Source organism: Hypanus sabinus, chromosome 4 (genome assembly GCF_030144855.1).
Source record: "Hypanus sabinus isolate sHypSab1 chromosome 4, sHypSab1.hap1, whole genome shotgun sequence".
Lineage (NCBI taxonomy): Eukaryota > Metazoa > Chordata > Chondrichthyes > Myliobatiformes > Dasyatidae > Hypanus > Hypanus sabinus.
Window position 1 is genome coordinate 171,179,351 of NC_082709.1, and position 288,358 is coordinate 171,467,708.

The window sequence follows — 288,358 nt, forward strand, 5'->3', positions numbered from 1 at the left end:
CAGCCTGACATCGGTGGTGGGGAAGATGCTAGAGTCCATTATTAAGGATGAAATAGTGGCATATCTAGATAGCAGTGATAGGATTGGGCAGAGCCAGCATGGATTTACCAAGGGTAAATCATGCTTAATTAATCTGTTGGAGTTTTTCAAGGATGTAACCAGGAAGTTAGATGGGGGAGATCCAGTGGATGTAGTGTACCTCGATTTTCAGAAGGCATTTGATAAGGTCCCACATAGGAGATTGGTGGGTAAAATCAAAGCTCATGGCATCGGGGGGGAACATATTGACATGGATAGAAAACTGGTTGGCAGATAGAAAGCAAAGGGTAGAGGTGAATGGGTGTTTCTCGGAATGGCAGGTGGTGAATAGTGGGGTGCCACAGGGCTCGGTATTGGGACCACAGCTGTTTACAATTTACATCAACAATTTAGATGAAGGCATTGAGAATAACATCAGCAAATTTGCTGATGATACTAAGCTGGGTGGCAGTGTGACATGATGTGATGAGGATGTTAGGAGAATTCAGGGTGACTTGGATAGGCTGGGTGAGTGGGCAGATACTTGGCAGATGACGTTTAATGTGAATAAGTGTGAGGTTATCCACTTTCGGAAGTAAGAACAGGAAGGCAGATTATAATCTGAATGGTGTAGAGTTAGGTAAGGGAGAAATACAAAGAGATCTAGGAGTCCTTGTTCATCAGTCACTGAAGGTGAATGAGCAAGTGCAGCAGGCAGTGAAGAAGGCTAAAGGAATGTTGGCCTTTATTACAAAGGGAATTGAGTACAAGAGCAAGGAAATCCTCTTGCATTTGTACAGAGCCCTGGTGAGACCACACCTGGAGTATTGTGTACAGTTTTGGTCTCCAGGGTTAAGGAGGGACATCCTGGCTGTAGAGGAAGTGCAGCGTAGATTCACAAGGTTAATTCCTGGGATGTCTGGGCTGTCTTACGCAGAGAGTTTAGAGAGACTGGGCTTGTAAACGCTGGAATTAAGGAGATTGGGAGGGGATCTGATTGAAACATATAAGATTATTAAGGGATTGGACAAGATAGAGGCAGGCAATATGTTCCAGATGCTGGGAGAGTCCAGTACCAGAGGGCATGGTTTGAGAATAAGGAGTAGGTCATTTAGGACAGAGTTAAGGAAAAACTTCTTCTCCCAGAGAGTTGTGGGGGTCTGGAATGCACTGTCTCAGAAGGTAGTGGAGGCCAATTCTCTGGATTCTTTCAAGAAGGAGCTAGATAGGTATCTTATGGATAGGGGAATATGGGTATGGGGACAAGGCAGGAACCGGGTATTGATAGTAGATGATCAGCCATAATCTCAAAATGGCGGTGCAGGCTCGAAGGGCCAAATGGTCTACTTCTGCACCTATTGTCTATTGTCTTAGCCACTGTTGTGCCATTTTCCCTTTAGAATACTTCTTCCTTCTGTAACTTCCAATTTACTTCCAGAAATTCCAGCCATTGCTGCTCTGCTGTCATCCCTGCCAGTGTTCTTTTCCAATTAATTCTGTCCAATTCCTGTCTCATGCCTCTGTAATTCCCTTTACTCCACTATGATATGATATGATCACATGAGATAAGTTAAGCTTCTCCTTCTCAAATTTCACATTGAACTTGATCATACTCTGATCACATTCCCCTGTGGGTACTTTTACCTTAAGCTGACTAATCAATTTGGATTCATAGTGCTACACCCAATCCAGAGTAGCTGATCCTCTGGTGTGCTCAACCATGAACTACTATATAACCATATAACAATTACAGCACAGAAACAGGCCATCTCGGCCCTTCTAGTCTGTGCTGATGCTTACACTTACCTAGTCCCACTGGCCCGCACTCAGCCCATAACCCTCCATTCCTTTCCTGTCCATATACCTATCCAATTTTACTTTAAATGCCAATACCGTACCTGCCTCTACCACTTCTACTGGAAGCTCATTCCACACAGCTACCACTCTCTGAGTAAAGAAATTCCCCCTTATGTTACCCTTAAACTTTTGCTCCCTAACTCTCAAGTCATGTCCTCTTGTTTGAATCTCCCCTACTCTCAATGGAAAAAGCCTATCCACGTCAACTCAATCTATTCCCCTCATTATTTTAAATACCTCTATCAAGTTCCCCCTCAACCTTCTACGCTGCAAAGAATAAAGACCTAACTTGTTCAGCCTTTCCTTGTAACTTAGGTGCTGAAACCCAGGTAACATTCTAGTAAATCTTCTCTGTACTCTCTCCTGTGGCATCAGTTCTGATCCAAAATTCTAGCTGTTTCTCTTTCCACAGGTGCTTTCTGATCTGCTGAGTTTTTCAGTTTTTCTTTGTGATTTTCAATTATTTTTGCCTGATTACACAATACCAGACCTAAAATAGCCTGCTCCCTGATTGTTTCTTAACAAATTGCTTTAAAAGCCTGTCCTAAATACATTTACAAACTCTTCCTCAAGGCTACCCTTACCAATTTGATTTGTTCAATTTATATGATAATGAAAATCACTCACGAGTATTGCAAGTTATTGATTTAGACCTGTCCTACAGTGTAACTAGTGTTAGGGTGCCTATATATTAATGATTTATTAAATTTTTTCATCCCTGCCAAAATTAATTATACTTTGAGGCAATATCATTTCTCAACACTGCTGTAATATCAATCCTTTATTGATATAACTAAACTACCAACTTTTCCTTGCTGCCTATCCTGGTCTGTCAAATACATTTGTATTTTCATTTTCCAGCCTTTGTTAGCTTGCTGCAAAAGCTACCAGATCAATAAGATTTATTTTAATTTGTGCCATCAAACTTATCCATCTGCTACAAATACAATGTGCATTCAGTCAAACAACCGTTGTATTATTTGTCAGATCATTTGCAGAGATCACTGCTTCTTTGAGTTAGCTAGATTACCCTCTATGAGTCAACTTCCTGGAAGAAGACATTATATATAATATAAAAAAATGAAAATAAGGATATTAATAAAAGCACAAAATGCTAGCAGAACTCAGCAGGCCAGACAGCATCTATGGGAGGAGGTAGTGACGATGTTTCGGGCTGAAACCCTTCATCAGGAGTCAGCCAGCATTTTGTGTTTTTATTTATTTCCAGCATCTGCAGATTCACTCGTGTTGCTTTAAAATAAGTATATTATTCCTGTTGCACTCTTGTTGAACGATGATACTCTTTCAGTTTCTTTACTTTCCTTTCAGCTCTTGTACATGATTGCTTAGAAATTGAAATTTGCATTCCTTAGGTGCACCAACCAGTCAGAATATTGCAATTGTCATTCAGCTCTCGGGGGGGGGGGGGGGGGGGGGTGGAATCTTTTCTGTTTTCTCCAACTATCCTATTTTCACTTTAGAAAACCTAAATTTTTGTGATGGTTGGCTGAGATTCCTAGCTTTTTCCTCTTTTCCCAAGATATTACAGTAACGTTTTAGTTGGTGCTGGACATTTACAGTCACCATACCGCCATGACTGATTTCACTCTAATTTACCAGGGCAGGGAGGAGCAGACTCATTGATTCGTCCTGTCTTTTGTTTAGTATTAGCAGGCAAATGTCCTCATTGGAAATGCTCAGAGGTAACAAAAAAGACTTTCTTTTTGGAAAAACAATAGTGTTTTCAATTCTACTTTACATTTTTATTTGTCAGGTATATGGTCCAGCTAATTATCACTTTGTGAGCCTGGTCAGTTTGTCAGATTTTGCTGATTAAATGGGAAATAGTCTTTCCTCACCTTCCTTCAGCTTATAAAGTTGTACCAATATTTTAACCTACTCTAAAATCAATCTAACATTCCCTTCTACGTAGTCCTCCATTTTTTTATCATCCACGTGCCTATCTGAGAGTTCCTTAAATGTCCCTAATGTATCCACCATCCTTGCAGGATGTTCCAAGCATCCACCACTTTGTGTATATAAAAAATACTCACCTCTCAAACCCCACCCCTATGTTTTCCTTTCATCATCTTAAAATGATGCCCCTTGTATTAGCCATTTCACCCTGAGAAAAGGTCTTTGGCTTTCAACCATCTATGCCTCTTTTCATGTACACCTCCATCTAGTCAACTTTTCATCCTCCTTTACTCCAACAAGAAAAGCCCTTGCTCACTCATCCTATCTTCATAAAATGTCCCACCTAGTCCAGACGTCACCCTGGTAAATATTTCAGGAGCTGAGGATGTAGAAGGCTAGCAGCATGCACTGAGATAAGAGTGGATGAGGATTGGTAGGAGGGGGAATTGCTGCCACCACTCTGGAGGGCTGGGCAAGAGAGCACGTGTGTAGGGAGAAGAATATTATGTGCTCAGAAGAGGCTAGTTTAGGTAACTGGGTGTGGACAAAAGGTCACTTTGGACTTCTGGGTAGGGAGTATAAATTTATCTAAACCTTGTTTTATTTTTCCTCTTTTTTCTATTGACTTTTTCAATTATCAAAACAGAGAAGTGGTTAAATATGATTATAAGGACAAGTTGGAACCTTTTTGGATATAATGCTCTGTGAACCTCCTTGTAAAGCACCACTAATGTTAGACCCTTCAGCTTCTGCACCTCACCTTCAATACCTACTCATGATTGCCTAGATCACATACTTTTTCAAATTATACACACTCAGTGGCCAATTTATTAGGTACACATGTACATCAAAGTGATTCTTTGATTGAAATCAACAAGGCTAAAGTGCCTTGTTAATAAGAGTGGTCAGAGGCGAGTAGTTAAACTGTTTCAAGATGACAGTAACTCAAATGACCAAGCATTGCAACAGTGGTGTGCAGAAGACCATCTTTAAATGCACCACACGTTGAACCCTGAAGTGGGCGGGCTACTGCAGCAGAAGACCACAACTACACACTCAGTGGTCAATGTATTCGGTACCGGAGATACCTAATAAAGTGGCCACCGAGTGTATATGCACCATAAATGCTAATACCATTTGGATCTATGAAACAATAGAAAATTGGATGAAATTATGTTAAGATTATGCATTGGTGTCCTGTACAGTGAAGCATGTATTAAAACGTTCCCACTAAGAGCTGAATATATACTTTGCTGCAGCTGTTTCTTTTCTAGGCTGACTGCTGAGAAGCAAGTAGGAAGTTAAAAAAAAAACTCTCCGTGTGGCCGTCACAGCACTGCTGCAAAAAAAATCTTGTGGAAATAAAGAAAAATTAGTGGCAAGGAGGAGGGAAATACTTCCCTATGTGTTGGGGAAACTCGACGTAATTGTTTGATGTAATTTAACCCTGTGTTGCAAATGGTCCCAGTCCAATTGTGAGGGCTGATTAAGTGGCAGTGATTACAGCATGCAACTTGGAATTGATTTGCTCAGAGATGCTGTGATCAGTGAGGTGGTGTGGTACAACTGATTTACTTTCCACAATGCTGATAAGCTGACGATGCTGTGCCTAAGAAATTGATGTAACAGTGCAGGCCTTTCAACTTCCATCTTATTTCTGGTTGTGGAATAATGTCGCCCTCCTCTGTGAGAAGCATGGAGTTTATCACTTGGCGACAAAGCTCCCATTTTCGGCCAGAAACAAAGAAAACGTTTGCATTTGTGGCATTATTGGATATGTGACTGATGCCAGAAATCGGTCAGTCCTAGAAAGGAATATTATGGGCAGGTGAATTTCCTGAAGGGCGCAATTTCACCTGGAAGTGACCACTGCCACAATTACATCAAAGTAAAAGTGCTTCCTTTGCATAATCTGACTTAGATAAAAGGCCTCCCCCATAAAAGTAAAAGAATGCAACTTGTTACAGAGCTCATTTCAATCTTTTTGTTTAGATCTTTGGGGGGGGGGTTCATTTATCAGATATTGTTGAAGAGTTTTGATTGATGTTTTGGCCAAATTTGCTAATTTTCTGGAGGCACAAAAGACGGCAGATGCTGCAAGCAGGAGCGATACATAAAGTGCTGGAGGAACTTGATGGGTCAGGCAGCATCTAAGGAGGGAAATGGACTACTGATATTTCAAGTTGAGACCCTTTTTCTGGACTGGAGGAGAACTTTTTAAAAGTCGGCATACCTCGAAAAGCTTTCACAGTGGAGAGGTAAAATGAAGGCACCAGAGACTCTGTATGCTGGAATCTGGAGCAAGAACACAGTGGGTCAGGCAGCATCTATGGAGGCCAGTGCTGGCAAAGTGTTGCAACCTAAAACCTTGATTGTCCACTTTCCTCCGCAGATGTTGCCAGACCCACTGAATTCCTCCAACGTACTGTGTTGCTAATTTTTTAGATTTGTAATTTGTCACCTCTTTGGATCACCGATGCATGGCATTACACCCACAATGAAGGCAAGCATCCTTAACACAAATTTACCAAGCCATTAAAAACACAAAATGCTGGCAGTACTCAGCAGGCCAGACAGCATCTATGGGAGGAGGTAGTGACGACGTTTTGGGCCGAAACCCTTCATCAGGAGGGAAGTAACATGGGATGGTTGAGGGGGAATAAGAAGTGGGGGGAGGGATGAAGTCGAGAGCTGGGAAGTGATAGGCTGAAGAGAAATGGGCTAGGGCCAAAGACCACTCCCACTCCGATATGTCTGTCCATGGCCTCCTCTACCGTCAAGATGAGGCCACACGCAGGTCGATGGAGCAATACCTTATCTCCCGCCTAGGTAGCCTCCTACCTGCCAGCATGAACATTCAACTCACAGACCTCCGTTGATACCCCTGTCCCCCCCCCCCCCCTTACCCCATCCCTATATATAATTTTAGTCTGGTTCTCTTTCTCTCTCTTTTCCCCCCTCACTATAATCTCCCCCAAGCCCTGCCTTTCTTTCTCTTTTATTTCCCATAATTCTCCACCTTCCCCCTAGCCCATTTCCCTCCAGCCTATCACTTCCCAGCTCTCTACTTTATCCCTCCCCCCACTTCTTATTCCCCCCCCCCCCCCCCCCCGACCATCCCATGCTACTTCACTCCTGATGAAGGGTTTCGGCCCGAAACATTGTCTCTACCTCCTCCAATAGATGCTGTCTGGCCTGCTGAGTTCTGCCAGCATTTTGTGTTTTTATTTATTTCCAGCATCTGCAGATTCACTCGTGTTGCGGTTTACCAAGCCATTGTTCTACTCTGGGATTTACTCTCTACTTAGGCACAATTATGTAAATTGGCCCAATTACTGAAAATCATTATTATGCCCTTAGCAGCTTCATAAATAAACCTCCAGTTTGAAATCTATGGAAAAACCTATTTATATGTAAATTAAATCCAGCTAATAAGAATCTGTAGTAACTTATTAAATACATGTTCCAAGTTTAATGGCATGAGGTTTGGTAGCTGATTTTATTGAGATGAAAGATTTTTTAAAAATCAAGTTATCTTCCAAATTAAATCTAAATCTGCGGATTTTTGTTCTTCGGGGGCTGAATTCTCAAACGTCATTACTAATTTGTGTTTGTCAGTCATTGTAAAGGAGGGTTCGAGTGTCCTTCGTAGTTCAAAGGAGCAAAACATTTTATACTGTTTGTCGGGGTGGGAATGGAAAGTAAATGTGTTATTAAATTCATACTGAATTAGTTTCATACAGTGAAGAACAAGGTCCTTCAGCCCAGCCAGACACGTATTTAAGTTCATCCCTTTTTTCTCCCCACCTTCCTGTCAATTGCCCCCCAGGTTTCACCCCTTACCTGTGCGACAACAAATGTCAATGATAATGAACCAGATTCTGCTTCTGCTCGGGCCAGTTAGTTCACCTGTCTGCCTGTCTTTGCAATGTGGGGGGAAACTGGAACACCCAGAGGAAATAATATGGTCAGAGAGAACGTGCACCCTAGGTCAGGATTGAACCCAGATCTACGGAGCTGTGTGACTGAACGGCCCTCATACTTCCTCCTCAAACCAGCAATTACTCATAATATCATGCTGAAATATGGGAGTTATCTGAGGTGAAAATAAGCTAAAAGAGAGCGTGTCATAGAATCGTAGGGTGCTACAGCTCAGCAACAGGCCCTTTGCTTAATCTGGTCCATGCTGAACTGGTTCTGCCTCATCCCATCAACCTGCACCTTGGCCCTCTCCATACCCTTCCCACCTCGTACTTATCCAAACCGTTTAAATGCTGCATCTGAATCCACATTCACCATTTCTGCTGGCAGCTTGTTCCACACTCCCAGCAGACTCTGAGATGCTGCATCATTTTCGGTGATGGGCATTGAATCAGACTCGGAACCACCCTCTGAGTGAAGTTCCCCCATTGAATATTTCACTTTCCACCCTTAGCCTGTGACCCAATCTCAATACTGATTACATTTACTCTATCAGTACCCCTGATGATGTTGTGTATGTCTATCGAATCTCCCCTCATTCTCTGACGCTCCACGTGATGTTGAGGGAGGTAGGGGATGAGACACGAGAGGCAATGCCAGGGAGATGTGATGATAATGAATGACATTATTGATGGACGACATTTGCAGAGGCCAAGCAGGATGAAAATGGATAATATATATAGTTACAAATAACTACCATGTCTTTGATGTGTTGGGATTAATGTAGTCTCAGTGTTATAAATCAGATTGAAAAAGGACTCATGGATGAGTGAGTGTTGAGACTGGTGGTGATATATTCAATGATATAAATTAGGTGGTAGTGGATAGGACCTTTAAAAATAGAGTGGTAGTTATGAAAATGAGAATGAACATAAACATTGAGTTGCTAGTACTGAAAGAAACTACTCAGTCAATTGATTTGCAAAAAAATTGACGGTGGAATGGTAATAATGCAGTGGGGCTGTATGTGGTAAATAGACAAATGTTCCTGTCCTGTGTTCTTGGAAACCTGCACTTAGCCAAGATTTGAGTTCAGGAAGAAGGGTGCACTCTTCAAATTAGAGATGTTATCACCTGAGATAGTCCACAACTTTTCTTTCAGCAGGAGTATCAGCTCAGATGTTTACGAGGAAATGCCTGACATTCAGATGCTCAACTTATGAATAACTTCCAGACTAACATGTACAAAGTACCGGAGGACCTCAGCAGGTCTGGCAGCATCTATGGAAAGGGGAAAAAAAAACAGCTGATGTTTTCGGCCGAGACCCTTCATTAGGACTCGTGTATGTGCAGTGTGTGACTCTACAATTCTTTCCTATGGTGGGTGAGTCTGAGACCAGAGGACCCAGCTTTAGAATAGAGGCTGGGTCCTTTTAGAATGGAAATGGGGAGGAATTTCTTTAGCCAGAGAGTGGTGAATCTGTGGAATTCTTTGCCACAGGAAGCTGTGGAGGCCAAGTCATTGGGTATATTTAAGGCAGAGGTTGTTAGATTTTTGATTAGCCAGGTCATGAAGGGATACTTGGAGAGTATTGGGGCTGAGGGAGAAAATAAATTGGCCATGATGAAATGGCAGAGCAGACTTGATGGGCCAAATAGTCTAATTCTGCTCCTATATGGTCTTATGACACTATGTTTTGCATCTTGGCCCCAGAGGAACAATGTTTCTTTTAGCTGTACACATGCAAATAGCTGGATGACAGTAAACTTGAATTTGAACTTGATAATTTGGTGAAACGAGCTGACAACATGAGACATTAGCTGAAAGCTGGCTCTTTATATCACAGGGTTGTTCCCTTCACTTTAAAGAATTCCAAATCAGGCCACTCCTTTAAGATATTACTGGCAATCCTCCTAACTATGACTCCATTTCAACCTTCCGTGCATCTATTCTGGGACTTAATGCACTCCCAGTCTCCCTGCCCAACCTTTCCTTTAATCCTTGGTCACAGCAGAAAGATCACACTGTTGCACGTCAGAGCTGTAGTCGAGCTGTGCTGTGTGATCTCCGGTACACGTTGGTCTAGCCCTCGGTCGCACAGTCACCTCTCAGTGAACGCGCTTTGATACTGTAGGCAGCCTTCAGCACTGTCACCCAACGTTCTGCAGCCAGCCAAAGAGTAAGAATTTGACAAGTATTAAACTGTCATCCATGAGGATGTTGTGATGTAAATGGTTCAATCTAACTACCGATCTGATAAGGGCATCTCCTCCGAAATTTTGCTCCTGCTGTTGGTCTCGGAGAAATCTATTGAACAAGTTTCTGTGTCAATGTAGGAGAGTAATTTTGAGAAACAGTGGACCATGTTTACTTATTGGTGATTGATGCACCATCAATAACTCTCAGAGACGTGAGGCAAGAGACAGGCTTTTATTAGCTGGAAGAGAGAGAGCACTATCAGCAGCAAGAGATCCCCACACGACATCCTGGAGACTGAGGGAGGAGCTGTGCCTCCAATCGCCTTTATACAGGGGTCTGTGGGAGGAGCCACAGGAGCAGTCAGCAGGGGGTGTGTCCAGACAGGTATATGTAGTTCACCACATTCATCCCCCCCCCCTTTGTTTTAAAAGAGAGTCCCTATGGGGCAAAGTTTCTTACAAGTATATTTACAGGTTAAGTCTATCAGGTGGTTGAATCTGTTGCTGCGATCTACGTAGCACCGGCTGTGATTGCACAGGTGCCGGTGGTGGTGATTGCACTGGAGACAGTGGTTGTGCTGGTTCCAGCCTGACTTGAAGTGTCAGCCCATTAGGCATCAGTGATCCCTCATGCGTGTGCGAGGCGCCCAGTATGGGAGTGTTGTGAGGAGTCTGTGTAGGGCTTGGTGTGCGCGGTGTCAGGTGGGTATACACCTCGGTGGGTACAGGGTTCATAGTTACTGTGGAGTGTTCGGGGTAGTAGTCTGCTGCTCCTGTGGGTGCCAGATCACGGACGGAGACCGTGTCCTCCCACCCATCAGGTAAGACCACATAGGCATACTGGGGGTTCGCATGTAGTAGGTGAACCCTCTCGACCAGTGGGGAGTATTTATTGCTCCTCGCATGTTTCCGGAGCAGCACTGGCCCTGGGGATGTCAGCCAAGCCTGTAGGGTGGTCCCAGTGGCAGACTTCCTGGGAAAAGAAAAGAGTCGCTCATGAGGGGTGGCATTGGTGGACATACATAACGGAGTGGATGGAGTGGAGTGCCTCGGGGAGGACCTCCTGCCAGCGACAGACCGGCAACCCCTTTGACTTAAGGGCTAAAAGTGTGGCCTTCCACATAGTGGCATTCTCCCTCTCCACCTGTCCATTTCCCCGGGGATTATAGCTGGTGGTCCTACCAGTAGCAATACCACTAGCCAGCAGGTACTGCGCAGCTCGTCACTCATAAAGGAGGACCCTCTATCACTGTGGATATAGCAGGGATATCCGAACAGAGTGAAGAGTTGGCGCAGGGCTTTTATGACGGACGTGGCAGTGGTGTCAGGGCAGGGGATGGCAAAGGGGAACCGTGAGTACTCGTCGATTATGTTGAGAAAGTAGACATTGCGGTCGGTGGAGGGAAGAGGGCCCTTAAAGTCAACACTCAGTCGCTCAAAGGGGCGGGTGGCTTTGATAAGTTGCGCCTTTTCAGGACGGTAGAAGTGCGGTTTGCACTCAGCGCAGACTTGGCAGTCCCTGGTCATCGTCCTGATGTCCTCAAGGGAGTAAGGCAGGTTCCGGGCTTTCACAAAATGGTAAAATCGGGTGACCCCAGGGTGGCAAAGATCTGCATGGAGGACGTATAGCTGGTCGAGCTGTACGCTGGCACACGCTCCCCGGGATAGGGCATCAGGGGGCTCATTGAGCCTTCCAGGCCGGTACAGGATGTTATTGTTGTAGGTGGAGAGTTCTATTCTCCACCGCAAAATTTTATCATTTTTGATTTTGCCCCGCTGTTGATTGCTGAACATGAACGCAACTGAGCGCTGGTCGGTCAGCAAGATGAACCTTTTGCCAGCGAGATAGTGCCTCCAGTGCCTAATAGCTTCCACTATGGTCTGGGCTTCTTTCTCCACCGCGGAGTGCCGAATTTCAGGGCCTTGAAGGGTACGAGAGAAGAATGCTACTGGCCTTCCTGCCTGATTGAGGATAGGAGCCAGCGTGAAGTCGGAGGCGTCACTCTCTACTTGGAAGGGAATGGTCTCATCCACTGCATGCATCATCGCTTTGGCTATGTCCCCTTTAATGCGGCTGAAGGCCGTGCGGGCCTCGGCAGAGAGGGGAAAAGCGGTGGACTTGACCGGGGGCGGGCCTTGTCTGCGAAGTGAGGGACCCATTGGGCATAATAGGAAAAGAAGCCCAGGCACCGTCTGAGGGCTCTGAAGGTGGTGGGGAGAGGGAGTTCCAACAGGGGGCGCATACGGTCGGGATCAGGGCCAATGACCCCGTTCTCCACGACATACCCAAGGATAGCGAGCCGGGTGGTTCTGAACACACACTTGTCCCTGTTATAAGTAAGGTTCAGGGCTTTGGCCACTTGGAAAAATCATTGGAGGTTGGTGTCATGATCCTGCCAGTCATGACCGCAGATGGTGATGTTACCCAGATATGGGAACGTGGCCTTCAGTTGGCACTGGTCCACTATCCAGTCCACTTCCCTCTGGAAGACAGAGACACCATTCGTGACACCGAAGGGGACGCGCAGGAAGTGATAGAGCCTGCCGCCTGCCTCGAAGGCGGTGTAGGGGCGGTCCTCCGGGTGGATGGGGAGCTGGTGGTAAGCAGATTTCAGATCTATGGTCGAGTACACCTTGTACTGAGCTATCTGATTGACCATGTCTGCAAGGCAGGGTAGGGGGTACGCGTCAAGCTGCGTGAACCTGTTGATGGTCTGTCTATAGTCCACGACCATCCTATTTTACTGCTCAGTCCAAACAACAACCACCTGGGCCCTCCAAGGACTTGTGCTTGGCTCAATGATCCCCTCCCTGAGCAGCTGCTGCACCTCCGACTGAATGAAGGCCCTGTCCCCCGCGCTGAACCTCCTGCTTTAAGTTGCCACCGGTTTACAGTCGGGGGTCAGGTTGGCGAACAGCAGTGGGGGGGGGGGATCTTGCGGGTGGAGAGGCTGCAAGTGATGTCAGTAGCGCAGCTGTTGGCATGGTGCTGGGTGGGATGTGCGGGTCGGTGTGTGTGTGGTCAGTAGCGGGGTATATGACGAAGTCCCACAAAACTGAGGATTCCTGACAGTGATTGGTGGGAGGGGCCCGTCATACGCCATTGTCACACTTTTCAGGTGGCTCTGGAAGTCCAGCCCCAATAGCACAGGGGCACACAGTTGAGGCATGACCAGTAACGCAAAGTCCCGATATTCTGTGCCCTGCACCACCAATGTCGCTACACAACCCACCCGGATGTCTGTGGAATGCGACTCAGAAGCCATGGTGACCCTCTGGCTTACCGGCCGTGTCACGAGTCCGCAGCGTTGCACCATGTCCGGGTGAATAAAACTCTCAGAGCTGCCCGTGTCAAACAGGCAGCTAGTCCTGTGCCCCTCCACCAGAATGTCCATCATTGACCTTGCAAACTGGTGTGGGGCACTTTGGTCGAGGGTTACGGAGGCCAGAGTTGAATCGCCGTCTTGGTGCCTGGTAAGCACCCGTGGGTTGGAGGCGGGGTGAGGTGGTGCCAACAAAGATGGTGACCCCCATGCCTCGCACACGGTGCTGCTCAACCCCGCTCGTGGTTTAGACTTACAGACCTTTGCGAAATGGCCCTTCTTTCCGCAGCTGGAGCAGGTCGCTTCTCAGGCCGGGAAGTGTTTTCGGGGGTGCTTTTCGAGTCCGCAGAAGTAACACTGCGCGGACTTGTGACTGGCAGCAGCTGTGGTCGATTTGCCGGAGGATCGCAGGGAGTTCGCGGACTCGCGAGTGGCAGCAGCTGAGGTCAATTGGCCAGGTGGCGGGGTCTGCTGCGTCCACGGGGCCGGCGGGAGATCACGCAGCTGGACTGCGTCAGCATTGAGCAGAGCAGCCTCCAGCGTGTCGGCCAGCTCGATCGCCGAGCTTAAGGTAAGATCAGCGTTTTCCAGCAGCCGCTGGTGCACGTACACTGACCTGATCCCTGTAACGAAGGTGTCTCGTACCAGGAGCTCCGCATGCTGTTCCGCCATCAGTCCCCTGCAGTCGCAGGCCCGCACGAATGTCTGTAGGGCTCGGAGAAACTCAGCGCTCGACTCACTGGTCCACTGCCGCCGCGTCGCTAAGCGATGTCTTGCGTAGACAATGTTCACCGGCTGCAGGTACTGTCTTTTGAGGGCGTCCAGTGCCCCTTGGTAGGTTGGCAGGTCTCTGATGAGGGAGTATACCTTTGGACTGACCTTGGAGAGGAAGATTTTGTGCATGATAGCAGGCTCAGTCACGGGAATCTCTTCCAAGTATGATTGGAAGCGTGCAAGCCAGAGTTCAAAGGCAAGAGCTGCTTCTGGAGCTTGAGGATCCAAGTCCAATTTTTCCGGACGTAAGATACTCTCCATGTTTTAAACTTCCAGCTAATAAAATTGATGCACCATCAATAACTCTCGGAGACGTGAGGCGAGAGATAGGTTTTTATTAGCTGGAAGAGAGAGAGCACTATCAGCAGCAAGAGACCATCACGCAACATCCTGGAGACTGAGGGAGGAGCAGTGCCTCCGATCGCCTTTATACCGGGGTCTGTGAGAGGAGCCACAGGAGCAGTCAGCAGAGGGGTGTGTCCAGACAGGTATATGTAGTTCACCACAGTGATGTGGTAGTATATTGGTTAGCACAATGCTTTACAGTGCAGACGATATGGGTTCAATTCCTGTTGCTGACTGTACATTCTCCCCATGACCACGAGGGTTTCCTCTGCATGCTCTGGTTTCTTCCCACCGTTCATAGATGTACTGGTTGGTAGGTTAATTGGTTATTGCAAATTGTCCCATGGTTAGGCTAGGATTAAATCAGGGGATTGCTGGGCAACATGGCTCGAAATGCCGGAAGGGCCTATATCTCCATAAAGTAAAACAAAAAAAAACAGAACTGCAAATTCTGGTTGTTAGTGTGCATGCTTTTTAGAACTTAAAAGGGTACAGTACAGTCCCTTCAGCCCGCAATGTTGTGGTGAACTTACTAAACTTGCAATTAAATGCCTAACTGAACCAATCTTTTCTGCCTACACAAGTCTATATCCCTGATTCTTTGCACATTCACGTGCCTGTCTGAATCCTATAAATGCCTCTGTTGTATTTTCAACACATTCCTTTTTTTTTGGAAGAAAATTGGGAAGTTTTATACAGGAAATATTGCTTGCTCTTTCAAAGCATTCTGTAAAGGAAGGTGAAGGCTGCTAGCCGGGAGCGATTTCATCTGATCTTCATCAGGCTTCCTTTTGCTACATGACATTAATAATGCAACAACATTGGGATCTAAACTCCCCCTTGAAACGGACATCAGCATAAAAATGCATACCAAATATATTTATATATCTTCAGAATGAATTGCTTCCACATTTTTAAAACAATGTGCGTGTATTTTTATTTGCCATGATATAAAACTTCCGCAAGTTATCTCTCTGACTCTTTCATTGTGGCACTGAAGGAAATGGCTAATTAATCATTTTATAACAAGGCTTCTCAACCTTTTTTATGCCATGGACTCTCCCATTAACCAAAGGGTCTGTGAACTCCAGGTTGGGAACCCCTGATTTATATCATTTCCTTGTGTAGTCAATCTCCTGTTAGAATTAAGGCAGAAGAGCAGAGGAACTCTAAAATTCCACTTTACTATCAAAGCCTCTGAAAAACAATTCCAAAGTGCAATAGTGTTAATTTTAACTCCTATTCTTCATCAAAAAAATAAATTGCTGGAGGAACTCAGTGGGTCAACAGCATCTGTCAAGGGAGATGGGCAGTCAATGCTTTGGGTCAAGACTCTTCATCTGCAGTCCACGGGAAGGAGAAGCACCTCTGGAAATTGACTCTCCATTTCCACTTACAGAATCTGCCTGACCCGCCGAGTTCTCCCAGCAGTTTGTTTTGTGCCCCACATTGCAGCATCTGCAGTCACTTTTGTCTCTGTCATTTCTTAATCATTTCCAGGGGTTGTGTAACTTTTAATTCACTGAAGAGTGTAATGTTAGGTTGTCACTTTATTTTTAAAAAAAAATCATAAGAAAGAAAAGACGATTTGATGTGCTGCCGTGCATTTCTTTAATATCACTTAAAACCATTCAGCTTAAAAATTGTACAGAAAATCATACTTCTAGGTGTTATGCAGAATTAAAAATAAGCCCTAAAGAAGCTCAGAGCCTAAAGGGTTAATACAAGATCCATGATGGCGATGGTGGTGTAAATTCAGAATATGTGGCACTATTTTTAAATTAATTCCCTGTCACTTCTGCCATTTATCTTCACTTTGGTGGCGGTTCCTTTCACAGTTGCAGTACTACACCACGGACAGGCCCATCCTTCAACCAACATCGTTCAAGTAACATTTGTTCTCATTGACACTTGGAGCTTCCTGTAGGCAAACTGGCCATCATGTATCATGTGTTACAATAACTGCAATTAAAAAGAAATGCACCAACAGGAAAATGCTCTATGATGTCCTGAGTATCACCAGAGTCAGGGGTTCCCAACATGGAGTCCACGGACCCCTTGCTTAATGACATAAAAAGGTTGGGGACCCCTGTACCAGATAATAAAACGTTAAATCAACTAAATATGAAATATCCCTGTCTTCAATAAATTGTTGCTGTAGTTGCTGAGAATATTGAATGCAATTTAGTTATAGAAAAAATGATTGTTGTTTTCCTTCCTTGTCAGTTGAAATGGTATTCTTCGAAACCTAAAAAATTCCCAAACTTTCTGCAATAGTCATAAAGTTGCAGGCAGCTCCTCCCTGTATAAGAAAGTGAGGCTTGAGTGGCTCTTGTGTGACCTCAGGTCTGTCCCATCATGTGGTGACTTTACAACTGACCTTCTGCCTTGACTTTCCTGCTCTAATCCCCATGCTCTTACAGTACTGCATTTTTATACATTTCATAATGGACAGAGTGACGGGGTATGAGAAGCAGATAGCAGGAACAGGAGAGGAAGAGCAATCTACAATCACAGTGTGGGATTTACTTGGATAATGTTGAAAACCTTAAACTACAATAATTTGATATTATCACATTTACATTGAATCACTGGTGTCCAGACTATAGTTTGCAAAATATTAACCAAACAGCAAATCAAACTGCCTGTCCCAAAGGTTAGGTAAACATAGCAAGCTCTGAGTTCACTGAGTAAATCTCGTATAACTTTAAGATCAGAGCAGGAAAAAAGATGAAGCAACACCATGACCCAGAAATCTGAAAGTGGAGTGTGTTTTTTTTTCCAATACTGTCCAGATGAAAAATAACTCTGTTTGGAGTGGAATGCTGTCATATATTTTCCCAATCGAAACACTCAACTCTGTCTGTTCAAGTATGCTCATATGGTTGTGAACCACACTTGTGCCAATGATGTGTTCTGGGTCGGAAGAACACCCAAAAGCCGTTTATTCTCTGTGCTGTAGGAATGTGGTACTGAAGCATGAATGTTGTTAGACAGCCCCATGTTATCAAGGTCTTAATAATATTGTCCAGTGGGGCCAAGATAGATGGGTCCTCTCCCATTAATTTACTTGCCTGGGCTCTTCAGGTTTTACTGCCCAACTGCTGAACAGTCTTCTGAAGCCCCCACCTATCACCTCAATCCACAGCCAACCCCTCTCCCTTTTCCTTAACATCCCCTATATATCTTCCCAACCTCAGATACCCTACCCCGCCCCCCGGCCCTTTGGCATGGACAACTCCTCCCCTCCCAACATTCTGGGCCAAAACCCTTTTCAATGGTCTGACCCATCAACACCAGGGGCATCCACCTTCTTGCTGGCATATGTTGTGCAACTCCTTGAGGATCATCACCTTGTGGTGGTGGAGGGGCTCGTGAGTTCTTGAGATTCCGATAGCCATGCTGTCTGTCATTTAGCTCCTGGTAGGATCACCCATGGTGGTAAGGTCAAGGGAGAGGCGCAGACAAGGAGCAATCCAACCAAGACCTCAGCGGCTGAGCTGGCAAAGGATGATGACAAATCTTAGCAGCTCTGAAGGTGGGGGAAGGCTTCAGCAGTGAAGAGTCCCTAGTTGTCTTGCATTCCTTGCCACTGGACCCAGACCCCGATCTGTCAAGGATAGTTGCTGCCTGTGCATCAGTCGCCCCGTTAAACAAAGTCACAGGCAGGCATTCTTCACTCTAACAGCCTGGATTAAACCCTGTGGCAATCAGCAAGTGGATAAGGAGGCAGGATTGTGAGGTCTGGCCCACACTGCACAAGAATATGTGGTGTTGGATTGGCTTCTATAGCCACCAGAGGAGCCATCAATAGACAACCCCCTTAGGATGGGTGGGGGGGGGGGGGGTTAACCAACCAACCTTTATGCCATGGACCAAAAACATTAAGCAAGGGGTCCATGGATCCTAGGTTGGAACCCCTGACTTAGGAGAACATCATACTTGACTTCAGTGACTGCATTACTACACATGCAAGTCTTCAGCAAGTGAGGAACATCTGTCCGGGACAGTCAGTGGCCCCTAGCACTTTGGCTTTCAGATGCTACTGAATTTTTACGATGGTAGGAACACAGCCAAGTGACTGTAAGTGCGCATGTAGTGATGGCTAAATGTATCCCAGTGGGCACTGGTGCATTTCCAGGCCCGTCCTTCAATGTAAATGGAGCAGATCACACATACTAACTTCCTGCCCTAAATTTCCATAACACAACCCTTTTCCTCCTGTAAGCTGATGTCACAACATACCAAAAAAAAAGACTGATGCTCCTACACATGTAAATGAACTAAGAGGGGGAAAGCAGCATTAGGCATAGGAGGAGAATCAGGCCACTTGGCCCATTGAGTCTGTTCAGCCATTCCATCATGGCTGATTTATTATCTCTCTTAGCCCCATTCTCCCTGTAAGCTTTGATGCCCTGACTAATCAAAACTTAGCAACATCTGCTTTAAATATACTCAACTGACTTGGTCTCTATGGCGTCCGCGGCAGAGAATTACACACGTTCACCACCCTCTGGCTAAATAAATTCTTCCTCATCTCTTTCGAACAGGTTGTATAAATAAATAAATTTATAGACTAAAGGGAGGACATTAATAGCCAGGGCAGATATAATTATAGAACAACAGTGTGAAATAGTGGTTAAAAATAATGTGGGAACAATGGCTAATAGCAGAGAGTTAAATTGCCCATGCAGTGATGAACTCATTGAAATAGAACAGTAACGGAGGCAATAATACACGACAAGAAAAACGGAGACAGGATTAAGTGTTCCAGAATATAACATATTTAGCAATAACAGAGTGGGAAGAAAAGGGGAGGTGGAGTAATAGTGAGTGTTAAAGATAATGTATGGCCAGCAGTCAACAAGGCAGGAATAGAATTATTTGACAACAGATAATAGGTAATAAAGGATTAACTGTAATATAGGCAAGATAATAGAAGGGGAACGGTGAAAAAAATATGCAAACAAATTAGGGAAGTGAGCAAGAAATATGGAATAATAATTGACAATAATTTAGCTACTTTAATCGTATCAGAGTAAACAAATTAGGAATGAAGTTTACAGGATTTTCTCATCCATATGCAAGAAGTCTGATGATAAAGAATTAATTGCTGGGGAGTGTGAAAAGGGTGAATAATTTTTAATAAAACACCAGAAATGGCAATTTAGGAGGCAATGCTTGTTAAAAGTAATGGCTTTTGCCTACACGCTGGGAAATTGGGGTAGGAATCGGACCTTTGGAAATGGACAAGATAAACCACAGGCAATGATACCAAAAGAGATCAAAATATTAAACAACTTTCTGCCTCAATATTTTCCATTTACTGGGTAATGTGACATGACAAATGAAATTAGAAATAATGCCATTAAATATGAAATAACAGGGAGATTATAATAAGGTTAAGCAGAGTCAATTTGGTTTTATGAAGGGAAAATTGTATTTGACAAAATAGAACCGAAAATTTGTGTGGAAGGATAATAAGATGGAATTAGTGGAAGTAGTATATCTGTGTTTAAAAAGAAGATATTTATAGTCATAGAGTAACAGAGCACGGCCTAATTCATCAATGCTATCCAAGACACCCATCTGCCTGTGTTTGACCCATATTTCTTTAAACCTTTCTTATCTATGTATCTGTCCAATGTCTTTAAATTTTTGTTATTATACCTGTCTCAATCACTTTATATAACGGCTTATTCTGTATCAGCACCAGCCACTGCATGAAGAAGTTGTCCTTCAGGTAGCTTTTAAATATTTCCTCCTCTCACCTTAAACCTATGTCCCTTCAACTTTAATTCCATTTCCCTTGGAAACAGACTGCATTCACCTTAAATAAGCCCCTTATGATTTTATACATCTCTATAAGGTCACCTCTTAGTCATCTACATTCTACAGTCCTAGCCTGCCCATTCTCTTGCAGTGATTCAGGTCCTGCCAAATACACTTAAATATTATTTGCTCTCTTTCTAGATTAATGGTAATTTTCCTATAACAGAGCAAGCAAACTATATACAATACTCCAACTGTGGTCTTACCAAGGTTTTGTCCATCTGCAGCGTATGACACAGTAGGTCTATAAAATAAGGTCTCGAAGAATGGAGTCACATATCAGCATGGATAAAGGTTTGGTTAAAGAACAAAAAAACAGCGTAGGACTAAGTATTTCTGTTTCAGATTGGCTGTGTTACTAGTGGGGCATCACAGAGATCAGTCCCACACCCTTGGTTATTTTATGATTTGCCTTAATGGCTTACTTCAAAAGACAATTAGAAATTTAGTGATCTAAGCCCAAGAGGAAAGTGTGCTGCAAAGAGAAAAGGCAGATCAAGCAGGGTGATTGACATTGTGAAATGTAGGAAAAAAGGGAGAGAAATTGTGAGGTTATCCACAAGTTGGAAGAATAGGAAAATAGAAAATATAAGTTTCCCCATCATCTTTCAAATGGTGGGGAAACTTGTAACTTTTAAAAAAGAGCTTGGTGTGTTGCTTCTTGTAATTCAGTTACAGCAACTATTCAGAAAGACCAATTCAGGCATACGGATGTAAGGAAGTTGCAATGAAAAAGCACAAGGCTTTGGAGAGAACTCACTTGGAGTTCTGTGTGCATTGTTGTTTTCCATACAATATACCCAGCGTTTGCACAGCGTTTCATTGGAACTTAGGATGATGGGATTGCCCTGTTTGAAAGGAGTAAGATTGCTGATCGAATTAGATAAGGGCAAGCGGAGATTTGAATGGAGCATGAAAACCAGCATGGATTGTTGGGCCAAATGGCTTGACTCAGCACTGATTCAATGCAGTTTAAGGTGCTCGATTTCTGTACAAATTATCTACATTTTCAAAAATTTCACACGAATGTGTGTTGTATATGTACATCATTATCCATGAACTGTCTAGAAGAATACTCTCTAGTTTTGAAATCCAGAAGAAAAACAAATAAAATACTAGAAATACACAGGCGATCTCTGTCCATCTGACAAGGACAGGCTAAGTAAAAAAGAAAATCCTGCAGCCAGCTCACCAGTTCGATTAAAGGATTTCTTGTGATGCACAAGGTTGGTTTACTCCGAACATTGCTTCTCATTTCTAGTGTTCATTTTATGTTCTGTTACACATCTCGCTGCTGTGTGTTATCTACACAACTGACTGATCCCCAAGGCAGGCCTTGGGACAATGATTCTTCCATTACAGGGAAGACTTGATGGGAAATATGGGCAAGCCCGTACAATTTGTGAGGACTATGGCAATGCAAACTCATGTTAAAGTTGAAAGCTGCTGATTAATGCAATATTCTTTGAATGGATGCCTCTTTTCAAAGAAAGTCACATTGGAATTATGAAGAGTAACATGTTTTAAAGAGGAAAGCAACTTGCAAATAACATTCAGTAATAACTCTTGAGACAGTGGAGCTCATTTCAACATACGATACCTTTTCACCACCCAGCATCCTTGCTGAGATCTTGTTTGAATCCAGTAATGTGAATTACTGAAGAGTTTGTCCATTTAATTTCTTTTAATAACTTAGAAAGGAATCATTAGTCTACATTCACCTCTACAGCAGAAGTTTAGAAATAGGTGTTTAAGATTTGGAAAGCTGGGTTTTTTTTAAAAAGCTGACCGACCGTCTGCAATACCTGCACAAAAGTGCAAGTGAGGGGAGATCTGCTTTTGGTCACTGATGCTGAATGCATGTGAGAATATTCGTGGCTGGCTATAGTTGCCTCAACACATTCAGTCCATTGCAATCAATGTAACTGCGTCGCCATGACAAGTTTACATGCATCGAGCATGAGGCACCAAAGAGGATCTTCATGCCCTGTTTTCTAATTAGCTTCTGAACACGTGTATGTGCTCTATAACGCAGCTGATATGCTTTTTGCAGCTCTCTATATTGAACACAGATTTTGTGTCTATCTTACTAAAGTAAAAATCCTATTGTAAACCACGCCATGTCCTATTTATTCAGCTTGATCTCTGCACCTTTCCATAGTTCCTAACTCAAGTTTTTTTTTTGTTCAAGCATCTAATTTCATCAGTGTGGAAACTTCACACCTTAATACCATTCATTAAGCACATACAATGTGATATTCCCATCTGCCTCACACTTTGGATTCGTTCTCTAGATTTGTAACCTCCCCATTCTGCTCTGCTTGCTCCTCATGGCTCTTGCTGTCAGCTTGCTCTCGCTCCTCGTTCTCTTCCTCCTCTTCCTCCTCCTCATTAAGTTTGGAGGAGATTGACCAGGTGAGGGGCAGTTCTGCTTTGTTGATAATCTCCGCCATTTCTTTGGCACTGCAGGCTGGAGTCTTTGTCTCATAAGTTTCATGGAAGTTGTTATAATCAACTTCGTAGAACCCCTCTTCCAGTGACAGGACAGGCATGAAGCGATAACCCCACAGAATCTCACTGGTAACATATGAACTTCGAGCTTGACACGTCATACCTGTGTAGATAGAAAGACACCAATAAACATATATTATTCCATATACATATTAAATACAGATTTCACAGAATCTTTCCTTGGAATGATTTACATTGATCTTTACAGTTGCCTGAATCATTCATGTTTATCTGTGAGATCGACAAGGAAAGAACTGGTCATCTCCTCCGTTTTGTAAGAAACAAACTTTGTTCAATTATGTTCCCATAGAGTATCCTGGTTCATTTCACTATTTAAAAGTGTTAGTTAAATACAAATTGAAGTTAATTGAATACAAGTTAAGTACATGGAAAACACCTTTCAGCTCTTCTAGCCTGTTCCACCATGCCATAAGATCATAACTGATCCAGTACTAATCTCCCACCTTTTCCTGAAGTCTCGTTATACTTTGTTGTCAAAAATATGTCAATGTCAGATGTGAATTTAACAATAAAACCCATGGCAATCAGATCTCATGGAAGAAACTTCCCAATTTCTACCACTTCCTGTGCAAAAGAGCGGTTCTTAACTACAGTCCTGAAAAGCCTGGCTGGAATTTTTAAACCAGGGACGCTCACCTTCAAGTTGCCAACCACCAGAAATGGTTTCTCTCTGTCTATCTCATATCTCCTTAATACCTTGAATGTTTAAATCAAATTGAACTCTAACGTACAAAGAGAGTGATAACAAGAAATCAGGCAATACGAAACTTCTGTAGTTCACGTAAACTCACCTTGTAATTTAATATGTGAAATCCAAGTTTGATCACAATAATAATAATAAATTACAAGGTTTTCTCAAAGTATTTTGCTACCTATTCTAGGAATAAGACTTCTTTTCAAAAAGTTCCTGAAATGTCAGCAATGCTGAAGGAGAAAGTGCAAGTTATTTCCAACTTTTCCATAGATGCTACCAATTTTAAGGTAGAATATTGGAAAATCATTTGTGGACCTTTTAATCTATTCTTCTGGTCTGCTCTAACTCAAAATTGTAAACATAATTTATAACATATAAAACTAATTAGATTATTGTTTCAAATCAATGATATAACATGAATGGAGAAATCCCAGAACTTAGCACTACTTCTGGATTTTAATTTTGTGATATTCTGCATTAAAATAGGTCGGACATGATCTTCTAGAAGCACCTGTAACTCCCAGCAGTGCTTTATGAGTTTGATTTTTGGATAAGCTTTTTGACATCTGTACATTTTTACCAATTTATTATTTTCAAAACCTTACAAAAAATGTGAATCTCATTAAACAAATCAGATCTATCTGACACTTGGTGCACAATCCAATAAATTTTTAAGCTTTCATGTGTTACTGTTGAACATAGCTCACACAAGATTCTTGACAATGAGGTGATATTTTACAAGGATATCCTATTTCAACAGTTGTTGTGCCTAATATAAAATTATGAATCTGCTCTATATGAATCTCTGAGCACCAATAATCCAGCGCACTAAAGACTTTTTGTCCTGATGAAGGGTTTTGGCTCGAAATGTCAACTGTTTACTCTTTTCTATTGCTGCTTGGCCTGTGGATTTCCTCCAGCATTTTGTGTGTGTCACTAAAGACTTTGGTGTGCTGGACTAGAAGATTCTCTAAACTAGTAGTGTGATCACTCTTGTTGGGTATGATATTCTCCCAAGACGTTTTTCCCTTAATGGAGAACAACTGTGCAAGATCTTGTTTAATGTTGGGAGGCTAATATCAGGGTCAGGGTCAATGGCAAGGAATGCAAGATGACTGGGGAGCCTTCACTGCCACCATGATGTGTCATCAACTTCTGCCAGCTTCACCTCTGAGGTCTTCGTTGGATTGTTCTTTGTTTGGAACCTCCCCCTGAACCTTACTGCCATGGGTGACACTACCAGGAGCAAGGCTCCAGACATCATCACTCTTCGGATCTCGAGAACTCACAAGCCTCTCCACCATGACACGGTGACAATCCTTGGAGAAGCTATTAGACTATTAGAGGATATTCCTAATTAATACCCCAACACACTTTAAAATCTTTTTTTGGATGTACCACTGTACAGGCAGTCCCTGGGTTATGAACAAGTTCCGTTCCTGAGTCCGTCCTTAAGTCAGATTTGTACGTAAGTCAGAACAGGTGCATCTGGTACTATTTAGCGTCCATTAGTCAAACATTTGTCTTAGTATAGAGTATATATTTTACCTTTCTATGCATATAAAACACTTCAGAAATGTAAGTATTTTGATAATTAAACAGTTGCATTGCTTAGTAATAACTGTAGCTTTCATTGGGGCAAGGCCTTTCACCAGCTCCATTATTCTCACTTTATCCTTTATCCTTTAAAATTGTTCTGATTGTTGACCGACTGTAGCCTAATGCTTTTCCAATGGTTGATGGTGTTTTACCTCTTTCCGATTGCTTTATTATTCCCACTTTACTTTCAATCGTGATCGTTTTCCATCAACAGAACAGAAACACTGCGGATTCAGCAGCAGATGCAGGCGGCATGTCCTGAGCTCCCCTGGATCCTAAAGTCCACCCACACTGAGCCAGGTTAAGTGGGACAAGTGGGGGCGGTGCTGACTGGAAAGGTGGGGAGATGTCAGGATGAATCTTGCTAAGAAAAATTTAAGCCAAATACGAAATTACACACTCAACACCGTGTTAATGGCAACATGATCTGACTTAAAATGGTGGATGCTGATGAATTTTTAATATAATAGGTTTTATGGCAGGCTGTTTGTAAGTACGAGTAGTTCGTAAGTTGGACGTTCATAACTCGGGGTCTGCCTGTATTATAATAATGGTTCTTGTGAACCTGTTAAATTTAGAGGGATAGAGGGAAATGGGGTCCTGCTCATCTTAAAGGTAGAAAGTGAACCAGTGCCCAGCAAGTTGAAAGAGATTGCAAGAACTAGGGCCCCAGCTAGTCAGAAAGGAGTATGGCATTAATCACCCGGTGATCCAGATTCTAAGCCATCAGGATTTCCAAGTGCTTGGATAGTGGAATCTCTGAATTTTACTGTACTGCATTAAAGCTCAGAAATTAGTGATGCGAACATTAACATGGTTTCCTGCATATTTACTCTGTGAATGTTGCCACCCACGGGGAAGTCAGAATGTGTCATAAATTTAAATATACACAAGATGCTTTTGGCTCTTCCTTCTGTTCCTCCTAACCACCTCCTTGAATGAGTTAAAGCATAAATATTTATTACAGTGTGAGGGTGATTTTTTTTTAGAGTTCATGTAGTGAATGATTCATAAACAGTTTTGGAAGTGTGCCATGCACTATTAGAATATTTACTATTAAAGCACAGTTTCATGAGCCTGATGGTTGTTACCCAGCAAGTAAAAGGTGCAAAACTAGGACTTTATTCCTGCATAGGACACTGAGTATATAGCATCATAAAGGGTATAGACAATATGGATGGTCACTGTCTTTTTCCAAGTATAGGGGAGTATAAAACAAGAGGACATACACTCAGTGGCCATTTTATTAGGTACACCTGTACACCTGCTAGTTAATGCAAATATCTAATCAGCCAATCGTGTGGTAAAAGCATGCAGATATGGTCAAGAGATTCAGTTGTTGTTCAGATCAAACATTACAAGGGGAAGAAATATGATCTAAGTGGCTTAGACCGTGGAATGATTGTTGGTGCCAGATGGGGTGGTTTGAGTATCTCAGAAACTGCTGAAAGGTTGGAGGAGAATAGCCAGATTGGTTCAAGCTGACAGGAAGGTGACAGTTACTCAAATAACTACTTGTTATAACACTGGTGTGCAGAAGGACATCTCTGAATGCACGTGTCGAACCTTGAAGTGGATGGGCTACAGCAACAGAAGACCACAAACATACATTTGGTGGCCACAAGGTACAGAAGGTACATAATAAAGTGGCCATTGGGTGAAAATTTAAGGTGAAAGAGATAAAAGATGAACAAAAAACCCGATGGGCAACCTTCTCTATGCAGCTTGGTGGGTATATGAAACGAGCTGCCAGGGTATATGTACTAAGTGAAAAAGACACTTGGACAGGTCTGTGGATAGAAAAGGTTTAGTGGGATAAGGGATAACTGCAGGCAAATGGAACCACATCAGATAGTCACCTTGGTCAGCACAGGCGGGATTGACTGAAGTTCCTGGTTTCATGCTGCATAACTCGGTGCTTTGCCCAGGATCATCACCTTATCATAGTGGAGAAGCTTGGAAGTTCCTGAGATCCCGAGGATGATGTCTTCTGGAGCTTAGCCCCTGGTAGGGTCACCCATAGCGGTAAGGCCGTGGGATCCAGACAAAAAGCAATCCAACCAGGGTCCTCAGTGGTGAAGCTGGTGGAAGGTATGTGACATCATAATGGCAGTGAAGGCTGGACAGTCCCCAGTAGTCTTGCATTCCATGCCACTGGAACCTGGCCCCAATCTAGCAAGGCTGCCTGTGCATTAGCTCCTCGTGTTAAACAAAGTCACGCACAGGCATTCTCCATCGTGGGAATAACCCCTCAGGAGAACATCACACTCGATTCAAGTGATTGCGCTACCTCTGTAACTCTATGATCACGTCAAGTAACTAGAGTAGCAGTGAAGGCAGCACTGGATTCATTGTGTTCTGTGCATGTATGGTCAGTCCATGGTAAGGAAAGTTTTGTAAAAAAAAGAGCAACATTTACATTGTGTGTTGGAATGTTAGGCATGTACTTTTCTGATGTAAACATGCTGCGAAGGAGTGGTTGAGGTCCTTCCAAGGTTCTGTCCCTGGGTTGTCAGTGACAGCCTCAGCCAAATGACGATTATCATCTAGAATTTTTACCTTTGGAACTGATAGCTTGTCTCTTTATCTCCCAGCAGTGTCAGGAGCTCAGCAGCTATGTAACACAGTAACAGGACGATGTATCTACATGTCGCCATAATTTATTACTGGTGGGTCATGACACACATCTTTTAATGAAAGCGCCATTGACGTTTTTAAAATGGAATCGATGGTAGCAGTAATTTTATGAGCTGCTTCTTTGTTAGTTCGTGCACATAAGTATTGCAATCACTCGAGTCTTCCCTCCATTGAGGACATTTATAGCAGCAGGTGCAGAAAGAAGCCCTGGAAGATCATAGGGGCACCAATCATTCCAACTATAAACTGTTCCAGCTGTTTCATCTGGCAAACGGTATTGCAGCATTAAAACCAGGATCAACAGGCTATCGGAAAGCTTCTTTTAATTTCACATGTCTGTACATTGCAACAGAGTCATAATGCAAAGATTTTTACTCCCTCTCGTTGTGGGATGGATGTAGTATTTAAATAAATTCTAAATGTTCTCCTCGGGGGTTATTCCCTTAATGGAGAATGCATATGTGTGATTTTGTTTAATGTGAGAAGGCTGATGCATGGGCAGCCATCACAGGGTTTATAACAGATCAGGGTCATGGTCCACTGGCGTGGAATGTAAGATGACTGGGGAGCATTCACTGATGAAGCTTCTCCCCACTTGCACTGCTGCTGTGATATATCAGCATCCTCTGCCAGATCCACTGTTGAGGTCGTGGTTGAATCGCCTTTGACTGGAGCTTTCCCCTTGACCTGACACCGTGGGTGACCCGACCAGGAGCTAAGCTCCAAACGGCATCTCTCTCAGGATCTCCGGAGCTCACAAACCATTATGACACGGCGACTGCCCTGCGGTGCACAAAACGTGTGTTGGAGATGAAGGAAATATGATCAGTCAAGTATTTTCTACAAGTAACCAGGACCTCTTGATAATACTGAAGTGATAATTCATAAGTTTGTTGCTTCAAAATGAAGGTAGGTAGGATATCAGAACTAATATTTGATTCCATCTTGAGCAAAACTGTTAATCTGATGGCAGAATGTTCTCAATAATATGATTTTGGATGGCAGCCACAGAATACAATGAACCTAGAACATCAGACATTGTTCTACCTGCTGAGTATTTGCAGCATTTTCAAGTTTTAAGCACACACAGTGTTTTGCTTTTGACGTATAACACTTCTAATATTGTCTGCTTCCTTCCACACAAGGAGGTATTACGTTCTGACAAACTGAACCAAAAATTATGGATATATTCGGAACGGTGGTATTAAAATCATTTGTTTCAATGTCATGCTTTCTGGAATCTCTCCAGACCCACAAGCTCTTGAACATACTCATTCCTCCAGAGCAGGGGTGGGCAAACTTTTTGACTTGAGGGCCACAAAGGGTTCTAAAATTTGACAGGGGGGCCGGACCAGGAGCAGATGGACAGAGTGTTTTGGTAATACACCTCATAAGAGAAAATAAAATATCATGGGATATGTAGAAAACATGTGCTTTAATTTCAATTGAAAATGAACAAATGCATTACAACAAAATATCTGTCTTTGAAGTCCCATGGTATTTAGCTATTTATTGAAATGATTTTTAAAACACTGAAAATTAAATGAATAAAATACAGCTTTTTTTAATAGTAACAGTTATTATTTTAAAGCACTGAAAATTCTGTTATCCTTCAAGATATTATCATCATCACTCTCCTCCTGACTGTCTTTATTTCAAAAACGGTAGGAGATGCAGGTCTACTTGTCCTGCTCCTTCTTATTCAATTGTCCCCTGTGCCAAAACTCAACAACGACCCGCACAATGACAAAGCAGGGAGAGCGCGCCAATATGCGGAGCTCTGTGCTCGCAAATCCCCGCAGGCTATCTCCCTTAGCCGGAACGCTAGCTAATTGTGAGCCGGTTTGGATGTGCCAGGAAATGGGTCGCCACAAGGTCACAAAGTAAAGCGCAAATGTGGAGTAATACGCTGCACCTCAACAAAGGTCAATGTATATAGAGTGCGTCATCTATTGGGAAAACGCCAGAATTGCGGGGAGAAAACGTTAACAAGGTTTATTAATATAATTTCATCAAGTTCTGCGGGCTGGATTAAAAAGCTTAACGGGCCGCATATGGCCTGCGGGCCGTAGTTTGCCCATGCCTGCTCTAGAGCACAGAACACAGAACAGTACAGCAGAGGTAAGTCTCTTTGACTAATGAAGTTGCACCAAATGTATTAAACTAGTAACTAAACACCTAACAAAATGAATCCATTCCATCTACACAAGATCCTTATAATTCTGGCTTCTTGTGTATCACTGATAGTAATAACCCTATCATATATCTTCAGCCTCCAAGAATACCACAGGAAAATCCACCTTAAATTTCTCTCTCTCCCTTATTCTCCAACTTTACTTTGTTCCCCATAACCTTATGTGGCTTATTCATTTATAGCAATGTAAAGTGTAAGTGTTGGTTAAAGGTTGGTAGGATCAATAATCCCTCATGACCTTTGCAAAGCTATAGGTACTATGCTTTAGGTAAATTAGTATCACTGTTGAAATAATTGATCCCATGTCCCTGATAATACTCCACTAATAAATCACAAGAGGAATCTAATCTCTTTGACCAAACTTTTGGTTAACTGCCCTAACGTGAAGCCCAGTATCAAACACAGGCACAAAAAGCAGAATGGGGTAAGTCGGTTTGATGAAGCTTGAGTCTTCTGTTAGATCATTGAAGAAATTTGGCCTTACTTCCATATTTTGCCCTGTTCAGGTATTCCTCATTTCTGGTAGGGAAACACCCAAAAATATTCTCCTTCTGTAACCTGCTGAAGGGTCTTAGGTGTGGAGCATTAAGCTTAATTCTCTTTCCACAGATGATGCCTAACCTCAGTGTTCCATCATCTTCTGTGTTTTTTAAATTTCAGATTTCCAGTACCTACAGTTCCTTCAATTTTATTCAAGTGTTATAGTTATTGTAAGTAACAGCTCAGAACTGTTATCTTGTAGGGAACAAACCAAAATAGATTATTGTTTGACTGGGAGAAGAATGGCAATGGAAAATGGAGGAAATCAATTTTAATGCAAATTTTGCTGTTGTACTGAGCTAAATCAGATATTTTAATTTGTTGGAGGGTGCTTGTTTGTCCATTAGGAAATCCATTCAAGTGCAAGCCACTGAGAAAGTTAATTCTCTCACTAGCTAAATTCACAATGATATTCCCTGTGTTCTGGACCAACGATCTAACTTCAAATAGAAGTGGCATTTCAATTTTGGACGTAGCTATATAGGACCCTGGTCAGACCCCACTTGGAGTACTGTGCTCAGTTCTGGTTGCCTCACTACAGGAAGGATGTGGAAGCCATAGAAAGGGTGCAGAGGAGATTTACAAGGATGTTGCCTGGATTGGGGAGCGTGCCTTATGAGAATAGGTTGAGCGAACTCAACTTTTTCTCCTTGGAGCGATGGAGGATGACAGGTGACCTGATGGAGGTGTATAAGATGGTGAGAGGCATTGACTGTGTGGATAGTCAGAGGCTTTTTCCCAGGGCTGAAATGGCTAACACGAGAGGTCACAGTTTTAAGGTGCTTGGAAGTAGGTACTGGAGAGCTGTCGGGTAGGTCTTTTACGCAGAGAGTGGTGGGTGTGTGGAATGGGCCGCCGGCGATGGTGGTGGAGGCGGATACAATAGGGTCTTCTAAGAGACATGGAGACACAGGTACATGGAGCTTAGAAAAATAGAGGGCTCTGGGTAACCCTAGGTAATTTCTAAAGTAAGTACATATTCGGCACAGCATTGTGGGCCAGAAGGCCTGTATTGTGCTGAAGGTTTTCTATGTTTCTGTGTTTCTAAGTGTCTAAAGTGGCATTTCCATTTTGGACATATCAAATAGGTGACAAGGTGGATGAACTCTTGATCATTTGCAGTAAGTCATTCCCAGGAAATCCTCCTGGCTATGAAGTGAGCTTCATTAGATCTTTACAAATATCAGATAGAACAAACCTTCTTTCCTTTCAGTTGAAGCTAAGAAACCCGGGTCACACTGTAGCAGTCCAACCAGTTTGCCTCTTCAATAGCTCTTACCATTTTACCGTCTCTCAACAGGTAGCCCTCTTAGGCTGAGTCTGAGAATTGCGTCTTCATTGAGCATGATAATTGAGGTCAATGCCCCAGTGTAATCCTGAGGGGGTGGGGGTGATGCTCTCTGGGAAGTGGCATTCCTGGAAAGCAATATTAAACTAGGACCTGGTCTCGCCATACAAGATTCTCTCAGCATGGTTTTGGAGAAGAATGGGGAATAATCTAAGTGTCCTAGAGAACTCTTAGCTCTCATTCAATATCACTAGTATATTCCTGCCACTGACTGTAAGGGTTTCCCCGTGACTGTGTGGGTTTCCAAAGGCATACCTGTTGGTACGTTAATTGTTCATTGTAAATTGTCCTGTGATTAGGCTAGGGTTAAACTGGGGGTTGCTGGGCAGTGTGGTTCAAAGGGCCTATTCTGTGCTGGATCTCAATAAATAAATAATATCTGGTCTTTATCTTACTGTTTTATGTGCGGTTGCTTGGTTGGCATTTTCTCTGCAGTACAAGCAATACTTCAAAAATAATCAGTTATAAGACACTTAAATGTTGTGTGTTGCTCTGCAGAAAGACCTCTGTAACTATTTTCACTAACTTAGTTATCAACCCAGCCATCAAGCTTTCACTGGTAGCTCCATTGCAGGGGAGAATTAATATAGTCACAACCAGCAAGTGGAGCAGTGGTATGAATTTGAATTGGCTGAGTCATTGTGCATACAGTCCCTGATAGATTAAGCCTGACATCAAAGCCTTTAGAGAATCTGTGACCAATTTGTAGAACTCTAGCCTCTGCGTCAGAAATTGTAGAGTCAATCCCACTCCAGAGACTTAGAAGCATATCTCGCCTGACATTCCAAGGCAGCACGAATCCTGGGATGTTTTCAAGGAAGCTTATCCTTAGATCTTGCCTCAGAGAGATGAGGTTTATTTGTCACATATACATTGAAACATATAGTGAAATGCATCATTTGCGTCGGCAACGATTGTGCTGGGAGCAGCCAGCAAATGTTGCCACTCTTCTGGCATCGACATAGTGTGTCACAAGTCGCTAACCCCATCCGTGTGTCTTTGGAATGTGGGAGGAAACTGGAGCATCGGAGGAATCCCATGCGATCTTGGAGAGAACATACAAACTCCTCCTTACAGACAGCAGTGAGAATCTAACCCAAATTTTGCAAGAAGTGCTGTAAAACATTGCACTATCTGCTTTGTCACCATTCCACCTAATCACAGTGTCCTGGCATTGGACGTGTAAGGTACCAGCCTAGAAGCCTGTGTCCTTGGATACACAACCAGATCAGTGAGTACTTCTTGCTGTGGGTCACCCAATGTTTTCCCTTAAGAACGGTGATGTTCAAAAAAATTAATGGAAACTCCAGCAACAGGTTGCAAATATGAAAGAGTGACTAAAGATGTCACCTTTTATATAGAATGTAATCCTGAAGCCACATATATTCGCCACCCCAAAAAGAAAATAAAAAAAAGATTGCAGATGCTGGAAATCAGAAACAAAATCAGAAAATGCTGAGGAACTGAACTGGACAGACAACATCTTCTCCCTTCCTTTCCAGTCTTGGGTTCTCAGCCTGAAAGGTTGACTGTTTATTCATAGATGGTGCCTGAACTGCTGAATTCCTCCAGAGTTTTGTGTGTGTTTCTGTGAGAAGAAATGTTTGTTCCTCAATCAACATCAAGTAAGTGCAAATTATATCTCCACTGTTACACAACCACTGTCTTTGTGGGACTTTGCTGGACACAATTTGACTAATCCTCTCCTATATTCCAACAACAGGAAAAGTTTGTAGGCAGTAACGGTGCACCACTATCTCTACTTTCTTAGAAAGTTAAGGAGGTTCAACATGCCACCAAACATTAAAAAAGCTTCTACAGATATACTGTTGAAAGCAGTCTGACTTGTTGCATCATGGTCTGGTATGATAATTCGAATGAAAGCCATAGAGAGGACTCTTCTCGATACATTACAGGTGCTTCCTTCCTGTTGTGCACTGTTCAGCTAGGTCTTCTAATATATAGTAACAAACTACAACAAATTCAGAGTGGATCAAGTTATAGGTGCATTTTCTTATTTACTTCCATACACTATTGCTGGAAGATAGCTTCAATCTTATAGCTCAGACAGACCACTTTTATACTTTTTGCAGAGAACAGTAATTAGCTTGTTTCATTCTATAATAGCATCCCTCCAGTATCTGCAAATGTCTGTGTTTCCTGCCATTTGTTCTGCAATCAGTCCATTTGATTTGCCTTTAGAGTTTTCTCCCCCGTGACAGTAGTATTCTGCTTTTCTCTGTTGTTGAAAAGTACATGCCACAAACACACCCCTTAAACCAGCAAAGCACACCGGGATCTCACAGATTCCATTTTGTAACATCATGTTTTACAAAACTCACAAATTTATAAAGACTTCAGAGTTTCAGATATACATCCCCATTTCCCACCATCAATAGTATCTACAGGAGGTACCGCCTCAAGAAGGCAGCAGCTATTGTCAAAGATCCCCACCATTCAGAGTCATAGTACAGAACTTAGACTATGGTATCTTCTCACAGCTACCATCGGGCAAGAGGTACAAAATCCTGGAGTCTCACACCACGAGTTTCAAGAAGAGTTATTTTTCTTCAAGTTCTTGAACCAGCTGGAATAATCCCGATCAGTATCTCGGTACAGTAGAGCAGCACTATGACCAGTTTGAACACCTTGCATTATGAGGTTTTCAAACTAATTATCTTCTTCCTTGTTTAGTTTTGTATAATTAATGTTTAATGTATATTTTTCTTGTTGCTTATTTGATTGATGTATTGACATATGCACGAGTACAAAGAAAAATTGCACCTTTGCATTCATCTGTTTGTACGTATAGTATGACAACAATCTCCACTTTGACTTTGATTAGCTATAAAGTAATTTGGAATTTCCTGAGCTAATTATATTTGTACAGACTCAATCTCTTTAACGGTTGACTTTGAACTGTTACTCTGAAAATTCGCATGTAACTATGAGAGACTGGGTCAGGCACATTGGAGGCAGAAACCACAGGATCGATATGGAACCAGACTGCAATGAAACCCATGGCTTCTGTGGTGTATCACAGCTAAATTCTGCTTTGTTTGAAGTGAAAAACTTGTTCATGATCACAGAGCTGCAGCAGGTATTTAATAATTCAAGACTTCTATGTTTTTTTGACTGGAACTCATGGAATTTTTTCACAGCATTTTCATCAAATATGCTGTCAGGGCTGCGCAGATAGAATTTCCATTCCTGAAGCGGTGGTGTGTCTGGTGACAACAAGGGGAGCTCATCCTAAGCAGAAAACAGTCAGTGAGCTGCCGGCTGTGATTGCTGATCTCCGTGGAGACCCAGATGCCTCTGCCGATGAAATATTGATCTACTAAACGATGCAGAGAATGACTGGGAGGAAAGATGAAGGGATGGACTCTTGAAGAGAGGAGTGGGAAATAAGGATGAAGAGCAGTATGCATTGTATCCTCTAACATAGAATATAGCACAGTACAGGCTCTTCGGCCCACAATGTTGCGTCAGCACTTTAACCTACTCCAAGACCAATCTAACCTTTCCCTCCTAAATAAGCCTCCATTTTCCTTTCATCCATGTGCAAAAAAATCAGCTCAGCTCTCTTCTTCAGCACATACTGGGCAGCGTGAAAGTGGGATTCGGCACTAAGGAATTTTACAAGAAGCCTTTTACGTTCACTTCAGCTCAGTGCCAGACATGTGAATATATATTTTCATAGCTCTGGAGTGTGTTTTAGGCGTCTGATTGAAATGTTTGCGAATGGAGCTGAAAGTTTGTCGCTCTGGGACATTACAATGCATATGGATAGGATGCTAGCTGAGATTAAATTGGTATGAGTCAAGGACTAAAAGGCAGGAACTTGCATGTACTAATTTTGACTCTCATATGTCTAAAATGCTGACCTGTGCCTGTAAGTTCGGAAAACCTCAAGAAAATCCTGTTTCAGCAACTTCTTCCTGTAACGATCAATGTTAACAGTATTTTGTGGATTTATAAATGCTAATAATTTTGCTACTTTGTCGTTCATCATGAACAATCCATTTCAAAGTTGGTTTCTGTTTTTCTCTGCTAAATCATTTTTCACCAGAAGTTAGAATAAGGCAGCTTTTCATAGGTTTTCGAGAAGTGTACTGCTACTAGCAGGATTTTACAGGTATTTCTCTTGGAAAGTGGTGGGATAAACTGTTCAATAAGCAGAGGAGAATTAGAAAGCTCAAAATAAACTTAATATCAGCATACATATATGTCACCATAAACTACCCTGAGATTCATTTTCTTGCAAGAATTCATAGTAAATACAAAGAAACACAAAAGGATCAATGAAAAGCTACACATAAACAAACAAGACAACAAATTGTGAAAATACAACAAGAAAAACAAAATAATAATAATACATAAATAAATAATATTGAGAACATTAATTGTAAAGTCCTTGAAAGTTTGTGGAATCAGTTCAGTGTTATACAAAAAAGCATAGCATCTTAATCTTAAACTGGTCTTGAACTAGTCTTAAATTGATATTGGTTTATTATTGTCACATGGACCAAGTTATAGTGAAAACTTCTCTTGTTGCTGTTCATACAGATCCAATCACTACACAGTAATGTCATAACGTTGCAATGTCTAACTGAAATAAATAGCTCCAGGACAAAATAACCTGAGTGATTTTCTTTTTCTTTTTAGACTGACAGCTATCTGGCTGCTCCCAAGGAAAGGTGAACTTACCATCAATTAGATTTAAAGAAATAACCTTTCTTATTTGCTCCTCTGAAAATGTGATGGTTGCACTTAATGGTAGGTAGCTGTTAAAACAAAAATCACACCATCTTAAAAGTTTCTTCCCCCTGACAATTAATCTGATCAGCCAGTTTAGTTAGGCCCCCCCCCCCATCTCGTAACCCCATCACTGTACAGTATACCTGTGCTGATAGACATCATGGAAGAAATGTTGCCACTTCGAATTGACTGGGAAGTGAGGAAATTGAAGATCCATTTGCACAAGGAAGCATTAAGGCCGAAGTTCTGAAACTTATTGGTTAGTTTTGAGGGAATGATGGTACTGAATGCTGAGCAGCAGGTGACAAGGAGAATCCTGATGTTTGCATCTTTGCTGCCCAGATGTTCCAGGGTTGAGTGAAGAGCCAATGAGATGATATTTGCTGTGGACCTGTTGCTCCAGCAGGCAAATTGGAGTGAATCCACATCACTCCTAAGGGCTGGAGTTGATAGTTCCATCACCAGCCTCTCAAAACACTTCATTACAGTGAATATAAGTGCAACTGGACGATAGTCATTGAGGCATGTTCCTTTTAGGCCCTGGTATAACTGAAACTGAAACAGCTGGGTAGGTCAGACTGCCAGAGTCAGAGGTTAACGATCTCAGTGAACAGAATCAGAATCATGGTTATCATCATGTAACATGCAATTTGTTAACTTAGCAGTTCAATGCAATACATAATGTAGCAGAAAGAGAAAAAAATAGTAATAATAAAATAAAACATAATAATACATAGACAAATAAATCAATTATGTATATTGAATAGATTATTTAAAAATGTGCAAAAACAGAAATACTGTATATTTAAAAAATGAGGTAGTGTCCAAAGCTTCAATGTTCATTTAGGAATCAGATGGCAGAGAGGAAGAAGCTGTCCCTGAATTGCTGACTGTGTGCCTTCAGGCTTCTGTATCTCCTACCTGATGGTAATAGTGAGAAAAGGGTGCTGGAGGTCTTTAATAATGGACGCTGCCTTTCTGAGACACCGCTCCCTAAAGATGTCCCGGGTACATTGTAGGCTAGTGCCCAAGATGGAGCTGACTAGATTTACAACCTTTTGCAGCTTCTTTCGGTCCTGTGCAGTAGCCCCTCCATACCAGACAGTGATGCAGCCTGTCAGAATGCTCTCCACGGTATAACTATAGAATCTCTTCAAACTCCTAATAAAGTAGAGCCTCTGTCTTGTATTCTTTACGACTACATCAATATGTTGGGTCCAGGTTAGATCCTCAGAGATCTTGACACCCAGGAACTTGAAACCGCTCACTCTCTCCACTTCTGATCCCTCTATGAGGATTGGTATGTGTTCCTTCATCTTACCCTTCCTGAAGTCCACAATCAGCTCTTTCATCTTACTGACATTGTCCCAGGTGGCTGCTGCGGCACCACTCCACTAGTTAGCACATCTCACTCCTGTACGCCCTCTCGTCACCACCTGAGATTCGACCAACAATGGTTGTATCGTCAGCAAATTTATAAATGGTATTCTGCCTAGCCACAGAATCATGTGTATACAGAGAGTAGAGCAGTGGGCTGAGCACACACCCCTGAGGTGCGCCAGTGTAAATCGTCAGTGAAGAGGATGTGTTATCACAATCCCCACAGACTGTCTGTCTGGTCTTCTGGTTAGGAAGTCGAGGATCCAATTGCAGAGGGAGGTACAGAGGCCCAGGTTCTGCAACTTCGCGATCAGGATTGTGCGAACGCTGGTACTAAATACTGAGCTATAGTTGATGAACAGCATCCTGACGTAGGTGTTTGTGTGTCCAGGTGGTCTAAAGCTGTGCGAAGAGCCATGGAGATTGTGTCTACCTTTGATCTATTGTGACAATAGGCAAATTGCAATGGGTCCAGGTCGTTGCTGAGGCAGGAGTTCAGTCTAGTCATAACCAACCTCTTAAAGCATTTCGTCACTCCATATCCTTCCATTTCCTGCACATTTATGTAGCAATCTAAAAGCTTTTTATACACCTCTATTATATTTGCCTCCACCCCCATCATTCCAGGGACTCACCACTCTCAGCGTAAAACATCTTGCCCCTCATATCTCCTTTGAATTTATCCCCTCTCATATTAACTGCATGCTCTCTGCTATTAGATTTCAACCCTGGGAAAAAATTGTGACTGTCTGTTCTATATCTGCCTCTCATAATCTTATAAACCTCTATCAGATTCCACCCCACCATCCCACAGCCTTTGGCTCTCTGGAGAAAAAAAACCCAAGTTTGTCCAACCTCTCCTTATAGCTCATGCCCTCAGCAGCCTGGTAAAAAAAAACTTCTGTAACATCTCCAAAGCTTAGACATCCTTCCTGAATGCAATGCTCCAGATGTAGCCTAACTACTGGTTTATAAAGCTGCAATATGACTTCCTGACTCTTGAACTCATTTCTTCGAGCAATAATGACTTCCTTTCCACGCTATCGATCTGTGGAGCCTCCGTCAGGGAGCTTAGACCTTAAATCCCTCTGCACATCCACACCGTTAAGGAAGACAGTGTACAGTCTCTTTATATTTGACCTCTCAGTATGCACCACCTGACATCTGTCCCTATCTACAACTGGTCTATATCACACTGTATCTTTTGGCAGTCTTCCATGCCCTCCACAATATCCCCAATCTTCATTTCATCTGAAAACTTACCAAACCAACTAGGAGGAAGAGAGTTAGAGGGGATGTAGGATAGGAATGTTTATGGGAGGGATTCCAGAGCTGAAGGCACTGAGCAAGCCGTGACTAAGTGTGGATATGAGTAAGAGCAAGGAATTGGAAGAGCAAAACTATCTCAGATGGTGTAGAGCTGAAAAAAATAATTACAGCCAAGGGAAGAGCAAGAATGAAATGAATATTAAATGCAGGTATTAAATAAGACCTTGCAGGACAGCAAACACAGGAGTGCAGGGGGGCAAACAGTTTTTGCAGGATTTTGGTTGATCTTGAACATGGACAGTAGACAAAGGAAAGAATCAAGCTGAAAAATTACAATGGTATCAGCAGCAAATGAATGGATGATGGATGGAGCTAGACATTGTTACAAAGGTAGAAGTTGATGATGGGCCAAATATGCTGTCAGAAACATGAACCTGGTTGGAAAAAGACTGGAGACAAGTAAGTCCTTAAATAGGATTGGAGGTTGTGATGAGAAATGATGGTAGTGATTTCAGTCTGGACAGTTTGGGAGAACTTACTGCTGAATTAGTTCTGGGTGTCAGACAACTCGTGACTTCAGAGCTAGTCATGCAAATTACTTGTTTATCCTCTATATGAAGTAACCCCTCTTATCATCATGTGGGAATTGTTGTATGTAATTTTACACCCCTGCACTTTCTTCTGGTTTACTCTGCTCCCCTAAGAAAATTATTGTTTCTAATGATCCGCCACTGTCATCGTAATGTGCCATATCATATGATGTGGAGATTATGATCTTTGACCATGCCTGTTCTTGGTAATTATTTCTGCAGAAGTCATTTGCCATTGCCTTCTTCTGGGCAGTGTCTTTACTGGACACTGGACAGTGTCTGGGCAGTGACCCTCGTTTTGGGCTGAGACCCTTCGTCAGGACTAACTGGTTAGTCAGTTAGTCCTGGCGAAGGGTCTCGGCCCGGAACGTCGACAGTGCTTCTCCCTTTAGATGCTGCCTGGTCTGCTGTGTTCGCCAGCATTTTGTGGATCTTTCCTTTGCTGTATGATGCTATTAAACTTGAAACAGTGTAAAAAAGAAGGGTCTTGTCCCAAAATGTTGACTGTTCATTCCTCTCCATAGATGCTGTCTGACCTGCTGAGTTCCTCCAGCATTTTGTGTGCGTTTATCAGGATGTTGCCTGGTTTTAAGGCCCTGAGTTACAAGGAGAAGTTGGATAGACAAGGACTTCATTCACACAGGAATACATAGGAGATTGAGTGACTTGACAGAGGTAAGACCATGAGGGGCATGGACAGAGTGAAAATACATAGTCCTTTTTCCCCAGAGAAGGAAAATTAAAAATCAGAGGGCATAGGTTCAGACGCGAGAGATTTAAAAGATTTGAAAGGAGCATGTTCTTCCTGCAAAGAATGGCACATACCAGAAGTGGTATGAGGTAGGCACGTTAGCAACGTTTAAAAGCCGTCTAGAAAGTAGATGGATAGGAGAGGTTGAGGGCAATGTTCCCCCTATTATTTTTGACAGAAGCCCAAACAAACCAGTTCTCTGAGCAGGAAATTTCTACAGGGCCTGAAAACTGTAATATGCAGACCAATCAAACACAAACCACAAGTCCAAGCACAAGAAAATGGTGTTAGATCAGGCATGGGCAAACTTAGGCCCGCAGGCCATATGCGGCCCGTTAAGCTTTTTAATCCGGCCCACAGAACTTGATGAAATTATATTAATAAACCTTGCTAACGTTTTTTCCCCGCAATTCTGGCGTCTTCCCAATAGATGACGCACTCTATATACATTGACCTTTGTTGAGGTGCAGTGTATTACTCCACATTTGCGCTTTACTTTGTGACCTTGTGGCGACCCATTTCCTGGCACATCCGAACCGGCTCACAATTAGCCAGCGTTCCGGCTAAGGGAGATAGCCTGCGGGGATTTGCGAGCACAGAGCTCCGCATATTGGCGCGCTCTCACTGTTCTGTCATTGTGCGGGTCGTTGTTGAGTTTTGGCACAGGGGACAATTGAATAAGAAGGAGCAGGACAAGTAGACCTGCATCTCCTACCGTTTTTGAAATAAAGACAGTCAGGAGGAGAGTGATGATGATAATATCTTGAAGGATAACAGAATTTTCAGTGCTTTAAAATAATAACTGTTACTATTAAAAAAAGCTGTATTTTATTCATTTAATTTTCAGTGTTTTAAAAATCATTTCAATAAATAGCTAAATACCATGGGACTTCAAAGACAGATATTTTGTTGTAATGCATTTGTTCATTTTCAATTGAAATTAAAGCACATGTTTTCTACATATCCCATGATATTTTATTTTCTCTTATGAGGTGTATTACCAAAACACTCCGTCCATCTGCTCCTGGTCCGGCCCCCCTGTCAAATTTTAGAACCCTTTGTGGCCCTCAAGTCAAAAAGTTTGCCCACCCCTGTGTTAGGTAGTCAGAACCACTGACAGGCACAATGGCGAAGTAAAACTAGATGGCGCCGGTGGTTTATTAACAACGACTTCCATTTGGTTTTTAATGTTACAATTTGTACAGTGTTGTAACTTGAAACACTGACATCGTAAACACATTGAAGCTCTAAATTGTTTCAAAGTGAAGTTAGTGGTATGCTTATTATTTATAAAATTTATGGATTATATTTATTAAGATATAATTAATTATAGTGTATTTCACAGTTATATTAACATAGATTTCAACATTATGTTAGCAAAATATAATGTCCATCTCCCACCCCCCATCCTCATCACATTCTACAGGGGTTGTATTGAGAGCATCCTGAGCAGCTGCATCACTGCCTGGTTTGGAAATTGCACCATCTCGGATCGCAAGACCCTGCAGCGGATAGTGAGGTCAGCTGAGAAGATCATCGGGGTCTCTCTTCCTGCCATCACGGACACTTACACTACACGCTACATCCGCAAAGGAAACAGCATTATGAAGGACCCCACGCACCCTTCATACAAACTCTTCTCCCTCCTGCCGTCTGGGAAAAGGCTCCGAAGCATTCAGGCTCTCACAATCAGACTATATAACAGTTTCTTCCCCCAAGCTAGCAGATTCCTCAATACCCAGAGCCTGGACTGACACCTTGTCCTACTGTCCTGTTTATTAATTATTGTAATGCCTGCACTGTTTTTGTGCACTTTATGCAGTCCAGTGTAGGTCTGTAGTCTAGTGTAGCTTTCTCTGTATTGTTTTTTTATTACGTAGTTCAATCTAGTTTTTTGTACTGTGTAATGTAAACCATGGTCCTGAAAAACAGTCTCATTTTTACTATGCACTGTACCAGCTGTTATGGTCGAAATGACAATAAAAGTTGACTTGACTTGATAATTTCAAAATTCTATTAACATTACATAACAGGGAATTCCAGCTGTTGGGCATCAAAGGCTATGTGCATGGGAGGGTTTTAGTTACTGTGTGGCTGTGCTGGCATGCATCTTCGAGGAGACAGTGATTGTGGGTTATATTTATTGAGATACATTGTGGAGTAGGCCCTTCGAGCCACACTGCCCAGCAAACGCCGACTTAACCCTAGCCTAATCAGGGGACAATTTATAATGACCCATTAATCTACCAACTGGTACATCTTTGGACTGTGGGAGGAAACCCATGCGGACACAGGGAGAGCATATCGGCTCCATCCAGGCTGCAGCGGGAATGAACCCAGGTCACCTGCACTGCAAAACGTTGTGTTAACCACTATGCTACCATTAACTAGCTCTTTGGGCAATGCAGCTGGCATGGCCTGTTTCCATGCTCAGTGACTTTGACCCCAGAACCATCACCGTCCCAGCAAGGGAAGTACTAGTCACAGCTCTCACTTTCCTAGCATACTTGTGTTTAAATCAGCCACAAAAATGCTAATCATTTGTAGTTTCTCCAACTACAAATGTTGCCACCTGCAGTGCGTTAATCATTCTGTGGATTCTGGGCAGAAAATAAGCATTTACTCAGGTGTTTACACCTCATTAAGATCTCCCTTCTAACTGGTGTCAGGTAGCTGTTATGCATGTCTGCAGGCCCAAGACTAGTAAAAAGCAGACTCAATAAGTGAGCAGCATGCCATTAAAGCTCCAAATTGCCCTCTGCACTTTGTCTCCTTTAAATGTCAATCACAGGTTACAACACCTTCTGTGGTTTGATGAAGTGTAAAGCAGTAATGTTGGATTGTGCAGTTGACCTGCTGGCCAGACTCCCTCTCAGCTACTTTGTATAGTATAGAGGACAAAGTACATTTATTATTCAAGTGTGTACACTGTATACAGCCTTATGATTTGTCTTCTTACAGGCAGCCACAAAACAAAGAAACCCAATGGAAGCCATGATAAAAGGCCACCAAACACCCACTGTGCAAAAAAGAGAACAGATTGTGTAAATAATAAGAAGTAAATAAATAACACACAGAACTAATGTTCACAAAAGTGAGTCCACAATGACGAAATTAGTTCATTGCTGGGTCAGAAGCACATTAGTTGCAGGCCACGTTCTCAGTTCAGTGCAGAGATCAGTAAAACATGCGGAGCAGCGAACTGGTACATCTTTGTACATCAGCCCATGAAAATGCAAGTGGCGATTGAGCAAACAAATTTGCCCCCAGCCCCAGAACCTCGACCTTTTCAATCTGACCTGGTGCTTAAATCGGCTCATTCTTTGCACTTGGGCCTGGGCCCTGTTGCCTGGATTCAGACATAGAAGGTGGAAGCTCCCTTCCTCACATATACCCATTGAGACACGGTCCCTAAGGAAGCAATATGAATGCTCAGGATTTCCAGTATCTGCAATATCTCTTGTGATGCCGAATGCCCTGACAACCTTTCTATACCCATACTCATCTTTACCTATCTAAGGCTCTTTGTGTGCTTCTCCAAACTTATTTCTGATTAACACATTTTAAATCTATTCAAACAGATAGCAATGAAAAATATCTTTTAAAAATCCAACAGTCAACATTATGGACCGAGACCCATTGTCACGATTTGATGAAGGGTCTCAGCCTGAAACGTCGATTTTTAATCTTCTCCATTCATGCTGTCTAACCTCCTGAGTTCCTCCTGTATTTTGTGTGTGTTACCCTGGATTTCCAGCTTTTGTGTTTAAAAAATTTAATTGTCTTAATAAATAAGAGATTAAAATAAAGGAAAATACGTCAAGGACTTACCTGCATGTCAGTCTTCTTCTTAAAGGCCCTTCTACTACACTTCCTCTGTAACTATAACATTGCATTGTGCACTCATTGGGGGTGAGAGGAAAAATGGATCAGCCATGATGAAATGGCGGAGCAGACTCGATGGGCCAAATGGTCTAATCCTGCTCCTAGATCTTATGATCATTTATTGATTTCCCTTTAGTACTACCTGGAGGCACTTATTGTGTGGAGTGGTCTATTTGGATGGCATACAAGCAAAATCTTTCCGCTGTATCTTGATACATGTGACAATAACAAACCCATTTCTGTCCCCACACAGTTGGTAACTCCAGTCTGCGTTCCCTACTTAAAGCTAAGCACCACAGATCAAGTCCATAGTGGTGATTATTATACATATCTGGGCCAAAGCAAATCAAAAGCAAATTGTTGGAAGCCTCGTTTGTACTCACTGTGTCAAAATGACCTTATGTGGAAGCAAGAGAGTTTACACCGGCCATGTACATCACTGATGACCGAAGGCACCAATCCCCATTCTGATGATATTTTGCTCCCACAGACCTTCACTAGGTCCAGAAGAGAGCCAGCAAACAGAATAATGCTGGCATTCCAGGTCCCAAGACCCAAACCTTGCACCCCATGACTTCAACTTTACCCTAAGACACAGTTGGAATGGAACATGCATCAATCTTGTCCATCAATGAAAGTCATAATGGAATTGTGGTCTCACAATTCAACTTGTGGATGGTTAAAAATCTGCATTGTATTCTAGTACAAACCAGTGTTAAAAAAATATATATCTACATATATATATATATATATATATATATATATATATATATACACACACACTCCAGGTCTTGAAGCCTTTTCGATTCTGATGTTTGCCTCTTGCATGGGTGGCTAGTGCAATAAACTCAGACCAACCAAAAGACTTAGCATTTAATCGACAAACATTCTCAAATCATTTCATTCCTAGGTGTTGACAGAATGATACATTTTTCTGTTCTATATTTCTATATGTACTGCCCAAGGTTTATTTCTTTAAGTCATCTAAATCTCAGTTCTCCCACAAATGTGGTCAATAATTCTCTGCCAGTTATATATTACACTTCTACTCATTTCATGCTCCATAACTTTATTTTATTACTAAATTTAATGACACTGCTCTGGATAACTTGTCCAGTACCACAACTACTTTCGCAAATTAATTCAATAGGTGTGTTGAACAAGTGTACAGTGGTTTTAGAAACATTGGTAAATGTGTTTTAATAACCAAGAGATTTACCCACATGGGCAAAGTCCACTGCTTCCGTTGCCGTGGTAACCAACAGTGCAGTTGCTTGAACAACTGGAGATGAATTCTCGTTGCTTGTGTCAAAGCATCAGCTCGACAATCAATTAAGGCAGCAATCATTTAAGACTGGAAAAGCAGTATTAGATAGGAATTGCTAAAGAATACTAAGGCCTATCAAGCTTGACTTCTATTATGCTGATTGTCAAATGATGCAGCAAAAAAAGAATTAAGAGATTGAAGATGCACATGTTTCAAATAATTAATTCCAGAAATAAATTGAGGAAAACCCCAGTGGTGGAGCGATTGGGGGAACATAAAGTTTAAAGCTACTTGGTCTTCACTAGCTCATTACACCTGGCACATTGTTATTCGTATACTGAATTAAACAGTGGAAGATAGAAATACTAGTACCAGTATCGTTAATGGGAGAAGTCAATCTGCCTTTCTTTCAGTGGATCAGAGCTAATTGTTTCCCCTATCACGCATGCATCTGCTGGGATTGTGTTTTGGAATGGGGCAATAGTCCAGGGGGGCCAGAGAACAGAGATGGGAGGGGTGGTGAGGGTAGAGGAGTCAAAGGGGAAATGGAGCTGAGGAGAAAAGGCATGAAGAGGGAATAGAAGGAGGAAACTGAGGGAGATAGCTGAGGAATGGGAGTGAGGTTGGGTAGATCAAGGGCGAAGAAGTGGGTAGATGTTGTGTTTTTGGGTGTGTGTGTGTGTGACAGAGAGAGATAGAAATAGCTATGCAGAGGCTTCTCCAACAGCATGTGTGATTTCTTCCAGCAAGAATCGGTAGCATAGCAGTTAGTGCAACACTATTCCAGCACTGGCGACCCAAGTTCAGCCCTGCCAGTGGCTGGAATTCTCTCCGTGACCATGTGGATCTCCCTTGACAGCTCTAGTTTCCTCCCACATCCCAAAGGCATACAAATTAGTTGGCTGATTGGCCACATGAGTCTAACTGGGCCGGAGGTGCCTGTACCGAGCTGTGACTCTAAATAATTAATTAAAAAAATCAGAAGAAGGTAAAAGGCAGCAGGCACGTGAGACTGCTACTCGAATCCTCAAGTGGAACCAAGCAGCAGGTCCCTCATCTCCACCGAGTGTAAATTCCGGGCAGCAACGTTATCAGAGTACTGGCATCAGGAGGACTCTGGTGATTTGGCAACATGGCTCTTCACCAACTTTTCACTGGGCATAAAGTGCAACCCGTGCCACCAACTGCCAGGTCCTCAATAAGAATATTAAAATAGCATAACTTGGGTCGTTTCCTGTGGAGTGCTGGAGACGTGATGGAAGTTTATAAAACCACGAGAGGTTTATGACACATATAGCAGCCAGAATCAATTTTTCTACAGAGTACAGGTATCAGGTACTGGAGGACGCTCACTTTAGGTGACGGGGAAAGTTTGAAGGAGATGCGCCAAGCAGGTTTTTTTGACACAAAGAGCGGTACGTGCCTGAAACAGACTGTTGGGTTTGCAGTGGCTGGAGATGCAACAGTGGTGTTTCAGAGGCTGTCGGAGAGAAATATGTAGGAATGGAGACACAAAGGAGATTCTGCGGATACTGGAAATCTGCAGTAACACACACAATGCTGGAGGAACTCAGTGAGTCAAGTGGCAATAGAGGGATATGGATTATGAACAGGTAGAAGTTAATTTTAATTTGGCACTATGTTTGGCACAGACACTGTGAGCTGGAGGGCATGTTCCTGTATTGTACTGTGTTGTATTGTGGTCCACTTTATCAGGCACACCTGCTTGTTAATGCAAATATCTAATCAGCCAATCATGTAACTGCAAGTCAATACATAAAAGCATGAAGATGTGATCAAGAGGTTCAGTTGTTATTCAGACCAAACATCAGAATGGGAAAGAAATGTGATTGAAGTGTCTTTGACCGTGGAATGATTGTTGGTGCCAGACAGGGTGGTTTGAGTATCTCAAAAACTGCTGATCTCCTGGGATTTTCATGCACAACAGTCTCTGGAGTTTACAGAGAACGGTGTGAAAAACTAAAGACATCCTGTGATCGCCAGGTCTGTGGGTAAAAACACCTCGTTAAAGAGAGAATTCAGGCAAGAATGGCCGGGGTGCTTCAAGCTGACAGGAAGGTAGCAATAACTCAAATAACCACACGTTAGTGGTGTGCAGAAGGCACAAGACGTCAGACCTTGAAGTGCATGTGCTACTGGAGCAGAAGGTCATGCACTAACACTCAATGGCCACTTTATTAGGTACAGGAGGTACTTAAAAAGAAGTGTGTGTGTGTGTGTAACAAGCCTGGTCTCCAGTTGTCTTATCCTCGCCAAAAGCCCAAGACTTTCCTCTGTCTGGTCTGTGTGATAGCTAACGTGAAGGGGCCACCTCAGAGATGGTTTCCATTCCTCTGAACAGGAGTTCAAATCATTCCCAATCCTGAGCGACTGCCTTAAAAGAAGACTGAAACCTTTCTTGATTTAGTAAAGGTCTGAAAAGTTACTGGGAGAAGACAGGAGAATGGGATTGAGAGGGAATAATACATAAGCTATAATTGAATGGTGGAGTAGACTTAAAGGGCTGAATGGCATAATTCTGCTCCTATGTCTTATGGTTAAAAAGGTCAGGGGAATCAAGTTAGGAGTTGAAACCTGGCTCCAATCCTGTCTTGACTCTACCCACCTGGGTTTAATAGAAATGAGGGAATGTGGTGGGAGATGGGGAACATGATATTGACAGCCATTCAATTTCCACAGGTATATTAAATTTCTGTAGATGTTCAGTGGAGAACATTCTGATTGGTCATATCATGGCCTTGTATGCAGGCTCCAATCTATAGGGTCGAAACGGGCTGCAGACTCAACCAGGCCACACCTCCTCACCACTGAGGACATATTCAAGAGCTGGTGTCTGAAGAAGGGGGCAGATATCATTAAGGATTCTAACCATCCTCTTCTCATTACAAACATAAGGGGCCCGTGGGCTCACACTCAATGATTCACAAATAGCTTCTTTCCTTTGGCCATCATGTATTTGAACGCTCCTTGCCTGATGATGTCTGCTCTTGGTGACCATGATCAGATCCCTGTAACCACAACTGAGAACTCCTGATCTCCACTTATCCAGATACTCAGATGCCGGCCCATCAATTTGAAAACATTCACAGCAGTGGCCCATCACAGAACTCAGCAGTGTCCTGCAGAAACACTGCTGATATATATTTTTTTTACTAATAACCCTAAAGAATGGACTGATTTTGGCTCAGAAGGGCAAGCCAGAGAACTACACCCCACATTTCCTAGTTCATTTACAATCTAAAAACACACTCCCTCACAAATTTTTTCCACTGCCTTGCTTTTACTGAAATTTTCATTCGTCCAATCTTTGCATTATCACCATCATTCTAGATGTCCTCCTCTGCATCCTATGATTATCTGCAATACTTTTATTTTATTGCAGTGACTGGAACTGAACACAATGTTCTGTGCCATTACTCCACTGAATTATTATGTCATTATTTCAGATTTATATTTCCTTATTAATATTGCCAAAATCATATCTGCTTTACTCACAGACATGGAGCATTGCTGCGCTAACTTAAATGTATGATTGTGATTTCTTTGCAAGGCACTTTTATTTGGAATCTCACTCATGGTTAGCATGAAACAAGCAATCTGCTGGCAGAGTTCAGTGGTCGAGCTACATCTCTGGGATGTTTGTGCTTTGGGTCAATGCCGTGCTTTTGGTCTAAAGCAAGGTTTTAGCCCGAAATATTGACAATTCCTTTCCTCCTCATTAATGCTGCTTGACCTGCTGAGTTCCTACAACAGGTTGTTAGTTCCTTCAGATTCCAATAGTTGCATTTTCTCCTGTCTCCACTTTCCATCTGAAATTCAGTTTCATAATCTTCAATGCAATGAAGGTTCAGAACCACACTACAAAGCACTTGTGTACTTTACAATGTATACACAGTGGCCACTTTATTAGTTACAGGTGTGGTCTTCTGCTTCTGTAGCCCATCCACTTCAAAGTTCAAAGATGCTCTTCTGCACATCACTGCTGTAACATGTGGTTATTTGAGTTACTGTCACCTTCCTGTCAGCTTGAACCAGTCTGGCCATTCTTGTCTGACTTCTCTCATTAACAAGGTGCTTTCGCCCACAGAACTGCCAATCACAGGATGTCCTGCTTTTCCCACCATTCTCTGTAAACTCTAGAGACTGTTGTGTACGAAAGCCCCAGGAAGTTTCTGAGATACTCAAACCACCCTGTCTGGCACCAACAATCATTCCACGATCAAAGTCACTTGGATCACATTTCTCCTCATTCTGATGTTTATTCTGAACAACAATTGAACCTCTTGACCGTATATGCATGCTTTTATGAATAGAGTTGCTGCCGCATGATTGGCTGATTAGATGTATGCATTAGCAAGCAGGTGTACAGAAGTACTTAATAAAGTTGATATTGAGTGAATATGGTGCAGTAAATTTTAAAGCATCTACATCTCGCCTGTGAATTACACACATCATATTTTTCCCCTGATCCCAATTATTTTCACCTCTGCTTTTTAGTGATCTTAGCTTTAGTTTACACTTTCATCAGTTGTGTAACTGAGTTACATTGCTTTATTTTATCTTTTTTTAATAGTGGACTGGACACATACATTACTCTGCTGTTAAAGTATGATGCTTGTAAGCACATGGAGATGCATGTTCATCCCAGAAATGTAATGACATTCAGAGTACAAGACCTGGTTGGACAACTGAATAAGTCTGTGTTTCCATCACGCCTTTTATTCCCCCATCAAATCATTGTTGCATACCATTCTGTTGCTTTCTCCCTCCTGTCTGCATCATTCTATCAGCTTTCCTGTTATTTATTGAATCGGATAACAATTTTTTAACTTGGATTAATTTCTCACTAACTTCTACTTATCGACTCTATTTATTGGCCTCCTCTAGGTGGAAATGTTTCTTCTATGTACTGTAACCCAACAAAATGAGTTCAATGGTTTCAGATAACCAGCCTTTCCAGTTTGTGTTATATTTGGGCAATTCTGACAAAAGCTCATCAACCTCTATCATTAACTCTATTGCTCTCTCACACAGATTCTGCCTGACCTGTGAAGTACTTCCCAGCATTTTTGTTTCTTTTCATATTTCCAGAATCTGCAATACATTATCTCATAATTCCATCATTGTCTTCTTCCTCTCTTCTTTGTTCTTATTCTTCTATTTACACCTTCTCCAGACAGATCAGAGCTGACTGACAAACATTCACCATCTTCTCTCAGCTCCCATTGTGTCATTTGGTTCTTATTCTGCAACAGACATTCTATGTTCTCTCCTTCAATAACACCCTGCACTCTTCACTGCAACACAACACATTACTAACCATTCCCAATCTGTTTGGAGTCTATTCAGCTCACTGAGTCTCTGCCAGCTGAATGAGTAAATCCACTTTTCTATAATCTTCCTTGTAACCTATTGTTCCCATATTCCCTACAATTCTTTCACCCATCTACACTTGTGGAAGGCTGAGGAAAGTCCATCTCCCACTCCCCATCCTCATCACATTCTACAGGGGTTGTATTGAGAGCATCCTGAACAGCTGCATCACTGCCTGGTTCGGAAATTGCACCATCTTGGATCACAAGACCCTGCAGCGGATATTGAGGTCAGTTGAGAAGATCATCGGGGTCTCTCTGCCCGCCATCATGGACATTTACACTACACGCTGCATCCGCAAAGGAAACAGCATTATGAAGGACCCCACGCACCCCTCATACAAACCCTTCAGCCTCCTGCCGTCTGGGAAAAGGCATCAAAGCATTTAGGCTCTCACGACCAGACTATGTAACAGTTTCTTCCCCAAAGCCATCAGACTCCTCAATACCCAGAGCCTGGACTGACACCAACTTACTGCCCTCTATTGTGCCTGTTGTCTTGTTTGTTATTTATTGTAATGCCTGCACTGTTTTGTGCACTTTATGCAGTGCTGGGTAGGACTGTAGTCTAGTGTATTTTTTTCTGTACTGTTTTAACATAGTTCAGTGTAGTTTTTGTACTGTTTCATGTAGCACCATGGTCCTGAAAAGCGTTGTCTTGTTTTTACTGTGTACCAGCAGTTATGGTCGAAATGACAACAGAAAGTGACTTAACTTGACTTGTAAATCTTTATGGTGTGTGACCAAATGGAAACGTCTAGAGGAAACTCCTAGGGAGAACCTTACGCAGAGAGCACCCAGTGAGGATCGAACCCAGTCACTGGATCTGTAAGGGAGTAACACTCCAACACTGTTACCATTGAATTATCTCTCCATGGACACTGTCTGATGTGCAGAGCACCTCCACCACTTTCTGTTTTTATTTCAGATTTGCAGCATCTGCAAAAGATTTGCTTTTCAAATATTCCAAGTGATCCATCTTTCTCCAACTTCCTGAACATCCTCCATTTTCTTCATTTCACCACATATTGCCATGTTTTCGGCTCTAATCACTGGAAATTTGCGTCTTCCTTTAAGACGTTCTTTGACTTTGGTTGCCAGTTTAAAAAACCAAATAAGAAGGCTCAGTGATAATTTTTATCCAAGTGAGCTGCATTAAAAGTTTCAACATATTCAACGTGCAGATTGTCAATATCTTATCACCAATTTGTTCTGTGCTCTTTTGAGCGAGTTTACTTCTACTTTTGTTCTCCATTCCCCTGTGCTGACATTCTACCCCGAAATTGATTGCAGTTGAAAAAAAAATCCATTATTGCATCTTTTATTCTACCTTTAGGTTCTGTAAGTATTAAACTTCCAGAATGTTGTATTTTTATTTTCAACTTTGAACAGCTTAAATATGATTTTATAGTGCCTTGCACTGCCACTAGGCACCCAGGTGGGAAAGTATGGCATCGCTGGACACTGATGTGGATGAACAGAATTCACCAAACCACAAGTGAAGGGGAAGGGCATTCTTTTTTCTTTAAAAAAAGAGTTCAAATAAACAAGTACCTCTGGAAGTAGAGCCTTGGATGTCCATGCAGCGTTCTACTGCCTACCTAGCCCGGGGGTGAGTTACTATCCAGCTCTGGCAAGGCTGAAAAACAAAGCAACTCACCAGCGTCCAAGTAACAACACTATGCATTTTCTTCATTCTTAATCACAATCAGACTTTCTTTCAGTGGCTTTTTGTTGCATTTGGTTTCATTTCTTGTGTACCAAATTGCTTTATTTTCCAATCCATTGACATTCAGTCTTCCCTCGTCATTACAAATCCAGTCCTCCACCTCAACCTTCTCTGACCCTCCCATCTATAAATTCCTTCTCCGCTCCTCTTACCTCCCTTCTACATTTCCACCCTACAGCCTTTTCTCCAAAAACCTATTACTTTAATCCTCTGCCTTATAACCTCACTCTCCCTCCCCTCGAAACCTTATCTCCAACCTATCTACTAACCTTCCTCTCCTCCCAGCTCACACGTTTTCCAACATCATCTTCCCAAAAGATCCCTTTTGAGCCTCCATTTTGAAAATTCCCATTATTTTCTCCAAAGCTCATTTGCCAACCCATCTCTACACTAAAACCTTGCCCAAATCTTGTTCATAGCTCTTTCCTTTTTCAACAATTACCACCCCCTATCCACGTTCACCAAACCCAGCTTCCCATGCTATTTCCTCCAGTCTTCATATTCCCAAACATCCCCATCCAATCTGCTTCCTCTCCACTTCTTTCATTCAATCCTTTTGAAGTCACTTGGTCAGATTTTTTAGTGTATAATGAGACCAAAGGATGCCGTATAAATGCAACTATTTTCTCTCGTGCTGATAAAATATAAACACTGAAAGAGGGTCTGTGTAAGAAATAAAGGCAAAATGTTTCTCACTTGCACCTTGGTTTGCCTCCATTTTCCACCACAAATGGATTTCATTCAAATCTCTCTGCCTGCTGTATGAAGCAAGTTATATTTGGCAGATCGGATGAACCATATTTTGTCCTCTCATCTTCACTGAATTCTGCTGGCTAACAAATTACCTTTGAAATACTTAATCTTGTTTCAAATTTTAATTTGGTCTTGTCAAAATTTGTTACAATAGCTTCCTTTTGAGCATTAGTGTCTCGTTTGACAACCGCTCTGCCCATGACGGCAAGTATCTGCAGAGTTGTGGACAGAGCTCAGCACGTCACTGGAACCAGCCTCTCCTCTGCGGACTCTGTCTATATTTCTCACTGCCTCAGTAAAGCAACCAGCATCATCAAAGATCCCACCACTCCAGGACATTTTCTCTTCTCCCCTCTCCCATCCAGTAGGAGATACAGAAGTCTGAAAACATATATTACCGGTCACTGTTATGAAAAGCCCGAAGGTCCTCCAGTCAGATAAGACTCTTGATCTCAAAATCTACCTCGCTGTGATCTTGCAGTTTGTTGTTTACCTGCACTGCACTCGTTTAGTAGCTTTAACACTTTATTCTGCATTATTATTGTTTTACCTTGTTCTACATCAATACACTGTGTAATAATTTGATCTGTATGAATAGTATACAAGACACGCTTTTCACTGTACCCCGACAATAATAAAACAATGCCCTTTCACTCACCTAACAGTGGCTAGCAGCACATCCTCCATATAATTGTTTTGCATTTGGTGGCCTGTCACTTAATAGTCCTCCCTGAACCTCTGCCTCTTCACCAGTGGATTTGTTGATGACCTTTTCCTTCCACACAGCCCAATAGTTACTTCTTTGTTGCTGGTGACTTCAACCATGTTCACTTAGAAACAGTCCTGCCAAAATTCTACCAGCATTGTGAGTTTGCTCCCAGAGGTGAGAACACATTAGACCTGGTTTATATCAATATCCTTGGTTGCTCCACACCAGCACATTGGATATGCTGACCATTTGCTTATTATATTAATTCTTGCATGTAGGCCACTGATTAAAGGTGCGGGAAACAAGTAAGGAAGTTATGGAACCTATGACAATTAAAGAGGTGGAAGTACTGGCGCTTTTAAGAAATTTAAAAGTGGATAAATCTCCAGGTCCTGACAGGATATTTCCCAGGACCTTGAGGGAAGTTTGTGTAGAGATAGCAGCAGCTCTGACGGAGATCTTTAAGATGTCATTAGAAATGGGGATTGTGCCGGAGGATTGGCGTATTGCTCATGTGGTTCCATTGTTTAAAAAGGGTTCTAGAAGTAAGCCTAGCAATTATAGACCTGTCAGTTTGACATCAGTGGTGGGTAAATTAATGGAAAGTATTCTTAGAGATAGTATTAATAATTATCTGGATAGACAGGATCTGATTAGGAGTAGCCAGCATGGATTTGTGTGTGGAAGGTCATGTTTGACAAACCTTATTAAATTTTTTGAAGAAGTTACGAGGAATGTTGACAAAGGTAAGGCAGTGGATGTAGTCTATATGGACTTCAGCAAAGCCTTTGACAAAGTTCTACATGGAAGGTTAGTTAAGAAGGTTCAGTCATTAGGTATTAATGCTGGAGTAATAAAATGGATTCAACAGTGGCTAGATGGGAGATGCCAGAGAGTAGTGGTGGATAATTGTTTATCGGGATGGAGGCCGGTGACTAGTGGGGTGCCTCAGGGATCTGTTTTGGGCCCAATGTTGTTTGTAATATACATAAATGATCTGGATGATGGGGTGGTAAATTGGATTAGTAAGTATGCCGATGATACTAAGGTAGGAGGTGTTGTGGATAATGAGGTGGGTTTTCAAAGCTTGCAGAGAGATTTATGCCGGTTAGAAGAATGGGCTGAATGTTGGCAGATGGAGTTTAATGTTTAATTTTGGCAGGAATAATCCAAATAGAACATGCAGGGTAAATGGTAGGGCATTGAGGAATGCAGAGGAACAGAGAGATCTAGGAATAACAGTGCATAGTTCCCTGAAGGTGGAGTCTCATGTAGATAGGGTGGTGAAGAAGGCTTTTGGAACGCTGGCCTTTATAAATCAAAGCATTGAGTACAGAAGTTGGGATGTAATGTTAAAATTGTACAAGGCATCGGTAAGGCCAAATTTAGAATATTGTGTTCAGTTCTGGTCACTGAATTATAGGAAAGATAGCAATAAATTGGAGAGAGTGCAGAGACGATTTACTAGGATGTTACCTGGGTTTCAGCACTTAAGTTACAGAGAAAGGTTGAACAAGTTAGGTCTCTATTCATTGGAGCGTAGAAGGTTGAGGGGGGATTTGATCGAGGTATTTAAAATTTTGAGAGGGATAGATAGAGTTGACGTGAATAGGCGGTTTCCATTGAGAGTAGGGGAGATTCAAACAAGAGGACGTGATTTGAGAGTTAGGGGGCAGAAGTTTAAGGGAAACACGAGGGGGTATTTCTTTACTCAGAGAGTGATAGCTGTGTGGAATGAGCTTCCTGTAGAGGCCAGTTCAGTTGCGTCATTTAAGGTAAAATTGGATAGGTATATGGACAGGAAAGAAGTGGAGGGTTATGGGCTGAGTGCGGGTAGGTGGGACTAGGTGAGATTAAGGGTTCGGCACGGGCTAGGAGGGCCGAGATGGCCTGTTTCCGTGCTGTGATTGTTATAGGGTTATATGGTTATAAATGAGGCAAACCAGTTGAAAGGGAGATAAAGACCCGGCCAGAGGGAGCAACCTCAGCATTATATGGCAGTTTTGAAAACACGGACTGGGACATGTGCAGGGAGGTAGCTAACTATGACCATCACATTAATATCGACCAATATGTGGTATCTGTGACCAGATACACAGAGAACACATTGAGGATATCGCCGTTATTAAACGCATCTCTGTGAGGGCAAATCAGAAGCCATGGTTGACAGCTGAAGTCCAAGCTCTGCTGAGAGATTGGGATTCTGCCTTCAGATCGGGGAAAAGACAGCTCTAGGGTCTTTCCTGCACCACCAGGCAGGCAAAACAGGATTCTGTGATACCAGAGATACCAGGTGCATGTGGCAGGGCATTCAGAACATAAGGGATTATCAGGCCACCCTATGCGTCAATGACAGTGATGCCTCTCATCCTAGTAGGCTGAATGTTTTACTCATGGTTTGTTGCACGGAATGATGTGCCGCTGGGGAAGGCCCCCCTCCCCCTGAGGAGAAGGCTGATGTGAGTGAAAACCTCACAGGGTCAACCCGTGCTAAGTTGTGGGGCCTGATAGCATACCTGGCCAGGAGCTGAGAGACTGTGCAGGCCAGATTCTAACAAACATTTTCAAAATGTCTCTGAATAGTTGGCAAACTGAATTGCAGGCTTCAAGGCAGCCACCATCATCCCAGTGCTGAGAATCTGATGGCAGCCTGCTTTAACAAATATCGTCCAGTGGGATTGACCTCAACTATAATGAGGTACTTTGAGAGGCTGGTTATGGATCACATTGAATCCCACCTTCCTGCTACATTGGACCCTTTCCAGCTGGCTTATCACTCAAGTCAGTCCGCTGATCGTGCCATAGTCTATGCTCTTCTCTCCATCCTGTCCAACCTGGAAAATGGTCCCTCATTCGCTAGGATGCCGTTATCGACTTCAGCTCAGCATTTACTACGATCGTTCCTCAGAAGTTGTTTGGTAAACTGCCCTCTTTCAGTTTCAACATCTGTCTCTGTAACTGGATCTTGGACACCTTGACACCAAGACCACAGATTAGTTGGCAGCAGTATTTCTAGCTCCGTCACGCTGAGCACTGGTGCTGCCCTTCACACCCCCCCCCCCACTCTAACCCCCTGATCTGAACCAATTTTTACAGGAGCACCATCAAGAGCGCCCTGACCAGCAGCATCACCGTCTGCCCATGGAGGATATCTATTATGAAGACTGCATACGCAGGGCCCTTAGCATTGTCGAGTATTCCTCCAATCCGTCCCACAATCTCCTTGACACTCTATTATTGACCCCTTCCTGTTCCCAACCTCCACCCACAGAGACTCCATAGACAACCCCTCCATGGCATCCACCTTTCCTGCAGCTGTGACACTACCTCTGATCAACAGTGCCACAGCCCCACCTCTTTTGCCTCCCTCCCTGTCCTTTCTGAACATCTAAAACCCAGCACTTGAAGTAACCATTCCTGTCCCTGAGCCATCCGGGTCTCTGTAATGGCCACAACATCATATCTCCAAGTATGATCCACGCTTGAAGCTCATCTGCTTTGTTCACAACACTCCTTGTGTTAAAATAGACGCATCTCAAACCTTTGATCTGAGCACGTCTCTGCTCTATCACCTGCCTATCCTCCCTCTCGCACTGTCTACAAGCTTTCTCTATTGGTGAGCCAACCACCACTTCCCCAGTCTCTTCAGTTCGGTTCCCACCCCCCAGCAATTCTAGTTTAAACTCTCCCCAGTAGCCTTAGCAAACCTCCCCACCAGGATATTGATCCCTTGGGATTCAAGTGTAACTCGTCCTTTTTGTATAGGTTACACCTGCCCCAAAAGAGGTCCCAGTGATCCAGAAATCTGAATCCCTGACCCCTGCTCCAATCCTTCAGCCATGCATTTATCCTCCACCTCATCCTATTCCTATTCTCACTGTCGCGTGGCACAGGCAGTAATCTCGAGATTACTTCCTTTGAGGTCCTTCTTCTCAACTTCCTTCCTAACTCCCTGTACTCTTTTATCAGGACCTCTTCCCTTTTCCTACCTATGCCATTGGTATTAATATGTACTACGACCTCTGGCTGTTCTCCCTCCCACTGCAGGATATCTTGGACGTGATCTGAAGCATCCCAGATCCTGGCACCTGGGAGGCAAACTACCATCCGAGGTTTTTTACTGCATCCACAGAATCACATGTCTGACCCCCCCTAACTATAGAGACCCCTATCACTACTGTGGATGAAGATACGTCTCTACCAAAGGAGCTGTAAGGTGCTCCTTCCATCCAGTAGCCTACAGGTCACCCTTGGGTATCTGCTTTGCCTCCTGATCAGGGTCACATTAAGCCATGGGAACAGGTAGTGGATGGTTGTATGAGCAGCTGGTGCATATCACAAGTCTTGCTTATGAAACCATAGGTACCAGCCAGACAATCTCTGAAGAGTGTTAATAATGGCTGGGGTCACCCGTCTTGTAAAGGGACTGCCCAGAAGAAGGCGATGGAAAACCTCTTCTGTAGAAAACTGCCAAGAACAATCATGATCATGGAAAGACCATGATCACCCACGTCATATGACATGGCGCATAATGAACAAGTGGTAGCCTTCAAATCTTTATATTAACAAGGAGTCTCTCCTGAATTGAACTGATAGTGCTTCTCTATTCTTCTGTTTGTTGTGTTGTAATTAGAAGCTTCACCATCCCATTCCAATTCGACTCTGTCTGTGAGCAATCTTTGACTCAGTCTTCACAATGAACCTGTCTACCTGATACGACTGGCTCTGGCTTGCTCCCAGAGCATTGTCTCATCACAGCATTGCATATAACTTTCCTTCCACTGCCTGCTTCTCCAGCCACCTTTAGAAAAGTTGGAAAGAAATAAGTTTATTGTTCACAAATTTCAGAAATTTAATTTAGCTGACTGGTTTAATTGTGTGTGGGAAGGTCTGCAATTCATTCATAAGCAATTAATCATATGTAGACATGTGCAATGGAGATATAGCCTGTCATAAAGGATTATCCAGAAACAAAACAGATATAAGAACAATTGAAGCAAAATAAAAGAACTAAGGGAAAACAGATGTTGGAAATCAACAACAAAGACAGAAAACTCTGAAAATATTCAATGTTGGACATGATCTGTAGAGAGAGAAACAGTCAATGTTTAAAGCTGATGACTTTTTCAGCAGAGATGATGATAGATCAACAACATTAAATATTAATACTTTTCCCTCTCCACAGACTTTATCTGCTGAGTATTTCCAACATCTTCTTTCTTCACTTTTGAAATCAATGTATTCTTGCCCATTGATCCCTGGAACGCTCAACCCCCCCGGAGCCCCCATTCATTACAATAGAAATTAAGTCAAAACCAGAGGAGAATCTGCAGATGCTGAAACATACCCATGAACTACCAGAGCAACTCAGCAGGTCAGGCAGAAACTGTTGAAGTGAATAAACAGTCGACTTTTCAGGCAGAGACCCTTCCCCCCCTGTCCTGATGAAGGGTCTCAGCCCGAAACATTGACTGCTTATTCATTTCCATAGATGCTGCCTGACCTGCTGAGTTCCTCCAGTATTTTGTGTGAAGTTGTCCAAGTATGGGAGGGCAAGGGGAGGGTAAAATATAAACCTGGCCCACATGTTACATGCAAGCTCCATACAGCCGTCATCGAAGGTTAGGATGGAATGCAGGTCACTGGAGCTGTTAAGACAGCGTCTTCACCAAATGAGCCGCTGTGCTTGTTTACAGGAAACTGCAGATACTCCGTTAAGTTCTGCTGTAAGTGACTTCCAACTCACTCTATCAGCTTTTGCAAACTGCCTCACAATTTGCACCTTGTTTTTTTAAGCATCAGACTGCATGTGTACTTTCAGCTGCCTCAGTAAATAACCCAGAATAATTAAAGACTTCACCCACTCCAGATGTCCTCTCATCCCCTCGCTCCCCTTGCGCAGTAGATACAAAAGCTGGAAAGTACATGCCACCAGTTTCAAAGACAGTTCCCATCCTGCTGCTGTAAGACTCTTGAATGAACTTCTTGTATGGTAACATGGATTTTTGACCTTACAGTCTACCTTCACTTTTTCCTGTAGTTTTTATACTTTATTCTGCAGTGTTATTGTTTTATCTTGTTCTGCTTCAATGCCCTGTGCAATGATTTGATCTGTATGAGCAGAATACAAGACAGGATTTTCACTGTCCCTTGCTATACGTGTCAATAATTAACCAATACGACCTCCAGTACCACTACATGTTCTTTTGTTCTTTTATCTATTCCCTTTGTTTTCTATATAAATGAATTGTAGTGAAGAAAGTTGTTGGGAGGGCTAACGGAGAGAAGGCAAGTGGGAAGATTAATTTGGATTTTCCAACAAAGGGTGACCATTGGCATAGTAGTCTGACGGGCTTCCAACTGTGCTGTACGTTTTGGTGTCATAATAGCATTCATTATTTTTTTTATTTGCTCAATATAGTTTTCCTCCCCTCCCAGAAGACTGCATGTTCTGCATTCTTTCCAAAATCAGGATTATCCTTGGAATGAAATGGACAGTTGGCGTTTTAGGTCGAGACTCTTCATCGAGATGTTCATTAGTCTAGGTGAAGGGCCGCGACCTGAAATGTCAATAGTCCATTTTCCTACATAGACGCAGCCTGGCCTGCTGAGTTCATTCATTAGTTTGTTTATTGTTCCAGATGCCACTATTTGCCCCTTCTTAAAAAAGATAACCTTTTGGCATATGTACACTGGAACATCAAGACATGCGGTCTACTCCACTGTTTGTGTCAAACCAGGTCAGTGAGAATTTTACTGGCCTCAGCCCACAAACGTCACCAGGTTTCTGACACCAACTTATTAACCCTAACCTGTACATCTTTGGAATGAGGGGGGAAACTGGACCATCTCTGGGAGAACATACAAACTCCTCACAGACGGCAGTGGAAATCAAACACCAATCTTTCTCTCCGTCCTCCACCTTCCCCAAGCCCACTCATTGTTATCCCTTTTTTTTCTCTTTCACCGTTTTTTTATCAGTCATTCTCTCCTGCCTTCTACCCTTTTGCAGACTTACATCTTGTTTTCTCTTCTCTCTTTTTCTACATCTTCAAAGGTTTGGAACATAGAAGACAGAACAGCATGTTACAGTACAGGCTCTTCAGCCCACAATGTTGTGCCAACCTATATAAACTTTCTGCAGGGTGTCAATTTTCCCTCCTACACAGCCCATAGCCCTTGATTTTTCTTACAGATAGGAACTGTTTCAGAATCAGAATCAGGTTTAATATCACTGGCACATGTCATGAAATTTGTTGTTTTGCAGCAGAAGTACATTGCAATGCATAATAATAAGAACCATCAATTACAGTAAGTATATATAAAAAGAGACAATTAAATTAAATAGTGCTAAGAAAAGGGAGAAAAACATTAAGGTTGTGTTGGTGAGTTCATTGACAATTCAAAAATCTGACGACAGGGGGGAGGAAGCCGTTCTTGAAATGTTAACCATGTGTTTTCAGGCTCCTGTATCTCTTCCTTGATGGTAGTAATGTGACGTGGGCATGTTCTGGGTGATGGGTGTTAAGTTCGTTCTCCCACTTCTGACACCAGGTATGTTTGTTCTTGAATAAAGACTAACAGCGTGGGTAAAAACGCTAGCAGATATTTATTCACAGGACACGCTAGTCATGGCTCCTGCTTGACTTGATTGTGTGCATTCAGCTCACTGCCATTTCTGGTTCTGAGTGAACTGCCTGTATTGCACACTGGGAACTGAAGTTCTTTATTGTGAAAAAAGTGCAACAGCATCTCTTTCACCTCAGATGGTTGAAGAAGTTTGGCATGAGTCCCCAGATCCTAAGGACTTTCTACAGGGGCACAATTGAGAGCATCCTGACTGTCCGTATCACTGCCTGGCATGGGAACTGTACTTCCCTCAATCGCAGAACTCTACAGAGAGTGGTGTGGACAGCCCAGTGCATCTGTAGATGTGAACTTCCCACTATTCAGGACATTTATAGAGACAGGCACGTAAAAAGGGCCTGAAGGATCACTGGGGACCCAAGTCACCCCAATCACAAACTGTTCCAGCTGCTACCATCCAGGAAAGAGTATAGCAGCATAAAAGCCAGGACCAACAGGCTCCTTCCACCAGGCCATCAGACTGATTAATTCACACTGATGTGATGTAATTTTATTTTTAAGCTATATCGACAGTTCTGTAGTATATATTACTGTACATACTATTTATTACAAATTACTATAATTTGTACATTGCACATTCAGACGGATATGTAACATGAAAATTTTTACTCCTGTTACGTACTCGTGACACATGACAGTGGTGCCCTTGTCACGTGACTGGGGTTGAAGCTATACTGGACTTGAGGTGATGGTCTTGTGATGGTGGAATGACGTCATTTTCCCACCAGTAGAGATCATGTGACAGGTTTTTTTTTTTTTACAGGTTATAAAAGGTAGACCCCACCCTGTGAGGAGGGGCAGTTCGTGGCTGGATTTGCCAAGTTGACTTCATGCCACTGCGTGTTTTAAGTGATGACGCAGTTTAGTTGAAGGATGAAGTTTTTAGTTAATGCCTAAAGTTTAAGAGGTCATTGCCAGCAGGTTTTTTACGATTCTGCTAGTTCGAGACAGTGGAGAGTGAAGATTGGAAGTTTGGAAGTTAAAGATTGAGGAGAATTGCTTTCTACGGTGAAACGGGGGTGACCTTTGTTTGATCCTTATTTGGAAGGATTTTGTTGACTATCTTCGTGTTAATCCCTGGGTTTAACCAGAAAGGATTGAGGATAGTGAGGAAGGAAAGGTCAGTGCCTTTAAGCCGTTCTGTTTCGTGAATTCTTCATGGGAAGTTCGACGTCGGGGATCGAAGCAAGCGACGTGAAGGAGAATTTAAATCGTCTTATAAAGTCTCTCCTTTTAAATGAACTGTGAGCATATCGAACTTTTGGCAATACCACTTTAAAGAACTGTATTGGCAACAAGACTTTAAAGAGCTGTTTTTGCAATATCACTTTAAGAACTGTTTTTGCAAAATCGCTTTAAGAATTGTTTGGGCTGCGGCTCAGCAGCTGTTTCCGGTTGCGTTAGTGTTTGTTTACTTTTGGGGGGTTTGTTTTCTGTGTTTAATAAATGTGTTGTTTGTTATAAAAAAACCCCTTGCTGAACTCATATATTCATTGTTGCCTGAATACGTAACACTCCTCATGTAAGAAATAAAGTCAATTCAATTATTATGTAAACACATAATAACACATCTTCCCTTTAAAGAAAAAACAAACACAATACTATGTCCTTGTAAACCTGCAAGAAACAATAATGCTTTCTAATAAAGATGTTTACATTAACTTCAATTGTATTGAGCACATACAGTCATTATTCACTCATCAACTCTCAATCAGACTCTGATGTGGCTTAATGATCCTTTTTGGTTTGCTGTTTGTCTCCACAGTTGTATTGCTTTCCCTTGCTGTGTTGTCATTAATATCTTTCTGAGAACTCTGAACAACAAGCTTATTTTTTACATCTGTTTCTCCCTTTGGTGTACTGAGAGGTAATGAGTCACAGATATGGGTTGAAGCTTGTGGTTGTAGATCCACACAGTTCCTTCTCACTGGTGGTCCTTGCTCCATCTGGATCTGGGAAGAATGTGAAGCAACTTCCTCTTGTTTATATCCTTGGTATGCCTCCAAACAATGATGTCATCCATCATGGTCTTGACACCAGGTATGCACTTAAAGATCATAGGGGTGGTTTAATGATAGACTTCTGGTGTGGATAGGACTCCATATAGTAACCGAAGAAACCAATATCTTCCCCCTGGTGTGTTAAAAGTACACAGGCTTGAACTTGCCTCATCAAGCTTCATCTGCTAAAACTCAGACAATGCATTGAGTTTGCTAAACCACTTGGCACCTGCAAACCGGGATATGATCTACTCCTGTGTTGGCATTTTAAAATGCTCTCTCTTAAATGACTTTACTGAGATCTCTTGGGTCTAGATATATCTTCAATACTCCATTTTTGTTCTGCACAATGACCAATGAGCTCATCCAATCTATTGGCTATTCAATATTCTAGTATGACAGTTATCCAGTCCATGCGCACCAGTTCTTGTTTAAGTGTGTCTCTAAGTGGTAATGGAACTTTCCTGCATGCACGGACTGCAGGGGCTACTGTCTCATCTACATGAATTTTGTGTACACCAGGTAAGCAGCTGAGCCCTTCAAAGACACTTCCATAAGTGAAGTGTGGTCATTTGGGATTGTAAAGTCTTTTCACCAGGTTGAGCATTTCACACGCACTCAGACAGAATATTGGCAGTACTATCTTTCCTACGATCAGTAGCTGTGACTTTAGGTGCTGTCCCTTGTGCTTGAAGGTCACTTTACTGGAGAATTCTCCTCAGTATAGCCTGTCACTTTTAACTTCACTGGGTAAATCTTGCTCTTTGCTTTGAGAGTCTTGTTATCATCCATAGATAACAGATTCACCTGGGTTCTGGTGTCAAGCTTGAATGAAATTATTGTCTCATTCACAGTCACTGGAACAATTCATTGTTTTACCAGCACCCATGGTCTGTAGAAAATCTACAAAGACATCCTCCATTTCCCCAGCTTTTCAACACTTCACAAAATGATTCTTCTTCCCACAATTATTGCAGGACTTTTCCATAAGCAGGGTACATCTTTGGAATGTGACTACCTCCACATTCGCTGCACTTGCTGTTTGAGAATACCTCTCTGCTATGATGCTGTTTCAGGAAACACCTTGTGTCCTGCCCCTCTTGCCTTTAAAACATGCACTGCTGTTTCTGCCCTGTGGAGCTCCTTAGCTTGGGATTGTGTAGTCTCCGCTGCCTTACACACATCCACAGCCTTTTCCAGCATGAAATCATTATCACAGAGCAATCTTTCTCTGAGCCCATTATTTGAAGTTCCACAAACTATTTTGTCTCTAACTAGTGAGTCTCTCAAATCTCCAAACTCACAGGACTTACACGATGTGTGAAGCTCAGCTATGGTAAGTATTGGTCAAAGCTAACACCTTGTTTCTGGTCACAGGAAAATAACTTATTTCTTTCAAACATGATATTTTTACTTAGGGACAAAATACTCTTCAAATTTTGTCATCAGTATCCAATGTCCAGGCTGTCTCAACAATTTGAAAGTTGTTTTGGATTTCCAAAACATCTTCACCAATTACTGTGATGCTTTCAAATGTTCATCAGCCCCTTCCCCTCCGCTCGCTGCTAAGTATATATTGAATTGTTGTTTGCAACATTTCCAGTTATCAGTTAGATTGCTGGTAAACTGTATAGGTGCAGGAATATTCAGGTTATCCATTCTAGGCTCTCACTTGAATCTCTCTCAGTTAATTCGGGAATAACGACAGCTTCAGGACACTATGTGCTTGCTGGCTGGCAGCCTCCCTCTATTGGAACCTCCCTCTATCTTTCTCAGTAGCACACAATATTCATTCAACCTCATGCTGACTTCTGACACCATATTATGTTTGTTCTTAAAAAAGACAAACAGCGCAGGTAAAAATGCTAGTACATATTTATTCACAGGACACTCCAGTCATGGCTTCAGCTCAACTTCAGTGCATGCAACTGGCTCACCAACATCACTTGCAGTTCCAGGTGAATCACCCGCATTGCACACAGGGAACTGAAGTTCTTTACTGTGTTCACACATAACACAATGGGGGTCCTTAATGATGGATGCCGCCATTTTGAGGCATTGCCTTTTGAAGATGTCCGGGATACTGGGGAGGTTAGTGCCCATGATGGAGCTGGCTGAGCTTACATCCCAACAGTGATGCAACCAGTTAGAATGCTCTCCATGATGCATTGTAGACATTCGCAAATATCTTTAGTGTCACACCAATTCTCCTCAAAATTCCTCATGAAATATAGCCCCTATCATACCTTCTTTGTAGTTGCATCTGTATGTTGGGCCCAGGATAGATCCTCAGAGATGTTGATACCCAGCAACTTAAAACTGCTCACTTTTTCCATTTTGATCCTTTGATGCGTATTATTAGTGTGTGTTCCCTCGACTTCTCTTTCCTGAAGCCCATAATGAATTCCTTGGCCTTACTGACACTGAGTGTAAAGTTGTTACTGTGACATCCTCAACAAGCTCCTGTTCACCTCCTTGTCACCATCTGAAATTCTGCCAACAATAAATCAGCAAATTTATAGATGGTATTTGAGTTGTTACTAGCCACACAGTTGTATGTGTAGAGAAAGCAGTGAACGAGGAGGAAATGCCATTTCAGATCCGTACAAACTGTGGTCTCCTGGTGAGGAAGTCAAGGATCGAGTTGCAGAGGGAAGTAACAAGGTCCAGGTTTTGGAGTTTATTGATTAGAACTGAGGGTATAATTGTGATGAACACGAACCTGCAAACTATAAACCACAATCTGACATAAGGCTATAAGACATGGGAGCAGAATCAGGCTATTTGGCCCATCAAATCTGTTCCACATTCCATCACGGCTGAGTTATTATCCTTTTCATTGCTCTTCTCCTGCTTTCTCCCAGTAACCTTTGATGCCCTGATTAACCAAGAACCCATCAGCCTCCTCCTTAAATATACCCAATGACTTGGTCAGCACAGATATTTGTGGCAATGAATTCCACATATTCATCAAGCAATGACTAAAGAATTTTTTCCTCATCTCTGTTTCTAAGTGGATATCCCTCTATTCTAAGGCTGTGCCCTCTGGTCCAAGACTCCCCCACTATAGGAAACTTCCTCTCCACATCCACGCTAACTAGGCCTTTCAATGCTCGATCGGTTTCAATGAGATCCCCTGTCATTCTTCTAAACTCCAATGAGTACAGCTCCAGAGTCATCAAACACCCCTTATGTGTTAACCCTTTCATTCCTGGAATAATTCTTGTGAACCTCCTCTGGACTCTCTCCAATGCCAGCACATCTCTTCTTAGTTAAGAGACCAAAAACAACTCACAATACTCTAAGTGCGATCAGACCAGTGCCTTATAATACCTCAGAATTAGATCCTTGCTTTTGTATTGTAGACTTCTCTAAATTAACGTAAACATTGCATTTGCCTTCTTTACCATTGATTCAACCTACAAGTTAACTTTTAGGACTCCAAAGTACCTTTGCACCTCTTATTTTTGAATTTTCTCTCCATTTAGAAAATAGTCCACACCTTTATTCCTTTTACTAAAGTGCATGACCACATACTTCCCTACACGATATTCTATCTGCTGCTTCTTTGCCCATTTTCCTAATCTGTCTAAGTCCTTTTGCAGACATCCCACTTCTTCAACACTATTTGTCCTTCCACCTATCTTTGAATTGTCCGCAAACTTGGCCACAAAGCCAGCAATTACTTGATCCAAATCACTGACATATAACATGAAAAGACGTGGTCCCAACATCAACCCCCACAGCATGGCACTGGTCACTGACAACCAGTCAGAAGAGGGCCTCTTTATTCTGACTCTTTGCCTTCTGCCAATTAGCCAATCTTCTATCTATGCTAGCATCTTTCCTGTAATATCATTGGCTCTTATCTTGTTAAGTAGCCTCTTTGTGGCACCTTGTCAAAAACCTTCTGAAAATCCAAATAAACAACATCTACTAACTCTCCTTTCTCTCTCCTGCCTGCGATTTCCTCAGAGAATTACAACAGATTTGTAAGGCAAGATTTTCCCTTGCCTTGATGAAACCTTACTGACTTTGGTCTATTTTGTCCTGTGTTTCCAAGTACCCTGAAACCTCATCCTTAACACCTTTCCAACCACTGAGGTCAGGCTAACAGACCTATAATTTTCTTTCTTCTGCCTCCATCCCTTCTTAAAGAGTGGAGTGACATTTGCTACTTTCTAATTCTCTGGAACCACTCAAGAATCTAGTGGCTCTTGATCGATCATTAATTACTAATGCCTCCACAATCTCTTCAGCTATCTCTTTTAGAACACTGGGGTGTAGTTCATCTGATCCAGATTACTTATTAACCTTCAGACTTTTGAGCTTCCCAAATACCTTCTCCTTAAAATAGTAACTTACTCTTTTCTGCCCCTGACACTTTCATATTTCTAGCATTCTTCTCATGCCTTCCACAGTGAAAACTAATGCAAAATACTCTGCTATTTCTTTTTTTCCTACATCACTATCTCTCCAATGTCACTTTCCAGTGGTCCAGTAACCTCTGTCACCTCCCTTTTACTCATCATATGTCTTGTATCCTCTCTTATACGGCTAGCTTTCCTTCATATTTCATCTTTTCTCTCTTTATGCATTTTTAGTTGCCTTCTGCTGGTTTTTAAAAGCTTCTCAATCCTGTAACTTCGCATTACTTTTTTGCTATATTATTTACCCTCTCTTTTGTTTTTCTTCAATCTTTGACTTACCTCGTCAGCTATGGTTGTCTTACACTACCTTTAGAATACTTTTTCATCTCAGGGATGTATCTTCTGATTTGCTTCAGAAACACCTGCCTTTGCTGTTCTTTCATCGTATAACCATATAACAATCACAGCACGGAAACAGGCCATCTCGGCCCTCCTAGTCCATGCTAAACTCTTAATCTCACCTAGTCCCACCTACCCACACTCAGCCCATAACCCTCCACTCCTTTCCTGTCCATATACCTATCCAATTTTACCTTAAATGACACAACTGAACTGGCCTCTACAGGAAGCTCATTCCACACAGCTATCACTCTCTGAGTAAAGAAATACTCCCTCGTGTTTCCCTTAAACTTCTGCCCCCTAACTCTCAAATCATGTCCTCTCATTTGAATTTCCCCTACTCTCAATGGAAACAGCCTATTCACGTCAACTCTATCTATCCCTCTCAAAAATTTAAATACCTCGATCAAATCCCCCCTCAACCTTCTATGCTCCAATAAAGAGAGACCTAACTTGTTCAACCTTTCTCTGTAACTTAAGTGCTAAAACCCAGGTAACATCCTAGTAAATCGTCTCTGCACTCTCTCTAATTTATTGATATCTTTCCTATAATTCGGTGACCAGAACTGCACACAATATTCTAAATTTGGCCTTACCAATGCCTTGTACAATTTTAACATTACATTCCAACTTCGGTACTCAATGCTTTGATTTATAAAGGCCAGCGTTCCAAAAGTCTTCTTCACCACCCTATCTACATGAGACTCCACTTTCAGGGAACTATGCACTGTTATCCCTAGACCTCTCTGTTCCTCTGCATTCCTCAATGCCCTACCATTTACCCTGTATGTTCTATTTGGATTATTCCTGCCAAAATGTAGAACCTTACACTTCTCAGCATTAAACTCCATCTGCCAACGTTCAGCCCATTCTTCTAACCGGCATAAATCTCCCTGCAAGCTTTGAAAACCCACCTCATTATCCACAACACCTCCTACCTTAGTATCATCGGCATACTTACTAATCCAATTTACCACCCCATCATCCAGGTCATTTATGTATATTACAAACAACATTGGGTCCAAAACAGATCCCTGAGGCACCCCGCTAGTCACTGGCCTCCATCCCGATAAACAATTATCCACCACCATCATCCCTGCTAGTTTCCCCTTCCAATGAATTTAGGCAATCTCCTGTATCCTGCCTCTTTAACTCCCCTTACTCCATTGTAATATTGATACATCCATTTTTAGCCTCACCTTCTCAAACTGCAAAGTGAATTATTTCATATTATGATCACTGTCTCCTAAAACAAGTGTTCCTTTACCTTAAGTTCCCTAATCAAATCTGGGCCATTACATAAACCCAATCCAGAATTACTGCTCCCCTATGGGGCTCAACAACAAGCTGCTCTAAAAAGACATCTTGTAGACGTTCTATAAATTCCCCCACTTGGGATCCAGCACCAACCTGATTTTCCCAATCTACCTGCATGTTGAAATCATCCGTTGCCCTTTTTACATCCCTAGGTATTACTATTGCCTGTATTACTGTTTCTTCTGGAGTGGAGGGTGCTGAGGGGCAACCTGACAGAGATGTATACAATTGTGAGGGATGTGGACTGTGTTCATATTAAATTTTTGTCCTGGTCAGAGTGTGGAAGACAAGAGGGGACGGTTCGAGTGCTAGCTGAAGAAGTGATAGGGGCTGGTACTCTCACAGTACTTCTGCAGCTTCTAGACAAGTGCCTGAATCGCCAGCATGAATGGCGTGTTTTATTTTGTCCTACTTCAATGCACTGAGTTACACTAGCATATCACTTAGCTAACACTATTTAATAGTGCCAGTGATTGGTGATCGGGGTCCATTTCACACGTGTCTGTAAGGATTCGGCATGTTCTTCCCGTGACGGCGCAAGTTTCCTCCTACATTCTAAAGAAGTATAGGTTAAGCTTAACGAGTTGTGGGCATGCTCTGTTCACACCAGAAGTGTCGCGTTACATGCAGGCTGTCCCCCAGCACATATTTGGACTGTGTTGGTCATTTACGCAGTTACATTTCACTGTATATTTTGTGCATGTACATGTGACAAAGAAATCTGATCTTTTATGTATCTTTAAATCTTTGCATTGTGGGCTATGGACCAAGTTAATTGGATTTGTATAAGCAGCTGCAATAGTTGTCATGAACCTGAATGACCTGTTCCTGGGTGATCATCTACAAGAGATGGCAATCACAAAGGCAGCATCCATCTCTAATGACCCTACCATCCAGAATATGCCCTCTTCTTAATTCTACCATCAAGGAGAAGGTAAAGGAGGCTGAAGACCCATTCACAATGCTTTAGGAACAGCTTCTTCCCCTTTCCCATCAGGTTTCTGAATGCTCCATAAGCCCATGAACACAACCACTCTAGTCCTCCTTTGCATTATTTACTTTTGTAACGTAAAGTAATTTTTATGTCTTGAATTGTACTGCTGCCACAAAACAACACATTTCATGACATTCTGATTTTGATTCTGTATGAATCATTTGCAAATAACTTGTTTCCAGCACCTGCAATTCTTTAAAGTTTTCATTAAGTCACAAGAAGACCAATAGGTTCAGACAGCTAGTTTGAGTTGGTATCATTGGAAGTTAAACCTTACCTGTTGCCTCCACCATTCCTTCGAGGATCACCACAATCTCCATCTCCTCTTTGGCCAACTGGGCTTTGGAGATCTCCCAGAAAGGACTCTGTTGGTTGATTTCATGGGAAATGATTAGAGGGGAAACTAAGAAGAGGCGGTCATCTCCGGTGTCGTAGCCAACATTTATATCCGTTTGATTGAGAGGGATGAACTCTCCTTCCTTGGTCTGCTTCGATTTGATCAGTTTGGCACGGATTGAAGCCTCAACAATGTGGGAGTTCCTCAAGTCGCCGACTCGGAACATCAGACACAGCTTGCCGTCACGGACACTGATCACAGCGTTGGTGGAGAACACCAGAGTTTCTGCTCTCTTGTTGGGCTGCGAGATTTTTACAAACATGCACCCAACCATGAAGGCGTTGACTATTGAGCCCAGCACTGACTGTACTAGGAGCAGAATGATGCCTTCAGGGCACTTGTCAGTGATGAATCTGTAGCCATAGCCAATGGTGGTTTCCGTCTCAATGGAGAAGAGAAAGGCTGAGACAAAGCCGTTAAGATTATTAACACAGGGCACCCATGAGGCATCCCCTATGTGGCTTAGGTCCCCTCGGATGTAAGCAATAAGCCACCAGATCATACCAAAGAAAAGCCAAGTGGTTGTGTAGACCATGACAAAGATGAGTAGATTGAGTCTCCATTTCAGATCCACTAATGTAGTGAAGATATCAGTCAGGTAACGGTACCGCTCCCGGACGTTGCCGTGGTGCACGTTGCACTTGCCGTCCTTCCGCACGTATCTTTGGACGCTCCGCGCTTGACCACCTGAGCGTAGCTGTTTTGGGATGTCCTCGCGCACTTGCTTCGGCAGCTTCGGCTGCCGAGTGACCACGGGGCTCTCGACGTCCCGCTCCATTGGTCCGTCTGCTCAGAGGGGGACAAGAGGCAACAACAGTGATTTGAAGTCCAGCATTAAAAATGCAAGCTACTGTCAGATATCAGTGTGCACAAAGTCTCACACACCCATCGCCATGAGTGTCATATTTCACAGGATGGGGAATTCTTTTAAAATAATAGAATATGACATCTCACAAAGTTCATATTTGCTAGCTCACAATTTCCCATTCCATTCCTTCTTGAACCATTAGACTATTCTGTCCATCCTGTCTCTTCTACTGTTCAATCATGGCTGATTTATTGTCCCTTTCAAGCCCATTCTCCTGTCTTTTCCCCGTATCCTTGCTTTCCCTTAATATTCAAGAGCTTATCAACCTATCCTGAGTGCCCTGCTTTTTCTGAAGGTCTGTTCCATCCTTCTGCTGGAAAACTTCAAGGACTGTTTAATTCCTTATCCTCAAGATTTGGTTTAATGAAATATCTTCATTTTCATTTTGAATCTTTTTTTATTGATTTTTAAACAAAAAATATGTAAGTTATAGCAAACACATAATACAAAAAACGTACAACAGCAAAAGGGATATATATTGTCAAAGTCATATAAATATAACAAGAAACCACAACTCCTCTTGGCAAATCATGGGGAAAAAAGACTGGAAATTTTTGTAATTAAAAAACACCCCGCTAAACTAACCTAAAACAAAAAAAAGAGAGATTGGGCAGTCCATTTGAGGGTAAAATTAGCAAAGAAAAAAGAAAACATCCTCCTGGTAAGATCTGATAAAGAGGAACAAAAAGAGAAAAAAAATTACCTAAAAAAAATTTAAAAAGAGAGAAAAAAATGAAAATGCACTTATGATGCCTAATGATAAGGTTAAACGCGCTTGGGAAATGGAACTTCAGCATTCACTTTCAGGTGATCAATGGAGTAAGATTTATTATCTAGTTAATAACTCAGCTATCTGCGCACATCACTCCCTAATTCAGTTTAAGGTAGTACACAGGGTGCATATGTCTAAAGATAAACTATCGCATATTTTTTTTCCTAACATAAGCCCCACCTGTAACAGATGGTCCCGTGCAAAGTTAAACAATTTTTGGAGGGAGGTTTTTAGAACGTTATCAAAAGTCATAGGTGTTTACTTACAACCTAATTCACTTACGGCAATCTTTGGGATTATTCCAGAGGAAACAGTTAGTGTTCCTGCTTCCGCTCAACATGTGATAGCCTTTTCAACTTTACTGGCTGGGAGAGCTATCTTGTTATACTGGAAAGATTCTAATCTACCTACTGTTTTTCATTGGCTCTCCTTCATTATGTCCTGTTTAAGTTTGGAGAAAATTAGAAGCCAGACTTTTGACATATCTTTTAATTTTGAGCAAGCCTGGTGACCTTTTATTCAATATTTTCATATAATTTAATTTTTTTTAATGAAATACCTTGACGTATCTTTTGTGGGCTGCTAATTATCAGTTATCTCCAATCAGGGCTGAGAAATCCTTGGCTATTCATCAATGCATTCATTTCTCATTTTTTTCACAGTGGTTGGAAAATGGCCAGGACTCCAAGTACTTATTCCACCAGAGAAGTGTAGCTTGCTCTGACCTGCCTTCCATTGATTTGGTTATGGAATTTGACATTTGCTCAGGTTGGCTGTAGCTCTGATCCTTGTGTCTTTAGCTTCTACCTTTCTCCTCAGCTATCACAAGATCTTACATGAAGGGTGGGGAGGGGGAGGGGGAGAGGGCTACACTCAGTGACCACTTTATTAGGTACTGTGCTGCTATAGCCCACCCACTTCAAGGTCCAACGTGTTGTGCATTCAGGGATGCTCTTCTGCACACTACTGATGTAATATGAGGTTATTTGAGTTACTGTTATCTTCCTGTCAGCTTGAACCAGTCTGGCTGTTCTCCTACGACCTTTCTCATTAACAAGGTGTTTTCACCCACGGAACTGCCACTCACTGGCTGCTTCTTGTTCTCTCCCCTTTCTTTGTAAAATGCAGAATTAATCATCTTGTTAAATGGAATAGAGGGCTCATGTAGCAAAGTGGCTTACTCCTGCTTCTAGTTAGTACAATTGTATAAAGCACATTTATTATCAAAGTAGGTATACAGTATACAACCCTGAGATTTGTCTTCCTACAGGCAACCATGAAACAAAGAAACACCATGGAACCCATTCAAAGAAACCATCAAACATTCAACACGTGAAAGAAAGAACAAATCACGCAGAGTATTAAACATCAAACCACAGGGTCCTTGAAACAGCCGAGGAGTGTTCAGTTTAATGCTGCGTCATTCATTCACAGCGGGCCGTAAAGCCAGCTCATGCCGAAACACTCCCATCAAAGTGCACAAAAATAGCATAAAAAGAGTAACCAGGAATCAGAAGCATATTTAAATCAACCGTGGAGTCTTCCAAAATAAGCCCAAGCTTTGAGCCGCGCCAATCAAACCTTGCAAAGTGAGGAAGGCTTCCTTTGGCATGAGAGAGGGAGAGGGATCCGGTCAAATGCAGGCAGATGGCCTTCCACTGTCGTCGATTTCAATCTTGCTCGACGCTTTAATCGGCATTAAGTAATGGAGCTGATCATGGGATCGTGTTCCACCTTTAGGCTGCACTCTTCCGCTCTCAACCTCACCGAATACGCCCAGAGGTAGCATAAGCACCCAATTGCTCAGCTGGCGCAAAAAACACGTCGTCAAACAGGCTCCAATCGCACACAGTTTAGAAGTAGAAGCATTTTTAGAAGAAGTAGTGATCTGTCTGCAGAATGTCACTGCTAAATCTACCACATCAATCGCATTTCCTGACAGGGCAAAGCTGTGGTAGCCAAAATTCAAACTAAATGAAGATTAAATGTTATCGACAGAGAGATTGTTATCAAATCTACTCATGAATAGAAGTAGGTATGTAAATCAACAGAGTTTTATGCCCCCATTCACTCTGACACAATAACCAGTTAAGAAAATTAGAATTGTAATGAGGAATGACTGGTGAGTTTATTTTCTGGCCTTCAAGATACTACATAAGCTAAGTAGTAAAGAATACACACATGATGAAATGTGGTGAGGAAGATCCTACCGTTTTAGTCAGAGTTCTCTCAGTGGCCCACTTATCTCTCAACCAGTACCTAAATAGATCGGCTGTTCATTCATCTCATTGTGTTCTCTGCATTTGATGGTCAAGTTTTTTTTTAATTACACAATTAGCTGCACTAAGACTACTTAATTGATGAGAAAGTGCTTGGGAACATCTTGATATTGTGCAAGGCTCTGTGTAAGTGGAAGTACTTTATTACTTCAAATTAGATTATAATAAAGTAGACAGATTCCAGATAGGGAAAGAGAAAATTAGGATTAATTGATATTTGAATGAATCTAGTCCAAAGTAATCCAAAGTATCAACACAATAAAAACGTGGCTTACAAACACAAGCGATTCTGCAGATGCTGAAAATCTAAAGCTACACACACAAAATGATGAAGGAACTCAGCATGTCTGACAGCATCTATGGAAAGGAATAAACAGTCGATGCTTTGGGCTGAGACCTTTTAATCTGGACCAAGTGTAGTTTAACCAATTTTACTGTTGCCAGATTCTGGACACAAGAGAGAAAAATACACTTTGGCCACTTTATTAGGGATGCTTGTAAACCTGCTCATTAATGCAAATATCTAATCAGCTAAGGATGTGGCGGGAACTCAATGCATAAAAGCAGGCAGATGTGGTCAAGAGGTTTAGCTGTTGTTCAGACCAAACATCAGAAAGGGGAAAGAATGCAATCTAAATGACTTTGACTGTGAAATGATTCTTGGTGTCAGAAACTGCTGATCTCCTGGGATTTGAATGTGGAATCTTGTCTGAAATTCTAGTGCTATATGTTTGGAAGTGGTATTTTTCAATACTTTCTTGAAGATAAGTGAGAAATTCTTCCTAAGGTCCTCAACAATATTTATCCCTTAACCTCTATCAGATCATCTGGCCATTACTTTGTGGGGAAATCAGCTGTCAAGTTTACCTCTTTACATCTAATTGCAATTTGAACAAGATGCACTGTTGAATATAAAAGCTATGGTACATCCTGAGATCGTTACTCGAATTATCTAGGTTCAAGTAATTTCTTTTATTAGGGGATAGATACCTGCCATTAACAAATACCATTAAACATTGCCTGATGAAGTGCATTGTAATGCTCTATCATTTTTCACAAAAGACTTAGATCATATGATCAAGAGTTTAATCCAGGTGTTCCCAACCTTTTTTATGCCATGGACCCCTACCATTAACTGAGGGGTCCGTGGACACCAGGTTGTGAACCCCTGGTTTAATGGGAAGCTGATGAGACAAAGATCACCAGATTCCAGTTTAAAATCTGGGTAACATATGTGAGGAAGAACTTAAATTTTATGCAGAAAGTTATTATGATCGGGGACTCAGTCCCTGCAAGGTGGGCAAGGGTGCACAATGTGGGAATCAATCCATCAGTCTGTATTCCAAACCGGATATGAGTAGCAAATTGACAGGAAATAATTTGCAAGGTTAAAGGAAAGGTACAGGGAATTGTGAATACTGTTGCTGTATTAGGAGCTGACATAGACTAGATGGGCTGAATAGCCTCTATCTGTGTCAATCTCATTGCTCCTGGACTCCTTTTAAAATCATACCCTTAATATCATACTTGCAGTTCTTGTCCTTCCTTCCAAAACGTATCTCTTCATAATTCACAGTGTAGATTTCTTCGCAAAATACCTTTTCCTTGTTAAAATAGATAAATCTCATCCCTGGAATGATTTAGTGAGTCTCTACATCCTAGACATGGACATATTACACCAGTCTTCTTATTACTGTCACCAGAACATAAGGTGTTATATTACACCTTATAATATAGTCACAGAATATGAGGTGTTGCTTCCTGGTGACCAAATATTTTAATTCCAATTCCCTCGCCTGTGTCGATGTGTTGATCTATGGCCTCCTCTGGTGCCATGATGAGGCCACCCACAGGGTGGAGGAGCAATATCTTATATTCCGTCTGGGTACCCTCTAACTTGGTAATATGAATATTGACTTCTCCTTCTGGTGAACAAATTCCACCCCACCTTCTTCTATTCCCCACTCTGACCTTTCACTTCTTTCCTGTCCATTACCTCCCCTTGGGCCCCCTCCTCCTTCCCTTTCTCCTATTTTCCATTCTCCTCTCCTATTGGATTCCTTCTTCTCCAGCCAGTTTTCCACCCAGATAGCTTCACCTCTCACCTTCCAGCTAGCCTACTTCCCTTCCTCCCACCTTTTTATTCTGGCATCTTCCACTTTCATTCTCAGTCCTGAAAAGTCGGCTGCTTACTCTTTTCCATAGACGCTGCCTGACATGCTGAGTTCCTTCCGCATTTTGTTTTTTATTCGCTTTGGATGTCCAGCATCTGGCGAATCTTTTTGTGTTTGTGGTCGGAAGGATCTCTTGTGTTTATCTGATTGAGCTAATTAAACATCCACTTGAACACCACTTTCGTTGTAGACTCTGGTGTTCTAGACTAACCTGCATCCAGGAAGTCATGTTCAACAAATGCTATTAAAACTAAACACAAACTTTAGGGCTTAATATTGATTTCACTCTCATGGATTTTTGAAGATTTAACTGTGTCTTTAGTTATGACTTCTCTCCTCTATATGGATATACAGACGCTGATTCATCTTCAGATTTTCAAAATAACCATTTTTTCTAAAACAAACTTTATTCACAATAAAAATTATTTACAAGAATAAACAACCTTTACATTCTTCACAGACATTTTCAATACTTTCCATACTGTTTAAACACTGCTGCTATTCATGTGTCACTCTGGGATTTCATATTAAATAAATTCTACCGTAATTGAAATCTGTATTAAAAGCACCTTATTCGTCTGTATGCTTTATCCCTCGGAAACCAGGAAACACCTATTTCTGAGGAGCAGACAGCAGAAATTTTTCAGCTTGTACATTATATATTAAAGATGGTTTGATACTTTAAATATCAATTGATTTATGTAATTTTCATTCTTTGAATTAAAAGTTTTATAATTTCACTCATTACTGCCTTTTCTCGTCTTTCTCTCTCTCCCCTTGTTCTGTTTTTAACTTCAATTTAATGTATTTGCCTTACATAATCCAGTCCATCTCATAAAACCCTAACAGCAACAACAGTAGACCAGACAACACCCTGAGCCTGCTCCACCATTCACAAAGATCAGAACAGCTTTTCACCTCAACAACATTCTTGCTGGATTGCCACAAATTTCCTGAACCGCCAACATCATTAACATTCATCAAGGTCAAATATTTCCCTAATCTTGCTTCTCTTCTGGCTTCCCGGTCATCGACAGAAGTTTAGAAACTTCAGTCACCGGAAAGGGAGGTCAGGATCCTAAAGATGATGCAATCCATTGCAAAAATCTTTTGGAGGAGCCCAGCCCTATGGCAGGGGTTTGACCCAAAACATTGACAATTCCTTTGCCTCCTCCCCTTAGTGCATTTGACCCAGTGAGTTCCTCCAGCAGATTGTTTGTTCAGCCACCTTACCTATTTAAGTACCACCGGACTAGACATGCCCAGGCATCATCCCTGAAGAAGATGGCTGAGTTTGTCATCAAAACGTCGGTTGTAATCCATACCTGTTCCCGGCTGGAAGTCCGAGAAGAGTTTATTAGTGAAAAAATTGGTTTTGTATGCCATCCATACAGATCATTTCATTATAACAATGCATTGAGTAGTACAAGGTGAAAACTAGCAGAGAGCAGAATAAAGTGAAACAGGGAAACTGCAACCTGTAAACAGAATGAACTACCAGATGAAGTGGTTGGGGCAGGTGCATTAACAACATTAAAACTCATTTAGACATGGATCAGAAAGATTTAGAATGATATAGGGATGGGATTAGCTTAGATGAGATCTTGGGTGGCATGGATCAGTTGGGCTGAAGGCCCCATTTCCATACCATATGACACCCTTGCACAATATTCTTAAGCATTATAAATATGACTAAGTAAAATGCTTAGTGGTAGTTTACTGCTGTTTCCAGAGGCCACAGAGATTTCCATTGACACGGGTGCATAACTAGGCTGTGATTTAGCAATACCTGCTGACAATTAGTGATAATATTAGCTAGTGACATTTCATAAAGGCTGTTGAGGGCAATCTCTAAATGAAAGTCTTCCTTTCTTGGAACATTAGAATATAACACTGTGGTAAGCTTCTAAGATGGTGAATTGTTATTGTTGTTTCTTTCTGCTCCTTGTGGTGCATTGGGCAGCATGTTTTGCTGTTTCCTTAGCATTTGTCTATTAATCTTTTCATGAGGCCATGTTGCTAGCCCGACACTCAACCCAGCATGGAAGGAAAGCGTGCAAGGAGCTGGCCAGGTTCAAACCCGGGAGCATTTGCCTTGGAATGCCACTACATTATCGGTTAGCTACGATGGCTAATGGCTTATTATAATTAATGTTGAAATTTCAAAGTAAGTTTGTTATCAAATACTACCCTGAGATTCATTTTCTTGCAGGCATTCACAGCAGAACAAAGAAATACAATAAAATATAAAACTACACACAAAGACTGAAAATGAGTGTAAGAAGACAAACTATCCAAATAATGAATCACTAACATAGTTACAGCAGTTTCTCAAGGTTGTGGCCTTAGCCTAGTTATCTTCAGTTGCTTTATCAGTGACCATTCTTCCCTAATGAGGTTAAAAAATGTCATTTGCTACCATCAAAGAGGAGGCACACACTCAATGATTCAGGAACAGCTTCTTCCCCACTGCCAATGGATTTCTGAACGGATGTTGACCCTTGTACACTAACTCACTATTTTTTCACATTTTTTGCACTAATTTAACTCTTAAAAATATAAGTTTTACAGTTTTATTATGATTTGTAATGTACTGCTGCAATGCAACAACTTTCATGATGTTTTCCAGTGATGTTAAACCTGATTCTGATTTGTGGTTGTTTGCACAGTTCCATTCAGAGCTTCTCCAGTAAAGAAGTAATCTATGGGAGATGCCAGGAAAATATCCCGATTTCAGCTGGTAAGCGATGAGGAGGTGCAAACACCATGTCTACTCAGGACCGAGGTCAACAGGATTTCAGACAGGAATGGAATTGAGAGAGCAGGAACACCTTTGACTGTTTGAAAGTCCGACTTTCGAACTCAACAACCTACAGATTCACTTTTAAGGACTGTTTACAGCTCACATTCTCAGTATTTTTGTATTTGCACAGATTCTATTCTTTTGCATGTTGGTTGTTTTTGTCAGTTTTTGTTCATGGTTGTCTTTATTTCATCATATTCCTGTAAATGCCTGCAAGAAAATCAATCTCAAGGTTGTATTTGGTAACTGTATATGTACATTGAATGTAAATTTTACTTTGAACGTTGAACTTTCATTCTTTATGTTGTTAGGTAGCATTCACAGCACACAGGTGACAATGATCACCTTCATGAAGAGAGGGAATCCAACCATCTGTCCAGGATTTTCAAGAGCAACTTCTTCAGACCTACCAGCCTCAATACCATGAGGACCGTCATCATCCACAAATGTAATGGGGTCGGCATCATAACTACCATAGCAACCAAACCGGAGAGCTTGGCATCCTGTCGGAATGACTCCCTTCTGACACTACAGAGCCTATCCCCTCATCTAAAAAATAAGTCAGGGTATGTGGTGGGATGCTTTCCATTTTCCTGAAACAACGCACAAGGAGTTTGCCATCAACCAGTAAAAACTAGTTACAAATTGAACTGAATACTGTCAATGACTCAGGAAGTGTTATCAATTTGAAGTGGCAGGAACCATGCTACAGGGACAACAGTTATGTAGGCAAAACTTGACCTTTTCGGCCCCATAATCTGAGCAATTCAAGACGCTGCGATTTTCCCTGATCTCTGCCTATGACTTTAAATAATTACTTAGAAGAGGATTGTTTTCACACATCCTTCATCTAAACTTCCAACAAATGTAAGGGCACTTGGCAGACTCCTGTGGAAATGTCAGAAAAATGTACCTGACCTTAAAATCCAAAAATAAATAATCGTGAAACAGTTTGGTTAAACACTTTACACCTGATGTGTTCTAAGTTTAGCTAATTTCTCAACCTGTTAATATCCAAGCCAAGGTTTAAGAAATTTCCATTGCTTTTCTGAGATTTGTTGAAGTATTTACACATCCTACATAACTCAGTGACCAACACTAACCAGTGCTACTTTATCGTTCTCTGTCAGTCAGCTCATGTACAGACACTGGTGTCACTTTATGGACATACTATCTATGTCAGGGGTCACCAACCTTTTTTTCACTGCGGACCGGTTTAATATTGACAATATTCTATCGGCCGACAAAAGTTTGGCCCGATGGATTACTTTCAGTAGATTGCAGCAAGGTAGCTGCTCTGCTACTAATGAAACCCTGAGCCCAAATTAGGTCGTCTGTGAATATTTTAGCACCAGGTTCCCCACGAACATTCGGTGTGCAAAACGGGGACCCATCTGTCCGTGCTCCAGGCCAGTAGCAACGGCACTTCCCGCCAGCTGCGTGAGGCAGCTGGTTACCTGAGGCCAACCAGTGATCCCTGGCACTAGGGTATAATTGTAATTAGGTGACTGATGCCCTCGCGTGGGTTCAAGTTCAACAGTGGGCGTGACAGGGAATGGAGAAAGGGGCAGCTGACTCATATCGTTTCATATCACCAAATCATATCGTTTCCTTGCGGCCTAGTAGAACATGCTTTGCGGCCCGGTGGTTGGGGACCACTGATCTAAGTATACAATCAATATACAATCTGCCTTATGTATTTATATTTATTGTTTCTTTTTATTACTATTGTATTCTTTATCTTGTACTTTTTTTGTGCTGCATCAGATCTAGGGTAACGATTATTTTGTTCTCCTGTACGTGTATGGACTAGAAATTAAATTAAACAATCTTGAATCATGAGTGAATAGCTTCAAAAGTGGAACATTCCAGCAAGATTGAAAATTAATAAAATTTTAAGATTTGATTTTTAAAGACCAGAAGGAAAATACTGTGGGCGAATTGTTTGGGCCAGACTCCAGAGTAATGTGGAAACAAGTGTATCGGGACACAGGTCACCTGAGATGCCCATAATTGTGCAGGAGGAATCTTTGAAAACCTTGCTGAAATGGGGTGAATATCATGACAAATTAAAAGGACAATGATCAGAGATGTTGGATTTGAAGTTAAGCAGCAGATGTTGGATGTTTTATGGTCGTAATGGGAACTTGGAAAGGGAGTTAGTATTTATTGTATTGCCTGCACTATTTTGTGAACTTTATGCAGTCCTGGTTAGGTCTGTAGTCTAGTGTAGTTTTTTTTTCTCTGTAAAAACACAAAATGCTGGCAGAACTCATCAGGCCAGACAGCATCTATGGGAGAAGGCAGTGATGACGTTTCGGGCCGAAACCCTTCATCAGGAGTGAAGTAACATGGGATGGTCAAGGGGGGGATAAGAAGTGGGGGGAGGGATAAAGTAGAGAGCTGGGAAGTGACAGGCTGGAGGGAAATGGGCTAGGGGGAAGGTGGAGAATTATGGGAAATAAAAGAGAAAGAAAGGTAGGGCTGGGAGAGATTGTAGTGAGGGGGGAAAGAGAGAGAAAGAGAACCAGACTAAAATTACAGATAGGGATGGGGGGGGGTAAGGGCGGGGGGCAGGGGTATCAACAGAGGTCAGTGAGTTGGATGTTCATGCCGGCAGGTAGGAGGCTACCTAGGCGGGAGATAAGGTATTGCTCCATCAACCTGTGTGTGGCCTCATCTTGACGGTAGAGGAGGCCATGGACAGACATGTCGGAGTGGGAGTGGTCTGTGGAATTGAAGTGTGTGGCCACAGGGAGATCCCGCCACTGCTGGAGGACTGAGTGCCGGTGTTCGGCGAAACAGTCTCCCAGTCTGCGGCGGGTCTCCCCAATGTATAAATAGCCACATCGGGAGCACCGGATACAGTATATCACCCCAGTTGACTCGCAGGTGAAGTGGTGCCTCACCTGAAAGGACTGTCTGGGGCCTGGGATGGTGGTGAGGGAAGAAGTGTGGGGGCAGGTGTAGCACTTCTTCCATTTGCAGGGATGAGTGCCTAGAGGGAGGTCCATGGGGAGGGATGGGGGGGATGAATGGACAAGGGAGTCGTGTAGGGAGCAATCCCTGCAGAAAGCCGAGAGTGGGGGGGAGGGGAAGATGTGTCTGGTGGTGGGATCCTGTAGGAGGTGGCGGAAGTTACGGAGGATTATACATTGGATCTGTAGGCTGGTAGGGTGATAGGTGAGGACCAGGGGTACTCTATCTCTGGTGAGCCGATGGGGGGATGGGGTGAGGGCAGAGGTGTGTGAAATACGGGAGACGCGATGGAGAGCAGAGTTGATAGTGGACAAAGGGAAGCCCCTTTCTTTAAAAAAGGAAGACATCTCCTTTGTCCTAGAATGAAAGGCCTCATCCTGAGAGCAGATGTGGCGGAGGCGGAGGAATTGAGAGAAAGGGATAGCATTTTTGCAGGAGACGGGGTGGGAGGAGGAATAGTCTAGGTAGCTGTGAGAGTCTGTAGGCTTATAGTAGATATTGGTGGATAGGCTGTCTCCAGAGATAGAGACAGAGAGATCTAGAAAGGGGAGGGAGGTGTCTGAAATAGACCAGGTGAATCTGAGGGCGGGGTGAAAGTTGGAGGCAAAGTTAATGAAGTCAATGAGCTCAGCATGTGTGCAGGAAGCAGCGCTGATGCAGTCGTCGATATAACATAAGGAAAGAGGAGGACAGGTACCGGTGTAGGCTTGGAACATAGATTGCTCCACATGGCCGACAAAAAGGCAGACATAGCTGGGACCCATGCAGGTGCCCATGGCTACACCTTTAGTTTGGAGGAAGTGGGAGGAGCCAAAGGAGAAATTGTTAAGGGTGAAGACTAATTCCGCGAGGCGGAGAAGAGTGGTGGTAGAAGGTGACTGGCTGGGTCTGGAATCCAGGAAGAAACGGAGAGCTCGGAGACCTTCCTGGTGGGGGATAGAGGTATATAGGGACTGGACGTCCATGGTGAAAATGAGGCGGTGGGGGCCAGGGAACTTGAAATCTTTGAAGAGATGTAAAGCAGACATCGGTGGGAAGGGATTGAACAAGGGGAGATAAAAGAGAATCGAGATAGGCAGAAATGAGTTCAGTGGGGCAGGAGCAAGCAGAGACAATGGGTCTGTCTGGACAGGCAGGTTTGTGAATCTTAGGTAGGAGGTAGAAACGGGAAGTGCGGGGTGTGGGAACTATAAGTTTGGTGGCCGTGGAACTTACACAGCATGAACTGGCTGCCGAATATCCCACATTTTGGATCATCTTTAGGTTATTAAAGGTGCTACAAAAATGGAAGCTAATTTTACTTTTACACATGATATCTGCCATCAGAATAAAACCTGAAACAGTTCAGCAGTTGAGATGTAATTTGAGCTTGCAATAAAAATACAATAAAATCCTTGCCAACATTGAAAATGTGTCGGTAAAATAGAAGAAGTGCCAATACGCAGGACGCCAATAGATGGCACAGGAACTCTGTATACAAATAAAGATCTCGCAGATACCCTCTGTAAAGTAGAACCATTTAAACCCTAACTAATAAAGTGATATTTTAATTTTCAGTATTAATCCAGCAACATTTTTGAACTATTTTCTCAGCTTGAGGTCCAATTTAAGATTAATATTTTTCTTTTAGCACATGGATTGATCTTGATTGGATAAACAATTCTAAAAGACACATCCAGATCAAACCATATGAAAAATCAAAGGTATGAAATTTTGCACATCAGACTCAGCAGGGGCTTAAATGTCCGTTTGAAAGGACTGGAATATACTTTATGTGGGAGGAAGGTGAATCAGACTCATATTGATTTAGAAGATTTACCAAAAGGGGTTTGAGGCAAGTCCCAAACATGTAAAACAATCACTAAATAATGATACGAGGGAAGGAGGATTCAAACTGAAGAGATTCCCATTCCGACATGTTGTTCTATGGTCTCCTCGTGTCCTCAGGGTGGATGAGTAACACCTTTTATTCAGTTTGGGTAGCCTCCAAACAGATTGCATGAATATTGATTTCTCCTTCTAGGTCAACAAATTTTCTCCCTCCCTTCTCCTTCCTCTATTCCCCACTCTGAACTTTTACTTCTTTCTCACCTGCCTATGACTTCCTCCCGAGTCCTCTCCTCCTTCCCTTTCTCCTACGGTCCACTCTCCTCTCTGATGCACCATCAATAACTCACACTGAGACGTAAGGTGAGATATCGGCTTTTATTGACTGGAAGAAGGAACCAGGAGTGAGTGTCTATCATACAATGTCCTGGAGACTGAGGCTGAGCGTCAGGCCTCAGACCTCCTTTATACAGGGGCCTGTGGGAGGAGCCACAGGAGCAGTCAGCAGGGGCGTGTCCCGACAGGCACATAGTTCACCACACTCTCCTATCGCAATCTTTCTTCTCCAGTCCTTGACCTTTTCCACCCACCTGGCTTCACCCGTCACCTTCCAGCTGGCCTCCTCCCCCTCCCTGTACCATTTTATTCTGGCATCTTCCCCCTTCCCTCTTCAGTCTTGAAGAAGGGTCTCAGCCTGAAACGTCGACGACTTATTCATTTCCATCGACGCTGCCTGGCATGCTGAGTCCCTCAGCATTTTGGGTGTGTTGTTGAAGTAAGGGATAGGAGGGATGGAGGGATACAGGTAGGCAAAGCAGATGCACGGATCTGCATTAGCTGAGATGATTGACCAGGGCACAGAAGCCAGTGGAGCTTGAGTCATTTATTTAAATGATGGCCAGGAAAATTGTGGCTTGGATCTTTTCTCACATTATTTATTGGGTAGGTTCATGGCCCAGCAATTCAGTGAAAATGCAAACATAAGAGTATTTCCTGTCATGTGGAAATAATCCAGTAAACGTGCAATGAACCTCGGCAAACAGCTCTAGTGTATATCATGATTTTACTGTTATTACCCTATAAGAGTGGATGATTGAGGCTTGCATACAGCATGAGATGGTAATGGTCAGCATATGAAAGGTTATAAAAGCTGCTCTGACATATGGACCTAACTCCAACAATGTTATTTCCATTAATCCAGTTTAATGTGATATTTTTCAGATTCTCAGCTTGTGATTCTCTCAGCAATTCTATGCATATCCACCTTTCACACTGTCTACAGTCCTTCCAGGTGAGGCAACACTTCACCTGCGAGTCTGTCAGGGACATCTACTGTTTCCGCTGCGGCCTCCTCTACTTTGTAAGATGCAATGTAGATTGTGGGACCACTTCGTTGAGCACCCTCACTCTGTCGGCAACACGCAGGACGTCCCAGTGGCCCACCATTTCAGTTCCAATGCCCATTCCCATTCTGACTTGCCAGTTCTTGGCTCCTTCTACTGCCCCATAAGTCAACTGTCCAGTTAGAGATACAACTCACTTATTCCATCTGGGTATTTCCCCTCTCACTATAAACTCCCCCCAGCCCTACCTTTCTTTCTCTTTTATTTCCCATAATTCCCTACCTTCCCGCTAGCCCATTTCCCTCCAGCCTATCACTTCCCAGCTCTCTACTTCATCCCTCCCCCCACTTCTTATCCTCCCTCGACCATCCCACGTTACTTCACTCCTGATGAAGGGTTTCAGCCTGAAACATCGTCACTGCCTCCTCCCATAGATGCTGTCTGGCCTGCTGAGTTCTGCCAGCATTTTGTGTTTTTATTTATTTCCAGCATCTGCAGATTCACTCGTGTTGCCTTTTTTTTCTGTGTTGTTTTTTATATAGTTCAGTCTAGTTTTTGTCCTGAAAAAACATTGTCTCATTCTTGCTACGTACTGTACCAGCAGTTATGGTTGAAATGGCAATAAAAAAGTGACTTGACTTGAGTTCAGAATGCAAAGACAAGTACACTCAGTGGTCACTTTATTAAGTACACCTGTACTCTTGTTAATGCAAATATCTTATCAACCAATCATGTGATGTAACTTGATGCATAAAAGCATGCAGGGTTCAATTGTTGTTGAAACCAAAGATCAGAATGGGGATGAAATGTGATGTAATGGGATTGTGAGCATTTCAGAAACTGCTGATCTCCTGGGATTTACGTAGCTCTAGAGTTTACATAGAATCGTGCAAAATTTTTTTAAAAAAATCCAGTGAGTGGCAGTTCTGTAGGTGAAAATATCTTGTTAATGAGAGAGGTCAGAGGAGAATGGCCAGACTGGTTTCAGCTGAAAGGAAGGTGACAGGAACTCATGTCTATGTGTTGCAACAGTGATGACAAAAAAAGGAGCATGTCTGAATGCACAACACATCAAACCTCGAAGAGGATGGGCAGCAGACCATCAACATACACTCAGTGGCATTTTATTAGGTACAGAAGGTATCTAATAAAGTGGCCACTGAGTGTACATTTAGGAAAAGACGCATTCGATTTGCTGTCATCGTGTGGTACTGAAACTTGTTTGACATTGGAGGGTGGTTGTTTGGCTTCTTGTTAAAATCATTATATCTCCCATTGTGTTTCTCCTAGAATAGACTGCAGAGAGCCAGGGAGTTCACCTGCTCTTCGGAGACTATCTCCTGTTTAACATCGGACTTACTCAATGAAAACTGACGCAAAATCTGCACTCAGAAAGACTCCCGTGGCTCTGACGTCAATGCTTCTGCTGTGATGGGATATTAAGGTATAGGGTTAGTACAGGAACGATGCTCTGAGGTATAAGATGATCTTATTGTAAGGTGCAGCACACGCATTATCATCTTTTGCTGCTTACGTTATAATTTTAGTTTCATTGGCAGCTGCTTTACAAGGTCACTGTTGCAGAAATAGGGAAGACACTGCCCTGCCAACAATCACCTCCATCTTCGTGATCTTCCAGCAGCTGGGTAGCCTGCAACCTAATGGTATTAACATCGATTTCTCTAACTCCTGGTAATTTCTCCTCCCTCCCCCTTCTCTCTTTTTCCATTCCTCATTCTAGCTCCCTTCTTACTCCTTCTCTTTTCCTCACCTCCCTCTGGTGCCCCTCCTCCTTCCCTTTCTTCCATGGTCTACTTTCCTATCAGACTTCTTCTTCTTCTTCAGCCCTTTACCTTTTCCACGTATCACCTCTCAGCTTCTCATCTTCATCCTCCTCTCCTACCTTCCCCCTCACCTGGTTTTGTCCTATCACTTTCTAGCTTGAACTCTGCCCCCCTCCCCCATCTTCATATTTTGGCTTCTTCCCCCTACCTTTCCAGTCCTGATGAATGGTCTCGGCCTGAAATGTCAGCTCTTTATTGCTCTCCATAGATGCTGCCTGGCCTGCTGAGTTCCTCCCGCATTTCTTGTGTGTGTTACTCTGGATTTCCAGTAGATCTCTTGAGTTTCAGACTATTTGTGCCTATAATGCTGTACTTTCTGTATGTGCTACCAGATCATTTGCACAGTTCCTCAGTGACTGGCTTCTCAGATAAAAGCCAGTTGATGACCACGTTGTATCAAGCCAATGGTGATGAAGATTGGTTATGAGCATCAAAGCCTCACATTCCTTTCTCACATTATATCCTATCTTCCATGTTCTTGCCAATTTACTTAGCTCCCCATATCCCCTTGACATATTGATCTACAGCACAGAAACAGCTTCTTTGGCCCATCCAATCCATGCCAACCCGATCCTCTGCCTACTCTCATCTACCTGTCTCCTTAGTCAAATTATTGACATTGTTTGTGTATAGATGGGTTTCAAACACTGATGCCACCAGACATAGGCTTTCTACCTCAATCTATGTTAGTTTATCATCTCAAAGTTCCTTTGCTCTAACCTTGCTAAGCAATGTCCTTTGAGGTACAGTATCTTATCAAAAGCCTTTGGAAAATCCAAATATACCATATCACCGAATTATAGGAAAGATGTCAACAAAATAGAGAGAGTACAGAGGAGATTTACTGGAATGTTACCTGGGTTTCAGCACCTAAGTTACAGAGAAAGGTTGAACAAGTTAGGTCTTTATTCTTTGGCGTGTAGAAGGTTGAGGGGAAACTTGATAGAGGTATTTAAAATTATGAGGGGGATAGATAGACTTGACATGGATAGGCTTTTTCCATTGAGAGTAGGGGAGATTCAAACAGGAGGACATGTGTTGAGTGTTAAAGGGCAAAAGTTTAGGGGTAACACGATGGTGAACTTCTTTACTCGGAGAGTGGTAGCTGTGTGGAACGAGCTTCCAGTGGAAGTGTTAGAGGCAGGTTCGGTATTGTCATTTAAAGTAAAATTGGATAGGTATATGGACAGGAAAGGAATGGAGGGTTATGGGCTGTGTGCAGGTTGGTGGGACTAGGTGAGAGTAAGCATTCGGCATGGACTAGAAGGGCTGAGATGGCCTGTTTCCGTGCTGTAATTGTTATATGGATATCTGGTGATTTCCTCTCATCAAATCCCAAAAGAATTCCAGCAGATTAGTTACAGATGATTTTGCTGTCATAACTCTGTTCTCTATGACATCCTTCCTTATAGATTCCAAGCATTTAGTCTACAACTGATGGTTTTGATTTTTGGTTTATCATTGTCACATGTACTAAGATACAGTGAAAAGCTTGTCTTGCAAACTGTTCATACAGATCAAAGCATTACATAGTGCATTAAGGTGGAATAAGTTAAAACAATAACAATTCAGAACAAAGTTTAAAGCTACCAAAGAAGTAGTGCAGGTAAACAAAAAAGTTAAGATTATAATGAGGTAGATTGTGAGGCCTAGAGTCTATCTTACTGGAAAAGAGGTCTGTTTGAGAGTCTGATAACAGTGGCACAGAAGCTGTCCTTGAGCCTGGTGCTGCATGCCTTTGGGCTTTTCAGGCTTCTCCCTAATGGGCGATGGAAGAAGAGCCAACGTCCCTGGTGTGTGGAGTCCTCGATTATCTTGGCTGCTTTACTGAGGCAGTGAGTAATATAGACAGAGTCCACTGAGGGGAGTCTGGCTCCTGTGATGTGAGGACTTGTGTCCACAACTCTGTGCAGTTTCTTGCATTCACGTGCAGAGCAGTTGCCATACCAAGCCATTATGTATCCAGACAGAATGCCTTTTATGGAACCTCAATAAAAATTTGAAAGGATCGAGAGGACATGCTGAATTTCTGTAGCCTCCTGATGAATAGAGGTATTGTTTTCTTGGCCATGACATCAATGTGATTGTAACAGGACAGGCTGTTGGTAATCCAATCACAACAGGAGAAAACATGCAGACGCTGGAAATCCAAGCAACACACACACAAAATACTGGAGTAACTCAGCAGGCCAGGCGACATCTATGGAAAAGAGTACAGTCAATGTTTCAGGCTGAGACCCTTCAGCAGGACTGGAGAGAAAATAAAGATGAGGACTAGAGTTAAAAGGTGGGGAGAGAGAAACACAAGGTGATAGATGAAACCTGGAGAGGGAGGGGTGAAGTAAAGAGCTGGGAAATTGATTGGTGAAAGAGATACAGGGCTGGAGAAGGGGGAATCCAACAGGAGAGGACAGAAAGCTCTGGAAGAAAGAAAAGGGGAAAGGAGCACCAAAGATAGGCAGGTCAGGAGATAAGATGAGAAAGGGAAGAAGGGATGGGGAATGGTGAAAGAGAGGGGTGAGACCATTACCGGAATTGATTGAGTGGATAGCCAGAGGCTTTTTCCCAGAGCAGAAATGGCTAACACAAGGAGGCATATTTTTAAGGTGCTGGGAAATAGGTACTGAGGGGATGTCAGGGGTAAGTTTTTCACACAGAGAGTGGTGGGTGCATGGAATGCACTGCCGGTGGCAGTGGTGGAAACAGATACAATAGGGTCTTTTAGAAGCCTCTTAGGTGGGTACATGGAGCTTAGAAAAATAGAGGGCTATGCACTAGGGAAATTCTAGGCAGTTTCTAGAGTAGGTTACATGGTCGGCACAGCATTATGGGCCGAAGGGCCTGTAATGTACTGTAGATTTCTATGTAAATCGATGGAGGCTACCCAGACAGAATATAAGGTGTTGCTCCTCCAACCTGAGCGTGGCCTCGTCATGACAGTAGAGGAGGCCATGGTTAGACATGTCAGAATGGGAATGGGACGTGAAATTAAAATAGGTGGCCACTGGGAGATCCTGCTTTCTTTAGCAGATGGAGTGGCAAAGTGGTCTCCCAATCTGTGTCGGGTCTCTCCGATATACAGGAGGCCACACCAGGAGCACCAGACACAGTAAGTGACCCCAACAGACTCACAGGTGAAGTGTCACTTCACCTGGAAGGACTGTTTGGGACCCTGAATGGTAATGAGGAAGGAGGTGTAGGGGCAGGTGTGGCACTTGTTCCTCTTGCAAGGATAAGTGCCAGGAGGGAGATCAGTGGGGGTGGGTGACGAATGGACAAGGGAGTCGCATAGGGAGCGATCCCTGCAGAAAGCAGAAAGTGGGGGGAGGTGGGGGAGGGAAAGATGTGCTTGGTGGTGGGATTGCATTGGAGATGGCGATAGTTTTGGAGAATTATGTGCTGGCAGGGCGGTAAGTGAGAATAAGAGAAACCCTATCCCTAGTAAGGTGGCAGGAAGGTGGGGTGAAAGCAGACACGTGTGAAGTGGGAGAAATGCAGTTGAAGGCATCATTTATAGTGGAGGGTATTGGCAATGTTCACACCTAGGAATTTGAAACTCTCAACCTCAATACCATTGATGTAGATAGGAGCAGAAGTACTGCTCCACTTTCTGAAGTCAATGTTTTGCTGATATAGAGAGAGAGGTTGTCATCATGTTCTCCTTCCTGTTCTCCCACTCATTGGAGATGAGGCCCACAATGGGGGTGGTATCGTCTACAAATTTGTAGATGAATTTAGACCATAAACTGGCCAATCAGTAATGAGTGTACAGGGGGTAGACTAGGGGTTGAGGACACAACCTTGTGGGATATAAAGTTAGTAGATCCTTGTGCTCTCTTCCTTATAAAAATAGTGTGATCACAATTCCAGAAACTTGGAAGGTATAACCCAAGCAGACGGTATCTCTAACATCACCCCTTTCATATATGAGCTGTAGCTCAGTGAGTTCCTGGGGCTTATCAGCTGTCAAATTTGACAACTTTGGTATTTTTGAATTCTAATTAGCTTTTTCAGTTTCTCATCTTTGTTAGATTTTCGATTCTCTAATATATCTGGCAGGTTTTGTCTTTTTCTGTGAAAGTAGCAAATCATTTAATCGTTTTGCAATTTCCTTATTACTCATTATAAATTCTCCATCTCTTTTTCTCTAAGGGGCCCACATTTGACATTACTAGACCTTTTCTTTTTATGTAGTTATGAAAGCTCTTTCTCTGTTTCGTTACTGTTGACCCTTTATTCTACCTTGCCTTTTGTTATTGATTTCTTGATCTTCCTTTGCTGAGCTTCACAATGTTTCAATACTTCTGCCCACTGCTATATTTGAAAGTGTTCTAAACCATTTTGTTTCCACTAATGCTATCTTTAATTTCTCTTGATACAAGAGATTCTTCAAATGTTAGAAATCCCCAGTAATACACACAAAATGCTGGACGAACTCAGCCGGTCAGGCAGCATCTACGGAAAGTCGATATTTTGGGCCGAGATCAGGACAGATGACTAATGAAAGGTATCGGCATCCATAAATTAAAAAGCTGGCATGTTTAATGCTGTGTTTTAATTACTTGACTGAATAACTTTGAGAGGAATAACAGTGATGCCTCAAATTTTGATTAATCTTTGCTTGGATTTTAGGCAAAAGACCCATAGTGGAAGAGTTTTATGGGTAGAGGTGGTATCTGAGTGTCATGATCAGTATTGTGCAGAAAATATTTCAACTGTGAATAGAGTACCGAATTGTGTCTTTGGTGGCCCTTGGTATTGATTTCTATTCAGGAGATTGGCTTAAACTTCATTGCTTCTGATCCAGGTAGTCTTCAAGAAAACTGTTTGCCTACCGCATCTTTCCACTGTTACAAAGAATAAACATTAGCAGCAGCTGTCCAACATCATTAAACCTACTGGTGAGTTTCTTTTTGCTATTTAGTTATAGGGCGAGGGCAGGTCAGCATTTATCTCCCACCTCTAATTGTCTTGAGGAAGATGGTGGCTGCAATCCTTCAGGAGATAAAATTCCCAGGGTACCATTAGATAAGGTGCCCAGGATTTTGACCCAATCAAAATGTTCAGGTTCTAAACATACTCAATGGATACTATCAGGTACTTGCCAATACAAACATCTAATCAGCCAATCATGTGGCAGACCGAACATCAGAATGGGGAAGAAATGTGATCCAAATGTTATCGGGAAAGACTGGATAAGTTCAAACTTTATTCCCTTTATGTAGAAGATTAAGTGGGGATTTGATAGAGGTATATTAAAAAATTATGTGGGCAATAGATAGGCTGAATGCAAGTGGGCTTTCCCCCCACTGAGGTTGGGTGAGATTATAGCTAGAAGTCATGGGTTAAAGATGAAAGGTGAAATGTTTAAGGGGAACATGAGGGGGAACTTCTTCATTCAGAGGGCAGTGAGAGTGTGGAATGAGCTTCAGCACAAGTGGTAGATATAGGATTGATTTTAACATATTAGGGAAATTTAGATCGGTGGGTGTGGAGGGTTATGATCCGGGTGCAGGTCGATGGGACTAGGTAGGTTAATGGTTCAGCACAGAGTAGGTGGGCCAAAGGACTTGTTTCTGTGCTGTAGTGTTCTGAGAGTCCATGAGTCTAAGTGACTTTGAGGATGGAATGATTGTTGGTATCTGACAGGATGGTTTGAGTATCTCAGAGACTATTGAGCTCCCGGGACTTCCATGCAAAATACTCTCTGGAGTTTCCAGTGCCTGGTGTGAAAACCAGAAAAAAAATGTCCAGTGAGCAGCAGTTCAGTGGTTGGAAACACCTAGTTAACGAGAGGATCAGAGGAGAATGGCCAGACTGGTTTAAACTGACAGTAACTCAAATAACCACGCACTACAACAGTGGTGAGCAGACAAGTGTCTCTGAGTGCGCAACACGACAACACCTGAAGTGGATGGGCTACAGCGGCAAGAGACCATAAACGTGCACTCAGTGAGAGTCAGTAATTTTGGAATTCCAAGAACAACTGCAATTTTCTAAAAGCCATGGCCTCTGGAAAATTCTGGCTCTGCCAACAGTTTCTTTAAATAAAAAAACGAACACAATGTGGTGTTTTGTCTGCTGCAGTAATTGTAGTTACTATGGATGCATTTATATTTAATATTCTATTCTCCCTGGGTGAACAAGGCATGAACACCAAATTTAAAGGAGAAATGCAAATAGGAAAGAACATTCAAAAAGGCCAAACAGAATGCAACACAGAGGGCAATTTGATATTGTGAAATCAATCATTAACTGGATGACATATGGTTGGCTAATAAATAACCAGAAGGAGCAAAAGGAGAATGGAAAGATGTAAAAATAACAAGATTTTAATTCTCCCCCCCCCCCCATATGAATGAGGACCCCTCTAGTGCAAGAGGCATCAATGGAATAAAATTTCTAAGGTGCATCCAGGAGCGTTTCTTGATACAGTAAGCCAGTTAGCGATGGGGTTGGCATAGGTTTCTTATTGGGGAAAGAGTCTGTCCAGGTGATTAAACTTTCAGTGGGGAACATTTTGGGAGTAGTGACCATAATTTTGTAAGTATTAAGATAGTTATAGACAAAGATAAGGTAGGGTTACTGAGTTGTTACATGCTATGTTGCGCTGTAAGTGCGGTGACAGTTATGGGCTGCCCAGCACAATCCTCGTTGATTTAATTGGAGGCAAATGAAGCATTTTACAGTACATTTCAATCTACATGTGACAAATAAAGCTGATCGAATCTTTATCTTAGGAGCACAGCAGTAGATAATTTGGCTAGGAACTATGCTGAAGCCTTATGAGTATATCTCTGGCAATATAATTTCCATAAGACCATAAGATCTATGAGTAGAATTAGGTCATTTGGCCCATTAAGTCTGATCCACCATTCCATCACGGCTGACTTATTATCTCTCTCAACCTCATTCTTTTCCTTCTCTCCATAACCTTTAACACTCTGATTAAGAACCTATCAACATCCATCTAAGTAGACCCAATGACGTGGCCTGCACAGCCATTTATGTCAAAAAGTTGCACAGATTCACCACCCTCTGACTGAAGACATTTTTCCTCATCTTGTTCCAAACGGGTGTTCCTTAACTTTGAGGCTGTGCCCTGTGGTCCAAGACTCTCCCCACTATAGGAAACATCTTCTCTATCCAGGAAAGCTTCAACCTTCTGCAACTTCCTACTGTAGAACAACACAGTAAAGAAAACCTAAATGGAAAACAATATAATATTTCTGGATTCAAATACACAAAGATCAATGTACATTTTTTCTTGACTGGAAACATTCATATTTACGAGGCAGAATGTTTAGATCCGTGCAGCATTTCAAGGACCAGATCACATGCATAATGTAGGCCGAAGCTCCAATGATTTCAATGGTGCACCAGGCATGTCTGCTGTCTGGAGGAAGTATTTATTTCCTATTATGCTGTCACATGTTTGACTAGTTTTATTGGATTTTGAGGATCAATAGATTTTTTAAACATCTTAAAATGATGTTGATTACTGCCAATAATTGGATTGGTATTATTAAAAATAAGCTTTCAGGAAGTGTATAAACTCAAGAAATTCTGCAGATGCAGGAAGGAGAAATTGAGGGAACACCCACCAGTCCTTGTTGAGGGATCAGCAATGGAAAAGGTAAGAAGTTTCCTGGGTGTTAACATCTCTGACAATCTATCCTCAGCACAACATATTGATGCAATTATAAAGAAGGCATGGCAGGACTATATTTCATTAGAAATTTGAGGAGACTTGGATGTTACCAAAGACTCTACCAGATTTCTACAGATGTACAGTGGAGGTTCCAAGGTTGTCAAGCCGAGGGGTGGTAGTGGGGCCAAGCTCCCACTACCTAAAAGTGCTCCTCACGGCATGCGCCTCAAATCTCTGACAACCAAGTCCAACTCCCGGCCTTCTCGTGTGATTTAGCCTCTAAGCCCGGTGGAACTGTTTCTACTGACAGGAGAAGGGGTGAAAGCGGGTCCTGGCGCCTTAGAACCAGTGCTTCAGGTAGATGGAGCTCATCAGCTTGGGAAGGCAGTCCATCTAAGAGAGGGAAAACTCTGATTTCAAACCTCCGCTGCCTTGCGCCCATACCCACTCATGGGAAAGGCTTAGGGAGTAAACTTTGAGGACAAATCCGGAGCTGGAGTCCCTAAGGCAGTCCGACGTTGCCTTCAATCTCGTTCTGGCAACTCCTGCGACGTCACTGGTGCCAAACTGTATTGGCCCTTGCCCTTCTCTTGGACACCATCAGTGGTGTGGAGAGGGGAGACTTGCAGTGTGGGTAACTGCCAGTCTTCCATTCAACCCTGCCCAGGCCTACGCCCTGGAGAGGACACTCCAAGACTTTCCAGGCACAGAACCATTGTCTTGCGAGACTAACAGATGCCACCACCGTGGAGAGCATCCTAACTGATGGCATCACTGTCCGGTATGGCAGGGCCAATGCAGAGGATCAGAAAAAGCTGCAGGAAGTTCTAAACTCAGCCAACTCCATCGTAGAACATAGAAGAGCACAGCAAAGGGACAGGCCATTCAGCCCACAATATTGTGCTAAAAAACCAGCTAAAAAACAAATCAAAAATACACAACCATGAGCCCCTCTTACCTACACCATGTCCATATCCCTCCATCTTCTTTACACCCATGTGCCTATCCAAACATCTCTTAAAAGCCTCTAATGTATTTGCCTCTGCCACCTTATCAGGCAGCGCATTCCAGACATCCATGACTCTCCAAGTAAAAAACTTACCCCTCACATCCCTCTTGAAACTATCCCCTCTCACCTCCAATGCATGCCCTTTGGGAAAGGACATTTCAACCCTGGGAAGCAGGTATTTGTTGTCCACTATCTATGCCTCTCATAATCTTGTCAACCTCTATCAGATCTCCTTTCAGACTTCGATGCTCCAGCGAAAACAATCCAAGTTTATCCAGCCTCTTGTGATAGCACATGCCCTCTAAACAAGGCAGCGTCATGCTAAACCTCTACTGCACCCTCACCAAAGCCTCACCATCCTTCCTATAGTGAGGCTACCAGAACTCCAATACTCCAAATGTGACCCAACCAGTGTCTTATAAAGTTGCAACAAAACTTTCAAACTCAATGCCTTGACTAATAAAAGCAAGCATTCCATAAGCCTTGTTAACCACTTTATTGACCTGTGTAGCCACTTCCAAGGAGTTGAGAACTTGGATCCCAGGATCTCTCTGCTTGACAGCACTGTTAAGGACCTTGCCCTCAACGGTGTACTATCTCCTTGCATTTGCCCTACCAAGGTGCAACACCTCACATTTAGCTGGGTTAAGTTCTATCTGCCATTTCTCAGCCCATATCTGCAACTAGAAACATAGAAAAGTTACAGCACAATACAGGCCCATTGGCTCACAAAGCTGTGCCGAACACGTCCCTACCTTAGAACTACCTAGGCTTACCCATAGCCCTCTATTTTTCTAAGCTCCATGTACCTGTCCAGGAGTCTCTTAAAAGACCCTATCATTTCCACCTCCATCACCGCCACTGGCAGCCCATTCCATGCACTCACCACTCTCTGCATAAAAAACTTAACCCTGACACTTCCTCTGTACCTACTTCCAACTTCTCCGTGGATTGTCACCTTGTCATGGTGGAGAAGCTTGTGTGGTCCTGAGATCCCGAGAGTGAAGCCATCTGGAGCTATGCTCCTGGTAGGGTCACCCACGGCAGTAAGGTCGAGGGTGAGGTCCCTGACAAAGAACAATCCAATCAAGACCTCAACAGTGGAACAGGCGGACAAATTTACTTCGAACTCAATGGCTGTGAAGGCAGATGAAGGCTGCAACAAATCCATCAGCTCCAATCGTCGTGGTTTCCATGCCATTGGAATCAGTTGGTTAATTTGTGAAGTATCGTGTGCTTCTTGGAGTGCAACATCAAGTACACATTAAACAAATACACGCATAGGCGTCTTCGCTCTGTGATAGATCAACGGAACGAAGACCATCATCCTGGACCTCGAAGGATAACCATGGCCTACTTCCAAGCACCTTAAAACTATTCCCTCTCGAGCTAGCCATTTCAGCCCTGGTAAGAAGCCTCTGACTATCCACATGGTCAATGCCTTTCATTATCTTGTGCACCTCTATCAGGTCAACTCTCATCCTCTGTCACTCCAAGGAGAAAAGGCCGAGTTCACTCAACCTATTCTCATAAAGCATGTTCCCCAATCCAGGCAACGTCCTTGTAAATCTCCTCTGCACCCTTTCTATGGTTTCCATGTCCTTCCTGAAGTGAGGTGACCAGAACTGAGCACAGTACTCCAAGAAGGGTCTGACCAGGGTCCTATATAGCTGCAACATTGCCTCTCGGCTCTTAAACTCAATTCCATGATTGATGAAGGCCAATGCACCGTATGCCTTCTTAACCACACAGTCAATCTGCGTAACAGCTTTGAGTGTCCTATGGACTCAGACCCCAAGATCCCTCTGATCCTCCACACTGCCAAGAGTCTTACCATTAATACTATATTCTGCCATCATATTTGACCTACCAAAATGAACCACTTCACACTTATCTGGGTTGAACTCCACCTGCCACTTCTCAGCCTAGTTTTGCATCTTATCAATGTCCTGCTGTAACCTCTGACAGCCCTTCACACCATCCACAACCCCCCCCAACCTTTGTGTCACCATCAAAATTACTAACCCATCTCTCCACTTCCTCATCCAGGTCATTTATAAAAATCACGAAGAGTAGGGGTCCCAGAACAAATCCCTGAGGCACACCACTGGTCACCAGCCTCCATGCAGAAGTTGACCTGTCTACAACCACTCTTTGCCTTCTGTGGGCAAGCCAGTTCTGGATCCACAAAGCAATGTCCCCTTGGATCCCATGCCTCCTTACTTTTTCAATAAGCCTTGCATAGGGTAGCTTATCAAATGCCTTGCTAAAACCCATTTACACTACATCTACGTGTCTACCTTCATCAAAAAGTCACATCCTGAAAAAATTCAATCAGGCTCATATGGCACCTTTGACAAAGCCATGTTGACTATTCCTAATCATATTATGCCTCTCCAAATGTTCATAAATCCTGCCTCTCAGGATCTTCTCCATCAACTTACCTACCACTGAAGTAAGACCCACTAGTGTACAATTTCCTGGGCTATCTCTACTCCCTTTCTTGAATAAGAGAACAACATCCGCAACCCTCCAATCCTCCAGAACCTCTTCCGTCCTCATTGATGATGCAAAGATCATTGCTAGAGGCTCAGCAACCTCCTCCCTCACTTTCCACAGTAGCCTGGGGTACATCCCGTCTGGTCCCAATGACTTATCCAACTTGATACTTTCTAAAAGCTCCAGCACATCTTCTTCCTTAATATCTACATGCTCAAGCTTTTCAGTCTGCTGCAAGTCATCCCTACAATCGCCAAGATCCTTTTCCATAGTGAATACTGAAGCAAAGTATTCATGAAGTACCTCTGCTATCTCCTTTGGTCCCATACACTCTTTTTCAGTATCACACTTGATTGGTCCTATTCTCTCACGCCTTAACCTTCTGCTCTTTACATTCTTGTAGACTGCCTTGTGGCTTTCCTTAATCCTGCCAACCAAGGCCTTCTCATAGCCCCTTCTGGCTCTCCTAATTTCATTCTTAAGCTCCTTGCTGCTAGCCTTATAATCTCCTAGATCTCTATCATTACCTGATCAATATTGTGTTATATTCTTTGCCAGTCTTCTACACTATCCATAATCCCAACAATCTTGGTGGCATCCCCAAATTTACTACCCCACCCATTTACATTTTCAACCAGGTCATTTATATACATTACAAACAGTAGAGATCCCAGCACAGATCCCTGTGGACGTCCACTAATTACAGACCTCTAGCTCGAATAAATCCCTGCAACCATGATCCTATGTCTTCTATGCACAAGCCAGTTCTGAATCAAATTTGCCGCAGATCCTATGCTCCTTAATCTTCTGGACTAGCCTCCTATGAGAGACTTTGGTAAACACCTTACTAAACTCCATGTAGACAACATCCACTCATCAGTCTTTCTTGTTATCTTGTAATAAAGTTCAATCAAGTTAGTAAGGCACGACCTGCCCCACACAAAGCCATGTTGGCTCTCCCTAATTCAGCAATGGGTTTCTAAATGCTCATATATCCTACCCCTAAGAAAATTCTCCAGCAATTTCCCTACAACTGATTAAAGGCTCATCAGTCTATAGTTCCTAAGATGTTCCCTTGTTCCATCCTTAAAGAGAGGTACAACATTAGCCACCTGACAGTCCTCTGGGACTTTGCCTGTGACTAGAGAGGACACAAAGATACTGATCAAGGACTCAGCAATCTCATCTTTTGCCTCCTTCAATAACCTGGCGCAAATCCCACCAGGCCCTGGGGACTTATCCATCTTAATACTCATCAGGAGTCTCAACGCTTCCTCCTCCTTGACCTCTAAAAGCCTTAACATATTTATACACTCAGCACCGATCTCCTGGTCCACCATGCTCTTTTCCTTAGTAAGTACTGAAGCAAAGTACTCATTAAGTATCTCTCATATTCCCTGCAAATGTTCCCCCTTTATCCTTGAGTGGTCCACCCTCTCCCTAGTTATCCTTTTACTATACAAGTATAGAAAACCTTGGGATTCACCTTAATCCTATTTGCCAAGAACTCTTCATGGCCCCTCCTGGCTTTCCTAATTCCCATCTTTAGTTTGCTTCTGGCTCTTTATATTCCTCATGTGCTTCATTTGGTCCTGACTTCCAAAGCTTTGCATACTTTTCTTTTTTCATCAGGACTAAATCCATCACCTCTCTGAATATCCAAGGTTCTCTTATTTTTCCATTTGTGTCCTTCCTTCTAAAAGGAACATACCTTTCCTGTACTCTGCAACTGATATTTAACAACCCTCATGTATCTGATGTGGACTTGCCAGAGAAAATGCACTCCTGCCTAATGCCCTCGTAATTTGCCCTATTCCAATTTAAAACCCTCCCACATGAACCATACCCATCCTTATCAATAGCTATCCTGAAAATTCAGGAATTGTGGTCACTGCTCCCTAACTGCTCACCCTCTGAAAGGCCAGTCACTTGGCCAGGCTCATGCCCCAGCACCAGGTCCAGTATAACCCCTCCTCTCATTGGACTGTCCACATATTGATTTAAGAAACCTTCCTGGATACATTCAAATTCTACCTCTTCTAAACCCTTTGCACGAAGGTTCCAGTTCATGTTAGGGAAGTTGAAATCCTCCATGACCCTATTGTTTTAACACATTTCCTTAATCTGATTACATATTTGTTCCTCAATGTCCCAGTGGCTATTTGGGGGTCTGTATTACAATCCTATTTGCGTGATTGTACCCTTCTTATTCCTGAGTTCTAACCAAATGGACTCTGCGTCTGACCCCTCATTATGTCTCCACTGAGTGCAGCTACGATATTGTCCCTCATTAGTAGTGCAACTCCTTTACCTCCTCCTCAATCTTTTCTAAAACTTCAGAAGACTGGTACATTAATCACCCATTCCCACCTCTCTGTCAACCAAGTTTCAGTAATGGCTACAACATCGTAGTCCATTGTACTGATCCATGCTCTGAGTTTATCACCCTTACCCATAATACACCTAGCATTAAAATATATACTATATACTATCACCCGATCCAACATACCCATTAATTGGATTTTGCCTCTCAATACTTTCCCTGACATCCACATTCTGGTCCAATCCTTCCCTTACTGACCTGGGGCTCTGGCCCCCAGACTCCTGGGCACTAGCCTCCCCAGCATTGAGGACATCTTCTAAAGGTGGTGCCTCATAAAGGCTCCATACATCATTAAGGACCCCCATTAGCTAGTACATACCCTCTTCTCATTGCTACCATCAAGGAGGGGTACAGGAGACTCACTTGAGGTATACTCAAAGTTTTAGGAACTGCTTCTACCCCTCTGTCATCAGATTTCTGAATGAACGATGAACCCATGTACACTACCTCACTATTTTTTTCTTTATTTGTTCTCTTTTTGCACTGGGTATATAATTTAATTTTTATATATTTTCTTACTGTAATTTATAGCTTTCAAATTATGCATTGGATTGTACTGCTGTTGCAAAACAACACATTTCATGACATATGGCAGTGTTATTAAACTTGATTCTGATTCTGGAAATCTTGAGCAACACAAGTAAAATGCTGGATAATCTCAGCATCTATGGAGGGGAATAAACAGACGGTTTTTGTGTCAGGACCCTTCATCAGGACTGGAAAGAAAGGGGGAAAACAGAATAAGAAGGTGGGACAAGAGGAAGGAGTAAAAGTCAGCTGTTGAAACCGTTCCTGGTGGCAATCCAGTTTAACTCGACTTCCCATTCCCATACCGACATGTCTGTCCATTGCCTCCTCTACCGCCATGCTGAGGAGGAACTCGGTTTGGAGGAGCTGCACCTCATATTCTGTATGGGTAGCCTCCAACTTGATGGCATCAACATCAATTTCTCCAACTTCTGATAATTTCTCCTTCTCCGTCTTTCTCTATTTTTCAATTTCACATTATGGTTACTCTTTCACCCCTTCTCTTCATCCTATCTGTCCATCACTTCCAACTGGTTCCTCTTCCATAGTCCTTATCCTCTCTTATTAGATTCCTTGATCTTCCACCCTGTACCTCTCCTCTTCTACCTATCCCCTCCCAACTTCTTATATTATTCCCCAACCCTGACCACCCACCTATCTCCTCACCTGGTCTGGCTCATTAACATTGTCTACTTCCTCAGGAGGCTAAAGAAATTCAGCACGTTCCCCACTAACTCTCACAAATTTTTATAGATGCACCATAGAACACATCACATCTGGATCCATCATGGCTAAATATGGCGACTGCTCTGCTAAAGACGGCAAGAAACTGCAGGCAGTTATGAACACAGCTTAGCACATCATGAAAACCGACCTCCGCTCTATGGACTCTGTTTATACTTCGCTACCTCAGTAAAGTAACCAGTAATAATCAAAGAACCCACCCATCCCAGATATTCTCTTTCTTTCTATCAGACAGAAAATCCAAAAGCTTATATCTTATTGTTGTAAGATTATTGAATGGGCATCTACTATGATAAAATTGACCCTTGGCCTCACAATCTACCTCATTATGGCTTTGCACTTATCGTCTGCCAATACTGCACATTCTCTGTGCCACTTCATTCTGTGATCGTTTTCCCTTGTACTACTTTGATGTACAATTTGATGAAATGATCATAGCAATGGCATGCAAAGGACCATTTTTCTCTGCATCTTGTTACATGAAACAATAATAAACCAATATACCCTTTAGATAAAGAAGTTTCCCATATTTACCAGTCCTCAAAGGCGTTCCAGGGCAGCAGTGTGGCTGGCTCTTAACTCTATGTTACCTGTGTCTATATTTAGAGAAGGTCTTTCCAGCGGCAAATGAAAAAAAAATCAACTGAATCTGTAGAAATATATTATTGGCTAGACCTGCAGTTCGTAAAGTATCAAGCGACTCTGCATTATTGTTATTAGGATATATACTCAATACCCTTTCTGACCCCAAGCTGAGTTTCTGTCTCCAAACAAGCCTCAGAGAGAATGGCAATATCTTAATGTCAAGTATCTTCACCCTGCCTCAGCCTGGCAGATGCCAGAGTCTCCCTCACAGATTTTGTCTAGCTGCCCACCTTTCAACTTCCATAACTTAGGGCGGCACGATAGCATAGTGGATAGTGGTTAACACAACACGTTACATTACAGGTTCAATTCCCGCCCCTGCCTGTACGGAATTTTTTCTGGGTGCTCCAGTTTCCTCCCACAGTCCAAAGGAGTACTGGTTAGTAGGTTAACTGGTCATTGTAAATTGTCCCATGATTAGGCTAGGGTCATATAGGTGTGTGGCTTGGCTCATTGGGCTGGAAGGGCCTGTTCTTCACTGTATCTCCAAATAACTAAATGTAATGAAGAATCCCAACTACTTTAATACACAGTTTAAATTATCTCCCCAAGGAAGAGGGTTCAAACCTAGGTAGCTCTGTAATACTGCAGAGTTGTCTCTGTGACTTGCATCTCATCCGGCCAGAACTTTATTACGGAACTGACCATATAAGGGAAAGGGGAGACAAGTAAAGATTAGACTAATTACTCAAAGAACTGGTAATGACTAAACACAATAGCTACATCCTGTGCTATAACAGAGGGGATAATCAGCTAGAGCCAACCTCCGGAATCCTAAATTTATGAGAGCGTGGTCTGACCAGCCAGTTAGCTAGTTTAAACATGTATTTTTCCAATTTGTACTCTCCAGCTTTGGCTACATAATTTACCCTTGTTGACAACTGCTTCAAACTGATTTGACATGCTAAGTAGATTATTAGTTCAATAACTCCATATAAAGTATTGTCACTAACTATTTCACATATTTAGTATTCTATACATACTTTGCATGTTCTTTACAATATCAACCAATTAAGTCCACAGATTTAGGCATCTGCACCAAGTAAAATTTATCTAACATTCACTAATCTATCACTTATTCTTGACATGATGCAGATTTTTCCTGAATTTAGAGGGCTCTCTGATGTTCTGGAGGTAGACTAATTTACACTGACACCTTGAGGAAGGGGAAGTTTGATTACTCTGGACTTTCCTTTTAAGCTACCCATCTGTCTCCTTACCACCATTCTGAACGAGAAGCCTTGTATCCTTTTTCCATTAGAAGCTCACTGAGTATGCAACAGTTGATCTGGTAACCTGCTTCACAATGGTATGACGATGTGTGAGCTGAACTCTATATCTGCCTCCTCTCTACATATTCAGCTGAACTGGATACAAGACTATAAGTAATAGGAGCAGAATTAAGCCATTCAGCTTAATGTCTGCTCCACCATTCCATCATACCTGATTTATTATCCCTTTCAACCTCATTCTCCTGCCTTCTCCCCGTAATTTTTGAGATCCTTACTAATCAAGAACTTATCAACTCCCACTTTAAATATACCTAGTAATTTGGCCTCCATAACATTTTGTGGCAATGAATTCCAAAGATTCACCACCCACTGTCTAAAGGCAAGTTTATTTCCCATTGATTAGGCACTGTTTCCAGTAACATAGATTGTGCGGATTATTGATCTGTCTTACTGCAGTCATTTTTTAATCCTTTAGTGTTTTTTTTAAAAAGAAATATAGAAACTTGTATTTAATAATAATCTTCACAATTTCAGGATGTTCCAAATGCTTTACAGTTATGGACTTTAAGCATAGTTGATGTTGTACTGTTGGGAAAATAAATAAAAACAAATTGTGTACAGCAAGCTCTCACAAGAAACAAAACACTTATTAGATAATCATTTTTGGTGATATTGATTGAGGGATAGATAATGGCCAGGTTAACAGTACCTGCTCGATTCCAATGTAGTGCTATAGGGTTTTTATAAGACAGCAGCAGATATTTAGTTTATTATGACTTCTTTCCCCTTCCTTTTCTGTCCTGATGAAGGGTCTCAGCTCAAAACGTTTACTGTTTATTCGTCTCTATAGAAGCTGCCTGACCTGCCAATTTCCTCCAGCATTTCATGAGTATTACTCTGGACTTCCAGCATCTGCAGAATCTAATGTTTATGGTACTTGGCTTTATCTCTTTACTGAACTATCAGACTAGATTTTTTTGGGCTGTGGATTGAGACTTGAATTCACAGCCTTCAGACTAGTGAAGAGAACTGATCCAAACTGAAGCATAGTTGATGGATCACTGTGCTTTTCAACAGGCATTCTTTCCAGCCTATTGCTCTACTACCTTTCCCTGAGGCATGTACTTCTCAAACTGCCTTGCTGCATAGTGCGAGGAGCCTTCTGAAAATCGAAGTTGTCAACACCTACTGTTGCTCAGCTTTATATCTGGCAGATTGATTAAACTTATCGCACATCTTCTCTCTAATCTCTCCTTCCACAAGATGTTACTTTTTATCTAACAAATCTTTGACAGTTTCATAGAATCATTCAGCACGGAAAGAGGTCCTATGTCAACCATCACTGGTATTGGTTTATCATTGTGGTACAAAATGACTCAGTGCAGAATAAATTAGAATTGGAATTGCAGTTGGTTTATTATTGTCACAGGTACAGAAATACAGTGGAAAGTTTGTCTTGTATATTGTTCATACAGAGAAGGCGTCTGTATGTGATGGTCTCTTGCTTGCTGCTCCTGAGGGAGGGCCTTTGCATTTGAATGGTTTCTGTCTTCCTCAATGCTGTTGGAGGACTGGACTGAAGATCTGCGGTTTATGAATTAGACTATCATTCAAATTGGACTCTTTCAGTTTTACATTTTCATATTCAGTGCTTTTGCCTGTTCTTTCTTGTTGCCATTTGCAAGATTTGTTAGCTTGTTTTTTTAAGCGAGGAGGAGGCTTGGAGTTTGGGGTTTGATGTTCTTGTTACTGTTTACACGGCTTGCTTTTGCTCATGGGGAGGGGGGTAGTTGATGTTCTTGTTGCTGGTTGTGTGGTTTTTGTTTGTGTGGGAGTTTGTTGATGTTTTTCTTTGAATGGCTTCCATGGTTTTCTTTGCTTCGTGGCTATCTGAAGAAGACGAATCTCAGAGCTGTATGCTGCATACATATTATGATTACAAAAGTACCTCGAACCTTGATCATTACACAGTAGATTGAAATAGAACAAGGTAAAACAATAGCTAGCAGAAAAAGAAAAGGCAGTGCAGGCTAACTATAAGACGTAAGATCATAATGAGGTTGACTGATGTGAAGAGCTTCAATTTGACTATCAACCATCTACCTATACCAATCCCATTGGCCCTTGGTTTACTTGCCTTGGTAACTTGTGCTAGTTGAAATGCTTCTTGTTCTTATGGGTGTGTCTACCTCTGATCATTTCTCAGGCATTGCATTTTAGATTGCAACTACTCAGAAAGAATTCCTTCCTTGGACTTTTATAAACTTTTCTTGTCTTAGACCCTCTCCAATGGAAAAGGTTTCTTACTCTCTACCCCATATAGACCTCTCACAATTTTGTATATCTCTGAGAGGTCTCTGAGAAAAACAAACCCAGTCCATCAGGCCTTTCCTTATAACTGAAACATCTCGGGTAACATTCTGGTAAATCATAACTTTGTACAGCAACTGCTCTGCCCAAGAAATTGCAGAGAGTTCTGAGCAGATCTCAGTCCATTATGAAAACCAGCCTCTGTTCCATTGACTCGGTCCACACTTCATGGTGCCTCTGGATGGCAGCCAACAGCAAAGACAACTCCTACCATGGTCATTCTCTCTTCTTACCCCTCCCATCGGGCCAGAGATAGAAAAGCTTTAGAACATGTAGCACCAGGCTGAAGGATAGCTTCCATCATGCTGTTAAAAGGCTGGTGGACGGACCTCTTGTACAACAGAGATGAATTCTTGATCTTTCAATCTACCTTGCAGTCATACTTTATTTGTCTTCCTGCACTGCACTTTCTCTGTAACTGTACATGAAATTTTGCTTCCATCCTTTTGCAATATTTCAAATGGTTCAGTTACTATCAGAGAATGTATACACTATGACAACATGAAATTCTCACACTTCACAGACACTGACAACACAGAAAAAAGACCCCAGACATGAATGACAGAAAATGGTAGAACCCCAAAGCCCCCCTCCCATGCAGAAGCAATAGTAAAAACATCAACACTCCCCCCACTTGCTCCAAGAAAAGCATCAATCCCCCACTACCCATCATGTAAGCAAGAGCAAAACCCCCAAAGAGACCATGATCTAGAATCCATCAAAAAACTACTGGCTACCCCCCTCTCTCTCTCTCTCTCTCTCCTCCTCCCTCCTCCTCTCCTGCCTCCCCTCCCTCCAATGCCCCCCCAACAAAAACAAGAGGGGAAACCAACCAGCCATATATGTACTTCCATCTGATTGGATAGAGTGTGTGTGTGTGTGTGTGTGTGTGTGTGTGTGTGTGTGTGTGTGTGAGTCGTCAGGGCACCGTCATGCTTTTGTCTCACCGTCAATGAGACCCAGGTCTCCTTGCATCCAATCCCAATTGCCCAAAATCTATCGCTATTCAGCACAGAAGCTACAAAACTTAAAAGCATCTTTGCAACACAATTACAAAAATGTGAAGCACAGGAGGTGCAGATGCTGGAAATCCGGAAGCACCAACACAAAATGCTGGAGGAACACAGCGGGTCAGTCATTATTTCTGGAGAGGAATAAACAGTTGACTTTTTGGGCCAAGACCCTTCACCTCTCCTCACACTTTCTTATTCTGCCTTTTCCCACCCCTGCCTCAAGCACTTATTTTCCATTTCTGATGAAGTGTATCGGCCCAAAACATTGTCTGTTTATTCTTCTCCATAGATGCTGCCTGACCTGCTGCGTTCCTCCAGCATTTTGTGTGTGTTGCAAAAATACGATGTGAGTAACTTTACCTGTGCAAGATCTGTATAATGAAGAGTAGGAATTTGTTCAGTGATGACAATAAAGCTGTCAGAATTATCACTGTTTAACAATCACCTTATAGTTTGCTATATTGGTACACTTACTTAAAATTTCTATTATTAAAATCAGAGTCAAAGGTGGACCATCTCATTAAAATTCTCTGAAGTGCTTGTGAAAATACTAGCTCATTCCATCAAATGCAGTTGAATTTAAATGATATGGTTTTGTTTCAGAGATAATAAAGGCTGCAGGGATGAAAGAGCCTTTAATTGACACACTCAGAAAAAGCACCTCAAGGAATATATGGCATAGCTTTGATAAGTGTGGAATAGAAAAAATGTGCAAAGAGTGCTGGATTTTTAAAAGATGTCTGTGATTGTTTAATGTAATGAGAATCTCAATTGCATTGCCTATAAAAAGAGCAGCTTTATAGGTGCCACTGCTGTGGTGAACACAGTCATTTACAGAAAGCATTTAATGTTGAAAATCCAGAAATTCACTCCATGGTCACTTTATTAGTACCTCCTGTACCCAATAAAGTGGGCTCTGAGTATATGTCAATGATCTTCTGCTGGTGTAGCATATCCACTTCAAATTCGAGGTGTAGCATATTCAGAGGTATGATCCTGCACATCACTGTTGTAATGGGTGGTTATTTGAGTTACTGTCGCCTTCCTGATGGCTTAAACCAGTCTGGCCAATCTCCTCTGACTCTCTCATTAATAAGGCATTTTCACCCACCAAACTGCCGCTCACTGGATTTACTATTGTTTGTTTCTCACACTGTTCTATGTAAGCTCTAGAGATTCTGTGCATGAAAATCCCGGATCAGCAGTTACTCAAACCAAATTGTCTGGCACCAACAATCATTTCATGATCAAAGTCACTTAGATCACATTTCTTCCCCATTCTGTTATTTGGGCGGAACAACAACTGAACCTCTTGACCATGGCTGCATGCTTTTGTGCGTTGAGTTGCTGCCACACGATTGGCTGGTTAGATATTTGCATTAATGGGCAGGTGTACTGGTGTACCTAATAAAACGGCTACTGAGTGCACTGCCTACAAAAAGATCTGCTTTATAGGAGGCATTGCAGTTATGAACAGATTCATTTGTATAGAATGCCTTTAATGTTGAAAATCCAACACACATCACAGAACTATAATCAAAATAAAAATCAATGCCATGACCACAAAGGTGGCGGTGCTTGGAATTTGGGTCCATTAGCAGTCATGTTTAGTAGTCAGGTTAAATTGTTTCTAAAATCAGTTTAACCTCGATTGGACTGCATTAACAGTAATTTCCCTTCTGTAACTGAACACATTAAGAGGATGGACTGTGTGCTCTTCATGTTGGTGAACCTGATGTTTTCCTAGTGTTAGGTTTGCATTTAATGATGCTGTGATTTCAGCAAAGGTTATTTCTACACAAGCAGGTGTAAATTGGAGCTCCAGTGTGTAAGCTCAGACCTCTGTTGCAAAGGCACGATAAAAGGAACAGGATGTGTTGAAATCCCCAGTGATACACGAATTAAAAGGTCTCCATTCCGATGTTGATCAAAACATCTGCTAGACTTGCACTCTACTTGTCAAAATATTTTCCCAACCACTTCCCTTGCTCCCTCATTGTTTGTAATTTTATGCGCTTCGCTGTTTTATGATGTGATGTCTGCACACAGTTTGGCAAAGACACAGCAGTGCCAATGGATCTTGGCAACTCCTGTTGGGAAATTACCAAAAACCTGCCAACAATGAGAGTGGGCACCATGAGCCTTGAACCTGTTCCGCCAATCAATATGACTGGAGTATGGATGGGTACATTGGTCAGTGCAGATTAGTCAGCTGAAGGGTCTGTTTCTGTGCTGTATGACCATGGTGGACCTAATCTTGGCCTCAACTCTAATTTATGCCTGATCCTCACGTTCCTTCATTTGTCTCTGGAATATACCTTCTGATTCAACATCCTTAGCTCCCTGGAGAAGAAAATTCCCAAGATTCACGATTCTCCAAGGGAAGAAATTCATTCTCATTTCCATCTACAAAAAGTGGTTGACACAGCCCAGTATATTACAGGTAAAGCCCTCCCTATCATTGAGCACATCTACAAGGAGCATTGTCACAGGAAAGTGACATCTATCATTAGGGACCTCCACCATCCAGGCTGTGCTCTCTTCTCGCTGCTGCCATCAGGAAAGAGGTACAGGAACCTCAGGACCCACACCATCATGAACAGTTCAGGAACAGTTATTACCTCTCTTCATTCAGGCTTTTGAACCAGAGGAGATAACTTCACTCTCTCCATCACTGAATCCACAACCTATACACTCACTTTCCTCCTGTTCTGAATATTTATTTGCAAAGTTATTATTTTTATTATTAATATTTTATTTTTGAACTTGTGCAGTCTGTTGCCTTTTGCACATTGGTTGTTTGTCTTGTTGGGCATGGTCTTTCATTGATTTTATTGTGCTTCTTTGTATTTTCTGGATACTCACAAGAAATGAATCTGGGTTGTATATGGTGGCATGAGTACTTTGATAATAAATTTACTTCGAACTTGTACTTTGAATTTCAATCCTGTATGGGCAACCGTTTATACCAACAAACACAAGAGATTCTGCAGATGCTGTAAACCTGAAGTAATACACAGAAAATGTTGGAAGAACTCAGAAAATCAAGCAACATCTATAGAAGGGAGTGTGCAGTTAATGTTTTGGGCTGAGATCCTTCATCGGAACCCTTCAATGAATGTCAACAACATTCCTCAAAACTTTGAAACGAACTGTCATCCTTGCCATCAAAGTTTAACAACTTCAAATGCCTCGAGGCACATGAAAGATATATCCAAAGAGTGAGAGGTTTATTTGCAAGATATATTAAGAATTTAAGACTTCTTGAAAACTGTATGCCTCAGAAAGTGAAATGGTCCAACTGAATGACAATATAGAGTAACACAAAAAGAGTATGCATATGATACTAAGGTAGGAGGTGTTGTGGATAATGAGGTGGGACTAGGTGAGATTAAGAGTTCAGCACGGACTAGAAGGGCTGAGATGGCCTGTTTCCGTGCTGTGATTGTTATATGGTTATATGGCTATATGGAGGTCAGAGCTGGATATGTGTTTTGGAAGCCAGTTGATCTGGGAGCAGTTTCCCTGTCACGCCAGTAACATTTGGAGGAGTTTATTGAAACATCATTGCCTGGCAGTTCTTTAAGATGACTGTAAATCGTCTACTTCAAGGTAATGGGGTTCACTTCTGTTGGTAGACTGGGTTTGAAGTTTTGATCTTTAAGTATTATTTACTCACCTTGCTCAGAGTTGGATGCATTAGTTGGAAAGGTGTAATTCAAGTCCTGATGCAAAGTCTCAGCCCAAAATAGCGACTCCATTCCTCTCCATCGCTGTTGATGACCTGCTGAGTGTGGTGCACTAGATTTCCAGCGTTTGCAGAATATCTTATGTTTATTCATCACTGATATCTTCCTTTGTTGGGAGCAGGCTTCCAGGACATGGGAATGTGTCACATTTTCAAGGATTTATCATGGATCTCCACTGAGCTGTGTTGTACGGTAGGGGAAGAGAATTTGTGCTTTCCAGATGTTTATGGTAAGGCCATTCTCTCAGATACTCCTTCTAGGACTTTGAGCTTGTTCTCGAAACATGCACATAAAAGCATTGTTTATGCACTGCAACTTAATGAATGAGGTTGGATTGATATTGGTTCTGGAGTGGTGACAACAAAATAAAGCAGTTTCCTGTTCACTTGTGGATCAATTCCTTTCCAGCAGGATGGTTATTGGAGATGAGGTGCAGTATTGTAAAATGGAAGATTAAGGACACAGCCTTCTTTCTTTCTGTACTGGTCCACAGTGGATTTGAACGCTGGGATCAAGGATTGCCTGGCTCACACGACAGAACAGGAGATATTTGTTTTATTTGTCATACGTACATCAAAATATTATCATAGTCACAGAGACCTAGTGACTTATTCCTGATCCTTTTTCTTGTGTTCCAGTAAAATGCTATTGTAATGCAGAAATTGAGAAGGACCTCAAAATGAATGTGTGAGGAAATTCAATCCCATACGCGGCAAATGTACAAAGTAATTATCAAAGTTACAATATACACCTTGGGATTAATTTTCTTGCAGGCATTCACAGGAAAAATAAAGATATACAATAGAATTTTAAGAAAAACTAGACATAAATAAACAAAAACTGACAAACGACCAGTCAGCAAATTAAAAAAATACTGAGAACACAAATTGTAAAGAGTCCTTGAAATTAGTCTGCAGGTCTGAGAATCAGTTGAGAGTAGAAGTAATTGAAGTTAGACTGTACTGCACTATAGAGCTCTATGCTATTTGCTTTGTGTGAAACTTTCTCAAGAGTAGGAGAGAAATTGTAGGCGTGGCAGAGAGTGGAAGTATCCTGGTTCCTGAGTAATTTAAGGGTGATCAGTTTTGGAGGAATATGCATGCTATCTATGTCTAATGGTTACGTAAAGGAGCAAGATCCACTTGCTTGTTCCTACTCTCCTGACCCCTGCATACACTACTTGGTATAACTCTGATCAAGTTTATTATCATTCAACCATACGCATGTATACAGATAAATGAAACATCGTTCTTCTGTGAAAAACACAGTACATAAAGTCACACACAGCACATATAAATATTATTTGGGGCATATATGATTACAATCCAAGGCACATAATAATTATGATCCAGACACCTGTAGTTACGATCCAGAACACATATAGTATAGTTCCGATCCAAAGCACTTACAGCTATGATCTTGGCACATATAGTTACCATTTAGGCACATGTAGTTATGATCTACAATGCATATAGTTATAATCCAGCACACATATAGTTACTAAATAATACAATAAATAATATAAGCACAAGTTCCTGAGTGGCATTGCTTGAAGACTGATGTGCATTGCAGTACACATTCAGATCAAATCCAATCTTACAGCAATTACAGACTCAACTACATACAAGGGCTTTCCTTTGCCTCTTTCTACGTGCAGTTTATTTGGGATAATTGCAGGAGGGAATCTTTTGGAACTGAATGGCTTCACCTCTGTTGAGAATAAAGGGATAACTTTTCCCAGATGTTTTGAGAACCTTGTTGTTGACAAACTGAATTTAAGGCTTGATTACACAGCCTACTGCATAATTAAACATTTGTAGCTGCAGTCACTTCTTGACAGGGGCTTTGTGATACCACCTAGTAAGCTACAGAGATATGTCAAGTACGTTTCTGGACATCATATAATTACTGCACCTTTTCCAAAAATAGAGCGCTTACTCTTCGCCTTCTGTCACTCAAACAGTCCCTGAGGCAAGAGGCTGGCATGCTTGTCAGGCCATTAATAAAATTCAAAGCAAGAGATGTAATCTAGCTACAACAGCCAGATTACATTTGGGAAAGAGCAGTCTATGCTGGAGGATTTCAGAAGCACCGTAATCCTGACCATCTGCAAGAAAGGAAGCAAATGCAATTGAGGTTCTTGTAAAGAAGCCTCTTTTGCATTCATTCCTGGGAAAACAGTAAGTGCCGTCATCCCAGTGGATTAGAATCTCCTCTTTGAAATGCAGTATGGACCCAGTTTGAGAAACTGTGGCTACATCGTCACTGCGTGACAAGAAGATAGTGAGGAGCAGCGGCAACCCCTTTATACTGGAATTTGTTGAATTTAAAAGAGCCTTTGAATTTGTCACCTGACAGGCGTTGCAGAGAATCCTCCTTAAATCTGACTGTTGTAGAATTTTGTCACCCTTCTGTTATGCGATGGTATGCAAGCTATAGTACTACTCAGCACAACTATTAGGAGCACTGCCACCAGGAAGCAACATCCATCATCAGCCACCCTCACCATCCAGACCATGCTCTCTTCTCACTTTTACCATCAGGCAGGAGGTACAGGAGCCTTAGGTGCCACACCAACTGGTTAAGGAACAGCTATTACCCTTCAACCATCAGACTCCGGAAGCAGCATCGATAACTTCACCCTCCTCAACACTGAACTGATCCCTCAACCTATGGATTCACTTTCAAGGACTCATGCTCGCAGTTTATTTACTTTTTTATTTGCACAACCTGTCTTCTTTTGCACGTTGGTAGTTTGTCAGCTTTTATATACAGTCTTATCATTAATTCTATTTATTTATTTTCCTGTAATTAACTGCAAGAAAATAAATCTCACGGTACTTTTATAATAAATTTACTTTGAACTTTGAGCCAACAGATTGACATCAGACATAATCCCAGTGTAGACTGGAGTCCAGTTCCAACACTTCTTTGAATTTGTCTCACATTCAACAAGCTGAGTGGAGACAGATGGAAAACTGCTCAACCTCCATTGTCTGCAGGAGGGTCACTCTGACTTAGCCATGCAGGATGCAGATGAAGCCTGTGCATGTGGACTTTCTGAGGCCAAGTTCCCCCTAAGTCATCACTGACTTGTTCACTGAAGCATCCAGGAAAATAGGCCTTACGGTAAACACCTGCAAAACAAAGGCCCTCTACTAGCCCCCGTTAGCTGCACTCCAACAGTAAAGACCCACGACGAGACCCTGAAAAATGTGGATTTCTTCGCCTCTCTCGCTAGCACTGAGTGAAGAGAGGTCTCAGTACTGAACGTGTATCAATGCATCTTATAGGTCTACCCAGCTTTTGACATCTGAGAGAAGTATTGTTTGTGGATCGAGACCGCCAACCCTGAAGAAAGTTCGTCATCTGTTGGGCAGCAGTGGATCAGTCTAGATGGAGACCTTGGACCCCTAATTTTCCTCCACGGATGCAGTCTGAATGCTCAGTTTGACCAGCATTTTAATACCTACAACAGGCATGTCAAAGCAACGGAGAGGTATCAACGTCTAAAAATCTATAGCAGGGGTTTCCAACCTTTTTAATGAAATAGACCTATGCAATTAAGCAAGGGGTCCATGGACCCCAGGTTGGGAACCCCTGCATAGATTCTAGAACAGCTCCCACGCAGAACATAGAATAATAAGGCACCGAACAGGCAGATCAGCCCAATATGTTGTGTCAACCTTTTATCCTATTTCAAGACCATTCTAACCCTTTCCCCCCCATTTATATTAGAAGATGGAATAGAAACATAGAAAAATAGAAAACCTACAGCACAATACAGGCCCTCAGCCCACAATGCTGTGCTGAACACGTATTTTCATTACAAATTACCTAGGGTTACCCATAAGCCCTCTATTGTTTTAAGCTCCATGTACCTATCCAAGAGTCCCCTAAAAGACCCTATTGTATCTGACTCCATCACCATTGCTGGCAGTCTGTTCCATGCACTCACTACTCTCTGCATAAAAAACTTACCCCTGACATCTCCTCTGTACCTTCTACCAACCACCTTAAAACTGTGCCCTCTCATGCTAGCCATTTCAGCCTTGATTATTCATATGATCAATGCCTGTCATCATCTTATCAACCTCTATCAGCTCACATCTCATTCTAAGTCACTCCAAGGAGAAAAGGCCAAGTTCACTCAACCTATTCTCATAAGGCATGCTTCCCAATCCAGGCAACATCCTTGTAAATCTCCTCTGCATCCTTTCTATGGTTTCCACATCCTTCCTGTAGTGAGGCGACCAGAATCGAGCAAGAAGGGACAAGTGGGCGTGACTGTGAGAGAGGCAGGTAGGAGGATCCAAGAGTTAGTTCTGGAGGAGCCTGCACCCTTAAGCTTGTTCAATAGCCTGAGGCTCTTGCTCCTTGTGCTGTAGTGGGGGGTGGGTGCTGTAGGAAGGATGAGCAACCAAACCATGGCACCATGGTTCAGAAAGCTATTTGGATGGGTGGGGGGAAGAGAAATGTAGTTGTAATTGGGGATAGCACAGTTAGGGAAATCGATACAATTCTCTGTTGTAAGTATCAAGAGTCCTGAAAGCTGTGATGCCTTCCTGGTGCCCAGGTTCCTGCAGAGGAATTTGGAATGGGAGGGGAAAGATTCTGTTGTCATGGTCCATGTAGGTAACAAAGGAGAAAGAAAGAAAGAAGTTCTGCTGAGGGAATTTCAGCAGCTGGAGAATAAGTTAAAATACAGACCCTGAAAGGTAATATATCTCTGGATTGTTACCAGAGCCATTTGCAAATTAGCAAAAGATTAAAAAGATCAGAGAGTTTAATTTGTGGCTCAGAGATTGGTGTGGGAGAAGTGAGTTTGAATTCATGGGACATTGGCAACAGTACTTAGGAAGGAGGGAGCTATTCCAATGGGGTGGACTCCACCCAAGCCACACTGGGACCTGGTGAACTGCATAACTAGGTCTGTGAATAGAGCTTTAAACTAAATAGAAGGGGAGTGAGTCCAGTAGCTTGGAAGCATGTTGATGAAGTAAAAGGGAAAGAAATTTCAGATGAAGTTACTGCTGTTTTCACATTGAATAATCATGCAGAAAGTTTAGAAAGGAATAAGAATTTAACTTCAAGCTAAATGGAGACAAAATTGAGAAGGCAGGTGATTACGGTACTGAAGGTGTTATATTTCAATGCACATTGTATACAAAAGAAGGTAGATGAGCTTAAAGTGCAGCTAGAAATTGGCAAGTATGAAGTTGTGGGCATTCCAGAGTCATGTTTGAATGAAGATCAGAGCTAGGAGTTTAACATCCAAGGATACATGTCTTATCAAAAGGACAGACAGGTGGGCAGAGGGGGAGAGGTGACTTTGATGGTACAGAAACAAAATCAAATCCTTAGAAATAAGTGACATAGGATCAGAGAATGTAGAATCTTGGAGATAGGGGTAAGGAACTTTAAGGGTGAAAAAAAACCTTTATGGGAGTTTTTAAGGTTATCAAAATACTGACCTCTAAAGAGTAGCCAGGATGTGGGATACAAGTTACAACAGGTGATAGAAAAGACATGTACAAAAGGTAGGATGACCTTGGGGGGGTTTCAAAACGCAGGTAGATTGGGAAAATCTTTAAGTGATGGATCGTAGAGAAGGAATTTGTAGTATGCCTATGAGATGGCTCTTTAGAGCAGCCCTGTGGTTGAGTCTACTAGGGAAAAGACAATTGTGGATTTAGTATTGTATAATGAATCAGATTTGATCAGGGAGCTTAAGGTAAAGGAACCTTTAGAATGCAATGATCATTTGATAGAATTCACCCTGCGGTTTGAGAGGGAGAAGCTAAAATTGGATGTATCCTTTATTGCAGTTGCATGGTGGTAACTACAGAAGCATGAGAGAGGAGCTAACCAAAGCGGATTGATTGAAAGCTGACATTTTTTAAAATGGGGAGAAGTTGAAAAGTACTGCTGTTCAGAGGGATCAAGGTGCATTTGGCATCCAACCTTCAGTCTTGGTCCCTGAAGGAAAAACTACAGGGAAGTTTAAAAGACCTTGACAGCAGTGAGTTGGGGCAGTAGGCAGCATACAGTATGATTCCACCTGTTGTATTTTGCTAAAATTTTGCTTTGCCTAGTGGAAGGAAATACATTATTTTCTTGCAACTCTTGGGGGCTCATCTACATGATTGAATGACAAAAATGTGCAAATTAATTTATAATTTTATTTGTGTTCTTCAAGTTTTGAAATAGTGTGGATCCATAACTATTAATTTATGGAAATAAACCATAAGACCATAAGATGCAGAAGCAGAATTCGGCCATTCGGCTCAACAAGTCTGCTCTACCATTCCATCATGGCTGATTTATTATCCCTCTCAACCCCATTCTTCTGCCTTCTCCTTATAAGCCTTGATGCCCTGACTAATCAAGAGCCTATCAACCTCCACTTTATATGTACCCAATGTTTGGCCTCCATGCTTGCCTGTGGGAATGAATTCCACAGATTCCCCATCCTCTAGCTATAGAAATGTCTCCCCATCTTTCCTCCACATATTTGGTGAAATGATTGGAGTTAGCCCTCTCCCCACCTTCTTACTCTTCTCCTCGTCTTTTTTTCTCCAGCGTTGGTGAAGGGTCCCGGCCCGAAAAATCGACTGTACTCTTTTCCATAGATGCTGCCTGACCTGCTGAGTTCCTCAGCATTTTGTGTGTGTTTCTTGGATTTCCAGCATCTGCAGATTTTCTCTTTTTGTGACTGGAGTTTGCCCTGATTCTTTCTCTCAGTTTGGCACATTGAGCGTATCTCCAAACCAGCCTAAAGCATATAAACCAACCTCAATTATGATGTAAAAGTAAGATTTTATTCATTTAATGGTATTCTTCTGGAAAGCAATTATTTCCCTATATTGGAGCCAGCAACCTGATAATGAATGTTCTTGCAAAGTTATTCAACTCAAATCCTTTGGGATAAATTAGTGGAATATGCTTCCGAAATATCACACTTTACAATTCCACTTCCATCTAGTGCTTTTGTACATCTCATTCCAAAGTAAGCAGCAGAATGATTATAGGACTAGAACTCAATAAACCCAATCTATTCATCTATCTCATTTTTACTTTCTCTACAGAAACACAAAGCAAGATGCAATTTCCTTTGGTTGACACATTTGCACCAATTTTCTTTGATTTTTTAATAGCTGTAATCATTGATTTAAAATCAACAGACTATCAACTAAAAATGACAATGAAATTCAATGTAAGAATATTAACTTGCTGAATATCAGAGGAAATTTAGTCTCTAGATGGTTGCTTGACTTCATTCACACTCTTTGCTTCATGTCTTCCCTTCCAGATTACTCCACAATGATGTGCATTCTGTCCAGTTGGGTTTCTTACTCCTGAGTTTTAATCGGATCATTTTGAGAATACTTTGTGAAGATTCTCTGCTCTGATGTGGTCTTTTCTGCATGCTCGTTCTTTCTGCATGATCGTGTGCCTATGCATACGTTTATGTGTTTCTACATGTGTAGGTGGGGTGGGCAGGGTGGTGGGGAGGAATGAAATAATAAATCATGGGTTGTGTCCGAGTTTGAAACTCAGGAATATGACCCACTTTCCGCTTGAGTGACAATGAGAACTCAAGATGCTCGCTCTGTAGGATAATAAACACTGCATTGAAGTTCATAAGCCACTGCTGTTTTACCTCACACATTTTTCAAATCACTCCATCCAAGGTACACTGTATTTGGGACACACTGCATTGTGGACTTGGGACTGACTGCACTTGAAAGTCGAGGATCCCTGTATTTTAAGGACAGTGTATGTATTGCCTTCTGGCCCAGGTGCTTTGAAGTGCCTTGCAACTCTGTGCAATGAATAGGATTTCCTCTGCATAAAATAAGCAATCTACTGCCCTGAAGATACAGAACATAGAACACAGTACTTAAGACAATATAGTAGAGTACAGGCCCTTAGGGCCACAATGTTGTACCAACACTTTAACTTACTCCAGGGTCAACCTAACCATTCCCTCCCACATACCAGCATCTATATTTCTTTAGGAGCTTGAGAAGATTTGGTATTCACCAACGACTCTATCAAATTTGCACAGATATACTGTGGAGAGCATTCTAACTGGTTGCTTCACCACCTGGCCTGGAGGAATCAGGGGAAAAAAACCCAAAAATCAGTAGAGAGTTGCAAATTCTGCCGGCAGTAGCCTCCCCTCCATTGAAGACAACATCAAAAGGCGGTACATCAAAAAGTCAGCATCCACCTTTAAGAACCTCCATCACCCAGGACATGGTCTTCTGTCAATATGACCATTGTCAAGAGGTACTTGAGTCTGAAGACACACGCAATGTTTTAGAAGCAGCTTCTTCCCCTCCGCCATCAGAATTCTGAATGGACTAAACACTACATCACTATTTTTGCATTTCTTATTTAATTAATTTTTAAATTTATATTTCTTATTGTAACATATAGTATTTTTATGTATTGCACTGTATTGCTGCTGCAAGAGAACAGATTTCACAATATATGTTAGTGATATTAAACCCGATTCCGATATTGAACTCTTGCTGTGGAGCGAAGGTTTGTGAATTTCAACACTTTTGAGAGACTGGCACAGCACATGGCTCTTCTGCCAGTACCAGCTACTTTATAAACAAGGGCACTCATACAAAGAAACCAACGCATTTTTTTTTTTTTTGGTTAATGTTAGATTAGAATTGCATCCTTAAAACAATCAGCAGTAAGGTACAATTAATAAATAATGATCAGCAACTAGTCATCCATCCTAGTAGCTCTTTTTTGGATTCTTCCTGATCTCCTTACAGGTTTCAGTATTCAACTAACTTCAAACTGTTTGGTTTTGAATTTGAACTCAGGCACAACTTCATGATCAAGTGGAGCTTCGTCCAAATGTGTTGAACATCCAGTTGAAATCATTTGATCCATGTGGAGGATGCTTCAAATGTAACCAACATCTGCAAGAAAGTATCCCTTCTCTGAACCTGGAAGTTTAGTTAGGCAATCAGGAGCCAGAATTCTCTAGAATCTGTTGCCATGAACAGCAGTGAAGGACCTATACTGTCGGAAATAGAGAAATGGGTCAGAAAATAAACAACCACAGTCGAATGGTGTAGCAGACTTAATAAATTCCTACTCCTAAATCTGATGGTCTAATGTACAATCGGGAACAAAGAAATGCAGACCAACAAAATAAAGCTAATCTTTAATCTTTTTTGCACTTTGTAGATATATCAGAAGTCTCCCTAAAGATGTATTGGAGAGACTGGTTGGACTAAAATTTGATAAAGAGGTAACAGCAAGTTTAGTAGAACGTGAAATGGATCAATCACAAAGTTCATCCTACGTTGAAGAGAGAAGTGACAGTGGATATTGCTATAACAGATTTTAAGTACTTTTAAAAAGCTTTTCCACAAGTTACATTCAGTTCTTTTGTCATTTTTATCGGCCATATTCTACAAAATATGTGTTGGAACAAAACTGAGGCCTGAGGATAGCAGGAAATGCAAATGTTCCTCCCATGGTCAAAAGAGGAGGGGACGATAAACTCAATCACCATAGGCCAGCCCTTGTGGGGTGAAACATGGAAATGATCAGCAACAGAATTAGTAGTCATTAGGATAAATGTGGATTCATTAGAGAAAACCAAGTCTGAATTTTTCAAACATCAACTGGATTTATTGATGGAGGGTTTTTTTTTGATGAGGTAAAGGAGCGAGCCAATGAAGATGTGTATATACTGTAGATTCAAAAGTGCTAGGTAATAAGCTAGCCATCAAGACTGAAGACCCAAATTAAAACTGGCAGTGGTAAAATGGATGGCAAATTCACTAAGTGTCAGGAAACGGAACAGCAGTGAATAGGTTTTGTTTTGGACTGCTGGGAATTTTATAATGATGTTCCCCAAAGGTTTGTGCTAATTGCTTTTCTTAATATACAGTGCCTATAAAAAGTATTCACCCCCTTTGGAAGTTTTCATGTTTTATTGTTTTACAACACTGAATCACAGTGGATTTAATTTGGCTTTTCTGATACTGATCAATAGAAAAAACACTTTAATGTCAAAATGAAAACAAATTTCTACAAATTGGTCTAAATGTACTACAATTATTAAACAGTAATTGATTGCAGAATTACTCACCCCCTTCAAGTCAGTATTTAGTAGATGCACTTTTGGCAACAATTACAGCCTTGAGTCTGTGTGGATAGGTCTCTATCAGCTTTGCACATATGGACACTACAATTTTTCCCCATTCTTCTTTACAAAACTGCTCAAGATCTGTCAGATTACATAGGGATCATGAGTGAACAGCCTTTTTCAAGTCCAGCCACGAATTCTTAATTGCATTGAAGTCTGGATTCCAAACTGACCACTCTAGGACATTAACTTTGTTGGTTGTAAGCCATTTCTGTGTAGCTTTGGCTTTATGCTTGGGTTCATTGTCTTGCTGGAAAACAAATCTCCCAAGTTGCAGTTCTCTGGCAGACAGCAGTAGGTTTTCTTTCAGGATGTCCCTGTATTTTGCTCCATTCATTTACCTCTACCTTCACAAGCCTTCCAGGGCCTGCCACAGTGAAACATCACCATAGCACGATGTAGCCACCACCATGCTTCATGGTAGGGATGGTGTGTTTTTGATAATATGCAGTTTTCGATTTATGTCAAACACAGTGTTTAGTCTGATGACCAAAAAGCTCAATTTTGTTTTCATCAGACCATAGAACCTTCTTCCAGCTGACTTCAGAGTCTCTCACATGCCTTCTGGCAAACTCTAGCTGAGATTTCATGTGAGTGTTTTTTCAACAGAGGCTTTCTCTTTGCCAATCTCCCATAAAGTTGTGAATCACCCAGGCAACAGTTGTATACGCAGTCTCTCCTATCTCAGCCACTGAAGTTTGTAACTCCTTTTCAATTGTTATAGGTCTGTTGGTGGCCTCCCTCACTAGTCTCCTTCTTACTCAACCACTCAGTTTTTGAGGACAGACTGCTCTAGACAGATTCAAAGCTGTGCCATGTTCTTTCCATTTCTTGATGACTGACTCCAAGGGATATTAACTGACTTGGAAATTTTCTTATATTCTTCTCTTGACTTGTGCTTTTCAATAACCATTTCATGGAGTTACTTGGAGTGTTCTTTAGTCTCCATGGTGTAGTTTTACCAGGATACTGACTCCCCCAGCAATTGGATTTTCCAGGTATGGGTATATTTTGAAACACTTGGACTGCACACAGATGATCTCCATTTAACTATGTGACTTCTCAAACAGAAGGGCTGCACCAGTGATGATTTGGTGTATCATATTAAAGGAGGTGAATACTTATGCAATCAATTATTTTGTGGTATATATTTGTAACTAATTTAGATCATTTTGTAGATATCTGTTTTCACTTTCACACAAAAGTGTCTTTTTCCATTGATCAGTGTAAAAAAAAAGCCAAATTATAACCACTGTGGTTCAGTGTTGTAAAACAATAAAACATGAAATCTTCCAAGGAGTGAATACTTTTCACAGACAGTGTATATTAATGAAATTGACTTAATTGTAGAGGACTCAATTTCCAAATTTTCAGTTAATAGGTGGCATCCGTCGGTCTCGAGAGACCATGGATCTGCGCCTGGAGTTTCCAGGGCGCAGGCCTGGGCAGGGTTGTATGGGAGACCGGCAGTTGTCCAAGCTGCAGGCCTTCCCTGCTCCACGCCACCGATGTTGTCCAAGGGAAGGGCACTAGGACCCATGCAGCTTGGCACCGGTGACGTCGCAGAGCAATGTGTTGTTAAGTGCCTTGCTCAAGGACACAAACACGCTGCCTCAGCTGAGGCTCGAACCAGTGACCTTCAGGTTATTAGTCTGATACCTTGCCCACTAGACCACGCGCCAACTCAGTTAATAACAGACTTGAAAATGCAGTAAATTGAAAGGAAAATAGTAATAATTTTATAATAATTTAGTAATAATAGTAATAATAAATAGTAATAGCTGGTGAAATGGTAAGGTGTGTGTGTGTGTTTAGGTCTCGGTAGACCATGGATTTGCACCTTGGAGTGGAAGCCTGGGCAAGGTTTTTTTTATGGAAGACTGGTAGTTGCCCATGCTGCAAGTCTTCCCCCCTCCATGCCACCAATGTTGTCCAAGGGAAGGGCATTAGGACCCATACAGCTTGGCACCGGTGTCGTCACAGAGCAATGTGTGGTTAAGTGCCTGGCTCAAGGACACACACGCAGCCTCAGCCAAGGCTCGAACTAGCGACCTGCAGATCACTAGACAAATGCTAGTAACAGGCACTTTGGCAAAACTTATGCATGCTAGTGAAGATGCCAAAGTGAGCTGGTTTCATTTGCCTGTGCTTGGACCAAATCCCTCTCACTCTATATAAATCAGAGGGCAGAGTTCTGAAAGGGACACGGGAACAGAGAGATCTGAGTTTACATTTGCATAGTTCTGTTGAAACTGGCAGGCCAGGTTTGGAAAATAACTTCAGAAAAACACAGAACATCCTTGTCTTCATAGAGGTACAGAGAGGTCATAATGAACCTTTATAAGACATTGCAATAACACATTCAATTTTAGGTGCCACACTTCAGGAAAGATTTCATGATATTGGAGTGGATGTACCAGAGATTTTCCAGCATAGTTTTTGAAATGAGGGACGTTTATTATGTGGCTACCTTGGGGAAACTAGGTTGTTTACCATGAGGCAGAGAAGGGATCTACCAATGGTAGTTAATGAGGCTCTCCATTGGTTGGGGTCGACCATGGATGTTGTGTCCTAGCTGTGTACATCATACGCAAGCCAAGGCAGTACGACATGGAGAGCAAGCTCTTGCCCATGTACTGGGTTCCCCCTCTCCACACAACTGATGAATCCAAAGGAACGGCAGAGATTGATACAGTTTGGCATCAGCAGTATCACAGGAGTTGCCAGTCAGCGTTGAACATAGGACTGCTTTGGGACTCCAGCTCAGGATTTTTCCTCAAGGTTTACTCTCGAAGCCTTCCCTCTGAGTTGGTATAGTTACAAGGCAGCAGAGTTTTGAGGTATTGGGGTGAAGTCTGCAGAGGTTTGAGGCATTGGGGCATTGAAGTCTGCAGAGGTTTGAGGAATTATGGTGAAGGCAGCAGAGGTTTGAGGCATTAGGGTGAAGGCAGCAGAGGTTTGAGGCATTGGGGTGAAGTCTGGGCCTCAAAGCCATGGTGTTGCCTAGCGAGAGTCAGGCATTGGGGCAATGGGGTGAAGTCTGCAGAGGTTTGAGGCATTGGGGTGAAGTCTGGGCCTCAAAGCCATAGTGTTGCCTAGCGGGCGTTAGGGACCAGTTGACAATTGATACCGGTGCTCTGCAGGGTCAGGACTATATATAAATGCATATTCTGCCTCGATGTAGTTTTACTGTCATTCTTTATGGGTTTGCTGATATATATATTATGCTGTAGCATCGCAGGAGAGGGGAGGGCAGTGCTGGGCATCGGGACTCATTATGTGTCTGTGACCTTGTGTGTGCTTACTTTGTGTGACTGTTGGCAGTGCGTCTTTGCACCTTGACCCTGATGTCTCATTTAGCTGTATTCATGAGTATTCATATTTGGTTAAATGACAATTAGAGTTGAGTTGAATTGAATTGGGAGCACTTAATTGGTAGTGGGAGCCCCATTACCACCCCACTATAACAACCCTAAGGTGGTATTTAATATTATAAAGGATATAAGATAGAAAAACTATTCCCACTGGCAGGAACTTGAAGATAAATGATGAAAGAAGCAAAAATATAATTAGGAAGAGCTTTTTAAAACAGTGAATAGTTAGCATCTGGAATGCATTACCATGGGAGCAGTGGCAACAGATTAAATCAAGCTACTGAAAAGGGAAATTGAAAGAAGCAACTATTGCAGGGTTATCAGGAGAAGGGAAGAGATTGGAACCAGCTGCTTGCATGTAATAATCTTTCCATGATTCTATGACATAAGCACATCAGACCATAAGGTCTAGGTGCAGAATAAGGCCATTCAGCCCATCTAGTCTGCTCACTTTTCCATCATGGCTGGTTTATTATCCCTCTCAACCCCATTCTCTTGCCTTCTCTCTAACTTTTGATGCCCTTACTAATCAAGAAACTATTTGTTATGTTTTGTCAATTCAAAACATTAAACTAATTCAAAGGAAGACATAGCAGTCCAAAAATGTGAGTGGGTCTAACTTCATTTTTTCTTTTTAGCGAGGTGAGCATGGTACATGGAACATGGTAGTGTGATGACGTATACAATTCAGATTTTTATACATATAATCAATAATGGATTATTGAAGCAAACACCAATGCTTTAATGCTTTAATCACCCAATGCTTTAATCAACCTCAAGTATTAAGGAAATATTAAATGCTCAACACTATTCAACTTTAAATACAGTTTGCCCAATGACTTAACATCCACAGCTATCTATGGCAAAGTATTCCATAGGTTCATCAACCTCTGGCAAAAGAAATTTCTCCTCATTTCTGTTCTAAATCAACTTCCTTCTATTCCGAGGTTGTGCCTTCTGGTCCTAGACTCCTCAATTATAGGAGACATCCTCTCCATGCCCACTCTATGTACTGTAGACCTTTCAAAATTGGATAGGTTATCCACTCATACTTCATGAATGGAGAGGCTGGCATGATTGCATCAGAATCAGAATCAAAGTCAGGTTTAATATCACCAGCACAGGTCGTAAAATTTGTTGACTCTATGACAATATACAACAATAGAGAGAAAAAACTTTGAATTACAGTAAATAAATATATATATATATATACTGCATTTTATATATATATATATATAAAATAGTTCTAATGCCCTTCCCTTGGACAACATCAGTAGCGTGGAGAGGGGAGACTTGCAGCTTGGGCAACTGCTGGTCTTTCATATAAAAACCTTGCCCAGGCCTGCGCCCTGGAAACTTTCCAAGGTGCAAATCCATGGTTTATCGAGACTAACGGAGGCCTACACACCTACATTAAATAGTTAAATGAAATAAGTAGTGCAAAAAAAGAAATTTAAAAAGAAGTAGTGGGATAGTATTCATGGGTTCAATGTCCATTCAGAAATCAGACGGCAGAGGAGAAGGAGCTGTTTCTGAATCATTGAGTGTGTGCTTTCAAGCTTCACACTCAATCCTTCCTGATGGCAGCAATAAGAACAAGGCATGACCTGGGTGATGCAGGTCTTTAATGATGGCTGCTGTCTTTTCAAGGCATCGCTCCTTGAAGATATCCTGGATACTATGGAGGCCAGTGCCCATGATGGAGCTGACTAAGTTTACAGCTCTCTGCAGCTTACTTGAATTTCTCTCATGCTGTTGACCATACTGCAGATCATTAGAGTGGCCAGTCCATAGTGTGTGGCTACCATTCATACTATTTTTCTTTTGTTGCCACTGGATTGTCAGTCTGGGTCCCAAAGGCATCCTAAAAGCTGGTGTAGGAAATAGAATATATCACCTGATGCAGCAGAGTATGCTTCTGGGAGGCAGGAGTACAATGCTGCTATAGATTTACCCAGTACTGTTCAGACTACACCTCTCATGATGGCATTAAAAACTTATATTGTGCCTTTCACAACCCCAGCATGACCAAGGAACATTTAACAGCTAAGGAATCTCTTCATGAAGTGCAATTATATACATAATTTATGAAACACAGCGGCTGTTATGCACACAGTATGGCCCCACAAACAGCTGTGTAATGACAACAAGCTAATCTGTTTTTAGCATTGTTGGTCAGGGAGAACGTGCTCACTGATTTGTGAAAATTTCTATTTGCTGTTTGATGGCTCTGGGCTTGTACTTGCTGGAGTTTAGACGAATGAAGCGGGGATCTCACTGTAACCTAACAAATATTGAAAGGACAAGATAGAGTGGACATGGAGAGGATGCTTCCGATAGTGGGGGAGTATCAGACTGGGGACAAAGCCTCAGAAAAGAAGGACAAATGAGGAAGAATTTCTTTAGTCAGAGGCTGTGGAATTCATTGCCACAGATGGTTGTGGAGGCCAAGTCACTGGGTTAACTTAAAGTGGAGGTTGTTAGGTTCTTGATTAGTAAGGATGTCAAAAGTTGCCGTGTGAGGACAGGCAAATGAGGTTGAGAGGTATAAGAAATCAGGCATGATGGGACAGAGGAGTAGACTCTCAATGGGCTGAATGGACTACGTAATTATGCTCCTATATCTTATGGTCTGATAGTAATATCTTCTTTGTAGAACTGAAATGGCAGACAGGCCCTTAGATTGGTATCTTATCTAAAAGGTGACTCCCTCAACAGTTCTGCACAAGTCTTTTAAATGGGGACTGAACACCTGATATCTTGAATCCAAGTTTAGAATTATTTTCTATGAATTATGGAATGCTAGAATGATTACATTATTAGGACAGACAATTCAGCCCATCAAGTGTATCACAACTCCTTGTAGTCTTTTCAATCTCATTTCTCCATACTTATCCCATATACAAGCATATTAGTTAACCTGACTATCTACCTAATTCTTATTTGGAAATTCTGATTTACCCTGTTTTAAAGCAATGATTTCCAGACCTTGACCATTCTGCCTTATATGGTTTTTCCTCATCTTTCCCTCAATACCGTGCTACCATCACTTTAGCCACAAGGCCAGTAGTCATAGGAGAAGCATTAGACTACTTTGCATATTAAGTCTGCTCAGTCATTCCATCATGGCTGATTTATTATCCCTCTCAATACCATTCTCCAGCCTTCTCCCTGTAACCTTTGACAACTTGAGTAACCAAGAACCTATCAACCTCCACTTTAAATATACCCAATGACTTGGCCTCCATAGCCATCTGTGGCAATGAATTCCACAGATTCACGTCTCTCTGGCTAAAGAAAATTCTCCTTATATTTGTTATAAAGGAAGATCCTTCTATTCTGAGACAGTTCCCTCTGGTTATAGACTCCCCACATTAGGGAACATCCTCTCCATATCCACTCTGACTAGGCCTTTCAATATTTGATTAGTTTCAGTGATATCCCTACCCGCCATCCTTCTAAACTCCAGTCAGTATAGGCTTTTGAACCTGTGTCTCCTGGTTCTTGAACCAAATGGCAGAGGTGAAGCTTCTCGCTATTAACCCATCCTGGACTATCTATCTTTGTAAAATCTAAAGGAGAACAAATCCAGTTTTGCCATTTAACTTACTAATCATCCTTGCAAATAATCTGATTTTTTTTTCCTTTGACCACCTACTCTATTCCAGACTAAACTTGAATCAACGAAAGATACACGACAGTTGTGGCAGAGTTTAAACGCTGTCATCTCTTATGAAGTTAGATCGAGTGACATAGTTGACAACAGGGCTTCGCTTCCAGACGAGCTCAATCACTTCTATGTTCACTTTGAGGGTCAAAACACGGAGGAACCATCACAAACTCCCATAGCCCCCGATGATCCTGTGATTTCAGTCTCTGAGGCCAACATGTGATCAGCCTTCAGGAGGGTGAAGCAGCTGGCCCAGATGAGGTTCCTGGCCAAGCGGTAAAAACTTGTGCTCATCAACTGGCTGGAGTGTTCACTGAGATCTTAACCTCTTGCTTCAGCAGTCTAAGGTACCCACCAGGTTCAAGGAGGATTCAATTATACTGATGCACAAGAGGAATGTGGTAACCTGCCTCAATGGCTACCGTCCTGCAGCACTTGCATCCACAGTGGTGAAGTGTCTTGAGAGGTTGGTGATGAAACCTATCAACTCCTGCCTGAGAAACAACTTGGATCCATGCCAATTTGCCTACTGGAGCAACAGGTTCACAGCAGATGGCAACTCACTGGCTCTTCACTCAATCCTGGAACATTTGGGCAGCAAAGATGCATATATCATCATGAACATGAGGAAATCTGCAAATGCTGGAAATTCAAGCAACACACACAAAATGCTGGTAGAACGCAGCAGGCCAGGCAGCATCAATAGGAAGAAGCACTGTCGACTAGGCCCGAAATGCCGACAGTGCTTCTTCCTATAGATGCTGCCTGGCCTGCTGCGATCCACCAGCATTTTGTGTATATCATCATGATGCTCTTTATCGACTACAGCTCAGCATTCAATTCCATAATCTCCTCAAAACTAATCAATGAGCTTCAAGACCTGGGCCTCAATACCTCTTCGTGCAATTGGATCCATGATTTCCTCACTTGCTGACCCCAGTTATTTCAGATTGGTAACAACATCTCCACAATCTCAATCAGCACAGGTACACTGCAAGGCTGTGTGCTTAGTCCCCTGCTCTACTCGCTTTACACATATGACTGTGTGCTAAGCACAATTCCAATGCCACATTGAAGTTTGTTGACAGCACCACTATTGTAAGCTGAATTAAAGATGGTGATGAACCAGCATATAAAAGGGAGATTAAAAATCTGGCTTAGTGATGAATAGCGACAACCTCTCACTCAATGTCAACAAGACCAAGAACCTGATTATTGACTTTAGGAGGAGGAAACCAGAGGTCTATGAGCCAGTCCTCATTGGAGGATCAGAGGTGGAGAAGCAACTTTAAATTCCTCAGTTTTATTATTTCGGTGGACCTGTCTTGGGTCCAGCTCATAAGTGCAATTACAAAGAAAGCACAGAAATGCCTCTACTCCCTTAGGAGTTTACGAAGATTAGGTATGACATCTAAAACTTCAATAGACTCCTATAGATATGTAGTGGAGAGTATATTGACTGGTTGCATCACGGCCTGGTATGGAAACACCAAAGCTCTTGTACAGAAAATTCTAGCCTTAACATAATGGATACAGCCCAGCCCATCATGGGTAAAGTCCTCCCCACTGTCGAACACATCTACATGAAACGTTGTCATTGCAAAGCTCCATCAATCATCAGGGACACCCGTCACTGAGGACATGCTCTCTTCTTGCTGCTACCATCAGGAACAAGGTACAGGAGATTCAGGACTCACATCACCAGGTTCAGGAACAGGTATTATCCCTCAACCATCAGATCTTTGAACCAGGGGGGATAAATTCACTCAACTTCCCTTGCCCCATCATTGAAATGTTCCAACAACCTATGGACTCACTTTCAAGGGTTCATTATCACACATTATCAATATTCATTGCTTATTTATTTATTATTATCATTTCTTTCATTTTGTATTTGAACAGTTTGTTATCTTTTACACATTGGTTGAACACTGAAATTGATGCAGTCTTTCACTGATTCTATTAAGGTTATAATTCTGTAATGGATTTGCTGAACATGTCTACGGGAAAATGAATCTCAGGGTTGTTAATGGTGACATATATATATTTTGATTATAAATTTACTTAAATTTTTTAACTTTGAACTTTGAACCACTTTCTACAACCATCAGGCTCTTGAATCAGTATGGATAACTTCACTGACCTTGACTGATTTCACAACTTACAGACTCAGTCTTAAGGACATGGATGCCAGTGAGATTACTACAAGTAGGTATTGTGGTTGGCATCGATGTGTTGGACTTTATAACTATGGCACAGTTTACTCTAATACTTCAGAAAATTAAAGTGTACAATGCTCTGTCACTTCATGACAGTTCTTCCAATATAAATTTACCTTTATGTTGATAACTATTTGAACTTTTATAGTGATTTTGTTTAGAGAAACATCACCATAGACAGAAAGAATGATGTTGAGCCAAGGAAGAAATGTTAGGACTGGATTACCAAATGCTTGGTTAAAGATTTGGAAGCTGATAAACAATTAATAAAGGAAGAACACATTCTATAGATGCAGAGGAGTTCAGGAAACACATTGCAGAGACTGGTCTACTGGGGCAGCTGCCAATGGGGCTCCATAAGAGACCGCAGATACTCAAATCTGGAGACCGCTGGAGGAACTCAGGGGTGTGTGCTTTGCCCACTGCTTTTCTCCTCTATATGCATGAATGTGTGGCTAGGTATAGCTCAAATACCATCTATAAATTTGCTGATGACATAACCATTGTTAGTAGATTCTCAGATGGTGATGAGAGAGTGTACAGGAGTGAGATATACCAACTAGTTGAGTGGTGTCACAGCAACAATCTTGCACTCAATGACAGTAAGATGAAAGAGCTGATTGTGAATTTCAGGAAGGGCAATACGAGGGAACGTGAACCAATTCTCATAATGGGATCAGAAGTGAAGAGAGTGAACAGTTTCAAGTTCCTGGGTGTCAAGATCTCTGAGGGTCATATTGATGAAGCTATAAAGAAGGGAAGACAGCGACTATATTTCATATCAGAGTTTGAGGAGATTGGGTTTGTTATCTAAAATATTTAAAATACTTTGTTATCTAAAATACAGATGTACCGTGGAGAGCATTCTGACATGCTGCACCACTGTCTGGTATGGCGTGACTACAGTACAGGATCGAAAGACGCTACAGGAAGTTATAAAATAAGTCAGCTCCGTCATGGGTACTAGACTCCATCCAGAGATCTTCAAGGAGTGGTGCCTCAGAAAGGCAACATCCATTATTAAGGACCACCATCACCTAGGGCATGCCTTCTTCTCATTGTTACTGTCAGGAAGGAGGCACACACTCAATGGTTCAGGAACGGCTTCTTCCCCACAGCCATTAAATTCCTAATGACATGGAATTTAATAAGCCCATTAAAACTACCTCACTTCCTTTTTTTAATATATGTTATTTCTGTTTTTGTGCTATCTTTAATCTATTTAACATATATATATATGTATTTTTGTGCCATACTCTGCCAGAGCTTCAGCGACCACTTTTTTTCCAAGTGGTTGTCTTGGGGGAAAGATTCTGTGAGTGGTCCCCCACGTCCTTCTCACAGCGCAGTGTTTTTTTTTAACGAGGCCGAGTTGCAAGCTCTACACTCAACCCGGCATGGATGGAAAGCATGTCCGGGAACAGGCCGACTGGATTCGAACTCGAGGGCCTTCGCTCCGGAGTCCGGCGCTGATGTCACTGCGCCATCAGCCAGCTTATATTTATATACTTATTGTAATTGATTTACTTATTAATTAATTTTTCTCTATATCATCATGTATTGCATTGTACTGCTGCTACAAAGTTAAAAAAATTCCCAGCCCATGACAATCACGATAAACTTGATTCAGATTCAGATTCTGGACTTCAGTGGATCTGGAAACATTTGTGAAGGAAATGTACAGTTGATGTTTCCGGTGGAGACTCTTCATCTTGAACAGATGCAGGTATCAGTGGCATCTGAAGAATTGGGCGTGACTGAAGGAAGGGCACAAAAAGCCCAGAGTCAAAGCAGAATATTTTATAGAGAAAGGAATTGTGTTATGACAGAAGGTCGCCAAATGATTTAATATGTGTGTTTGGGTGCCATAGGAACCAGCACAGGTCGGAAAAGACAGGTGTTTGACAGGATTTATTGCGAGGTAGGTTTCTGACAGCAAGGTTTAGGCCGACCTAAATTTATAGATGGCAGAAAATGGGAAGGCAGCCAGAATGAGTCTAGAGGTGAGAAAGAACAAAGGTTCCACCCATCTGCTATTCTTAACTCTAAAGTGTACCTGAAGCATTGTTTCATTAAACTACATTCTGATTGTTATGTTAACTTGTCTATTCAGATTTATATTTTTGAAATTTGCAGTTCTTTCTTTTACAATCTTTTTTATTATTGCCTTCTTCTGATTTTTTATGTAAATCAATACAGTACTCATGACCAATGTCTCAATAAATGATATGTACAGACCCAATAATAATGTCTGTGTTGCTTAGCAACATATCAATGGTATCGTAGCAACAATGGGTTCAAACCAGTTCCTCTTTTTAATTAATTTTTTTATTAGGTGATTTTGTCCTCTCTTTCTGCCTGCTTCTTGATCTTCGTGTCATGCTGCGAGTGGACTGGTTCACCATTTCATCCAGGCTGTGCTTGGCCAGTCCTGCCCACAGTTTTATCACAAGAGCAGCAACCTGCTGCTGGTTAGTCACAGGACTGGACATCCAGACATCATTAAGTATAGCACAGGAGAGACATTAACTCCACTGAGGCCGATTAAGAGGCATCTTCAAGGAGTCAGTCAACCTCCACTTATGGAAATCAACACTTATAATATGATCCCCTGAGTGAGAAATGAGTGGTGATTAAATTAACCATCTTTCTTACTTCTAATATTTTAGTCTTCAGTGTGGTTTAATAGTGAGTGTACATCATCAGTAGACTGGCACCAAGGGAAATAAACCCTCAGAGTAATAGAGTGTCCTCAGATGTAGCTTCAGAACACCACAAAATAATGAAGAGGTATATAGGGCAAGTAAGAAGAGCCAACTATGGTCAATAAATCCCATCTAAAGAGTTAACATGGTCCTGGAGATATCCAAAGCTTTTTTATCAAAACAATTCGAATATTGTGTTCAGTTCTGGTCACCTCAATATAGGAGAGATATGGAAGCTGCAGAGAAGATTTATCAGGATGCTGCCTGAATTATTGTTGTCCTTCGAGCCATGTTGCCCAGCAATCCCCAGACTCAATCCTAGCGTAGTCACGGGACAAGTTACAATGACCAATTAACCTGGCAACCGGTACGCCTTTGGACTATGGGACGAAACTGGAGCACTCAGAGGAAATCCATTCGGTCGTGGGGAGGACTTACAAACCCCTTTCAGGCAGCGGCAGGATTTGGAGAGCATGCTGTGTGAGGGTAGGCTGAGTGAGCTAGGGCTTTTCTCTTTGGAGTGAAGGAGGATGAGAAATGACTTGATAGAGGTGTATCAGATGTTAAGAGACATAGATTACCTATGACTTTTTTCCCAGGGTTGAAATGGGTATAATTGAGGGGGCATAATTTTCAGGGGACTGGAGGGAAGCATAGGAGGGATGTCAGAGGTAGGTTTTTTTAAACAGAGTGTTCCATGCTTGGAGCATACTGCTCGGGGTGAGGTAGAGAAAGATACATTGAGGCATTTAAGAAACAGATAGGCACATGCATGATAGAAAAATGGAAGTCCATGTAGGAGGAAAGGATTATCTTGATCTTAAAGTACATTATGCAGTCAGTAGAACATCATGAGCTGAAGGGCCTGTACTGTGCTGCAGTGTCCTGTGTTATAGACAATAGACAGTAGGTGCAGGAGTAGGCCATTCGGCTCTTCTAGCCAGCACCTCCATTCCCTGTGATCATGGCTGATCATACACAATCAGTACCCCGTTCCTGCCCTCTCCCCATATCCCTTGACCCCGCTATCTATAAGAGCTCTATCTAACTCTCTCTTGAATGCATCCAGAGACTTGGCCTCCACTGCCTTCTGGGGCAGAGCATTCCACATATCCACCACTCTCTGGGTGAAAAAGTTTTTCCGCATCTCTGTTCTAAATGGCCTACCCCTTATTCTTAAACTGTGGCATCTAGTTCTGGACTCACCCATCAGTGGGAACATGCTTCCTGCCTCCAGTGTGTCCAATCCCTTAATAATCTTATATGTTTCAATCAGATCCCCTCTCATCCTTCTTAAATTCCAGTGTATACAAGTGTTGTATAATCTATGTTCATATTCTATGTTTTTAAGACTGTTTGATGGCTCCTTTGGCCAACTGTTTGTTGACAAGGACATTGTCTCTATTGTCACCTCTGGAATCTGGCTCTGTCACTGAGCTTTTGTATGCAGTGGAACAAGCTGACAGTAGTAGAGGTGGATGTGGGTATGATTGCAACAGTTAAGAGAAGTACATTGATAGCAGAGGTAAGGATGGTTATTGTCCAGGTGTGGGTCAATGGGACGAGGCAGAGTAACAGTTCGGCACAGACTAAATGGGCAGGAGGGCCTGCTTCTGTACTTTACACACAATGTGCTGGAGGAACTCTGCTGGTCAAGCAGCATCTATGGATAGTTGCTTGTTTTTCCAAACCCATCAGGACTGGAAAGGAAGGGGAGAAGCCAGAGTACGAAGGTGGGGGGAGGGGAGGAAGAAGTACAAGGTGGTAGGTGATAGGTGAAACCGGGAGAGGGGGGAAGGGTGAAATAAAGATCTGGGAAGCTGATGGGTGAAAGAGACAAAGGGCTGGAGAAGGGAGAATCTGATAGGAGAGGATAGAAGACAGTGAAAGAAAGAGATGGGGGAGGAGCACCAGAAAGAGGTGAAGGGCAGGTAAGGAGATAAGGAGAGAGAAGAAAATGGGAAATGGGGAAGGTGCTTAATGAAGCGGCCTCCCAATGTACATCGATTCTCACCGATACACAGGAGGCCACACCGGGACCACTGGTTACTGTAGAAGACCAAAGATTTGCAGGGGTAATGTCGCCTCACCTGCAAGGACTATTTGGTAGTGAGGGAAGAGGTGTAGGGGCAGATGTGGCACTTGTTCTGCTCGTAAGGGTAAGTACCTGGAGGGAGGTCAGTGGGGAGGGATGAATGGATAAGGGAGTCGCATAGGGAGCGATCCCAGTGAAGAGCGGAAAGTGGTGGCGAGGGAAAGATGTGCTTGATGGTGGGATCGCATCATTTCTGTTCTGTAGTATTTTATGACTCATGATTCTATTTTTAGCATGCTCAGAGTTTTATTGAATTTCAAATGGCATGGCAGGCCACTCAGTTGAATATTCTAGGACGCATTAACTTTTCCACCCATGTATGGTAAAGGCAGGTCGAGCGGCTGGATGCTGAGACTACTACAGATTCAACTATTCCTTCATCTAATAGCATTAACATCAAAACGCAGAAAGCCTACTGGAAGCAATAATGAAAGAAGTGATCTAGAAGTTGACATTCTATTGGCAAATGAAATAAATGATTTCCTATGATCTTCTGAATTAGACATGTTTTAAAATACAATGCCAATGGTTCTGAGACATCTGTCTTTCCAATTTAATTGACAGGTTAAGCACGGGATTGCTAGTTAAAATAGCATTTGAGGTGTAATTGCAACTTAAGGTACTGATTTTATTGATTTCGGATTCTACCTGTTATATCAAAAAAAACTCTGCTGCTAAAATTGCAACAATTATAAACCCATCAGCTAAGTGCTTGGCTGCTATTTTCACAACGCGTCAACCTCCGCCTCTCATTTCTGAGTTGAAACCCAGTCCTGTAATTGTTTGCATGTTGCTGTTCCTTTCCATGCCTTGTGCTTCGGGCAGCAGCATTTCTTTAGCATTTTATCTGGTTTTCACAAGGCCGAGTTGCTAGCTCGACACCCAGCATGGATGTAAGGAGTGCAAGGAGTCGGCCGGATTCGAACCCTGGGCCACTGGCCTTCAAGTCTGGTGAGGGTGCCCCAATACCACTTTCCGGTTTTATAATTGTTCATACGTTTCCTGTGCAATAGCTCTCCTGTAGAAGAGGGAGTGCATAGTGCAATGATTCTTAAATAGCAATTGACTCTGAAGTGATTGTAGCATTTTAAAAGATTTCTGTGTAATATCGATGACTGTTACTCATTACTCCTACTTTAAAACAATGCAATTACTGCATTATTTGTTTAATTATGCAATCAATAATGAAGAATATTAACATAATAAATATCTCATCCTTGAAATCAGAGTTTATCAGAGTTAATGTTCAGCATTAACACCCAATTTGGGACCTCCTGAAACTTGCAAAATTGGGAAAACTTATTTTTAAAGAATTGATGGTGTTGGTTTAGTATTGTCACATGTACCAAGCTACAGTGAAAAGCTCGTCTTGCATGCAGATTAAATCTTTACACAGTGCCTTGAGCCAGAATAAGGTAAAACAGTAACAAGGCAAAAGGAAGCGTTCAGTGCAGGTACGTGATAAAGTGCAATATAGTTTGTGAAGCCGAGAGTCCATCTTATCGCACAAGAGGTCCGTTCGAGAGTCTGATGACAGTGAGACAGAAGCCTGGTGGCATCTGGTTTCAGGCTTTTTGTACCTTCTGCCCAATGGGAGAGGGGAGAAGAATGAATACGTTGGGTGAGTGCAGTCTGTAATTAGGCTGGCTGATTAATCAGGCAGTGAGAGATATAGAGTCGATAGTAGGGAGGCTGGTTCCTGTGATATATGGAGCTGTGTCCACAGTTCTCTGGTTTCTTGCAGTCACGTGCCGAGCAGTTGCCATGCATGCATCCAAACAGAATGATTTTTACGGTGCGTCGATAAAAATTGGTAAGAGTTGACGGGGACACGCTTTCACCCTGACAGCTTACACTCTGGTTTCTGAATTTGAATGTGATCTGCACAGCTCCAGTTGGCAGCTGCCCACAGAGACTGCGGCTGCCTCATTGCTGCCATCAGGGATCCTGGAAAGTGAGTCAGGTCCTTAAAGGAGCCGTCCCCCACGGCAGCAAAACCCATGGAAAGGCTGCCTTGGCATTGAGGAGAAGTGCCGAGGAGGGGAGGGAATGACAGGCCTTCAACATGAGTGTCCATAAACCACAGATCGAATCCCGTGCCACAAGTGAACTCATTCCCCTGATAGGTGTGACGGTGCAGTGGGACTCAGCAACACTGTGTCGAACATTTGCAACATTACTCAGGCAGCCAGATCCATACTGGATGTCCCAGTGTGGGTACATCTCCTTAATAAATTGCCATTCCATTGGGAGATTAAAATCAAGGACCCCAGGTTGAACTTCATAACATTTCTGTTGTCAATGTAAGGGCAACATTATGCTCACAAATGACGTTGGAAGAATGAGAGGCATCCCAATATAAATTGCACTGGGTAATTACATGTTGGCAGGGGATTTCAACAGCGAATGATTGACATCAGACCAAATATGTATAAAACAGCTTTCACGTACATGAAACTAGGTGCATTAGCTCTGTCTATTCCCACAAACTTTATGAAAGCTTTCTTTTAAATCAGGGATTCCCATCTTGGGGTCCACAGACCCTTCAGTTAATGTTAAGGCTCCATGGCATAAAACAGCTTGGGAAACCCTGTTTGAAATACTTGGTGCTGGTGACATATTCAGGGGCAACAAACACAAAATGCTGGATGAACATCATCTATGGAAAGGAGTAAAGTGTCAACACTTTGGGTGGATTTTCCAGCATCTGCAGTCCCTCATGTGTGTATGACATAAGCTGGAGTCTTGATATAAAGAAGTTACTGAGGCAAATTGAAATGTTGAATTATTATTAGAATTGAAACATTCATAAATATGGGAGTGATTCAGCATGTTATTTTCTCTTTTATGTTGACAGCTCATTAGAATTATTAGAAGAGTAGGTAGGTAATTTTTGAAAGATTCAGGGACTGACGATGAGGAGAATATGAGGCCAGGGAAAACCTGCCCCAATTACATTGCATGACAGGGCAGGGTTGAAGGGCTGTCTGTAGTTTCCAGTGTGCTTATGTTCAATACTCGGAAAAAACAGCTTTGAAAATTCTGTCCATTATTGCTTCTGTCAAATATTGCCTGGGATCTATGGGGAAATTCCAGCTATTCTGTAATTAACTTTTGGAGTTCCATGCAGAAGTGCCAGCAAGCTCAGCTTTTCCATGCATCCTCTGGGCAGAGCTAAGATGGCATCAGAGGGCAGCTTCAGCGCTCATCTGCCAAAACAGCTTAATTCCTTCCATTTAATGTCTTTTCAAGGTGGATGGGGTTCCAAAAGAGTCCTTAACCTCGAGCTGCACTCGGAAGACTCACTCGCCTTCGGGATTCCGAAGTTCTGTGGCCCTGTGAACCAGCCAATTCCGACTGAAGCGTCACATTGAAAACGGAACATTGCGAATGGCAGATCGGCCGTCGGAGGCCACTGTACTCGGATCGCTCACTCTCTTTCTATCAATGACTTTGTTGCTGATTCTTGAGTCGGAGAACTCGGAATGAAGGTGACACGGCAGACTTTAACATCGCAATTAGCGAGTTGTTTCGTTAGTCTCCCATCTCGCTGTCTGACACCTCTCTGCCCCGCTATTAGGAGACAGGGAGCACCTGTGGCATGTTGAATTGTCGGGTGACTGATTAGCTTTTGTTGTACTGCAGATCATGATCTCTCTTGGGGGCTTTGATATTGATTGTTGGCTGGGTGGTGAATGCTGATGCCTTTCGCTGAAGTAAGTGGGGGGGGGGGGAGGATTGATGCTTTGCTGCTGTTTGTACGTGGGGAGGTGGATAGAAGGGGTTTTTGGGGTTCTAAAGTTTTTACTGTCACATTTTCTTTGGGGTACTCTTCTGGTTTTGAGGATGTCTGCAAAGGGCAAGAACGTCAGGCTGTATATTGCACACACGCTCTGATAGGAAATGAAACCACTGAACCTGCGTAAACATACGAATCCCGAATCAGTGATGGCCGTTTGCGATCTTTGTTAATTACCCTTCAATAATAGATTTCTTACGTTGCAAAGCAAAGTATTCCAACAACCTGGCAGTGTGTAACTACAACCTTTCGTAAGATGTTTTCACATACTTCGAAATTTTTAAAAAGATAACTGAGTTGAAGTGTTTTAACATAGTTATAAATGTGTTGGATCATTATTTTCAATTTCAAAAGTAGCATTACTTTTTCGGTTGTTTTAGTAATTTATAATGGCTTCGAATATTTCGAATGTCAGGGATATTCAGAGATTTTCCAAGAGTTTGTCAGCCAACTAAACTGGTGAATCTGACTGACTGGCTGTCAAAGTTTCAACAGGTAAAAATCAGAAAACACTGGAAATACTCAGCAGGTCGGGCAGCATCTGCGGATCTGAGAAACAGACTTAACATTTCAAGCCTGGGACTTTCCTCTGTTTCGCATTCCACAGAAGCTGCCTGATTTGCTGGGTGCATGCAGAATTTTCTCTTTTAATTTTAGATTTCCAGTGTATTTTTAATTTTCAGTCAGAATTTCCAAAGTTGCTTTGACTTGATCGAATCTTTCCAAGTGCTACCACTTATGTCATTTTATGATACTTATGTCAACCACTCATATACTGACTGTGGTCTTTCACTGAAGATTAGATTAGGTAGGTTGCACATTTATTCCGGGCTCAGCAGCAAGGATAAAAACAACACTGTCAAGTTCAAACCCTTGGAAAATATATTTATACCTGTGAAGTGGTATTATAATACTGCAAGACCATGGGACCATAGGACAGAGGAGCAGAATTAGGCCATTTGGCCCATGGAATTGCTCCATTCCATCATGACTGATTTATTATCTTTCTCAACCCCATTCTCCTGCTTCTCCCTGTAACATTTGACACTCTAACTAATCAAGAACCTATCAACTTTGATCTTAAAATATACCCAATGACCTGGCCTCCACGGCTGTCTGTGGCAATGAATTCCACAGATTCACCACTCTCTAGCTAAAGAAATTTTTTCTCAACTCTATTCTAAATGGGAATCCCTCAGTAGTGAGGTTGTGCCCTCTGGTCCTAGACATCATCAGTGTAGGAGACATCCTCTCCTCATCCACTCCATCTCACAATATCTGTGAGATGTCCCCTCATTCTTCTAAGCTCCAGTGAGTACAGGCCTGGTGCCATCAAATGCTCTTCATTTATTAACCCTTTCATTCCCGGAATCATTTTCATGGATCTCCTCTGGATTCTCTCCTTTGCCAGCACATCCTTTCTTGGATCAGGGGGCCCAAAGCTGCTCACAATACTCCAAGTGTGGTCTGACTAATGTCTTTCAAACTTCAGCATTATATCCTTGCTTTTATATACTAGTCCTCCTGAAATGAATGCTAACATTGGATTTGCTTCCTCAGATCCAACTCAAGCTGCAAGTTAACCTTTAGGGAATTCTGCACAAGAACTCCCAAGTCCCTTTGCACCTCTGATTTTGGAATTTTCTCCCCATTTAGAAAATAGTCCACATCTTTTTTCCTTCTATCAAGGTGCATGACCATATTCCTCCCTACGCTATATTTTACCTGCTATTTCTTTGCCCATTCACCTAATCTGTCTAAGTACTTCTGCAGTCTTCCTGCCTCTTCAACACTACCTGCCCTCCATCTATCTTTGTATTATCTGCAAAGATGGCCACAGGCCATCATTTTGGTCATCCAAATCATTGACTTAGAATGTGAAAACAAATGGTCCCAACACCAAGCCCTGTGGAACAGCATTTGTCACTGGCAGCCAACCGGAGAAAACTCCCCCATTTTATTTCTATTCTTTGCTTCCTGCCAGTCAATCAATCTTCTATCCATGCTAGTATTATTTCGGTAATACCATGGACTCTTATCTTGTTTAGCAGCCTCATGTGTGGCACCTTCTCAAAAGCCTTCTGAAAATCCAAGTAAACAACATCCACTGACTCTCCTTTGTCTATCCTGTGTGTTATTTCCTCTATGAATTACAGCATTTTTGTCAGTCAAGATTTCCCACTAAGGAAACCATGCTGACTTTGGCCTATTTTATCATGTGTCTCCAAGTACCCCAAACACTGATCCTTAATAATCGATGCTTTCCCAACCACTGAAGTCAGGCTAGCTGGCCTATAATTATGCAAACAGAAGTCCACATTGATGTACATAATGAGAAAATCCATGATGAGAAAGGGAAAGCAGGATCCTTTGCAAACCAGATGTTCTGTTTTAGTAATGTCAAGTTTGTATTTTATGGAGAATTCAGACTCAAAAGAAGTTCAAAAAAGAAATGAGAAAAATAAAGATAAAGAGCACAAAGTCACCATGAATTAAACAATTATTAAAAAAAGAGAAAAATAATGTCAGTTTTTAGCACTTTTAGTTGATAGGTTTGAAAATTATGTCAATATCCAAAGATTTAATGAATTTAGTAATAATTATTTTAAGTGCTAAAATACCACATAATTAAATAAAGTAACTGTGTCACTGGAAAATAAGCACTTTTCAAGTGCTACTAGCAGTATGGGGTTATACTTACCAGAGTTTGAAAAATAAGAGATGATGTCATTTTCATATATGAGCAGGAATTAACAGTGCAGATACTGTGAGATGTCTTTAGCTGGAGAATCAAGAATTCGAGGATTCGAGGAAACAAGTTTCTGCACGAACAGTTAGTTATTTAGGGCCGAGATGTTTTTTATTCCAGGCTGTGAATCCATAGAATTTCTTAGCCCAGAGAGTTTCTAACCTGATCCCAACATATTGATGTAGTTATAAAGAGGACAAGACAGTGCTAGAATTATTAGGAGTTTGAAGAGATTTAGTATGTCAATAAATACAATCAAAAACTTCTAAAGTTTCACCGTGGAGAGCACTCTGACAGACTGCATCACTATCTGGTAAGGAGGGGCTACTGCACAGGACTGAAAGAAGCTGCAGAAGTTTGTAAATCTAGTCAGCTCCGTCTTAGGCACTAGCCTACAAAGTACCCAGTACGAAGTACAAAGACCTCCAGCACCCAGGGCATGCCCTTTTCTCACTGTTACCATCAGGAATGAGATACAGAAGATACAGAATGAATCACATTCAGTGATTCAGGAACAGCTTCTTCCCCTCTGCCATCTGATTCCTAAATGGACATTGAAGCTTTGGACACTACCTCACTTTTTAAAAAATATACAGTATTTCTGTTTTTGCACTTCTTTATCTATTCAATATACCTAATTGATTTGCTTGTTTATTTATTATATTTTTATTTTATTTATTATTTTTTATGTTATTCATTATTATTATTTTTTTCTCTCTACTAGATTATGATCTGCTGCTGCTAAGTTAACAAATTTCACATCACATGCCGGTGACAATAAACCTAAGTCCGATTCTGATTCAAAAGCTCAGAGTGTATTAAACATGAGATTGATGTTTTCCAATGATATCAACTGTGGATGGAATAATGGCTTCTTACTAAGTTGAGGTGTAGAATGGCAGAGGGAGCTCAAATTACTATATCTTCTGTTCCTGTACTTTCTCATGAGTTCTTTGAGATTAATAATGAGATTGTGAAATCTTGAATGTACATATTTCTCATTGATTATTTCAGTTTCATTGTTACTACTCACACCCAACGCGCCAGCTTCCAGGGCTTAGATGTTCCAACTCTCTGGAATATGGATTGCTGGAACACCCCCTTTAAAGATGCAGGCCGGCCTGCTAGTTAGCGGCCATATTTTGGTGCAAAATTTTACTATTTAAAGAGCACTCGAACTGAGGTTCAGTGTCAATCGTCAGCTCAGTTTTGGATTTTCATCTAGTGTCTAGCTTAGAACCCTGTCTTCATTTCAGTCTTGTATCGTGCCTTGATTCTAGTCCTGGATACTCCAGCACTTGGGTCCTAACCATCCTCACTTGGGTCTCTTGTCAGATTCACACAAAGAACTCTTTCAATCTTGTCAACATAAATTATGTTGTAATTTATGAAATGTTTCTTCAGTGAGTGTCTGGAGATGGCGTTGAAGTGTGGCAAAGCAACCGCTCTGTTTAGGCAGAATTGCATAATATTGGGCTAATAACCTGCTTGCAAGTATTCTTTCTGAGAGGTATCTGAGAGATATCTAATACTACCCAGTTATATATGTGAGAACTTACCTAGAAAACTGTGACTAGTCCAATTAATATTGCAAGATAACTTTTCAGTGTCAAACTTGTAGAGACATAGATTAATGTGCCATTGAAACAAGACCTATGGCCCAATTTGTCCAAGATGCCCTTCTAGTCTAGTCTCATCTGCCCAAATTTGACCCATGTCCCTTCAAACCTTCAAAATCTATGTACCAGTTCAAGTGTCTTTTAAATGATGTACTGACCACACAGCTTCCTCTGGCAGTTCGTTCCATATCCGCACATCCGGCTATGCAAAGTAATTGTCCTTTAGGTCCCTTTTAAATCTTTCCTCTCTCATTTTCAACCAAGTCTTTGATTCTGTTTTCCTGGAAAAATGTCTGTGTACATCCACCCAATCTATGGCTCTCATGATTTTATATACCTCTAATAAGTCAATATCGTTATATTCAATGCTCTGAATTTTCATAAAATTACCTAATCTCTAATTTAGTTTTCCATCTAGTTCAAGGGTTCTCAACCAATTTTATGCCATAGACCCTAACCATTAACCAAGAGGTTTGAGGGCCTCTTGGACACTAGGTTGGGGACCTGTGCTCTAGTTATACTGTATGACATTATAATGGAAGAGTAAGAGATGCAGATTCATTCTAATATGTTCACAATTTCTCTTTTATTGGTTTTCACATAAGTACTCCATGGTTAAGGTGCATGTATTTGTATGTTTGCTTTCTGCAGGCATGCTAGTTCCCCTCTCCAAAACCTTCCCATCCAATGCTCTTATAGCATACTTTTGCTCCTATCTCTTTATCCGTGAGGATAAAGGCTTGTGTTTTTACCCTGGCTTTATACAAGACTTCTTTGGGAAACTGAAATGGCAGTTGGTGAGCGATTGAGAAGTGTTTGTGTCTGGAGGGATCTGTATGAATCATGGACCATCGATGTCCAGTTATAGAAATCAATCAGTAAAGCCAATGGAATGTTGGTTAATAATTAATGATTTGATTGCTGGTGTAAAGTCCATGAACAGGTCAGTTCTCCCAATTTAAGGAAGGATATACTGAGATATAAAAAATGCAATCAAGTTTCACAAGGTTGTTGCCTGGGTAGAGAAAGTTGTCCTGCAAGGGGAAAAAGTAATCTGTTCTTCAATTTACATAAAAAAGAGAGGTGATCTTATTGAAGTATAAACATTGCCCCACTAATATTATGAGCTGAATTCTGAGTCTTTGGGCCTACTCCAAGCTGCTCTGAAGATTTGGATCTAAGGACTCAGTTTGGTTCTGAATGTTGTTGTCGTCGCTTGCTTCTATTGTTTGCATGATTTGTTTTGTTTTTTTTTCCCCTTTCTCTGCGGCCACTGGGGGTTGGTCTTATATTTTTTAAGTTGGGCTCTTTCAGATTTCTTGCTTTGCGACTGCCTGTAAGCAAACAAATCTCAAGGTTGTATAATTTATACTTTCTTTGATAATAAATGCACTTTGAATCTTTGAATATTATCAGTCACGACTAGGAGCAGGAACAAGGTCCACGTCCAATCAGGTGTGACCTTATTGAATGGCAGCAGAAACAATGTCGAAATCCTACTGTTCTTACATTTGGCATTTTTGCATTGAGAAATTATGCTTGATGTTTTGCATAGAATGTCAACAATCTATTTTCCAATATGTGGCGGGCATTAATGCCATATTCCACACTATGTTGTTTATTCCATAATAAAACTGAGGAATGGGCAGAGCGCAGTTTGATAATGAGAGTTTGGTTTCAAATTGCCGCAGGAGAGTTCTGAACCAGTCTTTTATTTTTCTGCTGTAGCAGCTCATTAGTCATGGTGAGCCGAATAAATGGATGGATAATGGATAGATTTTCTGTTCAGATTTCCACCCACACTACCTTCCTGGGGTCAGTTTTGCCTTACATCATTTTGAACAATATTCCAACAGCATTGCCTGTGATATTTCAGAAGAGTTACGCAATTACAGAAAGTTTACTCCAGGGAAGGAGGACCTGAAGCTCATGAAGGCACTGCTAGATCAGTTTAAATAAATATTTCTGCTCTAACTCTGCACTCCTCACTCCTGCAAACTTTTCATCCCTTTCAAGTACTTATCCGGTTCCATTTCATGGCCAGCCTTGAATGTGTTGTTACTATTGTAACGCACACAAAATTCTGGAGGAACTCAGCAGGTCAATAAACAGTTGATGTTTCAGGCCTTCATCAGGACTGGAAAGGGAGAGGGCAGAAACCAGAATAAGAAATTGGGGAGAAGGGAGACAGGGGAGTACAAGTTGTCAATTGATAGGTGAGTCCAGGTGGAAGAGAAGGTAGGTGAGTGGTGGAGGGGAAGACAAAAGGGAATGACGTGAGAGGCACAGAGGTGATAGGTGGAAGAGGTTGAAGAAGAAGGAAACTGATAGAGGACAATAGACTATGGATTAAAGGGAAGAAAGTGGGAAACCAGAGGAAGGAAATGGGCAGGGCATGAGGTCAGGGAAATGGAGGAGAAGGAGTGAGAGGGTCACCAGAGTGAGGGAAAATAAGGGAGGGAATGGGGGAAAAGAGGGACGGGCTACTGGAAATGATTAAAAATTGATTTTCAGGATACTATTGCTGTGGTGGTACCTTCCAAATCCCAACTACTCATGTGGAGATATTTTCCCTTTTCACCATTTTGTTTTTTCCATCACCTTCATCTAATGTTCTCTGATTTTTGAATTCCTGCTGATGGGAGCAATTTCTCTCTACATACTAAATGTAACCACTTCACTGTTTTAAATCATATCAGATTCCCTTGCTATTTCTCCCACTGCAAGGTGAACAAACCTGAGTTCTTCAGTCCACCCATGTAACTGAAGTTCCTCATCTCTGGACTCATTTTAGAAAAATCTCTTTTGAACCTTCTTTGAGGCCTTTATACCAATCTTACTATATAACTCATGGTGGGTAATGCAATACTTCACTGAGATTCAGAATGATTTCCTTCTTCTTCATATAAACATAATTACATATAAACCTTGATGAATGAGACAGCATGATACAGGCTTTCCTCCTATGATATTGTGCTAACCTTTTAACCTACTCCAAGTTCAATCTAATGCTTCTCTCCTTTCATAGCCCTCCATTTTACTATCATCCATATGCTTACCTAAGAGTTTCCTAAATGCCCTAATGTTCCTTCCCCTAACTCCACCCCTGGCAGGATGCTCACAACACCCACCATTCTCTGTGTAAAAAACCTATCTCTGCTGTTCCTTGAATCATCTGAAGGGAAGTAAAGTATGTTGTAGTGAACATCAGCAATGAGAGCTTCTAAAATTGACGAATGTTCTTTTAAATTATTAAACGTCCCTCCCACATCATATTTTTTTATGTTACAAAGATACTCCTGGATTCAAACTTAACTTAGCCCAAGTGTGCTGCTTCTCAACATGTTGGACTCTCAGTGAATTGAATTTGATTTTGTCAGATTACGTTTCAATAACCAATTATAGGTTGCAAATGTCATGTAACACTGTGACTGATGGCCACGTTAAGCACATTTTGTTGTCAGCAGACATCTCCAAATTGAGCTCTAAACCACTTGCATTGGAACTCCAGATTGTGCAGATTATGAGCACATCATGTGTCATATTTCTTAATTTACACCTGTAATATTACCTCTTCTTTCATTCACTTAAGTGCTAAAATAATTTCAAGAGCACCACACAGCCCTCATCGCTTACCCACTGGGCCACACTTTCCAAGAGAGTATGCACGATGAGCTCAAGCAATGGAAACGATGATAGAGGGCAGCACCAGCAAAGCGGACCTGCCTCATGGACCCCACGACTATGGCCTTGCTTTGGCAAGTTTATCAGCTACCAAATTTCCTTTTTCTACTGTACATGGTGTCCATTTAAATTGGTAAGTTTCGTGGTAAAGCAGGATTGACTCTTTAGTGATTGCCACACGTAAATACTCAAGCTACCTTCTAATCTACATAGTGTCTGGATACAAGAGGGAAATACTTTGTTATTCAAGAAAGTTTCCCTTTTAGACTAAATCCTCCAAATTATTAAAGGTGTGACACGTCTCCTCAGTCTGTTTAAGTCAATGTGTTGTATGCAACATCTAAAATAAGACTTTGCGCAGGTGATAGCACATGCCATATGATGTCACTTTGCATTCTCAGTAGCCTCTTTATGCATTTGGAATGTCCACACCAATCTTAGCAGATCTTCTGCCTTGATCTAATAACAGCCTCCAAGTTCTAAAGGTCCTGGATGTGGGTAGGTGCCTAAATTTGATATTTTTTCCAGCAGCGCATGTATAATTCCCAATGTCTTAGAGCAAGAGCAAGAGAGTGAGTGAGAGAGAGTGAGAGATTGTATTTATGTTTGTGTATGAGCACATGTGCATGTATTTATACTGTTGTGCAAGTGGTATGCATGCTTTTGTAGCACAGGTGTCACAGGGTTGTAGCAATTATACTGGACAACAAATGCTTTTGAAAATGTTGCTTCCTTGGCATTTCTTTTTATAACCATATAACAATTACAGCACGGAAACAGGCCATCTCGGCCCTTCTAGTCCGTGCTGACGCTTTCAATAGTTTGACTGAGCTAAAAATGTTTTGTTGATGATTTTCATTTGTACTCAGTGTCTGAGGCTTCTTGTTTAGTTGTCCAACAATAATCAGCCAGCATTGATGGGTTCCAGTTGCCCTGATACTGTTTCTCCATCACTGCCGTGTCCTGGTGAAACCTCTCACCACACTCCTCACTGACGGCACCAAGATTTGCAGGGAAGAAGTCTAAATGGGAATGTGGAAAATGAATCTTTAGTGACATGTTGCACTTCATGGTTTTGTATCCTTGAAGTATGTTGTCACGTAGTTTGGTGCTCCGCAGTTGCCAAGAAAACTTTCAACAACATCCTTGAATGTCATCCCGCGATTTTCTCAGGTCCCACTGGAAGGTCTTTGAATTGTCTGTCATTGATGACTGTTTGATTTGTGGGCCAACAAAAATGCACCCCTTAATCTTGGCATCAGTTATTCTGACTTGTATTATGAATTGAAATAACAATTATAGGCAATTTTTTAAAAAATGGTGCGCGATAGTGAAATTCCATGGTAATTTTCATAATCAGCAGCCCAAAATCCATAAGATTCACCCAAAAGTACTCAGGAAGCAAAGTCTTTGTTGTCCAGTGTTACCTGCTTACACTGAAGGTCCTATGACTTTGATTTACTCCTGGCAGTTTGCCCAGAGTCTGCCCATTCTCCCTATGACTGCATGTACCTCCCCATGGTCCTCCAGCCTCCTCCTATATCCCAACTATTCTGCTACATTAACTGGCGACTGCAAAATTGCCCCTATTGTCTCAAGAATGAGGAAGAGTTAGTGGCATCCAAACAAGAATAGGGTATAAGGAAATGTGTGGCAAAGAAGCAGTGGAAAAGCTCTGAGAGACAGCACAGACTTTGGTGGGTAGGCGATCCTTCCATGCTGTAAGGAAATAAATGATAGATTATTCTGCATGTTATCTTTAGATGACTAAAGGGTGGGCCTTTCACTCTCTTTGCCTGCCACCCTCACCCAGTTCACACTACAATAAGGCTAATTCTACCATCATCTTGCTGTTCTAGCTGAGTTCAGTTGTCTCTTGGTAGATTTGTATTTACCACTTCCTTTTCTATGCTGAAAAAAGTCTGTACTTCAAACTAAACTAAATGAAGTGTTTCGAGGGGCTCGTCATGAGGCATATCAAGACCCTGCTGCCCCCTCACTGGACCCCCTGCAGTTTGCGTACTGTCCCAACCGCTCAACAGATGACACCATTGCCACCACTCTCCACCTCCCCCAAACCCACATGGACAAAAAAGACACATGCGTTCAGATGCTGTTCATAGACTTTAGTTCAGCATTCAACACAATCGTCCCTCAGAAACTGATTGGAAAGCTGAGCCTACTGGGCCTGAACACCTCCCTCTGCAACTGGATCCTAGACTTCCTGACTGGGAGATCTCAGTCAGTCCAGATCGGGAGCAGCATCTCCAACACCATCACACTGAGCACGAGGGCCACCCAGGGCTGCGTGCTCAGTCCACTGCTGTTCACTCTGCTGACCCACGACTGTGCTGCAACACACAGCTTGAACCATATCATCAAGTTCGCCGATGACACAACCGTGGTGGATCTCACCAGCAAGAACGACGAGTTCCTTACAGAGAGGAGGTGCAGTGGCTAATGGACTGGTGCAGAGCCAACAACCTGTCTCTGAATGTGAACAAAACAAAAGAGTTGGTTGTTGACTTCAGGAGGGCATGGAGCAACCACTCCCCGCTGAACATCGGTAGAGATCATAAGGAGCACCAAATTTCTTGGTGTTCACCTGACAGAGAATCTCACCTAGTCCCTCAACACCAGCTCCATAGCAAAGAAAGCCCAGCAGCATCTCTACTTTCTGCGAAGGCTGAGGAAAGTCCGTCTCCCACCCCCCATCCTCATCACATTGTACAGGGGTTGTATTGAGAGCATCCTGAGCAACTGCATCACTGCCTGGTTCGGAAATTGTACCATCTCGGATTGCAAGACCCTGCAGCGGATAGTGAGGTCAGCTAAGAAGATCATCGGGGTCTCTCTTCCTGCCATCATGGACATTTACACTACACGCTGCATCCACAAAGGAAACAGCATTATGAACGACCCCATGGACCCATCATACAATCACTTCTCCCTCCTGCCATCTGGGAAAAGTCTCCAAAGCATTTGGGCTCTCACGACCAGACTATGTAACAGTTTCTTCCCCCAAGCTATCAGACTCCTCAATGCCCGAAGCCTGGACTGACACCTTGCCCTACTGTCCTGTTTATTATTTATTGTAATGCCTGCACTGTTTTTGTGCACTTTATGAAATCCAGTGTAGGTCTGTAGTCTAGTATAGCTTTCTCTGTGTTTTTTTTATTACGTAGTTCAGTCTAGTTTTTGTACTGTGTCATGTAAACCATGGTCCTGAAAAACGTTGTCTCATTTTTACTATGTACTGTACCAGCAGTTATGGTCGAAATGACAGTAAAAGTTGACTTGACTTGATTTGACTAAACACTTCTACATTTCCAGCATAAATTATTTAAATCAGTTATTCATAATTTATTTGTAATCGTGATTATAACTGAGCATTAAGTAACAGCTAAAAATTTCACACTAAGCACAGCAACTGCAAGAGATGGCATGCTGATGCCTGCTTTTTCACGATAGTTTCCCTTGGAAGCTATCAGCAACCTGGACAGTTTAGGAAATAGATTTGGTGAGTTTTATGGTGAATGGCATATAAGATGTACAGGCTGAAAGCAGCCACTCGGGTTCACATGACATAAGGGTAAAAAAGGAAAACTTCTTGTTTTCAATAATGTTTGGATCTCAGACCAATTCCAGTTAAATCCTCCAAAATATAATGAAATGAAATGCCTTCTCAGTCCTCCTACAGCAAGTGCCTGACTGTATCACTTGCCGCATCTTGACTTCACAAACCACAACATACCGTGAGATCAAGTGATCGCTTCCTACATGGTTTCTCTCATAAATGGCATTAACTTTTAAAATAAAAAGAAATTCACACGCTTTCTTGTCTCAGGATAAGATTACACTTTTTAAACTGACATACTATATTTAAAACAATGCTTAGCATAAGTACAACCTATTGACTGTTGGTCAGACCTCCGATTTTAGCAAAAGAACACCAGATCAAGTGAAATAAAAATAACAGGAAGGTTATGATTCTGGGCATGAAAGTATTTTATTAATGCTTTTCTTTTTCATTATTCAGATGCTAAAGGTTTATTTCTAGATAAAGCGTTGTCAGTTTAAGCCAATAGCAATGAATACTAATAGTACATTTGGTGCAATGGATCTATGACTTCTAAGTATAATTTCAGAGTGTTAACCATATTTGCTTTAGTTTCTAATCTCAAAGACATAGAAATTTAGCTTTTCTCCAAAGCATGACAATATGGAAAAGACAAAAATATGATAATATATTGACACAGCATCTGTCTCTACAGTACAGTCAGTGGCCACTTTATTACATTCCTCCCATACCTAATAATGTGGACACTGAGTGTATGCTTGTGGTCTTCTGCTGCCGTAGCCCATTCACTTCGAGGTTTGATGTGTTGAGCTTTCAGAGATTGTCTTCTGCACACCACTGTTGTAATGTATGGTTATTTGAGTTACTGTCGCCTTCCTGCCAGCTTGAGCCAGTCTGACCACAGACTGATTGGTAACAATGTATTTTTACCCACAGAACAGCTGTTCACTGGATGTGTTTCCAATTTTCGCACCGTTCTCTTTGAACTCTAAAAACAGTCATAGTTGTGCATGGAAATCTCAGGGCATCGGCAGTTTCTGAGATAGTCAAACAATCCTGATCACTCCACAATCAAAGCGACTTAGATCACATTTCTTCCCCATTCTGATGTTCAACCTGAACAACAACTGAACCTCTTGACCATGTCTGCATGCTTTTATGCAACGGGCTGCTGCCACATGGTTGGCTGATTAGATATTTGCATTAATGAGCAGATCATAGAGTCATAGAAGATCAGCACAGAAGTAGGCCTTTCAGTCTATTTAGTCCATGCTGAACTATTTAAATTGCAGGTATACTTCATAACGAGGCCAATGAGTGTATATTGTCAACAGGTTATGAAGATACATTTCAAATGTCTTTTTTTCAGTATTTCAATATTTATTAATGAATATTACCTATTTTACCATTTCCAGTTGCACCGTTGAGGAGAAAATACTGAAAAGTAAGGAATTCTTTGGAAAAGGATGGCTGGAGAGAGAGGGATCTAAGAAGTGAGGCACATTCTGCAGTTCTGGTCAGCACATTACATGTGGAGCCTTTGGAGATGGTGTGGAGAGGTTCACCAGGATGTTGCCTGGATTGGAGATCAGCTGTAAGGGGAGGTTGGGCAAACGTAGATTCTTTTCTTTGGAACACTGTAGGCCAAGGGGTAGACTGAAAACAGTATAGAAAATTAGGGGAGGCATAGTAGAGCGTCAACTCCTCCCCACCCCCAGATGTAGTCATCAAATGCCTTAAGCACTTGGAATGTGTGGCAAGGGCAGGTGGTGGAAGGAGATGTGATAGCAACTGAAACCTTGCTGGTTTCCTTGGTTGCATGGGTCTAGGAAATACACACTCTGGTCCCGCCAAACCCGTCAGATTGAGTTGGCACTCCGACTCCAAACCCTGGTTTGTGTGGATATTGTGTAACCTGCTACCCTGTTCCAACTCAGTGCCAAGAAATAACAGACAGCACATTGCATATGATTGAAAGAATTATATTCATGAATCTTAATTAAGGGGTTAGTAAAGAAAAGAAAGAAAAAAAACAAAAACGGTCCATTATAATTAAACAGTCAAATGTGCTCATTTCTTCGCAAAATTCATATTCACTGATCCTCAGTCGATCTCAGCACCTGGCTCCATTGAATCTTGGTTCCCCATCAAGTCGAATCCTACAATTGGTTCTCTCCAGCATCTTCTCCCTTCATCTCCCACCAAACAAAGGACACAGCTCACATTCCAATGCACCTGTTGCCTCCAACCATAACACAAACACAGCTGCTACAGAAAGACCATTACGTTAGCAGTGAAACCTTTCCTAGGGTGTTACATAACACTTCAGAGGCATTTAGCCAGACATACGTACAGGCAGGGAAATTTGGGATGCAAACAGATGGTAATGGTTTAACTTGGTATCATGGTCAGCACTGACACCAGGGGAACAAAGGGTTGTTTCTGTGTTGTACTGTTTACATTCTACCATCAGACCAACAGCAACTCTGCCAATGACTACAGAGAAGGTGGAATGAAAGAATGAGTCAAACACTGAGGAGAGCAGAGTTGGGTGATCAAAAATTACAGTAGACCTAGTATAAAGAGTTGTAAGTTGCTGATAGAACAAAATGAAGGAATCTCTAACTGAGAAGTATAAGTCTGAATTTAGAGCCGGTGAAGGTGGGAAAAAAAAGGAATAAAAGAAATAAAAAACACAAAATGCTGGCAGAACTCAGCAGGCCAGACAGCATCTATGGGAGGAGGTAGTGACGACGTTTCGGGCCGAAACCCTTCATCAGGAGTGAAGTAACATGGGATGGTGAGGGGGGATAAGAAGTTGGGGGAGGGATGAAATAGAGAGCTGGGAAGTGATAGGCTGGAGGGAAATGAGCTAGGGGGGAGGTGGAGAATTATGGGAAATAAAAGAGAAAGAAAGGTAGGGCTGGGGGGAGAGATTATAGTGAGGGGGGAAAAAGAGAGAGAAAGAGAACCAGACTAAAATAATAGATAGGGATGGGGGTAAGGGTGGGGGCAGGGGTATCAACGGAGGTCAGTGAGTTGGATGTTCATGCGGCAGGAAGGAGGCTACCTAGGCAGGAGATAGCCTCCTTCCTGCCGGCATGAAAAAGCCTCCTGCCTGATGAGGAGGGAAATGATAGCAGATATATTTAAGTGGGGGAGCAGTGGAGTTAGGAAATAGTCCCTGTTGTGTGAGAGACAATAAGGGATTTGTAAACAAGTGCAGCTGAGTGAGGGATGGAAGGATGGAGTAGAGGCAGATCCGGAAGGTGACATGTGGAACTAGGAAGTTTTAGATGATGGAATATGACAAGCCAGGAAGGTGATAAATGGAACAGGATAAGGGAGGTATAGGAGGGAGATGCAACCACTTACGGGAGTAAATCCGGCTATTATCATCACAAGTACCAAGGATTAACGTTACTTTGTATCATGTCATTGCAACACTCTATTGAGGTAAAAGGCTCAATTGGTTAAGTGTGAGGCAGGGGAGAGCAGGTGGAAGAGGGGAATGAAACTAGGTGTTGAGGAAGGGGTATGGAAACCAAAAGGTGACAGAAAGGAGCCCAGGGAATGTGAAGTTGGGAAATTCAATGTTCATACCATTGAGTATTTATTTAGAGAGTAGCCCTGAGAAGCTCTTTCTGGCCCTCTGAGCTGTGCCACCCCACCCAGCAGTCCACTGATTGCAACCCTAGCCTAATCACAGGACAAATTACAATGACCAGTGGACCTACTGACCGGTACGTCTTTGGAATAAGGGAGGAAACTGGAGCACCCAGAACAAACCAACGCAGACCCAGGAAGGAGCATACAAACTTGCTTACAGAGGATGCCGGAATTGAACTCAGAACTCTGACATCCCGAGCTGTAATAACATTGTCCTAACCGCTATGCTACTGTGGTGTCCAGTTGTAAACTAACCAGGTGGAATATAAGGTGCTGAATAACACTGGCTGTTAAAACTGTTGATAAAATTATCAGAATGCCAACATTTAGTTCTACGTTGCAATCATCCAACATATCCTATCTCAAAAGTAGCTAAATGTATACTTATTATCTCTGTGAACTTTCCTGCAGGACTCACTGGAATGATAGCAATGGACTCCCTTTTGTAATTCAACACGTACAAAATGCTGGAGAAACTCAACAGGTTAGGGAAATATGACAGTTGACCTTTTGGGCCGAGGCTTTTCATCAGGACTCATTCCCACTTCTCATTTCAATGCTCCTTGCATTGGGACATTCTAAACCAATCACTGCCCCTCAACATATCCCATTTGAAGACTTCAAAAGAAATGAATTCTAACCTTTTAGGCAGCGATCTTATAAGATCAGGTGCAACCCTACAATTACACTACTTTATATCACATCCAATGTTTACTGCTGTGACTTCAGTGGAAGATTAAATCTGATAGAATATGACACCGAAATTATTCCTGAATTAATAAAACCATCCCCTTAATATGGCTATATATCAAGGTTCAAAGTTCAAAGTAAATTTATTATCAAACTGCATATACATCATCAATAACAACTCTGAGATTAATTTTTTTGTGGGCATACTCAATAAATCCTTAATAGAACCAATGAAAAACCACATCAACTGGGGCATTCAACCAGTGTGAAAAAGACAACAAATTGCGCAAATACAAAAAGGAAGAAGTAATAATCATAAATAAATAAGTAATAAATATTAAGAACATGAGATGAGGAGTCATTGAAAGTGAGTTCATTAGTTGTGAGAATATTTCAATGATAGAGCAAGTAAAGTTGAACGAAGTTATCCCCTTTGGTTCAAGACCCTGGTGGTTGAGAGGTAATAACTGTTCCTTAAACTAGTGGTGTGAGTCCTGAGGCTCCTTTATCTTCTTCCTGATGGCAGCAGCAAGAAGAGAGCATGACCTGGATGGAGGGGGTCCCTGATAATGGATGCTGCTTTCCTGCGCCAATGTTTCGTGTAGAAGTCCTCAATAATTGGGAGGGCTTCACCCATGATTGACTGGGCCGTATCCATTACTTTTTGTGGGGTTTTCCATTCAGGGGCATGCTTTTGAATTGCAGCACCCTACCTACAAATATTAGTGCCATTCATGAAACCATAGAAATTGCTATTGTTCCATTAATCAAGAATTAATAGAATCTTTATTTGCATGGCAAAATCAACACTTGAACAAGTTGATTTTTCATTTATATTGCATATCATTTGATGGTAAGCCTGATAGGGTGTTACAAATGAAACAGATAAAATCAAGATAAAATACTTTTTTATACAGTAGTTATATGAAATATTCATAGATATGCTCTTTTTCAAATAGTTATTTGCTATTTGAGCTTAAGGAAAATCCTAAACAGCCTCATTGGTTGTTAGTGAGTATGCACTTTTTATTTGATCTTGTATATTTATTTTTAAGTTCATAATGTTGGTTTTGAGGACAGAGAGGGGAGGTAGGAGTCAGGATAACACACACAAAGTGCTAGAGGAACTCAGCAGGTCAAGCAGCATCTGTAGAAACGAATAAACAGTTGAAGGGTCTCACCAGAAACATTGACACTTTATTCCTCTCCACAGGTGCTGTTTGACCTGCTGAATTCCTCCAGCATTTTGTGCGTGCTGCATCTGCAGAATTTCTCTTATGTGCTTAGTTAGGAGTCAGGCTGGAGTCAAAGACTCTGCTGCTCGTTCAAAGGTCAGTGACGTGGTTGTAGCACGGACACTGATGTTGGATGTCGGGTCGGCAGAAAGTGGACCAATGAGGGGTTCAAGGCCTGGTGTCCTGTGGTTTTGTTGCTTGTCGTGTTCTGTGTTATTCCATATTGTGGGCATGCAATGTTGGCACTGGAATGTGTGGTGACACTTACGGGCTGCCCCCAGCACACCCTTGAGTTTGTGGGTTGTTAATGCAAGCTTGCATTTCACTATATGTTTTTATGTACATGTAATAAATGAACTTGAGTATTGAATTTGACTTCCAGTTAAGATGGTGCAACAGCTCACTAGTAGTTAAAAAAAGCTAAAAAAAAATCAGATTTAAAACATCACTAAAAATACCTTTTCTGAGGTAAATCGTGTTAAATTATCGCTGCAAACAGTGAAGGGGCAAGTGACGGTGAGGCAAGTTTGGGGGTGAGCTGAGATGGTATGTTGCAGGATCGTTGCAGATGGAGTTCTGATGTCTGTACAACTGCACCAGGTGCAAGGTTGGTCTAGGCCCGGAGCCTTTCACTGAAGCTGGGTCCTAGAGGTACAATCCACTGTTTAGACAATTTAAACCAGATCAGAGTTGAGAGACTCTGATTATTATTTATTCATTCCTCCTCTTTTCAGGGTGCTGGAGCCTTTCACTGTTCCGCTGTTTGGTCAATTTAAGCACTGGCCCAGATAGACTGAATAGATAGGGTGTCGGGATCTGGGGTGAGAACCGATTTCACTTGTTGTCTGCGCTAGTCACTCCTCTCTCCAAGGCACTAAGGCTGTGAAGACTGCCCTGGCTGCTGTGCTCTGTTCCTGCTAATATGATGAACTGATAAGTGAGACTTTGGGCCTACTCTGGGCTGCTCTAGGTTTCAGATCTGAGGACTCAATTTTGGTTTGGAGTTTTGCTGTTTTCTTCAACTGTTTGTGTGATTTGTGTTTTTTTTTCCCCTTTCTCTTGCACATCAGTTGTGGTCTTTAGTTTTATTTTTATTCTTTTTCTCTTTAATTGAGCTCTTTCAGGTTCTTTGTTGCTACTTGTGGGCAAATGAACCTCAAGGTTGTATAATTTATATGTACATTCTTTGATAATAAATATATTTTGAATCATTGAATCTTTGTAATCTTGGTTTTAACCTCGTTTTCTACACACACCTGCTGTCCTTTTGCTCTAAACATACAGCTTAGACTGCTGGGATCAAACTTAGTGATTTGCAAAACCAATGGAAAGAGCTTGGGGCCAGAAAACAATTTTGTTGTGTGCAATAACATCTCTAGTCTGTGGGTAAGCAAAATGCTGCTTGGGCCATCTTCTGAATTATTAAATAATGAAAACAATTTACTAAGAGCTTTTACTTTGCAACAATTAATGTGCCCACAATGACAGCAGATGCAGGCTGACACTAAACATATTGTGGAAATTTATAACAGTTCTCTTAGCAGAGAGGTAATTAATTAGAGGACATAGGTTTAAGGTAACCGATAGAGGGATGAGAAGGTAGTAGAAGAAAAAAAAAACCTCTTGTGCTAGCAAACGGTGGAGCATGAACACTTTAAGGCAGGGGCTCCCAATATGGGGTCCATGGACCCCTTGGTTAACGGTAGGGATCAATGGCATAAAAAAGGTTGGGGGCCCCTTCTTTAAGGGTAGTAGAGGCAGAACCTTCAATACATTAAAAAAAAATCTGATTATGCCCTTGATAAATGCAAGAGATTCTGCAGATGCTGGATAGCCAGAGCAACACACGCAAAATGCTGGAAGAACTCAGCAGGTCAGGCAGTATCTCTCGATGGGAAAAAAGAGTTGACATTTCAAACCCTGCATCAGGAATGGAAAGGAAGGGGAATGAATCTAGAATAAGAGGTGGGAGCAGGGGGGGAGGGAACTGTGTTCCTATTAGTGGGAGGGGAGGGAGATGCACAATACTCAGCAATACTAGTCAGGGAAAACGTCACAGCAGAACTCAAACAAGACAGACTGGGGAGCTTGTCTACTGAGGCTATATGGGTGGAACTGTTGAATAAGAAAGGCATGACCACATTAATGGGATTATATTATTCACCACCCAACAGTCCAGGGGATTTAGAGGAGCAAATTTTGTAGAGAGTTCGCAGACTGTTGCAAGAAGCATAAGGTTGTGATAGGAGGTGACTTTAGCTTTCCACATTTGAAACATAGAAACATAGAAAACCTACAGCACAATACAGGCCCTTTGGCCCACAAAGTTGTGCTGAACATGTCCCTACCTCAGAAATTACTACGCTTACCTATAGCTCTCTACTTTACTAAGCTCCATGTACCTATCTAAAAGACCCTATCATATCCGCCTCCACCACAATTGCTGGCAGCCCATTCCATGCACTCACCACTCTCTGTGTAAAAAAACTTACCCCTGACATACCCTCTGTACCTACTCCCCAGCATCTTAAACCTGTGTCCTCTTGTGGCAACCAATTTAGCCTTGGGGAAAAAGTCTCTGACTATCCACACAATCAATGCCTCATTGACTGGGAATCCCGTACTGTAAAAGGCCTGGATTGGATAGAGTTAGACCAGAAGACCATAAGACATAGGAGTAGAATAAGGCCACCATGGCTGAATTATTATCGCTCTCAACTCCATCCTTATGCCTTCTCACTGTAATCTTTGATGCCCTGACTAATCAAGAACATATCAACCTCTGCTTTGAATATATTCAGTGACTCAGTCTCTACAGCTGTCTGTGGCAATGAATTTTGCAGATTCTCCACCCTCTGGCTAAAGAAGTTCTTTCTCATCTCTGTTCTAAATGGATGTCCCTGTATTCTGAGGCTGTGCCCTCCGGTCCTGGACTCCACCACTATTGAAACATCCTCTCCACCTCCAGTCTATCTAGATCTTTCAATACTCAATGGGTTTCAATGAGTTCCCCCTCATTCTTCTATATTTCAGAGACCATAGGCCCAGAATCATCAAATGCTCCTCACAGGTTAATACTTACATTCCTGTAATCATTATCCTTTGGACCCACTCCAATGCCAGCACATCTTTTCTTAGATAAGGTACCCAAAACTGCTCACAATACTCCAAGTGTGGTCTGACCAATGCCTTATAAAGCCTCAGTATCATATCCTTACTCTTATATTTTACTTCTCATGAAATTAGTGCTAACATTGCATTTGCCTTTCATACCACTGACTCAACCTGCAGTTAACTTTTTCAGAATCTTGTATGACTCTCAAGTCCCTTTGCATCTCTGATTTTTGAATTTTCTCCCCATTGAGAAAATAAGGTAAACAAGAAAATAAGTTGGTCAAATATGTCCAGGAATTCTTCCTTAATCAGTACATAGAGGTCCCATTTAGAGACAGTGAGATGCTTGCTTTTTCTGGTTGGCTGCCAGTGACTTGTGCTGTTCCACAGGCTTCTTTTCTCATTATGTGTTAATGATTTGGATAATGGAATTGATATCTTTGTGGCCAAGTTTCCAGATGATATGAAGATAGGTGGAGGGGCAGGTAGTGTTGAGGAAACAGGGAGTCTACAAAGGACACAAAATGCTGGAGGAACTCAGCAGACCAGACAGCATCTATGGAAAAGAATACAGTCAATGTTTCAGGACGAGACCTTTCAGCAGGACTGGAGAAAGAAAGATGAGGAGTCAGAGTTAGAAGGTGAGGCAGAAACACAAGATGATGGGTGAAAATGGGGGAAGGGGTGAAGTAAAGAGGGGAATCTAATCTAATAAGATTAGATTAGATTCTAATAAGAGAGAATCTAATAAGAGAGGACAACCCCTCCCCCCCTGGCAAGTAATTGAATATATTGAATGTGGAGGTTGATAGATTCTGGATTAGTCAGGGCAGCAAAGGTTAACGAGAAGAAGGCAGGAGAATGTGGTTGAGAGCAATAATAGATCAGCCATAAAGGAATGGCAGAGTAGACTTGATGGGCTGAGTGGCTCAATTCTGGTCCTACGTCTTATGCTCTAAGGTCTAGATCTGATAATGTGAAAGGGCAGATGACAGAAATTTCTGTAGGAGAACACTTTGCATCTAGTGATCATAATTCAATTGGTTTCAAGATAATTATGGGGAAGGATAGTCTGGTCCTTGTATTGAGATTCTAAGTTGGAGGAAGGCCAATTTTGATGGTATCAGAAAGGATCTGGCAAGTGTAGACTGGAGCAAGTTGTTTTCTGGCAAAGGTGTTCTTAGTAAATGGGAAGCCTTCCAACGAAAACATTTGAGAGTACAGAGTTTGTATGCTCCTGTCAGAATAAAAACTAAGAGTAACAGGTTTATGAAACATTGTTTTTTAAGTGATACTGAAGCCCAGGTTAAGAAAAAAATAGGAGGTGCATATTAGGTATAGGCAAGAAGAAGCAAAGGAGTTACTTGAGGATTATAAGAGTATGGTCACCTACCTACAGGAAAGATATCAACAAGATTGAAAGGCTGCAGAGAAAATTTACGGGGATGTTGCCAGGACTTGAGAACTTGAGTTACAGGAAGAGGTTGAATAGGTTAGGACTTTCTTCCCTATAGAGCATTGGAGAGATTTGTTAGAGGGGAAACTGGAACCAGAGGTCATGGGTTAAGGACGGAAGTTGAAATACTTAAAGGGAACGTGAGCTGCAACTTCTTCACTCAGAGGGTGGTGAGAGTGTAGATGTGGATCTTCAGTTTCAAGAGTAAAGTCAAAATTGGCCAAGTACATGGATGGGAGGGTTATGGTTGATGGGACAAGGTCAATTAATTGGGATGGACTAGATGGGCTGATGGGCCTGTTTCATTGCTGTAGCATTCTATAACTGCTATGACTCTATTGTACAGTCAAAAGTCATATACATGAACTTGTCTATGACTTAAATAAATACTAGCCATTCTGGGGGGGGGGTGGCACTGCGGCATAGTGTTTAGTCTAGTTCTACTACAGAGCTAGCTGTAAAGTTGGGCTTCAACATTGAGTCTTTATTATTTTCCAAAGATGCTGCCTCACCTGCTGAGTTCCTCCAGTATTTTATAGATATGCCCTTGGGATATTTTCACTGGCTAGAAGCTGGGGAATAGCATAAGCGCAATCACAAACACACAGGATCTGGTAAGATGAAGCCATTACTTACCCATTAACTATTGACGAAGATGTTTAAAGTTCACCTTAAGCTCAAAAAGCAAACAGCTATGAGAAAGAGAAGTCAGAATGAAATTGTTCTTTGCTGCACTAGTCAATGTAATCATTAGGTTATTTTGACACACTTCTATTAACTGGCTGCAACACAGCCTGGTATAGAAACACTTATGCCCCGGAATGGAAAATCCTACAGAAAGTAGTGGATACGGCTCAGTCCACCACGAGTAAAGCACTCCCAACCATTGACCACATCTACATGAAAAGCTGTTGCAGTAAAGCAGCATCCATCATCAGGGACTCCTACCACCCAAGACATGCTCTCTTCTCACTGCTGCCATCATGAAGAAGGTACGGGAGCCTTAAGACTCACCCCACCAAGTTTAGGAACAATAAATACCCCTCAAACATCTGGCTCTTGAACCAAAGGTGATAACTTCACTCAATTTTAGTTGCCTCATCATTGAAATGTTTCCATAACCAAAGGACTCACTTTCAAGGATGCTTCATCTCATGTTCTCAATATTCATTGCTTATTTATTGATTATTATTATTTCTTCTTTTTGTATTTGCAGAGTTTGTTGCCTTCAGCACTCCGGATGCATGCTCTAGTTGGGGGATCTTTCATTGATTTTGTTATGGTTATTATTCAACAGATTTATTGTGTATGCCCACAAGAAAAAGAATCTTTGATAATAAAATGTACAAACGGCCTGATCTCTGTAATATATCTTCAATTTATCTGTTTCATTGTAACGCACTATGTTAGCTGGCATGGATATAATGGCCCGAATGGCCATTGGTGAGTTCTCTGCCATGGTGCCAACTGACAGAAACCTCAGGGGCTAATTTCATCCTTGGGTGCAGAAGCTAAACACGTACAAGAGTGTTGGTCATCAGTTGTACTCATCCAGGCAAATTAATCTCAGCAGAACCTATGGAGCAGAAGCAACCACAGCTTGGCCTGAATGTTTCAGCTTGTCACTCGCAGCCAAAACTGAATTGTTCTCCCTATATCTTTTTGTCAATATACATGCCCTCGCCTTTCAAACCCTGCATCTCTCTCCTTTTCACTCTACGTTTTCCCCATTTTCTACTCTTTTCTCTTTCCCTCTGCCCTCTTCTCCCTCAATTTTTATCTTCTTGTTATCTGTCACTGTTAAATATTATGCTTCCTAAGCCTCATTTTTTGCTTACTGTTTAAGACCGCCCCCCCCCCCCGCCCCAATTCCAGGGTATCTCTCCTGTTTACAATCCTGTTCGGATTGTAGGCTGAAGGCTGTCAATGGTGTGTGAGTTCGATGCTGTCAAAACTGTTATGTAATAGAGTCACGGTACATATACAACTCTTCTTGCCCCTGCCTAAATCTGGAAGGCACAACAGGAGCCCGGGAAGCAGTGAGCAGCTGTTGTCTTCTAAGAGCCATCTTTTTACCAAAGTGTTGAGGATGATTGAAATCATCGAGTCGAGAGTGGAAGGGCAGCGGGTGTTCATTGCCATCTACCAGCCTCTCATTCACTGCTATTGGAGGAAGGTAGCAGCATGTGACTGGTCTCTCTCTTTCCCTCTTGCTCGATGCCGCCAGAGGATTGTGCTGGAGTCCTGGGTCTTAGGTAAGGTTTAATCGATGTGGTTTGTGGGTTGGACTCTGTCGTTCATGTTTAAATGTGTTTCTGGTTTCTGGTCACTGTTGTTTTGTTGCTGTTTTGGATGATTTTGATTGGGATAACCTGCAAATAATGAACAACACAGCACCAGATTGAACTAAACTGAGCTGAACTGAATATGTCTGGACTCTTTTGATTTTGTGTCTTATATTCTGTGTTTTTCACTAACTTTTGCTGTTTGTGTGATTTCTTCTTTTTGTGAAGGGGGGAGTTGATGTTTTTCTTTGAATGGTTTCCATGCTTTTCTTTGTTTTGTGGCTGTCTGTGGGACGATGAGTCTCAGGGTTATATACTGCATACATACTTTGATGATAAATGTACTTTCAATCCTCATCGAAGGGATCAGCAGTGGACAGTTTCAAGTTCCTGGGTGTTGACATCTCTGAAGGTCTATCCTGGGCCCAACGTATTGATGCAATTACAAAGAAGGTATGCCAGTGGCCATATTACATTTGGAGTTTGAGGAGATTTGGTATGTCACCAAAGATTCTAGCAGATTTCTACTTGTGTATCCCTGGTTGTATCACTCTCTGGTATGAAGGTGCCAATACAATGTATTGGACGGAGCTCCAGAGGGTTGTAAATTCAGCCAGCTTCATCATGCCACTAGCCTCCCTGTCATTGAGAGAATCTTCCAAAAGTGATGCCTCTCAAAGGCATCCAGGACATGCCCTTTCCTCATTGTTACCATCAGAGGGGAGGTATGGGAGCCTCAATACACTCACTATTTTAGGAACAACTTCTTTCCCTCTGCAATCAGGTTTCTGAAGGTCCATGAACACCACCTCACTATTTTGCTCTCTTTTTGCACTGCTTAATTATTTTTATATATTTCTCAGAGTAACTCATAGCAACTTTATTATGTGTTGTGCTGTACCACTGCTGCAGAACAACAAATTTCGTGATATTTTTCTGTGATAACAAAGCTGATTCTGATTCTTGTTCTGTCTATAGGAGGACCTCAGCCATGCCCATTATGGAGGACAAGGTCGCATTGACTTTCAAATTCCACATCTCAGGATCTTTCCAAGTTGCTGTAGAAGATCATCAGGGTCTCGCTTCCTGCCATCACGGACGTTTACACTACACGCTGCATCCGCAAAAGAAACAGCATTATGAAGGACCCCACACACCCCTCATACAATCTCTTCTCCCTCCTGCCATCTGGGAAAAGGTTCTGAAGCATTCGGGCTCTCACGACCAGACTATGTAACAGTTTCTTCCCCAAGCTATCAGACTCCTCAATACCCGAAGCCTGGACTGACACCTTGCCCTATTGTCCTGTTTATTATTTATTTTACTGCTCTGCACTGTTTTTGTGCCCTTTACACAGTCCTGTGTAGGTCTGTAGTCTAGTGTAGCTTTCTCTGTGAGGTTTTTTTTTACGTAGTTCAGTCTAGTTTTTGTACTGTGTCATGTAACACCATGGTCCTGAAAAACGTTGTCTCATTTTTACTATGTACTGTACCAGCAGTTACGGTCAAAATGACAATAAAAGTGACTTGACTTGACTTGCAGATCACTTTAACGTCTCCCGATTTGTACCATCATGGTGCATCAGAAAGGTCACCCAGGTTCTCTTCCCAAGAAAGAATGTACTTAGTGGCCACTTTATTAGGTACATCTGTACACCTGTTTGTTAATGCAAATATCTAATCAGCTAATCATGTGGCAGCAATTCAATGCATAAAGGCATCATGTTGTGGTCAAGAGGCTCAGTTGTTGTTTGGACCAAACCTCAGAAAGGGAAAGAAATGTGATTTAAGTGACTTTGACTATAGGATGATAGTTGGGTTTAGATGCACTTGTTTGATTATCTCAGAAACTGCTGACCTGGGATTTTCATGCACAACAGTCTCTAAAGTTTACAGAGGATGGTGTGATAAATAGGAGGACATCCAGTGAGTGTTAGGTCTGTGGGCAAAAATGCCTTGTTAATGAGAGAGATCAGAGGAGAATGGCCAGACTGCTTCAAGCTGACAGGAACTCCAATAATCGTGTGCAGAACAGCATCTCTGAATGCACAATTCATCAAACCTTGAAGTGGATAGGCTACAGTAGTGGAAGACCATGAATATGTTCTGAGTGTATTTCATCTCCATTGATTTCAATAAAGAATAAGTAAGACATTGGGCACTGGGATTTGTCACAAACACTGGCAGCCATTGAGCTCCATGAAAACATTAGACTATTTCTGAACAGAACTGGAGTCCATTCTGTAAATTCTCAAGTCATTATGGACTACACATCTTTTGCTTATTGCCATCTTTCCAGGATATACATGACTTCTTCACCTTGAAGGATTCTGCACTGCCAGGCCTATCAGAATCACTGCCTGAATCAGAATTATCAGTGACGTATAGTATGTCATGAAATTTTTTTTTTTGCAACAGCAGTGCAGGAGGTTGTTTATTTGTGTTGTCACTGGCTTTAGTCTAACATGCCTCTGCTACAGTGGGCTCCTTCTTCTCGATCAAGAATTTCTGAATGTCAGCATATGCTAAGTCCCCTAACCTTTCATTCGTATCCTTACATTTGCATTTTCCTGCCGGGTGTCTAAGACTTTTAAGGAGACTGACAAAACCTAGCTTCAGCCTCAGGTTTTGGATTTCATTCCTATAGATCTAGTGGTTTGATGTCATAGAACATAGAACATTGGAGAGTATGTCATAGGAATAGGCCCTTCGGTCCATCATGTCTGCATCCTCTTGTCCTCACCTCCCACCCCATCAAACACATCATTCTCTGTGACTTCCACCATTTTCAGCAGGATCCCTACCACCAAACACATCTTTCCATCCCCCCCGCCCCTCTCCACTTTTCACAGGGATCACTCTCAGTAACTCCCTTGTACATTCGTCCCTCCCCACTAATCTCCCTCCTGGCATATATCCCTGCAAGTGACAGAAATGTCATAGCTGCCCATTCACCTCCTCCCTTACCTCCAATCAGGGCCTCAAGCAGTTCTCCCAGAAGAGGCAACACTTCATCTGTGAACCTGTTGCTGTCATCCGTTTATCTGGTGCTTCCAGTGACACCCGTTGTAAATTGGGGGACCACTTTGTCAGGCACTTGCTCCATCTGCCAGTGCGGAAATTCACGGTGGCCAACCATTTTAATTCCTATCCCCATACTTGTTCCGATAAGTCGGTCCATGGCCTTCTTTTTTGCCACAATAAGGACACTCTCAGGATGGAGGAGCAACATCTCATATTCTCTCTAGGTAGCCTTCAACCTGATGGCATGAACATTGATTTATCCTTCTGGTCATATGTTTTGCTCCCTCCCCCTTCCTTCTTCTTCTATTTTCCCACTCTGTATTCTCACCTCTTCTCCTCACCTGCTGATCATCTCCTCCAGGTGCCTCTCCTTCTTTCCTGTCTCCCATGGTCCATTCTCCTCTCCCATCAAATTCCTTCTTCTCCAGTCCTTTACCTTTCCTATTCACCTGGCTTCACCAATCACCTCTAGCTATCTTCCTTCCCCTTCCCCGTCTTTTTATTCTAGCGTCTTTCCCTTTCTTTCTCAGTCCTGATGAAGGGACTCAGCCTGAAAACTTGACTCTTTATTCATTTCCGTAGATGTTGCCCGACCAGCAGAGTTCCTCTCGCGTTTTGTGTGTGTTGCTGTGGATTTCCAGCATCCACAGACTTCCTCATTTTTATGACCTACTAACTTGTCCTCCTCTCTCTCTCCCTCTTACCTATTCATTCTGGTGTCTTTCTCCTTCCTTTCCAGTCCTGGAAAAGGGGCTTCAGCCCCTCACGTCAACCATTCCATGACCTGCCGAGTTCCTCCAACATTTTGTGTGTGTTATCCCGGATTTCCAGCAACTGCAGAATCCATTGTGTTTATAATCTGCTCACTATCAACTTCCACCATGTTATATCTTTTACTTTTCCTAGACGTCAGTTTCTTAATTACTTTTCAAAATTTAATTCTATGGCTTATTTAGTTTAATTTCAATTTGCCTGCTGATTAAAGCTCCCATTGTGTGCCAATTAAAAGCGACGAGGGAGATTGAAACATCGAGGCGAATGCGGAAGGTGAGCGCCGGCTGCTAGCCTTTTCATCGCTCTGCTACCGGAGAGGGGAGAGTCTGCCACTGTGCCTGGAGAATGTTCCCCAGATTTTCTGCATTTTGGATATGGACTTGGACTTTAGACTTTTTTCAGTCTGATTTTTTTATATTCTGTGTTTTTCACCCGATCTTACTTGCTTTTTTTTTGTGTGGGGGAGGGGATTTGTGGGTTGATGTACCTGTTCTGTTTTTGTTTGTATTTTTCTGTGGGGAGGGTCTGTTTGGGGGTTGATTATTGTGCTACCTTTCTTTTCTTCTTTGGTTTCATGGCTATCTGAAGAAGAAGAATTTCTGAGTTGCATATTTATAAGAAATGACCCTTTGAAACGTTTTGCACACAGTGAAGTCATATATGAATGACACAATACAATCAGTTCAAATGGTTCCCCTTTTGCATCTATAAGCTCATGTTCATTCCTGCAGTAATATAACAGCTGGGGTTTGGTTATCTTCCTTTTCCTCAACCTAATGTTTGAAGAAGCATATCTAATTAAGATTACAATTGCATAATCTCATTGAAACCTATCAAGTGTTGATTGGTCAAGGTTAAGTGGATGTGCAGAGTCTAGGACCAGAGGACACATGCGTCCATTTAGAATGGAGATGAGAAGGAATTCTTTAGCCAGAGGATGGTGAATCTGTGGAATTCATTGCTACAGATTGTTGACAAGCTCAAGTCATTGAATATATTTAAAGTGGAGGTTGATAGGTTATTGCTTAGTCAGGGCATCAAAGGTTATGTACGGTGAGAAGACATGAGAATGGAGTTGAGAATGATAATAAATCAGCCATAATAGAATGGCGGAGTGGACTCGATGGGCCCGAACCACCATGGATAACCTCACTCACCTCAACTTTCATCTCATTCCACAACCAACTCATGGACTCTACAACTCAGGTTCTTGGTACGTATATATATTTGCATGGTGTCTTCTTTAAACCACAGTAGCGCCTCTACTTTCTTAGGAGTTTGTGAACATCTGAAACTTTGACAACTTCTATAGATGTGTGGTGGAGAGTATATTGATTGTCTGCTTCACAGCCTGGTATAGAAACACCAATGCCCTTAAATGAAAATTCCTAGTCCAGTCCATCATGGGAAAAGCTCTCCCCACCATTCAACACATCTACATGCAATGCTGTTGCAGGAAAACAGACCCCCTCCACTCAGGCCATGCTCTCTTCTCACTGCTGCCACCAGAAAGAAGGTACAGGTGTCTTAGGACCCACATCACCAGTTTCAGGAACAGTTATTACCACACAACCATCAGGGTCTCAGGGTGTTGAACCAAAGGGGATAACTTCACTCAACTTCATTTGCCCCATCATTGAAATGTTCCCACAACCTATGGACTCACTTTCAAGGACCCTTTATATCAGGTTTTCAATTTCTATCTATCTATCATTTATGTATTAATTAATTATTTGTTTTTTCCTTTTGTATTTGCACAGTTTGTTGTCTTTTGCTCGTTGGTTGTTTGTCTGTCCTGTTGGGTGTTGCCTTTCATTGGTTCTATTGTGTTTCTGGAGTTACTGAGTATCCCCACTAGAAAATGAATCTTCAGGTAGTATATGGTGATGTACATTATACATACATTGATAATAAATTTGCTTTGAACTTTGAACCTTGATAGAGGAGTTCTGTTAAATAGAATTGAAAATAAAATAATGTTGATACATTACATCTCAAATAAGAAACAGAAAATGCAGGAACAAGAGCTTAGCAGGTCTACTAGCAGCTGGGCATTTAATTGTTGCACTATTTCACCCAGCCAACCTGACAAAGGGTCTCAGCCCAAAACATCAACTGTTTACTCTTTTCCATAGACATTGCCTAGCCAGCTGAGTTCCTCCAGCATTTTGTATGTGTTGCTTTGGATTTCCAGCATCTGCAGATTTTCTCAAATTTGTCACAGAAGTTGTGTTTGTTTCAGCCATTTCCCTCTTCCTGAAACTTAGACTGATTTGTTTTCTCTCTTTCTCAATTCTGATGAGGAATCTTCAGCTTGAAACATTAACTGTATCTCTTTCAACAAATGCTGTTTGATCGACTAAGTTACTAATATTTTCAGGTTTTATTAACTAGAATTGGGTCTGGAGGAGGTAGAATGTGTGGCAAAAAATGAGAACCAAATGCAAGAGGGATGAGAGGAGAGCAAAATAATTCAGAGAGTAGCTACTATCTGGAACTCACTGTTTCCATGGATGGTGGAACCAAAATCAATTTCTCTAAAAGGGAATTGAAAGAGCACTGTGAGAGAATAATTTGTAAGACTGGCTATATTAGTTTTATTTGTCACATATATATCAAAACATACAGAGAAACAACCAATACAGTGTGAGGATTGTGCTGGGGTCAGCCTGCAAGTGTTGCAATATTCTAACACCAGCATAGCGTACTCACAACTCACTAACCCAAACCCCAACTGTACACCTTCGGAATGTGGGAGAAAACCAGAACACCCGGAGGGCATGCACGAGGTGATTCCCTTCAGACAGAAGTGGGCATTAAACTCCGATTGGTGACCCCTGGGGGTTGTGCCAACTGCTATGCTACCGTACCACCCTCCTTGGAGATGAGTAGGAGATTGCAACACACACACAAAATGCTGCAGGGACTCAGCAGGGTAGGCAGCATTGATGGAAAAGAGCAAACAGTCGGCATTTTGGGCTGAGACACTTCATCAGGACTGGAAAGGAGGACGTAGAGTCGTTGAAAGTGTGTCCATTGACTGTGGAATCAAATTCAGAATTGAGGTGAGTGAAGTTGTCCATGCTGGTTCAGGAGTCTGATGACTGAAGTAATAACTGTTCTTTAACCGAAGGGTGTGGTAGCTAAGGCTCCTGTACTTCCCGCCTGATGATGAAAGTGAGAAGAGGGCATGGCCTGGTGAGATGAGGGTGGTTGATAACGGATGGTGTTTCTGGTGGCAGTGATCCTGATAGTTGTAGGTCAGTAGTACCACAGCTTGCATGCCATCACATACCAGATGAAGAAGCGCAACAAAACTGTACAACAGTCAGACTTGAGGAGGATTCTCCTCAATCCCTGTCAGCTGACAAATTCAAAGGCTCTTTTAATATCAAGAAATTCACTACGAAGGGGTTGCTGCTGCTTTCCCCCAATCTTCCTGTCACGCAGTGAAGATGTATCCCCAAGGTAATAACTGTCCCTGCATCTGATGGTAAAGGACCTATCGCTCCTGTATTCCTTTTCGATGGGAGCAGCGAGAAGAGGGCATAAGGAACGAAACCGTCATGAATGCCACAGAACTGGGTTGTCATTGAATCCAGCTGTAATTTACTTCTGACTACCTTCCAATAAAAATGAGAGATTTGTTTGGAAAGTGATATTAAGCTTCCAGAATACAATTGATTCCGCTCTCTGAACAGTTGTCAATTAAAATCAATTGCTTGAAGATTCAGATGGGTTATCCGGAGTGTCACAAAAGTCTCATTTTGTTTTGTTGTTATGTGGATGCAAATCATTTTTCCCTATCACTTCATTGTAATGTTAAAATGTAAAAAAAAGAGCAGCCAGATAATACTGTGTGGAAGCTGCAGTAATTGGGCAATTAGTAAGCTCTCACATTTTGCTCCACACAAGTTAACACAAAAGCCGCCATCCTAATACGAATGCTTCCCCATGATGGACGTGCCTTTTGAGAATATTCAAAATTTGAATGACTGTAAATACTATTTACAGTTTTAAATGAGTTGATGAGTGTGGTAAAATGACACCACACAACGACTTGATATGAGACAGTTGATTAGCGTTCAAGCTGCATTTGAAGGATTCGTAATTCAATGCTTGTCCAGAGGAGAGGAGCTGATGGGAAGAGAGGGCTAGTGTTGTAGTGAGTGTGTAGTTGCTGGCAGTGCACCTTGAGTAGCAGCAGCACCATTCAGAAAGGGATGATGGAAGATTGAGGCAGTTCATACCCAAATTATAAAAGAACATGAGCCTAAGGCGAGGAGGAGTTTCATTAGCCGGACCGTGGTGAATCTATGGAATTCATGCCACCGACGGCTATTGAGGCCAAGTTAATGGGTATATTTGAAGCAGAGTTGAATAGTAAGGACACCTGATTAGTAAGGACATCAATGGTTATGGGAAAAAAGCAGGAGAATGGGTTTGAGAGGTATGATGGAATAGCAGAGCTCACCTGATGGGCTGAAGGGCCTAATTCTGCTACTAGGCTTATAGCTTTATAAAAATCTATCCCATATCAACCTAATCAGAACTACTGTACAGAAGCTATTCCTCCTACTTCTTTGAAGAAGGTATCTATGTACTGTATGTGGTACCAGTCAGCCTCAGATTCAGATGTTTGGGCCACTATATGAGTGAATAGAGCAGAGTTTCACTGATAAAAATGCTGGCAGGTGACAATATCATGCACCCTGATTTTCCCACTATTAACTGTGCTCTATTATTGCCTCTCGATGTTTCTGCCATTCAAATGTTATTAAAATCAATTAAAACATATAAAACACTGAACCTTTACAAATTAAAGGTGCATTTAGATAATTAAAAACATTAAAGGCATCACAGCTAATTAAAAATCTTTTAAACCTAACCTTAGCAATTCTCTTGCAACTGTTTTTAGTGCTTTCAAATGAATGCACAAGGTCTAACCTGGTGTAGATTTGGTGAATGGATTTCCTAGTATGGTGAAATTCAAAAGGTTTTTCCTTATCAGCAGACGCAGGTCACAGCCTTTTGTGCTTGCAAGACATTCACTATTTTTCTCTGGATAATTTAACCTGCTTAATTTCAATAGATCATTGCAGGAATTATTCACACACACTAAAGTGACAAGTGCTTACAATCCTACCAAAATCCACAAACTTATTTTAATATGAAGCTAATTAGTGATTCTGATTTATAAATTGTACAATAAATTTCAATACACAGAATGTAAAATATTGAATCCTGATGAAGGATCTTTGGAACTAAGTTTCTGACTGAATGACTGACACTTGCTTTCCCCTCACACCGCCTAAGCTGTGTGTAGTTTCAGCATTTTCTTGCCATTGTACGTATATCAATACAGGAAATGTATAGGAGAAGAGCGAGTGGATAATTAATTTCATTCTGTTTTGTTATTCTGAGCTCTGTTTTCATGACTTTCTTTACCAATTGTGAATAATTACCAAAAATGATATATTAAGAATGTTCTTATTTAATATTAATATTTGACATGCTGAATTAATTTGGAATTCATTATCATCATTAGAATAAGGAAACAAAAGTACAAAGAATGTTTCTAGCATGATTAAATTAACCATTTGTGCAACCAGAATAGCCCTTAAACACTTTGATATTAAAATTCTCATCTTCGTGCTCATATTCTTCCAAGACCTGTTTTTTTCTTAAATCTGTGACCTTCTGCTCTGCAATTCTTCAGAGATACCTCCAATCCTACAATTCTGGCTTCTCACATATCTTTGATTATAATCGCTCCACTGTAGTCCTCTGTGCTGTAAATCTAAGCTTTCAAATTTGCTCCTCCCTCTAGGTTCTCTCCTCCTTTTAAGTTGCAGATATGCAGTACTGTGCAAAAGTCTTAGGCACACCTATATCTCTAGGGTGCCTGAGACTTTTGCACAGTACTGTATTTGTCAACGTGGTGTGGAGAGTGAGTTTGTAAATCTGGTGGGAGCAAAGGATGCTGGGAATGGGGAGGGAGGAGTGCATTGGAGGGGTGTGGGACAGGTAGTAGAGAAGGAATGCCAGGGGTGGGGAGAGGACAGTGTGGATGCAGACTCACCCAATCCTGAGACACAAAGCAAGGTTATTTGATTATTTCCCTTTCCCTCCCCTCTCCTTTCCCCTTTTCCCAACCATGATTCTCTTCTCCCTGCCACCCTTCCCACTCTCAGTACACAATAGAGACTCATCACAATCAAGTTTAGCATCACTTACGTATGTCACAAAATATTTTTTGTGACAGCAGTACAGTGCAATACATACATTTACTACAATACAGTGCAAAAGTCTTAGGCAGCCTAGTTATACATGTGCGTCTAGGACTTTTGCACAGTATTGTACATGCTTTCACCAGCTGCTGAAATGTCTTCGTATGTCAGCATAGTCTCACTCTGTTTTGTAAATTTCCTATGAAGTGTCATGGGATGATATATCATGTTAGAAATGCTGAATAAGTAAGTTCTAATTACCTATACCCATTTTATTAACCCTTGAAAGCAAATCACATGTTGCAGTATTAGAAGTATTTTCTATATCATGTTCCTGGATTATTTCTGCTAAATGTCTAACTCGGAACATACCAATTAAACAAAGAGGCAGTTATCTCCGTACATTTTTTTAGTACACAAACTATTTTTTCCCTTTTGTATACAATAAATGTGAGACCGAGCCACAATTTATTAACATGAAGGTTAGGAGTTAAGATCGTCCCAATGTTGGAAAGCGCTTCTAACATTTTGTTAATCATACACTTCAATAAATATAAAATAAGTAACTTATAATGTATACCCTAAATAGATATTTGTATGATCTTGAAGACACAACTACACTCATTGGCCATTCTATTAGCCACCTCCTGTACTTAATAAAGTGGCCACTGAGTGTATGTTCATGCTCTTAGCCCATGCACTTCGAGATTCAACATGTTGTGCACTCAGAGATGTTCTTCTGCACATCACTGTTGTAACACATAGTTATTTGAATTACTGTCACCTTCCTGTCAGCTTGATCCAATCTGGCTATGCTCTTCTGCCCTCTCTCATTAACTATGCCCTTTTGCCCACAGAACTGGCACTCACTGGAGGTTTTGTTTTGTTTTTCACACCATTTTCTGTAAACTCCTGAGACTGTGTGTGAAAATCCCAGGAGATCGGTGCTTTCTGAGATACTCAAAGTACCTCGCAAAACTCTGGAGGAGCTCAGCCAGCCAGGCAGCATCAAAGGAGAAGACGGGTGAAGGGTCGGCCCAAAACGGTGACTGTTTTCTCTTTCCCATAGCTGCTGCCTGGCCTGCTGAGTTCCTCCAGCATTCTGTGTGTGTTGCTTGGATTTCCAGCATCTGCAGATTTTCTCTTGTTTATGCTCAAACTACCTTTGGGAAAAATTACATTTGGTGCTACATTTGGTGGCAAAAGTCATTCCATGGTCAAAGTCACTTAGATCAAATTTCTTCCCCATTTTGATGTTTGGACTGAACAAGTGAACCTCAACTATATCTGTATGCTTTTATGTATTAAATTGCTGCCATATGATTGGCTGATTAGATATTTGCATTAACAAATAAGTGTATAGGTGTCCCTAATAGACGGCCACTGAGTGTACATTATAAAGATCACTATAGTCTATCACATCAGTTACTATCATGTACTGACTTTACCTTTTACCTATTCAAAACTTAAAAATAAAATGAAATTGGTTGCTATGGTAGCATAGCTATTAGTGCAATACTATTGCAACTTGGGGCATCAGAGTTCAGAGTTCAATCCTGATGTCATCTGCAGGGAGTTTGAATGTCCTCCCAGTGGAATGTGTGGGTTTCCTCTGGGTGCTCCAGTTTTCTCCCACAGTCCAAAGACATATTGTGTTAATTAGTTATTGTAAATTGCTCCATGATTAGGTTAGGGTCAAATCGGGGGTTGCTGGGCAGTGCAGCATGTTTGCTGGAAGGGCCTATTCCACATTGTATCTATCAGTCAACCAATCAATTAGTAAATAAATCAATAAAAAAAGATACATAAATAAATAAATGTATACATACATAACATACATACCAGCTTGAATTTCTATGCATGGTGCTCTCTACAAAAGTGGAGATGGAATCTTAACAAAGCACCATTTGTAAAGTGCATTCATTCTGTGACAAACAGTGTATGCTGTATGTTTGGGAGAAAAGGTAGGGAATAATTGAGATTAGAAATACAAGGAACGACTTACCCACAATCTAACCTAAAATCTGTAACTTACTGCTCTACAGTTCTTCAGAGATGTCACCAACAGGACTTCGATGCCTGAAATTATTCTGACCAAGAACAAAGTCATAAGATACAGGAGCAGAATTAGGCAGTTTGACTCAAGTCTGTTCTGCCCCATTCCATCATAAGTGATTTATATGATTTGGAGGGGGCAGCTATTACTACAAACACATTTGGGAAACTTTTTCCACAATATGTTTATTTGAAATAAAAAGACAGCTGAAATGAAAACCATCATAGCTGACTTCTCAATTAAGAAATTGGTTTATTGTATCCATGGAATGGAAGAGAGAAAAGATAATCACAATCCATTGAAACTGATTTCAAAGCTACAATAACATTAGCAAGAAATCCTCCACTAGTCAGCTCATACTCTTGTCCCTACCCTCCCCTTTAATTCTGACATACATCAAACAGTCCTGATGAAGGGTCTTGGCCCAAACTGTTGACTGTTCATTTCCCTCCATAGAAACTGTCTAACCTCCTGAATTCCTCCAGCATATTGAGTGCTATTCTATTCCAGTATCTGCAGAAGCTCAGGTGACTGTTTAACATATAAGAGCATATGATGGCTCTGGACCTGGATCTTCTAAATCTCGAAGAATGTGAGGGTGGGGGGGGGGGGAGGGGGGTGATAGGATCTCATTGAAACCTATCAAATACTGAAAGGCCTAGATAGAGTCAACATGGAAAGAACATTTCCTGTCATGGAGGAGTCTAGGACCAGAGGGCACAGTCACAGAATGGAAGGATATCTCTTTAGAATAGGAATGAATTTCTTTAACTAGAGTGTGGTGAATTTGTTGAACTTATTGCCACAGATGATTGTAGGGGTCAAGTCATTGCGTATATTTAAAGCAAAGGTTGGTAGGTTGTTAATTATTAAGGGTGTTTAAGGTTATGGGAAGAAGGCAGGAAAATGGGGTTAAGAGGAATAATAAATCAGCAATGGCTGAGCAGAATTGATGGGCTGAATAGCCTATTTCAGCTCCTATGACTTATGGTCTCCATTAGGAAGACATTTTTATAATCAAGTGACATCTAATTCTGCCAGTAAATGTTTTATTACATTTGAAGTGCAGAAATTGTTGAGAAACTTGACAGTTATTCTTTGTTAACAATTTTCCATAGAGAGAATAAAGGCAAAAATGCTGTCAGTATAGTTCACTTTTACAGGAATATAGCAACAGTGGGGTCAGGAATATTTAAATAAAAACAGTAAAAGGCCAGAAATGCTCAGCAGGTCAAGCAGCATTACGAAGTGAGAAATGGTGACGTTTCCAATGGATGGCCTTTCATCAGTATTGATCGGGAGAATATCCTGTTCTCCTTCGAGTAAACTAGTTTATGCTGCACAACAGTGATGTGGAGAAGAGCATCTTTGAATGAACAACATATTGAACTTTGAAGTGAGTGGATGGGCTACAGTAGCAGAAGACCACACTGGGAACCACTCCTGTACTTGAGTGGACTTTATTTGGTAACACTACAGTCATTACCCATTACAGTGGTACCCATTATATGGCTGGTCCTATTATGGTTCTGATTTATGGTAAGTGGCTAGGACAAGAATAGAAAATTATTTGGTGACCCTGATCTGTCCATGAATGGAGAAGAAACTTCAGACTCACTGGAGGTCTAATCCACATTCAATGCTAAGAGGTATTATTGAACCAAATGTGCTTTTCTCTCATATCCGAGGGATTTCACAGTTTGGTGTTATTGGCTGTAGTTTCTTAAAATTAAATTTAAATTTGGGGTTTTCTCTCTCTGTTACGTGAATGTCCGTGAAGTGTAAGGATTTCAGGTTGGTGTACTGTATACATTCTCTGGCATTAAATTGTTCATTTCAGTTCATATTTATGCCACTGAATCAATAATCCAGAACTCTTACTTCAAGTTAACTGTTACGTGTACATGACCATACCTGATGAATGATACATTGTAAAGTTTATTTAAGCTGTATTTCTTCTTTCTTACAGTTAGTGCCATCATTGTATAGAAACCTTGTAGATCTCTCTGGGAGTGAGTGGGTTGTCAGATCTATGGTTTATTTTTCTGATTCACATTTCTTCATATGGTTTTACTAAGGAGCACTGATGATTTCGTTGGAAATTACTTTGAAGGTACAGGATCGTTGATGGATTGGGATAAGCCTGTGGATGATACACAATGATCTCCTCCCAACCTAAATCAACTCCACCTGTCTCTTACTTGAACTTAACTGACATCCTCCTGAAGCCCATCTAGAGAGACCACTCAATTAAAGCAAGACATTGCATTAAAATATATAAGTAATAGATTTTAACAGGTAAAGAGGAAATGGACTGATTTTTTTCTTCATTCCCATTTCGACCGAATCCTTGCTCACCAGAGTTTATTGACAACAAAATGTAGGCAAGAAGGCCAATAGAGCAGAACAAGACTACATAATGACGGAGGAGGGGCGCCGTTTGAGTCCATGCATGTTTAACTAGAAGTAGGTGGTTGTTGACCAAATGCACCTCCATGTTTCTCGTCATGTGTTATGTAATGTCTCACAGAGTGGGATTTCAATCCAGTGAGCTGCTTCCATCCGACACTCTATTCTATTTTTTTTCTCCTCCCCCCTAATACATCGTTCTGTCTCTAGACTGGAACAAACATTAATAGATCTTGCCCGGTTCGGTGACTATCACACAGCACTTCGAATTTCCCCAAGAAACCGCGTATTGTGTATATCATTCTTGTATACCATGGACTGAAAAAAAAACATGAATCAGCTTTTAGGGCGCGAGTTACTCCGCTCCCTGCCCTCCTTACGAAGGATGCATCGGCAAATTACATAATTAATTTAAAAAATATACAATACTCATCTGCGCCCACCTCCCTCAGTCATTACAAGAACGCTTATTAACAAACCTGACCAACACTAAGCGCCTACAGTAATAATGAAAATTATTGTTGCTGGGACAACGGCTGCTGTTAAATATAATACGGAAACATCGTCAATTTTGAACGGAGACAGAGAAACCCCCATTATGTAAAATGAATCTAATTACCTCCCTTAAAACGGCAATCCTTTCAGAAAGCAATCTATTTCCGAGTTCGGGGACTGGCACTTCAGCTGATTTGCAATTTGCAGTGAAGTTCGGATTTCAGGATCTTGGGAGAATCAATGAAAGGGGTCGCAGAAACTTTCGACGCGAGAACTAACAATCGATTTATTGATATTTGCCCATTGTTTGCAACACATCCGCCCAGTTCAGTCAAACAACAAACTGCCCTCCAGCACCATTCATCACTCTCCGCTCCCCTCCCACCATCGAACCACGGAGAGTGACCCGCTCGGCTCCCCCGCCCCGTCCGCTTGCCCTGGGGCTCAGATATAGCGCTGTCCTCGGTGCTGATGCTGCGACGGTAGCCATGGCGACAGCAGGCAGTGTGACCAGAAACGGGAAGCTCTCCGTGAGAACCGATCTGACAAGACTTCTACCACGCTCTGTCTCCCGACGTTAAATTGTTCCATCTTTTCATCCATTAATGGACGCACATAATAATTATAAACTGCTCCCTTCCCAAAATCCTGCCTCAACCCAACATAACTCAAGAACGCACTCCGGATAGCCAGCGAACACAAACCATTCACCCAATTTATAGAGGAAAAAGACCTTTAAAAAATAAAGCCTCCACTATTACGTTGGAAGCTGTAGTTGTTTATTCGGACTTCCAATCTCCATCAACACTTTCATTTGTAAATGAGTTAGGGTCATCTAAATGGTGGAAAATCATTCTTCCCGATCTTTCTCCGTTATTTAATAAGGTATTCTCTGTTGATTTTCTCCTTCCACTTACACCTGAGGTATTGCAATGCGATCACCCCAGAAATTTCATAGAACATCTTACCTACAGATCACACTGTTTTTACTTAGTCACGAATTTCCCTCCGCCCCCTCTCTCTTGGAAGAAAAGGGAGAAAGATTGAGACTGACTTTGAGAAAAGGTTCACGACTCACCAAAAGTGACAGGCAGGTTCGGGGTGAATTCGCATCACAGCCGGGGGCTTTCCGGCGACGGCGCGAGCAAACGATCCACCATCGCCGGCCACGGGAGTTCGGCGAAGGGGAGGTAAAGGAGCCGCGTGTGTGGTTGCAGAAGAGGAGGGAGGGAAGCAGGCTGCTGGAGATCCGACATCAAAGGGAAAGTGTGCAGAAGCAAATAAAAAAAACAGCCACGCAACCGGGCGGAGATGTAAACGCCCGCGTACAGGAAACGTCATTAAAACCAAAGATTTCATGAATTCTTCAGAGTTTAATGTTGACCTAGAATTTCAGCGAAGTGCCCGACATCTGATCAACTGAACACAGCACCCTCTACTGGTGGAACGAAGGAAGCGAGACCAGGCAGAAGAGATCGCTCGGTTGGAAACAATTCTCTGAATTCGATATAAATTTTAATTTGTTGGATTTCATCGGCAACAAGGACTGGGTTTTATAGCTATTTTTAAGTAATTATCCCTCTGAAATATTAAGGAACTAGACATAACCATTCAACACCTCTGCATTGAAGGCTGGGTGAGCAAGGGCTTTTCTCTTTGGATAGAAGAAGGATGAGAGGTTACTTGATTGAGGTGTACAAGATGAAAGGCGGCATAGATGGAGCAAATAGGCAGAGACTCTTCACCCAAGGTGGAAATGGTTAATACACAGGGCCGTAATTTTCATTCGATTGGATGAACGTAAAGGGGGGAAGTCAAAGGGAAGTCTTTTTTTTATATACAGAGCGTGAAGCACCTTGCCAGGAATGGTGGTGGAGGGAGATACATAAGGGGAATTTACAAAACTCTATTTAGCACATAGATGATAGAAAAAATGAAGGGTTATGTAGGAGGGAAGGGTTAGATTGATATTAGAAGAGCTTGTAATGTTGGCATAATGAAGGGCCGGTATGGCGCTGTAATGCTCTAAGTTACATGGCAGTGATGTGCTTACATTCCTTTCTGCGGATGATCAGCAAAGCTAGCGCTTATTGCTCATTCCTAACTTTCCTTGACAAGATAATGGTAACATGTCCTTTTGAACCGCTGCAGTCCTTTTGGTGATACTTGTCCTACAGAACGATTGGAAAAGGATAAAGGACACAAAGGCTGCATAATTCCAGAACTCAGACCAGTAAAGATGAGGGAGTAGTGATATACTTTAAATTCAGGATAGGGAGGCACTTGAAAGATGGGGAATCTGACATTTGACAGGTTTCCCATTTCCTGAAGTCTCTTGTGGAGAGCAAGAGTTCCCAGCCTGGGGTCCATGGACCCCTCAGTTAATAGTAGGGGTCTATGGCATAAAAATGTTTGGGAACCCCTGTGGTGGAGGGTGTGGAATTGGGAGATCGTATTGGAATAACTGCATTGCATTAAGTGGATGTAAGCAGTACAACCTTGCTGCACTGGCGGTGAAAGGCATCAGCTCTTAGGGATGTTGATGAATTCAATCAAGCTGGTCTCTTTGTTTGTGATCCAGAAGAGTGAATTAATACAATTAAATCCTATCCTGGCAAGTGGAAATGAAGGAAGTGAATTTAAATTGATGAAATAAATCTGGAATGCATAGATAGTGATGGTAAGATGGCCTGATCACTACATTTTTAGAAAAATCGCTGGTCCACTGGTACTTTTTAGGAAAGGAAATATGCAATCCTTACCTGATTTGGACAATGTGTTACCCCAAGATTTATAGCCTTTGGTTAACCATAAAGTGCAGAGTCAAGGAGCCAGTTCAGTGAGTGCTGATGGCTGCAGGCCACAGCTGTCGAATTAGACCACTCAGCCCTACAACTCTGCTCCAATGGTGATGTCAGATGTGGGATCTGAACCCACACCTCCAGTGTAGTCTGCAATCTCAGCCCAGCACTACTGATCACTTGGCTCTCCTGGTGGACTATAAAGATTAGATACGCAGGGTCTAGATACGACAGGGTCTCCGGATACAATAAGATCTTTTAAGAGACATTTAGATAGGTACATAGAGTCTAGTAATTTCTAAGGTAGGGACATGTCCGGCACAACTTTGTGGACTGAAGGGCCTGTATTGTGCCGTAGGTTTTCTATGTTTCTATTAGTTTTATTTGTCACACGTACATTGAAACATACAGTGAAATGCACCATTTATGTCAATGATGAGGATGTGGTGGGGGCAGCCAGCAAATGTCACCCCTCTTCCAGCGCACAGCTCACTGACCCTAACCCTAACCACAGGTCTTTGGGACATGGGAGGATATCGGAGTGCCTGGAGGACAAAACCCGTGTGATCATGGAGAGAATATCCAAACTCTTTACAGACAGTGGTGGGAGTCGAACTTGGGTCACTGGCACTGCATTAGCTATCTATTAATTAGTAGCTCTCTGAAGTGCTCAGCAAGACAATTAGCTCAAAGGCAATTCCATATAGGTAATAAATGCTACCATAACAGAGGTACCAGTTCTCTGTAGTTGAATAAGTAAAAGAAAAATCCTACCACAGGGGTTCCCAGCCTGGGGTCCATGGACCCCTTGCTTAATTGGAGAAGGTTGGGACCACCTGCCCCACAGCCTGTTCTATTAGACTAATTAGTTCCAAAATTTCAACACTATTTTGTGTGAATAAGGGCTAAAGTACCTTCCAGGGGTACACTCCCTTCCACAGTTCAATGTTCTTTCAAAGTTTTAAAAAGACCCATTTCCTCATTTGTGGTCTTCACTTTTTGATGATACAGAACAATAGCCATTTGATCACTATTGAACCATAGAATTATTCTACGCATGAGCTTACTTGGTTCTTTTCCAATTAGTCCCTCTACCCTGAACTGAAATCTTCCACTTTTCACAAATAAAGTGGCCACTGAGTTCATGGTCTTCTGTTGCTGTGGTCCATCCATTCAGAGATGTTCTTCTGCACATCACTATGGTTATTTGAGTTACTGTTGCTTCCCTGTCAGATGGAACCTGTCTGCCCATTTTCCTCTGTCCTCTCTCATTAACAAGGTGTTTTTGCCCACGGAACTGACAATTACAGGATTTTTTTTGTATCTCATACCATTCTCTGTAAGCTCTTGTACATGAAATTCCCAGGAGATCAACAGTTTCTGAGATACTCAAACCATCCTGTCTGGCACCAACAATCACTACATGGTCAAAGTCACTTCAGTCACGATATTTCCCCATTCTGATGTTTGGTCTGAACAACAACTGAACCTCTTGACTATTTCTACATTTATGCATTGAGTTGTTGCCATTTTGCATTAAAGAGCAGGTGTACAAAAGGGCCAATGAGTGTAAATATCAGATTTCAATTTGAAAGCTACTGTTAAGTACGTGGGTAATGAATTAGGTAATGGATTCCAGATAGTAACAACTTAACTGAAATTATCAACTCTATTTAATTAAAAATAACATCACCTCAAAAACCCTGTAATATACTGTTGTTTTGTAATGTGACAATAAACCGATTCTAGTCTTCCAATTGTTCTTATTTCAAGATTTTCGTTTTTCCTTTTTGAGCTTTAGACATCTAGTGTTTGCAGTACTTCTGATATGTACTGGACGACCGCTGCTTTGTTAAACTCCTTTTATTTGATGTGTTAATTGATGCATACACCTCCCTGGTCAGAATAAAAAACTAATCAATAGCAGGTACCTTTGCATCTTTTCAGCTGCCCTAAAGCCATGTGGAGGTTGCACACATAGTAAAGATTACATGTAGTTTAGACCACTGATGGTTAACAGATCCCTATCTTTGAAGCTTATTAGTGAAGCACTTACAATTTTAAAGCAATCTTGGTGTTTTTATGGTTTGTGTCTGGTTGCAATTCACAGATTATGGTTTTTAATCTGATTTCAAACATAACTGGCTGGATCTGTAATCATTCAGATTGTTTGTCCATGATCATCAGTTCAAAGTTCAAAGTTTATTTATTATCAAAATATATATAGCTGTATACAACCTTGAGATATCTCTTCTCGCAGGCAGCCACAAACAAAGAAACACAATAGAACCCTTAAGGAAAAAAACAACACAATAAAGACCGACAAACACCCAATGTGTGAAAAAAAGAACAAATCATGCAAATAATAAAAATGTAAACAAATAACACACAGAACATTAACCCAGCATCCCCAAAAGTGAGTCTACAGCCAGTTCAGCACAGAGGCAAGTGAAGCAGGACCAGGAGCCCGATGGCTGCAGGCCAAAGCCACGGATCTAATTCAGTGTGTGGTGAGTGCCGATGGTTGCGGGACACAGATGTAGAGTCACTTCAGCATCGAAGTGCCTTGATCAAATCGTGCAAATAGTAAAAAATGCGAACAAAAGCACATGGAACATGAACAGCAGAGTCCCTGAAACCAAGTCCACATCTGCCAAGCCCGTTCAGTGTTGAGGCGAGTGAAGCCCGTCCAGGAGCCCGGTGGCTGCAGGGAAACAGCTGCACCTGAACCTCGCTCCGTAGAACCCAGGACTCTTGCACATCCCACCCAACGGTAGTAGCGAGAAGAGAGGGAGACCAGTCAAATGCAGCCAGACATTGCTGAACACCTATTCGTTTTCTGCTCTCTTCCTTGCCCATTTTAGTTTTGCTCAACACTTTAATCAGTGTTGAGTAATGCAGCTGACTACAGTTTTCTTGCTCTGCCATCAAGCCCCGACACAACGTCCACCCCCACCGATGGCTGTGCTGGCTGTACCTGCACTCTCGAGAGTCAACTACACCGAATCCTCCAGGAGATCATAAGAATGCTAGATCATTTAGTCGACACAAAAGTACATCCTGAAAAGGAAAATTAGAGGCTGCAGACTGCATTGAGCCCAGTTCAGAAGAAGCATATTTAAAGATGAAGAATATCTAGTAGTTTTGTGAGCTGTCTGGAACACGTCCCTAGCACCATCTTGCATGCCATATAGCAGATAACTGGACAGAATTCAGTAATTGTATCTCCTGTCCTTTCGTCACTGAACTGAATAATTAATTGTTCATATAGCATGATCATCCATTTGTTTTTTCTAAATGTATGTGTTTGGGTTAAATGTGGAGACTACATGGTGATTATTTGTTTCTGTTTTTTTTAGAGAGCAGTTTTGATTTTTCTGAATTTAATTGTTTTTCACTTTTTTATAAAAGTAATTACTTTTATCTTTAATTCTATCTTTTGTTCCCTTTCTTTGTGTTCCATCTGTTTGCCAAGGGCTGTTATCTTCTGCATTTGATTTGATGGTGGAGCAGGATCAGATAAAGGGTGAGAACTGTACAATGGCAGGGTTGATGTTGCAGATTCTGTGCAACTCATTTGGCAATGAAGCTCTATTGTGCACAGAAATTGAAGCTTGAGGCAACAAATCAATCACACTGATTCTTCTCCAGGTAAAGAAGGAGCAATGTGAACGTTCACAGATGGCATTTTGAATCAGCTTCTTCTGAACTGAACTGAATTCAGAAGTTCAGTTGCAGCAGCTCAGATATTTTGGAAATTTGCTTTTAGCCAATTTCTGTGATGTTGCTGTGTTCAAAATCAGGTTTATTATCACTGTCTTATATGCCATATAAGTTACTTTGAGGCATCAGTACGGTGAAAAGGCATAAAGTAACTGTACATTGCAAAACAAGTAGTGAATAAAAAAGGAATTAGAAGGTTGCGTTCAAGGACTGATGGCAGAGAGGAAGAAGCTATTTCTGAATTGGTGAGCCAGGATCTTCAGGATCCTGTGCCTCCTCCCAGATAGTAGTAATGAGAACATTGGTAAATTTGATTTCTTTGAGGAGTATTACTGTGATTTTCAACACCTCAGGCAAATGATCAATGAATGGAACTGATGGAACAGAAAATAATTTAATAATGTAACTTGGTGCACAATGCATTCTTTTGAGTAATTGCAATGGAAGTCTGGTTAGAACTACTCTTTGCTCAATCAGAACCATGTGCTGTGAAATTTGTTGTTTTGTGGCAGCAGTATAGTGCAATACACAAAAAAACTTTACATTACAATATGAAATATAGTTTTGCACAGCTCTTACACACACACACACACACACACACACACACACACACACACACACACACACACACACACACACACACACACACACACACACACACACACACACACACACACACACACACACACACTTTTCACTCCCCCTTGGAAGTTTTCATGTTTTATTGTTTTACAACATTGAATCACAGTGGATTTAATTTGGCTTTTTTTTGACACTGATCAATAGAAAAAGTGCATTTCATGTCAAAGTGAAAACAGATCTCTACAAAGTAATTTAAATTAATTGCAAATATTTCTTTCCTTGATTCTATTATGTTTCTTAGAATTTCTGAGAACATATCTCAGGGTTGTACAATGCCTATAAAAAGTATTCACCCACTCTTGGAAGTTTTCGTGTTTTATTTTTTTACGGCGTTGAATCAGAATGGATTTAATTTGGCTTTTTTGAAACTGATCAACAGAAGAGAGTCTTTCATGTTAAAGTGTAAACAAATTTCTACAAATGGTTCTAAATTTATTACAATTAGAACCATAGAACTATAGAACATTACAGCACAGTACAGGCCCTTCAGCCCTCCATGTTGTGCTGACCCATATAATTCTTTAAAAAAAGTACTAGACCCACACTACCCCATAACTCTCCATTTTTCTTTCATCCATGTGCCTGTCCAAGAGGTTCTTAAATACCCCTATTAGGCACAAAATAATTGATTGCATAATTACTCACCCCCTTCAAGTCAGTATTTAGTAGATGCACCTTTGGCAGAAATTACAGCCTTGAGTCTGTGTGGATAGGTCTCTATCAGCTTTGCACATCTGGACACTACAATTTTCCCCCATTCTTCTTACAAAACTGCTCAAGCTCTGTCAGATTGCATGGGAATTGTGAGTGAACAGTGTTTTTCAAGTCCAGCCACAAATTCTAAATTGGATTGAGATCTGGTCTCTGACTTGGCCACTCCAGGATATTAAATTTGTTGTTTATAAGCCATTCCTGTGTAGCTTTGGCTTTATGCTTGGGATCATTGTCTTGCTGGAAAACAAATCATCTGCCAAGTCACAGTCAGTTCTCTTGCAGACTGTATCAAATTTTCCTCCAGGATTTCCCTGTATTTTGCTGCATTCATTTTACCCTCTACCTTCACAAGCCTTCCAGGGCCTGCTGTAGTGAAGCATCCCCACAGCATGATGCAGCCATGCTTCATGGTAGGGATGGTATGTTTTTGATAATGTACACAGCATTTAGTTTGATGGTTAAAAAGCTTAATTTTGTTTTCATCAGACCATTGAACCTTCTTCCAGCTGACTTCAGAGTCTCCCATATGCCTCTAGCAAATTCTAGCCAAGATTTCGTGTGAGATTTTTTCCAATAGCGGCTTTCTCTTTGCCACTCTCCCATAAAGCTGTGACTGGTGAGGCACCCGGTCAACAGTTGTTGTATGTGCAGCCTCTCCCATCTCAGCCACTGAAGCTTGTAACTCCTCCAGAGTTGTCACAGGTCTCTTGGTGGCCTCCCTCACTAGTCCTCTTCTTTCACGGTCACTCAGTTTTTGAGGACAGCCTGCTCTAAGCAGATTTACAGCTGTGCCATATTCTTCCCATTTCTTGATGACTGACTTGACTGTACTCCAAGGGATATTCAGTGACTTGGAAATTTTCTTGTACCAATCTCCTGACTTGTGCTTTTCAATAACCTTTTGCAGAGTTGCTTGGAGTGTTCTTTTGTCTTCATTGTGTAGTTTTTGCCAGGATACTGACTCACCAGCAGGTGGGCCTTTCAGATCCAGGTGTATTTTTACTACAATCAATTGAAACACATTGACTACACACAGATTAGAAGAGATCTCTCTTTAAAACCAGTTGGCTGCACCATTGCTGATTTGGTGTGTCATATTAAAGGGGGGGGGGGGTGAATAGTTATGCAATCAGTTGTTTTGTGTTTTATATTTGTAATTAATTTAGATAACTTTGTAGAGACCTGTTTTCACTTTGACACAAGGAGTTTTTTTCTGTCGGTCAGTGTCAAAAAAGCCAAATTAAATCCACTGTGATTCAATGTTTTAAAATAATAAAACATGAGAACTTTCAAGGATGGTGAATACTTTTTATAGACACTGTAGCTAAGAATTTTGCACAGTGCTGTAGTAATTTTATATATTGCACTGTACCGCTGCCGCAAAAAACATCATGACATATGTGAGTGAAGATAAACTTCATTCTGATATGGGTCTCTGTTGTGGACTGATTATGGGAAGGGGACAGGGAGAGGGGAATTATGGTTTGGAAAGTGCAGGAGAGAGGGGAGGGAGTGGGAAGCACAGGAGAGACATTCTGCTATGATAAATAAAGCAATTTTTTGGAATCAAATGATCTTGCCAGGTATCTGGGTGTTTCTGGACCTGTGCCTCCTCCACCCCATCACTTGTTCTCTGCTACCTATCCCATACCCTTCCCACGATGCTCTACCCTTGCCACACCCAACGTCCTTTGCTCCCACCAGATTTACAAGCTCACTCTCCGCTCCATATTGACCAATACAGAACTGTGCAAAAGTCTTAGGTGCCCTAGCGATATAGACGTGCATAAGACTTTTGCACAGTACTGTATGCATACAAATTAAATTAAATTAGTAGTGCAGAAGGAGAGTAAATATAGTGAGCCAACAATCCAACAAAGAAAGGACACAGACAACATTATTACTGATAATAAGAAACAATGCATGATGCTCAGAAAGTAGAAGAATAAATTATCAAAACATTGAGATGATGATTCATTGTTTGTATCCTTTGAGGCTAATTGCTTCATATACAGAATCTCATCAGATTCTTCACAAAGCACAAACTTCGTGATGAATCGAAGGAATTCATGAAATAGAAACAAACCATTTGGCCTATCATGTCCCTGCTACAGCAGGTTATAGAAAATTATTGAGGCTACTCCAATTTTTCAATTCTTTGTCTATAACCCGGCTGAAGTCCTCACTGTTGTACTTTATAAATGTTTTGAGGGCTTCGCCACAACCATGTTCTAATGGGATGAATTTCAATCATCTGCATTCCTTGGTAATTTCCTTTTCTAATCTTAACACTAATCCTTTAATTTACTCATTTAACTTAGTTCCTCTAGGTTACTAATTTATTCAAAGATTCTAATACTGCCCAAGGCTGACCAGTGTTAAGAACTGATAGGATTATTTACATTTTTGAGTTACCAAGACTAATATGCTCTGAAATAAGGCCTCAAAGTGATGCATATTACTTTTACAGGCTGTCCCTAGATAACAAACGTGTTTTTAGATAGGTCAGTTTTGTTCATAAGTCAAAAATACAAAACCATCAATCAATATAGCAACTATACCCTATATTTCCACAGTAGAGTAAGGAGTGATGCCATAAACACACAATACTTTAAGAAAGAACAATTACTAAAAGGAGAGAGAGAGCGAGAGAGAGAGAGAGAGAGAGAGAGAGAGAGAGAGAGAGAGAGAGAGAGAGAGAGGAATTTCTAGATTCTGCAGATTTTCTCCTATTACATATATATCACAAACAAGAGAAAATCTGCAGATATTTATATATTAGTGCATGGAGTGCAATGGCCCATCCATAGCAGACAACAGTGCAACTAGTCAGAAAGCTCTTCATGGTACATCCATAGAAATTTGTGAGTCTTCGGTGACATATCAAGTCTTCTCAAACTCTTAATGAAAGTCGGCCACTGTTGTGCCTTCTTTGTAACTGCATCAATATGTTGGGACTAGGACAAATCCTCAGAGATGTTGCCACCCAGGAACTTGAAACTGCTCACCCTTAACGAGGACTGGAGTGTGTTCCCTGAACTGTCCCTTCCTGAAATCCACAATCAGTCCTTTGTATTACTGACATAGAGTGCAATTTTGTTGTTGTGACACTGCACAACCAGCTGATCTATTTCACTCCTGTACACCACTTCGTCACCATGTGAAATTCTGTCAACAATAGTTGTTATCGGTGTGGTGAACTACATATACCCGTCTGGACACGCCCCCCCCCGCTGACTCCTCCCACAGACCCCTGTATAAAGGCGATTGGAGGCATTGCTCCTCCCTGAGTCTCCAGGATGTTGTGTGATGCTCTCTTGCTGCTGATAGTGCTCTCTCTCTCTTCCAGCTAATAAAAGCCTATCTCTCGCCTCACGTCTCCGAGAGTTATTGATGGTGCATGAATTGGCAAATTTATAGATGCGTTTGAGCTGTGCCTAGAGATGCACAGTTGTGGGTGAAGAGATCAGTGGTCTAAGCTCATGTCCTTGAGGTGTGCCAGCGTAGACTGCCTGCGAGGAGGAGACGTCATTTCCATTCTGCACTAAATATGGTCTCCAGATGAGAAGTCAAAGAGCCAGTTGCACAAGGAGGGACACAACCCCAGATTTTGGAGCTTGTTGATTACAGCTGAGGGTATGAAGGTGTTGAATGCCAGCATGCAATATTAAGTTTGTATCTTCTTCAGGAAAATGCCTAACTGGAATAGGTGTTCTGATACTTGTGGTTCAGTACAGTTGTAGAACTTTGCTTTACTCAGTGAAGCAGGCAGGCTGATGATTAATCCCTGGACATTGCCAGGTCCAACTACTGCAAAGAACGCAATTGAGAACTGAGAAAAGTCACAGTGTGTGAGGTGTGCAATTTTCTCTGTTATTTCATGAAAGCCTGGAACCGACAAATTGAAAGTGACAGGGCAAATGGAGTGCTAATTAAATTTCCATTTTTAAAGTGGCCCCGTGAATATTATTCACTCTAACTAACATAAATGTTTGTACACAGTCAGCATAAATATTGCCACCTGAGGAAAAGGCTTTGTAATGAAGTCCCTGTAAGGTGTGAACTAAATGCTCTAAGTACTTGGTAGAACTGTATTTGACAGGATAAAAAACAATTAAATGTTCAGGTCAAAAATTTTTCATCAAAGCAGATTTTATTTTATATTTGCTTCTGCTTGGATTGCATCTGACACTCCTGAGCTTGCATTTTAATTGTTTATCTCCACAAGTCACACTAATGTGCATTCACCAATACCCCTGGCCTAGATTGTTCTGCTTCTTCTCGTATTCACCATATATTATTCCCTCACAGTATTAAAAATGTATCTCCCAGTCCTTTAGCCTTCACTGACACAAGACGCTATAGATGCTGGAATCTGAAGCATCAAGTTGCATAGACCTGAATCTGTCCAGATGAAGGGTCTCAACCTGAAACCTTGACTGTCCATTTCCTTCTACAAGTGCTGCCTGGCCCATTGACATTTTTCAGCGTTTTGTATGTTGCTCTATATTTTCCATTGGTTTGGCAAAGTCTCCATTTTCAACTTGTCATCCTTGTTTTCAATTCCTTCCATGATCTCTTCTTTCTCTGTTTGTGCCCTCTGATCATACAACCTTCTGATGCACCTTCACTTGTGCTGACTTGATACTTAATTCCACAGAAGGTTACAGGAGAGAAGCTTGACACCTAGTCCCATGTCTTTCAGCCCATTTTGTCTTAGTTAAACACAGTTTTCTGCTTTCTCCCACGCTACTGCTCATTACTCCCATGTAGGTATCCAGTTTCCTTCTGAAGGCACTGACTGATTACATGTTCACATGCTCCTAGTCAATGGATACCAAACCCTAAATATTTCTTGCGTAAAACTGTTTCTCCTCCCATGTATCATTTTCCCATAATATTAAAACCGTGTATCCCAGTCCTTTAGCCTTCACTGACAGGAGCATCTTTTCTCTACTTACCTTATCTATCCCTGTCCTGAATACTAATTTTCTTCAAACTTGATCATTTCTGAATTCAGTGACTCCACTGTTGAAGACTATGCTTTCGGTTAGCAAGCCTCTGAACTTGGGAATTCTGTCCCTATACTGCTCTATTTCTTTATGTCACTGTAATCCTTCATAATCTTTAATAATCAAAGACACAGATCTTATTTTGTTATGCAAAGGATGCTACATATCCAAATTTGAGGCTTTCTTATTGTTCTAGGCAATAGATAGAAAGTCCCCTTCTTTAAATATTTGTTTCTCTTTCAAAACTGGATTAGGTTTGCTCTTCCGCCTTGCTTTTCCCCATGTGTGTTAAGTTCCTTTTCTTTATAAATGAGATACATGTACTTTGTAATGTCTAAATATATTTTAACATTTCCCTCTTTTGGGTGAAATTGGGCTTTATATCCTTTGACATTCTTCCTAATGGTGGTAGCTCTTCCTTCTTCTGTTGTCCATTATCTAATCTTCTCACTTTTGGAGAAAAAGAGTCAATGTTTTAGGTCACTAAAACTAAAACACATTAAGTGGAAAGCAAATAATGTACCACACCATCCATTAATAGTGGGGTCTTGAGTGCCTCTCTAAAATTAGTCAAACTGGAGTCATGGAAGTTTCAGAAGGCTTCACTCACCAGGTACCTTGGATTTTATTTTATTGTAAATTCTCCCATTATTGCTTTAAATTTCTACTCCACTCATCCCATCAAAAGAAATAAATCATAAAATTGATCCATGTTAGCAAAATTACATGTTCAAACCAAATAGAGGAATGATTACTGATTTGCTATGAGTCCATTTGTCTTGAACCCATTTCGCTCCTTTTAATTGTAATTGAGTCCATAAGGTGACATCTGCTTTGTAATGTTGATGTAACTCTAGGTGTGTTTTGCTATGGATGCCCCGATGAGAGCTTAGCTATTTCATTAGGATTGTAAAGTTCAGTTGTTTCCAATTATCTGCTTGTGTGATTTAGTTGATAACTGTAGCTGCAAATTCTTCATTATGGGTCCTTGTGTAGTAGGTTCATAATAAATTCATTAAACAAACATCAGTTAAAAACAGTTTCATTAATGACAATGATAATTCCTATCACCAACTCTGAGGGAGCCAATTATCCAGCACTCTCTTGTGAATTTGTCGAATGAATCCCGCTCATTTTTTTTACTCTTCCAGTTATCACCATCCTCACATATGCTTCACCATCTGCCTTTAAATTGAAGAGAGAAGCAGGTCATTTTCAATTAGTTTTCTCTTTGTTAAGTCTACTGCACCACAGAACACTGGATTAACCACATTACATGGAAGATGCAGAATGCTCAGTTGGCTGTGAAAGGATCGTGGGCTTAAGGATATCAATATTGAAATAACCTGTCTCAGCAGAGCGAGAAAAACATAGCACACCACAAATCTTTTGGCCCAAGATGTTGTGCCAACTTATAACCTACTCTAAGATCAGTCTGACCCTTCCCTCTTACATTGCTCTCCATTTTTCTGAAACTGAGCTTTTAATTAGATCTACTTAGGTATTTTATCCAACAAATGTAATGCACCCAAATGGATTCATTAGATCTTTTTCTCCCAGGCTTTTGTTGCAAATTTATATTGGTATATATTTCTGCTTCGATTTCTTGATGTTTAGGTCTTTACTTTTGTGTTATGTTTATCATGAAAGTCAAAATAAGACCATAAAGATAAGATTTGTGGTGAATCAGGTCAAATGGTCATTTATATTAAAACCGCTTACATTGTAAAATGTGTTTCCTCCTGCATCTTCTCTTCCAGGGACCTCAGAGCTGATGAATTTGAAACACATAATTGAAAGTAAAACTTTCCTGCAAAGTAGGGTCATAAAGCTCCCACCTCCACCGAATCATTGGTTCCTCAGAGCATGGATTGTGTTAGTAATGATTTATTTTCCCTGGTGGCATCAAACTCAGAGCAAGCACTGTGTGCAGCAAGATTGTAGAGTCCAGTATTACCATCAGATCCAGGCATCTGTTAACACTGATAATTTCCATTCAGGGAAATCCCTCAGTTTTAATAGGTTGAAATAAATTATAAATTTAGCAATAGACTGCACAAAGCACCTTAAAAAAACAACTGCCAGATGTTTGTAAAAAACCTACTTAGTTAATTATGGCCTGCAGAGAAGAAACTCACCGTAATTATCCAGTTGGCCAAGTGCTTGTAGATAGACTGTATCCTTATCCTATTGTTTTCCTTTGGCCTGTTTACGTAGTACCCTGCTGGCCTTTATCTGCCAGATTACTGGAATTTATTTCCCACATTTTCACCTTATCGATTTCTCTTCCTCTATCTTCGCAACCGTAATCAGTCCAAATCACCGTGGTTCAAACCCTTACTTGCACAAAGCTCAAAGTTCAAAGTAAATTCATTATTGAAGTATGTATATGTCACCATATACAACACCGAGGTTCATTTCTTTTGCAAGTATTCATAGTAGAACAAGGAAGTACAGCAGAATCAATGAAAGAGGCAGACAGTCTCTCCTGTTAAACGTTATTATCCCTGGCCTTTGAGGTATTCGATCTTGGTCTTTATACGACTTTTGCACAACATGTATCAGCAGTCATCTGCAGCAGATTTTATTGGAGTTTTGTAGAATTTTAGCACATTTCTACAGATTCACAGGGGGAGAACATGCTGTTGGGTTGCATCACTAATTGGCATGGAAGCTCTAATGTACGCGATAGAAAAAAGCTGCAGACTCCGCCATCTCCATCATGGGGAGCACTAACTTCCCCAGCATTGAAGATCATTTCGAAAGGCATTGCCTTTGGCAAAGAGGAGGCATACCTTCACTAAGGACCCTCACCATTCAGGATGTGTACTCTTCTCATTGCTACCATCAGAGAGGAGATACAGAAGACTGAAGACGTGCACTCAATGTTTTAGGTACAGCTTCTTTCCCTCTGCCATCCGATTTTTGAATGGCCCATTATCTCGCTGTTTTGCTCTCTTTTTACACTATTTATTTATTTAAACAAATTTCTTATTGTAACTTATAGTTATTTTTATGTAGTTCACTGCTGCAAGACAACAAATTTCACAACATATGTGAATGATAATAAACATGATTCTGAATTTAATAGTTGTTCATCAGTAGCTCATCATTCCTTGTCTGAAAATTTTGCCCACAGTACATATTCCCCTCCCTTGCTAAAAAATCAAATAAGGGAGAGGAATGGAATTAATACACATAATGCAATTTACAATAATTGTTCAGCCCACCTGAAAGATACTAAACTTGTATACTTACAGAACTTTTTACCAAATATGGACGTTACAAATAGAGCCATGAAGTCACTGAGTGCTACAGCAGAGAAACAGGGCCTTCAGCCCATCTAGTCCATGCTAAAATGGTATTCTGCCTAGTCCCATCTACTGCAGAAGAAGAATATGTACAAGTTAATTTGTGCACAGTGAGTTCCCTCTGACGGCAATTTCAAATCAAATTTGATTGGTTCAGGTTTCAAAGTTAATCTTATTATCGAAGTACAAATATGTCACCATATACTACCCTGAGATTCCTTTCCTTGCGGGCGTTCACAGTCGAACAAAGAAGTACAACAGAATCAATGAAAAACTATAAAAAGACTGACAAATTGTGCAAACACAAAATGAAACAAGTAATAATAATAATAATAAATAGGTCAATGAATAAAACTGAGAACGTTGCGTTGTAGGGTCCTTGACAGTGAGTTCCAAGGTGGTGTTCAGTGATCAGTTCAATGTTGTGGTGAATGAAGGTATCCACATTGGTTCAGGAGCCTGATGGTTGAACTGTTCCTGAACCTGGAGGTGTGGGACCTAAGGCTTCTTTACCTCCTTCCTTATGGTAGCAGTGAAAAGAGCGCATGGTTTGAATGGTTGCGGTTTTTGATGATGGATGCTACTTTCTTGTAGTAGTCCCTTTGTAGATGTGCTCAGTGGCTTTATTGGTGATGGACTGGGTTGCATCCACCACTTTTGTAGGTGTTTCAGTTTTTGGGCATTGGTGTTTCCAAACCAGCATGTAATGCAACCAATAAGGATACTTTCCACTGTGAATCTAAATAACCATTGAGCATATCTACATGGATCATTGATGTAGGAAAGCAGCACGCATTACTAAAGATCCTCACCACCCAGACCATGCTCTTTCCTTGCTACTGACATCAGGTAGAAGGTACAGGTGCCTCAGGACTTGTACCAGCAGGTTCAAGATCAGGTTCTACCCCTCAACCATCAGGCTCCTGAACAAAAGGGGATAACTCTCTTATCTTGTTATCTCGATATTAATTGCTATTTATTTATATCTGCCTTTGCACAGTTTGTTGTCCATTGATCCTGGTTCTGTTCTATAGATTTGACAAGTATACCTGTAGAGAAAGAACCTCAGGATTGTATGTGGTGACATGTATGTACTCTGATAATAAATTTTACTTTGACTTTGCCTATTGAAGTTTCTCGAAGCTTTAGAGATATGCTGAATCTGCAAAAAAAATCTAAACAAAAATAGTGGCACCATCATGCTTTCTTTGAAATGGCACTTACATGCTGAACCCAGGACAGAGCTTCTGCCACAGTAATGCCAGGAATTTAAAGTTACTGACCCTCTCCATCTCTAATCTCCTAATGAGCACTCGCTCATGGTGCCCCAAATTTGTTCCTCTTGCAGTCAATAATCAGCTTTTTGGTTTTGCTGACAATGTGTGAGAATTTGGTAACTTCATATTGCAGTACAGGAAGATTTCCTACATAACTTAGTGTGGCAAAACCTTTTACATTCCTGTGAGAAACTAGAGGGCCCTTTCCTAACAGATATCCCCTTCAGTTTATCATCATATGCACCAGGATAATAAAGCTGCTCTCCTTTAGCTTTACACTGTAATATAATCCCAGCCTTTTCTGCTCAAATTTCAGGAATGGGACTTGAATCATAATATTCTGCACTGGCACTGAATGGTAACATCAAAGGTTATGGAGTAGCCTATCCCATACCCTCATCTTTCCCTGTACAATTCTCTGTGATGACGCTCTTTGCAAGGGGGCAATTTACAGTAAGGGTTGCCCTTACTGGACCTCTTGCAAAAGAATAAAGAATGCAGAAACAAACTAACCATAAAAAGTCCCTTTGGTAGCTTGTGATCTTATGTCCAATTCAACCCTGTAATTGTCCATTTTATTTATATTTGGGTGCATAAATGGGTTCCCCTAGATGGCAGACTATACCATAACTCTGCACAGAATGGCAATTTAACCCAAATACAGCATATAAAGACCAAAGTGTATTTTATGATGGGGCTGTAAATACCACTCAAGGCAGAAAATGTGTTCTCCTAAGCTGTTTCCATGAACTCTTAAAAGGATAACAAATGGGTTGTAGGAAAACTAAATGGATCTCCATTTTTAAAATTTTTTACACCTTCTACTTCATTTGGTTAACCTTCAAGCTGATGGCAGGAACATTGACTTCTCTAACTTCTGGTCATTATCACCCCTCCATCCTCTCTTTTCCATTCCCCGTTCTGGTTCCTCTCTTTCCCCTTCCTTCTCTTCACCTACCCATCACTTCCCTCTGGTGACTCTCCTCCTCCCCTTTCTTCCATGGTCCACTCTCCTCTTGTTTCAGATTCCTTCTTGTTCTACCCTTTACCTCGTCCACCTATCACTTCCCAGCTTCTTTCTTCTTTCCCCTTCCCCCACCCACCAACCTCCCCCTCACCTAGTTTCATCTATTTGCAGCCAGTTTGTATTCCCTCAGGAACCTCCCCCCACAACCACCATCTTATCCTGACTTTTTTCCCTTTCTTTTCCAGTTTTCATGAATGGTCTCAGCCTGAAAACTTGGCAGTTTGTTCCTCTCTATAGACGTGGCCTGACCTACTGAGTCCCTCCAGCATTTTGTGTTTTGCTCTGAATTCTTGGCCTCCTTAGTTTGCATTATACTTTCCTCTGACATTAGAATGCTCCCCATTCAGGACAAACAACATTGAAAATACTACCAGAGCAAGTGAATGACTTAAACTGAGTAAATGCCAAACCTCCAAATGAGATGAATTTCTGAGAATGATAAATCTTGCAATAAGAGAATAACTTGGCACTGGCAATAGTTTTGGTTTGGAATCATATCTCCCAGTTCCCCTGACCTACTAAACTCAAGCCAAATCCCTCCTGTAATTCCTTTACTTACATCATTTGATTGATTTTCCTAGTGGTGTTTCAATTCTTGCCGCATATGCAACTATTACTCTTGCTAATTTTGAATCCTTTCCAATACTCTCTCTTGCTTTATTTTCAGTAACAGTACAAAAGTTCTGTGTTGTAGAATGTACCTAATAAACGCGTGTCTTCCTTGCTCTCACAGTAGATTTGATTGTTTTTGAGGGATACACTTCATTCTCTGTATATTTGTGAAGTTTATTCTCAAGGAGCAGAAATATTAAATTATGAATATAATATTAAAACAAAATTAAAGCATTCAGTGACCTACTGAACACAAGACTTGAACCAGATTGATGCTTTGTGTGTATAAATACAAGGGATTCTGCAGATTCTGGAAATCAAGAGCACCACACACAAGATACTGGAGGAGCTCAGCAGGTCAAACATCTTCTGTGAATAAACAGTTGACGTTTTGTGCCGAAACCCTTCATCAGACCTCACAATGAGTTCCTGATGAAGGGTCCCAGCTGGACATGTTGACTGTTACTCTCCATAGATGTTCCCTGAGTTTGTTTAGCATTTTGTGTGCATTGCTCTTGATTTCCAGCATCAGGTTTTCAAAGTCTTGTACTAATTTCTCTGTCCAGCCATCTCAGATGGATCCTTGAGGACAGCCTTCATGCCGAGCTAGTGAAGTGTGAGTTCCACAAAGAGCCGGAGCTGTTCTTGGGCTATATCCTCACCACTTCCAGTGCTCGAATAGATTCATGTAAATATCAGTGGCCCAAACCATTTACATCCAAACAGGTGAGGCGCTTCATGGGTTTGCAAACTTTTATTGTCACTTTATCAGAAAATTCTGTTCCGTCGTAACTCCCATAAGTGAACTCACCAAGAAGACCGTTGCAGGATTCCAATGCACAAGTGAAGCAGACCAAACATTCTCAGAGTTAAAATGATGCTTCACCACTGTTCCAGTGCTGCAGCATCCAGATGCACCCTGTCCATTCACCTTCGAGGTTGATGCAACTAATGCCAGCATTGGAGCTGCACTCTCCCAGCACTGTTCAGCAGGTAACTGGCAACACTCTGTACTTTTCTTCCTCTCACTTGACTCCTGTAGAGTGTAACTATGTTGTCGAGTTTCCACCTACATTCTAACGGCCAGACTGAGGGAGTAAATCAGGAGCTGGAGACAACCTTGACTCTTCCAACCCCACAACCTGGAACTTCCAAACAGCTGGGCAGAGATTGCCCATAATAACCTCTAGCAGTCCTCTACTACCATGTCCTGATCTGAATGCCAAAAGGGATTTGAGCCACCACACTTCGCTGACCAAGACATTGGTGTGGGAGTTCCTGTTGCTGAAGAGTTGGTCCAACGCTACAAGCACACGTTCAGAAGGACCAGGACTTCCCAGCAGAGCACGCAGAGATAATATGCCAATCATGCTGGTCAGCTCTGCTGGCAGCTATGGCCACTCAAGCCAAGGGAAAAAAGATCTGGTTGGTGACTAGAAAATCTTCTATGGAGAGTAGGGAGACACAGGTTGGCCCCAGGATGCTTCTAAATTTTCTCCATTTGTAGTGGAGGAAACTATTAACTGAGCTTCCTCTAGTCTGCACCTACAATCATACATGAAGATTCATCCAGTGTTCCATGTTTCCCTGCTCAGGCCAGTAATTCCCTCTCCTCTTGCTCCAGCCAGCCCACCTCCTTGCTTGTTGGACGGGGCCCTGATCTGTTCTGTGAGACACACTCTGGTATCTCACTGGATGTGGGGCAATGTCCTGTACCTCATTGATTGGGAGTTGTGTGGCTCTCGGGTTTCTGCACACCACATCCTGGACAAGTCTCTCACCCAGGACTTGCAATAGGCACCGGCCTCTAACGACTTATAAAATGTGCCAGGGCTGGGGGTGGGGGTTCCTGTCACAGGCGTGGACACTGCTGCAGGTGGGCATCTGATAATTACACATGTGAGAATGCACAAACTCCAGTCCATTCAGGTTTCTTTGTAATTGTATTTAATTATCTTCCTTTCGCTTCAGTTTTGTCAAGTCTTGATCAAAACACAATGATGAAACTCCCTGCTTACCTTAGTCTGCGTTCGGGGAATGAAGATTAGTGATTTAGATAGATACTCTTAAATAAGCAGTATTAGTTTAGTTCTAGGTCACTGCTTTTGAGCTACAACGGCAGCCCTAGCATTTATTATTTTCCTTCTTTCTGTACAGTTTTTATTAAAACAGTGAACTGTTCATTCCATGTCTCTGTCTCTCCCTCTGCACTTGGGGGCCATCGTTGAACTCCCCTCAGCAGGATTTGACCCAGCGGAGAGAAAATAGCTGAAATCGGCCTTGAATTTTGCTGGTCAGGTTAAAGTCAGTGGAGGCTTGGTTGGCAGAAATGGCTTCTGCAGTGTGACAGCTACTCTCAGAGTGGCAAGCCCAGTCCAAATTGGAAGAGCAGGTAACAGCACTCACTATGGTGATTCAGCAACTCACAACAGCTAGAATCGGGTTGCAACCATTACTGCTCTCAATACCGCTATTCAGCAGCTTTCCGCCAAGACAGCCCCACTTCCAGCACGGGTGCTTCCCTCATCCCCTTCTATTGCAGTCACATCAGCCTCATCCACTAATGACCCCATTTCTTCAGCTGCTTCCAGACCTGAACCACAGTGATGGTGTTTCCAGTTAGCAGCTCTGCTGGCCTAGTGTTCATCATTTTCCTTCGTTCTGTACAGTTCTCTGCCTCTGCACCTGGGCCATCACTGAACTCTCACATTCACGGTAGAGTGAATAGAATCAATGAAACTCTACACACAGACACAGATTGGCAAACTGTTCAAGAACAGAAATAAACAAACAATAATAGCATATCAACAAGCAAACAAATACATAAATAATACTAAGAACACGGAGTTGTTGAAAGTGAGTCCATAGGTTGTGTTCAATGATCAGCTCATTGTTGAGGTGAGTGAAGATGTCCACACTGATTCAGGATCCTGATAGTTGAAGGGTAATAATTGCTCCTGAACCTGGTGGTGTGCAACCCAACAATCCTGATACTCCTTCCCAATGACAGCGGTGAGAAGAGAGCGTGGCCTGGATTACGGGGGTCACCGATGATGGACGCTGCTTTCTTGTGGTAGTGTTCGCTGTAGATGAGCTCAGTGGTGGGGAAGGCTTTACCTGTGATGGACTGGGCTATTTCTGCAATGTCACACCCTCAGCCTTCTACATTCCAAGAGATAACAACCTAACCTGGCCGACCACTTCTATAACTCAGGCCCTCTTGCCCTGGCAACAGGTGATATCCCCAACAGATCAGTACTCCAGGTACAGCACTCAAGGGAATGATTAACCTTAATTTCTAGGAATACCTTAAAAAAGAACTTCAGGACAAAGATGGAACCTGCATTACTTCACATAGCTTAATGTGGTGTCTTGCTGTGCTGTACGTGAAGCAACAGCTAACAATATATAATTGGTCCTCTTTCCTTTTCATTATGATGAGCACCCTGCACAGTAAAAAGATGGAAATTTCATTTTTAAAATGCTGAATGTACTTCATGATATGAAATCTATTATCTCATTCTCCCACATACTGTACATCTGTAGATTTCGGTGGTATTTCTATAATCCCTGACACAGGATGTACATAAGTACAAACTCCCCACAGACAGATGCATGACTACAGTGACTAACGTATGTTCAAAGCTCAAAGTAAATCTATTATCAAGGTACATATCTGTCACCATATACTACCCTGAGATTCATTGTCTTGTGGGCATTCACAGTGAAGCCTGGATGGTGGAAGCCCTTGATGATGGATGCTGCCTTTCTACAAAAGGACTCCATATATATGTGCTCAATGGTGGGGAGGGCTTTTCCAGTGAGACTGGACTGTATCCATTAGTTTTCATAGCCCTGTCCATTCAAGGGCATTGATGTTGCCATACCAGGCTATCATGCAATCAGTTAGAGAGTATACACTCTCCACTGCAGATCTGAGTTTTGGATGACATGCCAAACCTGCCAAACTTCTAAGAAAGTACAGGCACAGCACGCTGTCTTTGTAATGGCACTTACATGCTGAGCCCAGGCAGATCCTCTGACATAGCAACACTGAGGAGTTTAAAGTTGACGACCTCTCCACCTCTGATCCCCTAATGAGGACTGGCTCATGGAATTCCGGTTTCCTACTCCTGGAGTCAATAGTCAGCTCTATGGTTTCGCTTAGGTGGGGTGAGAGGCTGTTGTGTCACCACTCAGCCAGATTTTGGAGCTGTGCTTATGCACACAGGCATGAGTGTAGAGCACACAGCCTTGTGGTGCAACTGTACTGATGGTGATGGTGGAGATGCCAGTTTGAACTGACTGGGGTCTGCAAGTGAGGAACTCGAGGATTCAGGTACCAAGGAGGTTTTGAGGCCAAGGTCTTGGAGCTTATTGATTAGTTTTGAGGGAATAAAAGAATCAGAATCACCACCAGCTTTAACATCAGTGGCATATGTCTTGAAATCTGTTAACCGTGCAGCAGCAGTACAATGCAATACATGATAAATATAGAAAAAATAAATGAATGATTTCCTGCATGTGTATGTACATTAAATATTTAAATTAAAACTAGTAGTGCAAAATCAGAAATATTTTAAAAAGTGAGGTAGTATTCATGGGCGTAATGCCAATTAGAGATCAGATGGCAGAGGGGAAGAAGCTCTTCCTGAATCGCTGAGTGTGTGCCTTCTGAACCGCCTTCCACAGTAACAATGAGAAGAGGCCATGTCCTTTCCTCTTGTCCTGGGTGATAGGGTACTTCATAATGGACTACTCTGAGGCACTGCTCCTTGAAGATGTCTTGAGTGCTATGGAGGCAAACACCCATGATGGGGCTGGCTAATTTTACAACTTTCTGTAGTTTCTATTGATCCAGTGCAGTTGCCCCCCACCGTATTAGACAGTGAAGTGGCCTGTCAGAATGCTCTCTACGGTACATTTGTACAAAAACTTCGAGTGTTTTAAGTGACAGACCACATCTGCTCAAACTCCTGATGAAACATAACTGGTGTCTTGGTGCCTTGCCTTCTTTATAGCTGCATCGATATGTTAGGACCAGATTAGATATTGACACCCAGGATCTTGAAATTGCTCACCCTCTCCATTTCTGATTCGTCTATGATTGGTTTGTGTTAAGACAATAGACAATGGACAGTAGGTGCAGGAGTAGCCAGCGCCTCCATTCACTGTGATCATGGCTGATCACGAGGCTATTCCCTCGTATCACCCTTTCTGATGTCCACATTCAGATCTCTGGTCTTACTGATGTTGAGAGCCAGGCTGTTGCTGCAACTTCACTCAACTATCATACTCGTGTACACCCTCTCATCATCAATGATTCTGTTAACAATGGTTGAATCCATCAGCAAATTTAATAGCATTGACTGCAGATTTGTGGTCAATGAAGAGCATCTAGATGTATACAACTTCACTGGCCAAGGTTGAGTGAAGAGACAATGGAATGACATTTGTTGTTGACCTGTTGAGATGGCAGTCAAATTGAAATGGATCCAAGTCACTCCTCTGGCAGGAGTTGATATGCTTCATCACCAACCTCTCAAAGTATTTCGCCACAGTGGTATAAATGGATAGTCATCGAGGCAGGTTAGCACATTCTTCTTGGTCACCAGTACAGCTGAAGTCTGCTTGAGGTGGGTGAGTATGTTAGACTACCGAAGCGAAGAGTTAAAGATATCAGTGAATGCTCCAGCAAGTTTAATAGCAAAAGTCTTCAGTACTTGGCTAGGTACCCTGTCTGGGCCACATGCTTTTCATGGTATCATCCTCCTGAAGGATGCTCGCATGTTGGCCTCAGAGACTGAAATCTCAGGGTTGCCAAGGGCTGTGGGAATTTGTGAAGATGCATCCATGTTTTGTCAGTCAAAGTGAGCGTAAAAGCCATTGTGCTCATCTGGAAGTAAACCTTGTTGACAAACATGTTCACAAACAAGAGATTGTGCAGTTGCTGGAAATCAAAGTGTGCTGTCTTTACGACAGTTATTTAGTTTATAATATTTTCGCTTAGTAATTCATTCAATAGTATTTTCTAGTTAGAATTAGAAGTGTTTAAAGTGTATTCATTGCATGTAAAATATATCGGCATGCGATGACGTCACATCCGGTTTCGCCGCGTCTTGTGGGAAAACACCGGTTTGAAATTAGCGCGAGGGTGGGGGCTTTCCACGAGGCTCACCTGAGCAGAAGCAGTTTTGCAGGCATGAGAAATCACAGTGACAGCAACGCTGTAAGTTAATAGATAATCGATATATTGAACTAAGATGTTAATGCCGATCCTGTTAGAGGTAACGACGGTAGATAATGTTTATGCTTTCGTTAGTTAAAGAGTCGCGGATAGTTTGCATGGAAGTGTATTTAAAGTAGTCAATGGAGCAGGTAAACTCTCCCTGTATACTGCACCTTAGTGTAATGTAGTTATAGTCACCTTTGCAAGTATTTACACTTGAAATGTGATATTAAGGAAGGAACAAATACTGTATCAATCTTGTATTGTTTTATCAACAGTTTTCACCATATGTTAATGTGAAGAGTGAACAGTAAATGGTTAATCTTACTGCGATCTGGTTTGCATTGGCTGTGGTTTATCCGGACGTTAAATTCGGCGTTCGTTACACCCGAAGGAGAACGTTACAGTGAAAAAGCGGCATTATCAGGTGTTTCAAGTGCTGCAATGTCAGCTCAATCCAGCATCAAGTCGACGCCGCCCAGCGACAGGGGCAGTAAACCGACATCAAGTAAGCCCACCCGGGCGTTATCAGGTGTTCCAAGTGCTGCAATGTCAGCTCGATCCGGGATCAAGTCGATGGCGCCCAGCGACAAGGGCAGTAGAACAACATCAAGTAAGTCCACACAGGCAAGAGCCAAGGCAGAAGCCGCCAAGATGCGACTGCATTACGCCAAACAAGAAGCAGTTTTGAAAATGAAACAGGCCACCAGAGAAGTCGAAATCCGGAAAGAAAAGGCTGCCAGAGAAGCCGAAAGGGCCGCCAGACAAAGAGAAGAGGCTGCCAGAGAAGCCGAAATCCAGAAAGAAAGGGCCGCCAGAGAAGCCGAAGAGGCTGCCAGACAAAGAGAAGAGGCTGCCAGAGAAGCCGAAACCCAGTTGGAAATGACAAAAATATCGACAGAGTTGCATGTGCTGCAGCTAGAAAGAGAAGGAGAAGCTGCCATGGTGGAAGCAGAGTACATAGAAGAAGCTGAAGGGTCGCGTGATCTGTCCGAAACAAGTTCTGCTTTAGAAAGGACCAGACTGGAACGCACGAGCGACTATGTACAATATCAAGCAGACAGGCAGGCCCGTCTCCCCTCTCCATACCTATTCGATAACTTCCCCAGCTACGAGGAAGAGAATTTACCCTCGCGGCCCCGCGATGAAGTCAAGAATGAAAGAGCTGACAACCGATATACTTTGACACCAAAGTTACAAAGTTCGATGCGAAGAGACGCGGAGGTTGAATCCAGGATGGCAAATTCCATGAGAAACGTGCGTTCTCAGTCATATAGGCGTCAACGTACTTCTCCAGCCCGCATGCCGCTTGCAGCCGATCCCACGCTGCAGTATTTAGCACGACGGGATCTCGTCACTTCGGGACTGTACCAGTTTGACGATAAACCCGAAAATTACCGTGCTTGGCTCTCCACATTCACCAACGTGATTGACGGGGTCCAGCTCAGTGCAACCCAAAGGTTGGACCTTATGGCGAAATGGCTGGGGAAAGAATCACGCGACCAGGTGAGACGCATGCGTTCAGTGTACATCAACAAACCTGAGCTAGCCTTAAGCGAAGCGTGGGAGAGACTTTGGGAGAGATATGGGGCCCCCGACATTATTGAAGCGGCGCTATATCGACATCTGGAAAACTTTCCTAAGGTGTCAGCCAAAGATCACTTTAAGTTAAGAGAATTCGGAGATTTACTCATGGAGATCCAAGGCGCCAAAGAAGATGGCTATTCAGCTGGTCTAGTATTCCTAGATACTCCATCCGGGATTAGACCAATTGTGGACAAACTTCCATTTGGGCTGCAGGACAAGTGGCTGACTGTTGCCTCAGAGTACAAGGAAGACCACGATGGTCGATTTCCTCCCTTTAAGCACCTCACTAGGTTTGTGTGCAAGGAGGCGAAGAGGCGAAACGACCCTAGCCTTGTAGGTCCAGGAAGCAGTTCGATTTACACCAAGCCAGGCAGATCCGTTTCGAATGTTTTCAACATTGATAAACCCGTGTCAGTGCTCAAGACCGAAGCCCTTACAACTAACAACGACCCTGGCAAGTATTGTCCATTGCATAACAAACCTCACCCCCTGAAAGCATGCAGAATGTTTAGGGAAAAACCCCTTGAAGAGAGGACGGCTCTTCTCAAGGAGAAAAGAATATGTTTTAGATGCTGTTCCTCAACCTCTCACCTCGCCAGAGAGTGTACGATCGCCGTGAAGTGTCCGGAATATGACAGCCCAGATCACGTCGAGGCCATGCATCCCGACCTGTCACCGCAAACCGAGAGCGCTCCTTCACCCCCACAACAGGACGGCGGGGAGGGAGAGGCTCACTCTAGGTCAATAGCTGTCAGCACGAACTGTACAGAAGTTTGCGGTCAAGCTCAGTCAAGTCGTTCTTGTTCCAAGATCTGCCTCACTGAGGTGTACCCTAAAGAAGCACAACAAGACATTACCAAGCGTAAAGTAACCGACGAGACGCTAGGTCAGTCAGTTTTCGTTCAAACCGAGCACGGAAACAAACTTGCACAATCAGCTCAAGATACCATTTCTTTAAAACCCAAAGACACCAAGGTCGTCAGAGATGAAGCAAATAATGGGGTTGTCCCATTGCCAATCAGAGAACCACGCCAGCGCTCACCAGATAACAAAGAGCAGGCAGTCAAACAGTTCACGTCCTTACGGAAAACCCGGAAAAGGAAACCTGAGATGCAGCAACGCACCCGATTGGCCCACGAGGTACTGTGCACCCTAATGGCAGAGGTCACAGCCATTATAAACGCACAATCATTCCTACCTGTGTCTTCTGACCCAGAAAACCCCTTTATACTTTCGCCATCAACGCTCCTTACGCAGAAGGCAGGAGCACCTCCTCCACCAGGAGACTTCTCAGACGAGGATTTGTACACAAAGCAATGGAGACAAGTCCAGGCTCTGGCAAATCAGTTCTGGCCTCGCTGGAGACAAAAATATCTACCTTTGTTGCAACAGAGACGAAAGTGGACAGAACCCCGCAGGAATCTTCAAGTTGGAGACTTAGTCCTGCTCAGGGACAAGCAGATCACCCGCAACAGCTGGCCAACGGCCAGAATCACTGCTACATTCCCTAGCGGGGATGGACATGTCAGGAAGATCGAATTGAAGACTACCGACCAAGGCGATGTGAAAATTTACCAAGGGCCAGTTACAGAAGTTATTCTACTTCTACCCAATGACTGATTAAGAGACTAAGTTTTGTACTCTGCTCATTGTGACCTTACGAAGGTCAAGCGGGGAGTGTGCTGTCTTTACGACAGTTATTTAGTTTATAATATTTTCGCTTAGTAATTCATTCAATAGTATTTTCTAGTTAGAATTAGAAGTGTTTAAAGTGTATTCATTGCATGTAAAATATATCGGCATGCGATGACGTCACATCCGGTTTCGCCGCGTCTTGTGGGAAAACACCGGTTTGAAATTAGCGCGAGGGTGGGGGCTTTCCACGAGGCTCACCTGAGCAGAAGCAGTTTTGCAGGCATGAGAAATCACAGTGACAGCAACGCTGTAAGTTAATAGATAATCGATATATTGAACTAAGATGTTAATGCCGATCCTGTTAGAGGTAACGACGGTAGATAATGTTTATGCTTTCGTTAGTTAAAGAGTCGCGGATAGTTTGCATGGAAGTGTATTTAAAGTAGTCAATGGAGCAGGTAAACTCTCCCTGTATACTGCACCTTAGTGTAATGTAGTTATAGTCACCTTTGCAAGTATTTACACTTGAAATGTGATATTAAGGAAGGAACAAATACTGTATCAATCTTGTATTGTTTTATCAACAGTTTTCACCATATGTTAATGTGAAGAGTGAACAGTAAATGGTTAATCTTACTGCGATCTGGTTTGCATTGGCTGCGGTTTATCCGGACGTTAAATTCGGCGTTCGTTACACCCGAAGGAGAACGTTACACAAAGTAATCCACACAAAATGCTGGAGGGACTCAGCAGGTCAGGCTTCATCCATGGAAAAGAGCAAGCTGTCGATGTTTTGGGCCGCAACACTTCATCAGGACTATGACACATATGTTGCTTTGTTTTACTTTGTAGTAAGTGGTAGCATTCAAGCCCTGCCACAGCTATCAAATCCACTTGTGATTCCAGTTTGGTCTGGAATTGCCACTTTGCATGTGAGATGGCTTTCCAGAAATTGTATTTGGACCTCTTGAACTTACTTGATCACCAGGCCTGAAGATCACTGGCCTGACCCTGAGAGACTGTGGATCTCCTGGTTTATCCAGAGCTTCTGGTTAGAGGAGGTTCTGAATGATTTTTCCAGGACACCTCTAATACCTTATTCAGACATTAATTGTTGCAGAACCACCCATCTAATCTAAAGGTCAAAGTTCAAAGTAAATTTATCATTCATGTACATACAGCGCCTATAAAAAGTACTCATACCACACCGCCCCCAAGAAGTTTTCATGTTTTATTGTTTTACAACATTGAATCACAGTGGCTTTTTTGACACTGATCAACAGAAAAAGGCTCTTTTGTGCCAAAGTGAAGTCATCCAAATTAATTACAGATATAAAACACAAAATAATTTATGTAACTTCACCATATGCAATCCTGACATTTATTTTCTTGTGGGTATACTCAATAAATCTATAGAATAATAACCATAACTAGAACCATAAAGATAAATTCACTGAAGATTGTAACATTGATCTGATTACTTTATATCACAGTAGATAAAAGGTTCAAATAGCTGTGTAAAGTTACAGATACGAATAGAAATCAGGGGTTCTTTTATTTTCCAAAGAGGAACAAACATTTATGCAAATAGATCAAAAGAATAATTGGTTTTCTTATTGCAGAGGAAGACAATCCAGAAATAATGATGGATATGGGTTGATCACATAAATCTGTCAAAAGTGGGCTGATTTGTCTTGCTTGCAAAACATATTCAAAATTGAATTTCTCTCACATTTCTCCTTTTACACTTGATGTTTTTGTGCCATTGCATCTAATGCAATGTCAATGAACATTAAGGAGTTTATCACTTCTTCTATTTACTTGCCATAGGAAAATGATGGTATCCATTTAGAAGTGATTAAAATAAAACTTTTTAAAAGTTGCATGGCGAACTGTAGCAGTGGTGATTTCCATAATGCAACAGTTAATAAGAGTTGGTGTTGACTGGAATAAAGAATGAAACTGGTCTCACTGATGTTGTTATAGTTAGATGGGCAGCCAGGGGAAATAGTGCCCACTGAAATGTATCTCTCCTATCAGCTTTCTCACTTAAGAAAACAACTTTATTTATGAATGAACCTTTAGAAGGTGAGAAATATCTGTGCTGATCATTATGTTAATCATCACGAGGACTCACTTGTGGGAGAAGCTTAAAGGATTTGTGGCCTTTTGGGACTTTTTGACAGCCATCAATCATTAGGTTGGTGCTGGATCCGGAGAGAGAATTTGTAGAATGTCTACGAGATGGGTTTTTAGAGCAACATGTGGTTGAACCCACTAGGGAAAAGGCAATTCTGGATTGGGTGTTGTGTAATGAACCAAATTTGATTAGAAAGCTTGAGGTAAAAGAACACTTAAAAGCCAATATTCATAATATGATAGGATCCACCCTGCAGTTTAAAAGGAAAAAGCTAAATTCAGATGTATCAGCTTTTTCTTTATCCATGACTATCTCAAAACTTACAGAATTATGATTATTGTTCCCAAAGCACTCCCCCAACTGAACCTTCAATCTCATGACCAGGCTCAATTGCCAGTATAAAGCCCTTTCCCTGGCTGAATTATCTACATATTGTTTCAAGAAATGCCTTTGGGTGGACCTAACTAATTCTTCACCATCTAAGTCACTGGGACAGAAGGAACCCATCAATGTACACATCTGTTCTTTTGGTTCAATTATTCCAAATAACTAACATTGTTTCTGTTAAAGCATCTCTGCACATTTTTTTTATTTAAAGTGACCTTACATTTTTGTTTTATGGTCCTGCTTTTCAAATACCTTAATGTCAGACTAAGTTATATTATAATGAGTTTCCTAATTCATGTTGAATACCATAATTAATGCATAGATCAAACACCTTTACCTATAGGTACACATATAGACTACAATGCTTGTCAATAAGATATCTCAGAAATCTCATAATGCAGTGAATACTGCTGCAGTGGAATGTATATCATCCAAAACATTTAAAAAACAGAATGTAAATGCAGCCACATACCAGAACTTTACACTAAAGCAGTTCAATTTGGCCTAATTCCAAGATTCAATCTCCAAGTGTTCCTGATACTACATATTTAGAACCCTGCAGTCAGCTGTGCCTCATGAATAGAGGTCTTCTCATATTCAAAAGCAGTTCAAACAATTCATTTTACATTTGGTGGCCACTTTAATAGGTACATCTGCTTGTTAATGCAAATATCTAATCAGCCAATCATGCAGCAGCATCTCAGTGCATAAAAGCATGCAGACATGGTGCAGAGTTCAGTTGTTGTTCAGTTCAAATGTCAGGATAGGGAAGGATGCCATCTAGGTGACTTTGACAATGGACTGATTGTTGGTGCCAGATGGGGTGGCTTGAGTATCTCAGGAACTGCTGATCTCCTGGGATTTTCACACACAACTGTCTCTAGAATTTATAGAGAATGGTGTGCAAAACAAAAAAAAATCCAATAAGCAGAAGTTATGTGGGCAAAAGCACCTTGTTAATGAAAGAGGTCAGGGGAGAATGGCCAGACTGGTTCAAGCTGACAGGAAGGAAGCAATAACTCAAATAACCAGATATTATAACACTGGTGTACAGAAGAGCATCTCTGAATGCATAACACATCAAACCATGATGTGGATCGGCTACAACAGCAGAAGCCTATGAACAGAAAGCGACAAACATACAGGTATAGGAGGTACCAAATAAATTGGCCACTAAGTGTACATTCAATAGCAACACACATAGGAACTCAACAGGCCAGGCTTTGTGTGTGTGTTGCTCAGATTTCTAGCATCTGCAAATTGTCTCTTATTTGTGATATATTCAATAGTTAATTTTTTCTCTGACATTGAGTGATGTTGCTATGTTGAACAATGTAGAATGTTACAATTTCTCTGTTCGTATTTAATAGTATACATTGTGGGCTGGTATCAGCACTTATTGTTATAGAACTACAGAGCAGAAACTATGGAAAATTCAAAAAGAAGAGTTTCTCAACAATCTGAAGCCAACATTCCCTAAAAGACTAGGCACTGTCCTCTTCTGAAGATTGGTGAAGTGATCTCTGGCCTTTCTCTTTGGAGCAAAGGAGGCTGAGTGGTGACTTGATAGAGATGATAAGAGGCATGTATTGTGTGCTTAGCCATTGACTTTTTCTCAGGGCTACTAAGTTGAAATAACTAATACAAGAGGGCATAATTTTAAAATGAGTGAAGGAAAGTATAGCAGGGTGTCAGAGGTAATTTTTTTTTTAATGCAGAGAATGGTGGTTATGTGGACCACACTGGCATGGGTAGTGGTGGAGGGAGTCATATTAGGGACAAGAATCTCTTGGAGAAGCTTATAGATGATAGAAAAATGGAGGGCCACGTGGGATGGATCTCTGCCATGGATATTCGCAAGACCAGCTGAGAAAGGAGGAGAGTTGGGGTCGGGGTTAGCAAACCCATGTCGTAAAAAAATAAACAGAGTTACGGAAATGTAACAGACTCTCCAAAGACCTCATCCCTGGGAGAGGAAGGATCTTCACCTGCCAGATGTATGAAGTCACGTGGTGAAAGCTGAAGGAACATGGCCAATCAACATTCTGTTGGCCCAGGATGGACGACTCTGGTGAGCAGCTGTCGGCAGTCTATGATGCAGGAGGGGTGATTGGCTTAAGAAGAAGAAGAAGATGTTGTAGGGTAGGGTTAGATTGATCTTAGAATGGGTTAGAATGTTGCCACAACATTGTGGGCTGTAAGTCCTATACTGTGCGGTAGTGTTCTATTGTATATGTTAATTTCTGCTTGCTGGGCATTTCCAAAATGTTAAAGGTACTTATTTCACTGGATACAAGGTGTCTGAAGCACCTGGTTGATGGACCTCAGTCAGTTCAAGTGAACCTTACATTATACACATAAAGATTTGGATCTGTGACGCAAAGGGCATTGCAAACCAATGTTACAGATTATCCCACCAAAATGACTGTGATATGGCTGATCAAGTTTTAGCCAGATTATCTATTTGTCCTGGCATGTGATTTGCAACTGTATTCCCAGCTTTAGTTTTTGAATATCTTCTCCGTGTTTTTAACAAAATATGGATAACTTGGAGAAGAGAAAAATATGCAAGTGCCAGCCCATCTTCTTTTCCTGTTACATCGGTAAAGAAAACAGGATCGGTTTTCCAATGTTGCTAGAAAAAACACTGAAATGAATGAACAAACTCAGCAGGTTAGGCAGCATCCATGAAAAGGAATAAAGAGTCAATGTTTCTGGCTGAGACCCCTCTTCAGAAATGAATAATATTTTTAACACTGTTCTATGAATGGATTGAAAATGTAGAGAGATAGAAATGCAGTTCAACACTGTATAAGATTACCGTGAAGCCAATTTGTGTATGAAGCGTGGCTTCTGCTAAAAATTCTCATTGAGTTGAACACAGGGAAATGTTAAGTGTTAGTACAAATGTCAAGTTCAGCTGCTCAGTAGAGCATTCTCCAAAGACTGAGGGAGCATTCAGAAAGCATCAAGTGAGACATTAAATATCTCATGATTGTTAAACCAATTGCATTTGCTGAACAGTTGTAACCCAACAGTGGATGGAAATACTAAATTTTATGTACACAAGTCTCCGATTAAATATTGTGAGATCATATGTTATATCAAAAATTGAAATCACTCTTGTGGTTTTAAATTTATTGGTGACACTTGGCAAAAATACCCATTACATTTATGGCCAAAATAAAAGAAAAAAGTCTTAGAGCATAAAACCATAAGACATAGGAGCATAATTAGACCACTTGGCCCATCGAGTCTTTTCTACCATTCCATCATGGCTGATTTATTTTCCCTCTGGAACCCATTTCCTGCCTTCTCATGGTAACCATTAATGCTCTTCCTAATCAAGAATTTCAGAAGTTCAAAGTAAATTTTATTATCAAAATACATATCACCAGATTCATTTCCCTGTGGACATCTACCTCTGCTCTAAATATGCACAATGACTTGGCACCTACAGTCATCTGTGGCAATGAGTTCCACAGATTCAGCACAATCTTGCTAAAGAAATTCCTCCTCAGATCTGTTCTAAAGGGACGTCCTTCTGTTCTGAGGCTGTCTCCTCTGGTTCGAGACCCCTACCAGAGGAAATATCATTTTCACATCTATGCCATATAAGCCTTTCAATTTTCAGCAGCTTTCAATGAAATCCCTCCTCATTCTTCCAAACTCCAACAAGTTGCAGGCTCAGCACTGTCAAACACTCCTCACACGCTAACCCTTCTATTCCCAGTATCATTCTCGTGAACCTCCTCTGAGTTCTCTCCAATGACAACACATCCTTTCTTATGTAAGGGCCTCAAAACGGCAAGGGTGGTCTGACCAATGTCATCTGTAGCCTCAGCATTTCATCTTTGCTTTTATATTCTAGTCCTCTTGAAATTAATGCTAACTTTGTAGTTGCACTTCCTTTGTTGGCCTGTCTTTCATCACAGAATGCTAATCTCTCTCATCATTGTAATATTTCATAGATCTTCCATTTCTTCATTATGGCTACAGACTAGCCTATAAAACAAAACTTGACTTTATCTAGTTGTGATTCCAGATTTAGTTTGATTTTGTGCCTGAATGTGAACACTTTGCAACACTTGCAAATAGAAAATAAAGACAGGATGTGTGACTTATTGATGACCCCTGCAATTCAGACCTGACAGACTGCCAAAGAAACACTACGTGAAGCTGAGAGGAATTTCACGGCTCAGACAGCTATTTTGAAGCCTTGTTTTGCTTGAAAGATAGGACCTATGGCTTTGAAAATCTTCCAAACCGTCTCAGACTTCTCCAGATACACGTGACCTGCTTGAGGTGAAGTTGGATGATCTGGTGGAAAGAGTGACTGCCCTTTTCTGTCACTGAAGGCCGTTGTCTGCTGGAACTGGGTTACAGCTTATCCTGTCAGTGGATAGTTATCATGATGAATGTTTTGGAAACATCCAAAGACCTCACTATTAACTCCAAAGAAAACAGGAGACCAGAGGAAAGAGCCAAGGTAAAATTACTTCCTTTAATTATTAAAATAAGCTATAAATACTGGAATACATCACATCTGAAAATAGAATAGATTGATAGCGCTTCAACAGAATTAGTTCCAGCATTTTAAATTATTTCCTTCTTTACTATTTTGTAAGCAACGGACCCCCTAAAACATCATAGCAGAATTCCCTGTTTAATTTTCAAATCCACTCACTGAAATCATTAAAGCAACCTTATTGCCCGTTATATGTTTATTGTACATGGCCTAATAGGAACAGAGCCTAATTCGAAGGTTCAAAGTACATTTATTATCTCAGTATGTATCAGAATCACCTCTACTTCCCGAGGAGACTGAGACCACCTGTAGTATGCAGGCCTCTCCTTCGCATGTTCTACCCGTCTGTTGTCGCCAGTACAATCTTCTGTGCGGTGGTGTGCCGGGGCAATGGCATCAACACGGGTGATGCCAACAGGCTCAATAAACTGATTAGAAAGGCCAGCTCTGTTCTAGGAGTCAAACTGGATGCACTGGAAGCTGTGGTAGAACAAAGGAGCTTACGGAAAATCCCGGCAATTCTGGACAATGTTTCTCACCCTCTGCATATGCCATCTTGGCTGAACAGAGGAGCACTTTTAGCACTAGACTAAGACAACTGCACTGCTCCAAAGAGCGCTACTAAAGTTCATTCTTACCTTCGGCCATTAGGCTCTATAATGAGTCAACCTATAGCCGGGGAAGTGATGACCTCCCCACTCCTGTTAGACTGTTTGAGGAAACTTATTTTTTATTCTTTCTACTTCTCTTCTAATATTTATATCTGTCCATTTATAATGCCACTGTGACTCTGTAATTTCCTTTGGGTTCGTAAAGCATCTCTCCATCTATACCATATATAGCCTTGTCTCCTTACAGGCAACCACAAAACAAGGAAAACCAATAGAACCCATTAAAAGAAAGAAGAATATCAAACATCCTGTGTGCAGAAACAAAACCGTCCAAACAATAAAACTAAGCATGTAGCATTTCAAGCTGAAGTTCATGAAAAGTGGGTGCACAGACACACAACCAGCAGCCGATTCAGTTCATTCGGTTAGTTGCAGGCCACAGCGTCAGTTCAGTGCAAAAATAAGTTGTGACAGAACCGGTTGGCGATGCTAATTCTACCGCTAATCTTGCCCCTTTGTCCAGTTAGTTACTTCTCCTCATTCTGTCCCTGGTCTAGTTTACCTAGTCATTCAAACGCTTTGCCCTCCCATTCTGTATTTCTTGGGAGTTCACCATTTGCATGGCCCAACAGTATATCAATTGCTATCTTGGCTAATCAAATCAATCCTTTCAGTTAATGTGCTCTACTAGTTTATAACTCATAAAAATAAGGATTCTAGACACAGGCATTCAAAACAGTTTCATTTATTTTCACTCAGACTGTTGCACCGGTTTGTAGCCAGCAGAACAGCCCCAAAGGACCCAAGGGACAGTTTGGGGCATCCTAAAATAATGCCTGGGTTAGTAGGAGCAGATGCACTACATCCTATGGAGGCAGATTCAATTTCTCAGTTTGGCTTTGCTGAGAGGTGTGAAGGTTGGATTTGAGGTTTGGTGAATAGTTATATTGGAAAGTTAATGATAAGGTGTGTCATGGAGAAAGCCTTTGTATATTTATAAAAATCTTTCCTCACAACTTTTGGGTAGCTTTTGCTCTTTCTTTTGCCTGGCACTAAATAAAACCCCTTGCACTAACGTGCTTATCATCTGTGTTTTTTCCAACTGGGGACCCTCGTCGGGCACGCTTGCCCACACCTGATAGAAGTGTGACACAAGTAAACTTCGCAACATGCATTTAGAGCTACACCACGTCAAACAGCAAGAAGTGACCTCAAAATGGAATTGAATTTTCTGCAGCTGAAAACAAACTAAAGGAATTCAGACTCTTGGGGGGAAATTGGCAGTCGATATTTCCGGTCAAGACCCTTCATCTAGATGCACTGAATTCACAGATGCCACTGAATTCCTCCAGCGGTTTGTACATTGTCCAAATTCCAGCATCTGCAGTCTCTGTGTCTCTTTTATTGAACTTTCTTTTGGCTCTCACTGACAATATTGGAAGAATATATCCAAGATCACTGGTGTGATAGAAAGAGATTGAATACATTAGTTGAACTTTGCTCAGAGTTCTTCCTTTCTGATTGTACAGAATCAGGAGCAGATTTATTATCACTGTCACACTCTATGTCATGAAATTTATTGTTCTGCAGCAAACGTACAATGCAACATATAAACTTTACTCTATAAAGTTTCAAAGGTAAATTAATGGTGTGAAAGGCTGGGTTCATGGACCATTTACAAATCTGATGATGGAGGGGAAGAGGCTAATCTCACATTGAGTGTGAGTCTTCCTCCCCAATGGTACTAATGGGAAGAGGGCACATCCCTGATGGAGAGAGGCGTTTTCAATGATGGATTCTGCGTTCTTGAGACACTGATTCTTGACTGCATTCTTGATGATGTGGAGAGACGTACCCAGGATGTTACTGGCTGCATCTACAACTCCCTGTTGTGATACATAAGATCTGCATACCAGGCTGTGCTGGAACCAGCCAGAATACTCTCCATCACACATCTGCAGAGTCTCCGGTGACATATCAAATGTCCTCGATCTTGTAGTGAAGCAGAGATTCAATTCTTCCAGGTTGCATTAATGTGTTAGGCCCAAGATAGACCCTCTGAGATGTTAATGTCTGAAAACTTGAAACTGCTCACTCTTTCCACTGCGGACCCTTCAGTGAGGACTGGTGTGTGTTCTCCCAATTTCCTGATTGAGATTCAGATTTATTTATCACATGTACATCACAGCGTGAGGACAGCTGGGGGCAAATCCACAATTATCGCCACACATTTCCAGAACCAACATAACAAGTCCACAGTGCTTGGCAGAACAATATCTCTCTCTCTCCCCCCCCCCCCCCCCCCAACCAGAGGACCCTGGGCCTCCAGTCTCCACACTACAATTGATTTCTAATCACCCTTCATGCTTTGATCTACAATTAGTTCTTCATGATGTTGTGTGTGAGGTTGTTGTTGCAATGCCATTTAACCAGACAATCTATCTCACCCATGTATGCTTCTTCATCACCATCTGAGATTCTGCCTACAAGCATGGTGTCATTGGCGAATTTATAGATGGCAATTGCACTATACTTAGCTACTCGGTAATGAGGGCAGAGAGACTAGAACAGTGGACTAAGCATGTATTCTTGAGATGGGCCTGTGTTGATTGTCAGTGAAGAAGAGGTATTATTACTAATCTGCACTGACTCTAATCTCCTGACAAGGAAGTCAACAGTTCAGTTGCAGAGGAAGCTACAGAGGCACAGGTTTTGAAGTTTGTTGATTAGTATGAAGGGACGAAGGTGTTGAATGTTAAGCTGTTATCAATGAACAGCTGTCCAGCGTGGTTTGCTGGTGTCTAGGTGCCCCAAAGCAGAATGTAGAGCTAGTGACATTGCATCTACTGTAGACCTGTCATGGTGGTAGGCAAACTACAGTGGGTTCAGGTTCTTGCTTAGGTCAGAGGTTATTCTAGTCATGACCAAGCTCTCTATACACTTCATAACATTGAGCCAGCTCTTCCTGCTCCTCTTGGGTAGAGGTATAATTGCTACCCTTTTGAAGCAAGTGGGAACCTCCAACTGTAGCAGTGAGAGGTTGATGATGTCCTTGAATACTTCGGCTGGTAGGTTGACATGGTGCACCCAGCCAGGTACACCCTCAAGGCCTTCTTGCTCTCACAATTGTCTTCCGTGGTTTGTACCTGCATTTCTTGAAGGGTTCTAGATCACCAGTTTTGAATGCCACAGATCTGTAGCCCTTGAATCTCTTGATTCATCCAGAACCTTTGGGATGGGAAGACCTGATATGCTCTCGAAGGCACATGCTCATTTACACAAGTCTTGATAGTTGATATTGGATTCATCCAGATCCCAAGATGAATCCCTGAATGTGGTCCAGTCCATAAATTCAGAGCAGTTCCTCCACCTCTCTGAACCATAGCTTAGCCACCCTCACCACTGCAGCATCTTCAGTCCATGCCTATATGCTGGGAGTCGAAGTTCAATTAGGTGATTGGACATGCTAAGGTGTGAATGCAGGATTGCATAGAGAGCATTTGTTCTTGATGGTGGCATGACAGTGATCAAGTGTGTTAGCTCCTCTGCTTCCACAGGTGACATTGGTGGAAGATTGTCAGGCTAGCCTTGTTGAAGTCCCTTGCGATGATTAAGAAGCCATCAGAGTGCACTGTCTTATGAATGGTGATCACAGTGCTCAGCTCCCACAGTTCCAGCTTGACATCTGCCAGGAGTGGAATGTACACTGCTATCAGGATGATGGCGGACAAATCCCTCAGCAGATAGATCAGATGACAAGTGACTACCAGATGAAGAAGATAACAAAACAAAGATTATTTAACATCATTGTTGATTGAATGGTAGGTGATAGAGTTTAGAAGAATTTAAAGGTTTTTTTTCTCACTGCCAAATGCCAGATACATATGATTCCTTGGGTTTCTTTCAAAAAGTAATTGAGGACTCTTGCTTGGACTAATTCCAGGTTACTCTAGCTAGGTGCTCTGGTATTTTTACAATGATTTCCTGTTTCTGAGGATTTGTATTCTGCTTCAATATAGAATTTTCCAGGATGATCATATGTTTTTTTTGAAAAGACCAGCTGATAGCAACTTATCTTAGGGATCTACACTCAGTATTTATTAGACATGCCTGTACATCAGCTCATTGACGCAAATATCTAATCAGCCAATCATGTAACAGCAACTCAATGCATGAAAACATGCAGACAAAGTCAAGAGATTAACTTGTTCAGACTAAACATCAGAATGGGGATGAAATTTGATCTAAGTGACTTTGACCATGGATTGATTGATACTGCCATATGGGGTGGTCTGAGTATCTCAGAAACTGCTGATCTCCTGGGATTTTCACGCACAACAGTCTCTAGAATTTACAGAGAATGGTGAAGTAAACAAAAAAGACAACTAGTGAGTGGCAGTTCTGTTGGTGAAGATGCCTTGATCATGAGAAAGTTCAGAGGAGAGTGGCCAGACTGGTTCAAGCTGACAGGTAGATGACTAACTCAAATAACCAATACCGTTCAACAGTGATGGGCAGAATAGCATCTCTGAATGCACAGCACATTGAATCTTGACGTGGATGGGCTACAGCAGCAGAAGACCATGAATGTTCAGAAGAAGAAGAGGAAGAGGAAGTAGAGTGATGGGTTAGTAAATTTGCTGATACACAAAGGTTGGGGGTGTTGTGGATAGTGTAGTGGACTGTCAGAGGTTGTAGCGGGACATTGATAGGATGCAAAACTGGGCTGAGAAGTGGCAGATGGAGTTCAACCCAGATAAATGTGAAGTGGTTCATTATGGTAGGTCAAATATGATGGCAGAATATAGTATTAATGGTAAGACTATGTCAGTGTGGAGGATCAGCGGGATCTTGGGGTCCGTCCATAGGACGCTCAAAGCAGCTGCGCAGGTTGACTCTGTGGTTAAGAAGGCATACAGTGTATTGGCCTTTGTCAATCGTGGGAATGAATTTAGGAGCCGAGAGGTAATGTTGCAGCTATATAGGACCCTGGTCAGACTCCACTTGGAGTACTGTGCTCAGTTCTGGTCGCCTCACTACAGGAAGGATGTGGAAACCATAGAAAGGTTTATGCAGAGAAAGGATGCAGAGGAGATTTACAAGGATGTTGCCTGGATTGGGGGAGGGAGCATGCCTTATGAGAATAGGTTGATCGAACTCGGCCTTTTTTCCTTGGAGCGACAGAGGATGAGAGGTGACCTGATAGAGGTGTACAAGATGATGAAAGGCATTGATCCTGTGGATAGTCAGAGGCTTTTTCCCAGGGCTGAAATGACTGCCACAAGAGGGCACAGGTTTAAGGAGCTTTAAGGGTACAGAGCAGATGTCAGGGGTAAGTTTTTTACGCAGAAAGTGCATGGAATGGGCTGCCAGCAATGGTGGTGGATGTGGATACAATAGGGTCTTTTAAGAGACTTTTTTTGATAGGGACACGGAGCTTCGAAAAATAGAGGGCTATGGGTAACCCTAGTAACTTCTAAGGTAGGGATGTGCTCGGCACAACTTTGTGGGCCGAAGGGCCTGTATTGTGCTGTAGATTTTCTATGTTTCCTATGTTTTCTAAATATACTCAGTGGCCACTTTGTAGCGTATCTCCTGTACCTAATAAACTGGCTACTGTGTGCATTTTATGTCATGCTTGAATGTATCTCTGATCCTTCAAGCTAATGAGCGTGAATATGTCAAGTTACTAAAGATATTTCTGTTACCTTTTCAAGCTTCATATTTCATTTAGGATAATTATAAATTGTGTCTTTAGCCATGAATAAATAGGTTTTTAGAAAATTACCCTTACAAGCTAGGAGATATATTCGTTCTTATGCGCTCACTTCTGTGATCTGGGCAGTGTTACTGGCAAGGGCAGCATTAAAGGCAATGCTAATCTGCTCTCTTGCACTGCTGTGTCCTTCTGGTGAAGGTGCTTCCACAATGCTCTTGGGTAGGGAGTTCCAGGGTATACAGTAGACTCAGCAACGGTGAAGGAGTGGCAATGGGTTTCCAAATCAGAATGACGTTTAACTGGCAGGTTTATGAGATGCTTCAGAGGAACCGGGGTAAAGAGCTACAATGCATCTGTCGCGTGCTGGTGGGGTACACAATCAACATTTTCAAGTCAAGTCAAGTCACTTTTATTGTCATTTCGACCATAGCTGCCGGTACAGTGCATAGTAAAAATGAGACAACGTTTTTTCAGGACCGTGGTGTTACATGACTGTGCAAAAACTAGACTGAACTATGTAAAAAACAACACAGAAAAAAAACTACACTAGACTACAGACCTACCCAGGACTGCATAAAGTGCACAAAACGGTGCAGGCATTACAATAAATAATAAACAGGACAATAGGGCAAGGTGTCAGTCCAGGCTCTGGGTATCGAGGAGTCTGAGCTTGGGAGAAGAAACTGTTACATAGTTTGTTCATGAGAGCCCAAATGCTTTGGTGCCTTTTCCCAGACGGCAGGAGGGAGAAGAATTTGTATGAGTGGTGCATGGGGTCTTTCATAATGCTGTTTGCTTTGTGGGTGCAGCGTGTAGTTTAAATGTCTGTAATGGCGGGAAGAGATGATCTTCTCAGCTGACCTCACTATCCGTTGCAGGGTCTTGCAATCCGAGATGGTGCAATTTCCGAACCAGGCAGTGTCTTGCATTCTCTTCTTTGATGCAAGCTCCTAGAGAATTGTTGCAGCTTCACTCATCCAGGCAAATGGAGAGTACCTCATAATGGACCTTATTCGTATGTTGTAGTTGGTGGAAAATGACTGGGGTGTCAATGGTGAGTCACGCACCATGGCATATTCTGTCTCAAAATTACACTTATAGCCACAGTATTAATAGAGAGATAGTCAGAGTCATAGAACACTATAGCACAGAAACAGACAATTTGGCCTATCTAGTCCATGCCAAACCATCAATCTGCCTAGATCTAATGACCTGCACCCAGATCATAACCATCCATGGCTAATGGACGAAGTCCTGAGTCTGCCTTGCCTACCCAGTAAACTGTTTGAATTCTCTAATTAACTCTGCAGTTATCATTAGCCTACAGCTTACTTATGGCTACCAATGAGAAAGAAATTCCAAATTATAACACAATACTTCACTACAGGTTAGAAAATGATTGACACTTAATATCCTTAAAACTCTTAATATTCCCCCCAGTACCTGAATTTGATACTCTCTACAGAGGACAGAAACATGAAAACTCCTTTCACAACACAAATGATGATGGGCTTAATTATGATTGTTTAATTATTAATAACTGAAAACACAAAATAAAGGACATGAGACAAAGATGGGTACTTAAAATTTAACTGCGATGGCCGTATAAGCAATTGACAGACAAATCTCTGGTAACTATTTGGTGAAATATATGTGTCTTGATAATAAATTTGCTTTGAAATTTTGAACTTTAAGAATGGTCTCCTTATCCTGTACTCCTTTACTCCTCCGTAAAGGTGGCTCGGAGATTTAATTTGTAATCAAATGTAAATGTCAGAAACATATTTGAACATCTATAACCACGAAAAATAATTGCCTTAGCTCAGGCAGCATACCTTTACTAGTTTACACTGTGTAATTATTACATTTGACAGCATTTGCTTTAGACGAATGCGCAGATGTTTTTTATATATTAATCCCTCTGGCTAATATTAGCATTAAAGAAACCCATTAAGTTAGAAGCTGATATGTGCCAGGAACCTTTCTATTATGTCTAATATCAGAGGGCATCTATTTAAGGTCAGAGGGGTTAATTTCAAGGGAGATGTGAGGGGCAAGTTTTTTTTTACCCAGAATGATGGATGTCTGGAATGCACTGCCTGGGGTGGTGGTAGAGGCAGATATATTACAGACTTGTGTAGGGGGAGGGGTTTTGTTCAATTGGACATCTGATTACTAATTCAGTTGGTTCAGCACAACCTTGTGGCCAAAGGGTGTTTTCCTTTGCTGCACGGTTCTGTTTTATGTTAATAAGTTTATCCTTATGCATCATCAACAGCTTGATAAAACAGAAAAGATCTTACAGCAGGGTTTCCCAAACTGGGGTCCACAGACCCATCAGGTAATGGTAGGTCCATGGACCCCTGCCCTCCAGTATCCATTCTTTTCAATTAGTGTGATACATAAGGGTCTTGATCGATAAGCATGTAAAGAAAATAATTTAAAAAGGCTAATGGAATGACAAGTTCTTTCACAGCCGGAGGTAGCGCCTTGACGGATGATATTTCAGTAAAACAGTGAGATCAATTCGAAGTTGTAGAGTTCCTTTTAACATCTTTGCTTTGAAGCTGTCCTGGTATTAGTCAAGGGTATCCTAATTTGACAAATAGGCAATAGACAATAGACAATAGACAGTAGGTGCAGGAGCAGGCCCTTCGGCCCTTCTAGCCAGCACCGCCATTCACTGTGATCATGGCTGATCATACACAATCAGTACCCTGTTCCTGCCCTCTCCCCATATCCCTTGACCCCGCTATCTAGAAGAGCTCTATCTAACTCTCTCTTGAATGCATCCAGAGACTTGGCCTCCACTGCCTTCTGGGGCAGAGCATTCCACAGATCCACAACTCTCTGGGTGAAAAAGTTTTTCCGCATCTCTGTTCTAAATAGCCTACCCCTTATTCTTAAACTGTGGTCTCTAGCTCTGGACTTACCTGTCAGCAGGAACATGCTTCCTGCCTCCTGCATGTCCAATCCCTTAATAATCTTATATGTTTGAATCAGATCCCCTCTCATCCTTCTAAATTCCAGTGTATACAAGCCCAGTCGCTCCAATCTTTCAACATATGACAGTCCCGCCATTCCGGGAATTAACCATCTGTCATGATATTTTCATGACCTGGCATTACAAATTGTATGTGTTGAATAACTGAAATGGAAGAACATGTTTACTGTGTCTCTCATGACACTAGGATGCCCCTAGTGTTTCACAGCCAGTCCACTGCTTTTGAAGTGCAGTCATTGTTAGAAATAGGGAAGCACAACAGCTAATTTATAGATGTGGTCTCTCAAAATCCAATGTGGCAAATAACAGGCAAAGTCAACCTAAATAACTTTCAAATTTCTGCTTTGTGATTAGCTTTGTCTCTGAGTGGAATAGAACAAATAATGTGTGTTTTATTAATTAATTCCGCTGAATCACACCCTCCCTCATTTGCCATAAGAACAGGAATGGCAATTAACAATTGTCCCCTTAAGCTGCCTCAGTATTTGCCGTTCTACCTCAATGCTTTTCTGTCTCTTTGATTTCATTGGGTCCAAAAATCTATCAGTTCTCAGCCTTGACTGCTCTAATTAATGGAACATTCATCAAAGCAACAGGGATAGAGATTCAAAGTCCTCTGCAAATAGGACACATTGGCATGATCCTGGAAATGAGCACTCGATGGTCAACGTGGACCCAGTAGTCCAAAAGGACTTGTTTCTATGTTGTACAACTTTGAAACCTGAATGCGTGAATCTCAGCTGATTATATGATGTGATTTCTTGACAAGCAAGGCTCTGAACAAAAAGATTCTGTAGACATTGGGAATCTTGAGCAATATGCTGGATAAATGCAATAGGACAGGCAGCATCTATGGAGGGAAATAAAGAGTCAACAATTTGGGCCAAGACCCTTCATCAGGACAGGTCTCAGCCTGAAACCTTCCCAGTTTGTTCTCCTTCATAGATGCTGTCTGACCTGCTGAGTTCCTCCAGCATTTTGCATGTGTTGCTTGTCTCTAAGCTTACCTTGAACAGAGAAAGGGCAGCATTTGGTAATATTGAATTGATTGTTGGGAGTGGAAATGCTCATGTGAAAATCTGATTTAGATCTTTCCCTGCCCCATAACTCCGGGCATGAGATTCCTGTACAAGTACCTATATGGCTATGTACCAATGTAAGAGAGAGGGCTGGTTCTGATACTCCGACTTATAGTAGTTTCCATTTCATTGGAATGCCTGTCATGCACTGCTGGTCTGGTCATCTGTCACTTGAGCACCAGATACAATTTTTTTTTTGTTTTTCCACATATCTCACATAACCTCAGCAACACATATACAGTAAATGCTGGAGGATCTCAGCATGTCAGACAGCATCTGTAGAGAGGAATAAACTGTTGATGTTTCAGCCCTAGGCCCTGCATCAGGGCGGGAAAGGAAGAAACAAGCTGGAATAAGAAAATGGGGGGAGGGGATAGAGTAGAAGTTGGTGGGTGATGGGTGAAATTAGGCGGGGGTATGAATCGAGAAGTAGGGAGATGAAAGAAGTAAAGGGATGAAGAAGGAACCTGACCAGAGGGGGGAGAGGACCATTGGAGAAAGGAAAGGAGGACGGTCATCAAATGGAGGTGATGGGTAAGTGAGGAGAAGGAAAGGGGTAAGAGGAGACCCAAAATGGGGAATGAGAAAAAGAGAAGTTGGGGGGGGGGTGGAGGAAGAAAATACCAGAAGTTAGAGAAATCGATATCCATGCCATCAGATCGGGGGCTACCCATAGGGTACTGTTCCTCCAACCTGAGAGTGGTCTCACTTTGGCAGTAGAAATGGTCAGGAAAAGGGAGGCAGAATTAAAACAGGTGTCAGAATGGGAAACGGAAGTAGAAATAAAATGGGTGGCCACTGGGAAGACCACTCCACTTTTAAGTGCAAACCAAATGGTTGAATTCCGTACCCAAAGTCTTAATTGTCAGTCAGAGCTGCCGATGTTCTTCAGGATATTCATCATCCGTGAGGACTTGGCACAGTTTCTTTCCTGGCTTGTGGGTGTCACCTCAGGTCTAGTGTTGAAGAAAACTATAAATTGCAGGTCGTTATCTGATAATGGTTCAATCATTTGACTATGACATGGCACTGAGGGAACTGCTGCTGCTGGTTCTCCCAGCATTTTATTTATTGTATCTAATCAAATGAGACTGTGACCAGATCTTTTATCTGTGACTGAAAGGACTGCATGGATTTTAGATGATAGCTAGGATGGCTAAGACCTTTACACAATACTGCAAATTCTGTCTTTCCAGTTACCAAACAACTCTTAATACTACTGAGCTAGTACAATGCTAAGTACTTTTCTTTTTGCTTCCCAGCTGCCTTCCTATTTTAACCATATACAGTACTGTGCAAAAGTCTTTAGCACCCTAGCTATTTATATGTGCCTAAGACTTTTGCACAGTACTTGTTTTATGTCACCATATACTACCCTACGATTCATTTATATGCGGGTAAATGTTTACATTTGTATCTTAATTTGCAAGCTTAGCTTAAAAATTGGTAAAGTTGCATGATTTCAATAATTTATACTGAATTTACTTTGTGAAGTAGTAGATATTTTAAACTCAATGATGGGATGCCATTTGGATGAAAGACCCAGTCGTTATTGAGTTTCTAGGACACATAAAGGCTAGAAAATCATTTCCAGAAAATGACATGGTCATTCATAGCAAACCATCAGGGAGAATTCACTGCATTTCTGATAGGGGAACCATTACTGGTGTGTTGCTCAGTTAGCAATCCGAACAGAAATTGCACTGTTAATAAGCCCTAGAAATTGTGTCTGATGTAATGACTAAAAATAGCATGGTTAAAGCAAAAAATGTCTCACATCAGTGGGTCAGAAAGGATTGTACAGTCGCTATGAAAAGGCTAATAACTACTCGCATGGAAGCAGGACCTTATGTCACACCAAGTTTGTGCCAATTATCGTTGATCCCATTTTATTCTCCCCACATTCAGTGCCATGGTGACGTAGCAGTTAGTGTGAGCTGGAGTTCAGAGTTCAGTCTTGGCATCCTCTGTTTAGGAATTTGTATGTCCCCATGGAATGTGTGGGTTTCTTCTGAGTGCTGTGGTTTCCTCCCATAGTCCAAAGATGTACAAGAGGTTGATTGGTCATGTAAATTGTCCCGTGGTTGGTTTAGGGTTAAATTTGGGTTGTTGGGGGCAAGGGGTGTTGCTGGGGCGGTGTAGTTCAAAGGGTCAGAAGGGCCTATTGTGCACTGTTTATCTAAATAAAAAAAATTCCAATTAATTCCCTCAGATTCACCTGCACACTAGGGACAATGTATTGAAGCCAGTTAACCTACCAACCCACATATCTTTGGACCATGGGAGGAAACGAGAGCATGTAAAAGCAGGATTAAATTTGGGTTTCTGGAACTATGAGGCAGTGGCTCTACTCAATGTTTATTGAATATTTATATATTTTTTGATATTTGCACATTTTATTGTCTTTTGCTCATTGGTTTCCATGTCTTGTTGTGTGTGGTTTTTCATTGATTGTATTGATTTTTGTTTGTATCTATCATGAATGCCCACAAATAAGACAATAAAACAAAGGAGCAGAATTGGGCCATTTGGCCCATCGAGTCTGCTCTACCATTCTATCATGGTTAATTTATTATCCCTCTCAACTTCATTTTCCTGCCTCATCCCAAAATCTTTGGATCCCCTTACTAATCAAGGGGATAAAAATCTTACTAAACAACCGCCTACTTACTTTACAAACCTGATTTATCAACCGCTTCACCTATCAACTTATACAACCACTAAATTTCGGAGGACATAAATCAGCCTCAATCCTTACAGCACTTATACTATTCCTAATTACCATCAACCTCTCAGGACTGCTTCCATATACTTTCACCCCAACAACCCAACTCTCACTAAACATAGCATTTGCCATCCCCCTTTGACTAACCACAGTCTTATCATCCTCCACTTTAAATATACCTAATCTCTGTTCTAAAGGGACATTCCTCTATTCTAAGGCTGTGCCCTCTGGTCCTAGACTCTCCTGATATTTGAAACAACTTGACTGTGTCCACCTTACTTTCAATATTTGATAGGTTTCAATGAGTTGCCACCCCCCTCGTGCTTCTAAACTCCAAGGGCCATCAAATACTCCTCGTTCGTTAACAGTTTCATTGCTGAGATCATTATCGAAACCCCCCTCTGGACCCCTTCCAATGGCACCACGTACTTTCATCGATATAAGGTCCACAATTACTCACCACACTCCAAGTGTGGTCCGATGAATGCCTATTAAGTCTTAGCATCACCCCTTGGCTTTTACATTTTAGGCCTCTTGAAATGAATGTTAATAATGCATTTAATTTCCTTATTACTGACTCAACTTGTAATTTAACCTTTAGGGAATCCTGCACTAGGACTACCGTCCTCTTGCACCTCTGATTTCTGAATTTGCTTCCTGCTTAGAATATAGTCTGTGTCTTTATTCCTTTTACCTACGTGCATGACAATACACTCCGCCTCACTGTATTCCATCTGCCACTTTGCTCATTCTCCTAACCTATCCAAGATTTCCTATAGACTCCCTGCTTTTCAACACTAACTGCCCCTCCACCTCTCTTCATTACTTGTAAACTGGGCCACAGTGTCATCAATCCTGTTATCCAGATCATTAACTTATAATGTGAAAAGTAGCGGACCCAATACTGATCCTTGCTGAACAGCGTCGGAAAATCTCCCTCCTGGTGCCAATGTCCCACTTCCCCCACACCAGTCTTTGAGCTACACATTTAGCTCTCTGATCTTATTTACCCTGCACCGATTTTCACACGGCTCAGGTAACAATCCAGAGATGATTACCGTTTTAGCGCTGTGCTTTAATTTAGTCCCTCGCTGCTCAAATTCCCTCAGCAGAATGAGGGCAGTGTTGCGTGTAACTGCACTGTAATTCACTGTAATTCTGTGTACATTGTAGGCAATTGTATGAACTCAAAGATCTTTTATCAGCTGCTTATGTTCTTTGCCTCGAGGTTCTCACAGGCTGGGTTTCTGTATGGAAGGTTACAATGAGGCTAAGCCACATGAATAAGACTCATGAAGTGGCTGTTCATGCTTCCTTTCTTCTGTTGATCATTGTCCCTCCCTAGATTCAGATACAGAACAACACAAGCAACAACAACATAACAACAGCAGCCAAACAAGCCTCTTTCCGCACTCCCTCCCTCCCACCCACTCAGACACACACACGTTTCTCCAAATCTAGGACAGGCTGCCTCTATAGGCCTCCAGCCTCATGGACTCGCAGACAACGGGTGTCCTACTTCTCCTACGGACTCACAGACTTGCAGGTCCCAGGGCTTTGGCCAGCCAACCTAAACTTCCGGACTCAGACCCAGAATTTGTTTTTTGACCCCTGGGGCTTCAATCTTCAGTATCAAGCCCAGGACTTGCCAATGATGGTACCACAAACTTCAAGCCTTGAACTCCAGACTCGCAGACCTGGGGGTGGGGGGCCAACTTCCTGTCCTCAAGCTGGAGAGCGGGGTGGTGGGAGGGGGGTGGACCGCTCGCCTACTTTGGAAGCCACCAGCCCTTTACTTGCTAGTCTTGACCGTAGTATTTGATGTACATTTTGTGTGTGTTGCTTCAGGTTTCCAGCATCTGCAGAATCTTTTGTCTTTATCAGTATAAACAATTGTCCATACAAAACAGAGATAAGGATGAATTTTTCCCTCAGAGAATTGTCAATTGAGAGCTGGGGATGCTGTGTCAGGAAATATATTCAAGGCTGAGATAAAGGTAATATGGGGATCAGGTAGGAAATAGGGCTGAGACCAGGAACCATAGTTGCACGGCACAGAAACCCCTTGACTCACCATTTCCATACTGGCTATCACACCCTCTATACTCCAATTGCATTGATTTAAGAGCAGTTTCCAGACTCAGGGTTCACACTCTTCCTCCATATAAGTCCTGTCAAATTTCTGTCATGCTTTTAAAATGACTTTTATTTTAGTTCATGCTTCCCATTTGCACCTCAGTATCCAATACTTACATTCTAATTCAAGGTCACAGCTGCCTACATACAATCTGATCTTGATTTTATTTATCTTTTTGCCTTTCCTTAAGCTCTCCTGCTCCCTTGCCTCGAATTAGAGGAGCCAATCTTTCTCAGACCGCTGGCAATCCTGCTCTAAAACCATCTGCTCTGTCCTGTTCGGCAGCAAACTCAGCCAGTTCACCTGCTGATTTCCTCTTCTTGCTCCGTGACGACGAGCTTTTCGGACAACAATCTGCTTTATGGTATTGGCATTATTAGCGCACACACAGTTGGCAGCACTCCGCGGTTCACTGTCTCGCTCCGCACTCCCACTGTGTATCCTGAAAGCTGAAACTATTTGAATGCAAAGCAGTTGGTACCCTGTAATTATTTTTAGCAACATCTTCTATTTACTGTTCTGTTTGGCTCCACGGACCAGCATCTGTCGTGTGGATGAGAAAAATGTGGAATCAAGCCAACTTCAGGGAACTCAGGACATTGTCTTACACTGAGAGTTGGGAATCATTGAGTCTTACAGGCTTCAGGAGGAGACACAAGCAATGGTGTTCTGAAGAGATCTCTATATGTGGTGGCACCACCAGGTTCAAGGGCAGTAACTACTCCACAAGCATCCGGCGCTTGAAAAGAGAGATAACTACACTCACTTGCCCCATCCATTGAGATGTTCCCACAACCAACAAACTCACATTCAGTACTCTTAACCTTGTTATTTCATGTTCTTGTTATTTATTGGAGTTTACTTATATTTACATTTGCACAGTTTGTTGTCTTCTGCACTCTGGTTGATCTTTCATTGATCCTGTTATAGTTACAATTCTATAAATTTGCTGAGTATGAAAATGAATCTCAGGGTGATGTATATGTCAACATAGAAACATAGAAAACCTACAGCACAATACAGACTCTTCGACCCACAAAGCTGGGCCAAACATGTCCGTACCTGAGAAATTACCTAGGGTTACCCATAGCCCTCTATTTTTCTGAGCTCCATTTACCTGTCCAGGAGTCTTTTAAAAGATCCTATCATGTCCACCTCCACCACCATCGCCGGCAGCCCATTCCACGCACTCACCACTCTCTGCGTAAAAAACTACCCCTGACATCACCTCTGTATCTACTTCCAAGCACCTTAAAACTGTGCCCTCTCATGTAAGCCATTTCAGCCCTGGGAAAAAGCCTTCGACTATCCACACGATCAATGCCTTTCATCATCTTATAGACCTTTGATAATAAGCTTTGATGTAATGTAATTAACTGAAATTTGATCTCAGTGAGTGGAGTTGTGGTTAGAGTTGCTGCCTTGTCTCCAGAGATTCAATAGACAAGAGACAATAGACAATAGGTGCAGAAGTAGACCATTCGGCCCTTCGAGCCTGCACCACCATTCTGAGATCATGGCTGAGATTCATGTTTGATCCTGATCTCGTTTTCCCTCTATGAAGTTTTATTACCAGATTTCCCCTGAATTATCTGGTTTCAATCCAAGCATAAGAGGTTGTGCAGATGCTGTAAGTCCAGAGTAATACACACACACAAACAATTCTGGAGGAACTCAGCAGGCCAGGCATCATCTATGGAGAGAAATAAACAGATGACACTTTGTGCTAAGACCATGTATCAGAACTGTGAGTTCTGGTTCTGTACTCTCCTGCCATTGGAAACACCCTCCCTCTGTCTAGTTGGCATAGTCTCTTTCGATTTTTTGAGGTTTCCATGAGATCGTCCCTCATTGTTCAATCACAGATGTCGTTTAAAACAGAGGGTTCTTCTCTTAGAGGGCAGTGAACCTCTGGAATTCTCAACTCTTGAAGCTGGTGGAGACTGGATTCATAGATACGGGAAAATCTGCAGATGCTGGAAATCCAAAGCAACACATACAAGATGCTGGAGGAACCCAGCAGGTCTTGAAACATTGACTGTTCACTCTTTTTCTTAGATAGGTAAGGTTAGGGAGATATTTGAAATATTGAGGAATCAAGGCCTATGAGGGACAGGCACAAAAGAACAGGCGATACCTGCTGATTGACCATGATCATACTGAATAGCAGGGCTAGTGTGAGGGCCCATTCCTTATTCCTGCTTCTATTTCCTTATGTAACCCAGTAAATATAGGCGTCACCCATCCCCCCTCAAGTATCATTCTTGCTCTTGCAGTAAATTAGTCCAGTAAACATTCATTGCACTATCACCGTGGTGAGCACATCCTGTCCTAAATAACAGAACCAAAGCTGCAGTAAAAACATTACTTGGGGTTGACCAGGGTTCTGTGTAGAAATTGTCTGTCACTTAGGGCCAGCATGCATCGTGCCTTTGAAACAGCTTGTCGCAACTGAACAGTCGCTTTCACCAACTGGTGTACAATGATACCCGAGCCTTGTTTCACCTTCCCTTTACCCAATCCATCACCATTCATATAAAAACTCATATTTGTGTTGCAGAACCAAAACTTCACCTTAACCCTCATCGAATAGCATCTGCCAAGCATTTGCTTATTCACACAACTTGCCCAAATCACATTGGGATTTCTGTGCATTCTCCTCATGGCTCATATTCTTTCCCCACCCTCCCAACTCACCAACATGCATCTGCTTGATCGCAACCCCCCTCCACCCAGCTTTGATTCCTCCTCAATATTTGAGATGTTGCATTTCATCCACTTGGAAAGATTATTGATATGCGCTTTCAATAGCTGGCACTCAAACACTGATTGCTTAACCTGGAATAAGTCCCATATAATTATTGCCTTCTATTTGCCATCTGTTAATAAGTAGTCAATTGATACACTACTAACCATAAATTTAACATACATACTCACCACTTATGTGAGACCTTATCTGCAAGTCCTCACTTAGTTATCACTAAGTTAACAGTTATCACTTCCTCAATTAGTTACAAACTCCGAAAACTCAGGCTGATTTAAGTATTAAGCTGTTTAACTGAAATAAATACTGTTCTTTAGTGAGGCATTTGATACATGCATGAACAGTGTTGATCAGAACCCAGTCTGGACAAAATGCAAGAACTAATTCATATTCGGGCGGCTGAGGGCTTGATCAAGAGAACTACAGGGAGGTGGTTACGCCCAAGGTGCAGGATGCAAGTAACTGGATGACCGGCAGGGCGGGGGTGTTGATCAAGGGATAGGCAGCCAGTGCAAAGTGCACCGTGGCCATTCTCCTCAACAACAGACATAACACTTCGGATAATGTTGGGCGGGACAACCTAGCAAAGGAAAGCTACAGCTGTCAGGTCTCTGGCACTGCGCCCAGCTCTGTGGCTCAGAAGGGAAGGGGAGATGTGGTTGTGAAGAGGAGACCTGTAGGGTCAGGGGATACAGTTTAACGTGCGTTAGAGGAGTTGGTGTGGGAGGGAGGGTGTCAGATTTTTGGATCATTGTGCCAAGGAAGGTGTGACTTGTATAGAAGTGACAGTTTGCATCCGGACTGGAGAGAGACTAATAGCCTTACGGGAAGGTTTGCTAGTGCTGTATTGTTGGGGGTTTGGAGAGGGGGTGTATGTTTAATCTAGAGTTGCAGAGGGATGGGAACCAGAGCATCAGAGCAAAAATTGAAGTGGTTGTGGGGAAAGATGCTGATAAGCCTACATAAAAAGTCAGAAATCAACAGGATGGTCTGAGGATGACTCCCCCACTATAGGAAAGTTAAATATTTTGTTTTAATTTTTCTGTGCAATACTAGATCACCTATGAAACTGGCAGGTGGCTGAAGAACTGTACCTTCTGATCATTAGCTTCAAGGATGGGTCTTGCCCTCTGTTTAGGAATCGAAATTGAGGAAAGGTCAATTTTGATGGTTTCAGAATGGATCTGGTGAGTGTGAATTGATTCAGGTTGCTTTTTGGCAAAGGTGTACTTGGTAAGTGGGAGGCCTTCAAAAGTGAAGCAGTTGAGAGGACAGAGCTTGTATGTTCCTGTCAGAATAAAAGGTAAGGATAACAGGCTGCAGGAGTCTTGGTTTGAAAGATATTGAGGCCCCCGTTAAGAAAAAGAAGGAGAAAACTGGTTCTCTGGAAGATCAACATTTTCATTGATGCATGGAGCTGAAAGAAATGGGGGAGATCTGAAATGGACTTTTCGCATTTGAATTTACTCAGGAAACAGACACAAGCTATACCAGTGAGGCAAAGCAGCAGAGAGGTCAGAGAGCATGTACAGATGACAGAGGAGGAGGTGTTTGCTGCCTGGAGGTACAGTAGGGTGGATTCATCCTCATGGCCTGCTAAGATGTTCCCTAGACCCTGTGGAAATTTCAGGGGCCCTAGTAAAGATATTTAAAATGTCCTTGGCAACGAATGAGGTGCTTGTTTTGTTCTCTTGTTTAAGAAAGGCTCTAAGAATAAGCCAGGAAATTATAGGGTGCTGCACCTGACATCAGTAGTGAGTAATTAATTGGAAGGCATTCTAAGGGACAAAACATATAAGTATTTGGAGAGATAGGGTCTGTTTAGGGGTAGTCAACATGGCTTTGTGTGTGGTAAATCATGGCTAAACAATCTTGCAGCGTGCGTGGCCACACCAGGAATGAATATCTGTTATCTGTAAGTAGGGGCCATGCAAAATCCTGATTTGATGGAGAATGACGTGTGAAGCACAGAGGAACATCTGGTGAAACTTCTGACATGCCTGTTTCGCTGCCGCTGCTACTGTGCGATGGAGAAATCTCCGGAGAGGAAGGCCCCGAATCCTCGGCTTTGCCTGTTGCTTGGCGGCCGGTGCCGGGATCGAAGTGCTTGGTGCTCGGAGGACTGGTCGGAGGCTCGAAGTTTTCGGACGGACTCGGAGTTGGCTGTGGTCAGGGCTCCCAGAGTGCTGTATCGGGAAGTTTTGCGGCGCTGGAGGTTCATGGCAGGAAGAGTTTTTCTTCCTTCTACCGTCTGCGTGAGATGATGGGCTATCGAGGACTTTCTTTTACCGTGTCCATGGTCTGCCCTTATCAAATTATGGCATTGTTTTGCACTGTTGTAACTATATGTTATAATTATGTGGTTTTTGTCGATTAGTCTTGGTCTGTCTTGTGTTTTTGTGATATCATACTGGAGGAACATTGTATCATTTCTTAATGCATGCATTACTAAATGACAATAAACGAGGACTGAGTGTCCTCACAATCTAATCTAATCTTATAGTTTTTCAAGAAAATTGGACAAGAAGGTTTATTTGCTTGGCATTCAATATTAGATAGTAAACTGAATTAGACATTGACTTTGTGGAAGAAATCAGTGAGTGATTGTAGATGGTTGCCTCTCTAATTGGAGGCTTGTGACTTGTGGTGTGTCGCAGGGATAGGTGTTGGGTCTGTTGATGCTTGTTATTTATATCAATGCTCTGGGTGATAATGTAGTGAAGTGGATCAAAAAATTTGCATTTGACATCAAGCCTGAGGGTGTAGTTGATAGTGGAAAAGACTATAAAAGACTTATAAAAGCTTATAAAAGCATCTGGACCAGCAGGAATAATGGATTGAAAAGTGATAGATGAAATTTAATGTAAACAAGTGAAATGTGTTGCATTTTGGGAGGACAAACCAGGTTAGGACTAACACACTGAATGGTAGAGCACTGAGGAGTGTGGTAGAACAGAGGGATTTAGCAATAGAGATTAATAATTCCTTTAGAGTGGCATCACAGATAAATAGAGACGTAAAGAAGGCTTTTGGTACGTTGGATTTCATAAATCAAAGTATTGAGTACAGATGCTGGGATGTTATGTTGAAGTTGTACTAGTCACTGGTGAGGCCTAACTTACTTACAGGAAAGATGTCAATAAGATTGAAAGAGTGCAGAAATCTTGCCAGAACTGGAGGACCTGAGTTATAGGGAAAGGTTGAATAAGTTAAGTTGTATAGAAGAAAGAGTGGAGATTTGATTGATACAAAATTATGAGAGGTATAGATAGGGTAAATACAAGTAGGCTTTTTGCACTGAGGTTGGTTGAGACTAGAACTAGAGGTCATGGATTAAGGCTGAAGGGAAAGGTGAAATACTTAAGAGGAACATGAGGGGGAGTTCTTCACCTCGTGGGCAGTGAATATATTTAAGACAAGGTTGGATAGATTTTTGCATAGTAGGGGGATTAATGGTTATAGGGAAAAGGCAGGTAGGTGGAGATGAGTCCACGGCCAGATCAGCCGTGATCTTATTAAACGGTGGAGCAGGCTCATGGGCCAGTTGGCCTAGTCTTGCTCCTATTTCTTTATGTTCTTATGTAGTGAAAGTGTGGAACAAGCTGCCAGTGGAAATGGTGGATGCTGGTTCAATTTCAATATTTAAGAGAAATTTAGAAAGGAGAGGAGTATGAGGAGCTATAGTCTGGGTGCAGGTCGATGGGACGAGGCAGATTAATAGCTTGGCATGGACTAGAGAGGCCAAAGGGCCTGATTATGTTCTGTAGTGTTCTATGACTCTATGGCTAAGGATCCTTGTGTATAGATTCACATTTTGCTCTCTTGGGTTAAATGCACGACTAAATTTAGCATAACTAATTTTAAAAATTGAACATTAATTAGTCAGGCATCAAAGGGAAACCTCTACTCATGATCAGTTTTAGGCCATAAAACTCTGTTGAATAATTAGGCCATTCAGCCAATCCAGTCTGCTTCACCATTCCATCAAGGCTGGTTTATTAACCCTCTGAACCCCATTCTCCTGCCTTCTCCCTGTATCCTTCGACAGACACCCGTACTAATCAAGAACCTATCAACCTCCACTTTAGTTATGCCCAATGACTTGGTCTGCACAGCCAACTCTGGCAATGAATTCCACAGATTCGCCACCCTCTGACTAAAGAAATTTCTCCTCATCTCTGTTCTAAAGTGACATCCTTCTTTTCTGAGGCCAAGACTTTGCTATAGGAAATGTTAATCTTTTGATTTAATTATTTTGCTATAATTCTTTTTTTGTGAGTACAGATGAAGTAGAACTAACATTCTTGTTAAAGATAATTACTACCTCGAAGGTCAAGGGCAGCTGGATATACCTTCTTCATCCTCCCCTTCCAGTACTTACACCTGACTAAGAAATACATGGTTTGTTCTGTTCCATTGGATCATGATTCCAGATCGCTAATGCTGATAGTACTGTGAGAAAACCTTCCCCAAAAACACCACTTTGGTTCCGGAAGATAGTTTATCATACCATTCTCTGGAGCATCTAAGGATTGCCACTAAAAGCCTGTGACATCCACGTCCTGACGACCGAGAACAACAAAAATAAACTCAGTGTCTGAGTGGTTTCCTCCTTTTTACGTTGATGGAAACAGAAATCCCATGGCACTGTTTGAGTTAAGTATTTGAACTACAACAAAAATTCTGGGATTTTCACCAATAGGAACTATTTGTTTTTACAGATAGACTATTTAACATTAAAATAAGAAATTATTAATTGCTACCAGCACAATAACATATTTCTGAGCCAGTAATGGCAGTTTTCAGAGCTGGTCATTGACTTCAGGGAAGAGGAATAATGCATGTGCTGCTGTTTACATCAACAGAGCAGAAGCTGAGAGAGTTAAGAGCTTTAGGTTCCTAGGAGGAAGCATTACCAACAGCCTCTGTTGGTCCAATGATGTAAATACCACACCCAGAAAACTCACCAGCACTTCTACTTCTGCAGGAGACTAAAGCATTCTGGCATGTTACTGTCAACCCTCACCAATTTTTAATCAATACATCATTAATTGCATTCTGTCTGGACGCATGGCGGCTTGGCATGACAACTTCCTTGCCGAGACCGAAAGAAAATGCGAAGAGTTATGGACACAGCTCTTCAATCACGGACACCAGCCTACCCTCCATAGTCTATCTATACTTCCTGCTGCCCCAGCAAAGCAGCCAGCATAATCAAAGACCCCACCCACCCGAGATATTCTCTCTTCTCCACCTTTCCATCAGGCAGAAGATGTAAAAAAAAAATTCCTGAAAATACTCACCACCAGGCTCAAGGACAGCCTCTGTCATTATATAGCTTCTCTATGAGCCATTCCCTAGTACAATAAGATGGACTCTTGACCTCACAGTCTACCCCATTATGACATTGTACCTTATTGTCTGCCTGCACTGCACTTCCTTTGCAACGGTAACACTTACTTCTGTATTTTGTTTTTTTTTCCCTTGTACTATCTCAACACTCTATTAAAATGAATTAATCTGTATGAATGGTATGCAAGATCAGCTTTTTCACTACCATAGTTTATGAGATAATAATAAACCAATGAACTAGATTGGGTCGAGGGATTAAGATCAGCTTTTTGTCACGTGTACATTGAAAGATACAGTGAAATGCGCTACGTATTGGCATCAAATAAATCAGTTAGATTGTGCTGGGTAGTCGATAAGTGTTGCCAAGATTCCAGCATCAACGTGGCATACTTACAACTCACTAAACCTAACCCATACATCTTTAGAAGGTAGGAGGAAACCTGAGCACTCACAGGAAACCATGTAATCAGGGGAGAATGTACAAAGACCTTACAGACGGCTGTGGGAATCGAACCCCGATCTTATACTGGCATTGCACCATGATGCACTAACCGTGAAGCCACAATGCTGCCCAGGTGGGAAATATCCCCTGCACAAGATCTCCCAAGTGCTTGTGTTACACGTCAGTGTTAACTTTCTTCCCAACAGTGGATGTCTGGTAGTCAATGCGCACCAAAGCAAAGCTGCCATTAACCCAGCTGATGACCATGCCTGGAACTCCAGTTAGTCATGTATATAGCTTTCAAAGACCAGCTACCAACATTTTATTTGCAAACAAAGAGGCAACTCAATCATAAAACCTTTGAAATCATACAGCATGAAAACAGACCATTCAGAACAACTCATTGTTCAAAGTAAAATTATCATCAAAGTATATATACTGTACATTATGTCACCATGTACTACCTTATGGTTCATTTTATTGTGGACATTCACAGGAGAGCAAAGAAGTACTAAATAATCAACGATTCTATACACAAAGAAAGATTGATAAGCAGTGTGCAAAAAAAGCAAAAGTAAGCAAATACAAAAAAGACAAATAATGATGATAATAAAAAAAATACAAAATCTGCAGATGCTGGAAATCTGAGCAGCACACACAAAATGCTGGAGGAACTCAGTAGGCCAGGCAGCATCTATGGAAAAGCATACAGTCGATGTTTCAGGCTGAAACCCTTCGGCAGGATTGTAGGTTCTGCTGAAGGATCTTGACCTGAAACATTGACTGTTCTCTTATGCTGCCCAGCTTGCTGAGTTCCTCCAGCATTTTGTGTGTGTTGCCAATAGTGATACTAAATAGTAAACAAATAATACTGAGAACTTAAGTTGCAGAGTCCTTGAAAGTGAGTCCATAGGTTGTGGAATTGGTTCAGTTTTGAGATGAGTGAAGTTACCCACGCTGTGGAGCCTGATGTTTGAATAACTGCTCCTGAAGCTGGTGCTGTGGAAGCTCCTGTATCTCCTTTCCAATAGCAACAATGAGAGGAGAGCATGATCTGGCTAGTGGGGGTCCTTGATGACAGATGCCGCTGCTCTCTTGTGGCAGTTCTCCTCATAGATATGCTCAATGATAGGGAGGGATTTTCCTGTGATGAACTGGGACTGTATCCACTACTTTTTGTAGGCTTGTCCTTTCTTGGGCATTGGTGCTTCCACACCAGGCTATGATGCGACTAGTCAAGACACTTTCTACTGCGCAGCTACAGAAGTTTGTCAAAGTTTTTGGTGGCATGTTAAATATACCCAGACGACTATGGAAGTAGAGGTGCAGCTGTGGAGGTTAGTCCCAAAACAGATCCTCTGACATGATAACACCAAGGAATATAAAGTTATTGATCCTCTCCAGCTCTGATCCTCTAATGAGGACTGGCTCACGGACCTCTGGTTTCCTCCTTCTGTAGTCAATAATCAGTTCTTTGGCTTTGCTGATGTTGACTTAGTTATGGTACCATGCAACCAGATTTTCAATCCCTCTCCTACCCCAACAAGTGGGCAGCTTCCCGCATTAATTCCATCAACAACACTTATTTATACTGAAACTATGCAATTCAAGTATAGAGACAGATACTGCTGTCAACCACTCACTCATTGATTCTATGATAACCAGACCCTACCTTTTCTGAATGTCATGGCTGATCTTTTCACCAGAATAACAAGTTTCCTCATGGTATGGCACATACTCTGCCCTGCTGTACCATCTTTAAATTTCATTTCTGGTCCAAAAATCGTTTGGACCGTCGGGGTCACCAATTGTAGCGGTGTGCTACACGCAGCGCTAAAATTACGACACAGAGTCGGTAACTGCAGTCGAAGGAAAAACTTTATTCGAAATCCCCAGCCTCACTTTTAAGCCTCTCTCAACCTGCCCCCCGTGGCGCAGAGGCTCCAAAGCCCTGTGCTCGCAAACCCCCGTAGGCTATCTAATTGTGAGCCGGTTCGGATGTGCCAGGAAATGGGTCGCCACAGTATCATGTCCAAAAATTTGAAGATCCTTTTCCCACCATAGTTGCTGCCTGACCTGCTGAGTTCCTTCATCGTTTTTTGTGCGTTGCTGAAAATTTTTGACTACATCATAGCTTCTCACAGCATCACACTTAGATTCAATCTCATTGATAATGCACTCTCCACTTGGATAGGTTTATACCTTTTGCATCAAAGGTGTGAAGAAATTCCAGTCGGTCTGTTCAGTTTACAGTTGTAGCCTAGAGCAACATGCGGCACTTACCTGTTGGTGGCAAGTTTGCACACTGGTCTAATTGGAAAAGTCCCAGGGAGCTTCATTGCAGCCTGGGAGCTTGACAGTCTGTCAGGAGAATTTGGAGGACAGGACACTGGTTGACATTGTTCCTTGGCATTCATATGGAAATCATACTCTCAGGTCCTCAGCAGCTGTCCTCTGCTATCTGAATTTGGCTGCTGTCTGCTTGCTACCTAATGATTCTCACTGGAACAAACAAGATTCTAACCGCGATCATGGAAAGAGGCCCAGAAATTTAAAAACTCTGAAACCAGTGCATGAGAAGGCCCGCCCCCACAGGCTTTTTTGAGTATATTTAACAGAAACTGATTTTATCTTGTGTAGCTTAATAAACGAGACACTAAAATGTGTTTGAATAAAAAGAAAAATAGCCTTATTTCCGCACTTCTGTTTTAACTGTCAAAAGAAGGAAAAGGACATTATTGTAAAAGTTTGCATGGGAATTCAGTTCACCCTAAGCATTCTAATCCTTCAGTAATTGTGTTTATAAGCTGCCTTTAACATAACAATCTACCTCAATGCATTTCCTGAGAGTTTAATCAAATAAATTTTTTTTCTGGAATCTTAAGGGTTTCAGATGAAGGTTTATTTATCACATGCATCAAAACATACAATGAAATGGATCGTTTGAGTTAACAACCAACACAATTTGGCATCATCATAGCATGCCCTCAATGCTCAGCAGATTAACATAGAACTCAACAACAAACAGCAAAACAGAACAAAACAAACAATAAAACAACATCAGGAAAACAAACCCCCTTCCTCCCTCCCACCCATCCACACACACGGACAGTTCTCCAACTCCAGGACTGTCCTCCAGACTCCAGGCTTTGGCCACTGAGCTTCGACTTCCAAACTACTGATCGACCTTTGGGCTCCGATCTTTGGTATACACCTTCATACCAGCCAAATATGGGACCTCAAGCTTCAGGCTCGAGTACTGGGCCAGCCAACTGACTGGCCTTTGTACCTCCTGCTCTCACAGCCTCCTGGTTTCTGACCTTCGAAGCGGAGTGGAGGCCTGGACTGCAGAAGTCCTTCGTAACCCATCCACCTCACTGGACTTGGAATGCAAAAGCCTGACCTCTAACTTCTCCACATCCCTGCACCTAAACCCTAGTCTGACCTTGTGGTGAACTACATATACCTGTCTGGACGGCCCCCCTGCTGACTGCTCCTGTGGCTCCTCCCACAGACCCCTGTATAAAGCCCGGCCTCTCAGTCTCCAGGATGTAGTATGGTTGTCAACCACTGCTTGTTCCTTCTTCCAGTCAATAAAAGCCGATATCTCGCCTTTACGTCTTAGAGTGAGTTATTGATGGTGCGTCAGACCTCTGACCTCAAAGCCATCCCTACGAACCTAAACAGCAACTAAGTCGGAGCCCTGATCCCAACAGAGTCTGCAGCTTAGTGCCATCTTTGAAAAAAAACAATCAAATGATTTAGGGAGATTGCAAAGTTTGAAAGAGAGGCACGGATGCCAAGAGAGTGAGGTAAGTAGATCCAAAGCTTGGCAGCTGAAGGCATGTGGAATGCAAAAGCAAAGATGATCAGGGGATGAAGTTAGACACCTCAGAGGGCTGGTTGGTTGCTGACATGCACAGACGGGAGGAATTGGAAAATGATTATCCCTGAGCTCAGCAGATCAACCAGGACAGGGCAGTAAGGGGATTTGACCCTGTGCCATGAGGAAATAACGGTTACTATAATTACCATTGTGATAATCTGTCATTTTTATTTTGAATTCATCCTTGTTTGTAATTATGACTCAATATTTCTCTGAGGTTCAGTGTAACTAAATAGTGGAAGGAAGCAGCCATTCATCATTCAATCACTCACCTTATTAAACAGCCCCTGCCCCACGTGAGGGATCCTGGGGGTTCCATATTGGCCTCTTTATTCACTTCAGAACCCAAATGACTGACCCTCTAGTGACTGCCTGAGGAGATGATGATTTCCATCTGGCTCCACCTGACTACAGATGTCTGCCTGGCTCCGTTCGGAGCAACTAATCACTCCCACTGGGATAATCACCTGAAGACTCCCAGCCCCAGTGTGCATCTTCCGGTGGGAATTGTTGCACATCCATCCAGGAAAAGAGCAATTCTCGAGTGTGCTGAAGCTATCGTGTGCGAGCGGCAGCTCGCTGTTCCAGCTGCCACAGTTGCAGATTAAGAAGAACAAAGTGGGGTTGACAAAGTTCTGGGACGCGTGCCAACCAGGAGCTGCTTGTCTCCAATAAAAACAGCTTGAGATCTGGCCAGTTATGGTGAACCTGGCTTCTTCCCTAGGGCAGCCACACTCTACTGTTGAAGCAATTGTCTACACAAGATCCATTGGAAATGTTAGTAAGGTAATAATGAAAGGAAATGAGAAGAATACAGACTGGAATGCAGTGTTGATGAACACAATGGAAGGAAGGACACTGATGGTGTTTGTAAGAACACTGTATACTGCATATCCCATATGGCACTTTAGGTGTGAGTCAGACACATAATCAAGTGCCTGATATTGATCTTCTTGCTGTCAGGAATTATTGACTAAAAGATTGGTAACCACACAAAGGAAATGCCAATGGATGATTTATTCCTGGGCTGCTGTTAAAAGTATTGGTGGGAGTGGAGAAGGGGTAAAATTTTCAGGGAAGCCCAAAGGATTGAGAGACACCACCCAAATCAAGTTTTGACTCGACAGTATTGGTCTTAGTGACAGGCTTGGCTCAGTTTTGGGTGGGGGATATTGAAGAGTTGCAGACTTGGAAGGTGCAGGGGGGTGCAGGATAAACTTATCAAATATTAAAAGGCCTAGATAGTGTGGACATGGAGAGTATGTTTCTTATAGTGGGTAAGACTAGGAACAGATGGCACAACCTCAGAATAGAAGGACATCCTTTAAAACAGAGATGAGGGGGATTTTTTTAGCCAGAGGGAGGTGAATCTGTGGAATTCATTGCCACAGACAGCTGCAAAGGCCATGGTAGAGCAGACCAATGGGCCAAATGGCCTAATTCTGCTTCCGTATCTCATGGTCTATCTCATGGTATCTCATGATTTTGCTACTGGAATTTTGTGAAAGAAGTGCTTTTCCATCCTGAGTTAGATGGCATTGGGGTGACCAATAGAATAATTCTAATGGGGGAGGGAGGATGGAGATGCTCATCACTTTGGGGTGTGTTGTTTTCTTGACCACCCCCCCCCCCCCAAAATCAGGAACAGCAGTGATGCATGTGGCTTGGAGTTGGACTTGAGATACTTTAAAATTCATCTTCCAACATCCTTTTAGCTTTCTGTGGTTAAAGTTACTCTTCACCTCCAAACCCAACGTGTCTCAGTGACTAAACCAGAGGGTGAAAAACAGGTCCAGCTACCTTCCGTTGATAAATTTCATAAGGACAAAGGGATGAGTGAGAAACATTAATGCCTTTGCCCTTTGGATGTCAAAGTTCAAAGTAAATTTATTATCAAAGTATGTACAGGTACGTTACCAAGTACTACCCAGAGATTCATCTTCTTGCAGGCATTCACAATAGAGCAAAGAAATACAATAGAATCAATGAACAATTACAGACAAAGAAGGACTGACAAACAACCAGTGTGTAAAAGAAGGCCTACGGTTACATAGATAATATTGAGAACTATCTAACTGCAACCTCGGCTACAGTGTGAACAAGTTACTTTAAGGATGAATTGCACGCTCAGTTTATCAGTTTCAGCTAAAAATGACAAGGATTTACTAGAGTAATTTCTCCTGATTACAGGGTTATAAGTTATGAGTAAATCTCTGGCTGAAATGCTGCTGCCTCATTTAACTGCTCTACACTCCCTTTGACTCATTATTAACTCTGTGGCACTAGCTGTTCATTGTCATTACTATCATGTCTATTAAGAGTGAGTAATCTCAGTTTTGCAATTTTTGTTCCTATTACACTTGTAAAAAAAATCAATGTTCAGGTGAATCACAGAACTATTGAAATTTATAGAACCGAAAGAAGACACTCATATTAAATTCCCTAGAAAAGCTGAAAAGTGCTGCTGTGACTAATTCAGAGGGGGTTCATGAGAATGATCCCGGGAAGGAAAGGGTTCATCTATGAGCAGCGTTTGATGGCTCTGGGCCTGTACTCACTGGGGTTTAGAAGAATGGATCTCATTGAAACCTATCGAATACTGAAATGCAGAGACTGGATGTGGAGAGAATACTTTTGATAGTGGGCCCGAGCCTCAGGATAGAAAGACATATCTTAATGACAGAGGTAAGGAGCAATTTCTTTAGGGGGAGGGTGGTGAATCTTTGGAATCTATTGACACAATGGTTGTGGAGGCCAAGTCATTAGGTATATTTAAAGTGGAGGTTGATAGGTTCTTAATTAGTAAGGGTAACAAAGATTATGGGGAGAAAGCTAGAGAATGGGATTAAGTGGAAAAATCAATCAGTCATGATGGAATGGCAAAACAGAATGCCCTAATTCTGCCCCTGTGTCACATGGCCTTATGGTCTAACAGTAGCTTTGTAAGCATGTTCAAATGCTCAGAAAAGGTTTGTCCTCCATTTTCTGAGCTCTGCCTCCACCATCTTTTCAAGTAGTAACAAAGAACCAAAAAAAAAACTTTCCTCAACTTCTAACCCTTTTACCTATTAAGCTGAATCTATGACTTCCTTGCTGTTGACCCCTTTGCTAAGGAGAAAAGGTCTTCTCTATACATCGTGTCTGGGCCTCTCTTTATTTATTATCTCAATTAAATCTCACCTCAGTTTCCTCTGTTCCAAAGGAAACAACCTCAGTCCTTCCAGTCTTTCCTCACAACCATAATTCGGCTGCCCAGATGATGTCCTCATAAATTTCCGCTGGACCATCTCCAGTGTTATCACATCCTTCCTGTACTGTGATAACTAAAACTGTTCACAGTACTTAGGAACTGGGGAGACAATGGGAGGTAGGGATATGAGGCCAAGCTTGCTCACACTGATTCATTTTTAAATACATCAAACCATATGAATAACTTATCCATAATTCTACATAATTGCATAAAAGCTCCAATTTATGACAATGCTCAGCAAATGAAAATCAATTGCTAATTTGCTGTGCATCATCACTAAGTAAGCTTCTTAACATTAGCTAAAGTCACATATTCGATGTTAATAAATCCACTCTTGGGCAGCTGCAGTGAAGTTGTTGCCTTCTCTAGTTCTTTCTGCTCTGATGTCCCTCATGGTTAATCTCCTTAGCAAGCCTCTCCACATGACCGCAACAAAATATTAAAATACATGCAGCAGGAAATCCCTGTGACCGACAGTAAATACATGGAAGTGGCTTTCAAGGTTGCAAAACATCATACAGTTCAGCTGACACTCATCAACCATTTGAGATTTGTTTTGCTTAAGGGCTCTGAGATTTCTGTGAATCCTCTATCTCATAGCTAATTTGTTTATGTAACTAAGGTGGATTTCTGTGATCTGATGTACTTCAAAGAACTTGACCGATTCCTGGTAGTAATAGAGAATAATTAACAAAAAATAAGTGACCGCTTTAAATGATTTCCTGTACTTTATGTGCCATACATAAAAACAGAACTATTTTTACATGAGAATTGAGTTGGTTCCCTGGTGACCTGTCATATATGCCTACAAGACATCTGTACAATTTAATTTCATAACCAAACTTTGAATGAGTCATTAATGAAGTCAAAACTGAAGGATGACTATAGCATGGTCCAATTCTTCCCTTCTCTGTACCTGTCAGGAAATCATTCTCGTTATGAAAGTAGAGGGGTTTAATTTTCCGAATGTGTTCATGCTACCATTGAGGCTCCATGTAAAATGCAAAGCAATCGATTAGTTTAGCTATCTGTTATTGGAATCATTTTGTTCTAATTAGAATTTTCTGCTTGGGTAGACTTCAAAACGGGTGATCAAATGTAGCAAGGGGCATAACCTTCATCGATTTGATGAAAGGATTGACTTCATAGTTCTTTTCAGTGTCCTTTTCAGGTAATTACCCTGAGCTTGGAACATCATCAAAAGAGTTGGAAAATTACATGAATAATCAGCATTAAAAAGGCACTGTAGAACATTCTTGGGACCTGGGATGGGAACATCCACACATACATTTCCTGTTCCCTTGCTAACTTCCTGGATATTAAAATCAGGAAGATGACCTAAAGCCCAGACAGTTGATTGTAACAGCATGCGATACGTTCCTGATTTTTTTTCAATGAGGCTCAGAAAAAATGTGATGAAATTTGCCTTTGACAGTCCTCATCTCCTTTGCCATGGAACTGGTTGTAATCTGCACTGTGCAGAAACCAACCATAAAAAAGCTAATTATAAACACAAGAGATTCTGCAGATGCTGGAAATCCAGAGTAACAGATACAAAATGCGGGAGGAACACAGCAGGTCAGACAGCATCTATGGAAATGAATTTTAAAAAATAGATATTTCGGGCCAAAATCCTTCATCAGGACTAGAAAGGAAAAGGGAAGGAGCCATAATAGTGGGGGGGGGGGTGTGGTGGAGACAAGTTAGAAGGTGATAGGTGCAGCTTGTTGAGGGGTAAGGTGGGGCAATGAAATGAGAAGATGGGAGGTTATAGGAGGTTATAGGCATTTTCTAAATGGGGAGAACATTAAAAAATCAGAGGTACGAAGGTACTTGAGAGTCCTTGTACAGGATCCCCTAAAAGTTACCTTACAGGCTGAGCCAGTGGTAAGGAAGGCAAATGCAATGTTAGCATTCATTTTGAGGACTAGAATATAAAAGAGAGAATGTAATGCTGAAGTTTTATAAGGCATTGGTCAGACCATTCTTGGAATATTTGAGCAGTTTTGGACCCTGATCGAAGAAAAGAGATGCTGGCATTGGAGAGAGTCCAAAGGAGGTTCACGAGAATGGTCCCGGGAATGAAAGGCTTTCGAGCATTTGATGGTTTTGGGCCTGCACTTGCTGGAGTTCAGAAGAAAGGAAGAAAGGGGTGCTGGGGGGGGGGGAAGCTGGATCTCATTGAAGCCTATTGAATATTGAAAGGCATAAACCGAGCAGATGTGGAGAGGATGCTTCCTATAGTGGGGGAGTCTAGGACCAGAGGGCACAACCTCAAAATAGAGGGATATTCATTTAGAACTGAGAGGAGACAGGATTTCTTTAGCCAGAGGATGGTGAATCTGTGGAATTCATTGCCACAGATGGCTGTGCAGGCCAAGTCGTTGGGTGTATTTAAGGAGGTAGTTGATAGGTTCTTGATTAATCAGAATGTGAAAGGTTACAGGGAGAAGGCAGGAGAATGGGACTGAAGGGGATAATAAATCAGCCATGATGGAATAGCGCAGCAGACTCAATGGGCTAAATGGCCAAATTCTGCTCCTATGTCTTATGGACTAGGCAGAATAACAGTTCGACAGAGACTAGGTGGGCCAAAAGACTAGATGGAGCCTCTTGTAATATTCTATGAATCTATGATGCAACATACCCTTGGCCATTTGTCTGCCCTGAGCTAACACAGCACAAGATAAGCAGTTTACACACACATTTATTCACTAGCTGTTGTATGAAATCCTACCATATGCAAATTAGAGGTAACATTTATCAACAACTATAATTATTTCAAAATACATTTGTTTGGTGTGAAATCCTTTTGCGGTATCATGTGAATATGGTGTAATTCACATGGAAGCTATTAATTTTTACTGTTGATGAGAAGTAGATTAGTTAAATTGATGCCAATAGATGGAAGGTTTGTGTGAATTTATAACATATGCCACGGGCAGAAGAAAAACACAGCAAGTGATTCCACAGACCTAGTATTGAAGAGGATTTATGAGCCATAGTAATCACATAATTGTAGGAAAATCGCAGACATCTGCTTGTGAAGTATTTGCATATTTGGTGTTGTTGAAGCATTTGATGGGATAGGTATGCTTTTTAAGGGGAGAATGGTTTAGGCTCATTGTGGATCTTGTTTGCTAGCTCTTTCTGTTGCCTCACTGTTTTCATGCAAGTTTTACTTGAAAGCCTCTTGCCAAAAGCAAAAAAAGAATCAGTAGCATTGTTTAAATATCACTAAATGTTTTACTGTCGACAAAGTACATTGTTATAATGGATGGAAGCACAGGAGTCAAACCGAGCCTATTATCATATTTAAGTTAGGCACTAAGATCAAAAGTCTAGTGATTCCTTTTTGTTTTGTCTCATGATTTATACCGGATGTTTATATTTCCTTATGAAGTAGATTTGATGGACTTCTCCGCCACCTCGCACAGCAATGCCATTGTCCCTGTTCCCTCATTTATCTGATGCCCTGGTGCAGACTCTTCTGTATCGGTAAGACCTGACATAGGTTGGGGAAACCGCTTCATTAAGCATCTTCACTCCGTCTGCCACAGAAGGTAAGATGTCCCAGTGGCTGCACATATTCAATCCATTTCCCATTCAACATGTCATCCTATAGCCTCCTGTACTGTCATGATGGAGTCACTCTCAAGTTGGAGGAGTAATATCTCATATTCCATCTGGGTAGCCTCCAACCCGATAGCATGAAAATGATATCTCTACCTTCCTGTAATTTCTCCCCCTCCACTAAGTTATTTTTTTCTTTCCCAATTCTGGTTACCCTCTTACCCCTTCGCTTTCTTCTCACCTGCCCAACATTTCCCCTTGGTTCCCCTCCTCCTTCCCTTTCTCCCTATTGTCTTCCATTAGATTCCTTCTTCTTCAGCAGTTTACATCTTCCATCTCTCACCTCCTAGCATCTTACTGTTAAACAAATATTAATGAAGCTTGGCAGAGGTAGTTTTATGCAGCAGAATGGTTTATTCAGTAATCTGTTTGGCTTTTAGAAATAATTCTTGTATTATTCAAAAACTGCTTATTTTTTCACAAATATGATTTTCTGAACACCCACTTTCCATGTCATAGCATATCAGCTGTTCTGAGATCTATAAAAGGTCCAAAAAAAAGTCGAACATATTTGCACAAACCTGACTATCCAAATATGAAATCTTAACAATATATTCCATTTAAATCAATGAATTTAGTGGAGTACCACAGGGATCAGTGCTGCGTCTATTGTCGTTTGTTGTCTAAATCAACGTTCTGGACGATAATGTGACTAACTAGATCAGCAAATTTGTGGATGACACCAAGATTTGGGGTGCAGTGGGCAATGACGAAGGTTATCATAGCTTGCAGAGGGATCTGCATCAGTTGGAAAAATGGTTAGAAAAATGGCAGATGTAATTTAATGCGAGATGTTACACTTTGGTAGGACCAACCATGGGTAGATCGTATACAGTGAGGGGACTGAGGAAACATAGAAACATAGAAACATAGAAAATAGGTGCAGGAGTAGGCCATTCGAGCCTGCACCGCAATTCAGTATGATCATGGATGATCATCCAACTCAGAACTTTGTACCTGCTTTCTCTCCATACCCCCTGATCCCTTTAGCCACAAGGGCCACATCTAACTTCCTCTTAAATATAGCCAATGAATCGGCCTCAACTGTTTCCTGTGGCAGAGAATTCTACAGATTCACCACTCTCTGTGTGAAGAAGTTTTTCCTCATCTCGGTCCTAAAAGGCTTCCCCTTTATCCTTAAACTGTGACCCCTCGTTCTGGACTTACCCAACATCGGAAACAATCTTCCTGCATCTAGCCTGTCCAATCCCTTTAGAATTTTATACGTTTCAATAAGATCCCCCCTCAATCTTCTAAATTCTACTGAGTATAAGCCTAGTCGATCCAGTCTTTCTTCATATGAAAGTCCTGCCATCCCAGGAATCAATCTGGTGAAACTTCTTTGTACTCGCTCTATGGCAAGAATGTCTTTCCTCAGATTAGGGGACCAAAACTGCACACAATACTCTAGGTGCGGTCTCACCAAGGCCTTGTACAACTGCAGTAGAACCTTCCTGCTCCTGTACTCAAATCCTTTTGCTATGAATGCCAACATACCATTTGCCTTTTTCACTGCCTGCTGTACCTGCATGCCCACCTTCAATGACTGGTGTACAATGACACCTCGTTGCACCTCCCCTTTTCCTAATCGGCCACCATTCAGATAATAATCTGTTTTCCTGTTCTTGCAACCAAAGTGGATAACCTTACATTTATCCACATTAAATTGCATCTGCCATGAATTTGCCCACTCACCTAACCTATCCAAGTCACCCTGCATCCTCTTAGCATCCTCCTCACAGCTAACACTGCTGCCCAGCTTCGCATCATCTGTAAACTTGGAGATGCTGCATTTAATTCCCTCATCTAAATCATTAATATATATTGTAAAAAACTGGGGTCCCAGCACTGAGCCTTGCGGTACCCCACTAGTCACTGCCTGCCATTCTGAAAAGGTCCCGTTTACTCCCACTCTTTGCTTCCTGTCTGCTAACCATTTCTCTATCCACATCAATACCGTGCCCCCAATACCATGTGCTTTAAGCTTGCACACTAATCTCCTGTGTGGGACCTTGTCAAAAGCCTTTTGAAAATCTAAATATACATCCACTGGCTCTCCCCTATCCACTCCTTGTTACATCTTCAAAAAATTCTATAAGATTCGTCAGACATGATTTTCCTTTCACAAATCCATGCTGTCTTTGTCCGGTGATTTCACCTCTTTCCAAATGTGCTGTTATCACATCTTTGATAACTGACTCTAGCATTTTCCCCACCACCGATGTCAGGCTAACCAGTCTATAATTCCCCAGTTTCTCTCTCCCTCCTTTTTCAAAAAGTGGGGTTACATTAGCCACCCTCCAATCCTCAGGAACTAATCCAGAATCTAAGGAGTTTTGAAAAATTATCACTAATGCATCCACTATTTCTTGGGCTACTTCCTTAAGCACTCTGGGATACAGACCATCGAGCCCTGGGGATTTATCTGCCTTTAATCCCTTCAATTTGCCTAACACCACTTCCCTACTAACATGTATTTCCCTCAGTTCCTCCATCTCACTAAACCCTCGGTCCCTTACTATTTCCGGAAAATTATTTATGTCCTCGTTAGTGAAGACAGAACCAAAGTAGTTATTCAATTGGTCTGCCATGTCTTTGTTCCCTATGATCAATTCACCTGTTTCTGACTGTAAGGGACCTACATTTGTCTTGACCAATCTTTTTCTTTTCGCATATCTATAAAAGCTTTTACAGTCAGTTTTTATGTTCCCTGCCAGCTTTCTCTCATAATCTTTTTTCCCCTTCCTAATTAAGCCCTTTGTCCTCCTCTGCTGGTCTCTGAATTTCTCCCAGTCCTCAGGACTGTGATAGAACAAAGGGATCTGGGAATACAGGTCCATAATTCCTTGAAATTAGTGTCACAAATAGATAGGGTCATAAAGAAAGCTTTTTGCACATTGGCCTTCATAAATGAACGTACTGAGTACAGGAGATGGAATGTATTATTAAAGTTGTATAAGACATTGGTGAGGTCTAATTTGGAGTATTGTGTGTAGCGTTGGTCACTTACCTACAGAAAAGATGAAAATAAGATTGAAAGAGTACAGAGAAAATTAACAAGGATGTTGCCATGTCTGGATGACTTGAGTTACAAGGAAAGATTGAATAGGCTAGGACTTTATTCTTTGGAACACAGACGATGGAAAAGAGATTTGATAGAGGTATACAAAATTATGAGGGGTATAGATATGGTAAATGCAAGCAGGTTTTTTCCACTGCGGTTGGGTGGGATGACATCCAGAAGTCATGGGTTAAGGGTGAAAGGTGAAACGTTCAAAGAAAACATGAGGAAACTTCTTCACACAGATGGTGGTGAGAGTGTGGAACGAGCTGCCAGCACAAGTGGTGCACGCAAGCTCGATTTCAACATTTAAGAGAACTTTTGATAGGTACATGGATGATAGGGTATGGAGGTCTATGGTTCTAGTGCAGGTCGAAGGGAGTAGGCAGCTTAAATGGCTTTGGCATGGACTCAATAGCCGAAGGGCTTGATTCTGTGCTGCACTTCTTGATGACTTTATAAACCATCTTAACAACAGCATCTCAGGAACATTTGCAGAATGGCAGAAACACTGAAACTAGCCAAAAAAACATGTTTTCATCAACCTCAAGAAAAACTAGCAATCTCAGACTTCTCCCAGTTTAGGCTCCCTCTAGTAATTAGTTAACCAATTAAGTCTGCTAATTGAAGTCAGCTGACTTGTGTTATCATTTAGACTATAAATCTGTGGGACCAGCCAAAAGCACTGCATGCTTTAAAAAATGGTAATAGTTGATTGGGGAAGGATCGGTAGTGCCTTATTTTAACATTTAAATAGTAGTGAGGATAAATGCTGATTTCTCTGTGTGTACAGGTGAAATGACAGCTGTACTATTAGCTTTGCAGTGGGTGGAGGAAGTGAAACTGATGAGAGTTGTAATATTGTCTGATTCAGGCACAACAATCAGGAGTCTGAAAGATGTGCTTTCAGAGATAAGACCAGACATTATGTGTGGGATAATACAAGCCCTATTTAGACTTAAAGTGATGGGACTCTGTATACGCTTTATGTGGATTCCAGCACATGTTGGTATTAGAGGGAATAAGCATACGGATACGTAAGCAAAGGTGCTGACTAGAAGAGAAGAAGTGGGCATTCAAATAAATTACAGTTAAGGAGAAATAAAAATGTTATTAAAAGTGGAATTTAAAAAAGTGGAAAAAATGAGATGAGGAGAGAACAGGAAGACACCTTTATAATATCCAGAAAGGAGGGGGATGGTCAAGGGATGCAAAAATGAGCATACGAGAAAAGGTGATAATATTCAATATTGAGGTTTGGCACATAGGGTTATATAGAACATTGTAGTTAATAAAGAAACACAATAAAAGGAGGTGTGAATGTTATAATTGACAAGAAATGGTTGAGCATGTATTGGTGAGGTGTTCAAGATGTACTGTAATCAAGAGAGGGGGTGGTTTAAAGTTATCATGGGATAAAGTACAATTTCACTTTCACAATGTATTTCAGAAATTATTATTGTATACTGCAATTCCTTTAGAATACAAGTCTTTTTTTGTAAATATTTAAAAAATTTAGGATTTAGATATCCTGACCCACACTCCAGTTCAGAAGGACAAGGAGAGAGGGAAAAGGAGAAAGTTTTGTGGGAATACAGTGTTCTCTGAGTATGAGCTTCAATTGGTGAGGAAATTCATTGAGGTAAGAGTGACTGTGACATGATTAAGTAAATTAAGGAAGTCGATATTCTTAGATGGAGATGGTAGGCTAGGTGATATAGTTGCAGATTTAATGGAAGCCATTGCTATCCTTAATAACTTGACCTGCAGTGAGTCTCTGCATCTTTGGGAAAATTAAACTCTCTTTTGATGAATTAGAGTGAGTCTGGAAACAATTTCTTCCCTTTCCATCAGGATTTCTGAATGGTCTTGATCACTAGTTAACTATTTGGCACCAATTATTTATTTTTTATAGCTTATAGTGACTTTTTATATTACACTCTACTGCTGCCACAAAACACCAAATTTCATGATTTATGTCAATGATAATAAACCAGATTCTGAAATTCAGTCACTTGCTAGATCAGGAAAAGGGAAACTTACCTGGACACACTTTCAGGAGGAAGTGGCAGAAATTTTCACTCAAAAGGAGTGAATGTGGTAGGTATGACTGGGGATTAAGAAATTAACATTAGAAGAGACTAAGATAAAAGGCTGTAGATACTAGAATTTGTAACAAAGACCCAATCAGCACCATTTGTGGAAGTAAAATCAGCATTGGAGGAGAATTCCTGAGGATATCTCCCATTGCATTTGTCTAACGGGTCTAAAACAATACAATCTGTGTGGTGGTGATAAACAAGGCAGAGGCTGTGTATGATACAAAAATGGAGAATGATAATCAATCTGTTAGGAAGGGAAATACATATTAAAATAAGAATAATGTTCAAATTTGAGTCAAAGAAGGGGAAATGGTAAAAAGACCAAATTGAAGGAATCTAAATGAATGCAGCATTTAGATAAACTACATGTGTATAGAACAGAGAAATCAAACAAATGCTTTCTAAAAGACACCAAATCTCTGGGACATGGTGAAGGAGACTACAGCTTCAGTAAATGAAGAACTCTAAAACGAGTATTAATAATTTAAAAAAACTAGAACTGGAGAAATTAATGACCAATAAATCCCCAGGATAAAATCACCTGGAAGGTAACTTTGGAAAACATAAATTGATTCAAATCATTTTACTTTCTGAAAATCCTATGGTCTCAAGTTTGGAAGAATGAGAAATGATCTTTCAAGTATACTAAAATTCTTAAGGGATTGAGAGACCAGATACAAAGATAATTTTTTTCTTGGTTGGAGTGTGCAAGACCAGAAGACATGTTCTTAAACAAGAGAAAATCTGCAGATGATGATAAAACACCCTGGCTTCCCTGGCAGCACAAGGCTAGGAAACGCAACCTCCAGCTCCACTAAACTCGTGAGATTGGGGAGCACTTGATCCCGCCCCAAACCCCAGTTTGTGCGGATGCTGTGTCATTTGCTACCCTGTTACAAATTAATGCCACGAAATAACAGACAGTATGTTGCATATAATTAATGGAATTATATTTATGAATCCTAACTGAAGGGTTAGAAAAGAGTAACAGAAAGAAAAGGGCACATTCTAATTAAATAGTCAAATGTGCACAAGTTGGAGCTCATCTTGAACTTCTCTGTCACTCACACGTTGGGTCCTCGGTCAACGTGAAAGCACGCACCACCTTCCGATTGATGCTCGTAATCCACCTCGAACAAAAGGGGTCTCCCACTGTATCGTTATGCTACGACCAATTCTTCCCGGTGTCTTCTCTCTTCATCTCCTCTCCAGCAAAAGGAAACCTTCAGCCCAACCCTCTTGCCCTTCGCCAAGAGAACCTCCTGCTAATCGGATGGCACACATTCCACATCATCCCTCATCTTCAACAAGAACCCAAACAGGCTAAAAGCTGAACAGACTGCTCTAACAGTGCTGCTAAATGAAACACCTACAGCATAACAGTAAAGATGTAAACCAGGGCATTACACTGAAAATCAAAGCAACACACGAAACTCTGGCCAGGCAGCACCTATGGAAAAGAGGAAGCAATCAATTTTTTCAAGCTGAGATCCTTTATCAGGACTGGAGAGGAAAGATGGGAAGTAAGAGTAAGAAGGTGGGGGGAGGGGAGGAAGAAGTATAAGGCGGTATGTGACATGTGAAACTGGGAGAAGGGGAAGGATGAAGTACAGAGCTGGGAAGTCGATTGGTGAAAGAGTTAAAGGGCTGGAGAAGGGGGAATCTGATAGGAGAGGACAGAAGGTCATGGAGGAAAGGGAAGGGGAGGAGCATCAGATGAAGGTGATGGGCAGTTAAGGAGATAAGGTGAGAGAGGGAAATAGGAATGAGGAATGGTGAAGGAGAGGGGAGGAGGCAATTACTGGATGTTCAAGAAATTGATATTCATACCTTCAGATTGGAGGCTACACAAATGGAATACAAGGTGTTGCTCCTCCAACCTGAGTGTGGCCTCATCGCAGCAGTAGAGGAAGCCATGGACTGACATGTTGGAATGGGAATGGGAAGTAGAATTAAAATGGCTGGGTACTGGGAAATCAGCTTTTTCTGGTGGGCAGAGCGTATGTGCTCATCATCTCCTTCAAATGAGAGGTCACTCATTCTGGCCAGGGACAAGAAATTTCTTCCCATGGGGAACAGAGTCAATTCAAGTACACTTATTATCAAAGGCCGAATAAATTATACAACCTTGAGATTTGCTAGCTCATAGGTAGTCACAAAGCAAGAACTGAAAATAACTCAATTTAAAGAAAAAAAAGAATTAAAATTAAAATGGAGGAGAAAGAAACTAAAATACAAGTTCAGTAAACAAGTGAAGTGAACAATAGTCTGTGGGTGGCAATCACTGGCTATACTCAAGATATAGACAAATAATAGATCATCAAGGTATTAATGAGATTGAGGGAGAAAAGGGTCTAAGGTAGGGAAGTGCTGCTGACTGTTAAAATCAGTATTTATCTGACTGATTAGGGCAGCATGGTAGTGCAGCTTTAGCCTAATGCTTTTACAGTGCCAGTGGCCCAGGAAAAAGTTTCACCAATGTCTCTAAGGGTCTGTTGTCCCCTGGATTGCGTGGGTTTTCCTTCAGGTGCTCTGGTTTTCTCCCACATTCCAAAAGTGTACTGGTTAGTAGGTTATTTGGTCACATGGGTGTAATTGGGCAGTGTAGCCTGTTACCGTGTTGTTTATTTCATTCAGAGATACAGTGCAGATCAGGAGATCAGGCCCTTCCTGCCCAGTGAGCTGCACTGCCCAGCAACTCACCTACTTAACATTAGCCTAATCACAGGACTTCTTACAATGATGCTACCTCAATGGCACCTAAATAAATAAATAGCAACCACAAATGGAGGAGCAGGTAGAAGGCACTAAATAGCCCAATCCTGCTTCAATTTCGTGTGTTTTTGTGAGTCCTGATATGAAATATAGGCAGTCTCTATTCCGTTCTGTCCTCACCCGGACCTGATAACATGATGCTTCTTTTTCAACATCCCCTTCACCACCAGCCTCCTGTTTCCCAGTTTCTTTTCCCTTGTAGCTTTTTGTCTCCATTATCTCCTGCCTCCCTGCTCCTGTCACTATTTCCACCTTTTCCTCTACCACCTGGCTCTGACTGCCTGACGACCTCATCTCCCTGGATGTTCCTATTACATGCCAGCTCCTACCTCACTTCTCTCCTTCACCTTAGCATACTGGCTATCAAGCCTTTACAATCTGTCTGAAAGTAGAATCTTAGACCATAAGACAAAGGAGCAGAATTAGGCCATTTGGCCCATTGGATCTGATCTGCCATTCAATCGTGGCTGACCCTTTTTCCCCTCCTCAGCCCTCCTCAGACTTACGTACCCTTAGGTCTTACAGCTTTTTGAGCACCTTCTCCTGGTAATAGTAACTGCACTCACTTCTCTTCCTTCACACACTACAACATCTGGCACACTGCTAGAGTCTTCCACAGTGAAGATTGATGCAAAATACTCATTTAATTAATCTTCCATCTCCTTGCCCCCATTATTATTTCTCATGCCTCATTTTCTAGTGGTCCCAGATCCACTCTCATCTCTCTTTTATTTGTTGCATACTTGAAAAAAACTTCTACTATCCACTTTGATATCATTTGCTAGCTTTCTTTCATATTTCATCTTTTCCCTTCTAATGATTCTTTTGGTTTTTCTCTGAAAGTTTTTAAATCTTCCCAATCCTCTATCTTCCAGCTAATTTTTGCTTTGTTGTATATCCTCTCTTTTGCTTTATATTAGTTTTGATGACCCTTGTCAGCCATGGTTGTATTATTTTGCCATTTGAGCATTTCTTCATTTTTGGAATATATCTATCCTGCATCTTCCTCATTTTTCCCAGAAATACACGTCTTAGCTGCTCTGCTGAAATCCCTGCCAGCAGCTCTTTCCAATTTACTTTGGCCAGCTCCTCTCCCATATCACTGTAATTTCCTTTACCCCACTGAAATACTGCTATGTCAGACTTTACTTTCTCCTTATCAAATTTCAAGTTGAACTCAATCATATTGTGATCACTGGTTCCTTAGGGTTGTTTTACCTTAAGCTCCCTGATCACCTCCAGTTCATTACCTAACAAACAATCCAGTGTATCTGATCCCCTGGTAGGGTCAATGACAAACTGCTCTAAAAAGCCATCTCGTAGGCACTCGCCAAACTCACTCGAGATTTATCACCAACCTGATTTTAAAATCTCCCATGACTATTATAACATTGCCCCAAGGCAATATCTTGACCCAAGCCATTGAATATCCTTTCCCTCCACAGATGCTGCCTGACCCATCTAATTCCTTTATTTGATCCTTTATTAGCAATTAACAAAAATGTACTCTTGAAGCGATATTAAGTGGTTAGGAAAGATGTGGCCTCTGCAGTCCCAAGCCACAAACTGCCATGAAATAAACAAGGGTATGAAACTTTTACTTCCGTTTTACCATGCCCCCACTACTGTGACTAGTTACAGCACAAAATACACGGCTCCTATGTAAACCATTGCTGAAGGGAGCTTGTCACCTGTTTTCCAAATGTACAATGAGCAGCATTTGAGGTGTAGCATCTTTGAAAAAAAAACTAGTCACTTTATGATATAATTACCACACTGTCCAGATGACAAAAAAAAGCATTCTGGCTCAGTTGGAATGGGCTGAGGTCCCACTGACTGTAAGACTCCATGATCAGCATTAATCTGCTCCCAATCACTTGAGCAGATGGACTGAGGAATGGCAGATGGATTTAAACATAAATAACACTTGCACTGGGATGGAAAAGAGTAAACATATGTACATGCTGAAGGAACACTTGGCTGTAAAGGTAGAAAAGAAGGATCAAGATTTGACTCAGACTCATTCTGCAGTTTGGATAAAAGTTTTAACAACACTAAAATGGAGAAAGGGATGTAGTTCTGATAAATTCCACATAATGTCTTGCAGTCAGATTTGTTTTGCAACCTAGGCTGTTCAGGGATCGTGGAAGGTTCACAGTGCTGCCAGATAGAAAAATATTGTTTTGCAGTGGTGGGAATGTAAAGAAATTAAGTGTTCAAACTGTCTCTCAATTGTCAAGTATCATACATTGTAACAAAGGATTGACAGCTTAGCTGGCCTAATTTGTTTGTACCCCATTCAAACCTTTCCTTCCCTGCATTATCCAAACACATCAATACATTCTTATATTCTTTCATATTTCTTAGATCAATCCAATACTCGTTCCCTCAGTAACTTCATGTTTGTGCAAATTCTGCGTTTTCACCATTTGTGAGTGTTGTGCATTAACTTGAAGTATCCACGCAAACAGATAAAAAAAAAATTTCCATTCCTGCCTCCTCAGAGCAATTTCCTTTCTGATTGGGATCCAGCAAAGGCATCTGATGCTTGCTTTCCGTCAGTCAGAGAGCCAGTTAAACCCAGGCCTGAAAAATTACTGAACCATACACCATATACCGGACCATTGTGCCACAACTGTAGCGTAGTGGTGAGCGCATCACTATGACATCTCGGGATGTTAGCGTTCAATTCCGACGTCATCAGTAATGAATCTGTGAGTCCCCCTCGTGGAATGCAGGGGCTTTCTCCAAGTGTTCTGGTTTCTTCCCACAATCCACTTAGTAGGATTATTGATCATTGTAAATTATCCCGTGATTAGGATAGGGTTAAATCGAAGGTGACATGGCTCGAAGGGCCTATTCCGCGCTGTATCTCAATAACTAAATACAAAGGACCTGTGATTTGACCTAACCAGTGTCATTACACTGGCATAAAGTTGAGTTGGGAGTTGGTTATTCAACAATACTTATAGTGCCTACGATATCTTTAGTGCCTGTGGTTTGATCTGGAGCTGAGCCATCCAATCCCATTCTCCCTCCCCTTATGAAGGAAGTCAAATGAGCAGTTATGTGTTCATTCCAGGAAGGAAGGAGCAGTGGACCTTGTAACATTACATAACATTATTTCCTTTACTGGCATAATGCTAAGTTTGGCTGAGGGGAAGGATTGTGCCAGGTCTCCTGTTGTCTGGTGTTTCAAAGTAGGCAACTCTTCTAATATGCCTTGAAGAAACTAAGACTTGAATTTATTCATTATAGAATGAGAGTACCACTAATTGCCTACCCATAATTGCCATGAAGGTGGCATCAAGCTGCCTTTTTGAGCTGCTGCTTCTGGGAGAAGTAAGCAGTGTTAGAGAATTATTGGTACAAGACAGATTAAAAAGCAAACCATTCTACTGCACAGTCAAGTTCCATTAATACTTATTTGCCAGATGAAAAAGTTTTATGTGAGGAGTTGCCTCCATTCAATAATTAAACTTGTTTGTCAGAGATAACACTGAATTTGAACTGAATTTAAGAACAAATTTCATGGCTGAATGCTTTTGTATTGACAGTGTGTAAGCAGCTGACTGCAGTCCTGATTTTGGCCCCCTAAGCTTTTTCTGCTCTGTCACTTCATTATACACTCATGTCAGCAGAAATGTTAGGCGCTTGAGTAAGTGATGATTATTTTTTAAATAATAAAGGCTTGGCAAAACCTTGGATTCTCCTTTCCTCTTTCACACAACTTGTGTCCAAGTGTATTTGTCTTCCCCCACATTCTGATCAACATAGAACAAGATGCAGAGGAGAAAAAGAGCTGCATTTATGTTCATTACAACAGGGAGGCATGAATAAAGCCTCTACTCACTGTCCGGTATATTGAATTAAAAATAATAAATAACTTGTTTTCTTTTCGGAGATTTCAAATGAGATGATAATGAAACATCCCATCTCAGTAAGACAGTAAGGTATCACCCAGCCTCCTCTTGGTGCTGTACCTGAATAGTGTTTTGTATTGGCTCAGGAAAGGCATCACTTCTGAGTTTTCAGATTCCATGCCAGAAATTTTAGCACAGAATCTAGACTGGCATTCCAGTAAACTACTGAACTGTAAATCTGCGCTGCTGTTTTTCAGAAGCGATGTCAGGGCATGATTCCTCATCAGTCCTTTCAATGGTACTCGCCTTCCTGTAACTCTGCTTTGAAGAGAAGCTGAAGGGGTCACTATCCTGTCCTGGGTGATATTTATTTCCAACTAAAATATTCTTATATTTATTAAAGTATATTACTTGTACACTATTCCGTTGATGTGTGGAAGCTTGCTACAGTACTCATAGTATTTTTTTCTCATTTATTCTCAAAGGTTATTTAAATAAAAGAACTTGCAGAACTAGGAAACATTTCTGTACAAGAAGGGGCCAAAGGTTTACACTGAAACTATGAACTGCTTACACATATGTGGTGACTCGGCAGCAGAGTGGTTGGTACAATGGTTTATGGTACTAGCGACCAGGGTTCAATTCCCACTGTTGTCTGTAAGGGGTTTGTGTCTTCTTCCCGTGACCCTGTGGGCTTTTTTCAGGTGCTTCGGCTTCCTCCCACAGTCAGAAAAGGCCACCCTCAGGGTGGAGGAACAATACCTTGTATTCTGTCCAACCTGACAGCATGAATATTGAATTCTCCTTCCAGTATAAAAAATATCCCTCCCCTTCCCTTCTTCTATTTCCCATTTTGACCTTTTACCTCTTCTCACCTGCCTATTGCTTCCCTCAGGTCCACTTCTCCTTCCCTTTCTCCTATGATCCACTCTCCTCTCCTATCAGATTCCTTCATTTCCAGCCTTTTACCTTTCCCACTCACCTGGCTTCACCTATCAACTTCCAGCTATTCTCCATCCCCTGTCCCTCCCAACTTTTTATTCTAGCATCTCCCCCTTTCTTTTCCAATCTTGAAGAAGAGTCTTGGCTGAAATGTTGACTCTTAGTCATTTCCATGGATAGTGCCTGACCTGCTGAATTTCTCCAGCATTTAGGATGTGTATCCATGCTCCATGACTCTATCTATGGAGGGAATTGGAGAGTTAATATCTTGGATCTAGATGAAGCATCTCATCTCAAAATGTCAAAACTCAGTTTTCCTCCATGGATGCAGAGTTCCTCCAGCTAGATTCCAGAATCTGCCGTCTATTGTATTCATCTGTAAAGTAGCTATATTTTTCTCCCCGCAGAAACTCCCTGATCTGCTGTCAGATCAATGTTCTTCCTGTGTTTAAAAACAGAAAATTCAGCAAACATTCAATAGGCCATTCAGCATCTGTGGGAAGAGAAAGAGTGAACATTTCAGCTTGAAAACTACTTCATTCTCCCTTTAGCTTCAGATGTCAGCAACAACTCAGATTGATCAATGTAGCACAGTGGTTCCCAAATGTTTTTGGGTTACCACTTCCATTGCTCCCAGGCAACATCTCCTATGCTACTATGTCTCTCTTTCTGGCCATTACATAAAAACTATTAAGAATTTTTGTTTATGAGGCAAAAAGAAAGAAAATGGGAACTGCAAGTTCAAAGCAGTGACAAATAATTGCAAAAGTTATTCAAATCTATTCAAAGCTACAAATAAAATTTATATAATTACAGTAAAACAATTTTCATCAACAATTTTAGAGTGTACATCAGTAGCCCAACTATTCACTATTTCATACCTTTTTCACCTTTCAATGGATGGGCTTGGTGTAGTGATAGCAGCTTCTCAACATTAGTCTGACTGTTACTCATGTGTTTCAGATCCCCATGTTCAGTAATTTTCAGCCTTTGTTGCTTTGAAAGTAGTTGGGCGATTGCACTGAAATCACACCACTAAAAATGATATTGGAAAAGCAATAAAGAACATCTTGACCTTTTTCCACATTACAGGATAGTGTTCAGAGATTTCTTTCTGCAACCAAAAGTCTTTATGATTTTTGTTTGAACTTTGGCTTCAGCTCAAAGGCATTTGGTAGTGAGATCAGTTTTTAGTCGTTCTTCCTGTGAATTCCTGATTACAACTGTTCAGGCATGCACTTACAACCCAACCTGGAATTTTTGATCGAGAGAAAATCCTAAAGTCTCTGACATGTCTTTATGTAGCTCACGCAGATGGGCACAGTATACTTGAAGATCATCATCTGGTATACTTTCTTTTCTACTTTAGAGGCTCAGAAATTGGAAAAGGTCATGATGGCCAATGTTGCACTTAAATACGGTTAACTTGGATAGAAGTGTTGAGACAACTGTTTTGTCTTTGATACGATTCCCATCATTTTCTTGCAACTGAAGACTGTTTTCATTAAACTTTGTGAATAACTCTGACAAATAGACAATGTCATGCCTAATATTCTTGAGTTGATTACTCAATGATGCTTTTGCGTCTTCAAAAATTTTTATCATAGTTTCAAAAAGAACATAAAAGTGCCTCAGGCAGTTTCCTTTTGAGAGTTATCTGACCTCTGTGAGCAATAACAAGCATTCAAACTGTACATTCTTAATAAAAAGCTCTTGAATAGTTGAGAATTGAGCTCTTGAAATAGTTGAGAATTGAAATAGTTGAGAGCAAGGAACTTGATTTTGTTCACTGCTGTGATAACAATTTTTAATGATTTGTGCAGCCGATCACTTAGGTTTTTTTGCGACAAGATGATATCTGAGAATTATACAGTGAGTAGTAAATATGTCAGGTACGGCTTTTTTCCAGAAAGTAATAACCCTGTGGTGGTGTCCTGTCATTGATGCCCAACTGTTGCACCAGCAAGAATGTTGGGTGAGCAGAATGTCCTTCTCTTCGAAAAATTGCTGAACAACTGATATATTGGCTCACCACTTCTTATCTGTTTATAGTCCCCTTGCAAATAATAACTATTTAACTGTGCTTTCATCTTCTATGAAGCAAGCATAACCAAGAACCAAAGAGTTGTTGCCTGACAAAATTAACTCATCCAACTGCAGAGCAGATTCTGTTGCCTTAAATAAGTTTCACGATATGTCTTCGACATACTCAGACATTTCATCTGTTCGTCTTTGAATAGGGTTGTCACTGAGTGGAATTACTTTAATTATTTGGTCTGGTCATATGCAAAACTGAACTCAGAATCCCCCTTTCTGCTGGTAGAATCAGTTCTTCTCCAATTGTATTGGGCTTTCCAGATTCAGTGATAAGCAATGAAATGTTGTATGAAGCATGCAAACCATTACTGTTTTGTTGTAAAGTGCTAGGAAGGTGTTTTTCATTTTTGTAAGTTTTCAGAAAGTGTCTGAAAATAAGGCAAGTTCTTGTTTTATCAGAGTGTATTCCCTTGAAATGTTCAAGGAGACTGGATGGTTTCATTGCCTCATTTAAGAAAAAACTTTTTTACACAACAGAAACAATGGCTGCTGTTGGTTGTTTGGTGCTGATATAAGTCCATATTTCAGATACTCTACACTTTTTTGTTTGGTCTGCTTCTGCCATTCTCATTATGGATTACTAATCACAGTCCATTGCCTGTTGTTTAAGTCCAACCTCTAGGGCTGCGATCAATAGAGGGGAAATTTATGATATCATTATAGCTGCGGCAAAACTTGACTCTCTGCATGACAGGCTCGTCATGAGGCATATCAGGACCCTGCTGCCCCCCTCACTGGACCCCCTGCAGTTTGTGTACTGTCCCAACCGCTCAACAGATGATGTCATTGCCATCACCCTCCACCTGGCCCTAACCCACCTGGACAAAAAAGACACATACGTTCGAATGTTGTTCATAGACTTCAGTTCAGCATTCAACACAATCGTCCCTCAGAAACTGATTGGAAAGCTGAGCCTACTGGGCCTGAACACCTCCCTCTGCAACTGGATCCTAGACTTCCTGACTGGGAGATCTCAATCAGTCCAGATCGGGAGCAGCATCTCCAACGCCATCACACTGAGCACGGGGGCTCCCCAGGGTTGCGTGCTCAGCCCACTGCTGTTCACTCTGCTGACCCACGACTGTGCTGCAACTCACAGCTTGAAACATATCATCAAGTTCGCCGATGACACGACCGTGGTGGGTCTCATCAGCAAGAACGACGAGTCAGCTTACAGAGAGGAGGTGCAGCAGCTAACGGACTGGTGCAGAGACAACAACCTGTCTCTTAATGTGAACAAAACAAAAGAGATGGTTGTTGACTTCAGGAGGGCATGGAGCGACCACTCCCCGCTAAACATCAACGGCTCCTCGATAGAGATCGTAAAGAGCACCAGATTTCTTTGTGTTCACCTGACAGAGAATCTCACTTGGTTCCTCAACACCAGCCTCATATCAAAGACAGCCCAGCAGCGTCTCTACTTTTTGCGAAGTCTGAGGAAAGTCCATCTCCCACCCCCTCCCATCCTCATCACTGTACAGGGGTTGTATTGAGAGCACCCTGAGCAACTGCATCACTGCCTGGTTTGGAAACTGCACCATCTCAGATTGCAAGACCCTGCAGCGGATAGTGAGGTCAGCTGAGAAGATCATCGGGGTCTCTCTTCCCGCCATCACGGACATTTACACTACACGCTGCATCCACAAAGGAAACAGCATTATGAAGGACCCCATGCACCCCTCATACAATCTCTTCTCCCTCCTGCTGTCTGGGAAAAGGATCCAAAGTATTCGGGCTCTCACGACCAGACTATGTAACAGTTTCTTCCCGCAAGCTATCAGACTCCTCAATACCCGAAGCCTGGACTGACACCTTGCCCTACTGTCCTGTTTATTATTTCTTGTAATGTCTGCACTGTTTTTGTGCACTTTATGCAGTCCAGTGTAGGTCTGTAGTATAGCTTTCTCTGTTTTTTTTTAATTACGTAGCTCAGTCTAGTTTTTTTGTACTGTGTCATGTAAACCATGGTCCTGAAAAACGTCTCATTTTTACTATGCACTGTACCAACAGTTATGGTCGAAATGACAATAAAAGTTGACTTGACTTGACTTGACTTGAAGGCACAGAAGAATCAGAATCAGGTTTAATATCGCTGGCATATATCGTGAAATTTGTTCTCTTTGCGGTAGCACTACAATGCAATATGTAATACTTCATGTACATAAAGTGGGGCAGTGATGTCTCAGTTAGGCCACGGGCTAGAGAAATACAGTCAAGGACTGATTCTGAACTTTATCCCATTGAACGCCATACCCTAATTCACAGGAATCATGTCACTCTATGATTAGAGTATAGGAATTGTACTAGCTGACACTACTACAGTAGTGAACAGCACTAATACACGAGTCAGGCCCAGAAATATCACAACTTCTTCAGTGCAGATGTCTCATGATATGCCAAGTTCCAAAATGTCACATTACTTTTCAACACTGGATACTGCGAAGGCTAGGGGCCCAGACAAAATCCCAGCAATAGTCATGAGGACTTGTGGTCCAGAACTTGCTGTGCCACTAGCCAAGCTGTTCCAGTAAAGCTACAACACTGGCATCTACCTGACGATATGGAAAATTGACCAGGTATGTCCCGTACACAAGAAATAGGACAATTCCTACTCAACCAATTACTGCCCTATCTGCCTCAATCATCAGCAAAATAATGGAAGTGGTCATCAATACTGCTTGGCAGTAGCTTGCTTATGGATGCTTAGTTTGGTTTCTGTCAAGGTCACTCATTAACTCTTTGGTACCAAACGGCAACCAAAGAACTAAGTATCAGAGGTGAAGTAAGAGTGATAGCCCTCAACATCAAGGCAGCAATTGACAGAGTATGGCATCAAGGTGTCCTAGCTAAAATGGAGCCAATGGAAACTTGGGGGAAACACTTCCACTGATTGGTATCATACCTGACAAAAAGGAAGATGGTTGTGATAGTTTGAGGTCAATCATCTCATCCTCAGGACATCACTGCAGGAGTTCCTCAGGGTAATGCCCTAGGACCAACCATCTTCAGCTGCTTTGTTAATGACCTTCCTTCCATCATAAGGTCAGAAGTGGGGATGTTCAAAGATGACTGCACAATGTTCTGCACCATTCATGATTCCTCAGATAGTGAAGCAGTTCATATCCAAATGCAGCAGGACCTGGACAATATCCAGGCTCAGGCTGACAAGTGGCAAGTAACATTTGAGCCACGCAAATGTCAAGCAATGACCATCTCCCACAAGAGAGGCTCTATCCATCATCAGCTGACATTCAGTGGCATCACCATCACTGAATCCCATACTATCAACATCCTGGGGGTTACCATTGACAGGAAACTGAACTGGTCTAGCCATATAAGCACCAAAGCAGGTCAAAGGTGTGTAACTCACCTCCTGACTCCACAAAGCCTGTCCACCATCTGGAAGGCTCAGGCGAGGAGTGTAATGAAACACTCACCACTTGCCCGGAGGAGTGCAGCTCCTTCAACATTCAAGAAGCTTGAAACCATCCAGTACAAGGCATCCAGTACTTGATTGGTACCCCTTCCACAAGCATCCAATTCCCCACCACCATCAATGTACCATTGCAGCAGTGTGTACTATCTACAAGATGCACTGCAACAACACACCTAAGTTCCTAAGGCAGCACCTTCCAGACCCACAACCACTACCATCTAGAAGAACGAGAATAGCAGATACCCAGAGACGGCACCACTTGGAAATCCCCCTCCAAGTCACTCACCCTCCTGACTTGGAAGCCTATCATTGTTCCTTCATTGTCGCTGGGTCAAAATCATGGGATTCCCTCCCTAATAGCGCTGTGGGTACCTACACTTCAGGGATTGCAGCAGTTCCAAAAGGCAGCTCATCACCACCTTCTCAAGGGCAACCAGAGATGGAAAATAAATGTTGGCTTAGCTGGTGATGCCCGTATCCTGTAAAACTATAATTCACTTCATGCAAAGTCTAAGAGAATGATGGGTTAGCCGGAGATGAGCTGATTACATTATAATTAATTATGAGGCACTGAGGATCAAATGTTTACAGTAAGTTATGTATTCCTTAAATTAAGCCTGTAATCCCTCACCTGCGGCCTTTACTGCCGAACACCCCCACCACCCCCTTAATCTTTATTGCCTTCTTAGAAACCCCCACCACCCACAGGGGATGGGAGGGGGCGATATCACCCACTTTGGGAACCACTGGTGTAACATATATAAACATTTTTGTTTATCTCTCCAGCTGTCATCACGGTCACATCACCAGCGAGATATTCAAAACCTTAATGTTTTCTGTCCGCCCCAGTTCTGTAAAGGGGTCATCCCCCTGAAATAACAACTTCTTTTTTTTGCCCAACTGCCAACTGACCTCTTGAGTGTTTGTATAATCTGTGAAAATTTAAAAGAAAAACCTGCAGATGCCCTGGTTAAAAAGGAGGTGCACAGCATGTATAGGCAGGAAGAAGCAAATGAGTTACATGAGGAGTATTGTTGATTTCAATACTTAAGAGAAATGTGGATAGGTACTTTGATGGGAGGGGTATGGAGGCTATAATCAGGGTGCAGGACAATGAGACTAGGCAGTTTAATAGTTTGGCATGGACTAGGTAAATTAGGTTCTGTAATGTTCTAGGATTCATGCTGGAAATCTCCAGTGCAGGGAAAGGGAATGCACATTGGGGATTGCTTTGTGGAATACCCAATGATTCTGAGCTGTCCGTTGCCTGCCACTTCAATTCCCAATCCCTTTCTTGCTCTGACCTATCATCTATGGCCTTCTGCACTGGCACAATGAGGCCCAAAGCAACCCGAGGAACAGCTTGTCATCTTGCTCTGCATCATCTGACTCCCAGATTCCTTTGTTCAGATTCTTTCATCTATGTTCTCGCTCTCCAACTGTTCCCATTCACTAATTGTCCAGAAGATCTTGTTTATTCTCATGATCACCCTGGTTTAGCCTCATCAGTGACATCCCTCTACCTTGGGAACCCCTAATCTAGGTCATGCCACTTTTTAAAATTCAATCATTGAGCAGAATGTACAGACACCTGATGTCCCAAGCCATCAAGTTCAAGAACAGTTACTCCCCTTCAACCATTCAGTTCTTGAACCACACTGTACCAACCCTAATCATTACCTCAGTACAGCAACACTATAACCACTTTGCACTAAAATGGACTCTTCTTGTGTTTTTTTTTGTAAAATGTTTGTATAATTTTCAATTTTCTGGTGACTGCTGCTTTTGTGAAGCTGCTGCAGGTAAGATTTTCAATGCACCTCTGCATACATCTACTGACAAAAAAGTCACCTTTTTTCACCTTTGAGTACAGTAGCTCTGTGGATTTGCATGTATGGATGTGCCTTACAGTACGTAGAGAAAAGTGCTACAGGAGGACCAGTAACATCATGAAGGATCCCACCCACCCTTCTCATACACTGTTGGTCCCACTCCCATTTGGAAGGAGGCTATACAGCATCCACACCAGGACCACTGGACTCCAAAAGTGTTTCTTTCCCCAACCGGTAAAGTTGATCAACACCTCCACCTACTAGCATCCCCCCCACTACTACCACTACTTTATCATTTCCTGTCAGCTACCTTATATACAGATACTCCTGTGTCTAACATCACTTTATGGACATGCTATTAATGTGTGTATGTAAACTATTTTATGTATTTATATTTAACGAGTTTTTATTATTGTGTTCTTCTATCTTACTGTGCTATATTTTGGTGCTGCATCAGATCCGGAGTAATGGTAATTTTGTGTGTGTGTGTGTGTGTGTACATACACACACGTATATATACATATATATAAATACAAAAAAATATAGTGTGTTTTTATTAAATAGCTAAATAAAAGAGTAGTGCAAAAACGGAAATAAGAAGTAGTGAGGTCGTATTCATAGGTTCAATATCCATTTAAAAATCTGATGGCAGAGGGGAAGAAGCAGTCCCTGAATCGCTGAGTGTCTGCCTTCAGGCTTCTGTACCTGGATGACCTAGATATTGGGGGTCCTTGATGATGGATGCTGCTTTTTCATGACATTAACTACAATTCAAGAAGTACTTATTATAAAACACCAAAGAAGATCCTGAAGTTTTGATAATGTAAAAATTGTGACCTTTTAAGCTTCTCTTTTCCATCTTATTCTATCCGCTCTCTTGAGATTTTCCTACTTTCCTTCACTTTATTTCTCTTTCTGCATTTGATCTGACATTGAATTCACCCACTAATTTATATTTCCTTTTCAGCCCTGGAACTATTGATGTCACAGGACTTTCAAATGATTAGTTGAGATAAAACATAACAGTTTAGCCTGCTGAGATGTTTTCAGCTTTCAGATTGAACAACTTGTCATGAAAAAGAAATATGAAACTGAATTGTAAATTAACCATCCTATAGCAATCTCCATTGAATTCCCATTAGGCAAATTATGGTACTATTATTTAAAGACTGCAGTCTGCAAAGAGGAATTCTAATTAAAACTTTTGATTCAGTTATACATTTGAGATTAGGTTCCTTCACTCACTTTATGCCATTACCATGCATGGAATTAAAAGTCAGCTATCATTTAATGCCCTAGTTATTAATTATGTATTATGCAATTATATAGAATTGACTAAAGTCATAGATCAGGCAAAGAAATAATTTCATGCAAATCCCCAAACTCTTAAAAGGCAGGATGAATGTTTATTTAATAACATATCACTGTTCACTAAAGCTGTTCCAAATCTTCAGATAATTTTACTTAGTGAGTTGCAGTGATGTTGAATCTATCAAATCCATTCGGAAGCTTCCTGCCAAAGGGTCTCATCCTGAAACATGATCTGTACTTTTTTCCATAGATGTTGCCTTGCCCTCTGAGTTCCTCCAGCAATTTGTGTGTCGCTTGGATTTCCAGCATCTGTAGGTTTTCTCTTGTTTGTCTCTCTGGAGCTCTTGCCTTCCAAATGAACTGCCTGCAAAGTTCAGGGTGAGATAGCAGCAGTGAAAATAGTGCGTCTCACATTATGGCAATTTGGATCAATTTCTTTAATGTACTTCATGCTCGACTAGGTTGCTATTAATGGTAACCAGAACATGAAATTAGAGCCCAGCCGAGGAGATGTTTGTATCAATGACCAACACATTCTGAGGAGGATCTGGGGGCAGCCCACAAATGTTGCCATGCTTCTGGCAGCAACATAGCATGCCAGAACTTACCAATCCTAACTTGTATGTCTTTGGAATGTAGGAGGGTAGAACATAGAAACACCTTACAGACAGTGTCGGGAGTTGAACCCCAATTACAGCTGGGGCGATAAAACATCATGCTAACTGTTAAGTGCCTGTGCCAACTTGTGATCAGTTAGAAGATGAGGTCTGAATTTTAAAAAGTGATATTGGTTTTATAGAGTGATATTGTTTTACTTTGAGTGTAGAGGATAATTCACCTGAGAGGTTTAGTGTGACTATAAGTTTGAAAGAGTGGCTATTGTCTATGATATCGAAATCCAGAACAAGAGGTCATATTGAAGTTAAGCAGTTCAGGGTGTTATCGTTTCTTCCCACAAAGTGATCCGGAAATCTGGAATATTCTCTCTGGAAAGTCGGTGTTCCAAAGACAATAGAAAATTTCAAAGCTGAGACTGAGAAATCTTCATTAGGAAAGGGCATTGAATATTTGAGAACTGAGGTAAGGTAGTTTGGGTCAAGGTAAGGATCAGTCACAATTGGCTGGAATAGGTTCAAACGGGTAAAAGTCCCCCACGTGTCTCTCACTTTTAAATCAAAAAGGAAATTTGGACAGATGGACCTAGTTCAAAACAAATCCAGGAAATCAAGAAATGTGAAATGAAGTGATTCTACCTGTGGTCCATTTCCACCTGAAACTCAGGGGTGCATACTGGAATCCTGATTATAACATACCCTGCACTTGATAACAGTCAGATAGCGATAACGTGTACTGTATGTAGAGCAATCTTTGTTATTTGGTGAACATGCCATCTGGTAACATGGCAATCAGTTTGTTAATAAAATAATGTGGTGGTGCAGTTGGAGTTTCTGAATAGAAGCTATCCATGACAGAACTTGGGATAAGAGGCTGATACGCGTTGCACCTGCCCCTCAACTTCACACCGGGGGTGGGGGGGGGGGGGGACCGACGTACAAATGGCTTTTCAGTGGGCTTCATTTTTAATGTTTTGATGACTTCTAAAAAAAGTCCAAAGACGATTTTTTTTTTGTCTTTGATTATTAAAGTCAGGTGAAAACAATTCAGAGGCCATAATGGTGTGAACTGCAAATGACTGTCAGAGTATTCCAGGATGAGGCAGTAGTTGTAATGCCCGAGGCGAGACAATGTCTGGGTGTCTCCACCTCATCTCCCAGAAAAGAAATCCAGGTAGGATGACTTTAAAAGTGGAACTCCAGAAATGACAGATACCAGTCTTGTAAGCCGTGCCACTCCAGGAAGGAGATAGAGAGCTTTGTACCATGCTGACAGAATACCATAACACCATAAGACATAGGAGCAGAATTAGGTCATTTGCCCATCCATTCTGCTCTGCAATTCAATCATGGCTAATCTTTGTTTCCCCCTCTTCAACCCTTCTCCCTATAACCTTTGATACCATGTCCAATCAAGAACCTATCAATCTCTGTCATTAAAAACACCCAATGACCTGGCCTCCACAGCTGCTTGTGGCAACAAATTCCACAAATTTAACACCCTGGTTAAAGGAATTTCTCTGCATTTCCGTTTTAAATGACGCCCCTCTAACCTGAGGCTGTGCCCTCTTGACCCAGATATCCTTTCCACATCTACTCTGTGTAGGCCTTTCAACATTCGAAAGGTTTCACTGAGATCCCCCCCCTTATCATTCTAAATTCCAGTGAGTAGAGACCCAGAGCCATCAAACACTCCTCGTATGACAACCCTTTCATCCCTGGAATCATCCTTGTGAACCTCCTCTGGACCCTCTCCAATGCCAGCACATCTCTTCCAAGATGAGAAGTCCAAAGCTGTTCACAATACTCAAGGTGAAGCCTCACCAGTGCCTTATAAACCCTCAGCATCACATCCCTGCTCTTGTGTTCAAGACCTCTTGAAATGAATGCTAACATTGCAATTGCCTTCCTCACCACTGACTCAACCTGAAAATTAATCTTTAGGGTGTTCTGCACAAGAACTCCCAAGTCCCTTTGCATCTTAGATTTTTGGATTTTCTCCCCATTTAGAAAATAGTCTGGATGATTATTTTTACCACCAAAGTGCATGGCCATGCATTTTCCAACATTGTATTTAATTTTCCACTTTCTTGCCCATTCTACTAATCTGTCCAATTCCTTCCACAGCCTGCATGTTTCCTTAACACTACCTGCCCCTCCACCAATCTTCATATCATCTGCAAACTTGGTAACAAAGCTATCTATTCCATCATCTAAATTATTGATATACAGCAGAAAAAGAAGCAGTCCCGACACTGGCCCCTGTGGAATACCACTAGTCATTGGCAGCCAATCAGACAAAGATCTTTTTATTCCCACTTACTGTCTGCTACTAATCAGTCAATTCTCTAACCATGTTAGCAACTTTCCTGTGATAGCATGGGCTCTAAATTGGGTAAGCAGACTCATGTGTGGCACCTTGTCAAAGGCCTTCTGAAAGTCCAAATATACAACATCCACTGCATCCCCTTTATCTATCCTACTTGTAATCTCTTCAAAAATTCCAACAGGTTTGTCAGGCAGGAGTTTCACTTAAGGAAACCATGCTGACTTTGTCCTATCTTGTCCTATGTCACCAAGTACTCCATAACCTCATTCTTAACAAATGACCCTAATATCTTCCCAACCACTGAGGTCAGGCTAACTAGCCTTCCTCCTTTCTTAAAGAGTTGAGTGACATTTGCAATTTTTCAGTTCTCTGGCACCATGCCAGAGTCCAAGAGTTTTTGAAATATCATTGCTAATGCAACCACAATTTCTAACGCTACCTCTTTTAGGACCCTAGAGTGCAGCTCATCTGGTCCAGGTGACTTATATACCCTTAGGTCCTTCAGCTTTTTGAGCATCTTCTCCCTTGTAATAGTAACTGCACTTGCTTCTCTTCCTTCACACATGACAACATCTGACACACTGTTGGTGTCTTCCACAGTGAAGACTGATGCAAAATACTCATTTAGTTCATTTGCCATTTCTTTGGCCCCTGTTGTTATTTCTCTGGCCTCATTTTCTAGTGGTCTTGCAACCACTCTCATCCCTGTTTTATTTTTTACATACTTGAAAAAGCTTTTACTATCCACTTTGATATTATTTGCTAGCTTGCTTTCATTTTTCATCTTTTCCCTTCTAATGATTCTTTTAGTTGCTCTTTGTTTGTTTTTAAAAGATTCTCAATCCTCTATATTCACACGAATTTTTGCTTTGTTGTATGTCCTCTTTTTTATTTTTACATTCCCTTGTCAGCCACGGTTGTACTATTTTGCCATTTGAGTATTTCTTCAGTTTTGGAATATGTACATCCGTCCTGCATCTTCCTCATTTTTCCGAGAAAATCGCCCCATAGCTGCTCTGCTCACGTCCTTGCCAGCAGCTCTTTCCAATTTACTTTGGCCAGCTCCTCTCTCATACCACTGTAATTTCACCTACTCCACTAAAACATTGCCACATGAGACCTTCTCCCTATCAAATTTCATGTCGAACTCAATCATATTGTGATCACTGGCTCCTAAGGGACTCTTTTACCTTAAGCTCCCGAATTTCCTCCGGTACGTTACATAACATGATCGAGTATAACTGATCCCCTTGTAGGCTCAGCGACAAACTGCTCTAAAAAGCCATCTCATAGACATTCACCAAACTCACTCACTTGAGATCCATCACCAATCTGATTTTCCCAATTGACCTGCATGTTAAAATCTCCCATGATCATCATAACATTGTCGGTTTGACATGCCTTTTCTATTTCTTTTTGTAATCTGTGGTCCTCATCCCAGCCACTATTGGGAGCTTGTATATAAGTGCCATCAGGGTCCTTTTACCCTTGTAGTTTCTTAACTCAACCCACAAGGATTCAACATCTTCCAATCCTATGTCACATCTTTCTACTCATTTGATGCCATTCTTTATTAGCGGAGCCACACTACCCCCTCTGCCTACCCTCTGATACAATGCTCTCGACTGCAATTATCCTTCAGCTATGATTCAGTGATGGCCACATTATACCTGACAATCTGTAAAAGTGCTACAAGATCATCCACTTTATTTCTTATACTCCTTGCATTGAGATACAACAATTTGAGAGCGGTATTTGCTAACCCTTTTGATTTTGCATCCCTAATGCACTGATACTCACCCTGCTGGGTGGAACTTTGTCCTATCACCTGCTTGCCCTTCCTGACAGTTTGACTGCACACTACCTTTGCTTTTTTACCATTCGTCCTATCTTGAGTCCCTTCATTCTGGTTCCCACTGCCCCCACCCCCTGCCAAATTAGTTTAAACCTTTTCCAACAGCTCTAACAAACCTGTTCGTTAGAATATTGGTCCCCCTCAGGTTCAGATGCAACTTGTCCCTTTTTACAAGTCATACCTCACCCAAAAGAGATCCCAATGGTCCAATAAACTGAAGCCCTACTCCCTGTACCAGCTTCTTAGCCACGAATTGATCTGCCAAATCACCCTGTTTCTACCCTCACTGCCACATGCCACAGGCAGCAATCTAGAATTTACCACCCTGGAGCTCCGTTCCTGCTTCTCAGCTTTCTGCCTACCTCTCTAAGTTCTCTCATCATGATCTCATTGCTTTTCCTTCCTATGTCATTGGTATCAATGTGCACCAAGTCACCTGGCTGCTTTGCCGTCCCCTCTCAAATGCTGTGAGCGCGATTGGAGATGTCCCTGACCCTGGCACCTAGAAGGCAACATTTCATCTGGGTGTTCTGTTCATGGAAACAGTATCTCCCGTCTGTTTCTCTGGCCATGACTAACGCTCCTCTCTTCTCCCTTTTTGCCTTCTGCACCACGGACCCATGCTCAGTGCCAGTCAGCTGTTCTCCATGGCATTCCCCTGGGAGGTCGTCCCCCACAACACTATCCAAAACTGTATACTTATTTTTGAGGAGAATGGACACAGGGGTACTCTGCACATGACAACATGACAAAAGCCTTTCTCTCACGAGACGCAATATCAACAACAGCTAGTCATCCCCTTCTGAAACGAGGGAGTGCAGGTGCTTCTATTATGTTGAGGTTGAAAGGGCTGAGAGCTTCACGTTCCTAGGCATGAACATCAGCAATAGCCTGTTCTGGTCCATGCACGTAGAATCCATGGCCATGAAAGCTCACTGATGCCTCTACTTCCTCAGAAAGTTAAATAAATTTGACAATAAGTCAACACTTACCAATTTTTACCGATGCAACATAGAAAACATGCTATCTGGATGCATATCAGCTTGCCATAGCAACTGCTCTGCCTGTGACTGCAAAAATCTGCAGAGAGTTGTGGACAGAGCTCAGCGCGTCATGGAAACCATTGTCGCCTCCACGGACTCTCACTATACTTCTTGCTGTCTCCGTAAAGCGATCAGCATTATCAAAATCCTCACCCACCCCAGACACTCCCTATTCTCCACCATCCCATCGGGAAGCTGCTACAAAAGCCTGATAGCATGTACCATGGATCTTAAGGTCAGCTTCTGCCCCTCAGTTATAAGACTGTTATAATAGTTATAACGGTTATAAAGTTATAATGGTTCCCTCAAATGATATGATGGAATTTTGATCTCACAATCTACCTGGTTATGATCTTGCATCTTATTGTTTACCGGTATTGCATTTTCTTTGTAGCTGTTACACTTTATTGCTTTATCTTGATGTAACAAATGGATCTGTATGAACAGTATGCAAGATGAGCTTCTCACTGTTTCTCAGTATACGTGAGAGTAATAAACCAATTCCACAAATCTCCATTGGCTCTGACAGGGACCAAATTTTCTCCCATAAATTTTGCCTTCCCCACCCCACAACACCATCAACATGAAATATAAGGAAAAGAAAACAGAAAGAATTCATTACGTTTCTCCATTTAATAGATTTGGTATGATTTTTCATCTCAGCACCATTTTCTTGCTCCAATCCTGTATTTTTTTGATTCCCTCAATATTCAACACTTTTAGTGAGATTAATCATGTAATAATTCCTCTTTCATACTGTACATTATGTACCGAAGGCCAGACTATACATAATATCCTTTTGTGGGTGTTCGCAAAATGGAGACAGTTTTGTATTGGGGAATAAAAGACCTTTTTTATGAGTATACAGAATCAGGAATTGTTTGTAGTCAGACTGCGCTTGGTCTTGCTGAGAGCCTGCATCTGCCTCTTGTTTCTTCTCTAGCTTTGTGGCCTTGTTGATTTACAAATCTGTATGTAATAACCATCCTGAGAAATGGAGTGGCCAGAAGTAGTGACTAGGTCTCAATTGTCTCTACAACGGATACTTAAAAACTGCCCAATGTATCACCTGCACCAGTCTATTGACCATCAAGGACATATATACAGAAAGGTGCCTGAAAAAGCCCAACAATATCAAGAAGCATCCCCACTTACCCTGTTCATGGACTGTTTGTCCCACTCCCATGAGGGAAGAGGCTATGCTGCATCCACACCAGGACCACCAGGCTCAAAAAGAATTACTTTCCACAAGCCCTCAGGATGATCACCATCTCCACACATTAACCCACACCATCAAAATTCCGACCACTACTGCAGTCTTAGAGCACTACAGCACAGAAGTAGGCTCACTGGCTCATCCAGTCCATGCTGAACCTTTAATCTGCCTAGACCCATTGACCCGCACCTGGACTATAGCCCTCCATACCCTTCCCATCCAAATTTCTATTAAATATTGAAATCGAACCTGCATCCACCACTTCTACTGGCAGCTTGTTCCAGCAGCAAGATGGGGTTTGTTAGTCATGGTTGGCAGCTCACTTAGGAGTAGGAAATCTCTGATCTCAAGTCTCCTCCACCTTGCGGCTATACCCACTCATGGGGAAGGCCTGAGGGAAAAATCCAGAGTCGGAGTCCCCAAGGCAGCCCTACATTGAGCTCAATGCCGACTGACAACTACTACACTGCTGCTGGTGCCAAAATGTACTGGACTCTGCCGCTCCTTTATGGTTTCTCAGCTGCGTGGAGAGGGGAAGCCTGCTACATGGACACAGCTTACTCTCCATATCGAATTGCCCTGGCTCGCGTACTGTGGTGAACTACATATACCTGTCTGGACACGCCCACCCCCCCCCCCCGCTGACCACTGACCGTGGCTCCTCCCACAGACCCCGGTATAAAGGCGATTGAGGCCTGAGCCCTGCCCTCAGTCTCCAGGATGTAGTATGGTGGTCAACTACTGCTCGTTCTTCCTTCCAGTCAATAAAAGCCGATATCTCGCCTCACGTTTCAGAGAGTTATTGATGATGCATCACATACTGGCCTGCGCATTACGTATACAGCGAGGACATAACATCCATCATCAACCCCACCGAGGACCTGTAGATACGTGACCAAATCTAAAGACGATACTCCTAATTAGGCCTCACCAATGTCTTATACAATTTCAACGTAACATCCTAAATGCTGTTCTCAATACATTGATTTATGAAGGACAATGTGCCAAAAGCTTTCCTTAGGACCTTAGTACCCATGAAGTCACGTTCAAGGAATTGTGCACCTGTGTTCCAAGATCCCTCTGTTCTCTGGGGTGACATGGTAATGTAATGGTTAGCACAACACTTTGCAGTACCGGCGACTCAGGTTCATCTCCCACGGCTGCCTGTAAGGAGTTTTTTCATTCTCTCCATGACACTTGGGTTTCCTCCAGGCGCTCCGATTTCCTCCAAAAGTCCAAAGGTGTACCAGTTGGTAAGTTAATTGGTCATTGTAAATTGTCCCATAATTAGGCTAGAGTTAAATCAGGAGTTGCTGGATGGATCAAAGGGTCAGAAGGGCCAACCCCATGTTGTATCTCAATAAATAATAAAGAAAAAGTTTTACAGATATATAAAGATTAAAAACGAGGCAACAGTGGATATCGGACCACTGGACAATGATGCTGGAGAGGTAGTAATGGAGGATAAAGACATGGTGGAATATTTTGCGTCAATCTTCACTGTGGATGGCAGCGTGCCTGAAATTTGAGAGCGTCTGGGTGCAGAAGTGAACGGGTTTCTATTTCCAAGGAGAAGGTGCTTGGGAAACTGAAAGGTCTGAATGTAGATAAGTCACTTGGACCAAATGGACTACTCACCAGTGTTTGGAAAGCGGTATTGTGGAGGTATAAGTAATACTTAATTACTAACTGCTACACATTCCAGCACCAACAAAGTGTGCACACAATGCTTGGCAGAACAGTACAGAGCACAACAAAACAGAACACAACAAGCAACAAGACAACAGCAAAACAACCCCTTTACTCTCTCCCAGTCACCCACCCACCCACCCATTCACACAAACAGACAGTCCTCCATCCCCAAGGTAGGCCTCTGGGTCTCCAGTAGACTCGTAGACATTGGACCTCCTAATTGCCCAGCGGACTTCAGACTCATAGACCATGGGCTTCGGCTGTTGGGAACTTCAACTTCCAATTGAACTTTGAGCTTCAAAATGTTTTTAGATTTCTTCTAAAAGTTGAATCAAAATTGATTTTAAAAATAGAAACTTGATTACAACTCTCCACAATGCTTCAGTTAAAAAAAAACAACCTTTTAAAAATGACTCATCTCTAAGGCTAAGAAACCCCAGTAAAATGAGTGGGATCTCCAACCCTTGCTTGGCCTGACCCGGTGTAAAGCTGGTCTCTGCTGCTGAATTGGCAGAAGGTGGTGACAAGTGACAAGCTTTTGAGATGGGAGGCAGTGAATTGGATCTTCTGGATCTTGCTACAAGCAGGAAGGTTCAGCCATGGTAGACTATGTTCACTTCAACGGCAGTTTCTATGAAGGAATTTTACGCCAGGTTTGGCTCCTGTCCAGCATTCCCTCAAAGCATGTTTCTATTAGAATATTGCAATATTAATGTCCATTGTGGGCAACTAATTTAACTGACGTCACTGCTAAGTCAAGGATGCCACACACATGAAAGATTGAATTAGTTTCTGAAAGTACATGGTGTTCTCAGCGAATGAATCTTCAAATATAAAAAAAATGCCTTACGTAACATTTAAGGGAATTTGTATTGCATTATAGAATTTCCAGTTCATGAAACTTGAGAAATTGAATGGAGGCCATACAAAGTATTTCCCTGATCAAATCTTACCATAGGGGAGCATAACCAACCAGGGAATGTGGCTGAACCAGGCAGTTCAAGTACTTGTTGTGTTTCTGAAGGGAGATGTTGATGGTTATTGGATGACGTGCGGATGGACCAGATTGGTCAAAAAAAAAAGGACAGGCTTTTCCTGTTCATAAATAAATTCTTTCATAACTAAATATCACTGATGGAAACGGACACGTATACTGTAGATGTTTACAAAAAAATGGCAGTGACTAGGGAAGCAGTATACACTCCAGTCAGACTGGTTAGGAACGGATGGGTTGGCTTCCCACGTGCATGACTGACACCAGATAACGTCTGTTATTCCCGTCTTTTTAGCTCTCTTCAACAGTGTCAAAGGTCCCATAAACCATGAGTTGTGATTGGTTCTGCTGCTTCTTCACATGATTGAAATACATTCTGGATGGTATGTGACTTTCTTTATATATGTATTCTCAAATGACTCATCAACCCTTTCAGATGCAGCTAGTCATTAATTGAAATTAGCTGCAATTAAATATTATCCAGAATGTGGCTAATTATTAAGCTTCCAACAATCTCTAACAACATCCATATTATTAATGTGTTAAGCTTCACATCCCAGGTTCAGTATCCTGAGCTACATGCTGTATTTGACCCTTATACTTGAAAAGGAAAGACTTAAAAATGGGCTGCAACAGGCTTAAATGAAAAGGGGCATAAATAGCGGAAGGACTAACAAAGGCACAAAGTAGGTCAGTAACAATAAGAAACATAACATTGTATTAATACAGGTATGTCCCTTCAGAATAGTGATTAGGAGGATTTTTTTAGACAGAGGTGTGTGAATCTGTGGAGTTCATTGCCACGGATGGTTGTGGAGGCCAGGGCACTGGGTATATTTAAAACAGAGATTGATAGATTCTTGATTAGAAAAGGCATCAAGGGTTATGGGGAGAAGGCAGGAGAATGGAGTTGAGAATGATAATAAATAGTTGAGATGGAACAGTGGTCAGATTTGATAGGCTGAAGTGTTCCATTCAGCTCCTACGTCTTATAGTTCAACCAAATATATTTCTCTTGTCTACATCATACCACTGAGAATCTTAAAATATTTTATACTTAGAGAGGTCTGAGCACATACACATTAGCCTTGTAGTTGAGGATGGATGTGCATCTCAAATTCAAACATTCAGTTTATCACAATCCAATGTATTGATTGATCTATTGTACAGTTTAGGTAAGAATTGTTGCAGATGTGGGTTTCCAATCATCTGTAAAACCTCCCAACACTCTTCACAGAGGCAGTTCCTTACAAAATGTAACAATGATGAATGAGAAGAAGGATTAGAACACAGAACTTTGTATAACACAAGAACAGGCCTTTCAGTTTACCATATTTGCATTGACCCTAATGCTACTTTATACTCATCCTATCTGCCTGCTCATGATTTATAACCCTTTATTGCTAGTCTAAATGCCTCTTAAATATTGCAATCTTATTTACTTCTATCATCTTTCTGGCTGTGTATTCCAGGCATCTACCATTCTTTGCGTTAAAAAAATGCCTCACAAATCTCCTTTAAATTTCCCACCTCTATTGTATTTGAGCTTTGCACCCTAAGAGAAAGGCTCTCATTATCTACACTATTGATAACTCTGGTAATTTAATATTCTTCTAAGAGATCTTCCCTTAGTTATTCACACTCTAGCGAAATCAATCCAAGCTGTAGCTATTAAAACATTGACCATAGCCCCCATCCCTAGATATGCATATTGTTGCAAGAAATCCTGCTCAATGTACCTATCAAAGTCTGCTCCATCTAAGCTTCTTGGCATGAAAGGAGACCCAGTGTCACCCACCACAATCCCAGTGTCCATTTTCCAGTGTCACTCACCACAATCCCAGTGTACATTTTCCAGTGTCACTCACCACAATCCCAGTGTACATTTTCCAGTGTGACACACAACAATCACAGTGCACATTTTCAGTGTGACCCACCACAATCACAGTGCACATTTTCAGTGTGACACTCAACAATCACAGTGCACATTTTCAGTGTGACCCACCACAATCAGTGTACATTTTCCAGTGTGACACACAACAATCACAGTGCACATTTTCAGTGTGACCCACCACAATCCCAGTGTACATTTTCCAGTGTGACACACAACAATCACAGTGCACATTTTCAGTGTGACCCACCACAATCCCAGTGTACATTTTCCAGTGTGACACACAACAATCACAGTGCACATTTTCAGTGTGACCCACCACAATCCCAGTGTACATTTTCCAGTGTGACACACAACAATCACAGTGCACATTTTCAGTGTGACCAACCACAATCACAGTGCACATTTTCAGTGTGACACACAACAATCACAGTGCACACTTTCAGTGTGACCCATCACAATCACAGTACACATTTTTGGGGACCCACCACAATACCAGTGAAAAATTTTCAGATGATATACTAAACCAGTGCACATTTCTCAGTGTGACCCATCACAATCCCAGTGCATATGTCCTGGTGATTTCTTCCCAGTCATTCTTTTAGTTGCATTCTTCTCTATAAGACAAATGCATAGAGTCATGGAGTCATAGAACACTACAGAACAGAACCAGGCAATTCAGCCCATCTGTTCTGTGCTGAACCATTAACATGCCTAGTCCCGTTGACCTGCACCCAGACCATAGCCCTCTGAACCCCTTCCATCCACGTACCTATCAAATTTCTCTTAAATATTGAAACCCACCTGCATCCACCACTTGCGTTGGCAGCTTATCCCATGCTCTCAACACCTTCCGAGTGAAAAGGTTCCCCCTCGTATTCCCCCGAAACGTTTCACCGTTTCAGTACCTTTAACCCAGTACCTCTGTTTTAGCCTCAGTGGAAAAAAACCTGCTTGCATTTATCCTATCTATACTGTGTACCATATCAAATCTCCCTTCAAGCTTTTATATTCAAGGGATAAAGTCCTATGTGACCTATAAGACATAGGAGCAGAAGTAGGCCATTCAGCCCATCAAGTCTGCGTTGCCATTCCATCATGGCTGATCCCAGATCCCACTCAACATACCTTCTCGCCATATCCTTTGATGCTCTGATTGATCAAGAAACTATCAACTTCAGCTTTAAATATACCCCCAGACTCGACCTCCGCCGTGGCCTGTGGCAGAGCTTTCCACAGATTCACTACTCTCTGGTATTATACTACTATTCAACCTTTCTCGATAACTCAGGCACTCAAGTTCCGGAAACATCCTTGTAAATTTTCTCTACACTATTTCAATCTTACTTGCACCTTTCCTGTAGGTAGGTGATCAAAACTACACCCAATACTCCAAGTTAGGCCTCACAAATATCCTATACAGCTTCAACCTAAGATACCAACTCCTGTACTCAATACGTTGACTTATGAGGCCCAAGTGCCAAATCTTTCTTTACAACCCTATCTACCTGTGATACCAACGTCAAGGAATTAAGGACCAGTATTCCCAGTTCCTTCTGTTCTACTGCACTCCACAGTGCCCCTACTGCTCATCATGTGATACCCACCCTGGTTGGTGCTCCCAAAGTGCATCACCTCATAATTCTCTGCATTAAATTCCAACTGCCATTTTCCAGCTTGTCCAGATCCCACAGCAACCTTTAATAATCTTCCTTGCTGTCCATCACACCACCAGTCTTGGTGTTATCCACCAATCTGCTGATGCAGTTTACCACATCATCACCTAAATTGTTGATATAGACGACAAACAGATCCCGCACTGGTCCCTGTGGCACACCACTAGTCACAGGCCTCCAGTCAAAGAAGCAACCATCTGCTATCACTCCCTGACTTCTCCTGTGAAGGCAATGTCTAATCCAATTTACTACGTAATCTTGAATGCCAAGTGGGTGAATACTCTTGACCAACTACCAATGCAGGACCTTGTCAAAGGACTTGCTAAAGTGCATGAAGACAACATCCACTGCCTTGCCGTCATTAACTTTTCTGGTAATAGCCTCAAAAAATTCTATGTGATTGGTTAGGCATGACATACCACACACAAAGCTATATTGACTATCCTTAATCAGTGCATGTCTATTGCTTATACAAACGTTTGTATATCTGGTCCCTTAGAATACCACCCAATAACTTACCAACTACTGATGTCAGACTTACTGGTCTATAATTTTCTGTCTTATTCTTAGAGCCCTTCTTAAACAATGCAACAGCATTAGCTCAGAATCAGGTTTATTATCACCGGCATGTGACGTGAAATTTGTTAGTTTAGCAGCAGCAGTTCAATGCAATACATAATCTAGCAGAGAGAGAAAAAAAACCAATAAAATAAAAATAATAATAATAAATAAACAAGTAAATCAATTATATATATAGAATAGATTTTAAAAATACATACAAAAACAGAAACATTAAAAAAAGTGATGAAGTGTCCAAAGATTAGGAATCAGATGGTGGAGGGGAAGAAGCTGTTCTTGAATAATTGAGTGTGTGCCTTCAGGCTTCTGTACCTCCTACCTGATAGTAACAGTGAGAAAAGGGCGTGCTCTGGGTGCTGGAGGCCCTTGATAATGGACGCTGCCTTTCTGGGACACCGCTCCCTGAAGATGTCCTGGATACTTTGTAAGCTAGTACCCAAGTTAAAGCTGACTAAATGTACAACCTTCTGTAGCTCTAGTACTCACCCATGATGTTTCAGATATCTCTGCTACGGCCCCTGCAGTTTTTCAGCTGGGTTCTCGCAGGTTTCAGGGAAACAGTTTGTCAGACCCTGTGGATTTATCCACCTTGATTTGCCTCAAGGCAAAAAATACCTCCTTCTCTGTAATCTGCAAAGGGTCTATGACTTTACCGCTGCATTGCCTTACATCTCTAGAATCTGTGTCCATCTCCCGAGTAAAAAAAAATCCATTTAAGATCTCCCCCATCTCTTTTGACTCCATACTAGACTACCACTCTGATTTTCCAGAGGTTCAATTTTGTCCCTTACTATCCTTCTGCTCTTAATATATCTGTAGAAGCCCTTGGGATTCTCCTTCACCGTGTCCACTAGAGCAAGCTCATGTCTTTTTTTGCCCTCCTGTTTTCCTTCTTAAGTGCTCTCTTGCATTTCTTATACTCCTCAAGTACTTCATTTGTTCCTACCTGCCAATAGCTGCTATGCATGTCTTTCTTTTTCTTAACCTGGGCCTCAATTTCTCTCAAAAGCCAAGGTTCCCTAAACATTTTATAATTGCCTTTTATTCTGACTGTAATGTACAAACTCTGTACTCTCAAAATTTCACTTTTGAAGGCCCTCCCACTTACCAAGTACACTTTTGCCAGAAGACAGCCTGTCCCAATCCACACTTGCAAACTCCTTTCTGATACCATCAAACCTGGCCAATCTCCAATGTAGAATCTCAACCTCAGGACCAGACTTGTCTGAACCCAAATTCATGACAGGTTCAGCAAATGTTGCCTTTAGAGAGAACAGTCTCTTTTCCCTCACTTTAATTCTTTAATTGTTAAAGTATTTTTAAGAGAAACCATCTTCAAGTACAGATATGCATTCTGGAGGTTCCATTCTCAATTGTGGATTGTGACTCTTATAAAACTGAAAGAAATCGACATAGTCACTTCCAAAAGAGATCAAAAAGCTGCCCAGCTATCTCATGATCAAGACTGGAACTCCAAAACAATCTTCCTGTCATTGGTCTGATGAGATGCACCATTCATATATTTGTACATCATTTAAGAGATCCACACATTGTTTGGTATAAAGTAGATTAAAGAACAAATTAAGGACAGAGTTTGAATGTGAAAATGCAGCATAAACAAGAATTTTTTCAAACGCTTCCAACTATGTATACATGATACTGGGGACACTTGGGGAAACAGGGAATTTTCTAAATGTTACAAATGACATTATAGATTTATTTTAAAGATTAGCTTTATTTGTCACTTAGCCTTATAAGTGCGCCATTTGCAAGGATTGTGCTGGGTAGTGAGCACCTTGCTTCTGGTGCCAACAGAGCCATCCTACAACTTACCAACCCTAACCTCAGTCCTAAACATATCCCTTTGGAATGTGGGGAGAAACAAGGACATCTGGAGGAAACCTACATGGTCATGGGGAGAAAGTATGAACACCATATAGACAGTGGCAGGAATTGAACCCCGATTGGATATAGAGCTGGTGCCGTACAGTGTTGTGCTAACCACAACTCTACTGCACCACCCTCTTATTATCTATTTGCATCCGTGCATCAAACCTATTTGTTACTTCCAATGTTGATTCTCCTCACTGGCTTCCTATCCCGAACCCCCCAACGATCCCAACCAGTCTAAATCTCTGCCCTACAATAGTTCTCATTTCAAACTTAGCATTATCCTTGCCGACCCTCAACGGAGCCTTTACTCTGTCTGAAAATTGAAACCCTCATCATGCTTCCTGACCGGCTGTATCACCGCCTGCTACAGGAAATATACCAACCTTGACTGCTGGGCACTGCAGAGAGTGGTACAGACAGCCCAGTGCATCCGTGGACATGAACTTCTCAGCAGCAGATGTGAAAAGAAGGCCTGGAAGATCGTTGGGGACACCATAAACTGTTTCAGCAGCTTTCAACTGGCAAACGATACCACAGCTAAAGCCAAGACCAACAGACTACGGGACAGCTTCTTTCCACCAGCCATTAGACTTATAAATTCACATGTCTGAACATTGCAAAAGAGTTATAGCAGAAAGATTTTTACTCCCTCACATTGTGGGGTGGATGTAAGATTTACATAAATTCGTTCTTTTTTATAGAACATTGAACAGTACAGCACAGAAACATGTCCTTTGGGCCACAATGTAGTGAAAAACTAAAGCCAATAATTAAATGCCTAATTTAACTATCCCTTCTACCTACACAATGTTTATATTCCTCCATCTCTGCACATTATTTCTCCAATCTAAACAGTCTCTTAAACACCTCTGCTCTATTTACCTCCAACCCCATCCCTTACAGACATTCCAGACAGCCTCTACATAAAAACATTTATGGCCTCATAAAATCTTTCTGAAGTACAAAGTCCGTGAATACAGTTTTGAATCAACAGCTTTGAATCCACAGCTTTGAACCACTGCGGATGACAGCAGCTCCAGGTATTCTTTGTGCCATTCTGAAATTCCTTTCCTACAGTTTTAGAGACATATGGTTACCGAACGTAGATATAGACCCTTCGATTCATGACAACTAAGTTTCCTACCTGAGCTCATCCTACTTGCCTATGTTTGGCCCACATCCCTCTAAAACATGGTTAATGGACCCCTTGCTGAATGGTATTGGTCCATGGAATAAAAAAAGGTTGGGAATTCCTGCTCTAAACCAAGTCTATTCCTGTATGCTAAATATCTTTTAAGCATTTATAAGCCTTTTCTACTGGTCTACAAATATTTTTCAATCTATCATTTACTTCTTTGGCAATGTCTTGTTTGTCTGTCACTGAAGCAATTTGGCGTGCACATTGCATTAGAAAACCAAGTTATTTGATCTAACACTTATGAGCAGGTAAGTTAATCTATTCCTTTGTTATTTAAGGAAATAGATAAGATCAGAATCTGAGTCAGAATCATGTTTATTACCAGTGATGTGACATGAAATGTGTTGTTCTGTGGCAGCAGTACAAGGCAATAGACAATAGACAATAGACAGTAGGTGCAGGAGTAGGCCATTTGGCCCTTCTAGCCAGCACCGCCATTCACCGTGATCATGGCTGATCATACACAATCAGTACCCCGTTCCTGCCCTCTCCCCATATCTCTTGACCCCGCTATCTATAAGAGCTCTATCTAACTCTCTCTTGAATGCATCCAGAGACTT

The 288,358-nt window shown here is 41.8% G+C and overlaps 1 protein-coding gene across 3 annotated transcripts; it reads right to left on the reverse strand.

Annotated features, from left to right (window-relative positions):
• Nucleotides 1-17,591: 17,591 nt before the first annotated feature.
• Nucleotides 17,592-240,946, reverse strand: kcnj6 (potassium inwardly rectifying channel subfamily J member 6). 3 transcript variants are annotated; one of them, XM_059968791.1, is made up of 4 exons: nt 180,251-180,572; nt 71,222-72,127; nt 52,581-52,665; nt 22,742-22,800 (listed from the first exon to the last, which is right to left on the reverse strand). In XM_059968791.1, exons 2-3 carry the CDS (start codon nt 72,117-72,119, stop codon nt 52,628-52,630), a joined length of 936 nt encoding a protein of 311 aa, XP_059824774.1. In that variant the 5' UTR covers nt 72,120-72,127; nt 180,251-180,572; the 3' UTR covers nt 22,742-22,800; nt 52,581-52,627. The 3 variants fall into 3 exon arrangements, with proteins under 3 accessions (XP_059824773.1, XP_059824771.1, XP_059824774.1); XM_059968790.1 differs by lacking the exons at nt 52,581-52,665; nt 180,251-180,572 and adding an exon at nt 240,914-240,946 and having other exon boundaries at nt 17,592-22,800; XM_059968788.1 differs by lacking the exon at nt 52,581-52,665 and having other exon boundaries at nt 17,592-22,800.
• Between the last annotated feature and the right edge of the window lie 47,412 nt (nt 240,947-288,358).

Bases quoted from the DNA above. Each gene is read 5' to 3' on its own strand.
- kcnj6 (XM_059968790.1), bottom strand. From the start codon at position 72,119: ATGGAGCGGGACGTCGAGAGCCCCGTGGTCACTCGGCAGCCGAAGCTG. The intron at 22,801-71,221 runs GTAAGGTTTAAC...CTATCTACACAG, and splicing joins AGGAATGGTGGAGGCAACAG to GTATGACGTGTCAAGCTCGA.